The following is a 288,358-nucleotide window of genomic DNA, read 5'->3' as shown; positions in this document are numbered from 1 at the left end:
GATTAATATACCTGAAGAAGACATGATTCTGTATTTGAAATGAGTTGCCTTGTGTTTTTCAGTAACCTCTACTGGGACACCCAATTGTGCCATGATCATCCTCTTACTATAGGGTTGTGTCGCTGTAAACACCAAATAGTGAATTCTGTAAAATTGTAAATTAATTTTTTTCTACTTTTATTGACTGTGGGTACTCCATAGTGGAGATACATGAATTAAACCAAGTTCTTCTCTAGGCAAAATAGACCTATAGTGGCTAGTACTACGACTATAGAAGGGTATAAAGAGCAGTTGTATTCTGCACCAGCTACGGATGCTTCCCCCACCCTGCATGATATGGTAAGAGACTAGGACTCTTACCTGGCATAGAATTGTGCTCTAAGTTACGTAAGGTACTGGCTTACTCTGCAGCCCTCCTCATTCTCTTGTCATGGAGGTGGAATAAGGGGCAATTTCTTGCTCCACATATTGCAACTATTTCAAGCCTTGTATACCTGTATAAGTGTTGATAAATTGGTCCTGATGACATGCCATATTTCTTTATCTCATTTTTCCCCCATCTTTATGCTCTCATAGGTGGGTAGTGTTAGAAGCATTGGCATGTTCTGATTTCATTGCCCAGGTTTTGAAAACCAGGACGTGAGGTTCCTCTTCTTGCTCAATCCACTCGCTGATTTTGGCTTTGAGAACTTAATTAAAAAGTCTCAAGAAATTTAACCTTAGCGTTTGGGCACTGCAGGGACATGTGGTGGACAGATGATGAAGAGGATTTAAACATTATGGAGCTTGGGGGAAAGTGCAGCTGCACAGCTTAGTGATACAATTGGACATACAAATAATGCTCATACCATTCACTGTAAACTATCTGGGAAAACAGAGAGAGAATCAATCTTCAACAAACAAATCTGGACTAAATACAAAACAAATCTGGAAATTGTACTGGTTTTAATGAATGTTAGGGGGTACAATTTTTTTCCAGACTAACACTGCTAACAAACTGCTGTAGATTTCAGCTCTGTTCAGTATTTTAGCTGAGACTATAGAAAATATGGTGGGCTGGGCTGTACTCTGTCAAAGATGAATGTTAGGTGGAAATATGATAAAACTGTTAAAGAAGGAGCTTTTTACAAGTCTTGTGCCCCCCCAAAAAAAACCGGTGAACAAGGTATAGAAAGTTCCTTAAATTGTGTTTGTCATATGTAAGTGTATCTAAGGTTCACTTCATTTCCCAATATGTGCAATAAATATTCCATGGAATATTTAAAGGGAACCTGCCACCTCCTTTAGCTCCCTAACCCACAAAGAGTACCTTATATGATATTATCAAGGTTTGGAGGTATCCTTATGAATGGCCAACGTTGTAGCATTCCTGAATAAAAAACTTATATCCAAGTGCCTGTCCTCTCTTCTCCGGCCCTGTGTGCACCTAGCTGGCCAACGGTGAAGAGGCAAATAAAGAAAGCAGAGCATTGACGGCCAATGGCATGGGAGGAGGTAGGGTTCAATGTTCGAACGGCATGACAAGTTGACTGCTCATCCAGCTCCCCACCTCCCTGACTCAAGAAAAGGCACGGAATATAAGTGCTTTTTTCTGGGATTGTCCATTTATAAGGACACCTCTAGAACATATTAATCATGCTATATAAGGAATTATTAGCAGTTTAGGGGGCTGAAGGAGATGACAGGTTTCCTCTAGTATGAAAAACTATTTGACCTGCAGATAACAAGCCCTCATACAGTTCTTAAAAGAAATTAAAACTCTATGGGGCAGATTTACTTACCCGGTCCATTTGCGATCTAGCGGCGCATTCTCTGCGGTGGATTCGGGTCCAGCCGGGAGTCATTAAGGCAGTTCCTCCGACGTCCACCAGGTGGCGCTGCTGGGCTGAAGAGCATCAGATCGCGCTCAAGTTCACCGGCCTATTCCTAGTGAAGGTAAGTGCAAGCTCCACAACACATTTTTTTTTTAAATGCGGCGGTTTTTCCGAATCCATCGGGTTTACGTTCGGCCACGCCCCCCAATTTATGTTGCATGCATGCCAGCGCCGATGCACCACAATCCGATCATGTAAGCCTAAAATCCCGGGCAATTCAGGGGAAATCGGGGCAAATCGGAAATATTCAGGTAACACGTCGGGAAAACGCAAATCGGGCCCTTAGTAAATGACCCCCTATGGCTCTTGATGGGGAGTCAAAAAAGGAACTGAAAAAATGGAAAAGTCCATCAACAGGATGTTGTTAAAAAATGGTCTCAAACCTTAATGTTGCTTCATGTAAGAGAGAAGGTTTAGCGGTTGAAGAAGATATTTTTTCCATGGAAAACTAAACTTGTAATGTGTATGTCAAACAGGATGTATGTGTTAAGTTTATACCATGTTGTTGCACTTTACAAATGTTATTTGCTACTGGTTAGCCTTCACACTAAATCTCTGAACAAATTCTAGGTGTTGACCACTGGCTGTATATGACATATCTCATGCTATTTCCTGACTATGACCAGAAGTCGGTGAATGTTTCTTTTTCGTCGTTGTAATCTCTGGAGGAAAATTGTTAGCTCTAACCATCTTGATGTGTTATTCTGTCTTATAAATCCATTACACATTTTCAACAGTTTTATGTTATCTGTATTTCTGCTTCTAGATTACTGCAAATTGGCGGTTTGGGTGCACTCAACACTAGTGGTAACAGAAGACTACATATAAAGCTTTAATAATTGAGAAATTTCTTCTATTCATGTACTTGAACAATTTCTGTCACACTGCTATGTGTTATATTTTTTATTATTTCATACCAGACCGGCGCGTTTTACTCCATTGATGCTTTTTTTAAATTTACTTTGACAAATATTGTCACAATATTTCTCTTTAATATATATATGTATACATATATAGTACAACCACACATTCATAGACACAACTATGATTTCGTGATTATTTTATGATTTTTTTAAAATACATTTTGGGTTGTGCTTTTTCTGTTAACCGAATACCGTGATCAGTTACACTGATTAAACACTTCCTGTTAGGGATTCTGACAGATATCATTACATTCCTGGAGTCATATGAGGCCATTAATAGGGTGAACGTGGTTATTGAATTGCGCAGCATTGCAGCCATTTCTCCTCATTTAAACATGTCCCATTTATCCTGCAATTAGATGTCAAATGGGAAACTGCAATCCTGAATGTAATGTTCTCTGCAAATAGGAGACATGGAGGTTTTAATGAAAATCATTTGAAACAATTTCAGTTACTTAAGTCATGTAAATGGCTGATATTCTTAGTCTGAAATTGCCTAAATGAAGGCTACTGAAAGATAATAGAAAAAAGGTTTCCCAAAAGTCAAATATTGGCTGCTTAACCTTAAGAGATGGTGACTTCTTCATTGTTCACACAGAGGCTGTAACCCATCCATATACATCTACTACAATTAGACGAAATTGATTTGAGGAATCAGGCTCATTCTCTCTTTGCTAACATTAACCTCCTAATGCCTTGGCCGTTTTTTGGTTTTAGTGTTTCCGTTTTTTTGCTCCCCAACTTAAAAAATCCTTACAGTTTTATACTTCTATGTACAGAGCTGTAATATGTGGGCTTTTTTTTCTGTGGAAAAAATTATATGTTACATTGTATGTATTTAAAACTTCCATGCCAGGTACGTGGAAACAGGAACATATGGGGTGAAATAGGCAAACAAATTCTTTTGTGCCATTTTCTTGTGGGCTCTGTATTCGAGCATATTTATTGAAAATGACACCTCCTTTCTATTCCATGAGGTGGCAATCATGGAGATAACAAATTTATGTAGGTACTAATATGTTTTACTAGATTTTAAAAAATAAAAACCTTTGATACAAAAAACAATTCTACATTTTTCCATGCTCTGACACCAATCACTTGTGAATACTACAGCATACAGACCTTTGTACGGTCTCATTTTGTGTGGGGTGAATTGTTTTCATTGCTGCCGTCTTGTGTACTGTATGACCTTTTGATTAGTTTTAATACTAATTTTGTGACATTTGGGCACTATTTTCCATTCAGAGGGTTTTAGTGCCAGGAATAACCCTTTTTGTATGTTGATAGATTAGGACTTTTGGGTCACATGATACCTAACATATATATGATTTTTTTGTTTATTTTTATATCAGTTACAAGGACAGGGGAATGAGGTTTTAAGGTTTATCACACATTTTTATACCTATCTGATCGCTTCTACCATATACTGTATTATTTCCATATACTCCATATTGCAATATTTCAGAGGAAATTTGCTCTGAGCCCATTAAGGCCTCTTGCACACTAGCGTTGCGTTTCACGTCAGGGTGCAATGCGTGAAAAACTGACGTTTTTGCTGCGTTTTTGTTTCATTTTTGTTCGCGTTTTTTTGCGTTTTCGGTGCGTTTTTCACGCGCGTTTTTTTAAGTCAATGGGACTTTTTCAAAGGGACCAAGGTTCGGGAATAAAATGTTTTATTTAATTGAAAAATAATGTCTTCTAATAAGTTGCAAAAATCTGCGATCTATTCTTCACTGTTCCGCGCGCGTATATTATCTCCCGACAAGTTAGCAGATGTGAAGAACAGTGAAGAATAGAATAAAAACAGTGAACACAGTGAAAACAGTGACCACAGGATCATTTAAGATAAAAACACAGTGCAGAACACAGTGCAGAATAGATTACAGATGTTCGGCACATCTGCTTACTTGTCGGGAGATACGCGCGGAGCGGTGCGAACAAAATAGCATGTGAAGAACAATATATATGTGTGTGAAGAACACATTGCAGATGTTTCCATACATCTGCAATGTCTTCTTCACACATATATATTGTTCTTCACATGCTATTTTGTTCGCAACGCTCCGCGCGTATCTCCCGACAAGTAAGCAGATGTGCCGAACATCTGTAATCTATTCTGCACTGTGTTCTGCACTGTGTTTTTATCTTAAATGATCCTGTGTTCACTGTGTTCACTGTGTTCACTGTTTTTATTCTATTCTTCACTGTTCTTCATTGTGTTTTTTTAATTAAATGATCATTCGCGAGCAGGGGAAATACTGTTATACTGGTCACCTAGCAACCCTTACGTTTAAAACGCATTGCACTCGCATTGCACTTGCAATGTTTGCGAGTGCAATGCGTTTTTGATACGTCCCCATAGACTTGAATGGGGCGTGAAAAATGCGCGTGAATCGCAAAAATAGAGCATGCTGCGATTTTGACGCGCGTGCAAACGAACGCAAGCACGCGCGTTGAAAACCACGCAAATGGAGAAAGACCCATTGAATACAATGGGACAGAGTGCAATGCGAGTTCTGAGCGTCAAATGCACGCGCAGAACTCGCGCGTGAAAAACGCCAGTGGAGAAGGGGCCTAAGTGTGCACCTTAAAATTGGTCTTTTTGGAAAATAATTCTACACAAGTTTTAATTAGGAATTAATTACATTCTTATTGAAAATTACCTTTCAGTCTAACTAGCGCATCAAACATCTCTTCTGTCTAATTAGAAGCATAACTACTGTAACCATACAGTCACATCTGTGCTGAGAACCTGAAGTTCTACAACTCAAAGTAATATGTAAATAATTTTACTGCTACTAGTCAAGTGTGGGAAACCTTCTCCATAATTAAATAATCTGATAAAATATTCAGAAATGTAATATTTAACAACTGTTTTCTTCTGAGTCAGATAAAATTGTAACTCGACTTTGCAATCTGTTATCGACACAACTCATTCCAGTAACTAATTAGTCCTGATAACTTGAGCGGATATGGAACTGACATTGTTTTGTTTTGGAGCATTTCATTTTTTTATTCTTTTTCTATTCTTTCTCAATGAGTATAATAAATGAGAACTAAATTATTTTGTGTCTGAATAAACTTATTGAAATTAAAGCCATTCATCACACTAATGTGTTGCAGCCGTTGATGGCCAAGGGCAAATGCATTTATATTTTTCTCGGTGAGACAACAAGGTGAAGAAGGCAATTGTGTAAAGAAGCTGTTGAGTTGACTTGCAAGCTATAATTGTACAGAGTGGCATTTAGTTGTCTGCAGAGATATGTCATTTTGTTCTGCAATTGCTCTGACTCTCAGCAAAATTATCCACATTTAAAAACTGTAATTTCTGTACAAATGTTGTTTTTTTGGGTATTCTATCAATATTAAGGTTTACAGGCAGCTGCAGGTTAACTGTGACTCAGGTATTGCCTCATAAGAGCAATTTTTCATAAAACAAAGCACAGGTATACTGATTTTAATCATAGCGGCCGAAAATTTTAATATCAATAATGTAGGCCAAAATTAGATTACTGACTGTTCCAATGCAGAACAGGCATTTGACAGATGTGTAGAGCTTTATTTCTATAATTTATTTTGTTTTTCTCCTTTTTTGTTCCTTGTTTGACTTGGATACATGCATGTGATATAGTTAGCGCAAGGAAGTAGCCCTCTTGATATCAGTTGGGGAACTGAATGCGACACTTTGAAACAATCCCCTTTCTTCTTCGAATTAGATACCTAGATGAATTAAGAGCTGTTACTCTTAATCTTGAGAAAAGTACAGCTTACCCATTCCTTGCTGCACATGTGGACACTAGTACTAAGGGCTCCTGATATTGCACGAAATCATCAATAAAGTTCTGTAGTCAATCGAGCATATGGATTTTTAATCATTGAAAATAAAATTTTGGTATCACAGTGCCTGAAATCTTTTCTTGGTTGTCTTACTTTTTAGAAAAACAACAGCTAAGGGGAGACTTCATTACAAAGTACAAATAACTGAATGGTCAATATAAGGATCTCTCCAAAGATTATTTTTTACCTTGGACTTTGTCCAGGACAAGGGGGCATCCTCTACACCTAGAGAAGAGTCAGTTCTACCATCACCATAGACAGGGATTCTTTACTGTAAGAGCTGTGAGACTGTGGAACTCAACCCCGCAGGACGTTGTTATGGCAAACTCGTTTTACATCTTCAAGATAGCCCATTTGTTTAAACATTCTTAAACGTTTGAGAATTGACCTGTGTATTTTTCCAACCTTATAAATTATGATGCTATAATAATTGTAATCTGGTGCATGTTCTTTAAGTTATATCTGTTTTTTTTCTGTGACTGTGGAAGTCCTAAAAGAGTTCTTGGATTTAAGTGTATCTTATGCTGTTGGGCAAGGTGTTCAATTCTTTGTTGCTGGTTCTGTGACAAAGACATAGCACTTTAGCAGCCAAGAGAGGGTTTGATATATAGGAGTTATGAACAAAGTGACCACCATGATCCACTGTTAGGCAGAGTATTTCCTTTGAAGGGAACTGGTGCAACCCTTTCATGGTAATTATCCTGGATAACCACTGATAGATGTAAGGATCCATACTGAAAGTGTCTGTGTAAAATCTGGCTTTGGTGAAACAGTAGACTAGAATTGAGCAAATCTATTCGCTGGTTCATAGATTTTGAAGGTGCTTAAGTTAGGCACCAAATCACATCTGAATCTTTTTTGATTTGTTTTTAAAGTTTTTTTTTTTTTTATAACGGAGGCTAATTACTACTGTCATTTACCCCGGAGCTTAGGGAGGGAGGAAGGGCGAGGAAAAATTACAAAAATTCCTAAAAATTAACAAAACAAGAAAGGAGTTTTTTTAACTAAAAATCTGTGTTTTAGATGACTTTTCCGGGACAAGTGAAGCAATACTAGTTTGCACTGACACGATTTAGATGTGGACTGAATCTTTTGAAAAATTTGATGAAGCATCTTCAAACTGAAATTTGGAAGTTCTGCTAATTTCTAAACTGGACACCACCCCTAGATCAGTGGTGGTGAACCAATGGCACAGGTGCCAGAGGCGGCACTCAGAGCCCTTTCTGTGGGCACCCGGGCATCACCCCAGCACACCAGACAGAACTCAAAAAATCTTCCTACAGTTCCAAGCAACTTAAAAGATGCTGCTTTCAGTCATATTTTGATACTTACTTCACTACTTGGGACTGTAGGAAGAGGGAGAATGAGTAGACAGGGACGAATTATCTTTGGAGGACCTCCTGTGGGCCCCATGATTCTCTGAGTACAGAGGGACACTGGAAAGAAGCTAAAATGATGCAAATTTTCCATCTTATCCTCAGTAGGCCAATATGATCGAACGTTGTTGAGGAACAGGGAGCAATAAGTTACTGTTTTAATTTTTGGTTGGCACCTTGCAATAAATAAGGGGGGTTTGGGTTGCAGTTTGGGCACTCGGCCGCTAAAAAGTTTGCCATCACTGCCCTAGATGCTTAACTGTTGTTGTTTCTACACCTTGGACCACTCTGAATAAACAAAATGAAGTGGTGAGTGGTGGTGTCCAGCTAAGTTGACATCATAGTTTGTGCCAATGCCGAGGACCTGCCAAGTACACTTTTTTTTCTTGACTTAAGTATAAACCGAGTTAGGGGTTTTCAGCACATCTTTTTGTACTGAAAAACTCAGCTAATACTTAAGTATATATGGTAGACACCTGAAGGAGGGAGCCACAGCACCAGAGGTCAAAATTCAAAAGGGTTTATTTATAAGTGCATCCAAACATGATGAGCGCGACGTTTCGATTCACAATGAATCTTTATCATGCATAAATATTGATCCACTTCACAAGAAGGATTGCTGTCCTACCTCTCCATTGTATGGTAGACACCTTTTATTTATATTAGAAATCTAAAAAAAGATTGAGAATCAATTAGTGCCCCATAATATATCTAGGAAAATAAATAACAGTCCCAACTGTAGATCTGTCAAGTTCAGATAAAAAAAAAAATTTAAACAGTTGTATACTGGGAGTTATGTGAAGAGAAATGGTGATGTCAGGACGGGAGCCATGGCAACCAAAGCCCCATTGTTTTTCTCATTGTATAACCCTTGAGATCTGTTGAGGAACGACACATGGCTAGGGCAGCCAATACATATAATCCATTATTGGGTTAAAGACTTCATTTCCTCTGTTCAATAAGCAGAGGCTTTATAACCAAGATTGTGAAGACCATTCAGACAATAGGTTCAGTGCATCAGGATACATTGTATCATCTCTTAGTGTTTCTTATACATTGAAATATGTGGACTTAATGTATATGTCATAAATAGAGATGAGCGAGCACTAAAATGCTCGGGTACTCGTTATTCGAGACGAACTTTTCCCGATGCTCGAGTGCTCGTCTCGAATAACGAGCCCCATTGAAGTCAATGGGAGACTCGAGCATTTTTCAAGGGGACCAAGGCTCTGCACAGGGAAGCTTGGCCAAACACCTGGGAACCTCAGAAAAGGATGGAAACACCACAGAAATGGACAGGAAACAGCAGGGGCAGCATGCATGGATGCCTCTGAGGCTGCTTAATCGCACCATTATGCCAAAATTATGGGCAACAGCATGGCCATGACAGAGTGACAGAATGAAGCTAGATAGCATCTAAAACATCCAATAATTGACCCTGACACTATAGGGGACGGCATGCAGAGGCAGCGGCAGCAGCGGCAGGCTAGAGAGTGGCATGGCGACATACCCTAAATGGACTCAGGCTTCAAACCAATGGGTGGCAGAGAGGAACCAAAGGAGGTGAGCAAGAAGCGCTCAAATAATATCGGTACATGATAAAAGTTTGCCAGTATATTTTGTGGATTACACAGCAGGGTGGCGACAAAGTTAACATGGAAGCCATGAAAACAACCCAAAATTCTGCCTGACACAGCTCGTTTGATAAGGGGACCATGTATGGAGGCAGTGAACTAGTAGTAGATTAAAGGTGCTGCAGTTAAAACTATGTTAGTTGGATCTTGGCATGGAGCTGGCGCTCCGCTGCCAGGCGAGCTTTCGCCAATCCAAGCCCCTGTCTCTAGGCTACTCCCCAAACAGCACTTCTAAGAACCTTTTGTATAAGATCAAGTGTAATAGCGTTCTTATAAGTTTAGGATATGGCGGGTGAGGGGAATGGAAACAGATGCGCAAGAAGCGCTGAAATAATATTGGTAAATGATAAAAGTTTTCCAGTATCTTTTCTGGATTACACAGCAGGGTGGCGAGAAAGTTAACAAGTTTGATGTGGAATGCCCTGTAATAGCTCTTGGGCGGTGTGCCTTTTATCGGCTAGGCTCAGCAGTTTGAGCACCGCCTGCTGTCGCTTAGCGACGGCACTGCTGCTGTGCCTAGAGCTACCGACTGATGGCGCCATGGCCACGGATGGTAATTCGGAGGAGGAGGAGGTGGAGGAGGGGTGGGAGGAGGAGGAGGTATAGTAGGCCTTTGAGACCTGGACCGAGGTAGGCCCCGCAATCCTCTGCGTCGGCAGTATATCACCAGCCCCAGGGTCAGACTCGGTCCCAGCGTGCACCAAGTTAAGTGTAGTAGCTTTCTTATAAGTTTGGGATATGGCGGGTGAGGGGAATGTAAACAGATGCGCAAGAAGCGCTGAAATAATATTGGTAAATGATAAAAGTTTGCCAGTATATTTTGTGGATAACACAGCAGGGTGGCGACAAAGTTAACAAGATTGTTGTGGAAGCCATGAAAACAACCCAAAATTCTGCCTGACAAAGCTCGTTTGATAAGGGGACCATGTATGGAGGCAGTGAACTAGTAGTAGATTAAAGGTGCTGCAGTTAAAACTATGTTAGTTGGATCTTGGCATGGAGCTGGCGCTCCGCTGCCAGGCGAGCTTTCGCCAATCCAAGCCCGTGTCTCTAGGCTACTCCCCAAACAGCACTTCTAAGAACCTTTTGTATAAGATCAAGTGTAGTAGCGTTCTTATAAGTTTAGGATATGGCGGGTGAGGGGAATGTAAACAGAAGCGCAAGAAGCGCTGAAATAATATTGGTAAATGATAAAAGTTTGCCAGTATATTTTGTGGATAACACAGCTGGGTGGCGACAAAGTTAACAACTTTGATGTGGAATCCATGAAAACAACCCAAATTTCTGCCTGACACACCTCGTTTGATAAAGGGACGATGTATGGAGGCAGCTATATGGACGACTTTTGGAAGAAGCAATGGAGACAACGTGTGGAGGCTGCTATGGAGACAATTTAATTTGGATAGTGCCTGTATGTGGCAGTCCAAAAAAGTTTTCAAACCAGAGGAGCAGGTAGGTGGCCCTCCAGAAAAATGGAATAGATTGAGTGCCTGTATGTGGCAGTCCAAAAAAGTTTTCAAACCAGAGGAGCAGGTAGGTGGCCCTCCAGAAAAATTGAATAGATTGAGTGCCTGTATGTGGCACTCCCAAAAATTGTTTAAAACAGAGGACCGGGTCAGGCCAAGCAGCGAGATGGTGAGGCTGATGATGGCGGCATTGCCACTGACCATCTGTGTTGACTCCTCAAAGTTACTCAGCACCTGACAGATATCAGACATCCACGTCCACTCCTCATTGTAGACTTGAGGAAGCTGACTGACCTGACTACCAGTTCTGGTGGAAGTTGACATCTGGCAGTCTACAATCGCTCGGCGCTGCTGGTAAACTCTGGATAACATGGTCAGTGTTGAATTCCACCTCGTGGGCACGTCGCACAACAGTCGGTGAGCGGGCAGTTGGAGGCGGCGCTGCGCTGCCCTGAGAGTGGCAGCATCTGTGCTGGACTTCCTGAAATGCGCACAGATGCGGCGCACCTTCGTAAGCAAATCAGACAGATTGGGGTATGTCTTGAGGAAACGCTGAACTATCAGATTTAACACATGGGCCAGGCATGGCACATGTGTCAGTCTGCCGAGTTGCAGAGCCGCCACCAGGTTACGGCCGTTGTCACACACAACCATGCCTGGCTTCAGGTTCAGCGGTGCCAGCCACAGATCAGTCTGCGCCGTGATGCCCTGTAATAGTTCTTGGGCGGTGTGCCTTTTATCGCCTAGGCTCAGCAGTTTGAGCACCGCCTGCTGTCGCTTAGCGACTGCACTGCTGCTGTGCCTAGAGCTACCGACTGATGGCGCCATGCCCACGGATGGTCGTTCGGAGGAGGAGGAGGGGTGGGAGGAGGAGGAGGCATAGTAGGCCACAAACACCTGGACCGAGGTAGGCCCCGCAATCCTCGGCGTCGGCAGTATATGACCAGCCGCAGGGTCACACTCGGTCCCAGCCTCCACCAAGTTAACCTAATGTGCCGTCAGAGATATATAGTGGCCCTGCCCGGCAGCACTCGTCCACGTGTCCGTGGTCAGGTGGACCTTGTCAGAAACGGCGTTGGTCAGGGCACGGATTATGTTGTCTGACACGTGCTGGTGCAGGGCTGGGACGGCACATCGGGAAAAGTAGTGGCGGCTGGGGACCGCATACCGAGGGGCGGCCGCCGCCATGAGGCTGCGAAAGGCCTCGGTCTCTACTAGCCTATAGGGCAGCATCTCCAGGCTTAGCAATCTGGAGATGTGCACATTAAGGGCTTGGGCGTGCGGGTGGGTTGCACTATATTTGCGTTTCCGCTCCAGCGTCTGGGGTATGGAGAGCTGAACGCTGGTGGATGCTGTGGAGGATCGTGGAGGCGACGATGGGGTTTTTGTGGCAGGGTCCTGGGCAGGGGGCTGACTATCAGCTGACACAGGGGAAGGAGCAGTGGTGTGCACGGCCGGAGGTGAACGCGCTTGTTGCCACTGAGTGGGGTGTTTAGCATTCATATGCCTGCGCATACTGGTGGTAGTTAAGCTAGTAGTGGTGGAACCCCTGCTGATCCTGGTTTGGCAAATGTGGCACACCACAGTCCGTCGGTCATCCGGTGTTTCCTTAAAGAACCTCCAGACTTCTGAAAATCTAGCCCTCGCCGCAGGAGCCCTCGCCACGGGAGCTTCACTAGTTGACACATTTGGCGCTGATGCACCAGCTCTGGCCCTGCCTCTCCGTCTGGCCCCACCACTGCCTCTTCCAACCTGTTCTGGTCGAGGACTCTCCTCCGTCTCAGAAGCACTGTGTTCACCCGGCCTCTCAACCCAGCTTGGGTCTGTCACCTCATCATCCTCCGATCCCTCAGTCTGCTCCCCCCTCGGACTTCCTGCCCTGACAACAACTTCCCCACTGTCTGACAACCGTGTCTCCTCATCGTCGGACACCTCTTTACACACTTCTTCCAGTACGTCAACAAGGTCATCATCACCCACAGACTGCGACTGGTGGAAAACCTGGGCATCGGAAAATTGCTCATCAGCAACCGGACAAGTGGTTTGTGACTGTGGGAAGGGTCCAGAAAACAGTTCCTCAGAGTATGCCAGTTCAAATGCCAAATTTTCCTGGGAGGGGGCAGACTGGGGGGGAAGAGGCTGAGGTGCAGGAGCTGGAGGAGTGCCGATTTCGGTGACATGGGTGGACTGCGTGGAAGACTGACTGGTGGACAAATTGCTCGAAGCATTGTCGGCAATCCACGACATCACCTGTTCGCACTGTTCTGGCCTCAACAGTGCTCTACCACGAGTCCCAGTAACTTCAGACATGAACCTAGGGAGTGTAGCTCTGCGGCGTTCCCCTGCTCCCTCATAAGCAGGTGGTGTCTCACCCCGCCCAGGACCACGGCCTCTGACCCCTGCAGTAGTTGGACGCCCACGTCCCCGCCCTCGTCCTCTACCCCTAGCCCTCGGGTTAAACATTTTGAAAATGAGAGTTATAACTTGAATTTTTTTTTTAACTTTTTTTTTGTTTTTTTGTTTTTTTTTTGTGTGTTTTAGTTTTTAAAACCAAACGATGCTATCCTATTGCTATGGCTATTTTATAGCCAAGTATGAAAGCACACTGCTATGCCAGATGAGATGACGCTGAGTTATGAAAAAAATAAACGTAAAATAAAAAAGGAAATGGCAGACTGTGCCTAATTGAAATACAACCCCGGGCCCTAATAAATTTTCCCACTTCGGTCTTTGCGATGGATATGTGCGTCACTAAAACACAGTGGTCGCAAGTCTGACTCCAAATTGCTCACAATTTGCTAGTAGATGCACTGCAACAACTACAGCCACCAGCAGATCAACCAGAAATCAAATATATATAACGCTACTGTAGGCGTAATTAAGCCGTTTGTATTCTCCTATGGCTATTTTCTAGCCAAGTATTACAGCACACTACTATGCCAGATGAGATGACGCTGAGTTATGAAAAAAATAAACGTAAAATAAAAAAGGAAATGGCAGACTGTGCCTAATTGAAATACAACCCCGGGCCCTAATAAATTTTCCCACTTCGGTCTTTGCGATGGATATGTGCGTCACTAAAACACAGTGGTCGCAAGTCTGACTCCAAATTGCTCACAATTTGCTAGTAGATGCACTGCAACAACTACAGCCACCAGCAGATCAACCAGAAATCAAATATATATAACGCTACTGTAGGCGTAATTAAGCCGTTTGTATTCTCCTATGGCTATTTTCTAGCCAAGTATTACAGCACACTACTATGCCAGATGAGATGACGCTGAGTTATGAAAAAAATAAACGTAAAATAAAAAAGGAAATGGCAGACTGTGCCTAATTGAAATACAACCCCGGGCCATAATAAATTTTCCCACTTCGGTCTTTGCGATGGATATGTGCGTCACTAAAACACAGTGGTCGCAAGTCTGACTCCAAATTGCTCACAATTTGCTAGTAGATGCACTGCAACAACTACAGCCACCAGCAGATCAACCAGAAATCAAATATATATAACGCTACTGTAGGCGTAATTAAGCCGTTTGTATTCTCCTATGGCTATTTTCTAGCCAAGTATTACAGCACACTACTATGCCAGATGAGATGACGCTGAGTTATGAAAAAAATAAACGTAAAATAAAAAAGGAAATGGCAGACTGTGCCTAATTGAAATACAACCCCGGGCCCTAATAAATTTTCCCACTTCGGTCTTTGCGATGGATATGTGCGTCACTAAAACACAGTGGTCGCAAGTCTGACTCCAAATTGCTCACAATTTACTAGTAGATGCACTGCAACAACTACAGCCACCAGCAGATCAACCAGAAATCAAATATATATAACGCTACTGTAGGCGTAATTAAGCCGTTTGTATTCTCCTATGGCTATTTTCTAGCCAAGTATTACAGCACACTACTATGCCAGATGAGATGACGCTGAGTTATGAAAAAAATAAACGTAAAATAAAAAAGGAAATGGCAGACTGTGCCTAATTGAAATACAACCCCGGGCCCTAATAAATTTTCCCACTTCGGTCTTTGCGATGTATATGTGCGTCACTAAAACACAGTGGTCGCAAGTCTGACTCCAAATTGCTCACAATTTACTAGTAGATGCACTGCAACAACTACAGCCACCAGCAGATCAACCAGAAATCAAATATATATAACGCTACTGTAGGCGTAATTAAGCCGTTTGTATTCTCCTATGGCTATTTTCTAGCCAAGTATTACAGCACACTACTATGCCAGATGAGATGACACTGAGTTATTAAAACAATAAACGTAAAATAAAAAGAAACTGGCAGACTGTGCCTAATTCTACTCAAACCCCTAATAAATTTTCCCACTTTGGTGTTTGAGGTGGATATGTGTGTCACTAAGAGCTAAACACAACGGTAGCAAGTCCCCCTGCAAATTCCTCACAATATGGTACTAGCTGCAAATAAAAAAAAAAAGGGCTGTTGGGTTCTTTTAGAATCACTCCTGCCTAACAGTAAGCTAATAGAACACCCTAACGCTTTCCCTGACCAGCAGCAGCTCTCTCCCTAGCGGCATCCAGACAGAGAATGATCCGAGCAGCGCGGGCAGCGGCTAGTCTATCCCAGGGTCACCTGATCTGGCCAGCCAACCACTGCTATCTACGTGTAAGGGTACCACGTCATGCTGGGTGGAGTGCAGAGTCTCCTGGCTTGTGATTGGCTCTGTTTCTGGCCGCCAAAAAGCAAAACGGCGGGAGCTGCCATTTTCTCGAGCGGGCGAAATACTCGTCCGAGCAACGAGCAGTTACGAGTACGCTAATGCTCGATTGAGCATCAAGCTCGGACGAGTATGTTCGCTCATCTCTAGTCATAAACCAAGAGCAATAGTAAGAGGGTTGGATTTGGAGCAGAATGTAAAGGCTTGTATGCATCCATCCCCTCAAAAGAAAAATATTTTTTCATGAAGACATTGTAGGACGATCACTTGTAAAAAAGGTATAAGGTGTAATGAATTTGTTTTCTTCACCTAGAGGTGAAGGGCAACGGTAACCTTTACATCTTTGCATTCCATAAGGCATTTAGATGACCTATAGTTAATTCTGTTGAGACTGTTTTACCAACAGGGAGTTGAAGTGACGTATTTAGAGAAGACAAAGATACAATGGATATCTTCAGCTGACATTTACTACATCCCATAGTGATTGATCTGTGACTCTCTCCTACTATTGTTCCCACGCTCGTAGATAAAACGAGTGCAACGTGCACACAAAACCCTTTTTATTTAACTTTTACTTTATTATGAGACCTTTGTTGCACTCACTATTAGCAGGGATGGAATCATTATTTAGTCTTCCTCTTTAATAGACCGGGATTTGTTTTGCTAAGGTAAACCAAGCTTATCGCTCATTATTTAGCCAATTATTTAAATCAGGTCACAATTAAGAAAAAAGTAACTTTCTGCTCTCATTCTCTTAAAAAGGAAAGGGAGTCATATGGAACACAAAAATAACTGAAATTGTACTGCAAGAATTGTATTATTTTATGGCACTTTATATTCTAGATATACAGCACAGTTCTTACTTGTTGGGGGTCATTTATCTTAGGTTTTGTATTCTTTCCTTGCATTTTTTTGGTGCATTTGAATATTTGCAAAAAAAAAAAAAAAGATTTTTTTACCTTACTAGCAAAGTTTGTGGTTACTGTTACTGTTACACTTTTTTCAGTGTTGCATATTAAAATCCAGATGTGTATATAAATTAGAGAATGGACCATTTTGGTGTGTGACCACGCCCCCTCTTTACAGGCTACTACCTTCCTGTCAAGCACCGTCCCAATTACATCTCTTCAGTTAAAATTATGGACCCCCATGACGTCAGCAGGGGGTGACAATCCATTGCCATGAATGTGGAGAGTTTCTGTTACTCCCATGCATTTCTTTTAGCAAAATAAGTGTTGCACAAAAGATTTTCATTTTATTATACATAGTAAAACTTATTTAAATGTGGTACTTCCGTGATCTTTTAGACCCCAAAAAAGTGGAGGTATCATTTGGAGCATACAGTGAATGTCATGAAAAGACAGAAAAAATTGTGCAAATGCCAGCTTCTCAATACAATAAAAGGAATATAAGATGGTGCCTTTAGGAAGTACAATTTGTTACACAGTAAGCAAGTGCCATACATCCCTGTAAACTTGAAAAAATAAAAAAGGTTTTGAAAGTAGGGGAGCAAAAACCTGAAAAGCAAAATGGAAAAAGTGGTAAGAGAATATTTTATATGGTATAATCAAAATCATCATTTTAGCACCTGCAAACGCAATGCAGTAGTTACTGCACATGCAAAAAGCCTTATTTGCCGAAATGTGAAGAGGCCCCGACACCGTATTCTTCAGATATGTCTCATAGAACTCACATCTTAGTGAGTATAAATGTATCTTTTTTTAATTGCCAAAAAGGGCGCTTTGGCACCCTAAACCATACCATACTGGCATTTAGTTGGTTAAGGGTCCAAAATCAACCAGACAGGTTCACTTTAAAGGTGTATTCCCAAGAAGACAATTGTCTTATATGTACTCAGGATAACAAAATAAATAATTCTATAATTCAATGTTACAAAAATATATACAAAAATGCAAGATTTCACAGATATAATTCCAACCTGTATCTATCAGGTACACAATTCCAGTTGCACCTAGATATGACCCTGTAACTTCTGACTTAGGGTCAGGAAGCTATCTTGTATTTCTGTATGAAGGTTTGCAGCTGAGATTCCTATCTCTCTCTGCTCTGTGCCTGTAGTCCAGCACCCAGCAGTCCAGCACGGAACTCACTCAATCAAGACACTCACTCAATTCCTGCCAGCAAATGACACATCATGAGGAGAGAGAAGCTGCAAGCTACAGGCAGATAAGTGATCTAGGAAGTGGGAGGAAGGCACTGGAAATCTCATAGTGTGAGAACAAATATGTAGCAGTGCTGACAGTGTGTAATATGCATCTCATGGATCTCTTCATCTATGATCTGTCTCATCTCTCTTTCTATGTGTCAGATACTAGTACAATGTTAAGAAGGTAAATATAAGTGTATGTAAACCTGTACCATGATAATCTAACCACATTTTCAGCTCACAGAACTAGATAGATCATAATGGGGCATATTTACTAAGGGTCCGCGGACCACATTTCCGTCGGGTTAACTGCAACACAAATCGGCGACACCGGACAATCCGACTGATTCGGACTAAGCGCGGGATTTAAAATTCAAATTGTGTCGCAGGAAATGCACTCACATACACCGGGATGAAGAAGGTCAACTCTGTCGGACCTGAGCGGGGAAGCGGCACATTCAGGATCTCGGGCGCACGATCTTGTTGACAACGCACCTTGGGGATAGCACAGGGACTGGGTAAGTAAATGCACCCCATTGTGTCTGCTAAGAGAGTCGCTGCCCACATGCTCAATCTTACAGTGAGTGATAAGAGCTAAATGAGCAACAAAACTAAGAAAAATTGTAAAGTAAGGAGTTAAAATTATCTTTTTTTTGTGTAAAAATCACTAGGAGATTGAAATTTGAGAATTTTGAGCCACTCCTACAATGTTAGCTGGTGACTATAATAATGTCGTTGCCTAATCATGACCAGGAAGTCTTTCTGTAGGGACGGTGTAGTATAATGAAGTGATAGGTTATTCTTTTCCATAGAGGACATTTACCTTTATACAAAACCTTAGATTAACATAATTTAACACTAAAGTATACAACAGTAAAATTTTATTGCTGGATTTCTTGCTTCCAGAGTTAACTTTATATTCTCTCTTTTATTTGAAAACATTATACCGAAACAGCAGATACTACACATAAAACGACAATTACAGAACGTGGCCAATGTCTTTATGAAAAGAAATTAATTTTTGATTTTAATAGACAATTATAGCACAACGTCCATGTATAATTACATACAAGAGATTTAAAGTTTCCTTCTAAAATTTCAAATGTTGCGGTGGTTTTTTTATTTTATTTTTTTTTAGAAATACATAAAAAAGAGGAAAATGAATGTTCATTAAGGACTCATTTTATGTCTCTCACATGAATCATCGCTGTGTGTTTGCATCATTTCAGCACTCCTGTTGCTATGGAAGCACGGTGCTGGTCTAAATGAATTCTGTAGGCTATACTATGCATCTCTCACAGGCTGGGAACAGAGAGGTACACTAACTGGTAAGGACGTAATGTATGAAATAAATGCAACGCCACAAAAATACTATTGAAGTGCAAATGTAGTTAGTAGGTATGGAGTAATGAATATATGCGTATAGATCTATATGTATGTATGGATACACAAACGCCCACACATGCATGTATATTTATAATAAAACATAGAATGGAGGATTTTTTTGGCAGTAGAAGATATCTGGAAATGTAACTAATGTGAAACTCTGTTTAAGACTTTATCACTGATACTTAATGAAAACTTAAAATTAACCTTTTAAGCCATTATCTTCAGCTTCGTTATTCATTGTTCAATTGTCACAATCTGAGGACCAGATATTTTATGTTCTAAAAGGGTCTGTGACAGCCTTGACAATACAAAACTGCATACAGAGTTAGGTATTTGCCATGGAGATCTGTTTAATCATAATTTGTGTGTGCCCGTAGAAGCAGCAGGACAGGGAGAAAATATATGTATAGTCCAGAATTGTAGCTGGACTTGGGGCACTGGGTCTCCACACACTACTGTGTTTTTTTTATCTATTTATTCAAACTTCTTCCAAGACTCCTTCCCTAAAATCTAACCAAAAAGTGCACCACAGTACTCCAGGTTCAGCTTCACTATTGGGACATATATCTATTTTTTCCAGTTCTTCTGCTATGTAAAACAGATACAATGCTGTGATTATACAGATCTCCAGGGCCAATAACTAACACTATCTCCTGCTTACAGAAAGCCAATTTCAAGCGTATATAAATCTGTCCATAGTTATGTGATGTCACACAGGTGCACAAGAGAGTAATGAGAGTTGTGTGTTATAACAAGTTGTGCACCTGTGTGACATCACATGACCATGGTCCCGTTACAGTATTCTTCAATTAACCATTGAAAAATCCTTTTGAATGACAGCATGCAGGGATCTAGGAAACTGCCAGGAATTGATAAAGTCAACATATGGGAAATTATGTAACTTTTTTTAATACAAACAATTACATTAATTTTCAGAAAAGGAAACACCCCTTTAAGAATGAACTTGGATTTGTAATGGCTTTGGAACTTTGTATTTTATTACTTCTTGGAATAAACAGATTCTTCTTATCCCTGCTCTACAAGACATCTTAGTAAAAATAGTCATAAATATTTCCATGATTAAAATGCTTCTGGCCCATTATAAAACTAACAAGCTTGTTTAGGAATAACTCTTTGCTTTCTGTGTCATAACATTTATTCTGTCCGATCAATTCATGCTAATTTTGCTATTGATCTTGGTCTCTTAAAAATGATAAAACCTTGGAGTTTTTCAATGCTCTTAATTTATTTATTTTTTTAATTCAAAATCACTTACCGTATCTTTCGGACTATAAGGCACGCTAAAAATCATTTCATTTTCTCAGAAATCAAAGGTGCGCCTTTTAGTCCACTGCGCCTTATATATGAACCATACTTACAGACAACAGCTGCCTTGAACTGTGCACAGGTTGGCCACCTGCTGGTCATTCACCCTAATAATCTGGTGTGCCTTATACTCCGATGCACCTTATATGTGAACCTAGCAGGCATTTATTGATGGTCCGCCTTATACTCCAAAAAATACTGTAAATATTTTCTTGGTAATTATCCAATGGCAGGAGGATATCTTCGTTTAGGATTTTGTCAAAAGCAATTAATGAGGCAGCATAATAGTAATGCTGTCTACATGTTGTAATAGAAATAAATGTGAATATCCACCTTAAATGATGTTATATTATGTGTTAAAGGGTTTGTTTAAAGGAAATCTACCACTTTATCAAAGGAACAAACACCTACACATACTCACATATCCTCCTCTTCATCTTGATCCCAGTGGTGGTCTCCGCTAATCTTGACACACTGGGATCACCTTGAAAAGAGACCTAGAAAAAGCTAAGATGTCCTGCGCTTCAGGCTGCTAATTATGGATGCCCCCTTTGTGACATCACCTCCCTTTTTAGGGTGGGAGAGGGAGCCATCTATCACACAAGTGGTGGGAATACATGACTCTCGCATGACGTCTCCTTCTTCTCCCAGCACGGATATCTCTGTGCACTCCGAGCTGCTTTTTATATGTCTCTTTTCTAGGTGATCCAAGATTAGTGTTTGAAGATTAGCAAAGACCACCGCCAGGATCAAGATGAAGTTGAGGACAGGTGAGTATGTGTAATTGGTTGTTACTTTAGTAAAGTGGTAGATTCCCTTTAACAATATACATTTATTAGCTATCCATGGCTAAGGTGAAAATATTTTCTTGAGTCCCTATTGCTGGGACCTTATCAATAAGTTGAGTACTCATCTGATATTTTCTGCAAAGATAAAGTCACAATGTATGTGAATAACCACCATTCCTTTCAATCTCCTTCTTCTGGTATTGCAGTGGAAATCAATCGATTTTTAGTGGTGGGGCCTGCAGCACTCAGACCATTATCATATATCCTCTGTGTTACAACCCTTTTTGTCTATTTCTCCACTGACAGTTGTATCCCACTTTCTAAATATCTACAAATCTGGTGGAGCTGACTGCTTTTGGTCTTCCTCGGCCTGCTGCTGTCAAAGGGTAAGATCTCAAATAGGCTGCACTTCGAAAGCTAGTACAGACTGGGGGTGACAATAAAGCAGTCGGAAAGAAAATGTGGCACTCATCGATGTGGTACTTCAAGCTTTAATGGGTGCAGGAGCAGATACAGGCCGCTGACATGCGGCAAGGCAACGGCCGTTTCGTGATGTAAAGCGCTTTCTCAAGCCTCTGACCAGACTGGGGGTGATTTATCAATGCTTGTCGCCAGCCCTGAAATTGGTGCAGTTGCTTTCTGGTGCAATTTTAGGCTGGACCTAGCATAGAACTGCCCTGCTGGGGTATCTACCGCCAGATTTATCAGGATTCCAGGGCTGTACCATGCATGAGCATAACATGGTTTCACCCCATTGAATTTTAACAGAACAAATTGCAAATTGCTTTTAAGATTTTGACACAGCTCATCACATTTCTAAAAGCTCAAAAATGACACACACAGATGATTTAATGTGATATAATTAGGGGGCATATAGGAACAAAAGTATTGTGCCAGTTTATTTTGGAAATCACAAGTCCCATTAAATTCCTTCTGCTTCATGATTCACTTTTACATAATGGAGAACATTTACAGAAGCTTCTGTAAAAGTTCTCTTTCTGTGTATAATGCTTGGTGTGACCAATTCATTAAAAATGTGCGCCAGAAACCCGGAGCTTCGCAGCACAAATCCAACATAGTTCACCAACTTTTTTGTAGAGCACCTTTAACCTTTTAAGGGCATGCAACACAATTTGCATGTAAAATACAGTGCTCGGTCCGAATCAGTTGGGCGGAACGCCGCCACACTCCCTAGTTTGTGTCGCATGGAGGCTAGCGCAGCTGTGCCACTAAAGGGTCCCATGCAGCACAATGGCGGCACAGAAACTTCTTAAATACCTATGAAAGCTGTTTTTCCCTACAAGAACGTGCAAAGTCCAATAAAAGTGGGATGCACTTAGTAAATGTGCCCCAAAGTGTTTTTTTTTAACATCATTCACATATATGGTAGAGTTGGAAGTTACCCAGAAAAAGGCTCAGTTATCATTGTCAGTCCCATTCACTGTCTATGAGGGTAACAGAGATAATTAAGGGCTGTGCTTAGAAATTTCCAAAGCTACTACAGTTTTGAATGAATACAGGATTCATTGTCATTCAATTAGTAAGAACGAGACCCCTGTTCTTGGGAATGGTGGGGGTCCATTCTCATGATTGGTGAGAGTCTCAGTAGTCAAGCCCTCACCAATCAGATTGTTATCCCTTATTTCTTGCCATAACCCCGTTAGTTCTGATAAATGTGATGTGTTATATATTTTATTAGGATTTTAATAATTCTGGTATATCTTGTGCCGTTGTGATAACATCAATATAATCCACTCTAATTTAGCAACACCTTATTAACATCCCATTACCCTGGAACATGGTTCAAGACTTATTGCAAGTAAAAAGTGTTTTATGAATAAGTTAAGCTTCAATAATATGAATAAAAGATGATAAAGAAGCACATTTTATCCATTACATTAGAAAACTTTGTATATACTTCTACTGTACTTAGGAGCACACTAGCCGTGAAGCCAGTTGAACCAATTGCCTCAGGCAGCACCCCCTACATCAAGATGGTGAACAGCTTTAGGAGCAGAGTCACCTGCTACAAAGCAGGACCTCACACAAAAATAATGGCACTTATTTACTAAGGGTCCTGCGGCCGCATTTTCGTCGGGTTTCCCGACTTTTCAGGGATCGTGCCAAGGATTGTGTTGCAATCATGCCGGCTTTCACGCGCACAAATTGTGGGGCAATCCTTCGGATGATCCGACGGTTTCGGATTTAACATTCAAATTTGTGTCGTAAACCAAGCACTTACATGCATCTGGAAGAAGAAGGTGAACTCCGGCAGACCTGAGCGGGAACGACACATGCAGGATATCGGGCACAGGATCTACGTGGACCTCGGGGATCGCATCTTGGACCGGTTAGTAAATGTGCCCCAATGTCTCTTAACATCCATTGCCAGCATGGGTGTAAGAAATGACATGGAGAACTCATTTACTAAAAAATGACCTGATATATTACTACCGGATGGTGCAGTGGGGGCACTGGTCTATAGCTCGCCTCAAGGAGCAGAGAGTTTAGGTTCACCTCTGCCTGTACTTTGCTATTATGAAAAGCACAGGATAGCATTTTATCTTGAATTTTAAGTTTTGCAACTGAAAATTACTTTTAAAACTTTATCTGTCATTCACAAAAACATTCCAGGACATTATTCGGGCCACTAAAAAGTGTCACTTACAATGTATTCATCCAGACATAGAGAAAATCTCTCTATATATAAATACTCCTAGCAGTGTATGATGATCCATTTGACAATAACACCATGACCTTTATTTTAACAGGATTGTGTTGTTATTCTGGTGCTGTTCTTCCTGGTATTGGAAAAATAAAATAAAATAAAAAATACAGCCGTTAACAAGGAAACAAAATGGTATAAAATAGAAATGTTCGATGCTTGTTTTGTTTAACCAGTGAAACCACATCTGTACTTCTTTTGAAAATGCTCTCAGCTGGATAGAAGATCAAATCTTTTTGCAGGTGATCAAAGAAACTGTAAAAATGTTGAAAGTCTTTGTTATAAAAAAAATGTAAAAAGCATTTTATGTCCCATTGATGCCACTTGAAACAACTTAGTTTATAAAATACTGTAACTTAATGTATTGTACAATAGTCTTCACATTAAATTTACTTAATAAAGGTTATAAGATTGAAATCTTGAAGGTCGAGCCTCTAATGTGAACTCTACTTTTTGTGAAATGATTATCACCGTTCTATCAAACACCATCTGTTGATGAATTAAATGTTACTGGATAAATTCCATAAGCAGAAAGTTCATCATAAAATATATATTATTTAGCTTTTTATGGGGCTTTTTATTATTATAGGAAGCACTTCTAAAGAAAGAACTAAATACAAGGTGTACATTATGGACTATGCAATAAAGAGAATCTACGGGTTATTGTATATCATGCAACAGCAAGTAGAGCCCATGCCACAGCAGGTAAAGCCCATGCCACAGCAGGTAGAGCCCATGATGGCCACAGAAATACCCCTACTTTGTAACTCTACATAAACTACCTCAATTTATAACAAACTGTACTATAATAAATATAAACAGCAAAATTAGCTAATGCTAACCCTAACCTTATGAAACATGGTTATATATTTTGATTTTGAGAAAATTGTTCTACACTTCTTTTGACTCTTGACTTACAGACCACATCCTCAGGATTCTATGTTAAAGAGATAGAGCAGAGCAGCTGATAAAATTGTCATTGGTAGAGGGAACTTTAAACACTTTTGTGAAGGGTTGTATAGTCATTTATGTATATGGGGTTGTCTACAAATTTATATTTGTGGCCTATTATCATTATCGATCATTAACATGTGATTAGTGGACTTCTATTTAAATCTTTGAGTCTGAATTTACAAACACATGGTGCCCAAATCAGCTGGTATGCTCTATGTGGTAGCATGGTACTATAATTACAGATTAAACATCATTTCACTTCAGTGGGAGAAGAGCGATCCAAAAACTATGCAGAGCACAGACCTATATGGTTTTGGTTTGATATATATATATATATGTATATATATATATATATATATATATATATATATATATATATATATACACACTGTTTCCCCGAAAATAAGTCATAGGGAAATAAGACATAGAGGGACATTTAATAAGGGCTTTGCACCACACCTTTGTCAGACCATGCACATTCTTCATGGCTAAAACGGCCTCCACAGTTATTTAAGAATTGCCTGCGCTGTGTTTGTGTCATTGTCTGCTCTGTGTTTGTGTTGCATAGGACCCTTTTGTGGTGCAGCTGCGCTGGTCTCCATGCGACAAAAGTTAGGGGGCGTGCCGACTGATTCGGACCAAGCTCCGTATTTAACTTTCAAATTGTGTCGCACGCACTATGTTAAAGGTGCATCACAAAAAAGTTGGTGATTCTATTGGGCCAGTACAGGGAAGCAATATTTTCAGGATTTCTGATGCACAATCTTAGCGAATCGCTGCATTCAGCATTATAGATGGGCAATGCACTTTTAGTGAATTCTAATGACTTTGTAAATAAATGTGCCTGAATGTCTTATATTAAATTTAGCTTGTAAAGAAGCTCAAGGTCTTATTTTCAGGGGATGCCTTATTTTTCAGTGTGCAAGAATTTATTGTTGAGCACAAATATCAACATTTAATAATATACTGTAGTCATTACATAACAAACCTCAGCATAACCAGGCAAATTTAATTCCATCAAGAATTTCTTGTGACTCTACTTCCATGCATAACAATCTATGGTACATTTGTTGATCCCAGTATTTAAAGACAGTTGGATTTCCTCCTATGAATTTATCACTCATATTCACACATTCATCACACATATTTTCAGGGGAGGCCTTACATTTCTAAACCTGAAAAAAATTGCACCAGGTCTTATTTTTGGGGGGTGTACATTCAAGGTAACATGGTGTATATATATATATATTGTCACGGGCACCCCCGCGATCCATACCACGGATCGCGGGTGCACCCGTGCCTCCGTTGCGGGCACTCCCGCGATCCATATCGCGGATCGCGGGTGCACCCGTGCCTCCCTCCGCTGCCCCACTGCTGCTCCGGTGCACTCACCTCTCCTGGCTCCCGCTCCCGTCCGGACTGGGTCTCGCGCGCGGCCCCGCTCCCTGAGGCGCGCGCGCGGCACTGCCTCAAGATTTAAAGGGCCAGCGCACAGGTGATTAGTAATGGTCATTTCCTGTTTTGTATATAACCCTTTGTTTCCCATCATTCCCTGCCGGATCTTTGTGCCTCTTAGCCTTAGAGAAAGCTTCCTAGCGAGTATTGCTGTGTTCCTGCGTATTCCTGTATTCCTGCGTTCCAGTGTATTCCTGTGTGTTCCCGTTCCTGAGTCCTGTGTTGCCGTGTTACCTGTGTTCCTCCCTGTTGCTGTGTGCCTGTGTTCCCGTTCCCTCCTGCCTGGACCTCCTGTTGCTGACCCCGGACTTGAACCTGACGTTGCATCTCTGCCGCCTGCCCTGACCCTGTGCCTGGACCCGACTACGAGTTTGTCATCCGTTAAGGTACCTCGACCTCGGCTGCCACCGTGGGCTAGTCACACCTGGGAACGACCTAGTGGTATCCTGCCGCAGCAAGTCCAACCCGCTTTGCGGCGGGCTCTGGTGAAAACCAGGTGCCGCTAGGCTCCGGTTCCGGGTGTTGGCTAGTTACATCTCCCGCGGTGGTCCAGAGGATCCACTGATCCTAACAGTAAGATCCGGCCATGGATCCCGCCGAGGCTCCTTCTCCCAGTCAGCCTGATCTCGCCACCATCGTGATCCACCAGTCCCGGCAGATTGCAGCACAGCGGAATCAGCTAGAGCAAGTCACCGCCATGCTCCAACAACTACTTGCTACCCAACATCAGCAACAGTCTCCTGAAGCGGTCGCTGCGACCCCTGCTGCCCCGGCTTATCTTCCTGCTGCTGAACCCAGGCTACGCCTCTCTTTGCCCGGCAAGTATGATGGAGATCCAAAGATGTGCAGGGGCTTCTTAACCCAGTGCTCCTTGCACATAGAACTGATGCCGTCGCAATTTGCCACAGAGCGGTCCAAGGTGGCATTTGTCCTCAGCCTTCTTTCCGGGAAAGCCCTGGCCTGGGCTACTCCGCTTTGGGACAGAGATGACCCGGTTGTGTCTAACCTCACTGCGTTTCTGTCTGAGTTCCGGTCTGTCTTCGAGGAACCAGCACGAGCCTCCTCTGCGGAGTCTGCATTGTTGAACTTGCGTCAGGGCAACTCATCGGTGGGAGAGTACGCAGTTCAATTCCGCACCCTGGCTTCTGAACTTGCGTGGAACGATGCAGCCCTCATCGCTACATTTAAGAAAGGGCTCTCTGCGCAGGTCAAGGACGCGCTGGCAGCTCGGGATCTTCCATCTACTCTGAGTGACCTCATCACCTTGGCCACTCGAATTGATGTTCGGTTTAAGGAGCGAGCTGAGGAACTACGCTCCGAGTATCCCCAAGGCCGTGTTAGACGCATTCCTCGCCTGGCGCCAGTCTTCCAAAGGCCACTCCAGAGTCCGCCTGAATCTTCTGCTGAGGAACCCATGCAGGTTGACCGAACCCGGCTCACTCTACGAGAGCGTTCAAGACGCCGACAGGAGAACCTATGTCTGTACTGTGCCAGCCCTGAGCATTTCATCGGTTCCTGTCCTGTCCGTACTCAACGTCCGGGAAACGCCAGCACCTAGGCTTCTTGGGAGAAGCGTCCCTAGGTGTAAATACAGCTTCTCCACGTCTGACTCTTCCCGTGCTCCTCAGCGTTGGCACCGGTACCCAGATCCAGGTTACTGCCTTCCTGGACTCGGGCTCTACAGCGAACTTCGTGGATGCAGCCTTGGTCTCTCGGCATCACTTCCCGGTGGTTCGTCTCGAGAAGCCATTGTCTATTGCCTCGGTCAATGGTCAGATTCTCTCCGTACCCATCTGGTTTCGCACGGAGCCCCTGCTTCTGCAAGTTGGTGCCCTACATCAAGAGAGACTTTCGTTTTTTGTGCTGCCCCAAAGCACATCTGCTCTACTGCTGGGTCTCCCCTGGTTGCAGCTTCATGCCCCTGTACTGGACTGGTCCTCCGGGCATATCCTCCGTTGGGGTCCGAACTGTGCTTCACGTTGTATGCAGATTCCCCGTCCGCTACCTGTGAGGACTTCGACTCTGGCTCCCAAGTCTCTGGAGGGTCTGCCAGCTTGTTATCGGGACTTTTCGGACGTTTTCTCCAAGAAGCAGGCGGAGATTCTACCACCACATCGTCCCTATGATTGCCCTGTGGATCTTCTTCCTGGCGCCACTCCTCCCAGAGGTCGTGTCTAGCCTCTTTCTGTACCTGAGTCTCTAGCCATGTCCGACTACATCAAGGAGAATCTGCAGAGGGGTTTTATACGCAAGTCCTCCTCTCCAGCTGGCGCAGGGTTTTTCTTCGTTACCAAGAAGGACGGCTCCCTACGTCCCTGTATAGACTATCGCGGGCTGAATAAGATCATGGTAAAAAAACGTTACCCTCTGCCCTTGATTACAGAACTCTTTGATCGCCTACGTGGTTCCAAGGTGTTCTCCAAGCTGGACCTCCGTGGTGCTTACAATCTCATCCGGATCCGCAAAGGTGATGAGTGGAAGACGGCGTTTAACACCCGTGACGGGCACTTTGAGTACCTAGTGATGCCCTTTGGACTGTGTAATGCCCCTGCTGTTTTTCAGGAGTTTGTGAACGACATTTTTCGGGACCTTCTTTATACTTGTGTCGTGGTCTACCTCGATGACATCTTGGTGTACTCTCCAGACCTTGAGTCCCACCAGGCACACGTACGACAAGTTCTAGGTCGACTTCGTGCCAATCACCTCTATGCCAAGTTAGAAAAATGCCTGTTTCACCAGCACTGCCTTCCCTTCCTTGGTTACATAATTTCCAACAGAGGCCTTCAGATGGACCCCGCGAAGCTGTCTGCAGTTCTTCAGTGGCCACGTCCAGAGGGTCTCCGAGCCATACAGAGGTTCCTGGGGTTTGCGAACTATTACCGTCAGTTTATTCCCCATTTCTCCACTCTGGTGTCCCCCATCGTGGCGCTCACCAAGAAGGGTGCCAATCCACGTGCCTGGTCTCCAGCTGCTGAAATGGCCTTCTCCAAGTTAAAGTCTGCTTTCTCCTCGGCTCCCGTACTCTCTAGGCCAGATACGGACAAACCCTTTCTTCTGGAGGTGGACGCATCCTCCATAGGAGCTGGAGCGGTGCTCACTCAAAAAGGGCCCAAGGGCCGAACTTTGACTTGCGGTTTCTTTTCCAAGACTTTTTCTCCAGCTGAGAGAAATTATTCCATTGGAGACAGAGAACTATTAGCCATCAAACTTGCTCTTGAAGAATGGCGATATCTTCTGGAGGGAGCTCTCCATCCTGTTTGTGTGTACACTGACCACAAGAATCTTCTGTACCTCCAGACAGCCCAGCGCCTGAATCCCAGGCAAGCCCGGTGGTCTTTGTTCTTCTCCCGCTTTGACTTGCTGATTCATTTTCGTCCGGCAGACAAGAATGTCAAGGCTGATGCTCTGTCCCGTTCGTCAGATGTTGTTGGAGATGAACCAGTTCCTCGGCACATAATTTCTCCTGATCAGCTTGTTGTTGCAGCTCCGGTGGACCTTCGGCAGCTGCCTCCTGGCAAGACGTATGTTAGACCTGCTCTCAGGAAGAGGATTCTGTCTTGGGGACATTCTTCTCGTCTGGCTGGGCACCCTGGGGTGCAGCGCTCCTTGGCCCTCATCTCCCGCTATTACTGGTGGCCAGACCTGGTCAAAGATGTTCGGGAGTTTGTGGGATCCTGCTCCTCCTGTGCCCGCAATAAAGCCTCTCGTCTCAAACCGGCTGGACTGTTACTCCCGTTGCCGATACCCAGTCGCCCGTGGTCTCACGTGGCAATGGACTTTGTTACTGATTTGCCTGTCTCCTCGGGCAATACTGTCATCTGGGTGGTGACGGACCGGTTTTCCAAAATGTCCCATTTTGTTCCCCTTCCAGGTCTTCCGTCTTCTCCACAGCTTGCCAGTTTGTTCTTCAAACATATCTTCCGTCTGCATGGCCTTCCGCTTCACATTGTGTCCGATCGAGGAGTCCAGTTTGTCTCTAAATTCTGGCGTTCTTTATGTAACCAACTGCAGGTCATCCTTGACTTTTCTTCTGCTTACCACCCTCAGTCGAATGGTCAAGTAGAGAGGGTGAACCAGACTTTGGGCTGCTACTTGCGCCACTTCGTCTCAGCCCGTCAAGACAATTGGACTGACCTCCTACCTTGGGCTGAGTTCTCTTACAATTCTCTGGACTCGGGATCTACTGGTTCGGCTCCGTTCTTCGTGGTCTATGGACGTATTCCTCGCCCACCTCTCCCGCTGTCTACTCCCTCTGTTGTCCCTGCGGTGGAGGATCTGGTGCAGGATCTCAAGGCTGTTTGGGACCAGACCCGCCAGTCCCTTCTACGAGCTTCAGACCGTACCAAGACCCAGGCTGATAAAAGACGTCGAGCTCCTCCTGTCTTCTCTCCTGGTGACAAAGTATGGCTATCCTCCAGATACGTCCGGCTTAAGATACCCAGCTATAAACTTGGGCCCCGGTTCCTTGGCCCCTTTGAGGTAATCAAGCGCATTAATCAAGTGGCATACAAGCTCCGCCTTCCTCCATCTATGCGCATCCCGAACTCCTTTCATGTATCCCTCCTGAAGCCAGTCGTCTTGAACCGCTTCTCCCAGCAATCCCCTCCTCCGGCTCCTGAGGCTGATTCTCCAGATGTATATGAAGTCAAGGAGGTTCTGGACATGAAGTTCGTAAGGGGTAAGCGGTTCTTCCTTGTAGATTGGAAGGGGTTCGGGCCTGAGGAGAGATCCTGGGAGCCTGAAGAGAATATTTTTGATCGGACTCTCCTCCAGAGGTTTCTTGGGACCAAGAAGAAGAGGGGGAGGCCGAAGGGGGGGGGGGTACAGTCACGGGCACCCCCGCGATCCATATCGCGGATCGCGGGTGCACCCGTGCCTCCCTCCGCTGCCCCACTGCTGCTCCGGTGCACTCACCTCTCCTGGCTCCCGCTCCCGTCCGGACTGGGTCTCGCGCGCGGCCCCGCTCCCTAGGGCGCGCGCGCGCGCGGAACTGCCTCAAGATTTAAAGGGCCAGCGCACAGGTGATTAGTATTGGTCATTTCCTGTTTTGTATATAACCCTTTGTTTCCCATCATTCCCTGCCGGATCTTTGTGCCTCTTAGCCTTAGAGAAAGCTTCCTAGCGAGTATTGCTGTGTTCCTGCGTATTCCTGTATTCCTGCGTTCCAGTGTATCCCTGTGTGTTCCCGTTCCTGAGTCCTGTGTTGCCGTGTTACCTGTGTTCCTCCCTGTTGCTGTGTGCCTGTGTTCCCGTTCCCTCCTGCCTGGACCTCCTGTTGCTGACCCCGGACTTGAACCTGACGTTGCATCTCTGCTGCCTGCCCTGACCCTGTGCCTGGACCCGGCTACGAGTTTGTCATCCGTTAAGGTACCTCGACCTCGGCTGCCACCGTGGGCTGGTCACACCTGGGAACGACCTAGTGGTATCCTGCCGCAGCAAGTCCAACCCGCTTTGCGGCGGGCTCTGGTGAAAACCAGGTGCCGCTAGGCTCCGGTTCCGGGTGTTGGCTAGTTACATCTCCCGCGGTGGTCCAGAGGATCCACTGATCCTAACATATATATATATATATATATATATATATTAGAAAAAAAAAGTTTCCCAACTGCACTAACGGCATTATTAAAGGACCGGCCAAGTCCTTCAATAATAAAATTAGAAAACAGGCGGCACTCAATATATATATTTTGTAATGGATCAACTCAAATGGCAACTTCAGTAACAGTCCAGTTAACTGTTTTATTTCTTTGCAAACACAGTTTAACAGGACATGATAGCTTGCTTCAGCATATAACAAAAACACAGTACATATAAACAGAATTGTCTGTATTAAGATACATAAATGATACATTATTATCTTCAAAATCATGTATGCATTGGCCACTGGGGTTTTTGGCAGCCATTGACTACATGGTCTTTTCCAGCTGCTTCCTTTAGGGGGAGTAAAATGGAAATAAAAGCTGACTCTAATATAATACAAAAGGATATTCACACATCGATAATTTGATGAAGTGAAGGGCAACACTTCACAAATCAAAGAAGATATTTTTTATATTCACACTGTAATAGTGGCACACTGAGAAGTCTTTAATGATCTTAACTTCTTTCAATTACCTAGTTAGCCAATTAGTGCTGAATTCAGAATTAATTACATAGCAAAATATATGTTTGCACACATGACAGGAAAACTGAACAATTGATCTCATTAGTATATTAATCTTCAATGCCATATCCTAACATTCATAGAATAACTTAAGAGTCAGCAAAGATGTTCTTGAATATTGATGCAATCTTCTTCAATGGTTTCCCCTTGATATAGAAAGGATCTCCAGACAAGAGGGAATTGTCTTGAAAATTCTAAACAATATGCCCAATAAAAAAGCATCAGATTGGTAAATGATGTTAAATGCCTGGATGCAAAGCTTTGGGAAACCAGCTTCACACAAACTATGATTATTCAAAAGATTCACTATTTGCCGAAATGTTGTTCTACTCAGGCAATAGGTAAATATACACAGTGGGAAATAAGTATTGACTATGTCCCCTACTTTCTAAATAAGTATATTTCTTAAGATTGTTTTGATATGGAATTCTTAGCAGATGGTGGAAGCAACCCACCCAATCTCCACTTGCAAAGAAAGTAAACTAAGATGTCAATAAATGAATTTATTTGTAATATTGCAAAAAAAGTACTGAACACATGATGAAAAAGAGGTTCAAAAAGCCATAAAAAATTATGACTCATGTGAAAAATTATCGAAAATGTGAAAACTAACTTAACACTTGAAAACTAACATAATCTAACTCAACTGATGGTCAGCATACTCGTAAAGGTATCTGAATACTGAGTTGCTACATAAGAAACATCTCATGATGGGTAAAACTAGTGAGCTGTCTCAAAATGTTAACAACTTTTTGTTAAAAAATAAACAGGTGGCATGGTATGCAGTAGAAATTCTAAACTCCTGAGTACTATCATTTCATCAAAAACCAGCAGCGACCATGTGCTCCCCTCAAGACTTCAGACAAAGAAGTGAAACAAATTATCAGAAGAATTGTCCAAGAGCCTCCATGGCCAATATACATGCTCACCTTTCTATTGTTGATCAATATGCTTTTTCTAACATGTATAAGGTTTGCTCAACACAGGAGAATATAGCTGATCAAATACAAAGACAAAATGGAACTCTTTGGATACCTTAATAGACATCTTGTTAAGAGGCCTCAAGTTTTGAGGTAGGAACCTAATGATATGGTGAAACTTTGTGGCTTACCCTGGCAAACTTCAATTTAAAACTGTCCAAGAGTATGTAAAAATAACAAAGTGGCTGGGGTGGGGCTGTATAAACATGGGGATGGCACAGAGGGAGCGCTGTACAACAAGTACAAGTTTATTATTTTATGCAACCCCTCCCTGGCCACCTCCAGATTTTTACATACTCTCGGACAACCCTTTTAAGACAGGACCAATGGAGGAGGAATTCTTAATAAAAATCTGCTGAAGATGAAATGAGGGTGATGATACTCCAGATATTTGTAAATATATGTATTTATCCTGATCTGGTTATGGGCTCCTGAACCCCCAAGGCTTATTGTGTATTCTGATGGCTGGGTCAGAGGTGCAGGCCATTGCAATTAGATGAAACATGTCACCATTTTAATGACATTTGTCCAGAATCTAAGATTTGAAATTGTTTTAGATTCTTTTCTGCAGCTCCATATAAATAGAAAATGGAGCTCCCATCGGCTCTTACCTGTTCTATAGTCTCCAGGCACAGCCTTTCTGTGGATTTCACTAGCGTAAGGGCATATTAAGTTGCTTTCTTTACTGGTCACAGATGTAGTTAGCATTTCAATGCCTGATTTAGATTGATTGAGGTGATAAAAAAAAAGAGTCTGTATGGAAAACATTGGACCCTGCTGGCTCAGGAGTTAATACTCCATCACCTTGTGTTAATACTAAATGATCCACTTTACTGTCTGATGGGTGACAGCTTGGTAAATAGCTATGATCTCACCTATATCAGCTGAGATGCAATCTCTGAGACTTCCTAATGGAATGTCCTGAGCTAAAGACATCTAAACATTATAATTTGTATAGAATCATTACTTGTACTATTAAATATTTAACATATTGATTTTACTAAAGAAAAATAAACCTTGATTTATTTTATGTTTACTAACAATTTATTGTTCTACTTTGTTCCCTGTTCATTTTTGCTTTTAGGCAATGTTTGGCCTTGGGTAAACTACAAAAGTGTAGCCCTAAATGTTGAAATATTGTACCTAACACACAGTCCTATGTAGCAGTGTTGAGTGGACCTGAACCACAAAGTTTGGGTCTATACCGAATTTCAGTCAGTTCATGTCTAGGTTCAGGTCAACAGCCCCCAATATGACACGTAATTGGTGCTAGCACCGATCTCAGATGTTATCTCTTTAAATGCTCCATGAAAAACCGTGGGGGCATTAAAATTAATTTGTTGGTGTTAACCAACATTAAAATTATTTATATAAACATTTTTCAATCAAATTAAACTACTATGCCATGAACAAATATGTCTGCAAAACCACAGATTTGGCTCATTATCTGACCGACACTACACATTCTGAGTCTCACACACTAGAAGGTTGACCACATTACCAATAAGACACAGGCGGAAGTAGCATTCTGCAACTCACAGGTGACATGACATTTTCATTGGGTACAAAATTTGATTACAGATTCACTTCATTTCATAGCATAATTCACTTCAGCTCTTTGCCTCATATACTGCACCCCTAAAGATACCATAGTCTGTTTCCCATATATATTACCTGGGATAGTAAATAACTGCTCTTAGAAAAAAAAAATGTTTGTATCTATCTCTCTCTCTGACTGTCTTTAAACCTTTCTGTCTCTGAATGTCTCTGACTGTCTCTGTCTGTGTCTATCTGTCTGTGTTGTTAGGTTCGTCCTCAAGGGGGACAGGTCAGTATATTTGAGAGGATCCAAACTCAGGATAATTGCAAGCTCAGGAGTGAATCAGGGACACAGGGTTGTTCTCAGGATAAAACTCAAACTTTACTAAGCATACACCGTTTTATGTACCCAAAAAGAAAGGTGGCTACTTGCTAAGCAGCCTTACAATCATTGGACAGCGTCCTAGAAGCATAATATCATTTCAAAGTTATTGGTCAGTTTCTTCTTAGTTACATTTAATAATAAGCACAATGACATAAAACAACATATTTCTTATTTGATTACAAGGTAATAAAAATTAAGTCATAGCAAAATGTGAAAATTCTCTTATTGATTATTTCATTAAAAACCAGGTACAAGCTACCTTTAATACTCATTAACCATCAATAATAATCATTTGTTCCGCAAATATGAGTCTTTATAATCAATCAAAGTTCATTCTGGTCATCTATACAGACTACTATTCATAGTCTTCATGAAACACAATTATTCAGCATAAATTTCTTAAAAAGAAATAAGCCTCAAAAATGGGGAAAAAGAATCCATTCCTATCAACCCCTCCTTTCCTTTTGAAAACAGATATGAGGCCTTGCCTATTCTGCATACTTCAGTAATAAAGTGAGAAAACCTCATATCTTTTTCTCACAATATTCTTTCCCCTTCGTCATCATAATCTCCACGGTAGAGAGCAGGGTGCATTTCCATGTAGGTGGTCTTAGTGATGGAGGTGTCAATCAGTCATTGTAAAAGTCCTTGTATACAAGGAATACAGCAGTACCAGCAGGTGACAAGTATTGCAGCTACAACAGCTAGTGAAATGAAAAGGTTAGACACCATGCCACTTAATTTTCCCAACCAAAATTCCAAACAGTTTGTAAAGGTGTTATCAATTCCAGAATTTTCTCCCAGCCTTCGATGTGGGACGCTCAAGAGCTTTAGTGACACTCCCATCAGGGGCGGTGTTATTTGGTATGTTTGTACAACAATAAGTGCCAAATATTTTACATACTCCTCCTTTGCCTGCTAGTAAAACATCTATTCTTCCACATCATTAAAGATGTTGGTCTCAGTTCTTCAACTATACCCCTTACCACATCTCTGGTATAGTTTATGAATCTTTGTTGATTATAACAAATATAATTGATCCAATCTACATTTTTGTTAACTGTAACCCACCAGAAAAGTGCAGATTCATCTTGCTGCTATTTGATTTCTGGCCTTAAACTCATCTGGCATTGTGGAATGCCAAATTTATCTATGTAGATTCTTGAATCAAAGGATCCACCAGGCAAAGATCTTTTTGCTCTTATCAAGCAGTCCATATTTAGCTGACCACCCTATATTTATAAATATTTATATTTATATATCTACATGTGCAGCTCATAGGTAGCCTGGGTCTTAGTTTCATGTCTCCATATAACCACCATATGTCAGTCCTAGCCATACTCTGATTAAGGAACCACTGTGCCTTATACCCATCTTTATACTCAACTATTAAAGTGGTATGACTGCAATAAGCTAAAGTTAAGTTACCTACATTTCTCCCTTTTCTATTTCTCTGAAAGCATATATCATTGGGTATGCAGACACTCTTGTGACTGCTGCTGTCTCTGATTGTCTCTGACTTCCTCTGATTTTCTCTTACTGTCTCCGACTGTCAATGCTTTCTCTGACTGTCTCTGGATTTGTCTATGACTGTCACTTTGCCTATGGGGGGATTTAACAGGAGTGTAGAACTGTACTAGTAGCCCAAGTCAACCAAATATTGCTTAGGTTTCATTTTCCCGCAGCTGTTTATAAAATTACAGCTGATCTCTGAGCTGATTGGTTTCCATGGACAACTGGAACAGTTTTATCTCATACATTTCTTATAAATCTCTTCCTATCTTTGTACCCCTATCCATCTTACCTGACACATAAACTGTATTATACTCATTGCCTATAGTAACCAATGAAAGCTCAGAGCTCTTATTAATGACTTGTGGCGAAACAGCAACCAATCACGGCTCAACTTCTAACTGCCACAGCAGCAGACAATGGATCCTGTATGTGGTAATTAATAAGTGTATTTTGGAAAGAAAAAGGTTAAAATTAAGCTCAAAATCTATTGTATGACGTTCCCTGCGTTACAGAGAGCAGATATGCAAAATTTGGTGATTGTAAATGCGACTGTGCAGATTCCTTTAGCGGATATGAATACATTCATACATACTCACCCAAACCCAGGCACATAAACTCAGCTTTATATATTAGATACGCTTTCAACACAACTGACACTGTTTTCCTGCATATATATTATATGGCACTCACACAACAGCTGATCACACTGTGAAATATACCTCAAAGATATTTTAAAAATATGCTTTTTATGTTTATAATATATATATATATATATATATATATATATATATATATATATATATATATATATATATATACGCTCACCGGCCACTTTCTTAGGTACACCATGCTAGTAACGGGTTGGACCCCCTTTTGCCTTCAGAACTGCCTCAATTCTTCGTGGCATAGATTCAACAAGGTGTTGGAAGCATTCCTCAGAGATTTTGGTCCATATTGACATGATGACATCACACAGTTGCCGCAGATTTGTCGGCTGCACATCCATGATGCGAATCTCCCGTTCCACCACATCCCAAAGATGCTCTATTGGATTGAGATCTGGTGACTGTGGGGGCCATTTGAGTACAGTGAACTCATTGTCATGTTCAAGAAACCAGTCTGAGATGATTCCAGCTTTATGACATGGCACATTATCCTGCTGAAAGTAGCCATCAGATGTTGGGTACATTGTGGTCATAAAGGGATGGACATGGTCAGCAGCAATACTCAGGTAGGCTGTGGCGTTGCAATGATACTCAATTGGTACCAAGGGGCCCAAAGAGTGCCAAGAAAATATTCCCCACACCATGACACCACCACCACCAGCCTGAACCGTTGATACAAGGCAGGATGGATCCATGCTTTCATGTTGTTGACGCCAAATTCTGACCCTACCATCCGAATGTCGCAGCAGAAATCAAGGCTCATCAGACCAGGCAACGTTTTTCCAATCTTCTACTGTCTAATTTTGATGAGCTTGTGCAAATTGTAGCCTCAGTTTCCTGTTCTTAGCTGAAAGGAGTGGCACCCGGTGTGGTCTTCTGCTGCTGTAGCCCATCTGCCTCAAAGTTCGACGTACTGTGCGTTCAGAGATGCTCTTCTGCCTACCTTGGTTGTAACGGGTGGCGATTTGAGTCACTGTTGCCTTTCTATCAGCTCGAACCAGTCTGCCCATTCTCCTCTGACCTCTGGCATCAACAAGGCATTTCCGCCCACAGAACTTCTGCTCACTGGATGTTTTTTCTTTTTTGGACCATTCTCTGTAAACCCTAGAGATGGTTGTGCGTGAAAATCCCAGTAGATCAGCAGTTTCTGAAATACTCGGACCAGCCCTTCTGGCACCAACAACCATGCCACGTTCAAAGGCACTCAAATCACCTTTCTTCCCCATACTGATGCTCGGTTTGAACTGCAAGATTGTCTTGACCATGTCTACATGCCTAAATGCACTGAGTTGCCGCCACGTGATTGGCTGATTAGAAATTAAGCGTTAACGAGCAGTTGGACAGGTGTACCTAATAAAGTGGCCGGTGAGTGTATATATATGTATTGTTCAAAAGACAATGATGTTCAAATGTGCATTACATTGATTGTATTTTTCCAAGCTTTCCTGGTTTAAATCTTTTTTGGTATCAATAAGAAAATTGTCTGCTCTTTCTTTACACTTGGTTCTGCTACAGAATTACTTGGAATTCTTTCTGCATTGCTGTTACTATGGTTTGTGCATTCTCTCGGGCAATTCATGTGTCAGCTTTCTATCATGTTTGCTGTTTTTATTTTCATTCATCCAATATACCAATGGGAATATGAGTCCGGATGATAAAAGGAAAACAAAAAAGTGTTTAATCAAAAAGGAGCAGTCTTATCACCTTGGAGAATTAGCATAGATTACATGTCGAAGATGAGCAAGATATATTTTTAGATATTTATTCTTAAATATAGCAACAAACATTTTTGAGCTATCTGAAATGATTAAACCAGAGAGAAGACATGATGTCATCTAAGTGACTAAGGAAAAGGACACAAAGGCATTTCATGGTTTTCTAATAAAAATATAATAATTAAAAATGTAGAAAGTAAATGATTTATTTATGAATAGAGATGAGCGAACACTAAAATGCTCGGGTACTCGTTATTCGAGACGAACTTTTCCCGATGCTCGAGTGCTCGTCTCGAATAACGAACCCCATTGAAGTCAATGGGAGACTCGAGCATTTTTCAAGGGGACCAAGGCTCTGCACAGGGAAGCTTGGCCAAACACCTGGGAACCTCAGAAAAGGATGGAAACACCACGGAAATGGACAGGAAACAGCAGGGGCAGCATGCATGGATGCCTCTGAGGCTGCATAATCGCACCATTATGCCAAAATTATGGGCAACAGCATGGCCATGACAGAGTGACAGAATGAAGCTAGATAGCATCTAAAACATCCAATAATTGACCCTGACACTATAGGGGACGGCATGCAGAGGCAGCGGCAGCAGGCTAGAGAGTGTCATGGCGACATACCCTAAATGGACTCAGGCTTCAAACCAATGGGTGGCAGAGAGGAACCAAAGGAGGTGAGCAAGAAGCGCTCAAATAATATCGGTACATGATAAAAGTTTGCCAGTATATTTTGTGGATTACACAGCAGGGTGGCGACAAAGTTAACATGGAAGCCATGAAAACAACCCAAAATTCTGCCTGACACAGCTCGTTTGATAAGGGGACCATGTATGGAGGCAGTGAACTAGTAGTAGATTAAAGGTGCTGCAGTTAAAACTATGTTAGTTGGATCTTGGCATGGAGCTGGCGCTCCGCTGCCAGGCGAGCTTTCGCCAATCCAAGCCCCTGTCTCTAGGCTACTCCCCAAACAGCACTTCTAAGAACCTTTTGTATAAGATCAAGTGTAGTAGCGTTCTTATAAGTTTAGGATATGCCGGGTGAGGGGAATGTAAACAGATGCGCAAGAAGCGCTGAAATAATATCCCTAAATGGTAAAAGTTTGCAAGTATATTTTGGGGATTACACAGCAGGGTGGCGACAAAGTTAACAACTTTGATGTGGAATGCCCTGTAATAGCTCTTGGGCGGTGTGCCTTTTATCGCCTAGGCTCAGCAGTTTCAGCACCGCCTGCTGTCGCTTAGCGACGGCACTGCTGCTGTGCCTAGAGCTACCGACTGATGGCGCCATGCCCACGGATGGTAATTCGGAGGAGGAGGAGGTGGAGGAGGGGTGGGAGGAGGTATAGTAGGCCTTTGAGACCTGGACCGAGGTAGGCCCCGCAATTCTCTGCGTCGGCAGTATATGACCAGCCCCAGGGTCAGACTCGGTCCCAGCCTGCACCAAGTTAAGTGTAGTAGCGTTCTCATAAGTTTGGGATATGGCGGGTGAGGGGAATGTAAACAGATGCGCAAGAAGCGCATGATGCGCATGGAGCTGGCGTTCCGCTGCCAGGCGAGCTTTCGCCAATCCAAGCCCCTGTCTCTAGGCTACTCCCCAAACAGCACTTCTAAGAACCTTTTGTATAAGATCAAGTGTAGTAGCGTTCTTATAAGTTTAGGATATGCCGGGTGAGGGGAATGTAAACAGATGCGCAAGAAGCGCTGAAATAATATCCCTAAATGGTAAAAGTTTGCCAGTATATTTTGTGGATAACACAGCAGGGTGGCGACAAAGTTAACAACTTTGATGTGGAATCCATGAAAACAACCCAAATTTCTGCCTGACACACCTCGTTTGATAAAGGGACGATGTATGGAGGCAGCTATATGGACGACTTTTGGAGGTAGCAATGGAGACAACGTGTGGAGGCTGCTATGGAGACAATTTAATTTGGATAGTGCCTGTATGTGGCAGTCCCAAACATTTTTCAAACCAGAGGAGCAGGTAGGTGGCCCTCCAGTAAAATGGGATAGATTGAGTGCCTGTATGTGGCAGTCCCAAAAATGTTTCAAACCAGAGGAGCAGGTAGGTGGCCCTGCAGTAAAATGGAATAGATTGAGTGCCTGTATGTGGCAGTCCCAAAAATGTTTCAAACCAGAGGAGCAGGTAGGTGGCCCTGCAGTAAAATGGAATAGATTGAGTGCCTGTATGTGGCAGTCCCAAAAATTGTTCAAACCAGAGGAGCAGGTAGGTGGCCCTGCAGTAAAATGGAATAGATTGAGTGCCTGTATGTGGCAGTCCCAAAAATTGTTCAAACCAGAGGAGCAGGTAGGTGGCCCTGCAGTAAAATGGAATAGATTGAGTGCCTGTATGTGGCAGTCCCAAAAATGTTTCAAACCAGAGGAGCAGGTAGGTGGCCCTCCAGTAAAATGGAATAGATTGAGTGCCTGTATGTGGCAGTCCCAAAAATTGTTCAAACCAGAGGAGCAGGTAGGTGGCCCTCCAGTAAAATGGAATAGATTGAGTGCCTGTATGTGGCAGTCCCAAAAATTGTTCAAACCAGAGGAGCAGGTAGGTGGCCCTGCAGTAAAATGGAATAGATTGAGTGCCTGTATGTGGCAGTCCCAAAAATGTTTCAAACCAGAGGAGCAGGTAGGTGGCCCTCCAGTAAAATGGAATAGATTGAGTGCCTGTATGTGGCAGTCCCAAAAATTGTTCAAACCAGAGGAGCAGGTAGGTGGCCCTGCAGTAAAATGGAATAGATTGAGTGCCTGTATGTGGCACTCACAAAAATTGTTTCAAACAGAGGACCGGGTAGGTGGCCCTCCAGAAAAATTAAATGCATGAAGTACTATAGCAAGAGCCAGTGGGCCCTGTCAAAAAATAGCCAGTTTCCTCTGCTTTACTGTACAAAGAGGAGGAGAAGGAGGAAAATGAGGAGGAGGAGGAGGAGTGGATCAATTATTCAGGTTGAGCTTCCTTCACCTGGTGGAGATTGGAAATTCTGAGAAATCCAGCCTTTATTCATTTTAATAAGCGTCAGCCTGTCAGCGCTGTCAGTCGACAGGCGTGTACGCTTATCGGTGATGATGCCACCAGCTGCACTGAAAACCCGCTCGGACAAGACGCTAGCGGCAGGGCAGGCAAGAACCTCCAAGGCGTACAGCGCCAGTTCGTGCCACATGTCCAGCTTTGAAACCCAGTAGTTGTAGGGAGCTGTGTGATCATTTAGGACGATGGTATGGTCAGCTACGTACTCCCTCACCATCTTTCTGTAAAGATCAGCCCTACTCTGCCGAGACTGGGGACAGGTGACAGTGTCTTGCTGGGGTGACATAAAGCTGGCAAAAGCCTTGTAAAGCGTACCCTTGCCAGTGCTGGACAAGCTGCCTGCTCGCCTACTCTCCCTCGCTACTTGTCCCGCAGAACTACGCACTCTGCCGCTAGCGCTGTCAGAAGGGAAATACTGTTTCAGCTTGTGCACCAGGGCCTGCTGGTATTCATGCATTCTCACACTCCTTTCCTCTCCAGGGATGAGAGTGGGAAGATTTTGCTTGTACCGTGGGTCCAGGAGAGTGAACACCCAGTAATCGGTGCTGGAATAAATTCTTTGAACGCGAGGGTCACGGGATAGGCAGCCTAGCATGAAATCTGCCATATGCGCCAGAGTACCAACGCGTAAGAATTCACTCCCCTCACTGGCCTGACTGTCCATTTCCTCCTCCTCCAACTCCTCCAACTCCTCTTCTTCTGCCCATACACGCTGAACAGTGAAGGACTCAACAATGGTCCCCTCTTGTGTCTCGCCAACATTCTCCTCCTCTTCCTCCTCATCCTCCTCCACCTCCACCTCCTCCGATATGCGCTGAGAAACAGACCTCAGGGTGCTTTGGCTATCAACAAGGGAATATTCTTCCCCCAGAGAGTTTTTCAACAGGCCAAGCAGCGGGATGGTGAGGCTGATGATGGCGGCATCGCCACTGACCATCTGTGTTGACTCCTCAAAGTTACTCAGCACCTGACAGATATCAGACATCCACGTCCACTCCTCATTGTAGACTTGAGGAAGCTGACTGACCTGACTACCAGTTCTGGTGGAAGTTGACATCTGGCAGTCTACAATCGCTCTGCGCTGCTGGTAAACTCTGGATAACATGGTCAGTGTTGAATTCCACCTCGTGGGCACGTCGCACAACAGTCGGTGAGCGGGCAGTTGGAGGCGGCGCTGCGCTGCCCTGAGAGTGGCAGCATCTGGGCTGGACTTCCTGAAATGCGCACAGATGCGGCGCACCTTCGTGAGCAAATCAGACAGATTGGGGTATGTCTTGAGGAAACGCTGCACTATCAGATTTAACACATGGGCCAGGCATGGCACATGTGTCAGTCTGCCGAGTTGCAGAGCCGCCACCAGGTTACGGCCGTTGTCACACACAACCATTCCCGGCTTGAGGTTCAGCGGTGCCAGCCACAGATCAGTCTGCGCCGTGATGCCCTGTAATAGCTCTTGGGCGGTGTGCCTTTTGTCGCCTAGGCTCAGCAGTTTGAGCACCGCCTGCTGTCGCTTAGCGACGGCACTGCTGCTGTGCCTAGAGCTACCGACTGATGGCGCCGTGCCCACGGATGGTAGTTCGGAGGAGGAGGTGGAGGAGGGGTGGGAGGAGGAGGAGGCATAGTAGGCCTGAAACACCTGGACCGAGGTAGGCCCCGCAATCCTCGGCGTCGGCAGTATATGAGCAGCCCCAGGGTCAGACTCGGTCCCAGCCTCCACCAAGTTAACCCAATGTGCCGTCAGCGATATATAGTGGCCCTGCCCGGCAGCACTCGTCCACGTGTCCGTGGTCAGGTGGACCTTGTCAGAAACGGCGTTGGTCAGGGCACGGATGATGTTGTCTGACACGTGCTGGTGCAGGGCTGGGACGGCACATCGGGAAAAGTAGTGGCGGCTGGGGACCGAATACCGAGGGGCGGCCGCCGCCATGAGGTTGCGAAAGGCCTCGGTCTCTACTAGCCTATAGGGCAGCATCTCCAGGCTAAGCAATCTGGAGATGTGCACATTAAGGGCTTGGGCGTGCGGGTGGGTTGCACTATATTTGCGTTTCCGCTCCAGCGTCTGGGGTATGGAGAGCTGAACGCTGGTGGATGCTGTGGAGGATCGTGGAGGCGACGATGGGGTTTTTGTGGCAGGGTCCTGGGCAGGGGGCTGACTAGCAGCTGACACAGGGGAAGGAGCAGTGGTGTGCACGGCCGGAGGTGAACGGGCTTGTTGCCACTGAGTGGGGTGCTTAGCATTCATATGCCTGCGCATAGTTAAGTGGTAGTTAAGCTAGTAGTGGTGGAACCCCTGCTGAGCCTGGTTTGGCAAATGTTGCACACCACAGTCCGTCGGTCATCCGGTGTTTCCTTAAAGAACCTCCACACTTCTGAAGATCTAGCCCTCGCCGCAAGAGCCCTCACCACGGGAGCTTCACTAGTTGACAGTGGCGCTGATGCACCAGCTCTGGCCCTGCCTCTCCGTCTGGCCCCACCACTGCCTCTTCCAACCTGTTCAGGTCGAGGACTCTCCTCCGTCTCAGAAGCACTGTGTTCACCCGGCCTCTCAACCCAGCTTGGGTCTGTCACCTCATCATCCTCCGATCCCTCAGTCTGCTCCCCCCTCGGACTTCCTGCCCTGACAACAACTTCCCCACTGTCTGACAACCGTGTCTCCTCATCGTCGGACACCTCTTTACGCACTTCCACTACGTCAAGAAGGTCATCATCACCCACAGACTGTGACTGGTGGAAAACCTGGGCATCGGAAAATTGCTCAGCAGCAACCGGACAAGTGGTTTGTGACTGTGGGAAGGGTCCAGAAAACAGTTCCTCAGAGTATGCCGGTTCAAATGCCAAATTTTCCTGGGAGGGGGCAGACTGGGGGGGAGGAGGCTGAGGTGCAGGAGCTGGAGGAGTGGCGATTTCGGTGACATGGGTGGACTGCGTGGAAGACTGACTGGTGGTGGACAAATTGCTCGAAGCATTGTCAGCAATCCACGACATCACCTGTTCGCACTGTTCTGGCCTCAACAGTGCTCTACCACGAGTCCCAGTAACTTCAGACATGAACCTAGGGAGTGTAGCTCTGCGGCGTTCCCCTGCTCCCTCATCAGCAGGTGGTGTCTCACCCCGCCCAGGACCACGGCCTCTGACCCCTGCAGTAGTTGGACGCCCACGTCCCCGCCCTCGTCCTCTACCCCTAGCCCTCGGGTTAAACATTTTTAAAATGAGAGTTATAACTTTATTTTTTTTTTTACTTTTTTTTGGTTTTTTTTGTGTTTTTTTTTTTTTTTTGTGTTTTTTGTTTTTTTTTGAGTTTTTAAAACCAAACAATGCTATCCTATTGCTATGGCTATTTTCTAGCCAAGTATCAAAGGAAGCACAGTACTATGCCAGATGAGATGACACTGAGTTATTGCCTAATAGAAATCCAACCCCTACTGAATTTTGCCACTTCGGCCTTTGCTATGGATATGTGCGCCACTAAGCGCAGAACACAGCGGTCGCAAGTCCCACTACAAATTGCTCAGAATTGGCAAGTACATGCACTGCAGAAACTACAGCCACCAGCAGATCAACCAGAAATCAAATATATAGAACGCTACTGTAGGCTTCAAGATCAAGAAGCTGTTTGTATTCTCCTATGGCTATTTTCTAGCCAAGTATCAAAGGAAGCACAGTACTATGCCGGATGAGATGACACTGAGTTATTGCCTAATAGAAATCCAACCCCTACTGAATTTTGCCACTTCGGCCTTTGCTATGGATATGTGCGCCACTAAGCGCAGAACACAGCGGTCGCAAGTCCCACTACAAATTGCTCAGAATTGGCAAGTACATGCACTGCAGAAACTACAGCCACCAGCAGATCAACCAGAAATCAAATATATAGAACGCTACTGTAGGCTTCAAGATCAAGAAGCTGTTTGTATTCTCCTATGGCTATTTTCTAGCCAAGTATCAAAGGAAGCACAGTACTATGCCGGATGAGATGACACTGAGTTATTGCCTAATAGAAATCCAACCCCTACTGAATTTTGCCACTTCGGCCTTTGCTATGGATATGTGCGCCACTAAGCGCAGAACACAGCGGTCGCAAGTCCCACTACAAATTGCTCAGAATTGGCAAGTACATGCACTGCAGAAACTACAGCCACCAGCAGATCAACCAGAAATCAAATATATAGAACGCTACTGTAGGCTTCAAGATCAAGAAGCTGTTTGTATTCTCCTATGGCTATTTTCTAGCCAAGTATCAAAGGAAGCACAGTACTATGCCGGATGAGATGACACTGAGTTATTGCCTAATAGAAATCCAACCCCTACTGAATTTTGCCACTTCGGCCTTTGCTATGGATATGTGCGCCACTAAGCGCAGAACACAGCGGTCGCAAGTCCCACTACAAATTGCTCAGAATTGGCAAGTACATGCACTGCAGAAACTACAGCCACCAGCAGATCAACCAGAAATCAAATATATAGAACGCTACTGTAGGCTTCAAGAAGCTGTTTGTATTCTCCTATGGCTATTTTCTAGCCAAGTATCAAAGGAAGCACAGTACTATGCCAGATGAGATGACACTGAGTTATTGCCTAATAGAAATCCAACCCCTACTGAATTTTGCCACTTCAGCCTTTGCTATGGATATGTGCGCCACTAAGCGCAGAACACAGCGGTCGCAAGTCTCACTACAAATTGCTCAGAATTGGCAAGTACATGCACTGCAGAAACTACAGCCACCAGCAGATCAACCAGAAATCAAATATATAGAACGCTACTGTAGGCTTCAAGAAGCTGTTTGTATTTTCCTATGGCTATTTTCTAGCCAAGTATCAAAGGAAGCACAGTACTATGCCAGATGAGATGACACTGAGTTATTGCCTAATAGAAATCCAACCCCTACTTAATTTTGCCACTTCAGCCTTTGCTATGGATATGTGCGCCACTAAGCGCAGAACACAGCGGTCGCAAGTCTCACTACAAATTGCTCAGAATTGGCAAGTACATGCACTGCAGAAACTACAGCCACCAGCAGATCAACCAGAAATCAAATATATAGAACGCTACTGTAGGCTTCAAGAAGCTGTTTGTATTCTCCTATGGCTATTTTCTAGCCAAGTATCAAAGGAAGCACAGTACTATGCCAGATGAGATGACACTGAGTTATTGCCTAATAGAAATCCAACCCCTACTTAATTTTGCCACTTCAGCCTTTGCTATGGATATGTGCGCCACTAAGCGCAGAACACAGCGGTCGCAAGTCTCACTACAAATTGCTCAGAATTGGCAAGTACATGCACTGCAGAAACTACAGCCACCAGCAGATCAACCAGAAATCAAATATATAGAACGCTACTGTAGGCTTCAAGAAGCTGTTTGTATTCTCCTATGGCTATTTTCTAGCCAAGTATCAAAGGAAGCACAGTACTATGCCAGATGAGATGACACTGAGTTATTGCCTAATAGAAATCCAACCCCTACTTAATTTTGCCACTTCAGCCTTTGCTATGGATATGTGCGCCACTAAGCGCAGAACACAGCGGTCGCAAGTCTCACTACAAATTGCTCAGAATTGGCAAGTACATGCACTGCAGAAACTACAGCCACCAGCAGATCAACCAGAAATCAAATATATAGAACGCTACTGTAGGCTTCAAGAAGCTGTTTGTATTCTCCTATGGCTATTTTCTAGCCAAGTATCAAAGGAAGCACAGTACTATGCCAGATGAGATGACACTGAGTTATTGCCTAATAGAAATCCAACCCCTACTTAATTTTGCCACTTCAGCCTTTGCTATGGATATGTGCGCCACTAAGCGCAGAACACAGCGGTCGCAAGTCTCACTACAAATTGCTCAGAATTGGCAAGTACATGCACTGCAGAAACTACAGCCACCAGCAGATCAACCAGAAATCAAATATATAGAACGCTACTGTAGGCTTCAAGAAGCTGTTTGTATTCTCCTATGGCTATTTTCTAGCCAAGTATCAAAGGAAGCACAGTACTATGCCAGATGAGATGACACTGAGTTATTGCCTAATAGAAATCCAACCCCTACTTAATTTTGCCACTTCAGCCTTTGCTATGGATATGTGCGCCACTAAGCGCAGAACACAGCGGTCGCAAGTCTCACTACAAATTGCTCAGAATTGGCAAGTACATGCACTGCAGAAACTACAGCCACCAGCAGATCAACCAGAAATCAAATATATAGAACGCTACTGTAGGCTTCAAGAAGCTGTTTGTATTCTCCTATGGATATTTTCTAGCCAAGTATCAAAGGAAGCACAGTACTATGCCAGATGAGATGACACTGAGTTATTGCCTAATAGAAATCCAACCCCTACTTAATTTTGCCACTTCAGCCTTTGCTATGGATATGTGCGCCACTAAGCGCAGAACACAGCGGTCGCAAGTCTCACTACAAATTGCTCAGAATTGGCAAGTACATGCACTGCAGAAACTACAGCCACCAGCAGATCAACCAGAAATCAAATATATAGAACGCTACTGTAGGCTTCAAGAAGCTGTTTGTATTCTCCTATGGCTATTTTCTAGCCAAGTATCAAAGGAAGCACAGTACTATGCCAGATGAGATGACACTGAGTTATTGCCTAATAGAAATCCAACCCCTACTGAATTTTGCCACTTCAGCCTTTGCTATGGATATGTGCGCCACTAAGCGCAGAACACAGCGGTCGCAAGTCTCACTACAAATTGCTCAGAATTGGCAAGTACATGCACTGCAGAAACTACAGCCACCAGCAGATCAACCAGAAATCAAATATATAGAACGCTACTGTAGGCTTCAAGAAGCTGTTTGTATTCTCCTATGGCTATTTTCTAGCCAAGTATCAAAGGAAGCACACTACTATGCCAGATGAGATGACACTGAGTTATTGCCTAATAGAAATCCAACCCCTACTGAATTTTCCCACTTCGGTCTTTGCTATGGATATGTGTGCCACTAAGAGCTAAACACAACGGTAGCAAGTCCCCCTGCTAATTCCTCACAAAATGGTAAAAGATGCAAATTAAAATAAAAAAAGTAGAACGTTATTGTAGCCCTAAGAAGGGCTGTTGGGTTCTTTGAGAATCACTCCTGCCTAACAGTAAGCTAATAGAACACCCTAACGCTTTCCCTGAGCAGCAGCAGCTCTCTCCCTAGCGGCATCCAGAGACAGAATGATCCGAGCAGCGCGGCCAGCGGCTAGTCTATCCCAGGGTCACCTGATCTGGCCAGCCAACCACTGCTATCGACGTGTAAGGGTACCACGTCATGCTGGGTGGAGTGCAGAGTCTCCTGGCTTGTGATTGGCTCTGTTTCTGGCCGCCAAAAAGCAAAACGGCGGGAGCTGCCATTTTCTCGAGCGGGCGAAGTATTCGTCCGAGTAACGAGCAGTTTCGAGTACCCTAATGCTCGACCGAGCATCAAGCTCGGACGAGCATGTTCGCTCATCTCTATTTATGAACTATAAGCCAAGTGGGTGTTCCTGGCCAAGAAGTTTACCTGCCCGATTGGCACTGCCACAATCCCAATAAACAGGAACATAGCCCCAAGTGGGTGTCTTTTCATGGATAATAATCCTTTATTTATATAGTGCACATAGATTATGCAGTGCTGCACAGAACTTTGCCAAATCAGTCCCTGTCCCCAATGGGGCTCACAATCTAATCAGCCTACCAGTATGTTTTGGTGTGTGGAAGGAAAACAGAGGAAACACATGCAAACATGGAGAGAAGATACAAACTCTTTTCAAATGTTGACCTGGATGGGACTTGAATCCGGGATCCCAGTGCTCCAGTGCAAAGGTGTAGTACTGACCACTGAGCTACCGTGCTGCCCTATACAGTGGAAGACACAAAAGCATCTGACACTATGACACAAAATCAATCTCAAAGAAGTAACGTGGCAGATAAAGTAGCGGGAAACCTGAGTGCAGCTTTGCACCTCCCGATACTGTAAAATGTGCTTTTTTTTCCTGTATAGTTAAAGTTTATAGAAATATGGTAGTTTATAAACTTCCATGTCGAGAGTGTTGACACGTCCGCTTCTGATTCGACAGCTATTCATTGTTCACGTCACAAATTTTCCAAACAATTTATATACATGTATGATATTAAATCACCTTAAATTGTTGTGTGGCTACACACTGGACTCAGAGGATCTATGCAGCTACACAAGCAGTAACCAACTCTTTATATACAGAGTACTGAATTCAGGGCACATCTATTTCCTCCAGCAGTGATAGATTATATGCACGGACCATGCACATTACATACTCCAGCAGGTTATTTCATCCAACAGTGTTAGTTCTATGCACTAAGCAAAAGTCAGGTTAAGCCTCCTGAGTTTCCCTCATATAAGGAAGGAAAGACAATTTCACAGCAAGACTCTACTATATCACTAAAGGAAACTTTTTTCAGTCATTCTTACAAAATTTAAATCCATAAGTGCTTTTATATTTCATAAAAACATGCATGACATGTTAATCCTGGGCTGACACATGTTTTTTCCCTAGTTTTGAATCTTTTTTAGGAGGTAAATTAAAAAAGACAAAAAAAGCTATACAGGCAGCCCCAAGGTTACATACAGAATAGGTTCTGTAGGTTTGTTCTTAAGTTGAATTTGTATCTAAGTTGGAACTATATATTTTATAATTGTAAACCCAGACCAAATTTTTTTTGGTCTCTGTGACAATTGGATTTTAAAAATGTTGGATTGTCATAAGATCCAAGATTAACAGTAAAGCCTAAAGGGGTTATGCCACAAAACAATTGACTACAAAAAGCTGTCAAAGAGGTTAAAATATTTCAAAAATCTATTTGTAATGGTTACCTGGAATTAAATATACCGTATATACTCGAGTATAAGCCGACCCGAGTATAAGCCGAGGCCCCTAATTTTACCACCAAAAACTGGGTAAACCTATTGACTCGAGTATAAGCCGAGGGTGGGAAATGAATTGGTCACAGACCCCCCAGTATACAGCCAACCCGCCCCCTATAGTATACAGTCTGCCCCCAGTAGTATACAGCCAGCCCAGCTAGCCCCATGTAGTATACAGCTAGCCCCATGTAGTATACAGCTAGCCCCATATAGTATACAGCATCCCCTTGGTAGTATACAGCTTGCCCTTGGTAGTATACAGCCACCTCAGCCTGCCCTCAGTAGTATACAGCTTGCCCCCAGTAGTATACAGCTTGCCCCCAGTAGTATACAGCACCCCAGCCTGCCCCGTGTAGTATGGAGCCTGTCACAGACCCCCCAGTATACAGCCAACCCGCCCCCTATAGTATACAGCCTGCCCCCAGTAGTATACAGCCAGCCCAGCTTGCCCCCCGTGTAGTATGCAGCCTGCCCCGTGTAGTATACAGCCACCCCAGCATAAAAAATAAATAAATAAACTTATATACTCACCCTCCGGTGGCCGCGATGCGCAGCACTGCTCCCCCGACGCCATTGCTCTCTCCCGGGCTGGCGCCTAGTATGACGCCACGCTGCTGACGTCATGCTAGGCGCCGCTTGGGGGAAAAACAATGGCGGTGCTCTGCAGAAGAAGGAAGACGGGCGCAGATGCCTGAAGTCAAGCGGCGCAGACATGGGGGGAGCAGCGCTGCACATCGGGGCCACCGGAGGGTGAGTATATAAGTTTTAACTGACCGACTGACTGACTCGTGTATAAGCCGAGGGGATGTTTTTCAGCACATTTTTTGTGCTGAAAAACTCGGCTTATACACGAGTATATACGGTACCTTTCTATTTGTTATTATGATGGTTGTTCAGCCTCAATTCTGCTCCACACTGAAGCAGATGTGGGAGGGGCCTAGCCAGGCACATGCACAGCACTGACAGAGGCAGTTATTGCACAACTCAGTGCTACAGAGCGCTCAGCCTTCAGAGTCTCCTTCCACCTGCTGTGCTCAAATAGTCCCTGCATTTAATGATCCAATAGAAGTCCAATAGATGTGTCATACGCCCCATGTTAAAAGTGCACCAAAAAAAGTTGGTGCAGTGTGTCAAAGCAGAGCAGGGGGCACCAGATTCATGAGGAACGTGCATCAGAAATCCTGAACCTGGCACCCCCTGCACACTACACAGGACACTGCACATAGTATTCTCACAGCATCATGGTCGGTCAGGCTGACATGTGCAGGGGAGGCAAACCCCACGTGTATGTCACTCCAAAGTGACACTTACCCCTGAGGAAGTCACTTCGAAGGGAGGATACACATGGAGTTTGCCGGCCCTGCATTTTTCTAGACCTCCGACATATTTACACTTTACTGTCCATCTGACCGACCATGATGCTGTGAGAATACATTGTTTTGCTCTACTTGTATGCATTGATTGTACAAAATTATGTGCAATAACATGGACCTTTTGTTGTTTTTATGACTTTTACTAATAAACTTTTGTATTTTTGTATGTTACTTTGGGGCCGTTAATTGCATCTCTTTCTGTGTATTTTGTAAGGAATTGCAACTAAATCACTAGATAGATAGATATTTATGAGATAGATAGATGTATACGTGATTGATTGATTGATTGATAGATATGAGATGGACGGATAGATAGATGACAATTGATAGATAATAGGACATGGATAAATAAATAGGTGACAGCTTCTCACATGTTACTGATCTTTAGCTAGGGACAGGGGCCCCTATGCAGGACAGCAGGGTAGCATGGAGGGACAGTTAATGGTGGAGAGTACAGGAAGAGGACTGCAGGACAGCAGTGTAACATGGAGGGACAGTGAATGGTGGAGAGTACATGAGGAGGACTGCAGGACAGCAGTGTAACATGGAGGGACAGTGAATGGAGGAGAGTACAGGAGGAGGACTGCATCAGGAGAGGTCAGAGCTCAGCCTGTTACTTGTGTGATCTCTGCAGCCTCCTGTGTGACCTGACTAATGGTGGAGGGAGGAGAGGGCTGCTACATTGCTATGATCCATGTTAGGGGAGGACTCCTCTGAGAAGCAGATAGCCATGTCTGGCTGCAGTTACCTTGTATCTGCTGCTGTAGGCACCTGTGGAGCTGGTAAGCAGTGACCATCACAGCACAATCTCTGCCCCTCCTCCTCTCTCACTTCCTATTGGCTGCAGTGTGTCAGCTGATCTCTCAGTGTGGAGAGGAGCTGTGAGCCTGTGAAGTGATCTGTAGTGCAGAGCAGCTGGGGAAATCCTTGTGCACAGACTCAGCTGTTGCCCAGGACGGGACACAGCTACCACCAGGGGGCGCCAGGAACCAGGACAAAAGGAGTTATTTCAGTAAGGCTGCAGATTTTGTAATAAGTGTAAATGGTGAAAGTACTTGTCACAATGCATTGGACCCAATTACAGCCATTTGCTGTGGTGACACAACCCCTTTTATTGCAGACACCTTTCATAACTGTTATAGCTGTTTATTGTGGCCCAGGACAGTACAACATCCTGGGGGCTGTTTGTAACTAGGGGTCGTCTGTAAGTCGGGTGATCTCAAGTAGGGGATCGCCTATAGTTGAAATATTATTTGTTATTTATTAGATCGCTGGCTCTGAAATTTAAGGTGGGTCAATGATAAAAATTCCTCCCAAACCCAGAATATTTGTTGTATAGATGACGTTTATGGCAACAATAGCAATATAGATGTTAGACTCAGATTACTTCATCAGTTTTATATCAGAAAAGTTATTTTTCTGATACTAAAATTACCTTATATAACAGTAATGATCTCTTTTTTAAGCCTAGTCTTCAGGCCCATCAACAGAGAGAGAGCGTTTATACAGAAATAGAGCATACAACCAGGCCTCTTTGTGTGGATAGCACAAGTTTGGCTTTTAAGCCATTCTTTCAAAAACACTTAAACAAGTCAATATCTATGAAAAGTGCTATTGAAGGTTTTCTATTTGAAGCATTCAAATAAATGTAAGACAGTCATTTCATGTCTTCCAAGCGGTGAATACATTTTTCGTCTTTCAACTTTATATTTCTATTTTTAAAAAAGTTAATTTTAAGATTTCATGAGAATACAATATTTCTTTTTCATTATCTAGCAAGCCTTTTCAGTCACTCTTTCTGGTAATGACAGGTTTGATCACTGCAGAGTGGGCTTTCAGTCCAAATGTTCTTAAACAATTAGACACTGTATGGTGAGACACATGCTTAGCCTGTTCAGAGCTGAACTGAGAAGCAATTCCAGCTGAAGTGTTAAAACAATTACCCATGTAGATACTTTGCATTATGCTATCCTCTCTGGCATTTATCTTTCAAGGGCAACCAACCTTCTTGGGGGACTTGAATGAGTTTGTGATGTTGTAAAAAGGGCACTATTCTAGAAAGCATAGACTTGGAATGACCAACTTATCTTGCTATGGCTGGTAGGGTCACCCCTTTGGCCTTCATCTAGACAACCTGATAATAGAGATTTTTAGTCACTTTGTAACTCCAGAACATTTGGCAAAATCAAAGAGTCTGGTACAGTCTCTGCCAGATCACTCCCCTGTAATGCAGACATATATTGCGTCCACCAATTAATAAACTGTACTTATAGGATCCATTCATTCTTTTGGTTATCACAATATTTTTATATTTAACTCTTTTTTTTTACAATAAAACACTTGAAAAAAGTAATTAAAAAACCTCAGACAACCTCAGAGTTGTCTCTGTGCTTGTTAAAGAGGGTATTGGCATAATCGGCAGAAATTGGCAGAAACAGAGGCCATGACCTTTCCACAAGTAGAGATGAAAAACTTTGACTGGACCTCAGAACATCCAAGCAATCATAACTTTTTCTACATACGGTATATATTCTCCAAAACTTCAGAAAAGAGATCAGGAAGTTTTTTTAGAGAATAAGCCACCACCCAGACTTCAAATGCAATCTTGTATCCTCATCACACTTTTGGTTAAAATTCATCCAGCATTCTGTATAGAGGAAATTCCTACAAACATAGCATATACAGTTTTTTAAATGTCTTAAAGGGGTATTCCTACGAAGACAAGATTCTTAAATATACTCAGAATAACAAAATATCATATTCTCTAATTCACTGTTATACAAAATTATATCATCTACAGATGTAATTCCAACCTGTCTCTATCAGTCCTGGTGTGTACAATTTCATTTGCCCCAAGACCCGGCCATAAATCCGAAGTTTAGGATCAGGTATGGCAGATTGTTCTACTGTCTGACGCTGCTCTTAGCTCCTCTATGCCTTCAACCTCCACCCTTGCATTCCAAGAAGAGCTCACACACACATATACACACAGACTTCCTGTCAGCAAACAGAAGCATGAGAAGACTACAAGCAGATAAGGGAGGGCAAGGGGGAAGGAGGTATATAGAAAAGTTGACAGTGTATGTTATGCTTTTGATAGCAGAACAGAGAGTGTCATTGTATGTTATATTCATCTCATGGATCTCATCATCTTTGATCTTTTATCTCTTTTTCTATGTGTCGGATACTAATCTAAAGTTCAAAAGCTAAATGAAAGTGTATATAAACCTGTACCCTGATATTCTAAGCACATTGTCAGCACACAGCATCTCATAGCACTATATGGATTATGAAGTTATGGAGTTATAGGAGCTACAACAGCAATAAAAATGAGTAAAATAGTAAAGTAAGGGGTTAAAAAATATCTTTATTGTGTAAACATCACTAGGGGGTTGAAGTTTGAGAAGTTTCTTTTATGGACAAACCCCTATAAGCAGCTTTTGTTATATTTTACTCACATTTAAAAAGTAAAAAATGTGCCCGACCCTAGGTTTCACATATAAGACATCAGAGTTTCTGAGTCAAATTAAAAAAAATATATTTAACTTGGACAACCTTATTTACCCACTGAAAATGCTTGCTTTGCCTTTTCTTTTGTGCATCAAATTAATTTATTTAAATCTAAACTTCTCAAATCTTAGATTTGCAGATTGGTTATAACATTTGCTCTAAAAGTACAAAGCTTTATTTGGGGTCAGAAATTATCTAAAATGGAGCGTTTCAGTTATCAGAACACAGTTTTATTATTTCTGTTTTCTCTTTAGTTCCAAGCTGGTGGTGTCATGAGGGAGCACTTCACATTTTATGAGCGGATGACATCCCTCTAAACTATTGTTTAATTACTGTACAATGCAATGAACTTCATTGCACAATTTCATCTGGGATTTAAGCTTGGTACTGTATGTACAGTACATTAATTTCATTTAGTTACAGTATGTTAACAAAGTAGTTATAAAACATACGGAATGAATTTTAATTTATATCCAGTTATATAGAAAATGTAATTTGATACATTCGTATTGAATTTCAACTAAATAAAAAAGCATGGAATAAAGGAATCAAGAAATGTGTGATTAAATTTTATTTATAGGGACACTCCAATTTTTAATGACAAGATTCTATAATGTTAGGATTAGATGCATTCTGATCTTTGATACCATTAGCCTAAGAGCCCAATGGATAGATTCCTATAGTGATATGTGGTTATTTCTAATAATGGGAAACACCTTTAACTGTATGTTGTTGATTGTCCCATGTCGGTAAATTATGAAAACAATGAAACAAGTTATAAGCCTTAAAGGGGTATTCCAGGAATCAGCATAATTCATATACAAGTGGGCACTCAAAATATAAGCTAATGTGTAATTAGTTGTTATTTAAAATTTTGCTCCCCTTAGCAGAAAATGCTGGTGACATAGACTGTAATGAAGAATTAAAATGCTACTGGCCCTTTAATCAGTCCGCTAATTTCCTCCGCGCGGTCCGTTGCAGGAAAGAAGATGGCTGCTGGCACATGTCCACATCACATGTCCTGCACCTGCCTGGGCAGGGTCATATGATCACCACTATGTTTGGCTGTTGTCGGTTGGTTGCAGTGCATCCAGTATGGCCAGTGTTGTGGTGATGGCAGTTACACATCATCACTATGGTAACAGAGCAAGAAAACCTGTTAGATCATCACTGGGAGCAGAGCATAAGAGGGAGGAGGAGTTACTGAGAACTAAAGGATCATGGAACTTGTAGTTTCCAGTGGCGGCCATCTTAGTGATAACTCCACCTACTTTAGAGAGGCCATAAATTTTGTAAATCATAAAATCAAATTATTTAAGCTCCGTTTTGTGACTAATGACATTGAGTATTGTTGTATTCAGTTATTTATATCATCATGGGTTTTTGTGTCAGACGTTCATATTCCTGGAATACCCTTTTAAAGATTTGGCTTCACTGAGAAACAACTAGCAAATTCTTAGTGTTGAAATTTTAACATGTTTGATTCTTGTGACCTATTGTAGCACAGGGATATTTTATTAAAAAGCTTCAAAGTTTAGCTTTGCATCAGATAGAGCTATTGTCATTGGTAAGGAAAAGCATAGAGTTTATGGGCTTCTGAAAGGAACTTATTCTGTCAGAAAGTTGGATTATTTACATTACAGATTAACATTAAAAACTTTTTTCTGATACAAAGTTTTCACATGTACCTGAATAACATAATGTTTTTCTTCTAGGTCAATACAGATAAAGCAATACCAATAGTATTTTTAATTCAAATGACTTTCATTTGCATGATTAAATCCTGTTGGGGGAAAACAACATTTTTTGCATCATTACCTTTTAAAAGTTATAACATGTCTATCTGACAGTAATAAAACAGAAAATAGATTAGCAACAATGAAAACACAGAAATGGGGCTACCATTCTTATGATCAGTGTGGGTTTTGGGACTTGACCCTCTATTGATCAACATTAAATATATAAAAAACACATCATAGGAATCATGCAATAAACACTATTTGCACAAAAAAATTATAGTGGATGTTCAAGTGGAGAGAAATCTCTTTAGATAAATTCCAATTTCACACTGCTACCCAGGACCTTTTTACATTTTTACCCATCTCTAAATGTCACAAAGAAACACGGGTTTTTTTTTTCTTTTTTATTGCCCTTAAAGCAATATAAAAATGCTAAAAAAAGCCCCTGTCATTGTAGCCTTTTAAGGCCTGGTCAGAAAAGGGTTAAAGAGTGTTGTAAATGACAATTATAAGCTACATATTTCTGAATAAAATTAAACATAATTGTGAGCCAATTATCCAAACTTCAAACATTGCTCCTATTATACAATAAATGCTGTGACTTTGTTGTGCTCTTTAACTATGTTAGTCCAAGTATGAACTATTCACAAAATACAGACATGAACACATAAGAAAACTGATTTACAGGTGATAGTTTAATGACTAAAGGAAGACAGGGACATAAAGATCAATTCTTAGCAGATGGTTCCCATCTGGACATGAAAAGGGAATGCACTATGAAATCTAGGTTACCATCTGCCTTACAATGGGAGTTTGCAGGTTGTGAGGACACTCGCATCCCTTATTCTAGATGGTCATGAAACATTTCATTTCAAAACTCATTTGTTATCTTTATTACTTTATTACAAAAGTGTTAACTTTAATGACCAGCAAAGATCATTGTAAACTTTAAGGACAATCTCTTAAAGAGAAGGTACAACATGCTAAACATCCACTGAAGGTAATGGTATTTTGGAAATGTGAGTTTCTACTGATTAACCTTTAATTGTAACTTTTTCCAAAATGTTTTTCCTATTCTTTGAAAAATTTTTATTGTAGTAGTTACTGAAAAAATCTAATTCAAAGGGAAATTAACACCTTTTAAGATTCAAGTGGTTTGCCCATGAAAGAACGTTCTAAAATTATAACCCCCTAGTCATGTTTATGCAATAAAGATCATTTTACTCAGTGGTATTGCTGTTTTAGCTCCTATAATTCAGTGATGGATTATCAGGGCACAGGATTTATATATACTTTCATTTAGCTTCTGAACATTCTCCTATTATCTGACAAATAAAAAAGAAAATAGACAGATAAGAGATGAGAGATGATGAGATCCGTAAGATGGATTCAACATACACACTCTGCTATCTCAGCTATAACACGAAAGCTCAACTCTGCTATACCTCCTTCCCCTGCTAGAAAGATCTTATCTTATGTGCAGCTTGTAGAGTAAGTCTGTGCAAACTGCTTGCAGGCAGGAAGTGTCTGTGTGTGTGTGAGCTCATCTTGTAATAGAGAGGGAGGGACAGAGATCGCAGTACATCATGTATATGGGAGAATCAACTCATGAGAAGAATCTTGAGAAGAGAAGATTTACTGTTGGGTCCTGGGGCAATGAAAATTGTATACAACAGGACAGATAGAGACTGGTTGGAATTATATCTGTGAAATGCTGTATCTTTGTTAATAACAGTGAATATGAGAATGTGTTCTTTTGTTATCCTGAGTACATTTAAGACTCTTGTATTTGTGGGAATATCCCTTTAAGATGCCTAATTCAAGTATGACTGTGACATATGTTGCTGTTCATCAGATTAGTACTAGAATATGAAGCCATGAGCATTGATGAATGTCAGGTCTGGCCTTGGTAAAGTTCAAAAACTGATCAGTAGAAAACTTCAAGAAGCAGTTGCTATGGAAACCCAAGTGAAGCGAAACTCTTTAAAAGTTATGAATTTTATTTTACCATTGTCTGCCTACCGAAGCTGTTAGGAAATGTATAGCATTTTATGTAATAACATACTGAATCAGTAAATTATAGTTTTTGGACTCTTGGTGCAGAAGAGTCAGAGTTTATGGTTGATGTCATGCATATATTAGATCTATCATTATTCACTCATATCTCATGTATGTTAAAGGTTCCCACAACTGTGTTCAATGATCACCTATTTACTGCACTTGTATTAAAATAAATAAAAAAAAACAGAACCTTTAAATCAGCATTTTATTAGATGTCCATCCTATATGTGTCTATCTGTAGCCCATGAATGTTTTTTGTCAGTACAATGTGTAGCAATATTGTATTATGTTTTTTCACAAGACGTAGAAGTATTTAATAGAAGTTGTCCTGGTTAAAATACAGTATTTATCTTTCAATAATGTAATATTAATTATTTTAAAAAGTATATAGCTATAATAAAAAAATGATAATTATTTTCCCTAAAACATTATTTCTGCTCCAATCCCAGGGTGTCTGTTTTGGGGGATTTGCATACCCCAAATGGTAGTTTTTTTGTTGCTGAAGTGAATAGGAAGAAATCTGTATAAAATCCACATAGTTTCAGTAGTGATTTTAGTGACGGCTGGCTGATGGTAGCTTGATGTTTAAAATCAGGGAATATATATCATGTAGCTCGGTGAACATGATTTACTACGCAATTTGTGACTGCCCTCTAATTTCCGTGGGTTTAACTTCGCAAGAGATACGCACTCAGACAAGGGAAGAGGTGTCATCAAGGCAAACGAGATCGACAAAATTGAAGAATTGACAACGATTCCTTGACATTTCAAGATGTATCATAACAGCAATCCCAAATCCTTTTAAGTGCAAGGCATAGAAAGAAATACACATTGGCATCAGAGGGGGGAATGTGAAGCGGTTACTTGCACAGAGAGAATGCAAATGGATTGTCCATCTGGGCACGGTCTTCCCCAAAGGCCTAAATGAGGCATGCAGTTTCCTCATTCCGTTAATGTCTCCTCCATTAATATTTTTAATTCTTTTTTATTGCTATCTTTATGTTTTTATGTTTTTGTCTTTTGTATATCTGTTCTAGAATAAAATCCCCAGAAGATGTAAAATGTTATGCTGAAGATTGTATTTGATATTTTGATTTATTCTCTTACGAAGCTCAAGAATGTACAATGGTAAGAATGGGGTCCCTGTAAGATGAGAAGACTCATTAGATTTGACCCAAACATTGGAATGACAAGCTGAGTTGCCCGATTGGTGGACACACCACGGAAGTGGGGCACAAATAGAAGACAAATAGAAGACAAATAGAAGACTGTGCGTAATCAACTGTAAATGGTAGGATTGAGTGCCTTTAGATTATATAAAAATTGGGGAAAGACTCATAAGTAGAGATGAGCGAGCACTAAAATGCTCGGGTACTCGTTATTCGAGACGAACTTTTCCCGATGCTCGAGTGCTCGTCTCGAATAACGAGCCCCATTGAAGTCAATGGGAGACTCGAGCATTTTTCAAGGGGACCAAGGCTCTGCACAGGGAAGCTTGGCCAAACACCTGGGAACCTCAGAAAAGGATGGAAACACCACGGAAATGGACAGGAAACAGCAGGGGCAGCATGCTCTGAGGCTGCTTAAATGCACCATTATGCCAAAATTATGGGCAACAGCATGGCCATGACAGAGTGACAGAATGAAGCTAGATAGCATCTAAAACATCCAATAATTGACCCTGACACTATAGGGGACGGCATGCAGAGGCAGCGGCAGCAGCGGCAGGCTAGAGAGTGGCATGGCGACGTACCCTAAATGGACTCAGGCTTCAAACCAATGGGTGGCAGAGAGGAACCAAAGGAGGTGAGCAAGAAGCGCTCAAATAATATCGGTACATGATAAAAGTTTGCCAGTATATTTTGTGGATTACACAGCAGGGTGGCGACAAAGTTAACAAGTTTGATGTGGAAGCCATGAAAACAACCCAAAATTCTGCCTGACACAGCTCGTTTGATAAGGGGACCATGTATGGAGGCAGTGAACTAGTAGTAGATTAAAGGTGCTGCAGTTAAAACTATGTTAGTTGGATCTTGGCATGGAGCTGGCGCTCCGCTGCCAGGCGAGCTTTCGCCAATCCAAGCCCCTGTCTCTAGGCTACTCCCCAAACAGCACTTCTAAGAACCTTTTGTATAAGATCAAGTGTAGTAGCGTTCTTATAAGTTTAGGATATGGCGGGTGAGGGGAATGTAAACAGATGCGCAAGAAGCGCTGAAATAATATTGGTAAATGATAAAAGTTTGCCAGTATATTTTGTGGATTACACAGCAGGGTGGCGACAAAGTTAACAAGTTTGATGTGGAAGCCATGAAAACAACCCAAAATTCTGCCTGACACAGCTCGTTTGATAAGGGGACCATGTATGGAGGCAATGAACTAGTAGTAGATTAAAGGTGCTGCAGTTAAAACTATGTTAGTTGGATCTTGGCATGGAGCTGGCGCTCTGCTGCCAGGCGAGCTTTCGCCAATCCAAGCCCCTGTCTCTAGGCTACTCCCCAAACAGCACTTCTAAGAACCTTTTGTATAAGATCAAGTGTAGTAGCGTTCTTATAAGTTTAGGATATGGCGGGTGAGGGGAATGTAAACAGATGCGCAAGAAGCGCTGAAATAATATTGGTAAATGATAAAAGTTTGCCAGTATATTTTGTGGATTACACAGCAGGGTGGCGACAAAGTTAACAAGTTTGATGTGGAAGCCATGAAAACAACCCAAAATTCTGCCTGACACAGCTCGTTTGATAAGGGGACCATGTATGGAGGCAGTGAACTAGTAGTAGATTAAAGGTGCTGCAGTTAAAACTATGTTAGTTGGATCTTGGCATGGAGCTGGCGCTCCGCTGCCAGGCGAGCTTTCGCCAATCCAAGCCCCTGTCTCTAGGCTACTCCCCAAACAGCACTTCTAAGAACCTTTTGTATAAGATCAAGTGTAGTAGCGTTCTTATAAGTTTAGGATATGGCGGGTGAGGGGAATGTAAACAGATGCGCAAGAAGCGCTGAAATAATATTGGTAAATGATAAAAGTTTGCCAGTATATTTTGTGGATTACACAGCAGGGTGGCGACAAAGTTAACAAGTTTGATGTGGAAGCCATGAAAACAACCCAAAATTCTGCCTGACACAGCTCATTTGATAAGGGGACCATGTATGGAGGCAGTGAACTAGTAGTAGATTAAAGGTGCTGCAGTTAAAACTATGTTAGTTGGATCTTGGCATGGAGCTGGCGCTCTGCTGCCAGGCGAGCTTTCGCCAATCCAAGCCCCTGTCTCTAGGCTACTCCCCAAACAGCACTTCTAAGAACCTTTTGTATAAGATCAAGTGTAGTAGCGTTCTTATAAGTTTAGGATATGGCGGGTGAGGGGAATGTAAACAGATGCGCAAGAAGCGCTGAAATAATATTGGTAAATGATAAAAGTTTGCCAGTATATTTTGTGGATTACACAGCAGGGTGGCGACAAAGTTAACAAGTTTGATGTGGAAGCCATGAAAACAACCCAAAATTCTGCCTGACACAGCTCGTTTGATAAGGGGACCATGTATGGAGGCAGTGAACTAGTAGTAGATTAAAGGTGCTGCAGTTAAAACTATGTTAGTTGGATCTTGGCATGGAGCTGGCGCTCTGCTGCCAGGCGAGCTTTCGCCAATCCAAGCCCCTGTCTCTAGGCTACTCCCCAAACAGCACTTCTAAGAACCTTTTGTATAAGATCAAGTGTAGTAGCGTTCTTATAAGTTTAGGATATGGCGGGTGAGGGGAATGTAAACAGATGAGCAAGAAGCGCTGAAATAATATTGGTAAATGATAAAAGTTTGCCAGTATATTTTGTGGATTACACAGCAGGGTGGCGACAAAGTTAACAAGTTTGTTGTGGAAGCCATGAAAGCAACCCAAAATTCTGCCTGACACAGCTCGTTTGATAAGGGGACCATGTATGCCTACAGTTCATGCCAGTCGCTGCACTGGCTGCCAGTCTTCTTTCGAATACAGTTTAAAATAATAACCCTCATCCATAAAGCTCTGTATAATGCTGCACCCCCCTACCTCTCCTCTCTTATCTCAGTCTATCGCCCAACGCGTGCTCTTAGATCCGCCAGTGATCTTAGATTAACCTCTACCCTAGTGCGGACCTCCCACTCGTGTCTCCAAGACTTCTCTAGAGCTGCACCAATTCTATGGAATGCTCTGCCCCGGACTATCAGACTAATACCTAACCTCCAAAGTTTCAAACGTGCTCTTAAAACCCATTTCTTTAGGCAAGCCTATAACACTCATTAACTGCATGAAGTTTTAACTCTTCTACTAACCCGTCCTGTGTCGTCCTCCCATCTGTTATCCAGCAACCAACAGGCACCAGACTTCTCTGCAGTCCCATTCACCCTGGACCTGGTATATAAGATGACGGCTGAGTGGTTCAAGCGACAGCAATTCCATTTATTATATTTTGTTCTATTCCCTAAGAAGGATGGCTTGACCATTAAATATTCTTTTACCTCGTGTTACCCCATCATCTTCATAAACCGTAAGCTCTGGCGAGCAGGGACCTCACTCCTGTTGTTCCATACAAATGTTGTGCTCTGTTACATTACATTTGTATTTGTTTCCTATGATTTGTAAAGCGCTACGGAATATGATGGTGCTACTAGTAGTAGATTAAAGGTGCTGCAGTTAAAACTATGTTAGTTGGATCTTGGGATGGAGCTGGTGCTCCGCTTCCAGGCGAGCTTTCGCCAATCCAAGCCCATGTCTCTAGGCTACTCTCCAAACAGCACTTCTAAGAACCTTTTGTATAAGATCAAGGGTAGTAGCGTTCTTATAAGTTTGGGATATGGCGGGTGAGGGGAATGTAAACAGATGCGCAAGAAGCGCTGAAATAATATCGGTAAATGATAAAAGTTTGCCAGTATATTTTGTGGATTACACAGCAGGGTGGCGACAAAGTTAACAAGTTTGATGTGGAATGCCCTGTAATAGCTCTTGGGCGGTGTGCCTTTTATCGCCTAGGCTCAGCAGTTTTAGCACCGCCTGCTGTCGCTTAGCGACGGCACTGCTGCTGTGCCTAGAGCTACCGACTGATGGCGCCATGCCCACGGATGGTAATTCGGAGGAGGAGGAGGTGGAGGAGGGGTGGGAGGAGGAGGAGGTATAGTAGGCCTTTGAGACCTGGACCGAGGTAGGCCCCGCAATCCTCTGCGTCGGCAGTATATGACCAGCCCCAGGATCAGACTCGGTCCCAGCCTGCACCAAGTTAAGTGTAGTAGCGTTCTTATAAGTTTGGGATATGGCGGGTGAGGGGAATGTAAACAGATGCGCAAGAAGCTGAAATAATATCCGTAAATGGTAAAAGTTTGCCAGTATATTTTGTGGATAACACAGCAGGGTGGCGACAAAGTTAACAACTTTGATGTGGAATCCATGAAAACAACCCAAATTTCTGCCTGACACACCTCGTTTGATAAGGGGACAATGTATGGAGGCAGCTATATGGACGACTTTTGGAGGTAGCAATGGAGACAACGTGTGGAGGCTGCTATGGAGACAATTTAATTTTGACAGTGCCTGTATGTGGCAGTCCAAAAAAGTTTTCAAACCAGAGGAGCAGGTAGGTGGCCCTCCAGAAAAATGAAATAGATTGAGTGCCTGTATGTGGCAGTCCAAAAAAGTTTTCAAACCAGAGGAGCAGGTAGGTGGCCCTCCAGAAAAATTGAATAGATTGAGTGCCTGTATGTGGCACTCCCAAAAATTGTTTAAAACAGAGGACCGGGTAGGTGGCCCTCCAGAAAAATTAAATGCATAAAGTACTATAGCTAGAGCCAGTGGGCCCTGTCAAAAAATAGCCAGTTTCCTCTGCTTTAGTGTACAAAGAGGAGGAGAAGGAGGAAAATGAGGAGGAGGAGGAGTACATAAATTATTCAGGTTGAGCTTCCTTCACCTGGTGGAGATTGGAAATTATGAGAAATCCAGGCTTTATTCATCTTAATGAGCGTCAGCCTGTCAGCGCTGTCAGTCGACAGGCGTGTACGCTTATCGGTGATGATGCCACCAGCTGCAGTGAAAACCCGCTCGGACAAGACGCTAGCGGCAGGGCAGGCAAGAACCTCCAAGGCGTACAGCGCCAGTTCGTGCCACATGTCCAGCTTTGAAACCCAGTAGTTGTAGGGAGCTGTGTGATCATTTAGGACGATGGTATGGTCAGCTACGTACTCCCTCACCATTTTTCTGTTAAGATCAGCCCTACTCTGCCGAGACTGGGGACAGGTGACAGTGTCTTGCTGGGGTGACATAAAGCTGGCAAAAGCCTTGTAAAGCGTACCCTTGCCAGTGCTGGACAAGCTGCCTGCTCGCCTACTCTCCCTCGCTACTTGTCCCGCAGAACTACGCACTCTGCCGCTAGCGCTGTCAGAAGGGAAATAGTGTTTCAGCTTGTGCACCAGGGCCTGCTGGTATTCATGCATTCTCACACTCCTTTCCTCTCCAGGGATGAGAGTGGAAAGATTTTGCTTGTACCGTGGGTCCAGGAGAGTGAATACCCAGTAATCGGTGCTGGAATAAATTCTTTGAACGCGAGGGACAATGGTCCCCTCTTGTGTCTCGCCAACATTCTCCTCCTCTTCCTCCTCATCCTCCTCCACCTCCAACTCCTCCGATATGCGCTGAGAAACAGACCTAAGGGTGCTTTGGCTATCAACAAGGGAATCTTCTTCCCCCGTCTCTTGTGACGAGCGCAAAGCTTCCGACTTCATGCTGATCAGAGAATTTTTCAACAGGCCAAGCAGCGGGATGGTGAGGCTGATAATGGCGGCATTGCCACTGACCATCTGTGTTGACTCCTCAAAGTTACTCAGCACCTGACAGATATCAGACATCCACGTCCACTCCTCATTGTAGACTTGAGGAAGCTGACTGACCTGACTACCAGTTCTGGTGGAAGTTGACATCTGGCAGTCTACAATCGCTCTGCGCTGCTGGTAAACTCTGGATAACATGGTTAATGTTGAATTCCACCTCGTGGGCACGTCGCACAACAGTCCGTGAGCGGGCAGTTGGAGGCGGCGCTGCGCTGCCCTGAGAGTGGCAGCATCTGTGCTGGACTTCCTGAAATGCGCACAGATGCGGCGCACCTTCGTGAGCAAATCAGACAGATTGGGGTATGTCTTGAGGAAACGCTGAACTATCAGATTTTACACATGGGCCAGGCATGGCACATGTGTCAGTCTGCCGAGTTGCAGAGCCGCCACCAGGTTACGGCCGTTGTCACACACAACCATGCCTGGCTTCAGGTTCAGCGGTGCCAGCCACAGATCAGTCTTCGCCGTGATGCCCTGTAATAGTTCTTGGGCGCTGTGCCTTTTATCGCCTAGGCTCAGCAGTTTGAGCACCGCCTGCTGTCGCTTAGCGACGGCACTGCTGCTGTGCCTAGAGCTACCGACTGATGGCGCCATGCCCACGGATGGTAGTTCGGAGGAGGAGGTGGAGGAGGGGTTGGAGGAGGAGGAGGCATAGTAGGTCTGAAAGACCTGGACCGAGGTAGGCCCCGCAATCCTCGGCTTCGGCAGTATATGACCAGCCGCAGGGTCAGACTCGGTCCCAGCCTCCACCAAGTTAACCCAATGTGCCGTCAGCGATATATAGTGGCCCTGCCCGGCAGCACTCGTCCACGTGTCCGTGGTCAGGTGGACCTTGTCAGAAACGGCGTTGGTCAGGGCACGGATGATGTTGTCTGACACGTGCTGGTGCAGGGCTGGGACGGCACATCGGGAAAAGTAGTGGCGGCTGGGGACCGAATACCGAGGGGCGCCGCCGCCATGAGGTTGCGAAAGGCCTCGGTCTCTACTAGCCTATAGGGCAGCATCTCCAGGCCAAGCAATCTGGAGATGTGGACATTAAGGGCTTGGGCGTGCGGGTGGGTTGCACTATATTTCCGTTTCCGCTCCAGCGTCTGGGGTATGGAGAGCTGAACGCTGGTGGATGCTGTGGAGGATCGTGGAGGCGACAATGGAGTTTTTGTGCCAGGGTCCTGGGAAGGGGGCTGACTATCAGCTGACACAGGGGAAGGAGCAGTGGTGTGCACGGCCGGAGGTGAACAGGCTTGGTGCCACTGAGTGGGGTGTTTAGCATTCATATGCCTGCGCATACTGGTGGTAGTTAAGCTAGTAGTGGTGGAACCCCTGCTGATCCTGGTTTGGCAAATGTTGCACACCACAGTCCGTCGGTCATCCGGTGTTTCCTTAAAGAACCTCCAGACTTCTGAAAATCTAGCCCTCGCCGCGGGAGCCCTCGCCACGGGAGCTTCACTACGTGACACATTTGGAGCTGATGCACCTGCTCTGGCCCTGCCTCTCCATCTGGCCCCACCACTGTCTCTTCCAACCTGTTCTGGTCGAGGACTCTCCTCCGTCTCAGAAACACTGTGTTCACCTGGCCTCTCAACCCAGCTTGGGTCTGTCACCTCATCATCCTCCGATCCCTCAGTCTGCTCCCCCCTCGGACTTCCTGCCCTGACAACAACTTCACCACTGTCTGACAACCGTGTCTCCTCATCGTCGGACACCTCTTTACACACTTCTTCCACTACGTCAAGAAGGTCATCATCACCCACAGACTGCGACTGGTGGAAAACCTGGGCATCGGAAAATTGCTCAGCAGCAACCGGACAAGTGGTTTGTGACTGTGGGAAGGGTCCAGAAAACAGTTCCTCAGAGTATGCCGGTTCAAATGCCAAATTTTCCTGGGAGGGGGCAGACTGGGGGGCAGGAGGCTGAGGTGCAGGAGCTGGATGAGTGCCGATTTCGGTGACATGGGTGGACTGCGTGGAAGACTGACTGGTGGACAAATTGCTCGAAGCATTGTCGGCAATCCACAACATCACCTGTTCGCACTGTTCTGGCCTCAACAGTGCTCTACCACGAGTCCCAGTAACTTCAGACATGAACCTAGGGAGTGTAGCTCTGCGGCGTTCCCCTGCTCCCTCATCAGCAGGTGGTGTCTCACCCCGCCCAGGACCACGGCCTCTGACCCCTGCAGTAGTTGGACGCCCACGTCCCCGCCCTCGCCCTCTACCCCTAGCCCTCGGGTTAAACATTTTGAAAATGAAAGTTATAACTTTAATTTTTTTTTAACTTTTTTTTGTGTTTTTTTGATCGAACATTAGCGTACTCGTAACTGCTCGTTGCTCGGACGAGTATTTCGCCCGCTCGAGAAAATGGCAGCTCCCGCCGTTTTGCTTTTTGGCGGCCAGAAACAGAGCCAATCACAAGCCAGGAGACTCTGCACTCCACCCAGCATGACGTGGTACCCTTACACGTCGATAGCAGTGATTGGCTGGCCAGATCAGGTGACCCTGGGATAGACTAGCCGCTGCCCGCGCTGCTCGGATCATTCTCTGTCTGGATGCCGCTAGGGAGAGAGCTGCTGCTGGTCAGGGAAAGCGTTAGGGTGTTCTATTAGCTTACTGTTAGGCAGGAGTGATTCTACAACAACCCAACAGCCCTTCTTAGGGCTACAATAACGTTATACTTTTTTTTTTTATTTGCTTGTGGCTGGGCTTGCTGGCACTAGTAGTGCAGCTAGTACCATATTGTGAGGAATTAGCAGGGGGACTTGCTACCGTTGTGTTTAGCTCTTAGTGACACACATATCCACCTCAAACACCAAAGTGGGAAAATTTATTAGGGGTTTGATTTCAATTAGGCACAGTCTGCCAGTTTCTTTTTATTTTACGTTTATTTTTTTAATAACTCAGTGTCATCTCATCTGGCATAGTAGTGTGCTTTAATACTTGGCTAGAAAATAGCCATAGGAGAATCCAAACGGCTTACTTACGCCTACAGTAGCGTTATATATATTTGATTTCTGGTTGATCTGCTGGTGGCTGTAGTTGCTGCAGTGCATCTACTAGCAAATTGTGAGCAATTTGGAGTGAGACTTGCGACCACTGTGTTTTGCGCTTAGTGACGCACATATCCATCGCAAAGACCGAAGTGGGAAAATTTATTAGGGCCCGGGGTTGTATTTCAATTAGGCACAGTCTGCCATTTCCTTTTTTATTTTACGTTTATTTTTTTCATAACTCAGCGTCATCTCATCTGGCATAGTAGTGTGCTTTAATACTTGGCTAGAAAATAGCCATAGGAGAATCCAAACGGCTTACTTACGCCTACAGTAGCGTTATATATATTTGATTTCTGGTTGATCTGCTGGTGGCTGTAGTTGCTGCAGTGCATCTACTAGCAAATTGTGAGCAATTTGGAGTGAGACTTGCGACCACTGTGTTTTGCGCTTAGTGACGCACATATCCATCGCAAAGACCGAAGTGGGAAAATTTATTAGGGCCCGGGGTTGTATTTCAATTAGGCACAGTCTGCCATTTCCTTTTTTATTTTACGTTTATTTTTTTCATAACTCAGCGTCATCTCATCTGGCATAGTAGTGTGCTTTAATACTTGGCTAGAAAATAGCCATAGCAATAGGATAGCATCGTTTGGTTTTAAAAACTAAAAAACACACAAAAAAAAAAAACACAAAAAAAAGTTAAAAAAAAAATTAAAGTTATAACTCTCATTTTCAAAATGTTTAACCCGAGGGCTAGGGGTAGAGGACGAGGGCGGGGACGTGGGCGTCCAACTACTGCAGGGGTCAGAGGCCGTGGTCCTGGGCGGGGTGAGACACCACCTGCTTATGAGGGAGCAGGGGAACGCCGCAGAGCTACACTCCCTAGGTTCATGTCTGAAGTTACTGGGACTCGTGGTAGAGCACTGTTGAGGCCAGAACAGTGCGAACAGGTGATGTCGTGGATTGCCGACAATGCTTCGAGCAATTTGTCCACCAGTCAGTCTTCCACGCAGTCCACCCATGTCACCGAAATCGGCACTCCTCCAGCTCCTGCACCTCAGCCTCCTCCCCCCCAGTCTGCCCCCTCCCAGCAAAATTTGCCATTTGAACCGGCATTCTCTGAGGAACTGTTTTCTGGACCCTTCCCACAGTCACAAACCACTTGTCCGGTTGCTGATGAGCAATTTTCCGATGCCCAGGTTTTCCACCAGTCGCAGTCTGTGGGTGATGATGACCTTGTTGACGTACTGGAAGAAGTGTGTAAAGAGGTGTACGACGATGAGGAGACACGGTTGTCAGACAGTGGGGAAGTTGTTGTCAGGGCAGGAAGTCCGAGGGGGGAGCAGACTGAGGGATCGGAGGATGATGAGGTGACAAACCCAAGCTGGGTTGAGAGGCCGGGTGAACACAGTGCTTCTGAGACGGAGGAGAGTCCTCGACCAGAACAGGTTGGAAGAGGCAGTGGTGGGGCCAGACGGAAAGGCAGGGCCAGAGCTGGTGCATCAGCGCCAAATGTGTCAACTAGTGAAGCTCCCGTGGCGAGGGCTCCTGCGGCGAGGGCTAGATTTTCAGAAGTCTGGAGGTTCTTTAAGGAAACACCGGATGACCGACGGACTGTGGTGTGCCACATTTGCCAAACCAGGATCAGCAGGGGTTCCAGCACTAATAGCTTAACTACCACCAGTATGCGCAGGCATATGAATGCTAAACACCCCACTCAGTGGCAACAAGCGCGTTCACCTCCGGCCGTGCACACCACTGCTCCTTCCCCTGTGTCAGCTGATAGTCAGCCCCCTGCCCAGGACCCTGGCACAAAAACCCCATCGTCGCCTCCACGATCCTCCACAGCATCCACCAGCGTTCAGCTCTCCATACCCCAGACGCTGGAGCGGAAACGCAAATATAGTGCAACCCACCCGCACACCCAAGCCCTTAATGTGCACATCTCCAGATTGCTAAGCCTGGAGATGCTGCCCTATAGGCTAGTAGAGACCGAGGCCTTTCGCAGCCTCATGGCGGCGGCCGCCCCTCGGTATTCGGTCCCCAGCCGCCACTACTTTTCCCGATGTGCCGTCCCAGCCCTGCACCAGCACGTGTCAGACAACATAATCCGTGCCCTGACCAACGCCGTTTCTGACAAGGTCCACCTGACCACGGACACGTGGACGAGTGCTGCCGGGCAGGGCCACTATATATCGCTGACGGCACATTGGGTTAACTTGGTGGAGGCTGGGACCGAGTCTGGCCCTGCGGCTGGTCATATACTGCCGACGCCGAGGATTGCGGGGCCTACCTCGGTCCAGGTGTTTGAGGCCTACTATGCCTCCTCCTCCTCCCACCCCTCCTCCACCTCCTCCTCCGAACGACCATCCGTGGGCATGGCGCCATCAGTCGGTAGCTCTAGGCACAGCAGCAGTGCCGTCGCTAAGCGACAGCAGGCGGTGCTCAAACTGCTGAGCCTAGGCGATAAAAGGCACACCGCCCAAGAACTATTACAGGGCATCACGGCGCAGACTGATCTGTGGCTGGCACCGCTGAACCTGAAGCCAGGCATGGTTGTGTGTGACAACGGCCGTAACCTGGTGGCGGCTCTGCAACTCGGCAGACTGACACATGTGCCATGCCTGGCCCATGTGTTAAATCTGATAGTTCAGCGTTTCCTCAAGACATACCCCAATCTGTCTGATTTGCTCACGAAGGTGCGCCGCATCTGTGCGCATTTCAGGAAGTCCAGCACAGATGCTGCCACTCTCAGGGCAGCGCAGCGCCGCCTCCAACTGCCCGCTCACCGACTGTTGTGCGACGTGCCCACGAGGTGGAATTCAACACTGACCATGTTATCCAGAGTTTACCAGCAGCGCCGAGCGATTGTAGACTGCCAGATGTCAACTTCCACCAGAACTGGTAGTCAGGTCAGTCAGCTTCCTCAAGTCTACAATGAGGAGTGGACGTGGATGTCTGATATCTGTCAGGTGCTGAGTAACTTTGAGGAGTCAACACAGATGGTCAGTGGCGATGCCGCCATCATCAGCCTCACCATCCCGCTGCTTGGCCTGTTGAAAAACTCTCTGGTCAGCATGAAGTCGGAAGCTTTGCGCTCCTCACAAGAGACGGGGGAAGAAGATTCCCTTGTTGATAGCCAAAGCACCCTTAGGTCTGTTTCTCAGCGCATATCGGAGGAGGTGGAGGTGGAGGAGGATGAGGAGGAAGAGGAGGAGAATGTTGGCGAGACACAAGAGGGGACCATTGTTGAGTCCTTCACTGTTGAGCATGTATGGGCAGAAGAAGAGGAGTTGGAGGAGTTGGAGGAGGAGGAAATGGACAGTCAGGCCAGTGAGGGGAGTGAATTCTTACGCGTTGGTACTCTGGCGCATATGGCAGATTTCATGCTAGGCTGCCTATCCCGTGACCCTCGCGTTCAAAGAATTTATTCCAGCACCGATTACTGGGTGTTCACTCTCCTGGACCCACGGTACAAGCAAAATCTTTCCACTCTCATCCCTGGAGAGGAAAGGAGTGTGGGAATGCATGAATACCAGCAGGCCCTGGTGCACAAGCTGAAACACTATTTCCCTTCTGACAGCGCTAGCGGCAGAGGGCGTAGTTCTGCGGGACAAGTAGCGAGGGAGAGTAGGCAAGCAGGCAGCTTGTCCAGCACTGGCAAGGGTACGCTTTACAAGGCTTTTGCCAGCTTTATGTCACCCCAGCAAGACACTGTCACCTGTCCCCAGTCTCGGCAGAGTAGGGCTGATCTTTACAGAAAGATGGTGAGGGAGTACGTAGCTGACCATACCATCGTCCTAAATGATCACACAGCTCCCTACAACTACTGGGTTTCAAAGCTGGACATGTGGCACGAACTGGCGCTGTACGCCTTGGAGGTTCTTGCCTGCCCTGCCGCTAGCGTCTTGTCCGAGCGGGTTTTCACTGCAGCTGGTGGCATCATCACCGATAAGCGTACACGCCTGTCGACTGACAGCGCTGACAGGCTGACGCTTATCAAGATGAATAAAGCCTGGATTTCTCCTAATTTCCAATCTCCACCAGGTGAAGGAAGCTCAACCTGAATAATTTATCCACTCCTCCTCCTCCTCATTTTCCTCCTTCTCCTCCTCTTTGTACACTAAAGCAGAGGAAACTGGCTATTTTTTGACAGGGCCCACTGGCTCTAGCTATAGTACTTTATGCATTTAATTTTTATGGAGGGCCACCGACCCGGTCCTCTGTTTTAAACAATTTTTGGGACTGCCACATACAGGCACTCAATCTATTCAATTTTTCTGGAGGGCCACCTACCTGCTCCTCTGGTTTGAAAACTTTTTTGGACTGCCACATACAGCCACTCAATCTATTCCATTTTTCTGGAGGGCCACCTACCTGCTCCTCTGGTTTGAAAACTTTTTTGGACTGCCACATACAGGCACTCAATCTATTCCATTTTTCTGGAGGGCCACCTACCTGCTCCTCTGGTTTGAAAACTTTTTTGGACTGCCACATACAGGCACTCAATCTATTCCATTTTTCTGGAGGGCCACCTACCTGCTCCTCTGGTTTGAAAACTTTTTTGGACTGCCACATACAGGCACTCAATCTATTCCATTTTTCTGGAGGGCCACCTACCTGCTCCTCTGGTTTGAAAACTTTTTTGGACTGCCACATACAGGCACTCAATCTATTCCATTTTTATGGAGGGCCACCTACCTGCTCCTCTGGTTTGAAAACTTTTTTGGACTGCCACATACAGGCACTCAATCTATTCCATTTTTATGGAGGGCCACCTACCTGCTCCTCTGGTTTGAAAACTTTTTTGGACTGCCACATACAGGCACTATCCAAATTGAATTGTCTCCAAAGCAGCCTCCACACGTTGTCTCCATTGCTACCTCCAAAAGTCGTCCATATAGCTGCCTCCATACATCGTCCCTTTATCAAACGAGGTGTGTCAGGCCGAAATTTGGGTTGTTTTCATGGATTCCACATCAAAGTTGTTAACTTTGTCGCCACCCTGCTGTGTTATCCACAAAATACACTGGCAAACTTTTACCATTTACGGATATTATTTCAGCGCTTCTTGCGCATCTGTTTACATTCCCCTCACCCGCCATATCCTAAACTTATAAGAACGCTACTACACTTGTTCTTATACAAAAGATTCTTAGAAGTGCTGTTTGGGGAGTAGCCTAGAGACAGGGGCTTGGATTGGCGAAAGCTCGCCTGGCAGCGGAGCGCCAGCTCCATGCCAAGAACCAACAAACATAGTTTTAACTGCAGCACCTTTAATCTACTACTAGTTCACTGCCTCCATACATGGCCGCCTTATCAAACGTGCTGTGTCAGGCAGAATTTTGGGTTGTTTTCATGGCTTCCACAACAAACTTGTTAACTTTGTCGCCACCCTGCTGTGTAATCCTCAAATTATACTGGCAAACTTTTACCATTTACGGATATTATTTCAGCGCTTCTTGCGCATCTGTTTACATTCCCCTCACCCGCCATAATCCAAACTTATAAGAACGCTACCACACTTAACTTGGTGCAGGCTGGGACCGAGTCTGACCCTGGGGCTGGTCATATACTGCCGACGCAGAGGATTGCGGGGCCTACCTCGGTCCAGGTGTTTCAGGCCTACTATGCCTCCTCCTCCTCCCACCCCTCCTCCACCTCCTCCTCCTCCGAATTACCATCCGTGGGCATGGCGCCATCAGTCGGTAGCTCTAGGCACAGCAGCAGTGCCGTCGCTAAGCGACAGCAGGCGGTGCTCAAACTGCTGAGCCTAGGTGTTAAAAGGCACACCGCCCAAGAGCTATTACAGGGCATTCCACATCAAACTTGTTAACTTTGTCGCCACCGTGCTGTGTAAGCCACAAAATATACTGGAAAACTTTTTTCATTTTCGGATATTATTTCAGCGCTTCTTGCGCAGATGTTTACATTCCCCTCACCCGCCATATCCCAAACTTATAAGAACGCTACTACACTTGATCTTATACAAAAGGTTCTTAGAAGTGCTGTTTGGGGAGTAGCCTAGAGACAGGGGCTTGGATTGGCGAAAGCTCGCCTGGCAGCGGAGCGCCAGCTCCATGCCAAGATCCAACTAACATAGTTTTAACTGCAGCACCTTTAATCTACTACTAGTTCACTGCCTCCATACATGGTCCCCTTATCAAACGAGCTGTGTCAGGCAGAATTTTGGATTGTTTTCATGGCTTCCATGTTAACTTTGTCGCCACCCTGCTGTGTAATCCACAAAATATACTGGCAAACTTTTATCATGTACCGATATTATTTGAGCGCTTCTTGCTCACCTCCTTTGGTTCCTCTCTGCCACCCATTGGTTTGAAGCCTGAGTCCATTTAGGGTATGTTGCCATGACACTCTCTAGCCTGCCGCTGCTGCCGCTGCCGCTGCCTCTGCATGCTGTCCCCTATAGTGTCAGGGTCAATTATTTGATGTTTTAGATGCTATCTAGCCTCATTCGGTCACTCTGTCATGGCCATGCTGTTGCCCATAATTTTGGCATAATGGTGCGATTAAGCAGCCTCAGAGGCATCCATGCATGCTGCCCCTGCTGTTTCCTGTCCATTTCCATGGTGTTTCCATCCTTTTCTGAGGTTCCCAGGTGTTTGGCCAAGCTTCCCTGTGCAGAGCCTTGGTCCCCTTGAAAAATGCTCGAGTCTCCCATTGACTTCAATGGGGCTCGTTACTCGAAACGAGCACTCGAGCATCGGGAAAAGTTTGTCTCGAATAACGAGTACCCGAGCATTTTAGTGCTCGCTCATCTCTATTTATGATGTATGGCTTTTTAATGGAATTATCTGAATAAAAATTGAATTGTTGGATCATACAGCTCTGTGTGTTTTGGGTTTGGATATTTCAGCAAATAACTACCACCAGCACCCATGATCAGTGATAGCACCGATTGCAGGTGTTTACCATTTAATTGCCACTGGTGAAGCTAAGGTCTTTGGAGGATTTTTGGAGATGATGAGTAAAAAATGCAAGCATAAATACAAAAAGAGCCAGGTCGTTAAGACACAGAACCAAGAAAATAGTTGTGTTATAATTAGGCTTAAAAAGTAGATACAAAAACTCAAAGTGTAGACATGAGACACAGACCAAAAATTTTTTTAAATAAGACTACTGTAATACTATGGAAACCATGGTTGTGTGAACCAGCTATGGTCATTTAACCAACTCCTTCATATCATGGGAAACATGACATTGTCCACTCAAAATATAAGGTCCAACTGATAAGATAGCCAGAAAATATATGCCAACTAGTGTGCTGCACCTGACTAATAGAGCACAAGAGCCCCAATAAATATCAAACCCAAAAGATAATCAATGACAAAGCTAAGTATAGGATGTACAATAATGGAAAGGTGAGTGTTATATCAAAGTAGAATACCCACAAACATTTATGTAGTATAGCAAGGCAGGCGTCATATTATATATTTAAATATAAAACAATGGACAATGTTCAAAGAATGGAGGTGGTGTCACCCCATGCATATTGTCTTCAGCAGGAGACTTCCTCAAGGGTCCAATGCTCCCCAAATGGTACTGCCCTCATGCAGGACACCATATAGACATATTGGTATAACAGTAGCAAACAGTAACATCACATATCATACAGGCCAGAAGATGGATTATGCCACTTATGTACACCAATAAAACAATTCCACATACATAAGGTGAATCAATCGTCTATAATGGCATGCTGCAATGTATTCCTATGGTTATGTTTATCCTTGGTACCTATATAGATGTAGAAACATAAGAGTCCTATATAGAACAATGTAAATTTATACAGTTCTAATAGATTATTGTGTCATAAAAGTATGTACATCAACAACATATTTATGAAAAAAATAAAATATATATAAAATGTCAGATATGAATGCATAAATAACAATTAATATCCCCTAATTACATTATACAAGTAACATAAAACCTATTTGAAGAAATATTTCCACATATCCCGAGAGATAATAAATCAATGAAACTATTATAGGCACGTTAGGTGCGCGGAATACTCAAAAGATCACAATAGAACCAGTGATTGACACATAGCAATATGTTACATGTGGGTCTCATGTACTCCGATAGAAGTTTGATGAATGCTAACCGATGCTGAATGATCATCAAAATAGGTTGTGTAAGAAATATCTTCCATGAAAAAAATGTTTATATTTACAAACAGTAGACTACAAAATATTTCATGGCTGGGTCTTATTAAAAACAAGCCTTCACTAAATGTGAAGTGAGACTGTACATGTGAGACACACCCCCTTCTCCCTCATCTTAGCTGATTTCCTCACACGACTCCCAGCAGTCCCAGCTGCCAGGAGCCCTAACTAATGTAAAAATAACAAACCTACACCCTCAGACAGATTTCCTTACACTTGTATGTAAACCAATAATCCACGAGAAGCTACATTTCATGCATAGTCTCCCCCATCCACCTCAAGGTAAGATAGGAGAGGGATAGAGCAGTGTAATGTATATATATATATATATATATATATATATATATATATATATATATAAATCTGAAAAAACAAGGCAGCACTCCAGATGGAAAGTGAAAAAATTGGAAGGGTTTATTCCAAAACCAGCGACGTTTCGGTGTCTATCACCTTTTTCCTAGAGAAGCAGCTACTCGCTCAGAACCTGCAGGAGGTGAGGATAGCCTGTGTCAGTCACCTGTGGAGGAGTCTCACATCAGTGTTCAGGAAATGTCAGGGGGAGACCAGACATCTGATACACCTGAGGCTTCTGAGGAGATTGAGGTACTGAGTTCGTGTGTGAACAAGGCCAGAAGAAGCATCAATAAACTGAAGCGTCATGTGAATACTGGTTTACGGAATAACTGGTATAAATGCTACAATTGTCACGTGTCTTATAGAAGAAAAGATGACCTAAAGAGACATATATTACAGAAACATGAGTTGAAGATTGATATCTCGTACTGTCCTTTCTGTGATACAGTGTTTGCAAAGAAAAGTGAATGGGAGGTTCACATGTGACGTGTTCGGGGAACAAAAGAAAGTGCCACAATGGTGATGCCGACCTCCAGGTGTGTTCTGTCGTGATGTGGCACCAGAAGTGTCCTAGGAAGGAGACCAGGCGTAAACCAGACCCCTGTACACCTGCTGATGAACCGCAGAATACGCATGACGGCGTGCTGACTGAAATTGTGTGTGAACAGGGTGGAAGCGCCACTCTTAATCATACACCTACGGATGAGGGGACCCCAGATCCACAGAAGGTGGTGGAACATGGGATGCACCAGCCCTTTGGTAGTTCTGCCTGCAGTGTGGTGAGTGCAGTCTACAACTCTGTGAGGGAAGGTCGCCCATGCATCCGCAGTGATCGTGAAGTTGCTGAGAAGGAGGAGAAGCCCTTGACTGACGTTACAGTGACTGGATCAAGGCCTCTCATAGGCATTCTGGAGCCACCGGTTGCCACAAGTAATGACTTTGCTTGCAAAGGTTTGGGGAAACAGGAGTCCAACCTGGCTTTTCTTCAGCAGCCAACTGGAAAAGCCGTATTGAAGACAAATACAGTGACTGGTGCCCGAGACACTGTTACAGGTGCGACGTCCGATATATTGGGCTGGGAAGCTGGTGCAGTACAAGGCGGTCTGGGTGTGACTAAGTCTGTAGTCTCAACCGTGATGGCCACCCAAGTGGGATCGCTTATAACCAGTAGTCTGAATACAGTCTTGGGAAAATCCGAAGAATGGGTTAATGGTTACCCCCCGAAGACAGGTGAAGAGCTGTCTCAGCCTGCTGAACCTGTGGAGAAGGTTGAAGTGGCGCCAAGTCTACAACAAAGGGACCAGCCGAATTGCTGTGTACGTGTGGAAGCTCTGTCGTCTTGTCTCTGTCATAGTGCATGCCAGCGTTCTCTGGGCAAGTGGAGGAATACCCAGATGGGCCCTACAGAGACTCCAGCACAGCTGCACCCAACGGTAGATCTGCCTGATCATCTGTAGAGCGAAAGTGAAGATGGTCTGGATGGTGAGAAGTGCCTTGAAGATATACCGGGTGATGACTGCAGTGGATGTGAGGAGGCGGTGTCTGATATAATGTCAACAGAGCCCTCGAAATTCCTACACAGGAAAGACTCGGTGAAGACTGAGGTGTTGGCCAGCAAGGCGTATGACGGACTGACCGAGGAAAAGGTCAGCCAGGAACCTAGTGCAAGCCATGAAGAGCTTAAGGCTGCCATTGTGGAAAGTCCATGCCAGGACTTGGGTCCGAAGTCCGAAGTGTTAGCTGGAGGTGATGAGGATGATGCTGATGTTGAGATGAGTTTCACCTACACCGAGAGCGGAGGTTGTGACCTCAGAGGTAGCAAGCGCACAGCTTTGCAGACATGTGACCAGAAGCTCACCAATGTGAATCGTGCCCTGGTTCTGAACGGTAATGCCCCCTTCAATGACAAAGAAGGTGCCGAAGCTGAAGACTGGAAAACGGGCAAACCCGTGCGTGTCGTGTGCAATGCTAAGGGGAAAAAGCACAGTGCATATGCCTCAGTGGATGGTAACCGGTGTGACGGCATCCACAAGGTGATGAAGAGATGGGGCCTAACCATGCCAAGCCCTGAGGGGTATGTGGAGTCTCCAGTAAAAGGCAAGAGAAAGAGGAGAAGAAAATCTATCATTGTTAATAGAGACATGATTGAAGATGATCAGTTGTGTGAAGGAAGAGATGCTGGGACTAATTTTGAGCTGTCTGTGTCTCCTGCAGTTAAGGAAAAAAGCTGTCATTTTCCAGATATAGAAGATGTAGTAGATAGTAGGGTCTCTGCAGTGCTTTTAGGAACAGTAGGGATTAGACCCCAATATAGGAGCTTTGACCCCGGAGGGAGAATTAAGCTTATTGATCAGGCCTACGGCCTTGATCACAGGGGGAGGATATGTGGCAGAGTGGCTGCCACTAGAGAAGCTTTTGGGCATAAAATGTGCATTTTGCCTTATGAAAAGCTGAGTAGAAGACAGACCTGGAAAAGTTGGGTCTGTCTAATTAAGTTGATTAGTTTTCAGCTGGAGGGGCTGCACTAATACATGGGGCAGACTTCACACTGGGCTCCACCCTGGGGAAGAGACAGGCTACGGCAAAGGCCTGTGGAGCTGTGGCAGTGAACTGTTACTGTGTTTTTGGGGTGGCTGGCAGTAGGCCAGCACCTGGTGAGGTAGGGAACCTCGATGTTTAGTTAGTGCCGGAGAGACTTAGGTATTATTTTTATGTTTTGAGTTTGTGTACTGCCAAATAAAGCTGGCTGAGGCCAGTCTTAACCTTACTCACATTGTGTGAATTCCCTGTGTGTGCTGGTCGTCTGCTTAGGAGACGACGATCCCCGGAGCTAATCTCCTACAATATATATGAGATAGATAGATAGATATGTTTCATTATTACACTCTTCTCTAGTTGCAAAAGTTATATTACTGAACCTTCACATTTTCACTTATGTACATGATTCAGCCTCTGAGTTTTGCATTCACACGTGGCTTTAACGCATGCATTTTGAAACCCATTACAACAGCTTAGATTTGTTTACAAGATGCATGCATTAACACAATGTTAACACGTTTGTTATTGCATCAGTTTTTTAATCTATGTAAACACATATGTTTTGTAAACGCAATGATGACAGCAATGTAATCAGGAAAATCTCCTCTTTTCAACTGTTGAGATGTATTTCAAAAGTACACACTATGGTCTCATTGGTCAGCTGCTTGTGATGATGTCACAGGAGGTAGGTCCTTTAAGAATTCCCATTTAGCTGTTTGGAACACGTAATTTTGTATCTTTATAGATTACATCTTTTTCATGACCCAGCAATTCCTTCTTCTACAATCAGAGCAGTCATGGTTTCATTGGCAGTGTAACACTTTTACTATTTTATGTATGCAAAAGAAATTCATGGAATCAACAAATCAATAAAGCTGGTTTAGCACAATGATAGATTTTTACCTACTAATCCATTTTAAAGCAGCAAATACTAATCCAGTGGCTTATAGCCAGAACCGGGCCAATGGGAAATTCGACGGCCAGACAATCAATACAGGACACAGTGTCGCTAGACCTTCTTCCTACTACTATCTTGCAAAGTCTTAATTAGTTTTAGTGACTTTTATGTCTGTCAATTATCATCCTTAAAGTGAGTAATTACATATATCAAACCAGATGACACTTTAAAACTGTAATGCAATTGAAGCAAAGCATAAAAAATAAAGTACAGTTTTTTAGTGTTATCCTTGAAAAAAATGAAATATAATCATAACAACTGCTACATGATCATTTATTTTGTATGCCATGTCTCCTGCTTTATTTCAGTAGATAGAGGATACATACAATATAACATCAGTTCTTTGTCTTGCATTGATCTATTAACATGGTTCAGTTTTCCAAGTTGTCAACCTTCAAATGTTTTCACAACCTTACATAAAGGTGAGCACCTGGATATAGGGAGATGTTCCAATACATATCATGCCTGTAAGTTGAAGTAATTTTTTATTATTTTACTCCTTGACACAATTCAAGGGTTTTCAAGCATCTGTAAAAAAATAAGAAATCAATATTAAATCATTGCAGCATACACAGATATCCACTGATCACCTGGTTCCGGCACAAGGAGAATGTAAGCAGAAGTCCAGCTCTATTCTCTGTATACTGGCCATTACTAGGAACAGCTCAGCTCCATGACACTTTAACAACAGCAAGACTGCAGTTCCCTTGCTGGCTCCAACTCTCTTCTCAGAGCGCCAGGATCAGTAGGTGTTGACAGGAACATCTTCTTTCCTAAAATCAGTTTTTTTCTATTGTCTCTTTTCTGTGTTTGTTTACGATGAAAAGTATTTTGTTCAATTTCTTTTTACTATTTGATAGATTTACACCTACATCCACATGGAATTTAAAGACACTATACAAATTTCAATGTATAATCAACTTCTCACTCCATTCCATAGACACAATGCAGTCTAATTCCCTCTTATATTCTTACCACACATCCTGATATAATGGTCACATGGAATATCTATTACGGGTACCATTATTTCTAATATGATATGATGTCTTCTGAAGGTTACTCTACGCTAGAGGTCAGAAAACTGTATGGCACAATTATAACTAATCCAAATTACTTTTTGTGGAACTGCTAAGCACCGCAGAGATAAACGGCATCCCATTTGCATCAATATTTAGTTTAAAGGGAATAAAGTCCCATCAATTTAGAAGAAATAATTACACCGCTTGTATTTCATTTATATTTTGGACATAAAACCCTATCAATACTATTGTGCATTGTTAGTTTTTTTTACATTTTCAGTTTTAACGTTTAAGAATATATAAAGAGAGCAGTAACTTATACCAGCCGGGTAGATAATCAATCTTCAGGCAGCAGTAAATGGGTTACAAAATGTAAAATGTCACTTGTTATTGTACAAGGAAGGGAAGCTTCATGATATCATTCTGTTATTAGCTGCTGTGAGTGATATATAGTGTGATTGCTTTTTATTAATAACCATAGAGAGCTCAATTACAGATCTCTCATCCAACAATCCCTCGTATAAAATACCCTGAGCTGCATAGTGTAAGGGTTGTGGCATGTGAATAAACATAATGTAGCTTCCCTATTACAGATGTGCTTACCTTTACTTATTGTTTTGGTACAACACATCTTGAGATGAGTTTCTTTAGATAGCTAGCTTATTTAAAAACATGATAAGGGGTTTATCATGTCTATATCATGGTAAAGTTGCAATCCCCGGCGCACGGCTAGGAGTAATAACTATCTATCTTAGTAACTAAGATAGATAGATAGATAGATACGTAAAGAAAGTCCAAACAGCACACGAAGAAAGTAGTTTGTAGTGGGTGCAGGCTCACTAGGACTAGGCCTCAAGTCCTCCAAGGTAGGTAAACGAAAGCAGGCAGCACTCCAAATCGTATGGTGAAAAAAATCTTTCTTTTTATTCCATGCTCAAAAGTACATCATAGTGCAGCAACATTTCAGCTCCAAGGAGCTTGAAAAAGGCTCCTTGGAGCTGAAACGTTGCTGCACTATGATGTACTTTTGAGCATGGAATAAAAAGAAAGATTTTTTTCACCATACGATTTGGAGTGCTGCCTGCTTTCGTTTACCTAGATAGATAGATAGATAGATAGATAGATAGATAACACTACTTAGCTGACACACTTGTTGATCAGTGTTACATTTGTATGAGCTGGGTCTAGTGTCTTGGAACTACCACTGTGTAGCCCGCAGTGTGCATCTATGATACAAGACTTCCATATCACAGTCAGTAAATACAAAATTGAGGGTCACCAGTAGATCTTATATATAGTGAATGCATGGATCAAACTGATGATGTTAAAAGGAACCTGTAACCTCCTTTAGCCCCCTAAAACAAAAAGAGTACCTTATATGGGATGATTAATGAGTTCTGGAGGTGTCCTGACAGACCTCTGGACATCGAACCCCTCCTCCATTTATATGCCATCCATGCCCTTCCTCCCTTCTTTCCCACTCACCACCTTCCTGATGAGGTCCCATGTGAGTTCTCGTACATGCACAAAGCATCTGTCCTCTCTTCTACAACCCTGCATGCTCATGTTGGTCTGGACAACTGTGCATGCATCTGTGTCTCCGGTCGGTAGCGCGCAAGGCCGGTGAAGAAAGGGGAGGCAGGTTTCGATGCCTAAACGGCTGTCAGGATGTGTGCCAGGTTGACTGCTCGTACACCATCTCCCTGACTAGAGATAAGATATGGAATATAAGTGCAATATTCAGCCATGCTGCATAATACGTTAATCATGCCATACATGGTACTCTTTGTGGGCTAAAGTACGCAGCTCCTAGTGCTTAAACAAACAAAGCAGTGTTAGAATGATACAGTTACCGGAAACCTCCGGTAATGCTATCTAACACTGCGGCGGAGTACAATGTAAATGACGGAACACTCACAATGCGGTCCGACATATTCATGAGGGGCCGTTTGAGGCGCTGCCTCTTCCCTGGACTGCCCTGCTCGTTCCATAGGCCGGCGGTGACTGGCGTGGGTCATGCGGCAGTCACCAGCCCTAACCACACCCCCTCCTGAATACACTATGATAAGGTCTTTTGCTTTTGTTCTTGGATTGATATGCACATTTTGTACCAAACTATATTCATCTCTGGGAACACTTTAGGGGTACCCTTTGTTTTAAAAGAGAAATAGGTAAAATGTGCATAACTGACTTTTATATCAGCCTTAGATTAAAAAGGAGTTTATAAGTAAAAATCCTGACCTGGATTTCTCCCTAAAAAAACACTGCAAATATATCATCACTAATTACTAAAGATTAAAACGTTACAGCTATTAAAAGAACATGTTCGAAAAAATAAATATTGTTTGCTACTGAAGTGGCAATTACTCTTATCCTGAACTGGTTTAAATGCCTTTTGTTGCTTTCCAAAACTCTAGCATTGTTTATTGAATTTTATTACCATTCAAAGTAAGATGTTTATCAACTTTTTTTTTAAATCTTAGACACACTAAAGACATGAGTAAAATAAATGAAGTGATTTCTTTCATAAATACAGAGGTCACAAAGAATGAACAGTTTTTTTTAAGGTCTTGTGTTTCCATGGATACGATAAAATTAAGTAGCAGCTGTATGTGTATCAGTATACACAAATGCTATTCAAGTGCATGAGCAGGCGACTAGGAAGAAGGGATGGCTGCTTTTGTGTGAGCAATAACCAATGCTATGCTTCTATAATAACAAGATGAGTCGATAGAGAGGCAATTTCAGGATTTTGACCACTTTATTTGTGTATAGTTGATAAATAACTGAGAGTAGTAAATCTTCTTCATCAATACATAATACACCTTCCAACAACAAGGATTAACACTATTTCTGGTTATTTTTTGAATTGTATGTTATGCAGTGAGGGAGTTAAATCCCCATCCCAGCTGTCCATACCTAAATGCCCAGCCTACCCTAAGCAGGAGATAACAACTGGTTGATGTTCCCTTTTGATGCAAACACAGAGACATGGAGGGTTATTTATCATACGCCAATGCCCGTACACTGGCATATGATAGCACTGCTGCTGCTCCAGTGCAACCAGATACATCAAGAGGCTGCAGGATCTGATGTATCTGGCAGGGGTGTGCACATAGAAATAAACTAGTGGTGGCCTCTGAATAGAATTAAATGTGGGGGTTTGGCATAGAAATAAATGCAGTAAGCTAATTTTCACATACAAAGATTCACTGGCTGCAGTGAGTATGCAGAAGCAGGGACAGGAAGGCCTCATGCCGGTCCACTCCCTGCCGGGTGCCCCCCTCCATGCCACCCCAAGTCCCCCTGGCATTTGAGTGGTGGAAAGGGAAAGCATAATCACAAGTGCTATCGCAGAAGCCTTGATAAATACTTCCCAATGACTGGACAATTTATACATAGAAGAGTAGTTAACAGATTTGGATCAGCACAAAGAGTAGATTGCAGTAGAGAACAGATTGTCAGAGTCAAGGAATCCAAAATAGTGTCAGAGTCACAATAAATGTCAGCAGGATCTAAATAAGACTTTTAACAAGTGAATGGGGAAATGTCAAGAAAACTTTATACGAGATGACAGAGTCTTAGTCCAGAAGCTGATTTGACCAATTCCCTGGCATCATACAAAGCAAGCCAGCAGGGGAGAAGTGTAAGTGGATGAATATTTTGTCCATCTCAGCTAACTTAACTGTGAACAACTCAAAGCACAGTCAACAGGAGACAGAAAGCTGTGGTGGAAATAAATTAAGTTAGCTAGGAATGGGATAAAGAAGTGTTCAACTAATGAGGGCAGAATGTAATCTAAGGGAAAATCCCACTCATCAGCGCATATTAAAATGTACTTAATGGACAGAGAAAGAGGCTGAAAATCAAATGTGAACAGATGATACATTGGGACAGATTTATCTAGTATCTGAAAGTCAGAATATTTCCAGTTGCCCATGGCAACCTATCACAGCTCAGCTTTCATTTTACCAGTGCTCATGAATATTTTAAAGGGGAGCTGTGATAGGTTGCCATGGGCAAATCTGCCCCATTGTCATTTAGAATTTTCCTTATGCTTTCTCTGTCTGTAATTTTTTAGTCCCTATGGTGGGTAAAATGTAGCTGCAGTGACTCACCACTCCTCTTTCTTCATTCAAAGAGAAAAAAAAGCAATCTGACCATGCAATGTACTTCAGTCTTGGTTGTCACAGCTCTATAAATTTTACACTGAGGACTTATTCCAAAGACTGGCCATGATATACACAATTGTGTGAACTATAAAGCTTTTGATAATCTACTATACAGGGTACTAAACAGTAGGGTAGTGCCCTCTCACCTGCCAGTCAGTCAACTAATATATTGTCAATCATTATTTAGTTTTCCTTTTTTATAAATACAGGTAGTAAAAAATAATAATTGGATATATAATGTACTGCTCTTCATGATAATGTAATGTTATGCATTGTGTAATTTTTAACTGCAGGTAAGCAGCAATTTATTTTAATCCCTATTTCTTTACAAAATGTAAAAAAATCACATATGTTTGGAAGCATGGGAGGTTTTTTTTATTATCAAGCAAAAATTCTGCTTTTGGCAAAGCGGAGGGAGCTACAATATAGTTTTCCTCACCCAGGAGAAAATAATGTGCTGTTGCATCTGTGTGAACGTAGAGTTTTGTGCACATATTGTTTGGCTTCACACATAAGAAAATCTGCTATTGATTAAATTCCATATCAATCTTTCAGCTTCTAAGATGTTGTGACAGATAGTTGATGCTCAGTTTACAGTCAGCAAAAGAAAAAAGGAATCCGCATGTGCTGCATCTATATACAAAGTACAGATTAAATAAAGTAGGATTAATTCTTACTTAACCACTTTATTTAGAATATGGGATGATGGTCTAATGATGACATTTCCAATCCGTGAAATCAAATCTCAGAGCAAAATGTGACAATATAATAAGCAAGACTTATTAAAATATAACACAGTATATATCTTAAAGAGGTGTCTCTTAGCTTCTATATCCCAGCTATATCCCCAACAGAAAATGGTTTGGGGTAAAGGCAAAAAAAGAATTCAAAGATAATGCATGGTAGAATATCTTTTGTAAGTAGTCCTGTTGGAATTGTGCATACACATGTGAATATACTGATCAGTAAATATTAAAGAGAACCTGTCAACAGGTAGGTCATTTTACATGATGACAGGTTACAATAGACTCTGGCATGTGTATTTAAAAAAATGTCTTTGTCATGTATCTAAATAATTCCCCAGAGTTTTAGTTGTCTCCCTGCCAGCCGTCTGTGGTGAGTCCCATGGGGTGGCAGTTCAAACAAGAATTACTTGCAGTGGTAAACTAACGTAAGAGGGGAAGGCTCTGAGGGAGATAAATCAGGAGTAAGTGAAGAAGGCTTGGAGTAAAAAATGATATGTGGCATTTCAACTGCGACCCCACCCCTGGACTCACTACACACTGCTGGCAGGGAGTCAGTAATATAAAAGTAGAAATACAAAATCTGTAGAGTTATTCAGATCCACGACAAAGACATTTTTGCAATCAAAATCAAAAGGCTGTCATCATATGGAAAGGACCTTCTTGATGAAAGGTTCCTCTAAAGGTTAGGGTTTTTAATATGTTAATTAGATGATCATGGTGCTATGGGATTTGGTGGATATTCAGAGGGTGAAGTTAATGGCTCTAGAGCAGTGATGGCAAACCTTTTAGACTACAACCAAAACCCACTTATTTTTCGCAAAGTGCCAATGCGACAATTTAAGCAGTAACTTACTACTACCTGCTCTTTCACAGGTTTAATTGTACATGCACCCGAGGACACCAATACAGTAGAAGGAAGGAGAAGAAGTTTGGATTATCATTGTAGCTTCCTTCTGGGGTCCTGGGACTGCAAGAGGCTTTAAGTCCTGTCTGGCAAACTCTACCCTGGGTGATGGCAAGGGTGCCCATAAAGAGGGCTCCGAGTGCCACCTCTGGCACCCGTGCCATAGGTTCGCCACCACTGCTCTAGAGGGTGTTTTTTTGGACTATTTTGTGAAAGAATGCAGTAAAATTATGTTATAGTTAGTTATCATGTAACATTCAGCGCACATCAGCCAAAAAAAAAAAACAGCTAAGAATGAAACTTTTTAAATGTAATTTTATTAAATTGTTTTCAAATAGGTGAGCAAAGTGAACCTGTCAGCAGAAATGTCATTTTCAGCTGGTGCCAGGTTCCAATAGCCTATGCTTTGCTTATTTAAAAAAAATGCCTTTGTCAGCATTCTGAATCATTTCACTACGTGTAATAAGTATAATTATATAAGTTTAATTCACATTCTGGGAGTTTATAGATAATTCCTCTTAAAGCCCTAGTATTAACCTCTTCTGCACTTTATTTGTATACAGTTCTTCTTTTCTTATTCTTGCCTGAATAAAACTCCTTTTAACCGACATTTGACGTAATAGTACTGCACGGGGGGAGGTGCGTTCCCGCATTTTTCAGCACAATTACGTCAAGCTTTTGGTGCCAGCTCCTGGACGGAGCCAGCGCCAGAAGCTGCGGGTGTTAGCTGTATATTACAGCCGACACCCGCCTCTAAGAGGCGCGATCGGAGATTCCTCTGATCGCGGGTGTTAGCCCCTTACAAGGCCCAGTCACGCTTGACCGTGCCGTGTAAAGGGCATTTCCCAGTAATCGGACCCCCTTGCGACTGAGGGGTCCGCTGCTCCGATCGCAGCCCCAGGGTCTGTCAGTGCCCCAGGGCTGTGCAATCCTCTTCCGGAGCCGGGTCCTGGCTGCGTAGCATGCTCAGTGTGTTACAGAAAATGTGAAAAATCGCATCTAATGTTCAAAGCCCCATGATATCCTACAAAAATGAAAGTATGCATAAAAAAACCATGTCCACATAAAGTAGACATTCAGTAAATGTTAGTTATTAAGTTTTTTTTCTGTTATAACTATTTGTGGAAAAAGTAGATCATTTTGAATTTCAAGAGTCGAGAATTTTTCCACATTTTAACCAAATATCTGATTTTCTGCTAAATAAATGCAAAACATACCACCAAGATTTTTCAATTAACATGAAGTACACAGTGTCACGAGAAAACAATTTCAAAAGCATTTGGATATGTTAAAGCATTCCGAAGTTATGACCACTTATAGTAACAGGGCAGATTTGAAAAAATGGGCCGTGTCAGGAAGGTGAAAAGTGGCTTTGGCGTTAAGGGGCTAAAATATCTTTTATCTTCCCTCATTGTAGAAAACATTAAGTCAACAAGGCGGGGAGCTGAGCAATGAAGTTGAGCACCTCCCTCCAGATGGCCTCTCAGCATGGAAAGGACTGCCCTTCAATGTATAACTCAACCACCAATACCTTGCATATGTGTAATGTGCTATGATTTCAGCTTGTCTTTAGTTGCTTTCGGCAGACTCCACAGGTCCACCACACTTCTGTGAGAATTCGGAATACGGGGAGAGTACACATTGAAGGTTGGAGTTTTCCAGTCTGAGCGGCCATGTGGTGGCAGAGGTATCTTTTCTGCAAGGTTGAGCTCCCTCTCCCCTTGATACTTGTTTTTTATTAAGAGAGCAAAAAGTTGATTTCTAAAAGAATGTTTATTCAGAAAAGAATAGGACAAGATGCAACTCTATACAATTAAAATGCAGAAAAAGGCAATACTGGGGGTTTGAAAGGAAGGAGGAAGGTGACAGGTTCCCTGCAGTTTACTGTACTTTGGTATATGCAATCTCTTGGACATAATCAATTACACTGCGCAGGCCCTGAAATAAAAAAAAAAAAGTAAGAATGACAAATGTGTATAGAAAGAGCTGTAACAAACTCTCCCACCATCTATACATAATGATTGGATTACACTTAACCTGTCTCATTCTACACAGTAAAGCTTACAAGATACAGGAAGGAGGATGGTTTAACCAGTTATTAAGGCTTTAGCTGGTCAAAGTTTAACCCTGCACTTTTTCAATTTTATTAATAAATACAGTTAAAACTTGCCATAAAGGGGTATTCACCAGACCTATAACAGCAGATTTGAAGGGAATGATCTTTAGAAAATTACATGTTATTTAAAGCAAATTAATGTTATTATGTGTATGATGAAAAGTTATACAGTTTTCCAATGTACTTCAATTTGCATCAATTCCTCATGGTTTACTAGATCTCTGCTTGCTTTATTTCCATAGATAGCTACTGTGTCTACTTTCAGTGGTCAGACAGCTGCACATCTCGTTATATCACAGAGTAATCAGAGCTGTGTGTTACTAACGAGCCGTGCACCTGTGTGATATGGTCAGATTTTTGTCCACTGGAAGTAAACATAGAAGCTTTCTACTGAATGACAGCAAGCAGAGTTGCTTGATAAAGTATATTTGAAAATTGTATAACTTTTTATTATGCAAACAATGTTATCACATTAATGAGCTGTAATGGTAATACCCCTTTAAATAACTTGTAATTTTCTAAAGATCATTCCCATCAAATCTGCTGTTTTAGGTCTGGTTTCTAATATCAATGATAAATCTTTTTGTACTCTGTTTCATAAATATACACCAAAATATTCAAATGACATCATATATTATTATTAAAAAAAATCTGGAAAATATACAGTTCACGGGAAATTCAAACCTACTAAATTTTAAAAAGCTCTGTGGGGAGTAAAATTTTGTGTTGTATATTCTATGTGGACATTATCCCATCTATCTTAAAAGTGTCTTCTTCTTGCTTTCATTTACAGTATGCTATTTCACACATTCTTGCCAAAATTCTGTAATACCTGACTTATGCACCACTCAGAAGTTTTATTGGTTCTTAAAAACCCTCAGGCTCTGGAAATAAAGCAGCAGTGACTATAGACTATCCAACCATTAAAATTTTGAAACGTATGTCATTTTCTCTTGTCCGTAACCAGAAGAAAGGTGTATTGTTTATATCGAAATCTTTATATTTTTACAAAATGAAACTTGTTTTATTTGATTTTTAAAATATGTGTATTATTGATTGATGTGTTTTACTGGTTTTGCCAAAAAATCTTAAATTTATTTTTTTTCATGTCTAGAAATCGTTCTTTAGAAACTTAAAATGTTGTTTTGTACACTTTCTAAATATGAAAGAGTATGACATTTCCATGTTAACTGCTTTTTTATAGCTTGAAACTGAATATTCTTCAGCTTTGTACTCAGTGTTTGTCTAACAACATTATTCATTGTAATTAGTGGGGGGTCACAATCTAAATTTCTTAGCATATACATATATTAATGCTGGAGCCTTTTCAATATTTTTGTGGTATTTGGGAGATATTCTTAGTATAAAGCTATTTCCAATTTATTACAATATTAGCCTGCCTCAGCCACTATTCTGATGCAGCCACCCGCCTGATGCCACACACCTGTTACCAGTTGCTCCATCGGCCTCCCACCATCTTTACCTGGGACTGCAATTGTCACCCACCTCCACACTCACTGTGCCACTTTCTGACCTCTTGCTGCTGCTGCCGGTACCTCCACACTGTGCCATTGTGCCACACTGTGGCCTACCATGTTGCTGCCACAACCAGAATTTGTCATTGTTCCACTCTCTGGCCTCATGCTGCTGCTACTGCTGCCGCCTAACTACACACACTGTGATTGCGCCACTCTCTGACCACCTGCTGCTGCCGCCACCTCCATACTTTGTCATTGTGCCACTCTGTGGCCTGCCATGTTGCTGACACCTCCAGAATTTGTCATTGTGCCACTCTCCGACCTCCTGCTGCTGCTGCCACCACCTCCACACTCTGTCATTGTGCCACACTGTAGCCTACCATGTTACTGCCACCACCAGAATTTGTCATTGTGCCACTCTATAGCCTCATGCTGCTGCAACTGCTGCCACCTACCTACACACAATGTGATTGTGCCACTCTCTGACCTCCTGCTGCTGCCTCCACCTCCACACTCTGTCACTGTGCCACTCTGTGGCCAACAATGTTGCTGCCACCTCCATAATTTGTCATTTTGCCACTCAGCGACCTACTCATTCTGTTGCCAACTGACCGCTGTCTCCCTGGAACACCCTGTGATTTCTATAATGCTGTTCTCACCCTCCACCCATCTAAGATGTTGCCACCATGTTTGGTTTTCCCCTTCATTTCATCTCTCAGAAGGAATTAAAAGCTTCAGGATTCTGTTGTAATCTATAGATTTATCTGATGTCAGTGTAAAAAGAGGGCACACAAGCTGACACACAAGCTACTTTGTCAGGCTGCGTTTCTGCTTCACTGGTCAAGTTGGTCCCTGTAAGTGCCCATGAAATTGAAAAGTGAAGCGATTCTAAGAGCGGCAGCTGTCATGTGTGTGTCATACTAAAATATAGCATTGTTTGAAGAACCACGCTCCATATGCATATATGAGCAAGGCACAACATTCTACAACACTCTACAGACTCTCTGCAGTCAGGAAATACCTGTTTTTTATGTGATCTGCAATGATTCGATTCGGGTTGAAACAAATTTTGCCAAAAAATTTGTTGAACTGGGCGAATCAAATTTTTTTCAAATTCGCCCATTTCTAATTTTTACCCAACATCTCAGCTACATATGATTCATTTTAATAAAATGTTAACTGTAGCCTGTACATTTACACTGGTCAAAACAACATGCACCACACTGGGAACCTGATTTTCATATTATTTTTTGTAATATCTGTGACTGAATTATCCTATGTCCATACAGTACATCTCAGAATATGCTGATAAGTCTAATCTTGTTCCATTCTGTCCTTGCTAGAGTGAACGCCGGTTTACTCCTTTCCTAGCAGACATGATTGATTTCCAGCACACCCATCAGTCTCCTGGAAACTTTGGTTTACTAGCAGTTAACAGACTCCATACTCTCACTACTGCCCTGTCTGATGTCAGAGAACTGATCCAATCAACTTCTGGATAAGGGCTCTCGTATCTCATAAAAAGTTTTGTGGACTATAGCTTTTTGCTTGCTATTTGCTTGTACTGAGCGAGCTAATGTTCATTTTTAGTCTTCAGTTTTCTGCTATCTTTGACCCTTTTCCTAATTCTCTGTTCTCAGTTTGCCTCGTGATTTCGTACCACATTCTCCTCTTGGTTCTCATCAGTATTTGGCATTGGTGTTGTATTGCTCTGTTTCTATGTCTGTGTTGGCAGGAAGGGATCATTGACCAGTTGTTTCCTACTTCTTGGGGTAGGTAGGTACAATTAAGAAGGGACAGCTGGAAAGGTTTTTTTTTTTCTCACGTCCCACTGTCTCAGTTTAACTGATTTGTTACCTGACCCAGCATAACAATTTGTAATGTGGATATCTCTTTGTATAATTTTAATTCATATTTCCAATGAATTAAAGAGAACCCGTCAGGCAAAATAACCCCCTAAACTAAATATATTTTCATAAACTGCCATTAGAAAGCATTGCCTCTATTCCATCATTGTCCCTCTACATGCCTGTAAACTTAACCAATGAGGTCCTAAAGCTGTATGCAAATGACCTGTGAAATGTCCAATGAGTCATTAGCATTTTCAAGCTGTCCAGCTTATTCATGAGTGGGAGGCACAGCCACATCCCCGGTGCTTGACTGACAGCCTGTATAATGGTGTAATGTCTCTTCCATGTGCTTGCTGATGGCAACACCCCCTGCAGCCTGTGTGTGCATGTGTGTGTATAGGAGAGATACAACAGCTCCAGGCAGCCATGTTTTAGCAGAATATGTCAGGTACTTGTGTAGCTGATGTCTGTGTCTCTGTGTATTAGGAGGATGCAGCATGTCAGCAGATGCAGCACACACACCAGCAATGCTTTACTATACTTTACACACAGACATAAGCAGGGGGAGGAGAGGGGAGGGGGGACAGCTATGACATCACTGCCTCTGACCATGTGACCAGCATCACTTACATAATAAAGAAAAGATGATTTTACAATGATTAATGTATGAATTTACTAGATAAAAGCTGGGATGGGATCCTTGTGAGCTGCTCCAACAGGTAGTAGTGACAGTAAAAGTGACCGAGACCTGATGACAGGTGTCCTTTAATGAGCTGTTCAGTGAGTTGTGGAACTTTGATATACTTTAGCAACTTTTTTTTATTATAACCCTGATAGCAATACGATATGTATTATTCTCATAGTAAGTATAGAGTTTAGAGTTTTATCAGTTTTAACCTGTATTTCATAGGACACCTGCTTCTTAATTTACATTATATTTTAATTGAAATCTCTAACTTTCAATAAACTTTGAACAAGTGTGTATGAGAAATAGAGTAAGTTCTCCTCTCTCCAGCTTCTAACTGTAATTTGCAGTTCTCTCATAGCCAATAAGTGAAACTGAAACTTCTGTAAGCCAAACTATCTAGTTTTCAAGCTACCAAGCTATCTAGAAATCAGAGATTTTAGAAGGAAAGGGAATTTTATAATTAATGAAGGAAGCATGACAGGAGCCAAGGTAAACCGTTAAAAGACCATTCTTTTTTTTGCATAAAATGAGAAAGTCTTCACTATTATGTCTTCACTTGTAGTATAAATTTATGTAAAGTTTATTTTGAAGATAGCGACCTTTTAAGTTTCATGGAAAAAGAAAAGTTCAATAGTGAGGGTATTTTATAGACAGTTAAACTTTAGTTGAAAATGAAATGGCAAGGTAAAAGGAAAAAATACTTTTGTTTAAACATGCCCTCGATATAAATGCAGAAACTAATAAATACCAGATCACACTAGTTTATAAAGAATTGCGGTGGACAGTTTGCACTTTCTGAAGATGTCCTTTTGTTTAATAGAAAACTGTTATTTTTTACATAATCTGTAGAAAGAAAGTAATGGGTGCACCAAAAAGCTTTGCCAGTGGTACTCCAAAAAGTTGATTTGCATTAATTTGAAATGTGAATTTTCCTAAAAATGACAGATCTGTGGCATATAGTAAAGTTATGTTTGGGAAGTTTAAAAATGTACCATACAATGCTGGAATTTAATTTTATTTGGAAGCTATTAGATAAAACTGATTTTGGTCATTATCAATAATGAGCTCAACATCTAAAAGAAGGAGGGGGCACTTTGACAAAGTAGAAAGTGTCAATGGCTTTCACTGCCATTAAAGGACACCTGCCAGCTGTTCTCTGTCACAAATTCTGGCAACACTACTTTTTAGAGCAGGTCACAAGTATTCCATTCCGTCCGTTATTAATAATACAAATGAGCAGGTTATGAAAATATATTTATTTTTCTGACAGGTTCCCTTTAATAAATGTCAGTTGTGATGAAGTAGAGGTCTGTCCTACACTAATACACCACCAGGACACTATGAACAATTTACTCAGCTACTCCTTTGCTATAACATGCTGATACAAATAGAAAACCATATATAATCTGCTGAGCTCCTCCTGTCTTATGACATGCTGCATGCAGATGGGACATAATTAGAGATGAGCGAGCACTAAAATGCTCGGGTGCTCGTTATTCGAGACGAACTTTTCCAGATGCTCGAGTGCTCGTCTCGAATAACGAGCCCCATTGAAGTCAATGGGAGACCCGAGCATTTTTTTAATAAAACTGAACAGTAAAAGAACAGTGCAAAAAAAAAAATTCCAGATGTTTGCAGATGTTTTACTTGTAAGAACACATTGAAATAACACTATTCTTCACTTTGCAGGTGTTCGTGCGTGTCTCCCGCTAAGTTAGGAGATGTGCACGAACATCTGGAATGTGAAGAATAGTGTTATTTCAATGTGTTCTGCACTTAAATGCTCCTGTGTTCACTGTTTTTAATGTTTTAATTCTATTCTTCACATTGCAGGTGTGCGCGCGTGTCTCCCGATAGGTTCGGAGATACGCCCGCACATCTGCAAAGTGAAGAATAGTGTTATATCAATGTGTTCTGCCCTTAAATGTTCGTGTTTTCACTGTTTTTAATGTTTTAATTCTATTCTTCACATTGCAGGTGTGCGCGCGCGTGTCTCCCGATAGGTTTGGAGATACGCGCGCACAGCTGCAAAGTGAAGAATAGAATTAAAACATTAAAAACAGTGAATACAGGACCATTTAAGTGCAGAACACATTGAAAGAACACTATTCTTCACATTCCAGATGTTCCGAACATCTCCTAACTTAGCGGGAGACACGCGCGAACACCTGGAAAGTGAAGAATAGTGTTATTTCAATGTGTTCTTACAAATAAAACATCTGCAAACATGTGTAATTTTTTCTTTTTACAATAAAAATACTTTTATTCAATTTATTTTATTAATTTACTGCTCGATCTCGAGCCGGCGAGATACTCGTCCGAGTAACGAGCCGGTCCGAGTATGCTAATACTCGACCGAGCAGTATACTCGGACGAGTATACTCGCTCATCTCTAGACATAATGTATAAACTACTCAACTACTCTACTTCTACTCTAATACTCACTGTGAATACTCACATCTTAGACAAATAAACAAGGTTAAGGGTGGAGATACGTATATGTCACTTCTGTGGAATGTATGTATGCATGCTATAAGCAGACTGCCATGGAATGTACAGGATTATATTTATTATATTTCATAGCACAGTTCAATTCATGGCTTCATCCCATAACCCCAAACTAACACACTTTTTGTCCATACAACTTTTTCCTCTTGACTTGATTGTTTTATATCCTAAAGCAAAATAATATGCTATCTTTAAGGCCACAGGCTTCTTTTCCCATATTACTCTGCCACATGGCAATTGGTGTCTTATTTCGATAATTTGCTCATTTGGGATATGTTAATGATCCTTGGACCTATATTTATATATTTGTTCTGTGAACCTTTAAACTGAGTCATCAGTTTCTGGAGGATTCTTCATTGCTGTAAATTTTAGAGATGAATCAATGGGAAAAAAATGTTGATTATTCTGGAACCTCATATAATTACGTCCAGAGGCTCCAATGTCTCATGAAACACATTCAATGCAATCTTGCTTACAGGTTAAAGTTACTAACCAAAATTATACTAAGTCATAAACTCTTTCAATGATTTGTTTTACAGTCTTCACAAACATTGAAGTGACTTTTTAAGGAACCATTGTTTTGGATGAAAGTGAGTAGTTTACATCTAATCCCCTGCATCTGCCATAATATCACAGGTGTCCCTGCGATCCATTCCTCAGATCGCAGGCACACCTGTGCCCCTCTCCGTGGTGCTGCCCCGTCCCCTGGCCCACACTCACCTCTCCACGCTCCTGCTCCCCTCCCAGCTAGGCCACCAACCGTCTCCATTCTCTAGGGCTTGAAGATGATTTAAATGACCAGCACACCGCTGAGTGGTGCTGACACTTCCAGGTTTCTCATAAAGACCGGCTGCTCCCATCAACCTCCACCAGATCTTTGAGCTCATAGCAATAAGAGAAAGCTTCCTTGTTCCCATTCCCTGCCTCTGCATTTCTGCCACCTGCCATGGCTGACTGCTTGTGCCTCACTTGAGATTGCTGAAGCTGTATCTCGACCTTGGCTGCTAGTCGTACCTGTGGAACAACCTGGTGGCACCATGCTGCAGCAAGACCATCCCACTTTGCAGAGGGGTCTGGTGAAGACCGAGTTCCACTTAGATTCCAGTCCCAGGTGTCGGTTATTACCATTTCCCGCGGTGGTCCATGGGATCCTCTGACCCCGAGTCCCAATACATAAGTGGTAATGTTCAATAGTTTTACATAAATTAATAATAGTATTAATCACATTCTGACACTTTTAATAGTTTGTATCCGTTTACATTCTCCGACAACCCATACCTACTGTCCCCTTATCCCTCCTATGCAACTATTGTTGCATAGTCTGGACCCAGTCCACTCTTCACAGCTAAATATTATTCTAACAATATAATTTTATAAAACAGGCAAGTATTATCATGTATTCAAGAGCGCCTGAAGAGGCATTTAAGCAGATTTAATAGTGACTTAGTATAATTGGGTACTAAAAGAGATTTCATCTTCCCATATGCCAAGGGACATAGCTACTTATTTGGCAATGAAACTATTAAGTGTATCAAGAAAATTCATCTGCACAATAACTATGTGGAGATCCCCGTACAACTGTTTAAATCATTATAAACTGCTTTTGTTCATCCTAAGACTCAATAAAGGTATAGGGTCTTTTCACACATGCCATTTCAGTGCAATGCAGATTTTGAATCCATACCAAGCAGTTCTTGTAGAAAAAAGGATAGATGATGAATACTAGGATTTTTATGTATTTGTTCACTTTATTTTAACTGTACTAGTGGATTCAGGAACTATATATATAAGCATAGATTTTCGGCAGCAGCAGCCACATTGTTTGAGCCAGGAGACCAAAAAAGTACTCTTACTATCAAAAGGGATGGGAATTAAGAGTTCTCCTTATGGAGAATACCATTTAAGACCGCCTTGTAGACGTGTGGAGACTTATAGCATTGGAAGCTCCACTAGGGGATTCCTGGAAAATATGCTGATAAAAATAGTTCAGGTTCAGGGAAGTCAGAATCCAGAATACACGTTATAGACAGCATTAAAATCATGAGCCCGTAACAGCCAGATAACCATCATCAACCTGATAACTTTGAGTCAATAAACACAACTATACAATGTTTTCTATTATTAAGCCTTTTTGGAATAGTCAAAGATCTTAAGTGCTTAATAAAGCACTGAAAAAAGTGAACAAACACTTCAGTACTAAGAAAATACCTGCATTTAAAAGCTAAAATGACTAAGTAAAAAAAGAAAAAAAGTATGTTTTCTTTTATGTCATATAGCCTTTTCTAACCTGCTTTTCTTTGTGCAGAACTCATGTTATTTAATGTCCGTCTGTCACTGGTTTTGATTGAAAGTTCGGGGTCAATTAGTCTCTTAGGAAAATATAGACTGTGGACAAGCTGTCAGTAGATCTAAAATGTTTCACTCTGACTTTAAAAATACTTGCTTCCTCTTTTTTTTTTCATCCTTTGGAAAAAATAGAAAACATTTAACATTGAGTTGTCCGGGAATTGAAAAAAAATGGTCAGGAAAGGTGGTGGTGGTGGAGGTGGAGGGGGGCTGGGGGGGTTGTGTTAAAATAATAAGCCTCTACTGAATGGAATGGAAATGGAAAAGCTAGGCTCAATTGTCAGACTCTATGTTCAGAAGTGTACAAGCTACCATGGGGATGGTATCTTTATATAGCCAAGGGATATGTAAGCTACTAAATAAGCAAAATAAATCCTTTTTTCCCTCAGTTACAATATAAACTTATTGACTAAAATTCTTCATTTGAAATGTGAACACTAGGGAATAAGGTGCTGCCAACCAGAAGTCTTATTTAGCGGGTTTTCAAATGCATTAAAGTAATCACTCTGAGAGTATCCATTAAATTTGCGGATTGCTTTAAACACACCATACAACAAAGTGTGGCTGACTTACAAGAAATATAGAATTGTATTTCCACACTATAAATTGATGCGTTGAAATATACTTCTTTATGTAAGTCAATCTCTGGTATGTAATGACCGTGTTAAAGAATGAAGATCTTGTATTATATTGTGCTCAGATTAGAGATGGGCGAATAAATCCTAACGAAGTGGAACGAAGTGTTCCCATGAATCTGAAGTTTACATTGATTCATGGGAACAAATTTTTTTCCCCTTTATTACCAAATTGGCCGCGAGTACAACGTGTCACATGGGGCAGAGAACTGTGGGAAAAAGAAAGGAACACCCTCGATCACATGTGCAGACATATCAAGAAATCACATATCAAAAGATGCATATGCATCACATATCAATAAATGTGTGTCAAATACACATAGTTGGTGGAGTGATTGTTTCTCAAAGTCCAGGGTGTCAGTTTTTGGTGTTCTGTATTCCCCTAATGTCAATTCTTTTTTGTTGCTAAAGTTGATATCAATGAATCCATGTCAAATACACATAGTTGGTGGAGTCAAAGTCCAGGTTGTCAGTTTTTGGTGTTCTGTATTCCCCTAATACAAAATGCTACCGGTCTAGACAAATCCCTTGCACACCACTTCAGTCTTAAAAAAAGATTCCCACTCGCATACCTACACATTCTTCCTGCCATTCCCTCACGCTCCAAGGTTCTCAAAACAAAAGAAACAATATTAATCCCCAAAAAAACCTCGAGATTCAGAAACCCAAATCTGCCTTTCCTTTACTTAACTTAACCACTTCTCTTTTTACTCTCTCCATTTTAGAATTCCAAAAGAACGTTAACAGAACTTGGTCCATCTTCTTCAACACCAGCTTCCCCAGAGGAAAAATCAAAGCGACAAACAACAAAATAGGTTAGATAACATTCTTAATCACCACTATTCGACCAGTAAATGACAAAGACCTAAAATGCCAAATGCACAGTTTATTCTCAACTTTCACTCTAACATCCTCCCAGCACTCACCCCCATCCACTCTGTCATTAAACTTAATCCACAATATTTTAATTGAACTATTCACCCCCCTCCCACCCAAATCCTCACTCACCCTATTATTTCCAAACACCTTACACTCAGTTTTGTTCCAATTCACTCTGAACGCAGACGCTCCACAAAAAAAAGATACAATCAACTTCACTCTTCTCAATGCACACTTAACAACGGTTCTATAGCACATATAAAAGCAGTGGGTGACAGAGGGCACCCCTGCCTAACTCCTGAACGAACCCAAACTTTCCTTGTTAAACCACCATTCACCACAAAACAACTAAAAATATCCACATATATCACACGCTCAACAAATTCAGACAGAAAACCCATTCTCACCAACACACTAAATAAAAAATCATGCGCCAATCTGTCATACGCTTTCTCAAAATCTAGACTCATCACATACACTCCTTACGCTCCTTGCAATCCCACAACACATCTCTCAACAAAACCATTCTCAACAAAAACACTCATGCATTCTTCACTCGGGCACTGCACAAAATTGCTCCACACTCACAACATCTGCAATCACACTCTTCATTCTATTGGCAATCACTTTTTGCGTAGATCTTATAATCACAGTTTAACAAACTTATTGGCCGCCAGTTCTTAAGTTCTTTCAAATTTCCTTACTGTGGGATCAAAGCAACCATACCCCCTTTCATACTATCTGCCATATACACATTCACCCAAATATATCTACACACACACAAAACATCCTTCCCAATCACATCCCAAAAACAACAATAAAACTCTATAGTCAATCCATCACTCCCAGGCGTCTTATTTGCACACATACTTTTAACCACCTCCCATACTTCTTTCATACTGATCTCCTTCATCATAACACCTTTATCCATCTCACTTACCTTTTGCTCAATCACACTCAACACTTCACTTTCTAACGTCACATCCCTCCATTTTCTTTCATACAAACAATCATAAAACCTTGCAACTTCATCACTCGCCTCATCTCCACTCCCCTCTATTCCATCCTCTCTCAAAACCGTCTCCATCAAAGGCTTCTTCGCAAAGACCTTCTTAAAGAAAAACTTTGAGCATCTTTCATCCTCCTCCATTTTCTCCAACTTAGACCTGAAGATAATACCTCTACTCAACTCATCCATAAACTTCTGAATTTTCTTTTTACCACCAGCAACTTCCACACTCTCATACATTCCACTTTCCCTCAACAAATAAAGAAATCTTAACTGTGCATTCAACCTAACCCATTCATCCTTCTTCTTTTTTGCTTTTCTAACACCCACTCTCCTAAAAAAACAAGCACATTCTCTCTTTACCCAATCCCACCATACAAGAACATTGTCAAAATCCTGCTTACACTCTGCCCACCTCTCATACTCTCTCTCAAACTCCTTCCTAACCCAGTCTTCTTCTAGTAACATTACATTTAACTTCCAAGTCCCTCTGCCTCTAACTTTTTCACCTTCCACTTTCACTCTAACTGTTATCATCTCATGATATGAAAAGGCCACACCTTGTTGTTTATAACTTAAACATTCAAACGTCGATGACGCAAAAACATAATCTAAACACAACATTAAACCCCCACGATCAGAAAAAAACGTACACCCATTCCCCCTCCCTAAAAGCTTTGACACACTCCCCCAAACTATCACATAACACCTTCCCTGACAAATCAAATTCTTTCTTTGTTATATCAACATTAAAGTCTCCAATCAAAAATGTAGGGACATTCCCCTGAACAAAAAATTTTAACTTTTCAAAAAACTCAATCCGTTCCACCTTAGATACAGGCACATACACATTAATTAACCTAAATCTTACCATTTCGTATTTAACATAAACAACAATAACCCTCCCACCTTCCACCACCACATAGCTCTCAATACACATACCCCTATTTTTTAACAAAACCCCAACACCATCATTCTTACACCCACCACCAGACCATGCAGACTCCCCCCACACCCACTCCTCCACCCACCCAGTCTCATTCAAGCCACATTCTTGTAAACAAATGATGTCACTACCAACTTGTTCTAAAAAACTAAATATGGCAGTACGTCTCATCTTATTTCTCATTAACCTCACATTAAGTGAGCTCAAGGTAAGACAACTAAGAATGTGTTATTCACAAGACAAACCAGGGGTCCATAAATTTTTCATCGATCTTCCAAAGGGCCATGCTCGTTTCTCCTGGACACGGGAATCTGTTGCTGGTCTCGATCTCTGGGTCATCCGGACTCTTCTCAGTCCTCCTCTTCTTTTGCCCGACTTTCCGGACAGGCACCCCACTAAATTCTCCCTCTTCATCAGACTCTGAAACCCCCCTCCCTCTTAGAATGGGGAGTCTCTCCCGAAGATGGGTATTCAATAATGTTGGTGGGATCGGATGCCGACACAGAGGTTTCCTCCTGTACCATCTTCTCCTCCAGCTCCATCACCACTTCAGCCACTTCTCCATTGGATACCGGGCTTACCACAAATGCACCAACTATGGTCTCCTGCTGCATAAGTTCTTCCTCATCTTTCCTCAGCTTCTCAGCATAAGCAGCTCTGTCTGCTTCCTCTTTCTGCTGTCTGATGAGGACCTCATTTAGGTGCTTCACCCTCTCCTTATCCACATTCCTTTCTTCCTCTCTTCTGCTCTTTGCGACTGGGCAATCACGGTACAGGTGATCAGGATCTCCACATAAATCACACCTTCTACCCATAGGGCAGCCTCCAGCAGTGTGACCCTGCTTCTTGCAGTTCCAAAAAGTCAGGGCTTTAGAGCATGACCCCTGCATATGCCCAAACTGGAAACACTTCCAGCAGTATGAGAGCTGTCCGGAATACATCACAGTCCCTCTATATCCTGCCACAGAAAAGGATGATGGTGTGTGCATATAGCCTCCCACCTCATCTGGATCCAGATGGAATTTAACAGCAAACCGCATCTTGCAATTATGTACACCAAGCTGGTTAGTAAGTTACTCACCATTCCTTACCTCAGAACAGTATCTTCTCAGAAAGGCTTCAATCAACGCCATGTCTGTAAATGGGTTGTGAACATGGACATATAATAGCCTCTGAACTAGAGCGAACAAAGGTTCCACCACGATTCCAATCAGCATGGGATCCATCTTCATCTTCATCAGCTCCTCGTAGGCACATAAACAATGACCATTGTCAGTAAAGGTTATCTCATAAATACCTTTTTTTGGATATTAGTTGATGCTGCAAAATTCAGTCTTGTTGAAGCCCAACTTTTCAATCAAGATTTCCTTTGCAATTTACATCATCTTATTCTGTACATAGTCCTTGGGATCCCCTTCAAAACGAATGGTGTCCTTTAATCCAGCCATCTTCTGCTGTCGACTTTCGTCACAGATTCTAAATAAGTGATCGCTCCGTCAAAAACAGGGTAGTATGCCACCAATCCATGCAATGGCACTCCCTCGACCCTCGGCTCACGTCCGGTCAGGTCAGATCATAAGCCAAAAGGCCGAGAAGCAATCAGACAGTAGGTGTTCTCCTTAAGGAGAGATTGCCAGAATTCCCTAGTGGAGCATCTATGGCTTTAAGTCTCCACACGCCTTTAAGGTGGCCTTAAATCTCTCCTTAAGGAGAACACCTACTGCCTGACCCTAGTCAATAGCCTCTCACACAGCCAAATCAGTTCCCTACACTGTACTGAGGAGACCCAACCAGGTCAAAACAGTGCTGTCTACAGTTGGGAGTCTGTTCCTTCTGGAAACTGAAATACTGGCTTAATCCCACACCATGTTTTTAGACTTGTAGGTCATACTTGGTGTTAAGGGGCTGCCTTTCAAGATAGCAAAAGGAGGTATTGTTTTCCATTTAACACCTTGGAAAACTTAATTGCATTCTTCCCATTGGAGCACAAGCAGAGTCTGAGTCTTGCGTAGATGGCCCGCAGCATGCTGCTTTGCCTAACTAGTTACAACCAAATAGTCAACATACGGCATAGGGATGACTTTTGGCTCTCCACCCTCTTGGACCCTGGCTACCAGTCCAAAATGGGTGCCTTTTCCCAGCTGCTGAGAAGGAGGGACAACTGTCATACTATAGAGAAATACTGTGCAGACTATTGGGCGCTACCTATGTGCGCCATTGTCCATCCTCTGTCAGGTCTGACTGGGGGATTCCTGGCAGTCATTGCTCACGTACAACTGCCACGGCTGCTGTGGGGAGATGGAGGGGGGTAGGAGCAGAAGAAGCTCCATCAGCAGCAGCTTAAGTCTGAAGTCCTTAATGAGCAGCTTCCTTCACCCACCTAGTGAGGAGGGTAGCCGCCACCAGCAGCAGCAGGACATGGAGCAGACGCTGGTGGTGGCCTACTTGGACAGCACTCTATTACCCCAGGTAGAGGATCCCCTGGACTGGGCAGCCAAACTTGATGTGTGGCCGCAACTTGCGGAGTTTGCAGTAGAGAAGCTGTCCTGTCCGGCCAGTAGTGTGGCATCAGAGCAGGTGTTCAGTGCGGCGGGGGCCATCGTTACCCCAAGGAAAACCCGCTTGTCCAACGTGGAGAGAATGACCTTTGTCAAGATGAGTCAGGCTTGGATGGGCCATGATTTCAACACACCAATGCCTTATGCATCAGCCATGTCACCTCCCCCAAATATTTAGAAATGTGTCTGGATTCTAACTACCTGCTTAAGCCACTGTTCTTATATTGCCACCCGCCTGATGCTACACATCTGCTGCCAATTCCTACATCTGCCTCCCACCACCTTTACCAAGGACTGGAACTGTCACCCACCTCCACACTCTGTGATTGTGCCACACTGTGGCCTGCCATGTTGCTGCCACCTCCAGAATTTGTCATTGTGCCACTCTCTGGCCTCATGCTGCTGATACTGCTGGCACCCACCTACACACACTGTGATTGTGCTATTCTCTGACCTCCTGCTGCTGCTGCCACCTCCACACTTTGTCATTGTGCCACTCTGTTGCCTACCATGTTGCTGCCACCTACAGAATTTGTCATTGTGCCACTCTCTGACCTCATATTGCTGCTACTGCTGCCGCCCACTTTCACACACTGTGATTGTGCCACTCTCTGACGTCCTGCTTCTGCTGCTGCAGCCATCTCCTGAATTTTTCATTGTGCCACACTGTGGCCTACCATGTTTCTGCCACCATCAGAATTTGGCATTGTGCCACTCTCTGACCTCATGCTGCTGCCGCCAACTCCACACTCTTTCATTGTGCCACACTGTGGCCTACTATGTTGCTGCCATATCCATAATTTGTCATTGTGCCACTCTGCAGCCTACTCATGCTGCTGCCAACTGACTGCTCCCTGGAACACCCTGTGATTTCCATAATTCTGTTATCACCCTAAAGAATCAACTCCTGTTTTTTTGTGGCTTTGCAATACTAATGGATTATTGACCGATTGAAAGCGGACACTGACGGATGAAAAGAAGGGCAAAATGATCAGTGACGTCAATGCAAAATTACTTGTGACACCCTCTCCACTCTTTTTGGGGGTTTCTACATGTATCAGCGCTTAACAGAACAGGTTCTGTCGTGAGCTATGGAATCATCTGGTCAGTGTAAAAAGAGTGCACTCTTTGATGTTATAGTGGGAACTTGGCCCTCAGCTCAGTCCTTTCGAGCTGGCACAGAAGTTACCTTGTCAGGCTGCATTCCGGCTTCACTTATTTGGTCAATTTGGCCCCTGTAAGTGCCCATGGAATTAAAGAGTGAAGCGATTCTAAGAGTGGTGCGTGTCATACTAAAACACAGCATTGTTTGAAGAACAAACCACACTCCCTATGCATATTTCAGCATGGCACAACATTCTACAACACCCTACAGGCTCTCTGCAACTAGGAAATACCTGTTTTTCAACGAGTTTAGTGAACTCGGCAAATCTCATTTTTGAAAATGTGAAAAAGTTGTGTGCTGGCCGGGCTGTGCACATGAAGCTGTCGCGGACCTGCACCCGGCAGGAAGACAGAAGCGGCACAGTCACATTTCACAAGGTTTTATAGGCTCCTTTTATGTGATAGAAAAGAAAAATTGTGCACAGAGAAAAAGTATTATTATGTTGATAATGATATGTATGTAATAAAAGTAAAACGGTAACTTAGAGTGTCAGTGGCAATTTACAAATATCTTACAGGTGGCCTGGGGAGCTGTGGGAAAAAAATTACCTCCTCCTTTTGTCCCATGCTGCTGCCCGTGTGGGCCGTGCTCATGTTTGGTTACAGAGATAGGCATGCTCCTCCCCGACAACTATTGCCCATCTGCTGCCGCGGCTGACACTGCATCAGCACTTTTACCTTCATGAATGTGGTTTGTAATTTCTGAGGCTCATTTGATCATCTTACAGTGCACAAAATTCATTAAAAGACATCTACTCCCAGAATGAAGGATTGTAAATAGAGATGAGCGAACATGCTCGTCCGAGCTTGATGCTCGGTCGAGCATTAGGGTACTCGAAACTGCTCGTTACTCGGACGAATACTTCGCCCGCTCGAGAAAATGGCAGCTCCCGCCGTTTTGCTTTTTGGCGGCCAGAAACAGAGCCAATCACAAGCCAGGAGACTCTGCACTCCACCCAGCATGACGTGGTACCCTTACACGTCGATAGCAGTGGTTGGCTGGCCAGATCAGGTGACCCTGGGATAGACTAGCCGCTGGCCGCGCTGCTCGGATCATTCTGTCTCTGGATGCCGCTAGGGAGAGAGCTGCTGCTGGTCAGGGAAAGCGTTAGGGTGTTCTATTAGCTTACTGTTAGGCAGGAGTGATTCTCAAAGAACCCAACAGCCCTTCTTAGGGCTACAATAACGTTCTACTTTTTTTATTTTAATTTGCATCTTTTACCATTTTGTGAGGAATTAGCAGGGGGACTTGCTACCGTTGTGTTTAGCTCTTAGTGGCACACATATCCATAGCAAAGACCGAAGTGGGAAAATTCAGTAGGGGTTGGATTTCTATTAGGCAATAACTCAGTGTCATCTCATCTGGCATAGTAGTGTGCTTCCTTTGATACTTGGCTAGAAAATAGCCATAGGAGAATACAAACAGCTTCTTGAAGCCTACAGTAGCGTTCTATATATTTGATTTCTGGTTGATCTGCTGGTGGCTGTAGTTTCTGCAGTGCATGTACTTGCCAATTCTGAGCAATTTGTAGTGAGACTTGCGACCGCTGTGTTCTGCGCTTAGTGGCGCACATATCCATAGCAAAGGCCGAAGTGGCAAAATTCAGTAGGGGTTGGATTTCTATTAGGCAATAACTCAGTGTCATCTCATCTGGCATAGTACTGTGCTTCCTTTGATACTTGGCTAGAAAATAGCCATAGGAGAATACAAACAGCTTCTTGAAGCCTACAGTAGCGTTCTATATATTTGATTTCTGGTTGATCTGCTGGTGGCTGTAGTTTCTGCAGTGCATGTACTTGCCAATTCTGAGCAATTTGTAGTGAGACTTGCGACCGCTGTGTTCTGCGCTTAGTGGCGCACATATCCATAGCAAAGGCCGAAGTGGCAAAATTCAGTAGGGGTTGGATTTCTATTAGGCAATAACTCAGTGTCATCTCATCTGGCATAGTACTGTGCTTCCTTTGATACTTGGCTAGAAAATAGCCATAGGAGAATACAAACAGCTTCTTGAAGCCTACAGTAGCGTTCTATATATTTGATTTCTGGTTGATCTGCTGGTGGCTGTAGTTTCTGCAGTGCATGTACTTGCCAATTCTGAGCAATTTGTAGTGAGACTTGCGACCGCTGTGTTCTGCGCTTAGTGGCGCACATATCCATAGCAAAGGCCAAAGTGGCAAAATTCAGTAGGGGTTGGATTTCTATTAGGCAATAACTCAGTGTCATCTCATCTGGCATAGTACTGTGCTTCCTTTGATACTTGGCTAGAAAATAGCCATAGGAGAATACAAACAGCTTCTTGAAGCCTACAGTAGCGTTCTATATATTTGATTTCTGGTTGATCTGCTGGTGGCTGTAGTTTCTGCAGTGCATGTACTTGCCAATTCTGAGCAATTTGTAGTGAGACTTGCGACCGCTGTGTTCTGCGCTTAGTTGCGCACATATCCATAGCAAAGGCCGAAGTGGCAAAATTCAGTAGGGGTTGGATTTCTATTAGCCAATAACTCAGTGTCATCTCATCTGGCATAGTAGTGTGCTTTGATACTTGGCTAGAAAATAGCCATAGCAATAGGATAGCATTGTTTGGTTTTAAAAACTCAAAAAAAAACAAAAAACACACAAAAAAAAAAAAAACACAAAAAAAAACAAAAAAAAGTAAAAAAAAAAATAAAGTTATAACTCTCATTTTAAAAATGTTTAACCCGAGGGCTAGGGGTAGAGGACGAGGGCGGGGACGTGGGCGTCCAACTACTGCAGGGGTCAGAGGCCGTGGTCCTGGGCGGGGTGAGACACCACCTGCTGATGAGGGAGCAGGGGAACGCCGCAGAGCTACACTCCCTAGGTTCATGTCTGAAGTTACTGGGACTCGTGGTAGAGCACTGTTGAGGCCAGAACAGTGCGAACAGGTGATGTCGTGGATTGCTGACAATGCTTCGAGCAATTTGTCCACCACCAGTCAGTCTTCCACGCAGTCCACCCATGTCACCGAAATCGCCACTCCTCCAGCTCCTGCACCTCAGCCTCCTCCCCCCCAGTCTGCCCCCTCCCAGGAAAATTTGGCATTTGAACCGGCATACTCTGAGGAACTGTTTTCTGGACCCTTCCCACAGTCACAAACCACTTGTCCGGTTGCTGCTGAGCAATTTTCCGATGCCCAGGTTTTCCACCAGTCACAGTCTGTGGGTGATGATGACCTTCTTGACGTAGTGGAAGTGTGTAAAGAGGTGTCCGACGATGAGGAGACACGGTTGTCAGACAGTGGGGAAGTTGTTGTCAGGGCAGGAAGTCCGAGGGGGGAGCAGACTGAGGGATCGGAGGATGATGAGGTGACAGACCCAAGCTGGGTTGAGAGGCCGGGTGAACACAGTGCTTCTGAGACGGAGGAGAGTCCTCGACCTGAACAGGTTGGAAGAGGCAGTGGTGGGGCCAGACGGAGAGGCAGGGCCAGAGCTGGTGCATCAGCGCCACTGTCAACTAGTGAAGCTCCCGTGGTGAGGGCTCTTGCGGCGAGGGCTAGATCTTCAGAAGTGTGGAGGTTCTTTAAGGAAACACCGGATGACCGACGGACTGTGGTGTGCAACATTTGCCAAACCAGGCTCAGCAGGGGTTCCACCACTACTAGCTTAACTACCACCAGTATGCGCAGGCATATGAATGCTAAGCACCCCACTCAGTGGCAACAAGCCCGTTCACCTCCGGCCGTGCACACCACTGCTCCTTCCCCTGTGTCAGCTGCTAGTCAGCCCCCTGCCCAGGACCCTGGCACAAAAACCCCATCGTCGCCTCCACGATCCTCCACAGCATCCACCAGCGTTCAGCTCTCCATACCCCAGACGCTGGAGCGGAAACGCAAATATAGTGCAACCCACCCGCACGCCCAAGCCCTTAATGTGCACATCTCCAGATTGCTTAGCCTGGAGATGCTGCCCTATAGGCTAGTAGAGACCGAGGCCTTTCGCAACCTCATGGCGGCGGCCGCCCCTCGGTATTCGGTCCCCAGCCGCCACTACTTTTCCCGATGTGCCGTCCCAGCCCTGCACCAGCACGTGTCAGACAACATCATCCGTGCCCTGACCAACGCCGTTTCTGACAAGGTCCACCTGACCACGGACACGTGGACGAGTGCTGCCGGGCAGGGCCACTATATATCGCTGACGGCACATTGGGTTAACTTGGTGGAGGCTGGGACCGAGTCTGACCCTGGGGCTGCTCATATACTGCCGACGCCGAGGATTGCGGGGCCTACCTCGGTCCAGGTGTTTCAGGCCTACTATGCCTCCTCCTCCTCCCACCCCTCCTCCACCTCCTCCTCCGAACTACCATCCGTGGGCACGGCGCCATCAGTCGGTAGCTCTAGGCACAGCAGCAGTGCCGTCGCTAAGCGACAGCAGGCGGTGCTGAAACTGCTGAGCCTAGGCGACAAAAGGCACACCGCCCAAGAGCTATTACAGGGCATCACGGCGCAGACTGATCTGTGGCTGGCACCGCTGAACCTCAAGCCGGGAATGGTTGTGTGTGACAACGGCCGTAACCTGGTGGCGGCTCTGCAACTCGGCAGACTGACACATGTGCCATGCCTGGCCCATGTGTTAAATCTGATAGTGCAGCGTTTCCTCAAGACATACCCCAATCTGTCTGATTTGCTCACGAAGGTGCGCCGCATCTGTGCGCATTTCAGGAAGTCCAGCCCAGATGCTGCCACTCTCAGGGCAGCGCAGCGCCGCCTCCAACTGCCCGCTCACCGACTGTTGTGCGACGTGCCCACGAGGTGGAATTCAACACTGACCATGTTATCCAGAGTTTACCAGCAGCGCAGAGCGATTGTAGACTGCCAGATGTCAACTTCCACCAGAACTGGTAGTCAGGTCAGTCAGCTTCCTCAAGTCTACAATGAGGAGTGGACGTGGATGTCTGATATCTGTCAGGTGCTGAGTAACTTTGAGGAGTCAACACAGATGGTCAGTGGCGATGCCGCCATCATCAGCCTCACCATCCCGCTGCTTGGCCTGTTGAAAAACTCTCTGGTCAGCATGAAGTCGGAAGCTTTGCGCTCGTCACAAGAGACAGGGGAAGAAGATTCCCTTGTTGATAGCCAAAGCACCCTGAGGTCTGTTTCTCAGCGCATATCGGAGGAGGTGGAGGTGGAGGAGGATGAGGAGGAAGAGGAGGAGAATGTTGGCGAGACACAAGAGGGGACCATTGTTGAGTCCTTCACTGTTCAGCGTGTATGGGCAGAAGAAGAGGAGTTGGAGGAGTTGGAGGAGGAGGAAATGGACAGTCAGGCCAGTGAGGGGAGTGAATTCTTACGCGTTGGTACTCTGGCGCATATGGCAGATTTCATGCTAGGCTGCCTATCCCGTGACCCTCGCGTTCAAAGAATTTATTCCAGCACCGATTACTGGGTGTTCACTCTCCTGGACCCACGGTGCAAGCAAAATCTTCCCACTCTCATCCCTGGAGAGGAAAGGAGTGTGAGAATGCATGAATACCAGCAGGCCCTGGTGCACAAGCTGAAACAGTATTTCCCTTCTGACAGCGCTAGCGGCAGAGTGCGTAGTTCTGCGGGACAAGTAGCGAGGGAGAGTAGGCGAGCAGGCAGCTTGTCCAGCACTGGCAAGGGTACGCTTTACAAGGCTTTTGCCAGCTTTATGTCACCCCAGCAAGACACTGTCACCTGTCCCCAGTCTCGGCAGAGTAGGGCTGATCTTTACAGAAAGATGGTGAGGGAGTACGTAGCTGACCATACCATCGTCCTAAATGATCACACAGCTCCCTACAACTACTGGGTTTCAAAGCTGGACATGTGGCACGAACTGGCGCTGTACGCCTTGGAGGTTCTTGCCTGCCCTGCCGCTAGCGTCTTGTCCGAGCGGGTTTTCAGTGCAGCTGGTGGCATCATCACCGATAAGCGTACACGCCTGTCGACTGACAGCGCTGACAGGCTGACGCTTATTAAAATGAATAAAGGCTGGATTTCTCAGAATTTCCAATCTCCACCAGGTGAAGGAAGCTCAACCTGAATAATTGATCCACTCCTCCTCCTCCTCCTCATTTTCCTCCTTCTCCTCCTCTTTGTACAGTAAAGCAGAGGAAACTGGCTATTTTTTGACAGGGCCCACTGGCTCTTGCTATAGTACTTCATGCATTTAATTTTTCTGGAGGGCCACCTACCCGGTCCTCTGTTTGAAACAATTTTTGTGAGTGCCACATACAGGCACTCAATCTATTCCATTTTACTGCAGGGCCACCTACCTGCTCCTCTGGTTTGAAACATTTTTGGGACTGCCACATACAGGCACTCAATCTATTCCATTTTACTGCAGGGCCACCTACCTGCTCCTCTGGTTTGAACAATTTTTGGGACTGCCACATACAGGCACTCAATCTATTCCATTTTACTGCAGGGCCACCTACCTGCTCCTCTGGTTTGAACAATTTTTGGGACTGCCACATACAGGCACTCAATCTATTCCATTTTACTGCAGGGCCACCTACCTGCTCCTCTGGTTTGAACAATTTTTGGGACTGCCACATACAGGCACTCAATCTATTCCATTTTACTGGAGGGCCACCTACCTGCTCCTCTGGTTTGAAACATTTTTGGGACTGCCACATACAGGCACTCAATCTATCCCATTTTACTGGAGGGCCACCTACCTGCTCCTCTGGTTTGAAACATTTTTGGGACTGCCACATACAGGCACTCAATCTATTCCATTTTACTGCAGGGCCACCTACCTGCTCCTCTGGTTTGAACAATTTTTGGGACTGCCACATACAGGCACTCAATCTATTCCATTTTACTGCAGGGCCACCTACCTGCTCCTCTGGTTTGAACAATTTTTGGGACTGCCACATACAGGCACTCAATCTATTCCATTTTACTGGAGGGCCACCTACCTGCTCCTCTGGTTTGAAACATTTTTGGGACTGCCACATACAGGCACTCAATCTATCCCATTTTACTGGAGGGCCACCTACCTGCTCCTCTGGTTTGAAAAATGTTTGGGACTGCCACATACAGGCACTATCCAAATTAAATTGTCTCCATAGCAGCCTCCACACGTTGTCTCCATTGCTACCTCCAAAAGTCGTCCATATAGCTGCCTCCATACATCGTCCCTTTATCAAACGAGGTGTGTCAGGCAGAAATTTGGGTTGTTTTCATGGATTCCACATCAAAGTTGTTAACTTTGTCGCCACCCTGCTGTGTTATCCACAAAATATACTGGCAAACTTTTACCATTTAGGGATATTATTTCAGCGCTTCTTGCGCATCTGTTTACATTCCCCTCACCCGGCATATCCTAAACTTATAAGAACGCTACTACACTTGATCTTATACAAAAGGTTCTTAGAAGTGCTGTTTGGGGAGTAGCCTAGAGACAGGGGCTTGGATTGGCGAAAGCTCGCCTGGCAGCGGAACGCCAGCTCCATGCGCATCATGCGCTTCTTGCGCATCTGTTTACATTCCCCTCACCCGCCATATCCCAAACTTATGAGAACGCTACTACACTTAACTTGGTGCAGGCTGGGACCGAGTCTGACCCTGGGGCTGGTCATATACTGCCGACGCAGAGAATTGCGGGGCCTACCTCGGTCCAGGTCTCAAAGGCCTACTATACCTCCTCCCACCCCTCCTCCACCTCCTCCTCCTCCGAATTACCATCCGTGGGCATGGCGCCATCAGTCGGTAGCTCTAGGCACAGCAGCAGTGCCGTCGCTAAGCGACAGCAGGCGGTGCTGAAACTGCTGAGCCTAGGCGATAAAAGGCACACCGCCCAAGAGCTATTACAGGGCATTCCACATCAAAGTTGTTAACTTTGTCGCCACCCTGCTGTGTAATCCCCAAAATATACTTGCAAACTTTTACCATTTAGGGATATTATTTCAGCGCTTCTTGCGCATCTGTTTACATTCCCCTCACCCGCCATATCCTAAACTTATAAGAACGCTACTACACTTGATCTTATACAAAAGGTTCTTAGAAGTGCTGTTTGGGGAGTAGCCTATAGACAGGGGCTTGGATTGGCGAAAGCTCGCCTGGCAGCGGAGCGCCAGCTCCATGCCAAGATCCAACTAACATAGTTTTAACTGCAGCACCTTTAATCTACTACTAGTTCACTGCCTCCATACATCGTCCCCTTATCAAACGAGCTGTGTCAGGCAGAATTTTGGGTTGTTTTCATGGCTTCCATGTTAACTTTGTCGCCACCCTGCTGTGTAATCCACAAAATATACTGGCAAACTTTTATCATGTACCGATATTATTTGAGCGCTTCTTGCTCACCTCCTTTGGTTCCTCTCTGCCACCCATTGGTTTGAAGCCTGAGTCCATTTAGGGTATGTCGCCATGACACTCTCTAGCCTGCTGCCGCTGCCTCTGCATGCCGTCCCCTATAGTGTCAGGGTCAATTATTGGATGTTTTAGATGCTATCTAGCTTCATTCTGTCACTCTGTCATGGCCATGCTGTTGCCCATAATTTTGGCATAATGGTGCGATTATGCAGCCTCAGAGGCATCCATGCATGCTGCCCCTGCTGTTTCCTGTCCATTTCCGTGGTGTTTCCATCCTTTTCTGAGGTTCCCAGGTGTTTGGCCAAGCTTCCCTGTGCAGAGCCTTGGTCCCCTTGAAAAATGCTCGAGTCTCCCATTGACTTCAATGGGGTTCGTTATTCGAGACGAGCACTCGAGCATCGGGAAAAGTTCGTCTCGAATAACGAGTACCCGAGCATTTTAGTGTTCGCTCATCTCTAATTGTAAACCAAGTATAATGGCATACTGGTCTGCGCTCCCTCTGGCAGGATCTGCCTTTCTTTAAGCTTCTGATGGTACAAGTGTTTCCTACTGACCAATCACAGCTATAGAAAGTATCTATGGGGATAAACTTGCCAGATTTTCTGAATGGATGCAAAACCGGCAGTATGTCCGGGTAGCACCCAAACCCCAGACCCAAACTAAAATTCATATCCATTAACAGGTAAAGCTTAAAGGAAGAACCTAGAGAAGGCATTGAAATTTAAAGGAGGTGGGAAAAAACAGCAGAAAGTTTTCTTTACCACAATTCCTATGATAGAACAACCCCATAAAAAGATATATTTCAATCAAGAGAATATTCAGCAAAGCTAAAATATACAATGACCTTAAGAACCAAAATAAATAAACCAGTGATAATATAAATTCACAAAGCAATGTAGTGAATGACCCATAAACAGAAAGAAAAGCCGTATTCAAAGGCATAAATTCTTAGACAGAACATCAATTACATAGCAGTCACAGCATGTTAAACAATTTTCCAGTTCAATATATTTGCCATAGTCTGCCGGAATATTGCTGAGAAAAAATAACAAGACAATACACATGCGGATAACATGGGAATTAAATCTGACAATGTTTTGTTTTCTAGAATATTTCGATGAATTGAACCAGATGAATAACTATTTGAACTCATTCACACAAAAGCCCAGAAAGCAAGAAAGAAACGCAGTAACTAACATATCAAAAAAAAATTTTTACAGTAAAAATATTCTCTAGAGGTCCAAAAATTAAATGTTAACCTTACCTACACAATATTATGCTAATAAGTGGGTGTCTGACCACTTATCATAAAAACAGAGTTTCCTCTTCCTGAATATATGGAGCAGTAGGTTGAGCACGGCACTGCAGCATTTTATTTTATGACACTTGAAGAGATAACTGAGTGCTATACTTGTCTCTCTGGAAGTCCTGGAGTGGACAGTAAATGGAGCAGCGGGGCTCATGCTTGACCTATTACCAATTTAATTTGAGCAACCAGGATTCCACTTTTTTATGCTCAATACTGGTCATTATATCATGCCCAGAGGACCAATTTTTTGTGTTTTTTCATTTCATTTCTGATGGTCTTTATTTGTACAGCTTTTGATATGAAGTTCAGATGACTCCTTTACATTATTCTTTGGATCGGTACAATCGCAATAACACCAAATTTATATAGTTTAGTAATGTCTCAATAGGTAACTCTTTGCATTAAAGAAATGTCTTATATGATTCGGACTGAGCGCAGGATTTAACTTTCAGATTGTTCAAAATTAGCAATGCACTTACTTGCACCACTTAAAAGATGGTGAACTCTGTCTGACCTGAGCGGGGAAGCGGCACATGTAGGATATCGGGCGCACAATCTTAGTGAATCGCGGCACAGTGCATTTTCATCGAACAATGCACTTTTGGTGAACTCCAGAGGATGGGTAAGTAAATATGCCCCAATGTGTACCCATATGGATCTACAGAAGTCATCAATTTCATATACACTAGAATAGAATGTAAGTAGCACATGAAGTGGGCATTTGGTTTCAGTGTATATAATCGTTTGTTTGCCTTTTTGGCTTACGTACAATAGCTGCGATATTTAGAAGGCTCTGAAAACAAATAAGGACAAATAATTTAGTATTTATTTCTTTTCTATGTTGATATGAGGGTCATAACTTGAATCAACTGGTGCCCAATGCAAAATCTAGACACCTAAGGCCACCATAAGGCTCGAAGACCTGGTTATAATACTCTCTTGCACACCCCCTCAATTTTAGAATATATTGGCAATCTTTACAATGGCATTTAGTCTTCAAAGTACTCCAACCTACCTCATCATAGATGCCTCTATAGAGTCTGTGGGGTTCATTTAACTTTAATCAGGACATTTGTCTGTTTCTTTTTTGGAGTTGTTTGATTTATCTTAGAGATTGATCAAGCAACTGAGGGGATTTTTTTGGAAAAAGTTGCCCAAAAGTCTCAAACACTTCTGCAACCTATTATAGTTTTCATAGGCTTGATCAAGCCATCTATTTGCCAAAATGAACATTTTTCATATGTCCACATCTGGATTTTAAAGATATATCAGGCCCCATGAAAGTAGAAAAGTTGAAAATTTAGGGGTAAATTTACAAATGCCATAAAAGTTGCAAATACAGAAGGAAAAAAAGAGATAATCCTAAGATAATAAAATTTGAAGATAATTATCCTAAGATAATAAACCCCCAAGACTGATACCATGTACATGACTGAAGGAGCAGTATACAGTTATGTATATATTGTGCAACTGGAAAAAATCAGTTATATAGAAAGAATATAAAACAGAATAATACTGTTATTCTAATATAAAATAATATATTTAAACAGTTACCTTAATAATGAATTGTATATGTGTGTGTGTGTATATATAAATATATAAATCTGAACAAACTTTCATATATTGAGTACAGGAGACTGTGGGTGGCCAGATTTAAAGGGAACCGGTCACCACATTTTCTCATAAACAGGCAGTCCTTGGGTTATGTGCAATATAGGTTCTGTCGGTTTGTTCTTAAGATGAATTTATATGTAAGTCAGATATGTATATTTTACAATTGTAACCAATATTTTTTGGTCTCTGTGACAATTGGATTTTAAAAATGTCGGATTGTTATAAGAATCAGGATTAACAATAAAGCTTAATTGCATTTTTTTGAAGTTGGTTTATTAAGTAATTATAATTAGTAGAGATTAGCTTATTTAAGGGGTATATTAAGGTAATCCTACCCAATATCCTGGCTGGGAAGAATAGCAGCTACAAAAATGCTGATATTACCAAAAATTCTATACTTTTTCCGTAATTTATCCATTCATACTCCACCCTCCACAATAAAACGCCTACAAAAACTATTACAGATATTAATTTGGAAAAAACAAAAACCTAGAATTGCACTCAAAACCCTATCTCTACCTAGCCATTTAGGAGGTAATAATAGTCCATGCTTAAATACCTATTTTCAAGCGACTCTTTTAGATCAACTCAAATCTTGGTGGATATCAGATTCATCAAAACATTGGGTATCCATGGAAACGAATATGCTAAAACAAACAAATATGACACATCTAATGTGGCAAGTTGCTATTACAAATAAAATCCCTAAATGCCCATCACCTACAATTAAAACAGAACTACAAATATGGATCAAACCGTCTCCCACAAGAAAACTAATTCCCTTAAATAAATCCCCATACAAACTATACAAAAACTACTACCCAAAATAGATTTCTCAGAATAGATAACAGCAGGTATACTGACTTTAGGCCAACTCAGCAGGAACAACACCTTAAACACTTTTAGGAATATAATGAACACTTACAAAATTCCTAAACATGGCTTTTTCAAATCTCAGACTAAGAGAAATCTTACAAAAATTAAATATAAACATAAGCAAGATAAACACCCTCTATGGTTCATTTTTCTCTAACAGAAACATACGTACCAAAGGTATTAGTAGAGGGTATAGAGAAATTTTAACACTCTCTCACAGTTCAAAACTTCCTTTCCAAATAAAGTGGAAAAAAGAACTGGGATTGGTGTATGATAAAAATTCGTGGAGGCTTTGAACGTCACATCCCAAACCTCTAGCTGCATAAACCATCAAGGAACATTAAGAAAACTAATATATAGATGATATCTTACACCATATAGGCTAGCTCTAATGTACCCATCAAGATCAAACATTTGCTGGAGATGCAACACAGAAATAGGCTCGTTAGTACACATATGGTGGAATTGTAAAGAAATACAACCCCTTTGGGAACAAATTCGAACAAAAATTAAAGAAATTATCCCATACTACATTCCATGGGGACCAGAAGTAGCCCTATTATCTTTAGGACTAGAAAATATACCTACCAATCATTTAACTATACTATCACATATACTTAATGCCACACGAAACTTAATAGCCAAGAATTGGAACTCCACAGCACTTCCTTCTATTCACCAAATCCTAGCTATTAATTCTTATGGAATCCTTATTAGCAAACCATAAAGAAACTAGGACAAATTCTTCAAAAAATTGGGACAACTGGTCAAAATATGCCTCCACGCATAATATGTAAACTTACAAATACTGATAAACTGCATATGTTATATCTTCATTGAGTCAAATACCTCATTTTCTGCAAACCAATAAGCAGGCTTTGTTTTTCTTGGTTCTTCTTTGTTTCTATATGTTCTTTTATATTATCTTTAAAATCACTTATTTACCTACTACGAATGTAACATATAAATGTGACATGTATACCTTATTCTTAAGACAACAAACAATGTATACAATTTATCTAATGACATGTAATATGCTTTATGTACATCCTTGAATGTTTATTATGAACAAAATCAATAAAAATAAAGTTACAAAAAAAAAAAAAAAACAATAAAGCTTAATTGCAGACACATTTGATAACTGTTATAGCTGTTTACTGTAGTCTAAGGCTTACCAACATCCAGAAGTCCATTTATAACTAGGGGTCGTCTGTAAGTTGGGTGTTCTTAAGTAGGGCACTGCCTGTACGACTAGTGAAAGGCTCCTATATAGTCCTATTAAATAACTAACACCCATCTTTTAGCTAAAAATTATTTCTTTCATATCTCCATAAATCAACTTTATCTTACATTACCTGGAATCAGATGCGGCGTGTCTTCCTTGACTGGCCCCTCCCATCTACTTCTCCCCCATGCCTTATGCCTTCTCACTATTCAGCATGATTTCATCAATGTCCCTGTACCAAACTTTGCAAAATCTACCACATGTATGTATCTTATGAGATAAAATCACAGCACTTCCAGGGATTTCTACTTCTTTCCAACCTCCATGGAGGCTGCTATTTCATGTCATCAGATACATACAGTACAGTACAGTATGGGTACGGTTAGGAGGCTAAAGGACCTGAGATGATGTCACTCTAGTCACATGACATGAATGTAACACAAGGAAGAGCTGTCAGTCAAAATAAGGGCGTGTGTGTTAGGAAAATTCACATCTGGAATACTGTACACAAAACTACCACACAGTCTGAGTGCAGGCTGACAGAACAGAGCAAGAGGGCGAACTAACCCTGCGCTGATCTACCAACTAGACCCTACCAAGGCAGAAACCCCCTTGAAGGTAGGGAGCCTCTGCCGCAGGAACCTCCTATCTACCCTGCAAGGCCCTGGGAGGTGAGAGGAACCCAAATAGGTCTGTCAGCCGCAGTGAGGTGATACAGACAGAAAAACTGCAGTGTGGGCATTAGGACAGTATTCAGACAGGATGGAAAAGGGGGGTTCAAGACGGCATAAAAAAACAAAGCAGACACGAGGAAAGAGAACTAAAGATGTACAGACACTGAACATAGAACGGTAAGCGAAACCGCCGGGTCACACCAGAGGTTACGTCAAGGTCAAACCACTAGACAAGGGAGCGTAACCTAACTGGTGAACACAATACCAGGGTGAAGCAAACAATGCTACAGGAGACCAGGAATCCAGCTAGGCTGTAAGTTCCAGAAGGACAAACACTGGCACTGGTGGAAGGTCCAGATCAAATTTATGCAGCCTGAGATCTGCCCCCAGAATCCCATAGGAGCAGGAACCCAGGCTGATTCATTAGATAGACAGCTTTAATTTCCCTAAAGCGCACGCGTCCTAGATGCCCGCTGCCCCACGCGTGCAGCAGGGTTAACTCGCTGCGGACCAGGGGAGGAGCCAGCGCCGATGCGCGCATAAACTCAGGGAGGACCGCTAGCATTGTCAGCATGGAGGGTAGAAGGATCAGCAGATGCGGTGTCCCTTCCAGCGGATCTGACAGTGTGGTTCACTAGCAGCCCAGGAGAGAGAAGAGTCAATGCCAGAAGAAATAAAAAGTTAATTTGCATATCAGAAAAGGGCTGTAAATAAAGTATATTGCCTCACTGACAGCTAATTTTAGATGATATTGGGAAAACTTTTAACCCTTTATCAGCAGACATTGTTAGTCCGAGTGGTAAAATTCATCATTATTAATCCTATTGGCCTTTTCCTTGCAAAAAAACCTTATTTCAGGTTCATGTGAACAGTTTATTTTTCCATTAAATGTTGTTATAAGGAGACACTTCACCTCACTTTATTCTAGAAAGCTAATGTTGAAAGCACTTATAGGAGATCAGGCGTGATACCTCCCTGCATCCTCTTCATCCCTATGTATCTCTGAAGCATTATTGTGTATGCTTCCTTTTGCGCAAGTTATTTTCCCGTCAAAGCCCATCATGTACATCCATTGTATCCAATTGTGATGATCTAATTAAAAGCAAATCCAATTTTTTTTAAATTACCACTTTAAAATCATTGTTTTCCCAGACACCTGCTACCACTTATCTATTTTTGTTTTATGGAGACAAAGGATAATAACAGTTTCCATTTTCGGTTTGGTTATATTCAAAGTATTGAATGCTATACACAAATGTAATTGTGTTCATTGTATGCTTAGAAGTGGTTGTAGAAGTGGTGTGTTTTATATATACTGAGGCTCATTCACTTGTTTCTATCACTGGTCAAGATAAAATAAAAAAAGAGGAAGTGAAATGCTTAAAAAAGGCACTTGTTGCCTATACTCATCATGGCTGGTTGAAACCAAATAACAACATTTGTCAAATTTCTGTGCTCTGTATTTCTTTTCCAATGTGTGTGTTTTTTTCTTCTGTAGTCTGTCCATGATTATAGTTACAGCATAGGACATACTTTACAATAACATCTGGTTACTCCTTGCCTAGCATCCTTACCGTGGTATTCCTACATAGACAACATTTTTAAATATACTCAGGATGGCAACATAACACATTCCCTAATTCAATGTTAACAAAAATACAGCATTTCACAGATATAGTTCTAAGATGTCTCTATTAGAGATGAGCAAGCACTAAAATGCTCGGGTACTCGTTATTCGAGACGAACATTTCCCGATGCTCGAGTGCTCGTCTCGAATAACGAGCCCCATTGAAGTCAATGGGAGACTCGAGCATTTTTCAAGGGGACCAAGGCTCTGCACAGGGAAGCTTGGCCAAACACCTGGGAACCTCAGAAAAGGATGGAAACACCACGGAAATGGACAGGAAACAGCAGGGGCAGCATGCATGGATGCCTCTGAGGCTGCTTAATCGCACCATTATGCCAAAATTATGGGCAACAGCATGGCCATGACAGAGTGACAGAATGAAGCTAGATAGCATCTAAAACATCCAATAATTGACCCTGACACTATAGGGGACTTCATGCAGAGGCAGCGGCAGCAGCGGCAGGCTAGAGAGTGGCATGGCGACATACCCTAAATGGACTCAGGCTTCAAACCAATGGGTGGCAGAGAGGAACCAAAGGAGGTGAGCAAGAAGCGCTCAAATAATATCGGTACATGATAAAAGTTTGCCAGTATATTTTGTGGATTACACAGCAGAGTGGCTACAAAGTTAACATGGAAGCCATGAAAACAACCCAAAAAAAAACCCTGACACAGCTCGTTTGATAAGGGGACCATGTATGGAGGCAGTGAACTAGTAGTAGATTAAAGGTGCTGCAGTTAAAACTATGTTAGTTGTATCTTGGCATGGAGCTGGCGCGCCGCTGCCAGGCGAGCTTTCGCCAATCCAAGCCCCTGTCTCTAGGCTACTCCCCAAACAGCACTTCTAAGAACCTTTTTGTATAAGATCAAGTGTAATAGCGTTCTTATAAGTTTAGGATATGGCGGGTGAGGGGAATGGAAACAGATGCGCAAGAAGCGCTGAAATAATATTGGTAAATGATAAAAGTTTGCCAGTATATTTTGTGGATTACACAGCAGGGTGGCGACAAAGTTAACAAGTTTGTTGTGGAAGCCATGAAAACAACCCAAAATTCTGCCTGACACAGCTCGTTTGATAAGGGGACCATGTATGGAGGCAGTGAACTAGTAGTAGATTAAAGGTGCTGCAGTTAAAACTATGTTAGTTGGATCTTGGCATGGAGCTGGCGCTCCGCTGCCAGGCGAGCTTTCGCCAATCCAAGCCCGTGTCTCTAGGCTACTCCCCAAACAGCACTTCTAAGAACCTTTTGTATAAGATCAAGTGTAGTAGCGTTCTTATAAGTTTAGGATATGGCGGGTGAGGGGAATGTAAACAGAAGCGCAAGAAGCGCTGAAATAATATTGGTAAATGATAAAAGTTTGCCAGTATATTTTGTGGATAACACAGCTGGGGGGCGACAAAGTTAACAACTTTGATGTGGAATCCATGAAAACAACCCAAATTTCTGCCTGGCACACCTCGTTTGATAAAGGGACGATGTATGGAGGCAGCTATATGGACGGCTTTTGGAGGTAGCAATGGAGACAACGTGTGGAGGCTGCTATGGAGACAATTTAATTTGGATAGTGCCTGTATGTGGCAGTCCAAAAAAGTTTTCAAACCAGAGGAGCAGGTAGGTGGCCCTCCAGAAAAATGGAATAGATTGAGTGCCTGTATGTGGCAGTCCCAAAAAGTTTTCAAACCAGAGGAGCAGGTAGGTGGCCCTCTAGAAAAATGGAATAGATTGAGTGCCTGTATGTGGCAGTCCAAAAAAGTTTTCAAACCAGAGGAGCAGGTAGGTGGCCCTCCAGAAAAATGGAATAGATTGAGTGCCTGTATGTGGCAGTCCCAAAAAGTTTTCAAACCAGAGGAGCAGGTAGGTGGCCCTCCAGAAAAATGGAATAGATTGAGTGCCTGTATGTGGCAGTCCCAAAAAGTTTTCAAACCAGAGGAGCAGGTAGGTGGCCCTCCAGAAAAATGGAATAGATTGAGTGCCTGTATGTGGCAGTCCCAAAAAGTTTTCAAACCAGAGGAGCAGGTAGGTGGCCCTCCAGAAAAATGGAATAGATTGAGTGCCTGTATGTGGCAGTCCAAAAAAGTTTTCAAACCAGAGGAGCAGGTAGGTGGCCCTCCAGAAAAATGGAATAGATTGAGTGCCTCTATGTGGCAGTCCCAAAAAGTTTTCAAACCAGAGGAGCAGGTAGGTGGCCCTCCAGAAAAATGGAATAGATTGAGTGCCTGTATGTGGCACTCCCAAAAATTGTTTAAAACAGAGGACCGGGTCGGTGGCCCTCCAGAAAAATTAAATGCATAAAGTACTATAGCTAGAGCCAGTGGGCCCTGTCAAAAAATAGCCAGTTTCCTCTGCTTTACTGTACAAAGAGGAGGAGAAGGAGGAAAATGAGGAGGAGGAGGAGTGGATAAATTATTCAGGTTGAGCTTCCTTCACCTGGTGGAGATTGGAAATTATGAGAAATCCAGGCTTTATTCATCTTAATAAGCGTCAGCCTGTCAGCGCTGTCAGTCGACAGGCGTGTACGCTTATCGGTGATGATGCCACCAGCTGCACTGAAAACCCGCTCGGACAAGACGCTAGCGGCAGGGCAGGCAAGAACCTCCAAGGCGTACAGCGCCAGTTCGTGCCACATGTCCAGCTTTGAAACCCAGTAGTTGTAGGGAGCTGTGTGATCATTTAGGACGATGGTATGGTCAGCTACGTACTCCCTCACCATCTTTCTGTAAAGATCAGCCCTACTCTGCCGAGACTGGGGACAGGTGACAGTGTCTTGCTGGGGTGACATAAAGCTGGCAAAAGCCTTGTAAAGCGTACCCTTGCCAGTGCTGGACAAGCTGCCTGCTCGCCTACTCTCCCTCGCTACTTGTCCCGCAGAACTACGCACTCTGCCGCTAGCGCTGTCAGAAGGGAAATACTGTTTCAGCTTGTGCACCAGGGCCTGCTGGTATTCATGCATTCTCACACTCCTTTCCTCTCCAGGGATGAGAGTGGAAAGATTTTGCTTGTACCGTGGGTCCAGGAGAGTGAACACCCAGTAATCGGTGCTGGAATAAATTCTTTGAACGCGAGGGTCACAGGATAGGCAGCCTAGCATGAAATCTGCCATATGCGCCAGAGTCCCAACGCGTAAGAATTCACTCCCCTCACTGGCCTGACTGTCCATTTCCTCCTCCTCCAACTCCTCCAACTCCTCTTCTTCTGCCCATACACGCTGAACAGTGAAGGACTCAACAATGGTCCCCTCTTGTGTCTCGCCAACATTCTCCTCCTCTTCCTCCTCATCCTCCTCCACCTCCTCCGATATGCGCTGAGAAACAGACCTAAGGGTGCTTTGGCTATCAACAAGGGAATCTTCTTCCCCCGTCTCTTGTGACGAGCGCAAAGCTTCCGACTTCATGCTGATCAGAGATTTTTTCAACAGGCCAAGCAACGGGATGGTGAGGCTGATGATGGCGGCATCGCCACTGACCATCTGTGTTGACTCCTCAAAGTTACTCAGCACCTGACAGATATCAGACATCCACGTCCACTCCTCATTGTAGACTTGAGGAAGCTGACTGACCTGACTACCAGTTCTGGTGGAAGTTGACATCTGGCAGTCTACAATCGCTCGGCGCTGCTGGTAAACTCTGGATTACATGGTCAGTGTTGAATTCCACCTCGTGGGCACGTCGCACAACAGTCGGTGAGCGGGCAGTTGGAGGCGGCGCTGCGCTGCCCTGAGAGTGGCAGCATCTGTGCTGGACTTCCTGAAATGCGCACAGATGCGGCGCACCTTCGTGAGCAAATCAGACAGATTGGGGTATGTCTTGAGGAAACGCTGAACTATCAGATTTAACACATGGGCCAGGCATGGCACATGTGTCAGTCTGCCGAGTTGCAGAGCCGCCACCAGGTTACGGCCGTTGTCACACACAACCATGCCTGGCTTCAGGTTCAGCGGTGCCAGCCACAGATCAGTCTGCGCCGTGATGCCCTGTAATAGTTCTTGGGCGGTGTGCCTTTTATCGCCTAGGCTCAGCAGTTTCAGCACCGCCTGCTGTCGCTTATCGACGGCACTGCTGCTGTGCCTAGAGCTACCGACTGATGGCGCCATGCCCACGGATGGTAGTTTGGAGGAGGAGGTGGAGGAGGGGTGGAAGGAGGAGGAGGCATAGTAGGCCTGAAACACCTGGACCGAGGTAGGCCCCGCAATCCTTGGCGTCGGCAGTACATGACCAGCCGCAGGGTCAGACTCGGTCCCAGCCTCCACCAAGTTAACCCAATGTGCCGTCAGCGATATATAGTGGCCCTGCCCGGCAGCACTCGTCCACGTGTCCGTGGTCAGGTGGACCTTGTCAGAAACGGCGTTGGTCAGGGCACGGATGATGTTGTCTGACACGTGCTGGTGCAGGGCTGGGACGGCACATCGGGAAAAGTAGTGGCGGCTGGGGACCGAATACCGAGGGGCGGCCGCCGCCATGAGGTTGCGAAAGGCCTCGGTCTCTACTAGCCTATAGGGCAGCATCTCCAGGCTGAGCAATCTGGAGATGTGAACATTAAGGGCTTGGGCGTGCGGGTGGGTTGCACTATATTTGCGTTTCCGCTCCAGCGTCTGGGGTATGGAGAGCTGAACGCTGGTGGATGCTGTGGAGGATCGTGGAGGCGACGATGGGGTTTTTGTGGCAGGGTCCTGGGCAGGGGGCTGACTATCAGCTGACACAGGGGAAGGAGCAGTGGTGTGCACGGCCGGAGGTGAACGGGCTTGTTGCCACTTAGTGGGGTGTTTAGCATTCATATGCCTGCGCATACTGGTGGTAGTTAAGCTATTAGTGGTGGAACCCCTGCTGATCCTGGTTTGGCAAATGTTGCACACCACAGTCCGTCGGTCATCCGGTGTTTCCTTAAAGAACCTCCAGACTTCTGAAAATCTAGCCCTCGCCGCAGGAGCCCTTGCCACGGGAGCTTCACTAGTTGACACATTTGGCGCTGATGCACCAGCTCTGGCCCTGCCTCTCCGTCTGGCCCCACCACTGCCTCTTCCAACCTGTTCTGGTCGAGGACTCTCCTCCGTCTCAGAAGCACTGTGTTCACCCGGCCTATCAACCCAGCTTGGGTCTGTCACCTCATCATCCTCCGATCCCTCAGTCTGCTCCCCCCTCGGACTTCCTGCCCTGACAACAACTTCCCCACTGTCTGACAACCGTGTCTCCTCATCGTCGGACACCTCTTTACACACTTCTTCCACTACGTCAAGAAGGTCATCATCACCCACAGACTGCGACTGGTGGAAAACCTGGGCATCGGAAAATTGCTCAGCAGCAACCGGACAAGTGGTTTGTGACTGTGGGAAGGGTCCAGAAAACAGTTCCTCAGAGTATGCCGGTTCAAATGCCAAATTTTCCTTGGAGGGGGCAGACTGGGGGGGAGGAGGCTGAGGTGCAGGAGCTAGAGGAGTGCCGATTTCGGTGACATGGGTGGACTGCGTGGAAGACTGACTGGTGGACAAAATGCTCGAAGCATTGTCGGCAATCCACGACATCACCTGTTCGCACTGTTCTGGCCTCAACAGTGCTCTACCACGAGTCCCAGTAACTTCAGACATGAACCTAGGGAGTGTAGCTCTGCGGTGTTCCCCTGCTCCCTCATCAGCAGGTGGTGTCTCACCCCGCCCAGGACCACGGCCTCTGATTCCTGCAGTAGTTGGACGCCCACGTCCCCGCCCTCGTCCTCTACCCCTAGCCCTCGGGTTAAACATTTTGAAAATGAAAGTTATAACTTTAATTTTTTTTTTACTTTTTTTTGTGTTTTTTTGTGTTTTTTAGTTTTTTTTTGTGTTTTTTAGTTTTTAAAACCAAACAATGCTATCCTATTGCTATGGCTATTTTCTAGCCAAGTATGAAAGCACACTGCTATGCCAGATGAGATGACGCTGAGTTATTAAAAAAATAAACGTAAAATAAAAAAGGAAATGGCAGACTGTGCCTAATTGAAATCCAACCCCGGGCCCTAATAAATTTTCCCACTTCAGTCTTTGCGATGGATATGTGCGTCACTAAGCGCAAAACACAGCGGTCGCAACTCTCACTACAAATTGCTCACAATTTGCTAGTAGATGCACTGCAGCAAGGACAGCCACCAGCAGATCAACCAGAAATCAAATATATATAACGCTACTGTAGGCGTAAGTAAGCCGTTTGGATTCTCCTATGGCTATTTTCTAGCCAAGTATGAAAGCACACTGATGAGATGACGCTGAGTTATGAAAAAATAAACGTAAAATAAAAAGAAACTGCCAGACTGTGCCTAATTGAAATCCAACCCCTAATAAATTTTCCCACTTCGGTCTTTGCGATGGATATGTGCGTCACTAAGCGCAAAACACAGCGGTCGCAAGTTTCACTACAAATTGCTCACAATTTGCTAGTAGATGCACTGCAGCAAGGACAGCCACCAGCAGATCAACCAGAAATCAAATATATATAACGCTACTGTAGGCGTAAGTAAGCCGTTTGGATTCTCCTATGGCTATTTTCTAGCCAAGTATGAAAGCACACTGATGAGATGACGCTGAGTTATGAAAAAATAAACGTAAAATAAAAAGAAACTGCCAGACTGTGCCTAATTGAAATCCAACCCCTAATAAATTTTCCCACTTCGGTCTTTGCGATGGATATGTGCGTCACTAAGCGCAAAACACAGCGGTCGCAAGTCTCACTACAAATTGCTCACAATTTGCTAGTAGATGCACTGCAGCAAGGACAGCCACCAGCAGATCAACCAGAAATCAAATATATATAACGCTACTGTAGGCGTAAGTAAGCCGTTTGGATTCTCCTATGGCTATTTTCTAGCCAAGTATGAAAGCACACTGCTATGCCAGATGAGATGACACTGAGTTATTAAAAAAATAAACGTAAAATAAAAAGTAAATGGCAGACTGTGCCTAATTGAAATCAAACCCCTAATAAATTTTCCCACTTTGGTGTTTGAGGTGGATATGTGTGTCACTAAGAGCTAAACACAACGGTAGCAAGTCCCCCTGCAAATTCCTCACAATATGGTACTAGCTGCACTACTAGTGCCAGCAAGCCCAGCCACAAGCAAACAAAAAAAAAAAGTATAACGTTATTGTAGCCCTAAGAAGGGCTGTTGGGTTCTTGTTGAATCACTCCTGCCTAACACTATTCTAATAGAACACCCTAACGCTTTCCCTGACCAGCAGCAGCTCTCTCCCTAGCGGCATCCAGACACAGAATGATCCGAGCAGCGCGGGCAGCGGCTAGTCTATCCCAGGGTCACCTGATCTGGCCAGCCAACCACTGCTATCGACGTGTAAGGGTACCACGTCATGCTGGGTGGAGTGCAGAGTCTCCTGGCTTGTGATTGGCTCTGTTTCTGGCCGCCAAAAAGCAAAATGGCGGGAGCTGCCATTTTCTCGAGCGGGCGAAGTATTCGTCCGAGCAACGAGCAGTTTCGAGTACGCTAATGCTCGAACGAGCATCAAGCTCGGACGAGTATGTTCGCTCATCTCTAGTCTCTATCAATCCTGATGTTGTATATTTTGGTTGGCATTGCATATGATTATAAACTCAGTAATGACTTTGGTTGGACAAGTTTTACTGTGTGGTCAAATTCCTCTCAAATGAATTTGGGTAGGTTTGGGTAAGGGGCAGAGATCATTGGAGCCAGAGGCACTGCCTGACCGGCAGCATGAAGGGGGGACCTGTTCTACAAACAAGATAATCCTCTGTGTCTGAGCGAGGTGTATATAAGTGATGAGTGTGGGGGAAATATAGCAGAGCTGAGTGGGTCATTACGGTACATTTGTCAAACTTTTGGCTGGCCTTTTTCTTTAATTTTTGAAACTTTTTATGGTGCCTGTGCTCATTTGCAAATGTTTTGCTCCTAAAACAGTCTCCCTTCATTGTTTAGTTTTCTCCAGTGTTCCTTGAGTTATCACGTGGATCCAGATGTGTCTTTTGCATTCTTTTATTAAACAAATTTTAGTGCAGTTCCATAGCTGCCCCTGACCAGACATAGATATTAGCTTAGAACTCATTACGACTTTTTAGTTGCTAATTCACTAACCTGTCTGTCTCAGGTGAAATTTGCTCTGGTTCTTAAAGAGTTAACATGCTAGAAAGGCAAAAATCTCTTTCCACTCACAATTCTTTCCTGTTTGGATGGCAGCAGACTGATCCAATCATCTTCTGGCCTGGGACTCTGACATCACAAAAAAAGGTTTACTGATTCTTTCATCCTGCCATATTTTTACTTTAAAATAGCTGTTATTTAATTTCCCTTTTGGACTATTTGACCCTTTTTCTAACTACCCATTTGTTTACTGATTTTGTACTGTCCTCTTGATTCTGTTTTTTTTTGTTGTTTTTATTGTCCGGACTTTGTCAAGGGAACGTCAGCCAGTTGTCACCTACCGCTTAGGGTAGGCAGTGCAATTAGTCAAGAACAGTTGGGAAGGGGTTTATCTATCCTTCCTGTTCATTCATGCCATTTCCTATCCTGCATAACACCTTAGCTTAGGGGTACTTCATCTACATACACTACACACCATGGGTAAGTGAATTTATAATAATAGATACAATAGTATCTAATACTAATATGCATTAGAAGACAATCTTTGCACTTACTTTAGCACTTTTCGTAAGATACAACGATTTGCACATATTGATGCGCTCTATGTAAATGAACTGTTAGTGTTATGGTGCTGAATCATATGGACCTTTGGGAATGTTTTCTTGTGGTTATTTACAAATGTTGTAATAAGGTTTTTGCTTGCTTTCAATAAAAAATTATATTTTTAACTTTCTTGCGATTTAATGTGTATGAACCAGTTCACACGCTTGTATTTTTGGAATGTGTTCAATAACACCTGAGCTGTAGCTATCTTCAGCAATGCAACTCTTTGTATCCTAAATTCGACTGTTGAAATTTTTTCTGTAGCCCCCACCTTTTCTAAGTAAGTTTTAAGGCTCCCTACTATCAAGAGAGGAATCTAGGGCTAGAAAAGACAGAAAAGCGCTGATTGAATTGGGAATTTCAGGAGTCAGAGGAAAAATTCTAGCTTGCCATGTGAACATAGATCAGAGCAAGGCAAGAAATATATCAGTACTTGAGAAGGTGAAGACATATAAGATCTTTCTTAGTTGTCATTTTCATTTCCAGTATCATGCGCCATCCCTTTAGACTCAGCAGGGTACATAACATTAGGCATGCTTTGATCCCAAACAGTTTTTTTTTTATTCTAGATTCCATTGCTTTAATGTGTCAAATTTGGAAAATTTCAATATTAATGTCATACATGGTAATATAAGTTTAATTATAAAAATAAATAAAATAAAAACCAGTTGTTACTAATTTTCCTCTACAAACATTGACATTTGATGATCCAATTACCCCACAGAAGGTCAAATAATATTAACTTTCATGCACAGATCATTGGAATTAATGTGTTTTAAACTGGTTTTAAATCCAGAATTGATGTCTCATTAATCTTTAATACTTCTACCTTGAACCTTATAAAAAAGAGTAATGGGCATCATTAAAAGAGTTACATTCTCACTGAACACAAATCATGCAAAGTTGAGTAAATATATGCAAATTCTCTTGATCATTTAATTTGTGACATCCAAAATATATGTGTTATCCAGCCGTACTTTTACTTCAAAAATCTATTATTTGTATGCAAAATATTAAATCTTCTAGATTTCAACTAAACAATAACCTAACAATAGTTCCTACACCAAATGCGTGATTAAACAAAAATAAAAGCCAGTGCCCACTGTATACAGTAGATGGAGCTATCCTTAAAGGGGTGTTCCCATTTCAGCAAATAATGATTGTATTGTTTGTATAATGAAAAATTATACAATTTTCCTACATACTTTCTGTATCTTTCCCATACATTTTTATCACAGTTTGCATCTCTGCTTGCTGTCCTGCTATAGAAATATTCATTGTTTATTTCCAGTGAATAGAAATCTGTCCATGGTCATGTGGTGTCACACAGGTGCACTGCTCGTTATAACACACATCTCTGATTATTCTCTATATTACTAATAAGCCGTGCACCTGTGTGACATGGTCAGATTTCTGTCCACTGGAAGTAAACAATAAAGCTTCATATAAAATGACAGCAAGCAGAGATCTAGAAAACCACAGGGAATTGATACAGAAAGTATAATGGAAAATTGTGTATTTTTTTTTAATACGAGCAATAACATTAATTTGCCAAAATGGGACCATCCCTTTAACTCAAATCTTATAATACCCTAGTATTATTGACTCATGTTTTGTATTCCCGCCCTCCCAGTGGTCAGCAAGCCAGTCTCAGAAGTTCGGGGCCTCTTAATATAGCTCAAAATTGTCATATAACGCTTTGCCATATGGAAAACTCCATCAGATTAGACCCAGTCAAATGTGGCAGAGATTTCATCTATAGTCTCTTTGTGTTTTCATGTAAGGGCCATAGTAACACTGGGATGACAAGCCAAGTAACACAGAACATGCTAATGTACCCTGAGGTATTTTAATGGCAGAAGGCTTGATAGCTAATGTACCTAATGTATCAAGCTGAGAGAGTGTGTGTATGTCTGCTAAAGGAATCTGCACAGCTGAGTTTACAATCACTACATTTTGCATAGTCACTCTCTGTGACTGTAACGTCATAGATGACATTTTGAACAGAAACTTTTACCCAGCACTTTCCAAAATACAATTATTAACCATCAAAAAGGAGCCATTGTCTGCTGCATTCTGCTGTGGCAGTTAGAAGCTGATATGTCATTGGTTAACATTTTGCCACAGGTGATTAATATGAGCTCTGAGCTTTGGTTGGTTACTATAGGCCAGTGATGGCAAACCTTTTAGAGGCCGAGCGCCCAAACTACAACATAGACCCGCTTATTTATCGCAAAGTGCCAACACAGAAATTTAATTTGTGATTTATACTCCCTTCTCTGTCATGGTTTTCATTGATAGCAGCACCTGAGGCACCAATAAAGCAGAAAATAGTCCCAGGTAGAGCTGTCACTTTAAAATAGCTCTGTGCACAGCAAGTCCTGGGCTGTCTGGGACTGCAAGAAGATACCTGGAGTCCTCTCTGGTGATGGCCTGAGTGCCCACAGAAAGGGCTCCGAGTGCCACCTCTGGCACCAGTGCCATAGGTTAGCCATCACTGCTATAGGCAATGAGCATAAGACAGCTTATGTGTGAGGTAATATGGATAGGGATAGAGACAGAAAGACAAGCATGGAGATTGAGTAAGTGGGAGACAGGCAGGGAGAGTGAGAGACAGGAAGGGAGAGTGAATTACTGGATGAGAGACAGGCAGGTAGAGTGAGTGACAGAGAGCAAGGCAGAGAGACAGGCAGAGAGAGTGAGTGAGTTACAGAGAGACAGGCAGGGAGATTCAGTAACAGAGAAACAGGCAGGGAGAGTGAGAGACAGAGAAACAGGCAGGGATAGTGAGAGATAGAGACAGCCAGGGAGAGTGAGAGACAGAGACAGGCAGGGAGAGTGAGTGAGTCACAGAGAGACAGGCAGCAAGAGGGAATAAGTGACAGAGACAGGTAGGATAGTGAGTGAGTGACAGAAAGACAGGCAGGGAGAGTGAGTGAGAGACACAGATATATATTAAATATTTTTGGCAACCAATTATATTTTGTTCTAGCTAAGAGCTGTTATTTACAATCCAGGCAACGCTGACTTCTACAGCTAGTTTAGTTATAAAATATAGTACATAATTAATGGTATTGGGAAAAAGTTGTTATTAGCCATTATCCATTATCTATGATTAAAGTCTAATGCAGGTGCATGGTATTCCCCTATAATTATGTTATAGATTACTATAGGTCATCTTGCAAACCCCTCTGATGCCAGAAGTTCAGTTTTCTACATTGATAAAGGGGGTTGATGTGAACTGACAAAACTTTCATTGCTATCAAGTTGATAACCTAAGGTCATGTATTTTTTTCCTAAAAATATACTTTGGCAGTGAATGCTTCCTGTAAGCTGTAACACATTTCATAAATGTTGTTCTCAATTATTGTGAGACAGTTGGAGTGAAATGAATCTAATAGAAAGCTGCAGATTGTGATACATTCTCATAGAGATCCTTATTTTGAAGAGGCAACCACTTAGTGAAATGTATTGGAGGAAGGGTATTCATTGAATTGCACTCTTCTTCTGTTATACTGTACTGAGAGAAAGAAAAAATCGATCAATAACCAGGGCCATATCACATCAGTAATAACATCATAGCAGTATTATAGATAATCTGTGGATGGATGGAATGAAAGGTATTCTCATTCCACAATATCATGCATAAAGGAAGATGCATTACATTCTAAATACTTGGTCTACACCAGATATCACATAGTGCAGATGAGTTTTGTCTGTGTTGACTGTAATGCATTAAAGGGGTTGGACACTTTCTGTAAATAATGGATTTTGTTTGTGTGATGAAAAGTTACACAATTGTCCAATCTACATTCTTATCAATTCCTGAAAGTTTTCTAGATCTCTCGATCTCTAGTTTTCTAGATGCTTGTTGTCCTGCTATAGAAAGCTTTTGTGTTTACTTCCAATGGATAGAAATCTGTCCATTGTCATGTGATATCACACAGGTACACAAGCCTTTAGTATCACATGGCTCTGTTTTCTCTCTATTGAAAGTGGACAACCCCTTTAAATGGAATCTAAGGTGTCCAAAATGCCTCCCATACTTATAATAATGTAATGAAGGAGCCTTCTATAAGAGGAGAAATACCGTAGATTTAGAAGTAGAAATAATTATTATTTTATGAACATGTAAATCACCCCGCGAGTACAACATGGTTGGGTTAGTTTGCCAGATTTGCCTACGTATTGCGGATATTTATCAGGGCCCTGAAATAATTGCAATAATTTTCTCTATCTGCCACCTTTACTCAAGAGGGGCATGGAGGGGTTTGAAGAGGGGGAGTGGCCGGTCGGGGCTGGGCAGGAATGGGGCATTCCTGTCCACCGGCCTGCATACTCCTTGCAGCCACCAAATTTGCCAACTGTGCCAACTACATTTATTTCTAGGCTAGGCAGAGCCTGGTATAGAGATAGACGCTTCACAGAATCCTGCTGGATATATCAAGAGGCCATAGCTGGCTGTGCGGGGCTATCATTAATAACCCCCATTGACTACATTTTATCTGCATTTTAAAATATTATTATATATACTCAAGTATAAGCCAAGCTTTTCAACACAAAAAAATGTGCTGGAAATTCCTAATTTGGCTTATTCTTGAGTCAAGAAAAAAAAAGTGTACTCACCTTCCGACGACCCCCTGTTAGGTCCTCTACAATATATTGCGGCCCCGGCATCGGCTCCGTTTCCTGGTCCATTGCAGGAATGACAATGTCAGCTGCACGCTTACATTATAATGTGTGCGCAAGCATCAGCACACACTATGATGTCAGCGAGCGGTTGAGGTCATGGTGCCTGCGATGGACCAGGACACTGAGCCGATGCTGGGGCCTTGATGTATGGAAGAGGACCTGATGGTGGGGCATTGGAAGGTGTGTACCCTTTTTTTTCTTCTACAGGCATTATATTGGGGGCACGGGCTGGCAGGCTTTATACTAGAGTGGGCTGGCAGGCTCCACCCTAATGGGGGCTGGCAAGCTCCATTTCACAGGGCCTGTCAGGCTATATACTACATGGGCTGGCAGGTTATACACTACAGGAGCTGGCAGGCTATAAACTGCAGGAGAATGGCTGGCTAAATACTACAGGGGTTGGCAGGCTATATACTGGGGGAGCTGTGACCAATGCATTTCCCACACTCAAGTTTATTCTCAAGCTTATACTCAAGTCAATAGGTTTTCCATTTTTTGTGTTAAAATTAGGGGTCTCAGCTTATACTCTGGTAGGCCTATACTTGAGTATATACGGTGAGCTAAAGATGATTTTTTACTGAATGTCATATCTTCCAGGGATCTATCCATTTTAAATTAGTCTTAAGCATAATCTTGAACAGAGAGGAGATGTTGGCGCAAAAGTTGGGGGTCGATATGAATAAATGGTATGGCATAGGTGTCGCTGCTGGTATAATATGAGCCGCCCGAGCTCATAAAAGTGTACAACACAATAGAAGACAAAATAACAATATACCTGCACTGACTGTGACTACTGATGCAAACAATGATATATGAAGTGAAGAGATGTATTGGCTGAGTGGGTAACTGACCTGATTAAAAACAGTCTTTAATTGAGGAGGTGATGATGATCAGGAAGTTTCTCCGCAGTGTGAATAGTACCACAAGGATAGTAGGTATCCAATGTAGTAGATGGCTTTTTCTGTGGGCCAAGTTTGAAGTCAGTCCAAGAGCAGAGCGATTCAGTGTGGGAGCCCTGGCCAGTGGCTCGACCACATGATGATTCGGAAGTGAATAGTGACATCACTGTAAGTTACGGATGGAGCGGTGGGACATAGGTGAACACGCACTGAATGCGTTTCCAAGAGCTACTGCTCTCTTCCTCAGGGTAGGAATCGCTGAATCGCTCTGCTCTTGGACTTACTTCAAACTTGGCTCACAGAAAAAGCCATCTACTACATTGGATACCCAGTATCCTTCTGGGACTATTCACACTGCGGAGAAACTTCCTGATCATCATCACCTCCTCAATTGAAGACTGTTTTTAATCAGGTCAGTTACCCACTCAGCCAATACATCTCTTCACTTCATATATCATTGTTTGCATCAGTAGTCACAGTCAGCGCAGGTATATTGCTATTAAGCATAATCTTGTCTTGTATCATAACTTATGATCAGAGCCAGAGTCCAACGAGACCAGCAGATTCATATGTAGTTTTATGAGATAAGATTTAGTGTAATTGTTACAAAATGGTTTTGGCTTACTATACTAAACGTTGTTGATATTTCAATACTTGCAAATATTTTGTTGAATGGTTATTTACTTATCTCTATTGTATGCAAACTAATTTGGGCCAAGAAGAAGACACTAAGAAGAAACTATGAGGTCAAAGTAATTTGGTGCAAGCCATGAAAAGTTTGCAGTGTCAATGACATGGGCATGGTTCCTTTGTGCCATGTGTTCCACTTTTTAAAAAAAAAAAATGTGGATGCAATTGGGCCAATACCAAATTAGGCCTGGCCATGAACACCTTGGTCAGCCAAATTTACTATAAACTTCACCAGCAATCTTGGACAAGTTATAGTTGAAATCCACTGCCAGTCTGGGATTGGTATATATTTAAATTGTGCTGTTTCAGAATATTTAAGCAGTTAAAACATCTAAATAATTCTGTATTGTCCCACACAAATCAACAGCCTATACACATTTACCCTAATATGTCCATTGTAATAGGGCTTTGCCAACTATTGCAGTTCAGGTCTCCGAACCCTTACATCAACAAGAAATTAAAATTCAGGCTCAGACAGATCGCCGCTCCCCGATGACGTCACAGAATCCCATAACAGCTTGGAGACTGTACGAGACTTCAGGCCTGTCATTCTGCATGATCTGTAATAGTGTGCCAGTTGTACACTGTTACAGATCAGTAGCAGTTTACCATATACTGCAATACTGTAGTATTGAAATATATTGTAGTAACAGATGGACCCCCAAGTTTGAGTTTTGAACCAAACTTTTGTCCAAAGTCTGACCAAATTCTGCAAACTGAGCCTGAGCTAAATTCATAACTACTCTGGAATGCTACAAGTTGAAAAATATTGCATAACACTCAGTCATGGGGAACCCTGCTGACCTGTCATTCTACCTAATTTGTGTAGCTTTTTAAACTTATAACATTCCACGGCCTTGATATTGTATATTGTTTATTTATACCCTGAGCTTTTATATCAATTAAATTTGTTTGGCTCTTAAATGGAAAATGAGCCTAACTGTGGAGTTTATGTAACTACTTCTTTATCACTGCATAACTTGACAGATTTTTCAGTTCAGGAGAACTTGGCAGCAACCAAGAGCGAGCAGAAACAGCAGGCATTTTGGTCATCACCCAGTTTTCTAAGAAACAGATATACAGTAACAACCAAATGTAATTTCTAACAACACAGAAGAAGTGGAGAATCTAGAACATTCAGTATATAACTACTAATTTTTAAATTTTGTTTTTAAAATTTATAAGATAAGTTCAGTGCAAGAATGAAGTCAATCTACAGCGCTAAACCAAGTCTTTGCTTATTTAGTAACATCCAAAATTAAAAGCAGAGCTGATCAGTAGTGAAACATACATAATACATTAACCCATAGTAAATTATTGCACAATTCTCCAATATTTTTACATTCCAGAAATTGCAATTGGAAGAACATGTAATATGTATGTTTCCCTTGATGAATAATCTCTACATTTATCTATCTTGAACTTGGTCTATCATTTATTAGTCCAGTCACCTATTCTATTGCAATCTGTCTTTGGAGGATAAACATTCTTCTCGGAGTTTATTACCTTACATAATTTAATGTCATCTGCAAATTGAGATAGTGCTCTCTACGCTCATTTCAAGGACATTAATAAACAAGCTTTAAGAAAGTGTGGGGTTTTGATTTGTTTCTTTCACATTTATCCTCAAGGGACACATCTTTAGAAGTGTATTTGTCTTCTATATTCTTAACAGTCTCCTCTAGATCTCTGGATTTTCATTAGATAATAAAACATGCTGCGTCCCTTTAGTTACAAAGAGGTTGTCAAACACAATGTGGACACCAATATTGCGGCTAAAAGAGCTCAATAGTTGTGGAAAATATTTCAATATTCTAGCATTACATACAGGCAATGCATACTAATAGCATGTTATTCACATTCTGGGTCATGAGCCTCAGAAGTTACGTAGTGACATGCTATAATTGTGCATCATCTTGATATGAACGTAGACAGTGTTAAGTGGACCTGAATCTTAAAGTTCGGGTCCCAAACCCTCACCCGAACTTCAGTCAGAAGATCAGGTACGGCAAAGACCCCTACAAATAACACCAACTGTGGGCATAATCTTTAATGCCGGCGGCACAGCCATCGGTGGCACCTAAATCAATGTTGCACCTGCGCTTCATGAATCACATGCCAGCAACACACGCACTCCCCATTTTGGGAGGAGTCCGTCTCCAATGATTTTGCAGAGAGAGACAATCCTTCACAAAATGATGCCATTCATCCCACTGAATCCTTGTACTGCCAGATCCACTGAGGTCCACTCATCACTAATGATAATTGTCAATACATGTGTGAATTGATGAATAAGACAATAATTTCAGCTTTCCATCCAGTTGTTTGTGCGTGAGTCATTCAATAACACTAGGATGTGATTCCCCTTCTATATCCTTTTTTATTGTCATCAATACCCGTTTTGTTTTAAATAATTTACAAAAAATGCAGTTTCATTAGAATGTGATTGGAATGAAAAATTTAACATAAGTATTGTATATTATAATTATTTAGTCCTTTGTAAAAAAAATGTCTATTTTGGACTATCTCAGTCTGCACTACATCACAATCAGATTTTTTTAGCCCTTCTAGTAATTCTGGTACACGGCAGCCACGTCACAGCATGGATTTCAGATAAAAGTGTACATCTTGTAGTCCATGGCCCTTCTTGCTCCCACACTGCTTTAACCACTTTTTTTTAAAATGTGGTAAATAAGGTGCTTAAGGGCAGAAAATTTGCAATTTCAGATGGTTGCACCAGAAATGTCTGCTTTTTTATACTCTGCTCGTCAGAAAACTGAAATATAAGGCATGAAATATCAGCCAGAGTATGTTTTTGTCCTGGTGACTAAGGCTTGGTTCACATCACATTTTTTATATACACTCTAAAAAATGGCTGCAGCTGATGACTGGCTACCGATGATGTTAGGGGTGTTTCTGCAGTGATGTAACTGTCCTCAAATGCACAATGACGTGACGTTTTCTCCTCCTTACACACATGGACTTGGGTGATATTTATTTATAATATTCACATTTCCATTCAGCTAGTATGTTTATCTTCCATTGTTGTATTATTGACCTGTACTATCTGCACTTTGTCCATGTGTATGCCAGACATTTAGGCATTAGTGAGGAGGATTACTCTGTCTTATTTTTACGGAGATAGGATGGCACATTTTGGGAGTGCCTTTTAGGTGTTTTTAGAGTATACCAATAAATATTTCTATGTTTTATCTTTATTAGTGATTGGTTTTTGGTACATGACACTGACCTAGTAGTTTGTTCAGCATGTTGTGCAATTTCAGTGTTTCTTCCACTTATATTATATACTAGTGGAGAGGCTATCAGCTTTACACACAAATGCACAATGACATCACTGGTGTCCTCCAAACTCCAAATTCCATTCACAAATTTATATTACTACCATTTTGGTTGAAGTTATAGGATCAAGCTTCTTGGGAAATGCAGGATGTGTCCCTTCTGCCTGGTTTCAATCTGCAGTTTCAGGACCTTTGGAGGACCTTCAAAAGACCTAAAGTGTCTCTTGTGCATTGAGAGCAGGAACAGATGTATGAGGATTTTATGGGTGAAGGTCCTTCCCAGTATAAAATTTGGTGGGTGGTTTGGGTATCCATAGGCCCACTAGCAGCCTTGGACCGCTGGACTACCACCCAAATAACCTATATTATAATCTACTACTGATTTGTGTGGTTACTAATACAGAACACAGCCAGAGGATGTAGTGGTAGTGTGCTACCAACACAATGGGGCAGATTTACTTATGCGGTCCCTACACGATCCACAATCCGGACTGTCCGACAAGGATGAACTCTGCTGCGATTCATGAAGATGTGCCCGATATCCTGCATGTGTCGCTTCCCCGATCAAGTCCGCCGGAGTTCACCTTCTTCTTCCCGATGCATGTAAGTGCTTGGCCTGCGACAAAATTTTGAAGTTAAACCCTGATGTTTGTCTGAATCCGTTGGATCGACTGACAGCCCACCCCCTGATCTGTGTTGCATGAAAGCCGGTGCAACTGCGCAAAAAATCCATTCGCGTGCGCCAAAAACCCCTTATAAATCCCTGTCACAGCAGCGCAAAATGGAAATCGTCGGGATGTCTGACGAAACTGCGGTCCGCGGGTGTATTAGTAAATGAGCCCCAATTTCCAACGACAAAGCCCAGAAGTGACAGGACTGGACTTCCCCGGATCGGATATAAATTATTTGTTATTTTAGCACCACTAGGGCCCATGTAGGAAAAACACCTGATACTGTACAACCTCTTTAAAGACTAAAAAGAACAAGTCATAAAATGATTAAACAACCTTCATATAACAATATTTGACTAAATGTAAGTTGATAAATATGACTATTCTAAAGAGTCTATAATCTACATAGCATCTTCACCAAAATATATACTGTGTACCATTATTGTTATTTTAGCTTTTATGATGAGGTATGTTACTATGAATATTCATGAACGCTAAATGCTAAGACAATACAATACAATAGCTATTGTTATTTCACAGCGGGGTATATAACATTCCCTCTGAAATGCACATCTGCCATTAAATTAGATTTCATTGCTGCAGATTTAAAAAATGTTCTCAGTAGCAGCAGACACTACAGAGAGAGGGAACATTTCTAAGTGCATTCTGAGTGTGACACAGTTTAATTGGAATCCGGTTCCTAAATGCTTTTGTGTAAGGTCATTTAGAAAATTCATTGCACAGTGTAGACTTTTACTCTGCTTATGCGCTGCACTTGCAAAACTGGCAACATTTATTACTTTTCTCTCATTTATCAGAAGTGCCTAACTCATTGCTTTACCAAGTAATCGGACATTTATTAGAGTGCAAAAAAAAAAAGGATCACCTATCTTGTGCAAACACGTTAGATTATAAGTAGAGATGGAAAGTCATGGGAATAAAATTGCAAAAAATTATATAACCACAAAACAAGATGCTTGTAATCATCATTAACGGTGGTCAGACGTCTCAAAGGGAACGGAACTCACCCGTGGCTGACTTCAAAGCTGGGATCCTTAAAGGGATGTACCCATTTAACAAGTAATTTACATTGTTTGAATAATGAAAACTTATACAATTTTCCAATATACTTTCTGTATCAATTCCCCACATTTTCTAGATCCCTGCTTGCTGTCCTATATAAAGCTTTATTTCTTACTTTTAGTAGACAGAAGTCTGACCATGGTCACACAGGTGCACTGCTTGTTATAACCCACCGCTCTGATTATTTGCTATGAACTAACGAGCTGTGCACCTGTGTGACATGGTTGGGTTTCTCTCCACTGGAAGTAAACATAGAAGCTTTCTATAGAACAGTGATGGTGAACCTTTTAGAGCCTGAGTGCCCAGACTTCAACCAAAAGCCAGTTATTTATTGCAAAGTGCCAGCACAGCAATTTAAGCAGTAATTTATTTCTCCTTGTTCTTTGACAACTTTCAATCGTTCAGCCTCCTAAAGACACCAACACAGTTTAAAGGAGGAGGGAAAATTCACCTATCATTGTAGGAAGATTCTTTGAGTCCTGTCTGGTGAACTTCATGCTGGGGTGATGGCCTGGGCGCCCACAGAGAGGGCCCAGAGTGTTGCCTCTGGCACCAGTGCCATAGGTTCGCTGCCACTGCTATAGATGACAGCAAGCAGAGATCTAGACAACCGTGAAGAATTGATACAGAAATTAAATTGGAAAATTGTATTTTTTTTCATCATACAAACAATAAAATTAATTTGCTATAGTGGGAATATCCTTTTAACATAGGCAACATAGGTAACATCTCAAAGCAAAGTGTAATTTCTAACGATGGATGGAAGTTCATTCAGTTTGCATGAGTCATGAATGCCATTTAATGCCAGGTGACACTATACACCCATTACTCACATTTGACCAAATACGGGCTGCTATTCTGTGATAGGTCAATATGGCCTTCTCCTTTAATTTAACTATTAACAAATAAGTAGGAGTTAAGGATTAGGTGGAAGACATATTTACCTAAGTATTGCAGCTCCGGTCCATAAGTGTACCATTCAGAGTAATAGGTGTCAACCACGATTGAGTGTTATTCCCCTGGAGCTTTCAGAACACAGCACAACCCATAAATGACTTGTATTTGCTGCGTTCCTTTAAAAACAACACAATGGGGGGGGATGTATTAACGCACTTGTGCCACAATTCTGGCGGTTTTGCGCCTAAAACACAGTGTGAAAGGGGGCGTGGCCGGCAGCTCATGGAGTAAGACGTGCTTCACCTCGCTCCGTGCACCCGGGCTGAAAAGTGGCTGTCAGCGGCAACAACGACCGGAGATTAACGCTCCAAAAGTAGTGGGGCACTGCCTAGATACCCCAGAAAGATGAGGAAAGCAAAGAAAAAAGTGGCACCGGTTAAACTCAATGAGTTCTTCCCTTCCACGCGGTCCCAAGATGGCACCGGAAGAAGGAGAGAAACAGCCAGAGAAGGGCAGGATGTCTCCCCCGATCCATCACCACGCTCTTCGCTGAGCTCTCAGCACAACACAGGTACCGGAGGGAGATATCATGCTTTAGTTTCCCCGATGGGAGCTGATTCAGGAGGAAATATGCAGGGTCTATCCCCGTTCCAGCTATCCTCCATTGCAGTGAGCAGCCCGCAGCAACATGGCGCGGGAACAGCAGAAGAAGCTCTCACAAACAGACCGATTTCTGAACAGATGCTTAAATCTTTATTGGGTGACCTGCACACTTCTATTCAGAAAGAGATCCATTTGTCTCTACATGCATTTCGGTCTGAATGTACACTACTAGGGGAAAGAACCGCACATGTAGAATCTAAAATGGTGGAGTTCACAGTGGCCCATAACGATTTGGTGGACGCTAATAACAACCTAGAAGAAGAAGTGCGGGAATTGAGACTCAAGCTGGCAGACATGGAGGATCGTTCTCAAAGAAATAATGTGAGATTCAGGGGAATCCCTGAGACTGTAAAACTAGACCAGCTAAAAGAATTTCTCACAGATTTCTTTGTTTCACTAATACCGGATACTCCTCAAATGGACCTTATGATAGACAGAGTTCATAGCTTGCCAAAAGCTAAAACTCTGCCACCAGATGTGCCTAAGGATGTTATAGCCCGCCTCCATTTTTTTCACTTCAAGGACCACCTGATGAAAGCTGCCAGAGACATTGAGGGTCTCCCCAAAAGATTTTGGAATTTATCTCTCTTCACGGACCTTTCAGCAGTCACACTGGAATGGAGAAGGGATTTTCAAGCTGCAGCAAAGATACTAAGGGACAATAAAATACCCTATAGATGGGGTTTTCCGGTAAAGTTGATCATTAACAAAGATGGCCGAAAAGTTATAGCAGCATCTCCAGAAAGGCTGAAACAGCTTCTATCAGAATGGAACATCCTGCCAGAGGGGGAAAATACAGGAAGAGCAACAGATCAACATAAGAAATGCCTGGATGCAGAATGGGAGACCACAGGAAAAGACTAAGTATATATATGGGTATCAATGTCATGTTTTCTTTTTCAGGGGCTTATTCTAGATATATAGATATATACCCTGTCTGGGTACGGTGCCATGTCAGATTCACCAAAATTGATTTGGTTTTCCGAACCCCCACCATGTCCCTTGTAACATACAGATTTTGTATGGTTGTTATGTTTCTGTTCTTAAGTTTAAGTTTTAGTAGGATAGCAAAAAACAAGAACAACTGGAAGGATATTTCATTAGTGTAATATACAAAAAAAAGCATAAAATGTGGTCTTAACAATGGGGATACAGGTTATGTCCATTAATGCTAAAGGGCTAAATAGTCCTTTCAAACGTTCCCAATTATGGAGAGAAACACAATCAGCTAAAGCTGATATGATATGCGTACAAGAAACGCATTTGAACCAGGAGGATACTTTTAGACTCAATCAAAACACAGTGTGAAAAGCCTAACATCACATTTATTAAGGCTTTTTAGACCTGTTTTTAGCCATTTTCCGACTTGTCCGACTGAGGGGGCGTGGTCTTTGGAAAAGGTTCGTGACTTGGTCTAGCAGGAGTGTGGCTTATTTTAATGTTCCGTGCCTCAAAAATTGTGGTGCAGAGTTTAGACCACTTTAAAGTAGGTCTGAACTGGAAACCGACAGTCTTACCCTGTACCAGATTCACAGGGTACACAGTGATAAATCTGGCGCAGAAAATGGCTAGAGTATTCCTCCACTAAACTGACGGAACCTGAGACACATTGATAAATCCCCCCCAATTATCTCCATGTTACATTACAAACAGCAGCAGTAGACACTTCACCTTGTTTTTAGTTTATAATCATCAACAATCAAGAAAAGCCATTTTTAGCTATATGGAGACAATCATTTTGGTTCAACATGGGCTGCACAAGGCCCAGTTTACCTTCTTATGGCCTGTTTCATTGCCGAATTCCTAATCATCATTTCGGTGCTATTGATTTTCAGGGACTCCTTGCATCATATACAGAGTAACAATAATGCTTGGATTCCTATATTCTGCACTGTGAAAATCCAGCAAACCCAACATATGGTTAGTTTATTCTTTCACATAAATACCCAACAAGCTTAATGGACATAATGTCAGGCACACCAAGACACGTGTCGCAATCCCAATGCTTCCTCAGGAAGCTTGAAACACATGCCGGCATGTGTTTCAAGCTTCCTGAGGAAGCATTGGGATTGCGATACGTGTCTTGGTGTGCCTGACATTATGTCCATTAAGCTTTCATTACTTACTTACTGAGTTATTGAATTTACGCAGAGCTTTGGGAGGAGTACAATCTGTATGTATACACTTGTTTCTTTTTTATGAAGGTTATGAAGGACAATCCTCCATTGTCTCCATTGAATTAATATTATAGAATGTGTATATAAACTGCACCTTTGGGTGATATTTGTCTGTCTTAAAGCAAGATAACTTGTTTGAAGTCCTACTCTATTTAACTAACTATTTTATATGGTGATATATGTTATTTTTAAAGTGGGCATTTAATACATTGAATTTTTAAAGGACCTTAAAAACTTCAGTGTTCTTTGGTTTTGCACTGTGAAAATGCAATCTATGAAATCCAGCGAGTGCGTGTCAATGATTGATGGACCAACCACAGTCTTGTGTTTCTAGTCTTAATTGCCAATAAAAATAGGCAATAGATGATGCACTGGACCTAGTGGTCGCACCAATGGTTCACTAAAATGCTTATTTTATATGTGACCGGGGAGCTCACTGGTTCCCTTTGCCTTGGAATATACTCGCTACAATTTAGCCATTGCCATCAACAAAGACCATTTAATAGCTGTGGTAAATACCGTACTCATTCCTGACGTCTGTTACTACCTTTATATAATATTCAAGCGACCATATTTATATACTTCATGTAAAATCTCAATTTATCTTTTTATACACGTGACCTTCCCTGCATTTACTCATTTGAGAGGTAGAAGAGAACCTTTAATTTTATGACATGAAACTTTATCAATTCCACCCTGGATTCCCAAACCTGTGCCCTAAATGTCATGAGACCTCAGGTACTATTCTTCATTTACTATGGTTCTGTGCCATGGTTAGGTTTGACAGAATGGAAGTGGCTGTCTCTGACAATTCCAAAGTTTGCCTCCTCCTGGTAGAACCTGAACTGTTCTTACGAAAACCCTATACTATGCCAGGAAAACAGCTGCTAGGTTCTGGATATTTCCCAATCTTCCCTCCCTTTGTGACTGGATTAGAACAGTCAATAACGCTCTTCTACTCGAAAAGTAAATTTTTACTCATTGGAAGAAGGGTAAGTGGTTCCACACCATAAGGGACAAGTGGGTTCACTCACCATCCACAACTGCTCCCCAAATTTCATCTTACACAACTTATAGTATACATGGGTTTGTATCGCCCTTATCGAACAGTGTTGTTCGCTATCCTTCTTTACTCATAGAAAGAAGGATAAGAGGATGGATACGATACAGATAGAAAGAAGGATAGAAAGAAGGATAAGAGACAGATAAGATAAGAGGGATAAGAGGTTCCACACCATCTGGGACAAGTGGGTTCAATCACCATCCACAAATATCATCTTACAAAACTTATAGTATACACGGGTTTGTATCACCCTTATCGAACAGTGTTTTGAGAGAAGGCCCTGGGATGGGGGTGCGGTGAAGATGTATTGTCAGGTGCTTTGTTTTTTTTATTTGTGAAAGTTTGTTCCACTACAGTGATACATGGTTTCTTTTGTATGCTGATTTCCATGCCCTTTATTAATGTTTAGGTATGTAATTCTGTGGAGATGATCCTTCTGGACCATGCATGTGTATCACTGGGTCCTGCAAGATCACTTTATATATGACTTGTTTGCTGTTTACATTGTTTCTCCAAATATCCCAAATATCCTTAATAAAGGGTAAATTATTGTTAATTAAAAAAAAAACATGCTACTTTTTTAACAGATGTGCATGTGCAGGAAAGTGCAAAAAAGTGCAAAAAAACATAAAAAAAATGTAATAATCTTATTGGATCAGAACTGTTGGCAAACTGCCCACTAAAATGTACTTGTTGAAAGCACAGTTGGATATTTCTACCAACAACACATATTTATTTTAGTCTAATCAGTACAAGATATAAAAACTGAAAAATTATAATCAAAACAGCTAAATATAAGACACAACCAGACAAAAAAAAACACACCAAACAAGGTAATAAAAACTTCATGTGTTATTAAATCAGCTATCATGTATTCAGCGCGGCTCTGGAAAATAATTATACATAATAGCATAATTATATTCTATCTTTTAAAAGTACGCCTGGATGAAGGAGTGACTTGTCAACATATCCTTGACCCATACAAAATTATAACATTTCTAAACCGACAATTATTCACTTTTCTTTTTTGATAAATTAAATTATCTGCTATTACAGCTGTCGTCTGAATTATTTTGTGTAAATTAGAACTCTGGCATCTTAATATGACAGTTATTAGTACTGGTTACTCCGCTTTAGGGCTTTTTTTGTCTCTGCATCGATGATAACTGCCACAATGCTTTTGATGCTTTCTGCTACTGAACTCATTATGTCACTGCACCGTTGATATTTCACACTAGAATGCTAACTGTACTTCAAGGACAAGTCATCTGATCAAAGGGTACTGCAAATCTTCCATGTGGATGACAGATAAGAAATGGTAAAGTGTTATTTAGTAGGATGACCATTGCAAATTTAAGATGCTTTTCTGAGCCATTTCACCATTAGTCAGTCACCTTTTCATATACCCCACAATTCTATGACTTGCTGTTGTCATCAAAAGATGCAACAACATGGCTGGTTCCGTAGCGAATGTGCTTTGTCACATAAATATTAATGCAAGAGGGAGAAGTTTTATGCTAGGCTTGGCATATCAGTGAGCGGCTCAGTTTTGGTCCAGCAGAGAAGGCTTCGGTGGTTATTTTAGCAATGCTTAGCAGTTATTTTGTAGAATAACCTATAACAATAAGATATACAATGGATAAGAGCATTGCACAATTAATACAGACTTCATTCGGAGAAATATACTTGCACTGCTTGCAGTGTTTAAGTCATATTAGTAAGTATAAGTGGACCCTGTCGGGTTTGATGATGAACCTGAAACAGAAGTTCTGTTTTGGATCCTTACCTGAACACACTACCAACACCTGCGATTGATGCTGGTTCATCGAGAAGCAAAAATCTGATGGAAAATGGCAGCGCACAAGCTCTACCTGTTTTGTTGGTTGCTTTTAAAGGGTTAACACCTGCCATTGGTGCTGGCAACTGGTGTGAAAAGCTGATTCATGGACTTCTCAGAAGCTTTTCTGTGTGATTTAAACCCAAATCTAAGTCCGTGCTCAGGTTTAGGGACTAGAAATCAACAATGTTCAGGACGGATATGAACATTGCAATTCGGTCCATTTGTCACTATATATTTGACATTTTTTTAATAAAAAGGAATTAAAATAAAAATCTATCATTTACAGGAAATAAGGAAGTATTTTTTTGCCGAAGTAACAATTTGTTAATATGTTGCCCCATACCTTCTCCACAGCCATTTTTAATTCAGGGTAGTTTTACTTCAAAAAACCCTAATGAGTCAGCCGATCAAAGAAGCTGCGGCTTCCAAAAGTTTTTTCCATTGGGTAGTGACTGTAAATGTTATTGTAACTAAGTCCCATAGACCAGACTGAGCTGCAAGTACCTGACAGGGGCGTAACTACAGTGGTAGCAGTCATAGCAGCTGCTATGGGGCCTGCAGTGTCAGAGGAACCAGGCATCCAACCTGACATGCTAAGGCGTTGAGGGTGTGTACCAGTATATACATATTATGCACTGCATGAATCGGCAGCTCAGATAAAAAATGGAGGAGAGGGAAGGGATATCTAATTACTGATGTGTACTTCCCCTATGTGGTCATCAGATAATAGGACAGATCTAGGCCAGAAGTGTAAAAATGTATGTATCAGTGCATAAATGTGTATAAGTGTGTAAGAGTATAAATGTGTGAGTATACAAATATGTATATTTCCTGAGGGGGTAGGGGGCCCATGCAGATGTCTGCTTTGGGGCCCTGCCTTTCCTAGTCACTAACTAGGTACATGGCACTAGCTGGTGTACTGAAAGCAGTCACTACTGGAGCTTTAAGTTACTCCTCTCCAAAAATATGTTCAATAAGCTGATCAGTGGATTATCATTATTAAATTCCCAGGAAACCCAGGGTAAGTAGTATGCAGTGAGAAGAGTAAAGCATATGGTACATTTACCAGAAAACAGTGATAATCACAAATGCATCCACGTAGGTAGAAGAAAAAGGTGGTATGCAACATGAATCAAATTCCTTGGGGGAGATTCATTATGTTAACGATAAAGGAGTTTCTCTGACCCTTAGGCCACTACGAGCGTGGAGACTGGGTGGGGAGGGGGTAGTGTGTTAGCAGGCCATGGCGTAAACACCTGGCCCATCACATTTACAATTATATTTACATTCCCTATAGTCTCCGGTGGGGATTATAGCAACAAACTAAATATCGGAAATGGCAGAGCCACTTAGTGAACATCAGCACAGAAACGCTGGCTGGCGGGATTTTCAGACTGGCATTCTAAATGTTAGTCTTGATAAATTCGCCCGCTCATTCTCTATTGCAGTGGAGCAATAATTTTTCTTTATCGGAGAACAATATCTGAAGATGTTGGTATCAGGATGAGGTTTTGGAGCAGCCATAGTCAAAAGAGCTCTTTGTGGCTATAGTCTTTGCTATGGCTCCTAAAGGAATTATCTGCATTTTCTGACACTTAAATGTATTTAAAGGAAACCTACCATGAGGAATTAACTTTCAGAAGTAGATCTTCTTCCTTAGAGGATTCCTCCTTCCTCTGCCCTAATCTGTAATTTTATAATCCTGAAACATAACCTAACTTGTTAAAAACTTTATTTTAGTTTATAAATTAACTGCTGAGGCTACTGGGGGGTGGAGTAGCCCTGGCTCCCAGTGCCCGACCAGGCAGGTACACACTCCATTAGCCTCTGCAGTTAATTTACATATTCATAAAATAAAGTTTTTAACAATTTAGGTTGGTTTCTAGGATTATTAAATTACAGATTAGGATAGAGACAGGCAGGAGGAAATTACCATCAGTTCTACTTCTGATGGGGGATTCCTCATGGTAGGTTTCCTTTAAGACATACTGAAACTTGCTGTTTTGTTGAGACTCTAATACCTTATATCAGTGGTGGTGAACCTATAGCACGGATGCCAGAGGTCGTACTCAGAGCCCTTTCTGTGGGCACCCAGTCCTTCATACCAACACATAGTTTGCCAGATACATCTCAAGGCTTTCTTCTGCGGTCCAAGACAGCCCAGGACGTGCCTTGCTCAACGTTATTTTAAAGCAACATCCTTGGCTGCCAGGACTACAGGAGGAGCAAGAAGTTGTGGATAGAGATGGATTGTCATTTGAGCTCCTGCTCTGGATCCCCTGATTCTTCCTCTTTAGGGCACCCAGGAGGGAAGCTACAATCCAAATTTCTCCATTATCTTTCTATTGTATTGGGGAACTCAGGACACCAATATTAAAACCTGTGATACACTAGGGATCAATAAGTTACTGCTTAAATTGTCATGATGGCACTTAGCGACATACAAGTGGGTTTTGGTTGTAGTTTGGGCACTCTGTCTCCAAAAGGTTCGCCATCACTGCCTTATATCTTACAAATTGAAATTTTTACCTAGGGCCAGAGAAAAGAACAGATATTTATCCCATACCATACAAGCTCATGGCTCATGATTTGGAACTTTGGATTTTCAAACCCGTATTCATTGAGGGGCTTGGGGGGCTGGGGGGGGGGGCACTTCAGGCAATTAATGACCTCCATGAACTACATGATGTTGTGTTTTCCAAGGGACTTCAATTCCTAAGTTGTCACTTGTTCCGAGGAGGCCCCTCAATAGATGCAACTGGCCTCGTGAGCGGGTTTACAGCTATGACTAAGAGCCAAAAACTTGAAGCACAAGAGCAATATGATATGTTCTCTTTTTCCCCACCTTGACCTTGGCTTCTTTGGGGTTTTCCATATTCTTTAAAAAAAAAAAAAGCTTTTAATAATCATTAGAGATGAGCGAACACTAAAATGCTCGGGTACTCGTTATTCGAGACGAACTTTTCCCGATGCTCGAGTGCTCGTCTCGAATAACGAACCCCATTGAAGTCAATGGGACACTCGAGCATTTTTCAAGGGGACCAAGGCTCTGCACAGGGAAGCTTGGCCAAACACCTGGGAACCTCAGAAAAGGATGGAAACACCACGGAAATGGACAGGAAACAGCAGGGGCAGCATGCATGGATGCCTCTGAGGCTGCATAATCGCACCATTATGCCAAAATTATGGGCAACAGCATGGCCATGACAGAGTGACAGAATGAAGCTAGATAGCATCTAAAACATCCAATAATTGACCCTGACACTATAGGGGACGGCATGCAGAGGCAGCGGCAGCAGGCTAGAGAGTGTCATGGCGACATACCCTAAATGGACTCAGGCTTCAAACCAATGGGTGGCAGAGAGGAACCAAAGGAGGTGAGCAAGAAGCGCTCAAATAATATCGGTACATGATAAAAGTTTGCCAGTATATTTTGTGGATTACACAGCAGGGTGGCGACAAAGTTAACATGGAAGCCATGAAAACAACCCAAAATTCTGCCTGACACAGCTCGTTTGATAAGGGGACCATGTATGGAGGCAGTGAACTAGTAGTAGATTAAAGGTGCTGCAGTTAAAACTATGTTAGTTGGATCTTGGCATGGAGCTGGCGCTCCGCTGCCAGGCGAGCTTTCGCCAATCCAAGCCCCTGTCTATAGGCTACTCCCCAAACAGCACTTCTAAGAACCTTTTGTATAAGATCAAGTGTAGTAGCGTTCTTATAAGTTTAGGATATGCCGGGTGAGGGGAATGTAAACAGATGCGCAAGAAGCGCTGAAATAATATCCCTAAATGGTAAAAGTTTGCAAGTATATTTTGGGGATTACACAGCAGGGTGGCGACAAAGTTAACAACTTTGATGTGGAATGCCCTGTAATAGCTCTTGGGCGGTGTGCCTTTTATCGCCTAGGCTCAGCAGTTTCAGCACCGCCTGCTGTCGCTTAGCGACGGCACTGCTGCTGTGCCTAGAGCTACCGACTGATGGCGCCATGCCCACGGATGGTAATTCGGAGGAGGAGGAGGTGGAGGAGGGGTGGGAGGAGGTATAGTAGGCCTTTGAGACCTGGACCGAGGTAGGCCCCGCAATTCTCTGCGTCGGCAGTATATGACCAGCCCCAGGGTCAGACTCGGTCCCAGCCTGCACCAAGTTAAGTGTAGTAGCGTTCTTATAAGTTTGGGATATGGCGGGTGAGGGGAATGTAAACAGATGCGCAAGAAGCGCATGATGCGCATGGAGCTGGCGTTCCGCTGCCAGGCGAGCTTTCGCCAATCCAAGCCCCTGTCTCTAGGCTACTCCCCAAACAGCACTTCTAAGAACCTTTTGTATAAGATCAAGTGTAGTAGCGTTCTTATAAGTTTAGGATATGCCGGGTGAGGGGAATGTAAACAGATGCGCAAGAAGCGCTGAAATAATATCCCTAAATGGTAAAAGTTTGCCAGTATATTTTGTGGATAACACAGCAGGGTGGCGACAAAGTTAACAACTTTGATGTGGAATCCATGAAAACAACCCAAATTTCTGCCTGACACACCTCGTTTGATAAAGGGACGATGTATGGAGGCAGCTATATGGACGACTTTTGGAGGTAGCAATGGAGACAACGTGTGGAGGCTGCTATGGAGACAATTTAATTTGGATAGTGCCTGTATGTGGCAGTCCCAAACATTTTTCAAACCAGAGGAGCAGGTAGGTGGCCCTCCAGTAAAATGGGATAGATTGAGTGCCTGTATGTGGCAGTCCCAAAAATGTTTCAAACCAGAGGAGCAGGTAGGTGGCCCTCCAGTAAAATGGAATAGATTGAGTGCCTGTATGTGGCAGTCCCAAAAATTGTTCAAACCAGAGGAGCAGGTAGGTGGCCCTGCAGTAAAATGGAATAGATTGAGTGCCTGTATGTGGCAGTCCCAAAAATTGTTCAAACCAGAGGAGCAGGTAGGTGGCCCTGCAGTAAAATGGAATAGATTGAGTGCCTGTATGTGGCAGTCCCAAAAATGTTTCAAACCAGAGGAGCAGGTAGGTGGCCCTCCAGTAAAATGGAATAGATTGAGTGCCTGTATGTGGCAGTCCCAAAAATTGTTCAAACCAGAGGAGCAGGTAGGTGGCCCTGCAGTAAAATGGAATAGATTGAGTGCCTGTATGTGGCAGTCCCAAAAATTGTTCAAACCAGAGGAGCAGGTAGGTGGCCCTGCAGTAAAATGGAATAGATTGAGTGCCTGTATGTGGCAGTCCCAAAAATGTTTCAAACCAGAGGAGCAGGTAGGTGGCCCTCCAGAAAAATGGAATAGATTGAGTGCCTGTATGTGGCACTCACAAAAATTGTTTCAAACAGAGGACCGGGTAGGTGGCCCTCCAGAAAAATTAAATGCATGAAGTACTATAGCAAGAGCCAGTGGGCCCTGTCAAAAAATAGCCATTTTCCTCTGCTTTACTGTACAAAGAGGAGGAGAAGGAGGAAAATGAGGAGGAGGAGGAGGAGTGGATCAATTATTCAGGTTGAGCTTCCTTCACCTGGTGGAGATTGGAAATTCTGAGAAATCCAGCCTTTATTCATTTTAATAAGCGTCAGCCTGTCAGCGCTGTCAGTCGACAGGCGTGTACGCTTATCGGTGATGATGCCACCAGCTGCACTGAAAACCCGCTCGGACAAGACGCTAGCGGCAGGGCAGGCAAGAACCTCCAAGGCGTACAGCGCCAGTTCGTGCCACATGTCCAGCTTTGAAACCCAGTAGTTGTAGGGAGCTGTGTGATCATTTAGGACGATGGTATGGTCAGCTACGTACTCCCTCACCATCTTTCTGTAAAGATCAGCCCTACTCTGCCGAGACTGGGGACAGGTGACAGTGTCTTGCTGGGGTGACATAAAGCTGGCAAAAGCCTTGTAAAGCGTACCCTTGCCAGTGCTGGACAAGCTGCCTGCTCGCCTACTCTCCCTCGCTACTTGTCCCGCAGAACTACGCACTCTGCCGCTAGCGCTGTCAGAAGGGAAATACTGTTTCAGCTTGTGCACCAGGGCCTGCTGGTATTCATGCATTCTCACATTCCTTTCCTCTCCAGGGATGAGAGTGGGAAGATTTTGCTTGTACCGTGGGTCCAGGAGAGTGAACACCCAGTAATCGGTGCTGGAATAAATTCTTTGAACGCGAGGGTCACGGGATAGGCAGCCTAGCATGAAATCTGCCATATGCGCCAGAGTACCAACGCGTAAGAATTCACTCCCCTCACTGGCCTGACTGTCCATTTCCTCCTCCTCCAACTCCTCCAACTCCTCTTCTTCTGCCCATACACGCTGAACAGTGAAGGACTCAACAATGGTCCCCTCTTGTGTCTCGCCAACATTCTCCTCCTCTTCCTCCTCATCCTCCTCCACCTCCACCTCCTCCGATATGCGCTGAGAAACAGACCTCAGGGTGCTTTGGCTATCAACAAGGGAATATTCTTCCCCCGTCTCTTGTGACGAGCGCAAAGCTTCCGACTTCATGCTGACCAGAGAGTTTTTCAACAGGCCAAGCAGCGGGATGGTGAGGCTGATGATGGCGGCATCGCCACTGACCATCTGTGTTGACTCCTCAAAGTTACTCAGCACCTGACAGATATCAGACATCCACGTCCACTCCTCATTGTAGACTTGAGGAAGCTGACTGACCTGACTACCAGTTCTGGTGGAAGTTGACATCTGGCAGTCTACAATCGCTCTGCGCTGCTGGTAAACTCTGGATAACATGGTCAGTGTTGAATTCCACCTCGTGGGCACGTCGCACAACAGTCGGTGAGCGGGCAGTTGGAGGCGGCGCTGCGCTGCCCTGAGAGTGGCAGCATCTGGGCTGGACTTCCTGAAATGCGCACAGATGCGGCGCACCTTCGTGAGCAAATCAGACAGATTGGGGTATGTCTTGAGGAAACGCTGCACTATCAGATTTAACACATGGGCCAGGCATGGCACATGTGTCAGTCTGCCGAGTTGCAGAGCCGCCACCAGGTTACGGCCGTTGTCACACACAACCATTCCCGGCTTGAGGTTCAGCGGTGCCAGCCACAGATCAGTCTGCGCCGTGATGCCCTGTAATAGCTCTTGGGCGGTGTGCCTTTTGTCGCCTAGGCTCAGCAGTTTGAGCACCGCCTGCTGTCGCTTAGCGACGGCACTGCTGCTGTGCCTAGAGCTACCGACTGATGGCGCCGTGCCCACGGATGGTAGTTCGGAGGAGGAGGTGGAGGAGGGGTGGGAGGAGGAGGAGGCATAGTAGGCCTGAAACACCTGGACCGAGGTAGGCCCCGCAATCCTCGGCATCGGCAGTATATGAGCAGCCCCAGGGTCAGACTCGGTCCCAGCCTCCACCAAGTTAACCCAATGTGCCGTCAGCGATATATAGTGGCCCTGCCCGGCAGCACTCGTCCACGTGTCCGTGGTCAGGTGGACCTTGTCAGAAACGGCGTTGGTCAGGGCACGGATGATGTTGTCTGACACGTGCTGGTGCAGGGCTGGGACGGCACATCGGGAAAAGTAGTGGCGGCTGGGGACCGAATACCGAGGGGCGGCCGCCGCCATGAGGTTGCGAAAGGCCTCGGTCTCTACTAGCCTATAGGGCAGCATCTCCAGGCTAAGCAATCTGGAGATGTGCACATTAAGGGCTTGGGCGTGCGGGTGGGTTGCACTATATTTGCGTTTCCGCTCCAGCGTCTGGGGTATGGAGAGCTGAACGCTGGTGGATGCTGTGGAGGATCGTGGAGGCGACGATGGGGTTTTTGTGCCAGGGTCCTGGGCAGGGGGCTGACTAGCAGCTGACACAGGGGAAGGAGCAGTGGTGTGCACGGCCGGAGGTGAACGGGCTTGTTGCCACTGAGTGGGGTGCTTAGCATTCATATGCCTGCGCATACTGGTGGTAGTTAAGCTAGTAGTGGTGGAACCCCTGCTGAGCCTGGTTTGGCAAATGTTGCACACCACAGTCCGTCGGTCATCCGGTGTTTCCTTAAAGAACCTCCACACTTCTGAAGATCTAGCCCTCGCCGCAAGAGCCCTCACCACGGGAGCTTCACTAGTTGACAGTGGCGCTGATGCACCAGCTCTGGCCCTGCCTCTCCGTCTGGCCCCACCACTGCCTCTTCCAACCTGTTCAGGTCGAGGACTCTCCTCCGTCTCAGAAGCACTGTGTTCACCCGGCCTCTCAACCCAGCTTGGGTCTGTCACCTCATCATCCTCCGATCCCTCAGTCTGCTCCCCCCTCGGACTTCCTGCCCTGACAACAACTTCCCCACTGTCTGACAACCGTGTCTCCTCATCGTCGGACACCTCTTTACACACTTCCACTACGTCAAGAAGGTCATCATCACCCACAGACTGTGACTGGTGGAAAACCTGGGCATCGGAAAATTGCTCAGCAGCAACCGGACAAGTGGTTTGTGACTGTGGGAAGGGTCCAGAAAACAGTTCCTCAGAGTATGCCGGTTCAAATGCCAAATTTTCCTGGGAGGGGGCAGACTGGGGGGGAGGAGGCTGAGGTGCAGGAGCTGGAGGAGTGGGGATTTCGGTGACATGGGTGGACTGCGTGGAAGACTGACTGGTGGTGGACAAATTGCTCGAAGCATTGTCAGCAATCCACGACATCACCTGTTCGCACTGTTCTGGCCTCAACAGTGCTCTACCACGAGTCCCAGTAACTTCAGACATGAACCTAGGGAGTGTAGCTCTGCGGCGTTCCCCTGCTCCCTCATCAGCAGGTGGTGTCTCACCCCGCCCAGGACCACGGCCTCTGACCCCTGCAGTAGTTGGACGCCCACGTCCCCGCCCTCGTCCTCTACCCCTAGCCCTCGGGTTAAACATTTTTAAAATGAAAGTTATAACTTTTTTTTTTTTTTTTACTTCTTTTTGTTTTTTTTGGTGTTTTTTTGTGTTTTGTTTTTTTTTTGTGTTTTTTGTTTTTTTTTGAGTTTTTAAAACCAAACAATCCTATCCTATTGCTATGGCTATTTTCTAGCCAAGTATCAAAGGAAGCACACTACTATGCCAGATGAGATGACACTGAGTTATTGCCTAATAGAAATCCAACCCCTACTGAATTTTGCCACTTCGGCCTTTGCTATGGATATGTGCGCCACTAAGCGCAGAACACAGCGGTCGCAAGTCTCACTACAAATTGCTCAGAATTGGCAAGTACATGCACTGCAGAAACTACAGCCACCAGCAGATCAACCAGAAATCAAATATATAGAACGCTACTGTAGGCTTCAAGAAGCTGTTTGTATTCTCCTATGGCTATTTTCTAGCCAAGTATCAAAGAAAGCACACTACTATGCCAGATGAGATGACACTGAGTTATTGCCTAATAGAAATCCAACCCCTACTGAATTTTGCCACTTCGGCCTTTGCTATGGATATGTGCGCCACTAAGCGCAGAACACAGCGGTCGCAAGTCTCACTACAAATTGCTCAGAATTGGCAAGTACATGCACTGCAGAAACTACAGCCACCAGCAGATCAACCAGAAATCAAATATATAGAACGCTACTGTAGGCTTCAAGAAGCTGTTTGTATTCTCCTATGGCTATTTTCTAGCCAAGTATCAAAGGAAGCACACTACTATGCCAGATGAGATGACACTGAGTTATTGCCTAATAGAAATCCAACCCCTACTGAATTTTGCCACTTCGGCCTTTGCTATGGATATGTGCGCCACTAAGCGCAGAACACAGCGGTCGCAAGTCTCACTACAAATTGCTCAGAATTGGCAAGTACATGCACTGCAGAAACTACAGCCACCAGCAGATCAACCAGAAATCAAATATATAGAACGCTACTGTAGGCTTCAAGAAGCTGTTTGTATTCTCCTATGGCTATTTTCTAGCCAAGTATCAAAGGAAGCACACTACTATGCCAGATGAGATGACACTGAGTTATTGCCTAATAGAAATCCAACCCCTACTGAATTTTGCCACTTCGGCCTTTGCTATGGATATGTGCGCCACTAAGCGCAGAACACAGCGGTCGCAAGTCTCACTACAAATTGCTCAGAATTGGCAAGTACATGCACTGCAGAAACTACAGCCACCAGCAGATCAACCAGAAATCAAATATATAGAACGCTACTGTAGGCTTCAAGAAGCTGTTTGTATTCTCCTATGGCTATTTTCTAGCCAAGTATCAAAGAAAGCACACTACTATGCCAGATGAGATGACACTGAGTTATTGCCTAATAGAAATCCAACCCCTACTGAATTTTGCCACTTCGGCCTTTGCTATGGATATGTGCGCCACTAAGCGCAGAACACAGCGGTCGCAAGTCTCACTACAAATTGCTCAGAATTGGCAAGTACATGCACTGCAGAAACTACAGCCACCAGCAGATCAACCAGAAATCAAATATATAGAACGCTACTGTAGGCTTCAAGAAGCTGTTTGTATTCTCCTATGGCTATTTTCTAGCCAAGTATCAAAGGAAGCACACTACTATGCCAGATGAGATGACACTGAGTTATTGCCTAATAGAAATCCAACCCCTACTGAATTTTGCCACTTCGGCCTTTGCTATGGATATGTGCGCCACTAAGCGCAGAACACAGCGGTCGCAAGTCTCACTACAAATTGCTCAGAATTGGCAAGTACATGCACTGCAGAAACTACAGCCACCAGCAGATCAACCAGAAATCAAATATATAGAACGCTACTGTAGGCTTCAAGAAGCTGTTTGTATTCTCCTATGGCTATTTTCTAGCCAAGTATCAAAGGAAGCACACTACTATGCCAGATGAGATGACACTGAGTTATTGCCTAATAGAAATCCAACCCCTACTGAATTTTGCCACTTCAGCCTTTGCTATGGATATGTGTGCCACTAAGAGCTAAACACAACGGTAGCAAGTCCCCCTGCTAATTCCTCACAAAATGGTAAAAGATGCAAATTAAAATAAAAAAAGTAGAACGTTATTGTAGCCCTAAGAAGGGCTGTTGGGTTCTTTGAGAATCACTCCTGCCTAACAGTAAGCTAATAGAACACCCTAACGCTTTCCCTGACCAGCAGCAGCTCTCTCCCTAGCGGCATCCAGAGACAGAATGATCCGAGCAGCGCGGCCAGCGGCTAGTCTATCCCAGGGTCACCTGATCTGGCCAGCCAACCACTGCTATCGACGTGTAAGGGTACCACGTCATGCTGGGTGGAGTGCAGAGTCTCCTGGCTTGTGATTGGCTCTGTTTCTGGCCGCCAAAAAGCAAAACGGCGGGAGCTGCCATTTTCTCGAGCGGGCGAAGTATTCGTCCGAGTAACGAGCAGTTTCGAGTACCCTAATGCTCGACCGAGCATCAAGCTCGGACGAGCATGTTCGCTCATCTCTAATAATCATTATTATCAATAAATAAAAAAAACTATGAAGTTCAATTTATAAATGGAGATCAACATACATATCTGATCATCTATCTTATTGCACATATTCACTTTATTCCCCACTCTTAAAGACAATTTTCAGTGTTGGTTGAATGTCAATGCCTAATACTATATCCCAGACAGCTACTGTTGATAGCTAAGCTTCAGAAAAACAGGCTGTATAAATGACTGGGTAATATGACTTTCAAATAGATGGAAGAATTTGCTTGCACACGAATAAATATTTCCTCTATAAATTAATCATAAGATGTTTGAAGGCATGCAAGCATACAGTATGGACATCATATTAATCCATTTTCTGTCAACCGCACCAGCAGGTGGATTTAAATGTTGGCAATTGGTAGAATTGGACACATGTTTCATGTCTCAGCGCTGTAAACGACTGAAAGAAAATAGAAATTTAGTGTCTTGCCAAATTGTTACAGAGTAATAAGTGTGTGTGTTTAGAAAACAATAAGAAATAATGATGAACCCCTGAGGTATATTAATTATTGTATGTGTCTATGCGTCTGCAATTAGGTCTTCTGTAACTGTAAAGCAAGAAGAGACATCCATAGAGACGGGGGAAGTGCCGAAGGAGCAGGGTGTGAGTGGACATTCTCCTGCACAGTGTAACAGTCTGTAAAGACAGAGAATGGAGAGGCTCTAGTAAAGTTTCCTGAACCCGTCAGGCTCATTAACATGATTTTAAAAGTTGAATTTAGAAGAAAGGCGGCCAGAAAAACAAATATAAGAAGATGAACACAGCTACAGTGCCTGGATCTATGATTGCTGGTTTATCATATTTTTGATGGTAGATTCCCTTCAAAGATAACTTCTTACCATAACAGACTGTTTAAAGTAAGGGCAACATTATTAAAACATATCACTTTAATAGCCCACCAATGATCTGGTGATTAAGACATTGTGGGACCACCTGTTACCTGTTTAGGATATCTAGTATGTGCTTATTTTTAACCATTTGAAACTAAAATATGGAAACAATAACCTAAAATATTCAATGAATGTGATGTCCATTTTTTGATTAGCAAGTAAAATTGTCTTAGACCGGCACCACGTGACCATGATTAATCTGGGAAAACCAGATTGTGTGCTTGTTCCATAGTAAAGTCTTCAGCAACAAGTCCCATCTACCCCGTGCAATAGCAGTAATCATGATTAAAGTTTTGCGGTGCCATTCCAATGGCAAGCAGGGACTCTTTGAATTATATTTCACTATGAACAAAGGAATCCCATTCACGACACAGGCTCGGGGGGCTCCAAACCTAAGTAGGCTTTGAAGAATCTAGTAGGTTTATGTTGCACTGGCCTTGTGCAGGGGCCAACCAGGGCTTGCTCACTGATTTAAAGGTGTTGTCAGAGTATGTTAAAAAATATGTAGGTAATCTGGAGGGGGGGGACTTAGCTTCTCCGGCATTCCTGGTATCCCATGTCATGCCCCTGTTTGTTTATGCAGCACTCTAGCTGGCACGCCCACCTATATTCTGTGCCTGATACACATTGAAACTAATGATGTATTAGGCGCCAGGACGGGTGGTAGGTAGGTGGAAGTTGTCGAGCCGAGTGTGCCTGCCCCTGTAAACATACAGGAATACGGTGCCGATTGACAGACGGTGGCATGGGACACTGGAAATGCCAGAGAAGGTAACTATAAGTATTTTTCTTCTACAACTCCCCCAGGCCATCTGTATATATTTTAACATACTCGAACAACCCCTTAAATTTTCCTCCAAGGCAGTTTTCTACTGTTATCTCAATAAATAAATAAATGAATACATAAAGGATTGCATTTTGCTGAGCCATTGGAAATCAGGGGCTCTTATACTTTTCTTGCTGTCTATATCTGCTCCTGGTGATAAGCTACAGTATTACAAGCAACATTACACATTACATCCTTTCACAGCAGTGTGCTGAGGACATCATTCTATTATACGATGGATGCAGCATGATATAAGCTCTATATATGTTCTGGTTCCGATAACTTTGAATTTCCAATAATGTGACACAAGAAATATAACTCTGCTTTCCCACCTCTTCGGTATGGCTGGCTGTTTCCCAAGCCCGGGTGCTGACGGTAGCATAATTCTACACTTCTTTATTAAAATGTCAGATTCTATTCAACTGTAAATTTCCTAAAGCCGCAAGGAAGATTTGCACAAAACTACATGGCTCACAATTGTTTCCATAAGATTCCATGGGGACACTTTGCTCATACAGTTCTATCAGAAGACATGACATAAGCATGATAAATGAGAAGAAGGTTTTTCTTCAAATGGGAATGATAAAATTACAGTTTTAAATCTTTATTTCAAGTCTTTGTTGCGTGGGCCTACAGGAGGGTGATGTGGTATGAGAGTTCTTTGGTTGTGATATGTGGAATACGCTTTATATTTGTGATATTGACTACTTAAAGGGGTTGTTCACTTTCAGCAAATAATTGATATTGTTTGTGTAAGGAAAATTTAGACAATTTTGCAATATACTTTCTATATCAATTTCTCACTGTTTGAGATCTCCACTTGCTGACCTTCTATATAAAGCTTTTATGTTTACTTGGACAGAAATCTGACCATGGTCACACAGGTGCACGGCTCGGTAGTATCAAAGAGAGTAATCAGCTGTGTGTGGTAACAAGCTGTGCTCCTGTGTGACCGTGGTCATATTTCTATCCACTGAAAATAAACATAGAAGATTTCTATAAAATGACAGCAAGCAGAGATCTAGAAAACCACAAGGAATTGATACAGAAACAATATTGGAAAATTGTATAACTTTTCCTCACACAAACCATATCAATTATTTACTGAAAGTAGACAACCCCTTTAAGACTGAAGCAGAATATATTAATAATACAGAAGGAAATATGTGATATTTTTCTGTTGAAGCCCCCCAATATTTTCTTTTGTTGTCTATAGTCCCCTAGGAAGGGCGCACAGTTAATAGTCACTATAAATTTTGGTGTCTCTGACTGTACAATTTTAATGCCCACCCCGAGTACATTAATTTTCCATTTTATACTTATAATAATAAAAATAATTTATTACTGTTATTTACCGAAATGAATAGTGTTTTGCATAAACAATTATTTATACTATACAACATCAAATAGATAAGTTGAAAATTATCACAGGCTCAGGTCTGTAAATATATTGTGGCATCCACAATGGTCGAGAGTTTTTGCATGTATCAGGGAATGGCAGAATATACAGGTGAAAGGTACTGCAATGATAATCAATTGATCAATCAGATCTGATGCCTTCCTTTTAGGTATGTGTGTTACATACATAATATAGACACTGCACACATGATTAGATACAGACAAATAAATTAAAAAAACATTAACCATTGCAATCACATTATAAACACTATACTATGCTATGCATACTTCTATGTACAGCATAATAGAGCATATACAGACATTATGAACACACACTGGTATACACAGTTTTCACACATCCAATTACAGACTCCATGCATCCAATTTTATGAGCTGTAACCTTAAAGGTTAAACTTTGTATGGAATGAGAAAGAGATGACTGCAGGGCTGGAGGATTACTCAGCACAGCAGCTCCTTCCCCCTCCTCCCTCTAGGTGTGACTGCTGAGACACAAGATCTGGTGCCTTGCAGATAGCAAACTGGTGAACACCAGAGAAAATGAGGCACCAGGGGGTTAAGAGGACTTTGGTTCTGGGTAACAGGGGTTAACTTAACAAAGGAAAGTGGTAATCCAGCACTTAATCATATCAGTCACTGTTAAAACTTGATGTTTATTTCAGTTTGTTAAAATAGCATCTTGACAATGGGATATGTGAAGCGGAGCTGTACTGACATGCTCACCTTTTGGCTTTATGCCTTCTTCAAGCCCTCCACAGGACTTAACTGTTACCTCCCTCTGCAAGCAGCATCTTTCAGCTTCAGAACAGGACAGGCCCTCCTGTGAAAAGAGGTAACGTGCTTAGAACAAGAAGAGGGAGAGGTTACTTTTCCTGCTTCGTTTTGATAATCAATTATCTCGTTGTCATAAAAAGATTGGCCCATGTTTATCAAAAACTGTGAAAAAGTGGGTGCAGTTTGCTTGTGAAGTGTGCAGAGAGTGCCAGTTACATGAATTGTGCCACACATTCTTCATGAATCTAGATGAAGGTTCTGCATAAAATACAAAAGTGGGTTGCAGGACTGCTTAATCAACTGATGAACTTTTAGAGGTTATCACGTGGCCATCCTATGTAAAGGAGTGGCCAACCCCTTTAAAAATCCCAATGAACGGAAATCTCTTGACTACGGTTGGTGGAGAACCTTGGAGAGGGCTTGCAAAGTCTATGGTCTTAAATTTCAACTAGGCAGCAGATGACTACCTCACAAGATCTTTATATCTTGTTTTCCATCTTGACATAATTAAATACACTGACCAGGTTGGTTATTGCTGTGGGTTTTCACTATAGCAATTGTTTAATGCCATACTTTCCGTATCCCAACTACGATGCAACTTACGAGAGGAAGGCCTGCATGCTCAGGTCACCAGCAACCAAGCCTGAGCAATCTCATCTGAATATATTTATTAAACAGAGACCTGGACAGTCTTGACCACATTTAGCTAATGTAGTGTCATCATATTAATATTGGGGCAGATTTATCAAGTGTCTGAAAGTCAGAATATTTCCAGTTGCCCATGGCAACCAATCACAGCTGCCCTTTAAGATATTCCATGGGCATGCCATGGGCAACTGGAAATATTCTGACTTTCAGACACTTGATAAATCTGCCCCATTGTTTATGCATTTATGTTTACGTGTATGTGTCTGCTTGAGGGTCTGCATGTATGTGTGTGTTTGCATGTGTCTTTTGTGCATGACTGTGCAGCATCTGAGGTTTTTATTATGTTTTACAGCAACATGCTTTTGTATTATGAGGTTCTGCATCAGCTAATGTTTGTATTATGAGGTTCTGCATCAGCTGATGTTTGTATTATGGAGATTCTGTAGGAGTTGAGGTGTGAAATTCCAAACTTTTGGAGGGGGGGGGGGAGAGGGTAGCTATGCTTTGCCCTGGCAAATTGACCTAATAACTGCCCTTCTAATCAGTAAATACACAGATCATCCGGAAGTGTCTAATTCCTACAATTTCAGAATTACAAACTATGTTTATTACACCTTGTAAGAAAGTAAATGAATTTCAAATATATTAATCAGATAAGATCTGCTCTAGTGATAGATTCAAGTATCTTTCTAAAGAGTCAAGGCAGGTTTGCAGTATCTGCCCTACATTCAGTTTATTTCAAGAAAAGTCTTTGCATATTTGTAGCAACAACACATAACCCCCCCCCCCCCCGCACACACACACACACACACACAAATGTTTCATTTGAGCACCAGCTTCATCAGTATTTCCATAATTATACTGACCTGAAAATAATAAGATTTTATGCGTGTTGTATAGTGGATGCTGAAAAATGTTTCTTATTTAAATGTAAATAAATTTTTTTATCCCTTCCAGAAAAAGTTTATATAATATTAATAACTAAGTGATTGACATCCTAAAAAGCCATTAAAGGGGTTATATGAGATTAGCAATAAATTAGTGACATGCTGGGGTGGGTTTATTAAAAATAATTAGAGATGAGCGAGCACTAAAATGCTCGGGTGCTCGTTATTCGAGATGAACTTTTCCCAAAGCTTGAGTGCTCGTCTCGAATAACGAGCCCCATTGAAGTCAATGGGAGACTCGAGCATTTTTCATTGAAAGAACACATTGAAAGAACACTAAAGAAGAACACATTGCAGATGTTTGCAGATGTTTTCACTGAAAGAACACCTTGAAAGAACACAGTGAAGAACACACAACTTATCGGAAGACATACATGTACAGAACGATGTTCTTCACAATAGTATATGAAGAACAATATATGTGAAGAACACATTGCAGATGTTTCCATACATCTGCAATGTGTCCTTCACACATAATGTTCTTCATATACTATTGTGAAGAACACCGTTTGGCGCGCGTGTCGTCCGATAAGTTAGCAGATATTCGGAACATCTGCAATGTGTTCTTCACTGTGTTCTTTCTGTGCTGTTGGTCCTGTTCCAGCCCGCTCCGCTCCAGCTTCCACTTCCCCGCTCCAATCCTCCATGCCCACTCCAGCCCCGCTCCGCTCCTCCATGCCGGCTCAGCCCTGCTCTGCTCCTCCATGCCCGCTACAGCCCTCGATCCGCTCCTCCATGCCACTCCGCTCCTCCATGCTCGCTCTGTGATGCCCGTTCCGATCCTCCATGCCCACTCCAGTCCCTCTCCGCTCCTCCATACCCGCTCCAGACCCCCTCTGCTCCGTGATGCCCGCTCTGTGATGCCCGCTCCGATCCTCCATGCCCGCTCCAGCCCCGCTCTGCTCCTCCATGCCCGCTCCATGATGCCTGCTCCAGCCTCCGCTCCACTCTGTGATGCCGGCTCCGCTCCTCCATGCCCGCACCGTGATGCCCAATCCAGCCCCTGCTCCACTCCGTGATGCCCGCTCCATGATGCCGGCTCCGCTCCTCCATGCCCGCTCCAGCCCCTGCTCCGCTCCACTTCAGCCTCCGCTCCTCTCGGGGAAATACTTGTCCAAGCAACGAGCCATTTCGAGTATGCTAATATTCGAATGAGCATAAAGCTCGGACGAGTATACTCGCTCATCTCTAAAAACAATACATGTGTACTCGCCTCCTCTGTCGCTGCTGATGTACCGTCAACGGGGTGGTCTGTTTGATCCGTGCCCCCGTTGCTTACAGGTGCATATAAGTTGCGTTTGAGAGCTTCCGGACAGCAGAGGTGGCCAACCACTCCCATCTGTCCCTATCTCTCAGCATTGTAGTTGCTAGGATATGGTGACTAATGGGAGTGGCCGGGCCAGCCGGAAGCTCCCCAAGTGCAGCTTCCGTGCCCCCTCAAACAAACAGGGGCATGGATGAGACGGAGCACGGCGTGGGACATCAGCAGCAATAAAGGAGGTGAGTACACATTTATTTCTTTTTAAAAAACTCACCCCAGCTCATCACTAATTTATTGCTAATCTTGAATAACCCCTTCAAGAAGTGCTATAGAAAAATATCATATCCATCAAAAGAAAGCCCTCAAAAATCATCATTAGTGTATAAGTTAATGCTTTTTAATCACCCCCCCTATAAATATATAGGATATATCTATAGCTATATCTGAAAAGCTGGACCCTGCACGGTCAGTGGTTCACAGAACATTTATGGCAAGCACTAAATATAAGAGTTACAGTAGCAGTATTCCTGAAAATATCCAAAACAAGCTGCAATCGACATAACATGCCACTTATTTGCTGCAGATGAAAAATCTGCAGTGGATTTTTCCACATTGTGTGTATGGGATTGCCTCTTACTTTGTGTGGCATATATTTGATTTTTACAATATTTATCTTTACTGAAAAAATCATTAGCATTTTGTGTAGTAAAGTAAAAACTATAGACAAAGTTTCTCATAAAAAAAATTATTTTGTCCCTCATTTAAAAAATGCTAATTGTTTTGCAATCTTTTTTTATTTTTATTTAAATTTTTATTTTTATGTATTAGTAGTATTCTTGTTACTTAGTTTGAAATTATGGTTTGAGGCAGTCAAATCTACCATATCAATCCCATACGTTTAATATTGATCACATTATCTGGCGGAGTCAGCCAGGCAGCCCATAGCCCCAATATATAGCCAGGCAACCCATAGCCCCAGTATACAGCCCCTGCCCCGCTTTGTGGTGGGCTCTGGTGAAGACCAGGGGCCACTGAGATTCCGGACCCGGGTTGCAGCTAGTACCATCATGCCCCGTGGTGCTCCAGGGAGTCCACAGACTCTAGTCCAAGAGACTCTCCCACACCCTTGTTTGTGACAGCTGTAATATGTTTATATTACAGGAATGCGCAGTCACTGGCACCTACTGCTATTCCCTGAAGGTATTCATTTTTGGTGTAGTGTGGCAGAGGCTTGAGGACAAGTGAGGGTTCTTTATTGGCTTTAATGGCTCCTTCATACACAACTGTGACCTTTGAGGGCTCATAGGGTTTAGGTTCTACATCCATTGGGTAAGTATGAATTTCTTTTGGAACTTTAAAGGGAACCTGTCATCAAGAACAGACACAATAAATGTTACTCATTCCCCTACTGTGACTTTGTTGAAAAGTGTAATGCACGCATCTCAGCTTAAATCTCCTTCCTTACACCATTAAAAACTTTCCCCAAACATTATCTGCCTCTGTCCTTGCTGGCTCTGCCCACTTCTATTGTAGGTTGCGTGAAATGGTGCTCACTCCTTAATTTACCATGAATTGAAAGGAAGACGGCACTCTGTTAAGGACAGTATATGGACAGGGAGAGGATTCCTGTCTGCGAAAAGACACTAAGCTGTCAATCAAAAGAAGGAGGTGGGGTTCTGTGGCAGCCTGGAAAAAAACATGACTATTCTCTTCAGAATTTGACTCTTTGTCTACTCCTTTGCATATCAGTAAAATGGGGGTAATTAAGGTACAGTGTCTCAGTGGCAGATAAAAAAATTATCCTGTAATTACCTTATTCAGCACTCTCGTATCGAACTTGGATCTGAACTCCCACCAGTAACAGCCGAGATAGGTGTGACTGTTAACTGTTTAAATGCCATTGGCAAAGTCACCAGCTGCATTTAAATAAATGCAGGCTGCAAATTTTAATTCATCTGCTAACTTTTCCAGCAGCTTTTATAAAGTTAACTGATGTTAACAGTGAGGGTGGTCCCACAAAGTTTAGTACGGGGCTCCCAGCACTACTCTTAAGCTCTCTTGTTTAACTCTGACACTGCTTTTTTACAATTCTGTATATCCCTGTATCCCCTTTCTTTCCATCTATCTATTTTGTAATCTAATCTATTTATCTGCTTATCCATCTAGCCATAATCTTCACAAAACAAGTGGAAGGATTTTGTTATTATGTTTTATATATTACAATTTAAATTTATTAGCCAGATGAATAACAAGCTTACAACTGTGGTAACATCTCCTTCTTCACCTAAGCTCTGTGTTCTCAGTAATTTTCCACACATTTCAATAATTTCTTAATATTATTTTGATAATATAATTCCGTACAACAAGTTCATCCTACTGGTGTCTGCTTTTTGTTTCACTGTATTTTCAGATTCTTTCATTTTTATTCACTTACAGCTTAAGGGTTCTGTATCATTTGTTTAATACAATTTCAATAGCCTGAAAAATGAAGGTAGCACAGTACATTTAAATTCACCTTTGTTTACTGGTAGGTCTACAAAAATCAAATAGAAGAGAGTCGCTTCCTGCTTATACTACAACTCCCTGCAGGCTGGTTGTCTCTAAAATATTTCAAGAAATATTGTCAAAAGGCAATTTAACCCCTTAGGGACGCGGGTTAAAGAACTGTATTTGGGCTTGTTTTCTGCGTAACAAATTGCACTTCATAGTTTTCATATTTTTTTTTTAATTTCTTTTTTTTACCATTATTTTAGATCCTCCAGGGTAATTTGCTAATAGTATATACTGCAGTACTACTGTATTGCAGTATAGAGCAATATTACAATGCTTTTTAACAGCTTGCCATCTGCTGGCTATTAGAGATCATTGCACATGGCAAGCCTACGAGTCTCAATGAGACTGTAAGCTGCCATGCCAACTGATTGCCCTCTGATGACTTGACAGAGGGCAGCGAGCGGCCATCCAAGATGACGGTGCCCATGTAAATGTAAGTTATATACAGCTTTGCGAGCTGTCCGACAATTACACTATACCCTGCCGCAGTGTTAGATAGCGTTACCGGAGGTTTCCGGTAACGCTATCACTCTAACACTGCAACACTGCAGCGTTTGTTCAAGCACTAGGAGCTGCTTACTTTAGTAAGCAGCTTCTAGTGCCGATAAATGGGGTGACAGGTCCTCTTTAAGTCAAATCACAATGCATTTATCGTGTTTTCCAGAAGTTTTAATGCATGTTACTCAAGTTGAAAAAGAAACAAAACAACTGCAGCTTTTTACACAATTAAGTGTGACTTCTATCTTAAAAAAGTTGTAAACTCCACACCAGGGAGAGATGTTAGACTGACAAGTTCAGGTCCAATTTAACACAAGGAAAAAGTACCAATGACAAATTAGAAAATTGGATGGAGGGCACAACTTTGCCAATGTAAATGTAAATAAATAAATGATATCTCAACTGGGATTGATGGGCATTTGTCTTATGGCTTCAAGCTGTAGTAGTTTGATAGATAGATGTATGTAATTATGCAAAATGGCAAGGTTGTGGAAAATTGCCTGGACTCAAAGAACTGCTTCCTTCATCGGGTCCAAAAAGAATATTCATGCTGAGATTGGGATGGAAGGGGAAAAGGCAGGCTATCCATGCACAATGGTGCTCACTGTGACATGAGGATGCTCCAGTATAGATCCAGGTAAATCAGCTTCCTTCATCATGTCTAAACAGTATATACACAGTCTGCTGAGATTGGGATGAAATGGGGCTGAGATTGGGATGAAATGGGGAAAGGCAGGTCATCCACATATAATCCACACACCCCCTAGAGGAAGCGACAGCGAAACGTGCGTCGGGGTGCTGTGGTGGTGGTCTGGTGACTTAAAATTGCATTGGTAGGCACTTTATGGGTATATTACACCCTGGTTTGGGCACTTGGTAACATTTTTACCTTCTATTATGTGACCACCCTTATGTGCCTGTGGAATGTATTGTCTTGCATTTGTGACCACCACCCTTTGTGTTGTTGTTCTTGTGGTTTTATCATGTTTTTAATATATTTTTGGAGTGTCGATTTGTTATAATAAAGTTGAAATTTATTTCATAGTCATATAGCATTCTTGTCCTTTGACAGTTATTGACTACCTAGATCTTGTATACTGCTTTTTGGTATTCATCCACATATAATGGTGCTCACTGTGACATGAGGAAGCTCCAGGTATGGTTCAGTGATTTAAGCTCTGTTGTTGGCAGGATTGCAAAAACATATTTATATACATCACTTAAAAATGTATTTTTAACTTAACTATATTTAAATTTTAGTGCTGTGGGCTGAGGGGGTGTCACCAAAGCACTTCAGTCTCTGGATATCTGGCTGTTACCCAAACCCAATGTGTCCCCCCACTTGTGACCATCTCTACCCTCTCTACCATCTCTACCCTTCCACGAAATTTTATTGTAGAAAAACTTTTTAGAATCTACAAGCTGCTAAAAAGGATCCCCCCCCCATTCTTGGAAAAAAAACTGTATGCATATCAGGACATAGATTTTATCATTTGTTTCCTGGAGGTAAATCAGAAGCAAAAAGTTGAGCTTTCCTTCAATATAAATATGAATGTCAGTTCAGCAATATAAAGAGGATTATAGGAGCAGCTAAAAGGCTGAGCTAATTAAATCGCACAGAATAAAGTTATAAGACAAAAACTTCTCAAATAGTGAATTAATATTTTAACTATTTCCTTTAAAAACGCATATGGTCGATGAAAAATTATGTAATATATCATATGATAAAAGAAGATTGAATGCATTGATAAACTAAGCATAATGCTAGCAATATATTCAGATTGCCTTAGGATGCTTTTAAATATGCAGGTTTTGATCAAGTTTTGTTCTGTTTTGTTTCATGACATTTTGAAGCCAGAACCAGGTGTGGATCGTAAAGAGAGCAAAAGTATAAATGACAAACAACTTCTACTTTGTTTATCATCTTCTCTTGACTCAGATACAACAGAAAAAAGAACACAGAAAAAAAGAACAAAAACAGAATTTGTGAACCTATGTATGCCATCTTTCATTAAAAGAGGTATTTTCCCCTTCCTGTAACAGCTGTTTGTTGTAAAAGAAATCAGTGTTTATTGGTGCAGCAATATCAAAGGGGTTGACAACTCATGTATTTTGTAATGTGTGTAAGTGTGGGGGGCAGGATATTAGGTAATTTGCCCATATACATTTATTAAAAGTTCTACACCTCTTTATTGATATATAAAGTGAAGCCTCCTGTCTTTTACCTCATCAGCTAGACATTCCTGCCCATAAAATGGCAGCAGATGCAGGGTCATGTGATCTCTAACTGTCCTTGAACAAACAAGGCAGGGAGATTGTTCATGAACGGATAGAGATCACAAGACCCTCCATCTGCAGCAATTTTATTTTCAGAAATGTCTGGCAAATGAGGTAAAAGACACATATCAGGAAAGTGGTTCAGAACTATATTGGTAAAATATCTAATATGCTGCCCCCCCCCCCCCATACAGGCTGTGATCAAGAGAGGCCAGCTTGTTGAAAGTTTTGCCCCACCCCCATGATGACACAGATAAAAATTGATCACAGGGTGATCAAAATGTCGTACAGTGCTCTAAACGGTATCCTCTCCCATAGAAAGGGCCTGCTCCATAAACCGAAGTATGAAAAGTTAAGCTTATATTTGGCTTAAAAAACCGTACATTTGGCTTTTATAAAAAATATCAATTTGTTATTTATCTAATCATACTAACTCAAAGAATAAAGAGGTTCTGTCATGTGGACCACAGCAAAAGACGTAAATATGAAGACTAGCCTAGATTGGTGCAATATTTTGGTTGATTGTAGCACATTTTGGAATTGTTACCAGCTCCCAAGTACACAGAAAAAAAGGAGTCTCACAGCACAATGTGGATGGAGGTGGTCGAGTAACAACTCAGCCCCAATGTGAAGGACATAATAAATGAATAAATAATAGCCCAAATTAAATGGTTTCACTAGAAAGAAGATTTTATTACACAGATAACAAAATATGGAAACGCAAAAACAAAATAAGGGCTATGTGCTAAGGGGCTCAAATGGGTATTTACCTATTTCCTATTTTTTCTTACCAACAATAATAAAAATAATAATAATAATAATAATAATAATAATAATAATAATAATAATAATCTTCATTTATATGGGTCCTGCCTGCCAGAACTTACATTCTATGAGGATGAAGGGGTTCACACAAGAGGTAAGAGATTGTATAATGGTCTAGCCATAATTTATAAGGGAACAATATAAAATAATTGAATAAATAATTGAATAAATAAAAATTGGTTTGAACCAGTCTTCAGCCTCATCTTATATACAAGGCTCAAGGTGAAAGTGATTGCAGAGAAGTCTAGAGCTTAGTATATATGTATTGTTTGCCGGATAACAGACGGGAGCATGACACAGGATAGATTAGCAAAGGGACATTTCATGCAGTTATTGATTGTGATAGGCTACCTAACGAGATGGGTTTTAAGAGCACGTTTGAAGCTTTGGAGGGTGTGTATTAGTCTGAGAGTCCAGAGAAGGGCATTCCAGAAAAAAATCTTTGAAGGAGCCATAGAAAAGGAAAAAAAAAAAAAATATATATATATATATATATACAAATAGTTAACAATAAAGCTGTATGAGAAATAACACTATTTCCAGTAATTATATGAACTGTATTTTAAGTTTAAAGCTTTATTCATCATATGTAGACAAGGATGTGCCAGAAATGATCTGAGAGTGATTGAATAATTCATTGACGATTGGTGGATTAATAAACTGAGCATGATGTTTGTGTCACAAGTGCAAATATTAGGTCTAACTAACCAGTATATATAGAAACCTAAAGTTACCAGTAATTAGGTGCCATGGTCACGTATCGCAATGACGTAAGTAAAGTGAACAAAGGCCAGGAATGTTCCAGATAACCATCCCCGCACGAACAGTATGTAAATGGAACTGTAAATAATTGTTTTTATTTTGTTATAATTTATGCAGTTTATTCTAAAATATCTTTAAGGTCTCACTGATCTGATTTTTTTTTACTAATGTATTAAATTTCACATGCAGAAACCTGGAGGAAGCTGTTTTGCCGAATGGAAATGGAATAATTTAATCAACTGTATATGTAATGGAAAGCGATATATTAAGAGCACCAGTTTACTCTTCCTATAATTACATTATAACTGAACTCTCACCTTTCCTCTTTTCATAGGTTGTCATTAACTGTAATGTATAACTATCATATTAAGCATCATGCTACTATGCACTGACTTTGACTTCACCTTAATTTTCTTTTCTTTGCTGTATGAATTTTCTTTACAGTAACACGGTTTTGTGTATGTTATATATCTTCTGTATACTTTCAAAGTGATGAACAGCAAAATAGAACAAAAAGCAAAGCCAACTAAATGTAGGTGTAAAGTTAGTAAATAGACAGTGTAATAATGCCACAGTTTTATCAGTCATCATTGGTTACAATGATAAATCTTGAGACTTCTTGTCCAACTTTGCATCTAACATTTAGACAGTTTTAGATCATAAGACAAAGATGGAGTATGACAGGAAAATGGGACAGAGCGTTAGCATTGTCTGAAATGCAAGTCACAGACGCAGATCTGAACTCGGAAGACTGCTGGAAATTGATCCAGGGTGTCCAAGAATAATAGTAGAGGGCACACAAACCACGCAGCTCAGTGGTTAATTCCTCCATTCTCTGAATGCGGAAGAGACCTCAGCAAACCACTCATTCAAAGAGAGTGACACAGCAAACTTTCACCTTCTTGTGACTAAAGTCTCACTGCCACCAAGAGATGACAATGTGAAACTTTCCTAATCAGAAACAGGAACAAGGAGAGTAGGGCTACCCTCAAGCTTACATCTAGTAATTTTTGAGTGAGTTCGATTAATTTGACCCAAAAGTAGTGGATCCCCGGACAGCTCGACAATACATGTAGTATTGTGCCGGTCTCTTCAGAACAGCATCAGCATAAAGGACAAAGGGCTCGAATGAAACCCTGTGGCACAATGAAACTGATAACTGATTTAATTGAGCCATTTGCAGTTTCACCGTAAATAATAGTACCCCTTTTTCTCCTTTTGAAGCTTGTCTGGGACTTTATACCATCAGGGGAGGACCTTGTAGTTAGTCTCCTGAGCCCTACAGGAGATAGAGAACTTGCAACATAGATCAAAAGCCTATAGCCAGGTTGCCTTAGAATAAGACTTTCCCAATTCACACTCCAATCCCCAAATAAATGATGGGAGTTGCAATGTCTTAGGACTAACAATGATGTCATAGATAAGGGATATAACTCCCTTAGTAAGTGAAGAGTTAATGCACAGCCATTCAAAACCAGAGAGGTCCCTGTGGAGGTTGATAGTGGCTGTCACGGGTGGATCCGCGACCCACATCGCGGGTCGCGGGCACACCCGTGCCTCTCACTCCCCGCAGGCGCCGCGCCAGCGCGTCTCACCTCTCCCCGCTCCCGAGTCCCGGCCTCGCTCCATGTGCACGCATCCCCGTGCCTTAGGGCGCGCGCGCGCAACTTCTAGTAAACTTAAAGGGCCAGCGCGTCATTGATTGGTGCTGGTCATTTCCCATGAGGCTATTTATATCTGCCTCTCCCATCTAACCCTGCCAGATCTTTGTGCCTCACAGCCTTAGAGAAAGCTCTGTTGCGATTTGCCTGCGTTCCAGTGTCACCTGCGTTTCAGTGTCTCCTGCGTTCCTGTGTCTCCTGCGTACCTGACTCCCTCCGTGTTCCTGTGTTACCTGACCTCCTCCGTGTTCCCGTGTACCAGTGTTCCTCTGTGTTGCTGTCGTGTGTGCTGTGTTCCCGTACCCTTCTGCTTGGACCTCCTGTTGCTGACCCCGGATTGGACTCTGATGCCGCCTGCCCTGACCCTGTACCTGGACTGTGACCTCGAGCTTGACTGCTGTTTCTGTACCTCAACCTTGGCCGCCACTGCAGACAAGTCACGCCTGAGGAATGACCTGGTGGTACCACGCCGCAGCTTGTCTAACCCACTTTGCGGCGGGCTCTGGTGAAAACCAGGTACCACTTAGACTCCGGTTTCAGGTAGTGGCTTGAGTCATCGTCTGCAGTGGTCCAGTGGATCCACATCCCGTAAGCCTGACAGTGGCTTTATTAGATTTGTAGAATTGGGTGAGCTGACAATATTCCCACTCAGCTCTAGGCAAGAGACTCCAGGGGACGCAGAAGTGTTAAAGTAGTTGCAGAGTGAAATGTCATAGGGAGTTCACTAGAACACGTGTTCAGAAATCCCACAGACATTCCCAGAAAAAAGGAATTGTTTCTAGTGATAGGAGAAAGGTTGCCATTCTGGGAAACCAAGACTACTTTTACTTCAGTGACCTAACTCAGCCATGTTTGAGACATGACAAAGGGATATTAAGGGTATTGAAGACGGCAGCCATGGGCGATTACGCAGTGGTACCTCTGACAAAGCCTGTTCTAGCATAGCCCTAGACTTGGTCATAGCATACAGTATTTTAACCACAGAATGATAGTACTCTATGGGGAGGTTATTTCCCCAGTTTATTTTCAGATACTGTAGATTCATTGGAAAACTTAGATGTAAATATAATGTCTAGCCAACCAGTATCCTTCCTCCTTGCAGATTCTTAATTACATTGCAGCATCTTTCGACTGCCTGAGGCTGGGTGCTTTATGGACCTACTTTTTTTTCATGCTAAGAGCATTAAAGATAAAGATCAGTCAGCAGACTACTGACAGAACTCATAGAACAATAAGGATCCAAGACAAGGGCTAGGAAGCAGGTTATTGTTTAGGAATTTGCAAACGGATTTCAAATAATATTTGTGAATAACAATACAGAGGTGTGCCCTATGAAAAGATTTCATTGATGGGACTTAGCCACTCAAGTCTGCAACTACTCATCAGCACATATACCTAATTACTACCAGAATAAGGAAATAAAAAATAGATGAATATTCCAAAAACTTCTACCAGAATTCAGAAAAGACAGACAACACCTCTTTCCTTCAGTTATAAATCAGAAGTTAATTCACATTATTATGAGACTTATAATATATGCCGCAATAAAACAGTTTTGCAATAATTAGTACATAAATATTGAATAGTTTACAACCAGTGGGACATGAAATCTTTAATTTTTATGTTTTTAACAAAGGCAAATAATATTGATAGTTAAATTATGAAGCAGAAAGATTTACACAGTTATTTACATTTTATCAAAAGTAATATTGGGTAATAATATTCTAAGGTCTGCTGCAACACTGCTTCAGCAGGTGGTAGATTGGATTTTGTTTTATATGTTTTTTAGCACTTGAGAAAGTAAAACTAAGTCTAGAAGTCGAAATCGGAAGTTAAAAAGAAAAACACTAGAAATGAGTTTCTGAGCTCCAACTTACTTTGTGTACAAGACAAACTTCTTGATGGTTTGTTGAGACAATAAACAACCTTTATGGAAGATTTTTGGCAAAAGTAATTCACATATCTAAAACATATTCGTTCTTAGGTTCCTTTTTTTGGTTTTGCTTTACAGAAACTGTAGCTAAATACTGAAAATAAAACTGTCAATTTCAAACAACAGAAGGAGGATCAGAATTTTACATTAGTATAACTATAAGCACTGGGTGTCGGAAGGTCCATTTGCAACCAGTTTAGCAGTAGCTTCAGGTCATTAGGAAGACCAATTTGTGCCCAAGCTTGAACTTCCTGGCTGATGTCCAGGTTGAGTAGTTCCAGTATCATAAAACACCATGGGCGCAGTCACACGGTGCGTTTTGGTTGCATATTGAAACCCGTTACAACAGCTGAGATGAGGTGATTTGCCTAATTACGTTACTGTTAACAAAACACATATTTTATGCGAATATCAGGTTTTTAATGCGAATATGACAGTTTTATATATATTATACAGTTATGAATATTAAATACCATCCTGTTATTTTGAGAATTCCTCGATATACCATGCAATCAATGCAATTCTTGAGACTGCAAATGACCATTCAATGAACTACAGACAGAATACAATTAAAAGATATATTACCATATCTGAATTTAAAGATGAGTTCTGAGAAAGAAAATAATTTAGTAATTACTATAATTATTGTAATCATACAAGTTAATTACATTATGGAAAGGATTGGCACAAATAGTAACCCAGAGTAATCTGAATAATAAACATTGTCATCTAATAAAGATAACAATAAACAGCAAGAACTATGATTTTCAATATCGCTATTATTATTCTGGCAATACATTTTTTTTTTACTTGCTTAGCTTTAATTTATATCATGCTGCCAAGAAGTATTCACTGTTTCTGTTACATTCCAAAAATGTTATAAAATAAGGACCACCCACCATTTTTTAGCATTACTAACATATACTTCACTGGGTGTCATAGGAATATTGGTTAAACTACTTAAAGATACCCCAGATACCTCAATCCTGTCTGCTCCACAATTCTGCAGCATGAACAAAGTGCACTAATAAATTAGTACAATTAGTACAATTTTCAGTGCAAGATAACTAAACAGAATCACAAATAATAACTCAGGTATGTTTCAGGGATTGTGGGGGAGTGTCTAAGATGTCTTATCAGTGATACATCCTATCTTAATCAGGATGTATGGTTGATACATTCTATCAATCACAGTTGTACATAGGCTACATTTTGGTACATTGTAGTCTTTAAATAGTGCACACACTGTTATGTATAACATGGTAATCTAGAATTATAATTAAGATCAAAATGGCTGAAAAAAGTGCTGAGATGCCTTAATTCAAAACTTAATGGAAATGGTGTTATAAAAAAAGAGTAACCCAAAATACCTCCATTTGCTGGTTCATTGTGCTGCCACTCTTGATCTTACCTCTATAACATGTGCTAGGAACTGGCTAGCTTTAGTTTATTTGCATGTGTGGGACATATCCAGTCTGACCCACTCTACAGCCTGCTCCTTGTCCATTTCTGCCCACTTAGAATGGAGGTTGCATAAAACCATAAAAACCTTTTTAATGGCTTTTATTCTAGTACAATCCATGTTAGGCCCTCACCAATATTTCAAAATCAAGTTAACTTAAAACTAAATCAGTCTTCAAAGTAGATCTAAAAATTGTTTTGAAAATTTATCACAATTTGAGGTTATATTCATAGACAAATAGATAATTCTAAATGTTCAATGATGTTTGAAGCACCTGTGACCATGCAACTTATTATGTTGGTTCTTCTAACAATAATACAAAAAGTAATATTCTTCTAGAAATTAAGAGACCTGACCAGGTCTAAAGAGTGCTGTCTACAGTTGGGAAACTGTTCCTTCTGAAATAGATATACTGGTTTGGTATTAAAGTCTTTTTGTAGGTCATGCTTGGTGTCAAGAGCGCTGCCTTACAAGGTAACTAAAAGGCATAGTTTTCAATATCCCATCCTAGAAAACTTATTTGCATATTTTTCTAGAATTCCCTAGCTGAGCTTCCATGGCTATAAGTCTCCACACACCTACACGGCGAACTTAATTAGCAGTCTCCGCAAGGAGAACTTGTGCTTCCCGACTTTAGAACCTTATGACATCTTGCTGAAATTCTTTGAATCTAGGTCTGGAAGGTGTAACCTTTGTGTCAAATGATTGTAACACCCGACTAACCAAAGGATACATCAATATCCTAAAATAAATGTTCCATGGCAGCAGAACAATATGTGTCTATGTGTTGTACAGGAAAGCTAAATGTTATGTGACTTGTTTCTCCTAGAAGAAATATGTCACTCCTAATCAATTGATATTGACCTTTTCTATTCATAGCACCTTATCATGGTCATTTATGCAGGTTAAGAGTTAGAGACAACAAAATAGTATTTTTTGAATTCATTAGTAAACAATTTACATTCTGTTAACATCTTTCCAAAAGATGTTCTCCATTTCTACTTGTTTTAAGGCAACCAAATAATATCTACAGCTCTCAGATCGATTTTTAATTAAAAGGAAATAACACAATTTTCTGGCTTTAAAAAAATCCTGGTGAAATTTGTTAAATCAACATTTTTAAAATATATTTTTCAATATTTAAAAATCTGAGGTTTCTATTAAGTTCGAAAAAGAAGTGCATTTAAAAACAGTTTATTGAATTTCAGAAAGCTGATAACTTATGGTAACACATTTACAGTAATGCAAAGATTGGCATATGACGAGAAGGAACAAGAACTTGCTGATATTTTTCCACATAAAAAGAGGAAATGCCTCCTAGTAATGACCTTTAAAAATAAAAAATAAACATTATTATCTTCTGTATTTACAGCCTTGACCTTATGATGGGAAATTCATGTTCTGTCGAATAATAGTCTCCAAGTTTTATGATTTCACACCAAGCACAAAGTCAAACTTAGCAGTATTAGTTGTAAATATATTATCATTCTGCAAAGATCATTAACATTCACAAACATCGTTTCCCAAGGGAGATCTGGTAGTAATTCTTTACACACATTCTACACAATGTATTATATATTGCAGCAGCTTTAGGCAGGTTTGGAAAAATGTTAGAATGCATTAAAAAATATAAGAGTTAATAGTTAAAGGGGTATTCATATATGGGCATTCACATTTAATTAACTTAATTTGCCATATGTAAACATTTCTTCAATTGGATGTTATAAAAAAATGTTCCTCTGTGAAGATAATTTTTCATAAATGTTGTCATGTTGATCCTTAGAAACAAGATAGCTTCCTCAGTTACGACCACCCCGCACTCTGGCAGCGGTGGCCTGACATGCACTGTTGAGTCCTGTCTGACCACCAGGATTCAGCAATCATTATGACAGGACGGCTGTGGGACATACAGTAACTCCTCGAGCATTTAATATTCAGAGACTTTTTGTTTCCTTTTGCAAACCCTCCAGCAGAGGTGGCCATATCCAAGGAGTCAGTCTTGTTTCTAAGGGACCATATGACTACATTTATGAGTATTTATCTTCACACAGGAACATTTTTTTAAATAACATCTAATTGAAAAAATGTTTAAGCATGGCAGATAAATAAAACTGAATGTGAATGCCCAGATGAGAATACCCCTTTAATTTATTTCAATCAACAACATGCTATGAATAAACAGTGGGGGAATAAAAATAAAATCAATATTAATTGTCATCACCATTTATCTTGTAGACAGCAGTAAATGTTTTAGGTTTGCTTGCTCATGATTTTTTAAGTGATTTTTGATGAACAGACCGCATAATATTTAGGTTTGGATGAGGGCAATCCAACCCTAATTTAAAAAATTCAGTTTGAATCCGTTTTCGGGTATCGAAGGGACCCAAACCAGTAACTATTGCTATTGGTGCTGGCAATGCTTTTAAACTCTTGTTGGGGATCAACAATTGAACAATCAGTGATTGACTTTGTGGTTCAGGTCTGCTCAACACTCCTTGTCAGGGAGATTATTCCAAACATCTTAAAAAATTAACCACTGATCTTCAGTGGGTTTTATAGTGACCAGAAGTGAAACTTCCCAGTGCTCACAAATCTTTGTGTGCTGTATCATTTGTGTGCAAACACTTTCTGTTGAAAGCTCAGCCAAAAGTTGATCAGAATTTGCCTGGCTTTAACTCAAAAGCAGCCCTTGTTTATCATACTGAAGATTGTGTTAGTAGGGCTTCCTGCTCTTGCCATTTATCTTCTCTCCCTGGAAGTCACAATGACTATTATTCCTCAAAGCCATTGTATTTCTAAATAGTGACATCACTGCAAAAAAAAAGTATTGGAAATACTATAGTGAAGTATAGAATTGATGGATTACAGTTCTTCAAGCATTTTTATTTAGATTCAGTAAAGAAGAAAAAGCTGCATCTGGATGCATTCATAAAAGAGAAAAACTTAAAAGAAACCTACCATCAGGAATACACTAACTGAAGTATCCTTAAAGGCAAATTCCTTTTTTCCGTCTAAGCGCTACATTGCCTTTACCTGAAGTCTTACCTCCCGGTGTGGAAAAGCAGTGAACTTCGGCTATTCAACCTGTTTCCATGCATGCGCAGTAACTTTCTGCTCAGTGCCACGAGCTGGAAGGTGCTGCGCATGCCTGGAAATAGGCTGAATAGCCAAAGAGCACAGTGAGGCTGCCTCTGGAGATGAGACTTCAGAATCTACAGGGATGTGGGGCCGGGCTACTCCAAAAGGTAAAGCATATACAAAACCATACACAAAAGGTAAAGCTTTTATTTAGTTAGTTAGGAAGAAAATATAAGGTAAAGACAGTGTAGGTCTACGATGGAACAAACAAATCTACCAGCATGGATTCCTCAGTTAGTGTAGGTTTCCTTTAAAGTTTGTCCCTTTCACTGCTAATGGCACATTCTTATTCCTTCCAATGAGCTGTAAAATTGATTACCTCTTGCCTCCTCTTCCTTTGCCTGTCCAGGAACTCCATCATCTTTTTGTCTCAAAAATGCAGCCTGAATACAACAATTGTGTGCTCAACAGTTGGGACATGCTCATTGTCAAATTACACTTTCTTCTTTCTACAGACTGCCTAGATAAATGTAGGTATCAGGTCACGTACGGTCTCCTAGCAACCAACCACACAAAGGGGTCAAATACGTGGACATCGGAGAGACACCCGTTTTTTTATGAGTCTATAGAAATTATTGGGACTCAATGGTCAGGAAACCATAGAAAATAATGTGAATGTGTGGGATCTGTAAACAAATTTCTAGCACATGCCCATAAAATACTGCCATGAAGGCTAATATTGTGACCATGCTCTATGCTCTAATTTACCCATCTCCTAGTTTTAAAATTAGGAGAATTAATTATTATTATATTTTTTATTGCAACCAACCAAATATGCAAGGGCAAACATACCTATCACCACAAAGGACAAAGAAAAACAACCAGTGGTAGCTTTAGGTAGCTTAAGATTCACATTGTAGTTTATGTACAGCAACTGAATGATTCTAAGTACATCTTTTATAGGGAGATAGTTATTTGCCAATGGCCGCACTTTGCTTTTTCAGATTCTAGCTAATGGCTTGTCTTTCATGTATATTAAGGTTTTGAAGGTCAGGGCAGTCTATTTCTGTGATTCGTGTGCATTTAACCTTTTGAACCATTTTAAAGCATGTTTTATAGTATGTTGTCTCACCTTATAACTACTCGGAAGCTTAACACCAACATCTTTTTATCCCTTTGATAACACTTTCTTTTCCATCTGTAAATAGAAAATTAACTTTTTGAGTGTTGAACATCTGAAAATACAGACTCAGTATTTTTTTTAAATACATTAAATAAAAAAAAAAATAGAACTCTTCGTGATACTTTAGTAATAAATCATTTCTGATGGTAGACTATTTAGGGTTTGACAAATTAAATTTCTGTCCTCAAGTCAACTCCTCTCTTCTAAGCAGTTCTCTATCTTTTTGGATGTGTTCCATCCTTGCATTAAACATTTTGTGCTTGCAGCAGACATTTTGGCATTATTTCTAAATCTTTTTCAAAACATTGACACTTTTTGTTCTTGTTATTGACAACAAATGGGTTATTGTTTTGAGTGGTGTATTTTATATTAATGCTTGCATAAATTGCAGATCACATTTAAAAAAATGGTTACACATTTTTGTCACATGTCTTTACTAATTACTAATGAATAGTGATGAGATGACCCGCGAAAATCAGGTTCGGCCAAACTCACACAAACCCAAATGAGAAAAATCTGTTTGAGACTAGTAACATCCATGATCGGTATTTTTTAAATGCTGCATTTAAAGAGGACCTGTCACCTAAATTTTCGGCACTAGGAGCTGCTTGAACAAACGCCGCAGTGTTATAGTGATAGCGTTGCCGGAAACCTCCGGTAACACTATCAAACCCTGCAGTGGGGCAAGTGGTCCAATGTATTCATGAGGGGGGCGGTCAGAGGCGCTGCCACGCCCCTAGCCACGCCCCAACCCCACCCGCTCATGAATACGTCAGACAGCTTTGCGAGCTGTCCGACAATTACACTATACCCTGATGCAGTGTTAGATAGCATTACCGGAGGTTTCCGGTAACGCTATCACTCTAACACTGTGGCGTTTTTTCAAGCACTAGGAGCTGCTTACTTTAGTAAACAGCTCCTAGTGCCAATAAATTGGATGACAGGTCCTCTTTAAATGATTGGAGCTATTTATATGTTGCCATTAAATTATTGTAGCCACGTGCAGTTGGAGTCGCCGACGTGCATGCGCTCCATCAAATGAAATGCCTCCTGCTGCTTTGTCAGCGGCATTTAAAGTGTTAACACTGTTGATCTAAGGCAGAACTGATCTCAGGCATTACAGGTGATCCCAGTGAAATTCTAATAAAGTTGGGGAACCAGTCTGGGAGAATGTAACTAGTAAAGTTTGATAACACCACTACTGAATCCTCTTACAAAACAAAACCTATTATTGATGTCTTTTCTCTACTGACCACACCCAAATTAAGGAGGTATTTTAGCAGGTTGGCAGCGTAAACTCTTCCGATCGGAAATAACTTTCTACCCAAAAATCTATCACTCTGTACCAAGTACTTTGTACCGACTGAAACTCCTACTATAGCAGGTGTACAGCAGTGGTAAGGTGGCTAGTTTATATATATTCATCACAATGGAGTAAAAACATATGTACAATATATAGCAAAGTAGATAAATAAAACAATATGAGCCTTTTCAGGTTAAAAATAATGAATAAGTCTACATGCACACTGCCATGGCACATGGCAGCGCGCAGGGAGATGAGGAAGAGGTGAACGCTGTTCACCCCCGCCCCTCTCCATAGGGTTATATGGCGCACAGCGCTGTATGCCGTGAAAAGATAGCACATGTGACACGTGTGCGGCACCATACCTCTCCTGTAGGCTGTCGAGCACCCATTGACGTCTATGGGGGCCATATATCAGCCATATATACGTCGGGCGTATATGCGGCAGTGTGAATGAGGCCTAATACAGTATATTTATAAAATTGGTTATCAGTATCAAAATTTAGCTTTCCCACTGATCAACTGTTCCCATAAGCTGATAAAACAAGGAGAAAGCTCCATTGTCTGTGTGGTGCTCAAACCAGGCTACTGCAGATCAGCTCCCATTCCTTCATGTGCCACTCTAAATACAGAGATTAAGCACATAAATGTGAACATGAATTATTTCTTAGTATGCATGTAATCGTTTGCTGATTAATATCAATGAGTTCCTCTTTGGCCAGTTACAACTATAGATATCTGGGATTTTTTGTTTACCTTATATACAGACACAACTCTATTTATCTGCGAAAAACATGAAGCTCGGGATACACCTCTATTTATATGAAGACAATATCCTTGTAGAGTAACATGTTTAGGAATATTCTCCAGGGCTATTTTTAAACCACAATGCCTAAATATTACATTTGCTTTTGAAATGATTCCAAGAATCGGAGATGGATAGGTTTCATGATAGAAACTGGCAGCTAGAACTCTATATAGTCTCCAAAGACATATTAAGAGTTAAGTTAACTTTCATTAATCTTTTTTTGGCATGTGTCTAGCCATTAATACCCTCCAGAACACATTTTCTTCCCAAGAATTGAAATCTGAGAAGCACCATAATGTATTAATACTTATAAATATTACTCAGTCCTGTTTATGGTGAGAATTTGTTACTGAGAACGGAGAGCAGCTTAGTCTTCGCAACATCTGGCAAATCAAGTGTTAAAAATGTGATTTGCAATTAAGTATTGATTTAATCCGAAACCAAGAAATAAACCCAAGCTGCGGTAATTTTGTGTGGCTCACTGTTTTGGATTTGTTCTTTAATATAGGATAAAATTACTTTCCTTCTCCCTGTTGTGTACTTCTGCTGACTGAACGACAAGGAGGATGGAGCGAGGAGCACACCCGGGAAGATTTATTTTCCAATGCTACTGATTTTGCCTGGCATAAAATATCCGGCCTCTATTTACCTGATGTAACTGAGCTTTTGTTCATCATAAATCTGTGGTTTGTTCCATTAGATGTTTCACTATGCAGGTGCGTTGAATGTAATTGCAGCAATTTGATCTTTTTTCTAATTTTAATATGACTTGAGGACAAATACTGCTTAACTTGTTTCTGTGGTTGGTAAAACATTTGACAAGACTTGATTGAGCCTTGTTGAGATAATATAAGAATTACTTTGTTCAGGACTATTGGGAGACTGTCAATTATGGCGGAGGCATGGATTCTAATAATCATGTATGCTATTTCTTTATTTCCTCTGTGGTGACTCTACAAGGGAATGGGATCCTTGCTAACATATTCCGTGAGTAATTGGGTAGGATCCTTCTAGTAAAAAAGATTGACAGAAAGGAGCAACTGCTCTAAATAGTAAAAGTGAGTCTTACTTCTTGGTTATCATTACTTAAAGGATCATCCTTAAAGGAAACCTACCACCACAAATCTACCTATAAAGGTAGATCGGGTGGTAGGTGAATCAATGGGATGAGAGGATAGCCCTTTTAAGGGCTAATCCTCACGTCCCCGCACTTTTTTGGAAACTTTTATTACCCTAATATGTAAATTTTGTTATGCGGCTACTGGGGCGTGGAGTAGCCACATCTGAGGTTACACGAGGCGGCTACTCCACGCCCAGGTAGCCACTTTACCCCTCCTACTCACCATCTTCGGCGAGCAACTGCTCGTAGCTGCGCGCCCTCGTCCGATGATCCTGCCATCTGCGCATGCGCAGAACAGCAGGCCCGTGCCTGCGCGGTCACTGCTCCGAAGCCGGGGCTGCACAGGCGCAGGCCTGCTGTTCTGCGCATGCGCAGACGGCAGGATCGTCGGACGAGGGCGCGCAGCTACGAGCAGCTGCGCGCCGAAGATTTTGAGTAGGAGGGGTAAAGTGGCTACCGGGGCGTGGAGTAGCCGCCTCATGTAACCTCAGATGCGGCTACTCCACGCCCCAGTAGCCGCATAACAAAATTTACATATTAGGGTAATAAAAGTTTCCAAAAAAGTGCGGGGACGTGAGGATTGGCCCTTAAAAGGGCTATCCTCACGTCCCATTGATCCATCTACCACCTGATCTACCTTTATAGGTAGATTTGTGGTGGTAAGTGCCATTTAAATTACAATGAACTCAATTTAATACATTTAATGAGTTCTTCTCTGAAACAAGCTATGGCACAAACAAAATGAAAGTGGGTGGCAATAGCTACTGGCCACCAAGAGAAACAACTGCTTTTAATTTTTGGATCGCAAAAGGAGATATCCATTAGAAATCCCACCAAAATTGATGACATGCTGTGGGGCTGGAAGTCACTGGAGATTTTAGTCTGAACACATGGTTTAAAGTTTTCATGTCATCCTCAGTAACACTACATCCACATTTTAAATGAAAGAAGGAAACTATCCAAAATATTATTCAGCCATCACTCCAACACAGTGAAGTTTCTAATGTCAACATCTTTTTTTATTGCTCTGGTAAAGAATAAATACTAAAAGTATTAGTGAAAACACACCTTTACCCCTCATGTGATTTTCTTCTATTCTATATGATTTTTTTATATTCCTCACACTCTTAACTTGCACTCTAAACACCAATCTGCTCTGGTCAGGGGCTATCTTGCTATTTAGATTTTTCTGTCTTTGTGCCCTAATTTCAATCCCATGATTCCTCTGCACAGCATCACATTGACTAACTATTACTCCCTTACTTACCTTAGATTTTTTTCATTAGTAGTAACTCTGATTGAAAGTTATTTCTACCCTGTGGACAGCCTGCCTGGTGCAGAATAGGTAGTTTCATCATAGAAGAAGCAAGATTGTGCCTTTTTGAGAAAAGAGAAAGCCTTTTAAATCCCATTAGGTCACATGACAAAGTGTCCCGGGAATGTTCAAAACAAAGCATTAACCAAACAAGCAAGTTAATCCTAAAATTAGATATTATAAACACTTCTTCAGATGAATGCTTGGACCATATTATAGATTCAATGCTCACAACAATATTACCGGTTCTTGTAGAAGAGCCTTTACAAGGGCATAAACCCCTTTTGTAGACCCATACCAGTGTGTGCATAGTCATATATTCATTTTGTTATTCCCAGATTTAGTTCCGATGGGAGCACCGCTATGTGCATGCTCATCAGCACTGAACCCGGAGCTACTGTGCATGCCAATAGCTCCGAGTTCATGTGATGTCCTTGAGTTCATGTGATGACCTTTTCTCATAAACTATCCACTTTGTGGAATAAAACTGATAATGACTATTGTTGTTAATGTGAGAGATGGGCACAAAAATATATAAACAGATGTGGCACTGGCAGGTATGACTAAGAGTCAAAAGTATGGCATGAAACGAGTTACTTGTACATAGTTTTTCCATCATTATGGATTTTTATTGGAACATTTAAATGGCTAAAACACAGTGTTTGGATTTTAACATGGGCCAAATACTTACTCTACAAGCCACTGCCAGAAGCAAAACTTTTCCTCTGTCTGCAGTACAAAAATATATGAACAGTTGTGGCACTGGTTAATGTAACTCTTTAAGGGCCATTTTTCTTTCCTACCTAATATTACAGACTCAGTTAGCATATCTGGTTAATGGGTTAAACAAGTCATATTAACCACAGCTACTTTGCAAACAGGTTATACTTTAATAATTGTCCTATGATTCAGACCTTCTACATTATTGCTAAAATATTAATAATGATCCACCCACTAAATTCCAAAAATGGGAAATCAATACATTTTTACTATATTTTCAATAGGTTTTTTTTATCCATTTAAAGAACTACCAAATAATAAGTTATATAAAAGGGGTATGTTTCACTTGTCAACCAGTTTTAATCTAGAAATCAAGACCATTTCTATGCAGTTCCATTAATGAAGGATTCGTAATGTTTGAAAGATTTGTCTCTAAAATAAATAAGTGAGTTATGTGAAGGTCAATTTTGCTTCATGTTACTTTGAAAACATCTAAAACGTATCCTAGGTCTCCACAAATGCCATTCTAACAAGCTCTGCTAAGACTGGACTTGTTGCGACTCTGGCAATGTTTTGTTTAATAAGCACCAATATTTTCCATGAAATAAGAATTATTTCTTGTATTTTTTAATTTGTTATTTCTTCTAAAAGTGGGGGCTGCCTTTCAGTGTAGCTAAAAGAGGCATTGTTTTCCTTGTCCAAATATTTAAAATGTATTTGCATGTTTCCCAGTGGAGCATCAATGGCTATAAGTCTCCACACACCTTCAAGGCGGTCTTAAATGGCAAAGTCTCAAAAGCCTCTGACTCAGTCAAACCAGTTCCCGACGCTGTACTACAGAGACACTGCCACATCTAAACAGCGCTCTCTACAGCTGGTAATCTGTTCCTTCGGTTTAACTTTAATAGCACATCATGTCATTAGGCTTTTTGAAAGTCATGATTGATGTTAAAGGGCTGCCTCACAAGGTCCCAAAAGAAGGCATTGTTTTCCTTTGCATATGTGTATATTTCTGAAAAGTATCAAAAGAAATCATCAACTAGGAACTAGCAGTCCTTTTTCTCACTGTGATTTTGTCTAACACATTGTATTCATCACTTTATGGGAAAAATAAGAGAAGAAATGACAATGTAGGTTTTTGTTAAAATATACAATACTGTAATATGAAAAATAACCATTGCATCTTCTCTTACCATTGCATTACCCATCAGAACAACCTCGCTAAGAAACCTTTCCATGCAGAGGTATAACAGAAATCCACCATAGGAAAAATATTCAAAGTTCCATATTGGAAGCATTGCTTATATATAAGAAATAATTTATAATATGGTGCTGTATTGAAGGCCAATAAAAAAGTATGCAAAATACCTGCAGCTCTATAGTATATAGAAGTGAGTGTAGAACAACAGGGAGTTGTGTGATTTCATACAGGCTACTTATAAATTGATCTGCTGTATACATGAGGTCTTATTAAGCTTTAAGTTTCTTTTGAAGCATAGAGTTTTACACTTCCTTCCTTTATCATATTATTACTCTTGCTCCTATTTCATCTTCTGTCACAATTAAACTTAGAAATATATTTTAAAATGTTCTCTTTATTTCCCACGGGATTAGATATATATTTCCATCTATCCTTCTTCTTCTCACAGTCATATATAAGGTTATTAAAAAAAATAATAAAAAGGAATAGTTTTCACTCCCATTCAAGCACACATATTAAAGAGAATCTGTCATCAATATTAACTATACAAAGCTGCAGTGCTATGTTTTGACCCTGGAGTTCTGTGTAACTATAGCTGTGGGTGTGTTGTGAGTAGCAAGAGGACAGTGAACATGCTATTTTACTCCAGGATTGTAGCTGGACTACTGTAGTTGGGGTATTGGTATGTGAGATCTCTTGAATTCACTTCTGCACAGGTTTCCATCTGGCAACCGTTTACTTACTTAGGTCACCTTATTCAATAGTTGCTTCCAGTTTAGGCATGGTCATCACTGCCGCTACCTGCATGATTCCGCAGCAACCTCAGTGCTAGTCACCTGTCTGGAGCATCGCTGGTGTCTGTGATTGACTTTAGTGTTAACCAGGCCTGAATACACTGCTGATCTCATATGGGCCAAATAATTAGAGCGGGTGCAGCGGCCAGCGCTAGAAACAAAGCAACAGGGGAAGTTGGTGCAAATTAATAAGATTAAAATAAAACCCTTCATTGACTGCTGCAATCTAGTTAATATTTCACCTTTTCATATCATTCATTTTTATTGCTTTGTAGATCGTTTTTCAAATGTGATGGATAGCCAAACATCAGCTGTTGTGTGATTCTGGGTGACACTGTCCTGAGTGATAGGTTGGGGGCAGTTTGCAGGCCTTAATTCTCATGACAAGTTCCACTTTTGATTGTATACTGAACTGGGGCCCTGATCAGAGCTGCATTTTAAACCCCTGACTGACTGGGTAGTCGTAGTCAAACGGGCACACAATTGAGCAAGGACTATTCATTATCTAAAAAAATGATAACAATAATATGTTCTGATGGTGAGATTGTGAGCAAATTGTTCCATTTTCTACAGGGACTCTCCAGCAAGCTATTTCTTTCTATGCAATACCACAGTAAACAAAAATCAGCATTTTCAAATAGCAGTCAAATGCAATTCGTTTTGTTATCTGGTGGCTAATTTATTAATTGCCTGATTGATATAAAACCAGAAAATTTCATTAAAGGGAATCTGTCACCACATTTTTCACAAATACCGCTAGAGGCAGGTTCCTATAGAGCCATATTAGCTAACTGACTAAAAATTGTTTCCTTCACATCGCCATAAAATCAAAGTTATAAAATTGTCGAGTGGGGGGCATGGCCTGATGTCATATCATCAGGGTGACAGCATCTCAGGCCCTTAGTGTCCTAACATTAGTAAACTACACTATGCACATTTCTAACCACATAAAACACAGAATGCCTGCATGGACTTCTAATCCTCTACGTGCATTATGCTTTCATTTCATGTGCTCAGATATATGCATGGTGTACAGTTTGTTAGGAGGCTGAAAAACCTGTTATGATGTCACCCTGGTCACATGACATTACTGCTACATGCTGAGAATGCATGGGGATGGGGATTAACTAAAAGAAGGGTGTCAGTTAATTACTAGGGCTCTATGGGACTCTGGGACTCTGTAAAATCTGGCACTTGTGAATTTTACTTGGTTGTAAGCTTAAATCACAATGTTATACTATGCATTAATGTACTTTGGTGTGCTTCATAGTGCTGCTATTAAGTTCAAAGGGAATTTTATCAGGAGAGAAATATGTTATATTCTCAACTTATTTTTTAGATTTTTGCTTTTCCATTAAAGCTCTAAGGTTGTGAAGAGTGCCTTTAACAGTGTCACAACAAATATCTCAGGAAAATTGCAGAAGACCAAGATCATCGGCCAACAACCCATAAATCTATTCAATTACAGGGATATGCTCGGTAACTGAACTCGAAAATATTTTGAGAAATGTTTGTCATTTTAATGGAACATCAAATAGCATAGACAAATGCAGTACTAGGTGAAATAACAATAAAGAATACAGACTATTCAAAATCAAGGACATTTTATGGCGTAAAAGCACCTGACTACTGGAAGCTCATAGCCACTGTTACCTTGGGGAATCAATTACCATTCACAGAATTGTATTACAGCTCACAAAGTGTATCACAAGCTGACAAAGTAATTGAAAGGAAGTATTCATATCACCAAAAATGTTGAAAAATAAAACGATTTCATAAGTTTATGCCTACAGATTTGCTCTGATGATGGTTGAAAGAAGTATCCAACTGAGAGACAACAACAACCTCACATTTACCTGAGGGGAGAGATTGTGGAGCAGCTCAGGGCACAGTCCCTGGAGAACTTTTAAGTGAAGAATTTTCTCTGTTGCACTTGAGAAAACAGGACCTGCTTAGGGGATTAAAGTTAGTTTTTACTGAGATAATTTGGTAAAACCATATCCAATTATATGTTTTAGCTCCTGTGCCTTGTCCCATATAATGGTTTCAACATGTAACACTTTTAAAATACAGGCAGTCCCCTACTTAAGGGCACCCGATTTACATACGACCCCTAGTTAAAGACGGACCCCTCTGCCGACTGTGAACACTGGTGAAGCTTTCCAGATACTTTACTATAGTCCCAGACTGCAACGATCAACTGTAAAGTGTCTATAATGAAGCTTTATTGATAATCCTTGGTCCCATAACAGCAAAAAAATTTGAAACTCCAATTGTCACTGGGGCAAAAAAAAAAATTGTCTAGAACTACAATTATAAAATATACAGTTTTGACTTATATACAAATTCAACTTAAGGACAAACCTATGGACCCTATCTTGTATGTAACCGGAGGACTGCCTGTATCCAAAAAAATGCAAAAAAAATGGATATTTGATCATACAAATTGGTGGATCGGGTTTGTTGGAGGTGTGCACCCACCATTGGACTTGAGCCATTATACTCGCTGTGCTGCTCCACAATCGGACTTTTAAAACTTTTAAAAGATATCCTCAAATCAAAAAAAGTTCTGTTTAATAGGCTGTTTCACTATTAACGCTGTATTCTATGACCCTTTGTGATGCAATTTTGCCATGATGTTTGTTTTTGTCACATTGCTCCATTCACCATTAATTGAAAAAATAATAATTATAATGAGGAAAAGGAAATTGGTCCAACCCATGCTCTTAGATCTACCAGTGATCTTACACTATTCTCTTCCTTAATTTAATACCTCTAACTATGGACTTCTCATGTGCTGCACCATTTCTCTGGAATGATCTACCGCACACTATCAGATTAAAAGCCAACCTCCAAAGCTTCAAGTGTGCTCTTAAAACTCATCTCTTTAGGCAAGCCTAAATCGCTAACTGCATGAAACTTCAACTGCCTATTTAATCCATCCTGAGTGCTCCTCCTATCTGTCATCCATCAGACACTAGATACTGAGCTACAGGCTTTATTATTTTATTCTGTTTCCTTATAAAAAATTGCTGGATCTTTATAAAAGCTCTTATATCTCTTGTGTAACCTTTTTCATCCTCATAGACTGTAAGCTGGGGCCTCGCTCCTTTTGTTCCATATGTTTTTACTCTGTCATTTCTTATTGTATGTGTGTTTGTCCCCTGTGATTTGCAAAGTGATACAGGATATGATGGTGCTATATAAATAAAGATTATGATTATATAGACCCCTACCCTCACCTAATAGGGGTAAAACCATTGAAGCAGTGAAATCAACAATTGGATTGGGACATTGAATGTCAGGGGTCAGGTTACCAGAGGACATACTGTAAGTGTTCTGTATGCGTCTGATTGTGTGATTGTAGTCTAACTGATAGGCCGTCAATTTTTTCAGAGGCAGAAAACCTTTAAGTCAAGTGAAACTATTTCCTACTACTTCTATAGTGTATCAAAATAGTTTTTATTAGACTTTCCAAATTAATTTTCTTTTTGTATTGCTCACCTTACAAGATAAAAGAAATAGAGTGGTAAATCCCCAGGCACATAAAATCTAAAATTCTTTTGTGTTCGACTTCTGAAGATCCCAATATCTTACTTTCTTTTAACAATTTTCTGGAATTGTATATTTTTTATCCCATAAAATAAAGCAGTCACTTGCACAATGCTTATTCATGGTGAATTATGGCAGGAACTGAAGAAGTCTATTTCTTGGGTAGTAAATCACATTAACCTTTATTTTTGGCAGCACTACAAATATAGCTAATCTTTAGAAATTTAACAAGCCAAGCATTGTAGGAAGTCTGTAAGGTATTAAATGTACTAGCTATTTATCTGGGATAAAGTCTTCATCAAATATTTTTACTAAGTTAGGAAGGAAGGCCCAATAAACATCTTGGTTTAGAGTAGGAAACAACATCAAGTATTTTCTTAAAAGAAACCTACCACTATGGATCTACCTATTAAGGTAGATCCGGTGGTAGGTGCATCTAACGTATGTAAGGAAAGTCCTTTTTAGGGCTAATCCTTTATTCCCCTCGATCTTTTCTAATATTTAAACGGGGTAATATGCATATTTTCTAAAGAGGCTACTGGGGCGTGGAGTAGCCGGAGCGGAGGCTACACAAAGTGGCTACTCCATGCCCCAGTAGCCTCTTTGATCCTACCCAGACATCTTCAGCATGCAGATAAAAGGAGCTGCACGCACTTGTCCATGAAGCACGCCGAGGACACAGGACAGCAACTGTGCGATCTCAGCTCCAAAGCCAGAGCTACTGCGCATGTGTAGAACTCTGGCTTCGTGGATGAATGCACACAGCTCCTTGTAGCTGCACGTAAAAGATGTCTAGGTAAGAGGACCCTCAACTCCGGCTACTCCACGCAGTAGCCTCTTTAGAAAATTTGCATATTACCCTGATTAGAGATTAGAAAAGGGCTATCCTTACATACCTTAGATGCACCTACCACCGGACCTACCCTAAAAGGGAGATCCTTAGTGGTAGGCTTACTTTGAATATTCTTACAATCTCAATCTGTTACATGACAGATTAATCATTTTATGTTGTGGAAGTTGCAGCCTTGTAGGTGTTGTAGCTTTGCACAATTATTTTTTGTGAGTTTGTTTCAAAAAGTTGCACTTTAGAAATTCAACAAATGTAAATTTCTTTATAAAGAGCTTATGGTGATCTCTAATTATTTCATTAAACAATAGAAGATCCATATGGTCGCTATTTGAACACTTAAATGTGGCCACATTATAGCTACTACATATTATGCTACTACCCTCATTATGGGTTCTTTTTGTATCTGTCACACACATCCAGATGAAATCCCAAGAGCCCTAATGTACAGCTTTGGATAATAAGGACCCGCAGTGGGTAAGGAAGGTATTCAGACCCCTTTAAATTTTTTCACTCATAGTTTCATTGCAGTCAATTTGTAAGTTCAAAAAAGTTCTTTTTTTGCTCATTAATGTACACTTTGCAACTCATGTTGACAGAAAAAAAATAATTATATTTTATTAAATAAGAAAAACTGAAATATCAGTTGATCATTAGTATTTAGACCCTTTGCTGTGGCACTCACATTTAACTCACATGCAGTCCATTTCCTTTTGATCCCTATTGAGTTGGTTATTTGAAATGATTGGACTTGGTGAGGAAAGGCACACACCTGTCTATATAAGACCTTACAGCGTACAGTGCATGTCAGAGCACATGAGCATCAAGAGGTCTAAAGAACTGCCTAAAGAGCTCAGGGACAAAATTGTGGCATGGCACAGATCTGGCCAAAGTTACAATAGAATTTCTATTGCTGCATTCAAGGTTCTTTAAAGCATAGTGGCATCCATAATCCTTATATGGAAGACGTTTGGGAGGATCAAAACTCTTCAACTTCTTTCTAGTCATACTAAGCACTCATGGGAAAAGCCTTGCTGAGAGAGATAAATAAGAAACCAAGTTTAAGAGATGCAGTAGCGTGAAATTTCCACAAAGTCAACTATCACTGCAGCCCTCCTCCAGTGAGGGCTTTATGGCAGAGTGTGCCGACGGAAGCCTCTCCTCAGTGTGAGATATAAAAAGCCAGTGTACAATTTGCAAAATATCCCATAAAGGACTCTCAGACTATGAGTAAAAAGATTCTCCGGTCTGATGTCAGAGAGATTAAACTTTTTGCTGTTAATTCTAAGTGGTATGGGTTTAGAAAACCAGGTACTGCTCATCACCTACTAAATACAATCCAAGCAGAGACTGGTTAAAATTGAAGGAAAAATTTATGTGGCCAAGTAAAAACATATCCTGGAAGAAAAGCTCTTCCAGAGTGTTATGGACCTCAGACTAGGTTTACCTTGGAAGGTTCACCTTTCAACAAGACAATGACCCCAAACACACAGCTAAAATAAGGAGCCAGTGGCTTCAGAACAACTCTGTTAGGTTTCTTGATTGGCCCCGGCAGAGCCCTGACATGATCCCAATTGAGCATCTCTGAAAAGACTTGAAAACGGCAAACACGAGGGAATTGGAAAGGATCTGCAAGGAAGAATGGCAGATGATTAACCTGAGCTGGATGACTCATACACAGCAGCTGGGGGATGGTGCAGAGATTGATTACTTCTGCCTGTCAGGGACAACACAAAAATGATGTATTTTAAGGTTATGCTGAGCAGGACAAGACTGAAGCATGCATAGCTAGAGTGAGGGGAGCGACAGGGAAGCCAGCTATGTGACATAGTCTCATTAGCATAATTTTAGAATTGTTTTTAGAGCAAAATCACTTGGTTCAGGGATTAAACAAGATATGTTTCTGCATCAGGGTAGCTACAGCATTTTCAAGGTATGTTTGGTTCATAATGCATAAAAGCAAATGGTATATTTCCTTTAAGAGTTACCTAGTGATGTTTCTTTGTAGAATACATCAAATACATACCTGCTACAATGAAATTAAATGCATTTGGGTCCACCACATAATTTTTTTTTTTTTGGTGAACCAAAATGGAGATCTCTCATGAATATAAAGTAAATATATTAAATTCAAAATATAATATATTTAATTGAATAGATTTAATACATTAAATGCTTTGCAATTAACAATAGGTTGCAGGTTTAAGGTCTAGTTGGAAGTTGGAAGATGTGTATATATTATTTTACAACAACATATTGTAAGTAGAAGAGGTGGAGTGTCATTTGTTACAGTGTGATGGTTCTTTTGTCTGAATTTTCTCCTTCTGTAAGCTTAGAAACTCAATAGAAATATCTTAATTGAAAAATTATAGCCTGCATTTTTTTCCCCAAGAATTGTGTATTTTTAGAATGTAATCATGGGTCTGCTGCCTGTTGTTTTATGATATTACCCCAGGTTGTGCAGCAAAGCAAAATATTTCTCGATAATTTGTAATATAAAAATGGCTTCATTGCATTTTAATTATGATGTACTTTTCAAACATATTGCTTTCTGAAGTGCTAAGGATCTCATTACACTTGACCTCATTAAAATTTTAAAAATTAGACATGACTAACTGAAGACAAAGAGAGAAGATAATTTTTTCAACGGGGTGTGAAGAATACGTCTTTTTATAAGAAAGCACAAGAACAGAGAAGAGAACATTTGTATTTTCATGAACAAATATATTCTGTATTATCAATAATGTTAGAAAAATACTTAGATTCAAATTAAACTTTTATATAGATTGCTCGCCTCAAGGTGTGCAAACTCTATTACTTTCCAAAAATAAAGTGCAAAAAACACAGTAGCTCCACTTAAGAAGTAGAATATATTGTTTCCCAGAAGGGTTAACACAAAAAGAGATAGTGTAAGGGGCTGTGCTAAAAAGATACCGCCAAAAAATTGGTTATGCAATGGAGAATTGTTACTAATGCTGTCTAAAAGAGTTTAAATGCAAATTTTTAGACAGACCAATATATATGGAATCAGATTTGCCATATGATGTAATAGATGATGTATCTATCTAACTTTATAACTTATGCAATGAATTGTGACTATTTCACGGCTTGTATGCCAGTGTTCTGGCCTTATAAGTCTGCCCAAAGACTGTAAAAACAAACATAGAAGAGTAGTCAACCAAGATGATAATGCAGTACAGAATCGATAGGCAAAATGGATAATCTGAAAAGCGACTAATGGTCAAGATATCCAAAATACAGAAGTCAAGATAAATGACAGAAAGCTCAAAATAATACTTATTGCAAGCACAGGTAAAAATGACAGGCAAACCCTACATGTAATGTCACAGCAGTGAGCGTTTTTTGTTTGCACACTTTACAGACTTCGGTGTGTTTGACAAAGGGGGCCAAAATGTTTGTCATTAATGAAAATCACTCTCATGATTCAAACAAATTTGTGAACAACCTTTAATTTTGGATATTTTCTGGGGAATGATCCCTGGTCTGTTGCACAACCTATCTTAGGACGTACAAAACGTGCATATTATTAACTGTTAGCAACCCAGAGCAAAATCAACATGAGATAAACGGGTGTTGTGGAATTTAATTAGTAAGTTCTATTAAGGATCAAGGAGTATTCAGACTAGAAATGGTAGAATGTAACCTAAGAAAAAAAATCACATTTAGTGCACCCTCAGCTGTTCTCTATTGACAAAAGATGCCGCTTAAAGAGAACCTGCCATTTAAGCTAGCCCACTCAAAATAAATCCTTCATTTAAGACTAGGATTGAAAATTGTTTAACTTATTCCTATATGGTTCCTATCCATGTTACAATGTTACATTGGATGTTGCTATCCAATGTTACAAAATTCAGCTTGTAAACTTATATGCAACTCATCTGAGATGGGTCCATCACTCTAAGTGAGGCCTGCATATTAAATTTTACTTGCATTTCCCTCCCTCCTTGTGCCTTATAGACAGGTCTCACTGATAGGACACACTGCTGTGTGAAACATTGGGAGAGAGAGGTCTGTTACATAATTGGGCACTTCATGTCATGTGACCAGGGTGATGTCATCTAAGGCTCTGTTATATTTGCAACATCTCCCCCTTGTATATAGCTGATTGCATGAAATCACATCAAACATCCATGGAGGAAGAGGAGTACTAGAAGTCCATGGAAGCCTGCTGTGATCAGATACATATATGACATAGACGTTGCATGCTGAGTAGAGGCATGGGACGGGGGAAGAATTAAAGGTAGGGGCCAGCTGAGCAGTACACACACCCTTTGATGCCATGTAATAAAAGATCAAATTGATTTATTAGGATGTGAGGGAATGGTATCAATTAGTTAATAGGGCTCTATGATACTAGCTGTATTTGTTAAAATGTGGTGACAGGCTCCATTTAAGCCCAAACAGACACACATGTTACAAAGAATTTTGAGTTTATTCTATATTAGTTCAGTTTTAGCTTATTGCATCATATAAAAGCCAAGTTTCTAGTAAACAGTGATGAATAGTATAGAATAATACCACCAAGCAGTGTCAAATAATATTATCATGAAATGCCCACCATAAACTTTATTACATGATTAAACATTGAATGGGGGATGGAAACATTTAGGTGGGTGTGGTGACCTTTCCTGTGTCACAATCTAGACCTTCACCTGCAATAGGGTTGTGCTTTACTGTTATGTGACATTCCACAGTTCTTAGGGATAAGCAAGGTCAGTTAACTATTGTTTATAGAGACCCTATTCTCTTGCATTAGAGCTCTATCATTGCATAGACTGCCCCATCCTCTCATTAAATATAAGCTAGGTACAATAAACACAAGCAACACGTGTTGAGGTTACAAACAAGTTAAAAGTTTTACAATGAAAGCTAGTTATCGTGTGTTGCTGTTAACACTGGAATGTGCATGTGGAGGGTCATCTTAGGGTTTTTCTCTACCACTTTGTTCGGAATGATCTTCCCCAGAGAAGAGAAAAGACTTAAAAGGGTTCATGGTTTTTAAAGGTTAGCTAGCATATCATGCCTACCCCTATGAGGGTGTTAGGGCAACTGCGTTCAATTGCTTGCATTCCAGAACTTTGAAATAATCTGAACTTAGTGGAAGATCAAAGAATAATTACTCCATTGGATCTGGCTTGGCCACCAGTCCATTTGAAGAAATATATGACCCATTTGTTATGCTTCCTCTGAGAAATCTTCTAGAATAGAATGAGACCCAGGCGGGGTTGCGCCACATCTTCACAGAGCCTGGAAAGGTACTTAGTCTTTGCCTAGGACACACCAAAAATTACTCCCTTATAAAGTCATGTCCCAGAGATTCTTTAAAATTTTCTGTGAACTCTAAGAAGAATGTTGTTGCTAAAAACATATTCCTGTACAATCTCCAATATTCTGCATGAATACAAAAAGGAAATGATGTTGTGATCACCAAAGAGCCCTGGTCCCCAAATCATCCAGTACATATGGTATTACACCAAGAGACAGAAGGATAAATCAAGCCTACACCAACAGAAGGTGGGTTCTTCAAGATGCTTGAAACAAACTCCTGCCATTATCTTTTGAGAACTGGATGCAAGTGTACCCAGACAATCTGTTTCAATTTTGAAGTTTGGCCATATCCAATATTGTATCTGATTTGATTTAGTTTTTTATTTGTTTTGCATCTATATTGCATTATGTTAACCAATAAAATTGAACAATTATCACTTTATTATTTATTACGGGCATTCTTACTGTACTTCACATCACATCATAAGCCTTGAAGTTTTGAACTTTGTCGAAAAACTGGTGGAAAATCTATTGTGAAGTCAGGAAATTTCAGGCAGGAATTTAAGCAAATCCCTCAAAAACGATGAGAGACCAAATTTACTGGTAATATAAATACTAAAATATTTAAAGTGATTTAGTAGCAATTGAGTAGATGTGGGTTATGATTATTATTTCCAGATCGTTCATTCTTTCTGAAAAGAGGGTCAAATAATTTGAGTATGTTTTTGACCTACTAGTTTTTCATGTTTTAGCATTTGCACATTAATTTTCAACTCGTTTCTATCTATACTGTACAAAAGTACTTGTTCATAGATTAGGTTTATCCATTATAAAATACTTATCCATATTTTCGACTTGCCATATTACAACAATTGAAAAACAATAAAAATGGAAAAGTAATGACATCTCATTTTTATACAGAGTGCGCTAAAGATTTTAATTTAAAATGTGCTGTGGCTGGTACTTGAATGAAAGTAATCATGCGACTGTAATTATGTACAGTACTTTGCCTTATTTTGTACAAACTAATCAGGGAAAAGGTACAAGAAATGATTGCCGTGCACACTTGGGCAACATACACAGTGTTCAGCTATTATGCCACATTGAAATACATTTATACCTTGTCTATGGACCTGATTTACAATATAGTAATTCAAAAATGTAAACTTAATGAGAACGTTATTATTTTATATGCACTTTATGCATTTTATTGCACTTTTAGGTATAAACTGCTTGCACAGGTGTTTAAAAAGTGTTTTGCACATGACCGTTTTGTGGCACAGCTGCACTAGCCACCATGTGACAGAAATTAGATGGAGTTCTAGCGTTCACTCTGACCATGCGCCTGATTTAACATGCGAAGTCTGTTGCACGCCCTATGTTCAAGGTGTACCACAAAAAAGTTGGTGAACTCTGTCGGGCCAGTGCAGGGAAGCGCCAGATTCATGATTTCTGGCGCACATTCTTAATGAGTCCATTGCGCCCAGCATTATACACAGGCAGAGCACTTTTAGTGCAGTTTCCCACATTCTTAGTAAATGTGCCCCATTTTCAATGTCCAGGGTTTTGCATGGCCTGGACCAATAGGTCACTAGGAAGGGAGAGGGGGAGAATATCACATGATCACCCCTTCCTGTTACTGAGACTGATTGTCTAAGTGTGACAAACCCCCAAAATTACATAAAAAAACAAAGTTAAAAATATACAGAATTCGCTAGAAAAGTGGCAAACCCACTACAGGATGTCTCTGCAGACTTGGGTCCACCTGCAGACCTATACTGTCGTGAACCAACTAACTGTAATCAGACCATGATTGATCTAGTCAATCTTGAGGACGTCCTGCTAAGCACCCTATTTCTATGGTCACAGGGTAAATGGGAAAGTGAGGAATTACAGAATGAAAAGTAGATGAAGGGTTAAATGTCTGAATGCTTCTGCTCAGCTATTTTCCATGAGCTTATAAAGCGTAGTCTGATGATCTGAACACAGGTTTCTTTACTCCTGCTCTGCTCTCAACTTGTACTTTAACTGTTCTGTGATTACTGATTTTGTTCTCAGGTTTTTTTCCTGTTTTTGACTTGGTTAATATTAAAATTGGCTTCACTTTCCCTCTCTCATTGTATCCAGCGTAGAAAACGTAAGCCAATTGATGGCTGTCATTTAGGCTGGTCATCAAGTAGACAGGGACATGACTACGGAATAACAGCAAGTGTTAGCAAGTGCATGCTACATAACAGATACCATTGCAGAACCTGTCCATTTGCACCAATACGTGCAGATCTTGACTAAGTTAAATAAGTTAATCCATCAACGATATGGTCAATAAATAGGCCCAAGTTGCTACAATCAAGTGTTCCTGAGATAGTTTGCACAACAAAGCCTCTTTATCTTTCTCTTCAGTTTTCATGTTGGTTAGTGGGTGCTTCTACTTTTGGATCTTACAAGAAATTACAGAGGAAAGAGGGACAGCATTCACCAATCTTCTAGTTATCATCTTGTTTGTAAATATGTCTACTATAAATTTTAAAGAACTTATTATGTATAGTAGACATATTTACAAACAGGAGACATGGTAAAAATGGGGAAGGGAGGATGTCCGGGATGTCTATGCTGTGGCAGAAACTGTTTCACGCTACCTGCATTTCTTATGGCCTTTGTGACACAGTATTAGCATAGACACAGGCATTCACCATGTTCTCCCATTTCTACCATGTCTACGATTTGTAAATATGTATAATATACATAATGAAGAAAGAACATAACTAGAACATTGATGAGTGCCGCCCATCTTTTCTCTATGGTTTCTTGTTTATACAGTATATACAGATGAACTTGTTTATGGGACAAAGAGCATCGCTTACTCAGGAAAATGTCTCACAGTTTTGGCAATACCATGCATCCAATATTTGGTACATTGTTTAATAATCTATGTGTCCTATTTTTATCACATTTGTAAACTCTAATAGAAGTCAATGGGGCACATGCATCAAACGTTTTGCTTGCACTTTTCTTTAATTTTTGTGTAGATATGAGACTTTTCTTTGCGCCTAAGACAGTGTGCCTTCAACGTTCACCATTGTCTAGTTTATTGCAGTGTCCCCTGAGTTAAAACCTGAATCCAGATGTGGAAGTTTTTTAAAAGTCCCAAAAAATTTGCAAAAAAAGTTGCAAATTTTGGCGCAAACCTACAGCTGCCCCTGCCCAGGGTTAGAGGTTAGAGCTTATTGCAACTTTTTTTTTGGAATTTGTCTTAAAAAGCCACAAATTCACTTAAGTCCAAATGCCACAAGACTCAATAAGGAAAAATCACTTACATGTGACCAGCAAAAACGTCTAGAAAAAAGACAGAAGGACAAAACCAGACTTAGTTCTTTTCCGGTGTTAGGCAAGCACCTCTTAAGACATAAGTCACCACCATGTGACAATTTTAGGTGCAGGTACAACTTTTTAAAGAAGAATAAAGAATTGCAATAAAGTAAGTTGTAAAAAGTGAAACATCAGTGGCTTGCACCTGAGTCACAAATCGGTGGAGTACATCTGAAGGTGCATATTGCCGCCTTGCACCTGAAAAGTCAGAAAAAGTCAGCCATCAGGTGAACAGAATAGTGATATATCTTCCCCCCCAAACAGGGTCGGCCAAATAACTTAAGGCAGAAAAATAGCACATGTCTTTATTATACACTTGTATGCACAAGGCCTTAGTCTAGCACACACCCTTATGTCTTTTTTTTGGGCTCTGGTTTACACAGCCCCGTATATGAGCCAAGGGCCCAAGGGACATTATAGAGCAAGTCCTATTCCTGCCTGGATTTGAGGTTTGGGAAGTCTCTTCTGCCATTAGCATGTTAGTGGACCTCAAATGACAAATGAGCTGTAAACAATGGACTATGAGGCCGGAGACTGTGAAAATAGGCAGATACATACAATTGAAAATCAATGGGGGGTATTTGTTAAGACTCGTGTAATTAGTGACCATCTGAATTTTAAGCTGGGTTCTGACCATCTACACTCATGTGCCCCAATTTTAATAAGGATCATCACGCCTTGTAACATCATCAAGGAACGACAATCTTCAGAAAAATGGTGGCACACAAATGCAGCTGCCATTAAAATGCCACTGGTGGCCTTGCAGATGGCATTTAAAAAGTATTTAAATGCCATCTGAGATTGAGGATGTTATTGGTGAGCATTTTTTCAGCAACAGAACCCAAACAGAACTTTCAGGTTTAGTTTCGACCTCACTCGGCCGATCTGCACACCTCTATTAATTTATTTATTTATCCTTATCAAACTAAAGGTCATGAATGACCCACCAGTCATCCGTTGCCAAACCATGAAACTGAATATAAAGTGTTAACCCCCTGCTATTACAGTTGACATTTCTGAAGAATATGGCCCAAATATATACAAACTGGAGAAATTTATCTTACTACAGTTTGCTTCACTAATATGCACTTTGCGGTAGATAATCCAATAGTGTCAACACTCTTAGTAAATCTAGTCGGTTTTCAGGACGTGACACAGATGCTCCTTTGTTTCCTTGGTGCACTTTGCTTCATGCCGTTGCGACACAATTATAGCAAAGTACAGCAATAAATGTGGCGCAAACTACGAGTCAGTACAAACGGACCCCTTTAGGTGCACACTTTTCTAAAAAACTGATGCAGACACAATAATACATTTGGGCCTATGTGTCTTAGTCTTCGGTGACTAAATTCTATAAATGAATCCAAATATTTCTAACCACACAACTCAGTACTACATTGAGTACATAATGGGGCAGATTTACTTACCCGGTCCATTCGCAATCCAGCGGCGCATTCTGTGCGGTGGATTCGGGTCTTCCGGCGAATCACTAAGGCAGTTCCTCCGACGTCCACCAGATGTCGCTGCTGCGCTGAAGTTCCCCGAGGTCCGCCGGAATGCACCATCCTATACCTGGTGAAGGTAACGTGTGTTCCGTGACACGTTTTTTTTTTAAATGCGGCGGTTTTTCCGAATCCGTCGGGTTATTGTTCGGCCACGCCCCCGAATTCCATTGCGTGCATGCCTGCCCCGATGCGCCATAATCCGATCGCGTGCGCCAAAATTCCGGGGCAATTCAGGGAGAATCGGCGCAAATCGGAAACATTCGGGTAACACGTCGGGAAAACGCGAATCGGGCCCTTAGTACATTACCCCCACTGTCTCCTCAAACATGTAAGAATTTGGCCACCTGGGATGCATATAGATACAGAAGGTGTAAAACAACCAATTCCACAGTGAATACGAGGTGATCTCCATAACTTATGGAACAACAATCTGAGAGTAATTTGCGCTCACTCTAAGTTTGTTTTTTCATTTAGCGGGTTTTCATGCATCTGATTACATTTATCATTCACATTTGTTGTCATTTGCATGGTGTGACATCCCCTGGTATTTCATAGAAATGAAAATCTTTACCGCTTTACCTCTTGTAACTTTATGATCGGAACGCTTCTTAACATGCTGAGTTTATTTTCCACTGCTTTATTAAGGACAATTTCCATTTCACTTCTGTTTCCTTTGTCCTCTTAAAAAATGAGCAAAAACAAAATTACACTTCATTGAGGACAAATGGAGCACGGGGAGCATCTATTTTTGTTTGCTGACTTCTTTTATTTTCAGATGAACCGACGTCAAGAAATGGGTCCTGTCCTCAACTCATTTTGAAAATGTTTTGTTGTTAAACAGTGGGATGGTGTGATCACAAACTAAAGGCAAAGGAAAACAGTTTTCTGAAAAAGTCAACAAAAAACAAAATATTTCTTTCAAGGAAATCTACCATCAAAATGAAACATGATAAACCAGGGATACTTAATCATAGATTAAGGCAGCATGACTGTCAGTGCTGCACCTTCACAGGCTGTCTTGCCCTCCCCCTGTTTCCTTTAAAATGAAAAGACCGCAGGACATGCTCACTGCACAATTGCTGAGGAAGCAGGGGGAGGGTAAAACAGTGTAACAGACAGTGAAGCTGCACCACAGAGGGGCTTTGGTATCACATCCAGTGCCCTTATGGCTCATCAGAATAATTTGAAAGTTTAGAAGGAAGGAGGCCATGCATAATGAATATAAGAAAATTACCATGGTCACGTTGTCAGTCGCTGTCCCTGGTTCATCATGCTTGATTTTGATTATAGATTTCCTTCAAAAGATTTATAGAAATTCACTGATTAGCTAAAATTTAAGGAAGAATTCTAATAATAATATTCTAATAATAATATTACCCCTCACACCAGTAATACCTGCTGGTAAAGGGTTAAAACTCCTCCCATATCACTTAAAAGTATCTGCCACTGAGCCTTTGTACCTTAATTCCAGCCATTTTCTGATATGCAAATGAGTATAGAAGAGTCATATTCTGAATAGCAGAGTCATGTTTTCTCCAAGCTATCATTGAACAGCACCTCCAGTCATTCTCCTGTCCATTTCTTGTCCTCAACAGAATGCTGCAAAAGCACAAAAGAGTTACATGCATAGAAGGTTCACCTCTATCATACCTGCATATATAATGTATGTAAAAAGCATGCATGTGTATGTGTTTGTATGTGTATGACTATAGGAATATGTATGCATGTAAATGTATGCTTACTATATATGTGTCTGGAATTCAGATGTTAGATCCTTTAAATTGTTGCAAGATTATAAAAATGTCCTTTTTTTGTTCAAACAAAGGGCGGTTTAATGGGTTGTTTGAAAACATTAAACTTAAATCCCAGATCTTCTTACATAAATTATACAGCCCAATAACCCTCCCCCCAAATAAAATAACATGTGCAAATCTCCAGAGCACAGATAAATGACCCCCATTGAGTACAGTTTTTCACGGCTCCACAATGTATGAACAAATAATTTTGTAGAATGAGTGTGTCAGCACAAGTTCTACTTATTTCCAGCAATCCTGAGAGAATCCTGACAAAATAGTTACTAAAATAATATTGTTTTTTTTTTTTAATTAAATGAGATAATTCTGATAATATAAGCTACTTCTACCCAGGAGAACATCTAATGAATTGTGTCATTTTCAAGTAGGTCATGTGCCTTCATTTTAATGAACATAAGCAGCAATACATTATCAGCAGGTAATTACTTGCTTTGGTCTCTGATTAAGGAGTAATTTTTTTCCTTACTACTATTCTGGAATATGCAGGTAAGGTAATAACAATGATATAAATGATAATTACATAATAATAATGCTTATAATAAAATAAGTATATTAATAAGTATTATCCTTATTATAGTATAATATTGTGGCAAAAATTTCCAAATGTGGATATGCAAAGTTGGTGTCCAACAAAAATTGCTTGTTCTGCAAAAATCAGTGTATGAAATGAGGGATTCCTTTTTAAACAACTTGACGAAAAATATAATTTCGTAAGATCAGCTCACCATGCTGTCCAAACAGTCCTCAACTCTTCGACACCAAAGGAGAAATCACTCAGAAGAAATTTCCAGATGGACATGAAAAGTCGATCAATAGGTAAAAAAATAGTTTTTTTCCTTCATGTCCTTTCACCCTTCCTATGTGCTGTGCTGTATATCTTGTTTTAAGTGGATTAAATAAATGTTGGAATTTTTTTACCTATTGACCGACTCTTCACGTCCAGCTGGAGATTCCTTTTTAAGTCCGGGTTTGAAGTTTGGGTTATATTGCCGGATTGGTGGTCGTGTAACCAATCTGAAAAACGTATGCCCCTTCTTCTAGCAATGGCTGTGAATGGCCATAAGAATTTGCTGAATTGGCTGCACAGCCACCAATCCTGCAATGTGTCCGTATTGCGTGGGACACACTTAAACCCCCACCCAAACTAAAATTTTATCTAATGATATTTAAAATGCTGGTGGGTGTTTAAAAGAAATAAAGAAAAGAAGGTGCATGGGAGGAAATGTGACAAAATGAATAAAAATGTGACAGGATATAGAAAGAAAAGACAGGTCGGACAAAATGCGCTGTTCGTAAATGTAATCACTTTATTTTCAGTACAACAGTTGTGGACAACACGTTTCGGGAGCGTACTGTTTCCTTCATCAGGTCCAATTATATTTATGTTTTATGCTTCAGTCTTTTATGTGACTGATACATTTACATTATTATTGTATATTTCTATGTATTATGTGTCGCTCCATCTCTGCTATGAACATCTCTTTCATTGACATCTCTATCAACACCATTTTAAGGATTTTAATTTTTTGTATTTATCTCTGTACATTTCCAGTTACACTAATTGGACCTGATGAAGGGAGCAGCATGCTCCCGAAACGTGCTATCCACAACTTCCTTGTACTGAAAATAAAATCATTTCATTTACAAGCAGCGCATTTTGTTCAGCCTGTCTTCTCCTTCTATATCCTGCTGCATTGAAGTTCCAGTACATCTCACTAATTCTGAGTTCTGAAAGTTACAATTTGCACATTCTTGGTAACAATATTTAAAACAAATAAAAAAGGAAGACACGAGAAGGGAGATTTATCACATTTTAGACTTTCCGTTTACTCTAATTTTTGCAGCATTTTGTGGTGCAGTAGTGGATTTGTGTATTTTTTTGCACAAAAGACTCACTCCATGCAAAGCTTTCAGCGTCCAAGTTATCCTGCAATGTGCCTTATTTAACACTAGAAGCCAGATGTTAAAGTCCATTTTTGTGCAAACAAAACTACACTCCATTACTTGTGTAGGGTGCCAGGATTGCATGAGTTTCACTAAAATTGCAAATATTTTTTAAATAGTTGAAAATACACCACTGTCACGGTTACACCCATGGTCCTCGGTACAGATCACGGATGAACCCGTGCCCGCTGCCACTGTACCCGCTCCCACGGGCCGGTTCTTACCTCTCCCGGCTCCTCAGGGCTCTTTTGTGGTCCCGTCCAGGCCGTGGGCCTGCTTCCTGGCTAGGCCGGGCGCTCTTTCAAGATTTATAGGGCCAGCGTCCTTCTAATTGGGCTGGCGTTTCCGGACTCCTATATAGCCCGGTGGCTCCCAGCAACCCTCGCTGGATCTTTAAGTCTTTCCACTGAAGAGAAAGCCCTCCATGTTTCCTGTGCATTTCCAGATGCCTCCATGTTTCCTGTGCGTTTCCAGACGCCTCTGTGTTTCTGTGTTCCTGTTGCATTCCTGTGTTCCTGTGGCATTCCGGTGTTCCTGTGGAGGTCCTGTGTTCTTGTGGCGGTCCTGTGTTCCTGTGGCGGCCCTGTACTCTTGTGGTGGTCCTGTACTCTTGTGGTGGTCCTGTACTCTTGTGGTGGTCCTGTACTCCTGTGGCGGTCCTGTACTCCCGTGGCGGTCCTGTGCTGATCCTCTACTCCTGTGGCGGTCCTGTACTCCTGTGGCAAGGTCTTCCCGAGGTCCTGCCTACCCGAGGTCTTGCCTACCCGAGGTCCTGCCTTTTCTGTGTCCCTACCTTGGCTGTCACTCCGGGCCTAGTCACACCCGTGGAGCGACCTAATGGCTCCCTGTCGCAGCATGACCATCCCGCTTTCTGGCGGACTCTGGAGAAGACCAGGGATCCACTTAGACTCCGCTCCTGGGTTGCTCACGGTGGTCCAGGGAGTCCACAGACTCTAGCCTCAAGAGACTCTTCTCACACCCCTGTGTATGGCACGCACCAACTAAAAGGCAAGATTTAACACATGCTAAAATAAATTGATCAAGCCAAAAACTTTGTGTAAAGTTCCACAATAAAAATAAAGCCCCCCCCCTCCAAATAGTTTCAAGTAGCTTAACCACTTGCATCAGTGTGTTCAGAAATAAGCACACTTACATGGCACAGATATCATCCTGAAACAGGATCTTATCTTGAGCAGCCCTCCAGATATTTTAGTTAAGAAAATAAATTTATAATATTTAAATGAGACATGTACATCCAAGCCACTAGGTACTCCACTGCTGCCCCCTATTCATTCCATCCAATGGGAAGGCAGAGGAGAGAATAATTGCCAGCAAAAGCTGTATATACAGTAGGTAAGGAAAGTATTAATTTCCCTCTACATTAATAACTTTCTTTCATTGCAGCCAATTGGTAAGATCATTAATATACTCATTAATACACACTCTGTACCCCATTTTGATACAAAAAAACAAAAAAAATTTAGAAATTGTTGCTAGTTTATTAAACAAGAAAAACTGAAATATCACGTTGGCCAAAAAAAATCAGAGGCTTTGCTGTAAAACTGATATTTAACTCACATGCTGTTCATTTCCTTCTGATTGAGCTGGTTCTACTCCTTCATTGGAGTCCAGATGCCTATACCTGTCTCTATAAGAACTCACAGGCCACAGTGCATATCAAAGCACATATGAATCATAAGGTCTAAGGATTTTCTTAAGGAGCTCAGAGACAGAATTGTGGCAAGGCACAGATCTGTCCAAAGTTACATACGAGATTCTGTACCACTCAAGGTTCCTAAGAGCATAGTGGCCCCCAAAATCATTAAATGGAAGAAGTTTGGAATGACCATAACTTTTCCTCGACCGGGCTGTCCAGCAAAACTTAACAATAGTGGGAGAAGAGCCTTGGTATGAGAGATACATAAGAACCTCAAGATCAATGTGGCTGAGCTCCAGAGATGCAGAAGAGATATGGGAGGAGGTTACACAAAGTCAACTATCACTACAACCTCAGAGTGTACAGAGTGTGCAGAATATGCATATATGCAGTTTGCAAAAAACACATAAAGGACTCCTAGACTATGAAAAATAAGATTCTATGGTCTTATGAGATTAATATTAAACTTTTTTTGGTGTTAATTCAAAGCAGTATGTGTAGGCAAAACAAGGCACTGCTCATCACCTGCCAAATACAATCCCAACTGTGACATATGGTGGTGGCAGCCTTATGCTATGGTAGTGTTTTTACAGCTGCAGGGATAGGATGACTGGTTGCAATTGTAGCTAAGATGAATGCTGCCAAGTGCATATCTCTGGACCTCAGATTGGGCTGAAGGTTCACCTTCCAACAAGACAACGACCCAAAGCACACAGCTCAAATAACAAAGCAGAGGCTTTAGAACAACTCTGTGATATTACTGAAATAGCTTCCATCAACGTTCACCATCCAACCTGGGGGAACTGGAGATGATCTGCATTGATGAATAGCAGAGGATCACAAAATCCAGGTGTGAAAAACTTGTAGCATAATTCCCTAGAAAACTGATGGCTGTACTAGCTAAAAAGCTGCTTCTACTAAATTCTGAGCAAAGGGTCTGAATAATTATGACCATGTGATATTTCAATTTTTCTTTAATAAATTAGTAAAAATATCTACATTTCAGTTTTTTTCTGTCAAGATGGGTTGCAGAGTGTAAATTAATAAGCAAAAAAAAATAACTTACTAGATCTGCTGCCCCTTCTTCACCACATAAAGAACTTATCTGTTTGTAGCTTGTATTTCTCATCACACTGCTGCTGACAGGAACTCAGTGTCTGTGTATCACAGCAGTAACTCAGTGTCTGTGTATAAGTGTGGGAGCTCCATCCTGGACTGCAGGGGGCGGGGCTTGAGTGCAGGGAGCAGAGAGATAGAAACACAGCTCCACGGCCGTCACACAGAAAACCAAGATGGCTTCCTGTCCCTAAATCATTAGTTACAGGGTCGTGTCTAGGGCCAACTGAAATTGTGTACACCAGGACTGATAGAGACAGGTTGGAATTGTATCTGTGAAATGCAGTATTTGTGTTAATAGCAATGAATTAGGGAATGTGTTATTTTGTTATCCTGAGTATATTTAAGAAACTTGTCTTCATGGGAATACCCCTTTATGATTATCTCTGAGATCAAAGATGCTGCTAATGGAGTGCTGCTAGAAATCTAAATTTTATGTTGAATCATTTTTACATGTTTTCTGCAGCAGTTTTTAATCATTTGTATTCATCGACAGTAACATTAAATGTTTTCACTGCAGCAGAAATGTGTATTTAAATATATTGATTGCAGATTTTTATAACAATGAGCTGAATGAACTCACTTGACTACTTTCTTGCTTCCTTGATTCAATGGAAAATGAAATGTTCATATAAACATTTCATATGATCATAGTTTGTATCCATATTTCTGTCACGAGGTCAATAGTTCAAATTGTCATACCAATCCCCAAAGGATCTACTCTGTGAAGATTGCTTTTCCCTACAAAGTCATAGGTTGCAAGTACATGTACCAGCCACTGAGATATTGGGGCAAATTTACTTACCCGGTCCCTTGCAGTTCCTGAATGCACTTTGCCGCGATTCACTAAGATTGTGCACCCGATATCCTGAATGTGTCGATCTGGAGTTGAACAACCAATAGACTCATATTTCAGAACTAAAATACTCTAATATAAGTCAAACAGGCCTAACAACTCCCCCATCCCCCACCCAACTTCGCCATCCCCCCAATTTCCAACCTAAAGATAGATCATTTGGGGGGAACAACCACCGAACATAATTTTAAAGTTCAGGTTTAGCCAAAGTCAGCTGAACCAGAACTTCAAACAATTCCTCTCATCCTTTAAGGGGTTGGGCACTTTTTTTGTGATGTCTAAGAGTGTGTGTGTGTGTGTGTGGGGGGGGGATACTAGGTAATTTACAAATTTAGCCAGAGATTCCTGACCGTAAAATGGCCACAGATGGCGGTCATGTGATCTCTATCTGACCATGAACAATCATGAATATAAGATCACAGTACTGGCAGAGCTGTTATTCATGGACAGATAGAGATCACATGTATTTCACTTGACTTGTTATATATTCTCTAATAATAATTCTTTATATAGCTTACATAGATTACGCAGTTAAAGCACATCAAATTGGTCCCTGTCCCCATGGGGCTCACAATCTAAACAACCTAACAGTATGTTTTGGAGTGTGGGAGGAAACCGGCATACCTGGAGGAAACACACGAAGAACACACAAAGAACATACAAACACTTTGCAGATGTTGACCTGGGTGGGATTCGAACCCAGGACCCCAGCGCTGCAAGGCAGAAGTGCTACTCACTCAGCCACCGTGCCGTGTTATCCTACATATAAACCACTGATAAATGTAATAAAACAACACTTGCCATGGAGCATTGTACCCTAAGCTTTTTCACTCCCCACCAACAATTGAAATATACTGTTGACATGGACCTTTAAACGGAAACAATCACATGTGCAGGCGAAACACAGACATTGGTAACAAATGTGAATTTTTAGTGGTGGCCATGTACTATCCAAATGCAAAGACTATGATATTTTTCTATGTGATAAAAGTCTTTTTAGTGGCAGTTATCAATTTTTATCTTCCCTCTCCTAGGTGCTACCACAGAAGACCTTCACACCAAAAAAGGAAAAATATAAACAAAACATTGTAAACAAAGTGTGGGCAAAGTTTGAGACCAATCCTATATAGTGCCCACACTTTGTATACAATTATATTTTAGAATCTGCTCTGCTGCAAATAATTTATTTTTGGCAGTTTGAAGAGACTTTTGAATGTTCAAAATAATCAAGAAGTTGGGCAGATTCACTTACAATTTGATAAAATTAATTTCGTAAAAAGGTATATCTCCTTTTGTCATATGTTAAAAATTATTTTCTTTAAACTATAAATATGGAACTATCCTCAGGTATCACAAAGATTTTCATAATTAGCTGTATTATAATCAGTTATGTTTATTTTTAACTAATAATACGGGTCAACCAAAAATCATGGATTGACTTATATAGATAATTGTAGACTAATGTATCGTCCTTTTAGAAGAGAGCAGGTAAAGAAGTACAATTTCTCAAAAAAAGTATCTCACGGAAGTGTTTTAATACATTACAGATGCCTTCTCTGAAGATTACAAGATAATTATACTTCAGGTTGCCTGGCAACTCTAATTGCCATGTGATTTGTACTTTTTACATCTCTTGATAACACTTAGTTTACGAGGCAGAAATAATCATGTACTTGTGTGCCCAATAATTATATAGAGTATACCGTGCAATTATATGATCACCATGGATAAAAACTAGTATGACGTGATCAAGGGATTGTATTGAAAAATAAAATTGTATGGAGAAATTTAAAGTAATGAGGTTGAATGAAGCTTTTGAGGATTTTTGAGGTAGTTTAAAAATTGATATTTCGATAATTTTTTGTTTTACTATATTTTCACTGGCTTAGTCAGCTTGATTTTTTGTCTATCTGAACCAAATGATCAATTTCAGTTTTCAAAACTGTTCAACAATGTTGTTTCAATTGACTGCACATCCTTTGTAACGTTTAACCCCTTAATGTATGAACCTTTTTCAGTGGTCATCAAGTGTAATTCTTCTGATTTAATGCACCCGGGGCCGCATCAGGAGAAGGTTGCATTCGGCTGGTACCATGGCTCAGCTGAATAATCACAGGCCAGCCCCAACACTAACACCTGGAATCAGAAAACCTGCAATCCCGGGTGTTTAAGTAGTTAGGGCTACAGTATCTTAGCGGGTGCAGAGGGAGCCACTGGTGTAACACAGTAGCTCAGGGTCCACAAGGATTACCATATATACTCGAGTATAAGTCTACTTTTTCAGCACAAAAAAATGTGCTGAAAACCCAAACTCGGCTTATACTCAAGTAAAAAAATATATCCAAACTCACCTTTCTGGCTTCCCCCGCTGCTGGATATATACTGGGGGCTGGCTATATACTGGGGGATATGGGCTGGCAGACTATATACTGAGGGGCAGGTGCTGATTATATACTATGGAGCAGGGTCCGGCAGGCTATATACTGGGGAGGTTGTGACAAATGCATTTCCCACCCTCGGTTTATACTCAAGTCAATAGGTTTTCCCAGGTTTTTGTAGTAAAATTAGGGACCTCGGGTTGGCTTATACTTGAGTATATACAGCATATAATGCATGGCACTAAATAATAAGCACAGTGCATTATGTAAGAGATCAAATTACCTTATATCAGAGTCCCCTTGTGGAACAAAGAAAATGTAAAAAAAAAAGTTTTATGTAAAGAAAAAAAACTTTAAAAAAAATCCTTAAGAATCTGTATAGAAATAAAAATCTACAAGCCCTCACAAAATTTCCAAACTTTTTCTCCAAAAAGTTTTTTTCCTTGTAAAGGAAGTGATTTTTTTTTTTTTTTTAAATTTGCTATTGCTGTTTTTTTGGATCGGCCTGAATTTTTTTAATGTTATTTTTGTTGTATGATAAAGGCATAACATTTTAATTAGAAATAAAAATGTTAGATTTAAAAATATATATATAGTCCATTGGCAGAAACTGTTAAACTGCTTTGTTTAGAAAACCATTAAAAAACATGATCACAAAAAAGGGTAACACGTTTCGGACCATCTTGGATAGGTCCTTATTCATACTTGATGTCAGTATGCTGCATGCAAGATAAGAAGGAAGAGGAAATACAATCAGTACCTCCCATTCCTCACCTGGCCAAGCTAAACCATGTGACATGAAAACTTTAATACCCACACAATAATTAAGATACATTGCAAAAACAGTGTTGTACACCAGCAACAGTGAATACACATAGAGCAGGTCACTCTTGTAGGTAAGCTCAGATGGAAAACTAGTCAATATTTGTTTGAATCTTAGTGAGCATTTTCTGTTCCGGTTGTATAATCAATGACATTAATCAAGTTAAAAATAGTACTCTGTCAGGGTTTGATTCAATTTCAGAGTAAAATCTTGATCATATGAAGTAGTATGAAATTTTGTAATTTTCAATCCCATAGGAACCATTGGACTTTTTTTTAAACTTTGTGTTACATGAACAAGTTCATATGTCTCCTTACATTTAAAAGAGACACAAATGAGGAACATAAATCTGACCATTGTCTAGCACGTAATGGTAAAGGCAGTAATATTTTTTGACTTATCTAGCACATTTATGGAACGGCTTTTCCTTTTGAATTTAATAAACCTTCAAGACATGGTCTCAAACTCTCCATCTGACATTCCATCCATTACCAATACATCTGCTACCATTACTGTAAAGAACCCATCTTTTTACCATATGTATTCCCAAGTATCTCCAAAAAAACAGATCTAAAATTTTTTATGAATTAGACGATAATCGCTCTGGTGATAATAATCTTTCAGAAGAGGAATTTCAAGTAATACAGGAATTAAAATGCAACCCTCACATTATTATTCTTCCGTTAATATAAAGGGGGTACTATCACAGTACTGGATAACGAAATGTATTGCAGAGAGGCCCACAATATGCAAGGTGATTCAGTGACTTATTTCAAATTGTCCTCTGATCCTACCAACCATAAAATGTGCAAAATCATTCAAGTGAGTCTACATTTAGTTTTTTTTTACCTTCATGATCTATGAATTACTGTGAGTAATTTACTGACAATAGTACCATTATGATCCACATATAAGTGTGCACTATTTACTGACAACAGCAATTTACAATGAACGTACTACTGGATGCTACTGACTGATTCAGTAAATGCTCATATTCCTGTATAATCTTCCAATTATTGCTGTATAATCCTGTATAAGCAGTAAGATTGACCCTGCAATATAATAACTTAATGCAGCCTTTCAGAGTGGCCTTAAAAGGGCATTTTATTCAGATTTTCACTTCTTCCTAATAACAGCAGCCTCCTGTCTGTATCTAATTGCCTAGAAAAGGGCAATTGCTGTTTTTTGAGAAGTCCCTCCCTATATGAATCAGCAGTTATTTAAGCAACTTGGCGCTTTTACTCAAACATGGTCCCAGATCCTAAACAGTAGTGCTTGTTTTGTCTCAGGGTCTGTAGTTGCTGAACCTGCCAAATTTGGAGCTCTGCAGTGTGGGTCTGCTCAGAACTAAAATGTAAATATGATAAAAATAGCAAGCTGTTATTTTCATCTCTATTTTGAAAGATTTTAACATAGAATCTTATTTTAATGAATATAAATTGTTATACATATTCATTGTTTCGTCCATCCTCTCAGGGTCTTGTAATCAAACTTTTCAACTCCCTTTGAAATTTAGGCTTATCAGTAAAGATACCTTTGACCCTTTTTTTAAATATGGCTCCCAAATGATAGGACATAAACACAGTTTTATCAAATGCTAGTATTCCATGTTTCAGTGATTGATGTTACTGATACTCGAGCAACACCAGATATACAGTATCTAGGGGCTCTGATTTATTTTGAGTGAGTTGGGCGCACTACCCTGCCTCGCACTATCCTAACTGGTGTGGTAAGCCACCGTCCTCCTCCATGCCCACATGGCGTATATAAAGCCAAAAATCTTGGCTCTGCACCAGGAACTGCAACTATGTCATGGCTTGTACTCTGCCATACGGGCATAAAAGCCATAACTTAGAAAACCACTACTGGTATATGATGTTAACTTTTTACTGTGTTTTATCAAATTTTATTGAAAAAAATCAATACAATTTTACCAGTCCAGTAACAGAACTGATTAATATAAATTACAATGCTGATTTGGCCTACTAAATTAAGCAACAGTAATGATTACCATGAGGTTTCTAGATTTTTAGCTGTGCTCTACTTCACTCCTAATGTAATACAGAATCATACATATCTTAACCTTTATCTTAATATGAAAAGGGATAAAGAGATGAATATAATTAAAAGAATCACAATCTATGATTGGGTATAATTCATATAAGTGAGGTCATTCTTGCCAAAGGGGTGTACATTTAAGATATATGCAGTCTGAATGATTGCAACTTTCACCCTGATAAATTCATTTCCCTCCAATGCATTACAGAAATTTAATTAAGCTGGCAGGTCTCATATTGCGAGTCTCATTTGAATATGCAATAATGTCTTGCGGCACTTGAATTAGGCCAGCATTGTTACTTGGCCTCGGTCTTAACATGCCACCCATATTGATATACTACCTTCTTAAAACATTCTAACATATATATATATAAATAGATAGATAGATAGATATGTACGGAGAGATATCCAAAATTTGATTTTGGAATTTTAGTAAGAGGTACACGATGCCACTGGATCAGTGCTTATAAAATTACCAATATATATCAAATAAAACCTATAATTAGATTTTCTGAAGGTCACAACAGTCACCAATCCATAGGAAGTGTACACCCCTAGTCTTTCACACTGCTCTGCTGGGAAGAGTTCACTCTTCTAGCAGTCTTTTCTACAGTTCTGTGACTGCTTTGAGTTTCTTGGCTGTAACTTTGTCACCAAGGATTTGTCAGAGGTTTTCAATTGGGTTTAGATCAGGACTCTGGGCTGGTCAATGCATTGTTTTAATGTTTTCTATTACAAGGAATTGCTTTACTTGTTTTGCTATGTGACAGGGGGCATTGTCCTGCAGGAAAATTGCTTACTGAATGAATGAAAAACACAAGAAAGAAACCCCATTTTGTTGAAAAAGGTCAAGTACACACTTTCATTCACTCTGTCATGTAGGTATATGATAGTTCCAACTCCTGCTAAAGAAAACGTTCCCCAAACCATGACATTTCTTTCACCACTTTTCACTGACTTCTTTACACATTGACGGTTCTGTCTTCCCCCAGTTTGTTGACGAACATAATGTTTCCATCAGATCCAAATGAATTAAAATAGCTTTTATCACTAAAATGAAATGTGGACCATTTCACCTTTATCTACACAATGGCCACTTTTACTTACCCATTCCTGTGCGTTCCCACGAACTGGAGTGTCTGACGAGAATTACAATCATGCGCCTGATATCCTGCATGTGTCTCTCTCCGCTCAGGTCTATCGGAGTTCACCTTCTTCTTCCCGATGCATGTAAGTGCATGGCTTGCGACACAATTTTAAAGTTTAATCCTGCTCTCTGTCCGAATCAGTCTGACGGCCCGCCCCCTGATTTCTGTCCCATGAAAGCCGGCGCTGATGCTCCAAAATACGATCGCATGCCACAAAAATCCCTTTATAAATCCCTGTCCCAGCAGTGCAATCCCCAAAAATGTCGGAAAACCCAACGGAAATGCGACCGCGGGACCCTCACTATATAAGCCCCACTATCTTCCTCAGAGCAAAGGAGATTTTAGCCGTTTGATTGCTTTTGCTATTGAAAGGTTTGGTTCCTATAGAGTGGGCTTTCAGTTCAAATGCTCTTAAATGTTGTGACGCTGTATGACCAGAGAAATCCTGACCCTGTTCAGTGCTGAACTGGCAATTCCAACTATATTATTGAAACGATTACCCGTGGAGATTCTCTGCATTATCCTGTCATCTCTCGCATTTGTCTTTTGAAGGTGACCTGCCTTGGGGGTCTAGAATTAATTTTTGATATTGTAAAGATGCTATATCTTAGTAATCAACAAATTGGAACAAACAACTTCTCTTGCTATGGTTGATAGGGTAAACCATTTGCTAGAGGGCTTCAGTCACTTTGGAACAGCACACCATTTTTTCAAAATTTGTTAAAACTGGAAAGTACCAATTGGAAGTGCCAATTAAATAGTGTTTGTCAGATGATTAAGGTACTTACCAGGTACCAGGTTAAAGGACATCTACCATAAGTTTTACTGATGGTAGGCATGTCCAACTAAGAAGTTCCTGATTAACTATGCTTCTTGGGACATCTTTTATTATAACTCTTTACACTGCAATTGTGGCAATATAGAGTTAAGAAAATTATGATAATCGGTTTGGGATGCTCTGGCTACATTACCACAGTTTCTATAATGTATTCACTCCCCTGCTCCACTAGCAGTCCCACTTGGTCACGCCAATCAGCTGCTCTATAAATCATGGAGGGGAGGGACTGCTAGCGGAACAGGGAATTGAATAAATTATGAAACGAGTCACTCTGAGGAACTCTGTTGATGTAGCCAGAGTGCCCCAGGAACAATTAACATATATTGCCACAATTGTGGCAAGCCATGAGGAACATAGTTACTATATATTGCCACAATTGTGGCAAGCCATGAGGAACATAGTTACTCAGGAACTGCTTAGTAGGACATTTAACACCAGTTGCAGGTATGCGAAAGTCTTCTCTAATTTTGATCAGTTCGAATTAGAAAATGGCACAGACCCAATAATATCATGACATGAGAGTCATTCTGAATCAAAATGTCACTTTATTGTAGAGTATAAAAAATGCATATCAAAAAGTATAAAATAATATATAATGATATAAAATAGTAGTGAATAGTGTCCAATACCTTTTTATATCATTTTATGTTTTGCTATTTGATATATATTTTTCATACTCTACAATATATTAACATTCTGATTCAGAATGATTATCATATCATGTCATAATATCTTTGGGTCTGCGCCATTTTCTAACATCTAAATTTTTCTGTTGAACTCTGTTATCCAAGAGCTTTATTTTCCTGAATCTATATTCTATTTATAACCGGAAGTGACCCATGTGATTTGACAGTGTAGTGTTGGCCCACACAACTCTATGAGGTAATTGCTGTAAAACACCACATTTATTTGCACCAGGGAGAGTCTCTCTTTTGTCTTTTGTAGTGAGTTAATAATAAATTCAATTATACACTGCATTATACCAATTCTCTCGCTATCCTTACTTGCATTTAAAAAATATCCTTAGTTGATTTCACATTTGATATTCCTATAAATAATGTATATTCTGAAGAAAGAGAACAATTTGTGACTTGTGTTACCTAGAAATACATTCTTTCCAAGGCTGTTTGATGGATTATCACTCAAGAATAAGTCAAGTACTTTAGGTGACATGCATGTTTGTGAGCCAATTTATAAATCATTTATCTTCTTGACTCTCCATTGACCTCTGTCAAAACAAGCTTAAAGGCACAAAGAAAATCCACTTGGGAGGTACTGATGACCATTTGGGAAAAGGTAAGTGAAATAATTTTCATCACAACTTTTTTAATGAAGCTTAGAGAATAGATACAGTCCATTCATTTATAAAAATCAACATATGTACAGTAATAACGTACAGAATGCAGTGCTATTTCTATGATAGTGCTGTATGGGATTGTAGAGCAGTAGACAGCTTCGAGACTCATTCAATTCAGAAAATACCTTGTTGGTTATATAAAATAACCTACTGTATTTTCTACATACCCTTGTCATGGTACAAGTCATAGTTCATTGCAACCACCATAGTGTCCAATTGGCCTCCAAATCAAGACTTGATTACAGCAATGGCTGAAGAAGCTATATCTTCATTACTATCACAAAAAGCCTTTCTGATTTCTTACATGAATAATGGATTTACTACATAGAGTATTGTAGAGACAATTGCAACTGGAAATACAAATGCATTTGAGTCTTCAATTTAAAGGCTTTCTCCATCTTTTACAGTTTCTTCCCATAGTCAGTATCACAGTATGTGTAATATATAAGCAAGTGCCACAGATACTTAAAGTAGAATCTTTGGCTTTTGTTTCAAGTTCTGGGAAATCCTAAAATTAACATGTATTTAAAAGCAGGTCATATATTCATTCCATAAATGTTTATATGGAGTATAAAACAGATGGACACAGAAAGCTTTATAGGGTTCAGATAACATTATTTTTACATCTCAATTATATAATATTGCAACATTTTTTTCTCCCCTCTGTTTGGGGGTGGACATTTTTCTTGATCTTCAATGAATCATGATATTTTTGTATGCAACATATCAATTTTATCATATAAGATGTCTTATATTATTAAGAGCCTAACATTACCAAGTTGCCTCAAAGAGAGCTTCCAAATATTCATAGTATCATAGAAGATAAGTTTAAAAAAAAAAGATGTTGGTCACCCAAGTCCAATCTATAAATTATAGTTTTGATTCAGATATAAGTAAAAAAAAAAACAACCCCTGCAAGGCTGATGCCATTGAATAACTTCCATCACAACTCCTAAATAACAGTCATAATTACCCGCCGAATCAACATCGACTATAAACAAGATGTTTTGTTCCCAAGACCTTTGATTCTTTTTCTTTAGAAAGCCTCCCAGGCCCGTCTTGACCATGTACAAATTATCAGCCGTTGCAACATCTAATGGTGGAAAGTCCCACAATTTCACCACTTTCATTGCAGAGAATTCCTGTTTATAGTGATGGTGGAACCACCTATCCTCTAGGCAAACTAGTCTACAAATAAATGATAGAAAATTGAAAAAATTTGATCAACACTCACTGGTCCAGTTAAAATGTTGTACAAGCTTTATTGGTCCAATATAAAAAAAAGCACTAAAAGTATGCAGCCATGATGTTTAAAGATGTCATAAATGTTGATACTTGATGCATTCAATTCAAGGCTTTATGGGATTTGTATTGTAGTCGCAATAAAAAATTAGCAGAAGGTTTATCTTTTTTTTTACAATATGGGCAAAACTATTTAGGACATTAACATTCTAAGGCACATATATGTCATTTTTTGCTTTACTTCTTACTTTATTTGGCACATGTGCACTTTTGAAACTTTTTTTGTACCTCCAACAGTTTTCCTTCATATCTCAGAGTTTTCTGAAATATACCCTGAGTTATCACCCGATTCCAGATGTGAAAGGGCTCAAATAAGCACCAGCCCTCTACCTTGGATAAGTAATAGAGCTTAGAGCTGTAGAAACTTTTTGTGACTTTTGCAAAATAAAATAAAAATCACAAATAGGGATTGGTACTTAAAATTCTTTTTGGGTACCAACTCGTACATGTAACCAACTGTAACATGTGGATCATAGGAATTTAAATAGACACAACTTAACACCAATCACATAGTAACCAGAAGAGGGGGTGAGCCAAACGTAGACTGGACTTCTTGTTCGGGTCTGCCAAACGCTAATCCCAATTTCACTAAAGATCTTAATTCCTCAAACACCAGATGTATTAATAAGGGGGAAAAAAACTAAGATACATCTAACCAAAGATTTTCTTTTTTCTCTGCATTTAAAATTTTTCATTTTCAGGTCTTGTTTTGGAAAGTCATAACTATATAAAGTCATCAGTGACTATACAGAAATTATTGTAGGAGAATTGAGGTATGCTCAGATGTTCTTTTTCCTACTTAGCATGCAAAAGGAAACTGACCGTGCACTACAATTATTTGATATGTATCAATGATGCAGTGTAATTGGCCTTAATAGAAATAAACAGTGACAACCACATTATATTTGTGTCAATTAAAATCATTCTGCAAACAAAATACAGGACTGCAGGGACAACCCGGGAAGATAATTTATTCTGTGCAACAAGACATTTGTGTATAAGGACACGACTTGTACACAATCGTTGATTATCCAGAGAACCTATTCCAATATAAAAATAATAATGTCTACAAACAGCTATTCAAAATGACATTTAGTAGCGGGAGGAGCCAGATCCTGCAGAATATTGAAAATATGTTTTACAGGCATAAACAAGAATTATAATTAGAGATGGGCGAATTCTAACAAAGAGGAATTTGTTTAGAATTTCAGGAAAACTTCGGTTTTGCACGAATCTGAAGTTTACAGTGATTCATGGGAAAAAATGTTTCCCCTTTATTAGAAAAATGGCCACAAGCACAACGTGTTACATGGGGGAGAGAACTCTGGGAAGAAGAAAGGAACACCCTTAATCACATGTGCAGACATGTAAGCCAATCAGCAACCGGCAGGCTTATGTGATGTCACAGCCCTATAAAAACAGTTGTCCATTTGCACTCCCGACATTTCACATGTGCTGTCTCTATCGCCTAGCTGCTTGTACTCAGTAGCTGATGGAGTGATTTTTGCTCAAAGTCCAGGATGTCCGTTTTGGGGGATCTGTATACCCCAAATTTCAATTATTTTTTGTTGCTAAAGTTGACCTCAAGAAATCCAGGTCAAATCAACATAGCTGCTGGAGGGATTTTTTCTCAAAGTCCAGGGTGTCAGTTTTTGGGGTTCTGTACAGTAAACTCATATACAGAAGATACCTCAGAATTAAGTTGTTTCTGAAGGATGTGTATGAATTTCTAGAAGCCGTATCCGGATGATTAAGACAGTTTCAGAAATATATACTGTCACAATAAACCTGTCACATACAAATTCACTCTAACAGTTTTAACTCTTCAGAATTACATTCAGCAAAAAATGTATTTATAGTATTTGCGAGATAAAATGTTTAATTCAGATTTGGTGTAAAGACATCTGATTTAAAATCTGCCGACTGTTATATTGGACCTCAAGAAGTATTTCAGGCAAAGTACTTTTAACTCCATGCAATATAAAGTTCCCAGCTTATATCTCCTGGCAAAAAATTCCAGGTTCCGCTTGTAGATATAACCCCATTACATATGCGTGCTTTCCGTTTGAAATGCTATCATAAAAAACACAGCTAATTCATTAATCTTTCAAAAGGCTTGTAGAGATCCCTACAGGCATCTAAGATGGATCATAACAGCAGCATCTGTATGAAAAGGTTTAATGGCTAGGAACAACATAGCGTTACTAGATCCGCTGTACGAAAAGGCGTTCAGTGCATGAGAGGGGGAGGCAAGGATGTTTACAAAAACGCAGTCTTTCTGATAAGTTGTGCATGAATTCATTCAATTCTGACATTTAAAACAAGAAATGTGATTTCTGTATTGTACAGATCCCTTTGAAGTGACAACCGCTAGATAATAATATTTTTAAGACAGAATATAATATGTCCTACAATAAGGTTTTCTATCTGTTGTTCTTTGAAAATCAAACAGCGTGTGTGGGTATTTAGTAACTACACTTCTCAAAAAAAAATACAGTAGATCTCAATGACTGAAATGTTCCAGTTGTAATTCTTTATTCATTACATAGTGGAATGCATTGAGCGCAATAAAAAATGATCAATGAAAATCAAAATGAATATCTCATGGAGGTATGGTTTCGACTGTTAAAATCAAAGTGAATAAACAACTTTCAGGACGATTTAACTTCGATGGAAATGCCTCAAGGCTCAGTGGTGTATGTGGCCTCCACCTGCCTGGACGATCTCCCTAAAATGCCTCGGCATACTGAGGGATCTCCTCCCAGACCAGGACTTAAGCACCGACAACTCCTCAAAAGTCTGTGGTACAAGGTAGCATTGGTGTATGGAAAGATAAATGATGCCCCAGATGTACTCAATTGGATTCAGGTCTGATGAAAGGGCAACACAGTCCATATCATCAATACCTTCATCATTCAGAAATGACAGACACAATACAACCACATGAGGCCTAGAATAGTCAAACATCAGAAGTCACCCACGGCTCACTGCACATGCATATGGTCTCACAATTGGTCCAAAGTTTTCATCCCGGTACCTAAAGGTAGTCAGGCTTTTTGGTTCCCCAAAGAAATGTCTACTCACACCATTACAGTCCCACTGCAAAAATCCTTCAATATCTGGTGTTTGTGGGCCTATTATTCTAAAAACAAGGGCATAAGAATAAGAGCAGATACTCACAGAGGGGGCACACACTAGTATTTCAGTGTGCTTGGTTTACAATCCTTCATCCTGGTGGTAGATATTCTTTGAAAATGTAATACCCGCCAGCAATGATTGTAGGTGTTAGCTGCATGGAGTAGGCAGCTTAAACCAAACTGGTTTGTGTCTGCTCATCACTGTTGTTAACTACTACTTCATTATATCATGCCATTTATAGTATGTTAATAATTGATCTGGCTAGCTCAGTGTGGACAGTTTTTAAGTGCATTACTCCTAAACTGCTGAGAAAAAAATTTACCAACCGTGTATAAATGAAACAAAGACAAAAAGCAGAAAAGCAAATGCACAAGACAAGGGGGTTTAAAAGTCCCCCGATGATATGTGGATATTCAGACCCAGAAGCAGCTTGGCAGCTGGGTTTTAGCCTGCAACAGTGCCGTATGCTAAGTGATACAACACCTTCTGTTATATGAAGCAATGACTTAGTAAAATGTGGTCATTGTGAAGACGTTAGTGGTCAAAAATATCAGTTCAATTTCATTAAATTGAATCTCAAGTATAGAACTATTCATGTAGCCTAACTGTAGTAAATAGTCATATAACATGAGGATTTAGTAAAGAGCAGGCCTGCTCAAACTTGGGTTCTGGACCGGGTTGAGGTATCCAGGTACCAAACCCAGACCCCGCTACCGGTAACACTGATGAATTGTGTTGGCACCGATCATGGGTGTTAACCATATAAAAGCCACTGGTGAATTTGCTACTACTGTAAGTGCACCCACGCTGGTACTAACCTACTGCAGCTCTGCACACCATCATATCAAGGAGGGTCGTCCCTCCCAAAGGCATAAGATTATTGCCGGCATACGGTCATAGCCATTTGAATGCCACAGACAACTTTGCCAGCAGTAAACCAGGGTTGGAATTTAAGCCAAACCCTTTCCATTGCTTTAAGGATTGTGTGATAAACTTATTTAGTACTATACAATAGTCAGCCGTAAAGCAATCATTTGTAAAGTTGAGTTCAGACTAAAGAAATTGTGGACATTCTTCCCAAATGTCCACAAAAAAAGTATGTCAACATGTATGTCCCAAAAAAGAGGGAAATTATAATGTCCTCTCTACAATTTACTACAGAGTGAGGATAAGATGTCACATTTAATACACAATAAACTGCATAAAGATAAATAAACTCAAAAATTATGATCATTTTTAAAAAAAATATAAAATGAATATCTTATTTCAATTCTAAACCAGAACATTAAAGGGGTTGTTCAAGACTAAAAAAAAAACCAGGTGGCTGAAGTTCAGCTGTATTAAAAAAAATAACTGGCACTTACCTCGGCGTGGTGTCTCATGCCGCGCTTTCTTGGTGCCGTGCCCTGTTTTATATTTTATGCAGCCCACCTTTGGCTATCTACTTTTCTTTAGTTAGTCTCAGAAACCACTTTAATATAACAGTATACTATGTATGTAGATGCATGTACCATATTTGACTTTTGTAATATGTTTTCTCATCAAACAAGAGTATAAATATCCAGCAAATGAGAGCGACAGCATCCGTGCATCAATGTGCCTATTTCATGCAAATCACAAGTAAACATACTATTTCATGCATGATTATACAGGATAGTATTTTGAGCCCCCCGGTGAGATAAATAACGTCTATCCAGTTTACATTTACTAACATGAAATCGTCACCAGTGCACTAAGCTCTTCATCTGTCTGCAGTCTCCACAAATGTCTTGAAGAAATGACTTGTCAAGTGTGTATGTCTATTATTTATAGCTATATCTTCAATGGGATTTCAACTGCTGTGAAGCAGCAGATAAATGGGCTCCATTCATGTGTTTTAAGTATAGACATTTTAGGAAAAATGTTGGTATATTCTACGAGCCGCATTGCTACATAAATCATGTATGCTCAGTTTTTCTTCGTGTGTCTTAAAGGTTGGTTGACTATAGTTCTTGTGGGGTCTACACTTCTATGACCCTTTACTGCATTTTATCACATAGATTTTATATGGTACAGCAATTCCAATACTTTCATTGTATAAACAGAAATGTTTCATTTACTTCATAAATGTAATAACAGATGTATGATCTAAGAAAAAACCCAACCAACAGGGTTTTTGTTAGTAATGACTGGACCTGAACTAGCACCAATCACATAGGTTACACCCTTTAAATACTCCCTTGTGGGAGTTTAAAGAGTTAACACCAGTGATCAGTGCCAACATCATTTACCGTTGTTTTCGATGGGGATTATGGTACAGGTTCAGTACCTGGACCTGCCCCTAAACAGGATATTCACTCCCAAACAGGATATTCATCTTCATTGGTGCCATCACTGATTGCAGGTGTTACCGTTGGGGGTGAGTTTTAGGTTTTGGGGACCGAACACAAATCCAAACTTTCAGGATTAGGCATGGCCGAACTCGGAGAAGCAAAACCTGAAAGAGTTAGCTTTTTCCTATTATTTTGCCAGTGGTTTCCAGTACAGTAACATTTTGGCTGCAGCAATTTTCTGTTTTCCCTTATTTTCTAGCAAGCAAAGGTTGAAAACTATCCAGAAGAAACCAGGAGGCTCTGTTCCCTAATCAATAATTAGAGGAACCTTGTCAGTCACCAAAATTTACTAAATTACATATCTTACTATTATGAGGTAATAGAACCAAAAGCTCGGCTCTAGGAACTTTAATGTCTCTCAGTTCTTCTCAATTAAGCTTCTCTGCAGCTATTTTTAAATCAGTTGCATATGGCTTTGGAGGTAAATTTCATACCAAAACTTTGGCTAGTAGTTTAGTGAGATAAATGCCAGTAACCCAGTGTCCCTTTAACTGCACTTTTATAAATTTTGGGAATCAATTGGAACCATTTATGAAATGTAGCATCTGGGAGGAGCCAGGTGACATAGAGAGACACAGTGGGCCTAGTACCTAATCCCCCATTCCAACTGTCCCTGCCTGTTTGCCTGAATAGTTGCCTGAAACAGGTCTGAAAGAGGACACAGTACAAAATTACAAAGCAAAAGGATACTTAGAATATAAGCAGAAGGTTATCACAGACATGCTGTAATGGAGTTTACTACATAGCACTGCATACTCTCTGTTGTGGCTTTGTGCATTGTTCTAATGGATGAGAGGATTATGATACTTTCTGATTACAAAGTTTCAAACTTCCATATTATTCCACATATATTCAAATATATTCTTATAAAAATGTAAAAGAAATACATTTTAGATTAATTAAATTACTTAAACAGGACAATTCAAAATGTGAACTACAACACAGAAAGTATATTCCTTAAAACTTGCATATTTTTATTGTCTTAAGTTCTTAAAATCAAAGAATGTTCAAAGTACACCTGTCTGGCTTGAAAAATTCTCTTGGGTTAACTGTGCCTGTAGCTATGGCAACAGGCTAAATGTGATCCATTGATGATCCTTCTTTAGCCTCTGTGTTTCAGGCTGTAAAAAATGTCTAAAAACAAGTGTTATAGATAAGGAATCTTTAATATATTCACTATATTTCTTATTGAGTTATACTGATATTGCTGTATATCTATCCAAACATTGTGTTCTGTATTAAAAATACAAATAAAACTATAAACAGTCCTATAGGTGTCTTAATCCTTACAAATGTAAAGGGAGCATAAACTTGGATGAGACTCTCAGCGATGCACCACATTTACTATAGATGATATATGATAAATTTAGTACATATAGCTAAATTAAGACACCGTTTTTTTAGACAGCTTTAATAAGAACTGTCCCCAGAATGTTAAACCTCACAATGATAATACTTGCTGGTTAAGAGTTAAAAATCCTCCCTATATCACCTAAAATTATCTGCCACTGAGGCACTGCACCTTCATTGCAGCCATTTTTCTGATCTACAAATGAGTAGAAAAAGATTCAAATTCCGAAGAAAAGAGTTACGCTTTCTCCAGGCTTCCAGTGAATCCCACCTCCTTCTTTTAACCCGTTAACACCAAAGCCGCTTTTCACCTTCCCATTTTTTCAAATCTGACATGTGTGACTATAAGTGGTTATAACTTTAACATATCCAAGTGATTTTGAAATTCTTTTCTCATGACACTTTTTACTTCATGTTAGTTGAAAAATTTTGGTGGTATGTTTTGCATTTATTTATGAGAAAATTCTCAATTTTCAAAATTCTAAATGTTCTACTTTTTCAGCAAAAATACTTTATAACTAACATTCAAAAAATGTCAACTTTATGTGCACATGATTTTTTACGCATCCTCTCATTTTCGTAGGATGTTATGCGTTGAACTTTATGTGCAATTTTTCACATTTTCATAAAAAACACAAAATCATGCTATTGAGGGACCTCAAGTTTTCAAGTTGAGAGGCCTAAATAAAAGTAAAACCCCATAAATTACCCCATTATAGAAACTACACCCCTCAAGTACGTAAAACAACTTTTATGAAGTTTGTTAACCCTTTAATTGTTTTACAAGGTTTAAAACAAAATCGGATGCAATTTGGAAATTAAAATATTTTTGGCTTAATGAATGTGTATTTCATAAAATTTACAAGTAATCAGCGGATAAAATAGCCAAAACGCCAAAGTTCCACAAAGTTTGATTCCCAATCCTTTCCGAGTATAACAATACTACAGTACATGTGTTGGTATGTGTATGGGCACACACCAGGGCATCAAAGGGAAGCTGCGGCATTCTTTGTCTGTGTCACAGGTGACCCCGCGATCCATGTCTCGGATCGCGGGGGCACCCGTATCCTGCTGTGCCACACAGCCCCCTGTCTGGTTCTTGTCACGGGTGTCCCTGCGATCCATGTTGCGGATCGCGGGTGCACCCATGCTCCGCTGTCCTGCCCTGCTCCCCCTCCTCTTCACTCACCTTTCCAGGCTCCTGGCACCGCTCTGGTCCCGGCGAGGTCCTGGTACTCCCAGCATCGCCTGCCGGATCTTTAGCTCATTCTTCTCAGGAGAAAGCCTTCTTGAGCGTTTCCAGACGCCTCTGAGTTCCCATGTTTTCGGTTTCCTGTGCTTCGTGGTGTTCCCTTGTTCCATGTTATCCTGTGGCGGTCCTTTTATCCTGTGGTGGTCCTGTTATCCTGTAGCGGTCCTGTTATCCTGTTGCGGTCCTGGTATCCTGCCAGCCATCCGAGGTCCTGCCAGCCATCAGAGGTCCTGCCAGCCATCCGTGGTCCTGCCTGCCATCCGTGGTCCTGCCTGCCATCCGTGGTCCCCGTGTCCCTACCTTGGCTGCCGTAATTGGTTCAGAACAGAATCAAATCCTGATGCAATAGCCACAGGGATAATGCTACACACATGAACAAGGTAGCACATGAAAATAGAAAAGGAACACATGTGTCAAGTAGCTAAGAAAATAAATCCTTTATTACAAATATATATCTAGACAAATCACTTGGACAAACAATAAAAACAATTAAAACACAACAGAAGCAGAACAACTGCTTCCGTGAAGAAACGTAGCAGGTGCAGTCATATGATAGTGACTGACCCCCTGCAAAAGGACCCCCTAGGACCAACACTTGTGGAAAAAATAAATATATCACTGAAGTATTCCAGTATAAGCCAGCATAAAACAGCACAATGAAATAAATGGACAAAAAAGTCTCAAAAAGCGAGTAAGAAAAATAGCAAGGTGCAAGCTGCTGAAGACTAAACTGGAAGATGTACAGTTACCCAAATGTAGGAGGTCCAAAGAGGGTCCAGAACAGTGCCCCACGCGTATCGCCGCCGAACGCGGCTTCCTCAGGGGTGCCCAAATGACATGGTGTCTGAGTTTAAATACCTGTGGATTGATGAACCGTGCAGCGCTGCTGGTGTGTGGGCCTGGTATAATGGCGGCGCCCGTAACGGGACACGCCAGGGCAGGTCACATGATCTAATGATGTCACTTCCGGTTCCGGTGACATGTGTGCTCGCGCATGCGCACCTGCGTGTAGTGGCCGGGCCCAATGTGGTATCCTTTCGGCACTGATACCACATTGGGCCCGGCCACTACACGCAGGTGCGCATGCGCGAGCACACATGTCACCGGAACCGGAAGTGACATCATTAGATCATGTGACCTGCCCTGGCGTGTCCCGTTACGGGCGCCGCCATTATACCAGGCCCACACACCAGCAGCGCTGCACGGTTCATCAATCCACAGGTATTTAAACTCAGACACCATGTCATTTGGGCACCCCTGAGGAAGCCGCGTTCGGCGGCGATACGCGTGGGGCACTGTTCTGGACCCTCTTTGGACCTCCTACATTTGGGTAACTGTACATCTTCCAGTTTAGTCTTCAGCAGCTTGCACCTTGCTATTTTTCTTACTCGCTTTTTGAGACTTTTTTGTCCATTTATTTCATTGTGCTGTTTTATGCTGGCTTATACTGGAATACTTCAGTGATATATTTATTTTTTCCACAAGTGTTGGTCCTAGGGGGTCCTTTTGCAGGGGGTCAGTCACTATCATATGACTGCACCTGCTACGTTTCTTCACGGAAGCAGTTGTTCTGCTTCTGTTGTGTTTTAATTGTTTTTATTGTTTGTCCAAGTGATTTGTCTAGATATATATTTGTAATAAAGGATTTATTTTCTTAGCTACTTGACACATGTGTTCCTTTTCTATTTTCATGTCCTACCTTGGCTGCCACCGCGGGTTTAGTCGCACCCGCAGAGCGACCTGGTGACTCCTGCCGCAGCAAGACCATCCCGCTTTGCGGCGGGCCCTGGCGAAGTCCAGGAGATCACTTAGACTCCGCTCCCAGGTGCGGCTAAGGTTGTTATCTCCCACGGTGGTCCAGGGAGTCTACTTTTTGTCCCCCGAGAATGTGACATTCTGCATTGTAACTTTTTGGCCTTGCAATTTTGTAGGTTTGCAGTTGGTATCCAAATGATCTTGGTGGTTAAAAGGATATGGTATTTTTACAAAATGGTCTAATCTACCACACAGATATAAATTATCATACCCCATTCTGCAAGATGTCACTCAATAATTGTGGTGCATACTTTTAGTTTGTGTCCAGATGCCATGGAACTAGCCTAAATTTCAACTATAACTGTCTTTATGTAAGGAATGATTTAATGCCCTACTGCTTGTCTAAAATTACACGGTATTTGTCACGATAAGGGTGAAAATGTGAACCCTGAGCAGTAAATTTCAGATACTTCCAAAAAGTTTTGATTAGGTTCAGGCCTGGAGTTTAGCTGGGCCACACCAAAACTTTGAAATGCTTCTTACAGAGCTATTCCTTAATTGCTAGAATACGGTGCAGTTGTCCTGCCCCTTTCAAAAACTGCATCTCCAAAATTATGTTTCTACCCTCACGTTCACTGTTGTATACCCAGCCATTCAGAATCTAAGGTAGGACGCTAAAGAGCCGTGGTTGTATCTCACCTTTTATGACGTCAAATGGCCAGGGATAGCAACGCACTTGCAACAATTTGTCTGAGGTGCATTATTCTGCCCAGGAAACTGAAAGACTGGCTGAGTAAAGTATTATAACATTATTCTCAGACACAATTCCATGTATATCCTCACTTGGAAGAACTGGAAAACAGTGAATAAAATCTTTGATTTATATGCAATTTTTGGACAGAACACTTTAAACATGTGGTGAAATATTTAATAGAATATCTCAAGGTGTAAGTACATTTTACCAATAAATAATCAAAAATGTGATTGAGATAATTATAATCCTGGCACTGGTATATAACACCAAGACTATAATAAAAGATCTATGTACAAAAAACTGAGCGACTATTACCGCACATACTCGAGTCAAAAAAACAAACACTGGGAGTCTATATACTGGAGCTGATTGGCTATATAGTGGGGGCAGGGGCTGCATGTTATATGCTGGGTATGAATAAATATATAGTGGAGGCAGGGGTTGCATGCTATATACTGGGGATGAATGGCTATGTAATGCAGACAAGGGATGCAGGCTATATACTGGGGCTGAATTACATATAGTGGAGGCAGGGGTTGCAGGCTATATACGGGTGCTGAATGGCTATATAGTGGAGGCAGAGATTGCAGGCTATAAACTGAAGTGAATGGCTTTATAGTGGGGACAAGGGCTAAAGGCTACATACTGGGGCTGAATTGCTATATACAGTAGGCAGGGGCTGCTGGCTATATACTTGGGGGCAGGGGCTGCTGGCTATATACTGGGGGCAAGGGCTGTTGACTGCATACTAGGGGGCAGGGACTAGCTGGCTATATACTGGGGACAGTGGCTGCTGTCTATATACTGGGGATAGGGGGCTGGCTGGTTATATACTGGGAACAGGGGCTTGCTCGCTATATACTGGGGGAAAGTGGGCTGGCTATATACTGGGGGACAGTGGGCTGGCTGTCTAAATACTGGCTGGATGCTATGACAAACGCATTACTCACCATAGCCTTATACTCTAGTCAATAGGTTTTCCCAGTTTTTGAGTTAATATTAGGTACCTTAGCTTATATTCGGGTTGGCTTATACTCGAGTATATACAGTAATATGTGATTAAGAAAATATTACAAGTATTACAAAACATTATCTGGCAGTAGGGCCTTACTTGTCCTGATAGTCGATCCCTTCTGGGACACTTTCAACCTTTTTTATACACCTTTATGAATATTTACAATATCAATGATGGTATCATAATTGTAAACTTTTTTACTTTATAAACTCCATTAATTATTAACCAATATGAATAATTATCAATATTTTAACTTGTTGACAAATGCCATAGTAGTAGTATGTATGTATGTATGTAGTTTTTATTGCTAAAAGCTAGTAGTGGGTATAGCAGAAACAAAGAAAGCCAGTCACTCTTGTTTTTTACTAGCCAAATATAGTAATATTTTTTATATTGTTCAATTATGAACTCTAATTTGCATATCTATATTGAACGAAAATAAATGTGTGAGAGTGTCAGTTTTTTCTTAATGAGAAAGCACAGTATGTAGTTAAAAACTACGAAAACATCCATCATGTACGCACATATTTTAAATGTACCCAATTTAGAGTTCAATACAAACTATTAATTCAGAAGGGAAAAGGTCAACAAAGCGTGAAATATAGTGAAAACATGTGAAGGCTTAGCTATAATTAAAGGGTAATTAATTGTTAAAGGGAAAACCTTGACGAAACAAAGTATAAACATGTTTTTCTATGAGTTGAAGGATAAACAAAACATTTCCTAAATTCTACTATTGTAGAAAAACTATATAAATTAAAATCCACAGAAATTATTTCAGTTTATTTACATTATTTAATATCCTGCAGATGTGTGTTCAAATCTTCAAATAACTGGTTATTAATGCAAATGCATAATTTCCCACAAATATTTATAATTTGCTATATTTTAGTATCATTCACCAACAGACCTTGTTATGGAGTTTATCTGCACTGCTACAGATTTTTTTTCTTTTACCTTCAAGCTAAATGAGTTTTCAGTGGAAAATTGCCATCACCTCAATGTAAAGGTGACAGTGTACATCTGTTTAGTCAACTCTTTAATTTAATGTCAAGTTGCTCCCTATGGCAACATGACCATGTCACTTCCCAATCTGCTGGTTTTATACACCTGTCTGGTTACAAAGCCGTTGAAATGGAAATTCCAGAGAGGATTTGTTGATCCAGTCAAAAACAGAGTTCTTCCTTTTCGAACAACTATGTATTGTATTGTTGTCATTATTTACTTTACTTAGTCAAAGATCTTGGATTTCCATAATGATTTTTAAGTATAGCCATTGTACTTGTAACATTATGTTGTATAAAATGCCCATTGAGTGTTAAAGCCAAAAAGTTTGGATCTCTGTGTCCCTGATTTTCTAAGTAAGGAAACATGATTCTAATTCTAAAATTGAATATACATAAAAAGAAAAATGTTGGGGATTTGCCATTCTATTAACCCCTACGGGACTCAGCCTCTTTTGGCCTTAAGGACGCGGCCCCATTCTTCAAATCTGACCTGTGTCACTATAAGTGGTTATAGCTTTGGAACGCTATGAGATATCCAGGGGATTTTGAGATTGTTTTCTCGTGACACATTGTACTTCAAATTAGTTAAAAAATTTGGATGAAATCTTTTGCGTTTAGTTATGAAAAAAACCAAAATTTGGCAAAAATTTGGAAAAATTCTTTATTTTCAATGTTCTAAATTCTCTACTTTTGATGCAGATAGTCATAGCTCCCAAATAAATTCATGACTTACATTTCCCAAATGTCTGCTTTATGTTGGCATGGTTTTTTAAGATTCCACATATTTTACTAGAATGTTATGAGGCTCAGAATTTAGGTATAATTTTTCACATTTTTTGTAAAATCACCAAAACCTGTATTAGATGAACCTGCTCAACTTCTAATTGACACTGAGAGGCCTAAATAATAGTGAGACTCGTAAATTACCCCATTGTGGAAACTACATACCTCAACGTATGAAAAACCACTTTTAAGAAGTTTGTTAACGCTTTACGTGTTTTCTAGGGGTTAAAACAAAATGGAGGTGCAGTCTGCAAATTGTAATATTTTTTCACAATACACTCATTTTGGGTGGAAAATTAAACATTTACAATGGATTAAATGAATAAAGGCTCCACAAAGTTTGTTACCCAATCTCTCCCGAGTACACGGATACTCTATATGTGGTGGTAACCTGCTGTATGGGCGCACGGCCGGGCATAGAAGGGAAGGAGGCGCCATGCAGATCAGATTTGCTATGTCACATTGTACAGGCTATAATTTTTTTCTTTTTTTTAATGTGGACCTATAGGGGCTTATTTCTTTTGCCACATGAGATGCACTTTTCTGGTACGTAATTTGGGGAAATCTATAGGCTAATTGGTGAGATTTTATTATCTCTTTGTTGGTGGAGGAAATGAAAATCATCACTTTTCAGGAAGATTTTTATGGGGTTTTTTGGCTGTTTACCATACCATAAAAATAGTATATTATTTTTATTCTATGGGTCGCCACGATTACAAAAAGACCTCATTTATATAGATTTTTTATTTTTTCCCATTTTTACTGAATAAAAAGTAATTTGGCAAAAATGTTGTTAATTTTAGCATCACCGTCTTTCATATGCATAACTTTTTTATTTTTCGCCTCACAAATCTGTTTAAGGGCTTATTTTTTGCGAGAAGGATTGTTCTTTTTAGTGGTCTTATTTTAGAGTGCATAACATTTTTTAAATCCCTTTTTAGAGCATTTTTATAGGGTATTAATTGAAAATGATCTTTTTTCTGGAGCTTTTTTGTGTTTTGTTTTTTACGGGGTTCACTTTGCGGATCTAATAACAATTCTGTTTTATTATGCAGATTGTTACGGACGCAGGGATACCAAATATGTGGGGGTTTTGTGTATTTTATTCAATTGTACTGAATAAAAAACAATTTGGAGAAAATCTTGTTCATTTTAGCATCACCATCTTTTCATATGCATAACTTTTTTATTTTTCGGCTGACAAATCTGGTTAGGGGCTTATTTTTTGCGAGAAGAGTTGTTCTTTTTAGTGGGCTTATTTTGGAGTGCATAAAATTTTTTAAATTACTTTTTATAGCATTTTTTTATAGGGTATTAATTAAAAATTATCTTTTTTCGGAACGTTTTTGGGGTTTTTTTCTACGGCGTGTACCGTGCGGGTCCAGTAACGATTCTGTTTTATTATACAGATTGTTACGGACGCGGCAATACACATTTGTGTTTTTGTGTTTTTTATACTTTATTAAGTGTTTTTATAGGAAAGTGACATTTTAGGGGCTTATATTTTAATGCATTTATTTTTTATTTATTTTAATGTATTAACTTTAGTGTTTTTGACTTTTTTTTAACTATACATACTTGAACTTGAACCAGTGATGCTCTGATTACTGGTTTAAGTTCAATATACTGCTCTACAATACTATTTTATTGTAGAGCAGTGTAAACTGTCTGAGCAAGCTTGCGCATGCTCAGACAGTTTACAGTCAGACCCGGAAGGGGTCTGACTGCCATGGAGACCAGGCAGCTCCGGGGCACATGCCTGTCCTCGGAGCTGCCCAGAAGTGGATCGGATCCCCCGGTAAGCGGCACGGGGGATCCGATCCACAGCGCAAACACCCTTACACGACGCGGTCAGGGGCGTCACCAATCCATCAATATGTCTGGGATGCACTTGAACCCAAATGGAAAGTTTGTGTCCACTCATCTCTACTTAGGACCATTATCTATCAGCATATCCTGGCTGCACCCAGTACTAGAGTAAACAAAGAGAACATAGCTGGGAGAACAGAGAACCATTTTCTGTGTAGTGTCTAGGGTTGGCAACTGCAACTCAGTTTCCTTTTACTTTACTTGATAGACAAAACCAGTCAAAATTTTAGATTTTCTAAGAAAGAAGTTTGCTAAGGTATTTAACATACATATTACAATATAACAATATTTAGATTCTTTTTCAATCAAGCTCAAATTCATTTATCATAACTATCAATGGCAGAGCTTTAGGTATCAGCATCAGAAAACAGTCTGATTTATTATTTTTCAATTTCCCACACATAAATCCTAGCCATCTTTTTTCTTAGAGAGCACAGTAAAGGTGTAGGCTCAATTGACACAGTTGATATCCTTTGCTTTTCAAGTGAAACCATGGCTTCCCCTTACTTCAACCCATTCTGAACAAATTCAGAAATGCCATATTTAGCTCTTCCGGGCATAAAACCTACACACAGAAAACAAGAGAAAAGCTTATAGTATTTTCACATTTTTAAGGATTGTGTCTGTCCACCTTCGAACTCTCTAATCCCTCCTGGACAGCCTAACATTCCCAAATGGTATTGTTCACAATTGTCTCATATAAGACACTATTTTTGTTGTACTAATATTATTTTTCGTTTATTGACATTATTTGGCAACAAAATCAGTAAAATATTAAAATACGGAATTCGCTACAACAACAAAAAATATGTTAAGTAACTTTATTCTTTATATCCATATTTGGTAGATGTTTTAGTTTGTAACAATATTACGTTGTACATTAACCACGAAAAGGAGGACTGTGAAAATGGATATACTTTCTAGGATTGAAGCACTGCTCGGTGGCTTAATGGTTAGCATGTCAGCCTTGTTAGCACATCTGCAAAGGGTTTGTATGTTCTCTCTGTGTTGTGCGGGTCCACTGGTTTCTTCCCACACTCCAAAACATACTAGTAGGTTGATTAGATTGTGAGCCCCATGGGGCCAGGGACTGATGTGGGAAGCTCTGTGCAGCGCTGCATAATCTGTGTGTGCTATATAAATAAAGGAATTATTATTATTATTATTACTAAGCACTGGAAAAATCTCATAAAATGAATATTGTTTCCATATTTTACCCATTAAACAACAAGTTTAAACTATGTTTCTGGGTTGGTTTCATGGGAGGGGAGGAGCTCCTGCTCCCTGCTCACTGGGAAAGAGGTCATGTGGCAGAGCAGGATGTGTACAAAACAGTGAATGCAGATGTTTCCTTCACAGAATAATGAGGTACAAGATCTTCCATGTTCCCTATCAGTCCCTCTATCACAGTCTGTGATTCTATAGAACTTTCTCTGTCTGTCTCTGCTCTTCATGCTGCTCCCCTCCACCCACCTTGTCATTGGCAGTACCAGCTCTGTGTAGATAAGCTATTAACTCTTAATGTTCACACAACACGGGCAAAGACTTCATGTACTAATGATTTCTACCACTTATTACATGTCCCCTGCTCCTCCATGTGATGGAAGCCACCAAGCTAGTCACCATATACATCCTGTATGTGCTCTGTTCAGTGTTCAGCGGATTTACTTATGGGAAACTTAATGGATTTAGTGCTAAATTATTTTGAGAGTGAACACAAAGCATCATGGGATCTGTGGGCAAGCGAGCTGGCCTCAGCCTGAGGGTATAGACTGACAGATATTAGTCTCCGCCCACTTCACCTCTGGTTTTATCAAACACTTTCAGAACAGAAAATGCCAAAACAATAGAAAGAAAAGGACGAGCAGCACAAAGTAGGCATCACTCTGTTTTTAAACGGGAATCACTTTAACCACTGGTATACTATGTGGTATCATTATATTTCTAAGGTGGTTTCTGATTATATCATCTGCCATGTGGTTGTTTTGGGATTTTGTGTTTTGGGCTTGAAACTGCAATTTACTTGTATTGGCAAGACATAGGGGAGATCTTTTTGGGGCACTGCTTCGTACTTTCTGCTGCCCTGGTATGATGCAGGTGTTTTTATTACATGTGTGTTGTGTTATTATCAATACAGATTTTTGTTATTTCATCTTTTTTATGAACTATTACATCAATCTGCTTTTCTTATTGTGTTATTTGATATTGCACCTTGTAGTGACAGTATTTAATATTCCATGCCATCTACTGGGGAGAAATTCCAAAGGCAGTCAAATTATTGGAAAACCGAATTTGCAACATTTTCTTGTGGGATTGTTTTTTTTTTTAGCTTTCGCTGGTTGCTCAATATGACATGTCTTCTTTATTATTTGGGTCGGTATGATAACGGGGAAACAAAATTTATACAGGTTTTATTGTGTTTAAATACATTTAGAAAATTTTTTACAATTCATACAAAAAAAATTCTTCATTTTGCCATCTTATGGGCAAATATTTTTTTCATACTTAAGGTTACGGAGCTGTGTGACATGTCATTGTTTGTGAGATGAACTGACTTTTTCATTGCTACTATTTTTAGGACTGTACAAGCTTTTGATCACTCTTTATAAAAATGACCTCACAGGGGATATGGATCAAATCAAATATGGCTTTGCCAGATTCATTTACATGTTTAACACCCACCTGCAGCACAACACCCACCTGGTATGGAGAGGGCTCAGCCAGTGATAGTAATAATGTGGTGCGTGTCCACCCCCTCCATTTTATGCTTGGGGCCTCCACAAACCTTAATCCATTCCTGCATGCACTGTAGTGCATTGCTGCAGCTAAAACAAACAAAAAAAGATAGAGTAACACAGATCTCCAGGGCTTAGTATAGTCAAAACTGCTGGTAGTCGCCATTTAGAAAACTATTTGCTGTTATTTTTAGCATATTTCAGACATTAGTATGTTTTATCTATTTTGCTGTATTTTTAACCAATCTACTGTACTATACTGTAATCTACTGTACTCTTTAGGCATCTATCTACATCTAATAAGTAGTAGATAAAATCTTGTTTTCTGGAAGTAATAATGCATTCTTTCAGTGTACAATGTAACGAACTTATATATGATTAGAGATGAGCGAACATGCTCGTCCGAGCTTGATGCTCGGTCGAGCATTAGGGTACTCGAAACTGCTCGTTACTCGGACGAATACTTCGCCCGCTCGAGAAAATGGCAGCTCCCGCCGTTTTGCTTTTTGGCGGCCAGAAACAGAGCCAATCACAAGCCAGGAGACTCTGCACTCCACCCAGCATGACGTGGTACCCTTACACGTCGATAGCAGTGGTTGGCTGGCCAGATCAGGTGACCCTGGGATAGACTAGCCGCTGGCCGCGCTGCTCGGATCATTCTGTCTCTGGATGCCGCTAGGGAGAGAGCTGCTGCTGCTCAGGGAAAGCGTTAGGGTGTTCTATTAGCTTACTGTTAGGCAGGAGTGATTCTCAAAGAACCCAACAGCCCTTCTTAGGGCTACAATAACGTTCTACTTTTTTTATTTTAATTTGCATATTTTACCATTTTGTGAGGAATTAGCAGGGGGACTTGCTACCGTTGTGTTTAGCTCTTAGTGGCACACATATCCATAGCAAAGACCGAAGTGGGAAAATTCAGTAGGGGTTGGATTTCTATTAGGCAATAACTCAGTGTCATCTCATCTGGCATAGTACTGTGCTTCCTTTGATACTTGGCTAGAAAATAGCCATAGGAGAATACAAACAGCTTCTTGAAGCCTACAGTAGCGTTCTATATATTTGATTTCTGGTTGATCTGCTGGTGGCTGTAGTTTCTGCAGTGCATGTACTTGCCAATTCTGAGCAATTTGTAGTGAGACTTGCGACCGCTGTGTTCTGCGCTTAGTGGCGCACATATCCATAGCAAAGGCTGAAGTGGCAAAATTCAGTAGGGGTTGGATTTCTATTAGGCAATAACTCAGTGTCATCTCATCTGGCATAGTACTGTGCTTCCTTTGATACTTGGCTAGAAAATAGCCATAGGAGAATACAAACAGCTTCTTGAAGCCTACAGTAGCGTTCTATATATTTGATTTCTGGTTGATCTGCTGGTGGCTGTAGTTTCTGCAGTGCATGTACTTGCCAATTCTGAGCAATTTGTAGTGAGACTTGCGACCGCTGTGTTCTGCGCTTAGTGGTGCACATATCCATAGCAAAGGCTGAAGTGGCAAAATTCAGTAGGGGTTGGATTTCTATTAGGCAATAACTCAGTGTCATCTCATCTGGCATAGTACTGTGCTTCCTTTGATACTTGGCTAGAAAATAGCCATAGGAGAATACAAACAGCTTCTTGAAGCCTACAGTAGCGTTCTATATATTTGATTTCTGGTTGATCTGCTGGTGGCTGTAGTTTCTGCAGTGCATGTACTTGCCAATTCTGAGCAATTTGTAGTGAGACTTGCGACCGCTGTGTTCTGCGCTTAGTGGCGCACATATCCATAGCAAAGGCTGAAGTGGCAAAATTCAGTAGGGGTTGGATTTCTATTAGGCAATAACTCAGTGTCATCTCATCCGGCATAGTACTGTGCTTCCTTTGATACTTGGCTAGAAAATAGCCATAGGAGAATACAAACAGCTTCTTGATCTTGAAGCCTACAGTAGTGTTCTATATATTTGATTTCTGGTTGATCTGCTGGTGGCTGTAGTTTCTGCAGTGCATGTACTTGCCAATTCTGAGCAATTTGTAGTGGGACTTGCGACCGCTGTGTTCTGCGCTTAGTGGCGCACATATCCATAGCAAAGGCCGAAGTGGCAAAATTCAGTAGGGGTTGGATTTCTATTAGGCAATAACTCAGTGTCATCTCATCCGGCATAGTACTGTGCTTCCTTTGATACTTGGCTAGAAAATAGCCATAGGAGAATACAAACAGCTTCTTGATCTTGAAGCCTACAGTAGCGTTCTATATATTTGATTTCTGGTTGATCTGCTGGTGGCTGTAGTTTCTGCAGTGCATGTACTTGCCAATTCTGAGCAATTTGTAGTGGGACTTGCGACCGCTGTGTTCTGCGCTTAGTGGCGCACATATCCATAGCAAAGGCCGAAGTGGCAAAATTCAGTAGGGGTTGGATTTCTATTAGGCAATAACTCAGTGTCATCTCATCCGGCATAGTACTGTGCTTCCTTTGATACTTGGCTAGAAAATAGCCATAGGAGAATACAAACAGCTTCTTGAAGCCTACAGTAGCGTTCTATATATTTGATTTCTGGTTGATCTGCTGGTGGCTGTAGTTTCTGCAGTGCATGTACTTGCCAATTCTGAGCAATTTGTAGTGAGACTTGCGACCGCTGTGTTCTGCGCTTAGTGGCGCACATATCCATAGCAAAGGCTGAAGTGGCAAAATTCAGTAGGGGTTGGATTTCTATTAGGCAATAACTCAGTGTCATCTCATCCGGCATAGTACTGTGCTTCCTTTGATACTTGGCTAGAAAATAGCCATAGGAGAATACAAACAGCTTCTTGATCTTGAAGCCTACAGTAGCGTTCTATATATTTGATTTCTGGTTGATCTGCTGGTGGCTGTAGTTTCTGCAGTGCATGTACTTGCCAATTCTGAGCAATTTGTAGTGGGACTTGCGACCGCTGTGTTCTGCGCTTAGTGGCGCACATATCCATAGCAAAGGCCGAAGTGGCAAAATTCAGTAGGGGTTGGATTTCTATTAGGCAATAACTCAGTGTCATCTCATCCGGCATAGTACTGTGCTTCCTTTGATACTTGGCTAGAAAATAGCCATAGGAGAATACAAACAGCTTCTTGAAGCCTACAGTAGCGTTCTATATATTTGATTTCTGGTTGATCTGCTGGTGGCTGTAGTTTCTGCAGTGCATGTACTTGCCAATTCTGAGCAATTTGTAGTGAGACTTGCGACCGCTGTGTTCTGCGCTTAGTGGCGCACATATCCATAGCAAAGGCTGAAGTGGCAAAATTCAGTAGGGGTTGGATTTCTATTAGGCAATAACTCAGTGTCATCTCATCCGGCATAGTACTGTGCTTCCTTTGATACTTGGCTAGAAAATAGCCATAGGAGAATACAAACAGCTTCTTGATCTTGAAGCCTACAGTAGCGTTCTATATATTTGATTTCTGGTTGATCTGCTGGTGGCTGTAGTTTCTGCAGTGCATGTACTTGCCAATTCTGAGCAATTTGTAGTGGGACTTGCGACCGCTGTGTTCTGCGCTTAGTGGCGCACATATCCATAGCAAAGGCCGAAGTGGCAAAATTCAGTAGGGGTTGGATTTCTATTAGGCAATAACTCAGTGTCATCTCATCCGGCATAGTACTGTGCTTCCTTTGATACTTGGCTAGAAAATAGCCATAGGAGAATACAAACAGCTTCTTGATCTTGAAGCCTACAGTAGCGTTCTATATATTTGATTTCTGGTTGATCTGCTGGTGGCTGTAGTTTCTGCAGTGCATGTACTTGCCAATTCTGAGCAATTTGTAGTGGGACTTGCGACCGCTGTGTTCTGCGCTTAGTGGCGCACATATCCATAGCAAAGGCCGAAGTGGCAAAATTCAGTAGGGGTTGGATTTCTATTAGGCAATAACTCAGTGTCATCTCATCCGGCATAGTACTGTGCTTCCTTTGATACTTGGCTAGAAAATAGCCATAGGAGAATACAAACAGCTTCTTGATCTTGAAGCCTACAGTAGCGTTCTATATATTTGATTTCTGGTTGATCTGCTGGTGGCTGTAGTTTCTGCAGTGCATGTACTTGCCAATTCTGAGCAATTTGTAGTGGGACTTGCGACCGCTGTGTTCTGCGCTTAGTGGCGCACATATCCATAGCAAAGGCCGAAGTGGCAAAATTCAGTAGGGGTTGGATTTCTATTAGGCAATAACTCAGTGTCATCTCATCTGGCATAGTACTGTGCTTCCTTTGATACTTGGCTAGAAAATAGCCATAGCAATAGGATAGCATTGTTTGGTTTTAAAAACTCAAAAAAAAACAAAAAACACAAAAAAAAAAAAAAAAACACAAAAAAAAACAAAAAAAAGTAAAAAAAAAAATAAAGTTATAACTCTCATTTTAAAAATGTTTAACCCGAGGGCTAGGGGTAGAGGACGAGGGCGGGGACGTGGGCGTCCAACTACTGCAGGGGTCAGAGGCCGTGGTCCTGGGCGGGGTGAGACACCACCTGCTGATGAGGGAGCAGGGGAACGCCGCAGAGCTACACTCCCTAGGTTCATGTCTGAAGTTACTGGGACTCGTGGTAGAGCACTGTTGAGGCCAGAACAGTGCGAACAGGTGATGTCGTGGATTGCTGACAATGCTTCGAGCAATTTGTCCACCACCAGTCAGTCTTCCACGCAGTCCACCCATGTCACCGAAATCGCCACTCCTCCAGCTCCTGCACCTCAGCCTCCTCCCCCCCAGTCTGCCCCCTCCCAGGAAAATTTGGCATTTGAACCGGCATACTCTGAGGAACTGTTTTCTGGACCCTTCCCACAGTCACAAACCACTTGTCCGGTTGCTGCTGAGCAATTTTCCGATGCCCAGGTTTTCCACCAGTCACAGTCTGTGGGTGATGATGACCTTCTTGACGTAGTGGAAGTGTGTAAAGAGGTGTCCGACGATGAGGAGACACGGTTGTCAGACAGTGGGGAAGTTGTTGTCAGGGCAGGAAGTCCGAGGGGGGAGCAGACTGAGGGATCGGAGGATGATGAGGTGACAGACCCAAGCTGGGTTGAGAGGCCGGGTAAACACAGTGCTTCTGAGACGGAGGAGAGTCCTCGACCTGAACAGGTTGGAAGAGGCAGTGGTGGGGCCAGACGGAGAGGCAGGGCCAGAGCTGGTGCATCAGCGCCACTGTCAACTAGTGAAGCTCCCGTGGTGAGGGCTCTTGCGGCGAGGGCTAGATCTTCAGAAGTGTGGAGGTTCTTTAAGGAAACACCGGATGACCGACGGACTGTGGTGTGCAACATTTGCCAAACCAGGCTCAGCAGGGGTTCCACCACTACTAGCTTAACTACCACCAGTATGCGCAGGCATATGAATGCTAAGCACCCCACTCAGTGGCAACAAGCCCGTTCACCTCCGGCCGTGCACACCACTGCTCCTTCCCCTGTGTCAGCTGCTAGTCAGCCCCCTGCCCAGGACCCTGGCACAAAAACCCCATCGTCGCCTCCACGATCCTCCACAGCATCCACCAGCGTTCAGCTCTCCATACCCCAGACGCTGGAGCGGAAACGCAAATATAGTGCAACCCACCCGCACGCCCAAGCCCTTAATGTGCACATCTCCAGATTGCTTAGCCTGGAGATGCTGCCCTATAGGCTAGTAGAGACCGAGGCCTTTCGCAACCTCATGGCGGCGGCCGCCCCTCGGTATTCGGTCCCCAGCCGCCACTACTTTTCCCGATGTGCCGTCCCAGCCCTGCACCAGCACGTGTCAGACAACATCATCCGTGCCCTGACCAACGCCGTTTCTGACAAGGTCCACCTGACCACGGACACGTGGACGAGTGCTGCCGGGCAGGGCCACTATATATCGCTGACGGCACATTGGGTTAACTTGGTGGAGGCTGGGACCGAGTCTGACCCTGGGGCTGCTCATATACTGCCGACGCCGAGGATTGCGGGGCCTACCTCGGTCCAGGTGTTTCAGGCCTACTATGCCTCCTCCTCCTCCCACCCCTCCTCCACCTCCTCCTCCGAACTACCATCCGTGGGCACGGCGCCATCAGTCGGTAGCTCTAGGCACAGCAGCAGTGCCGTCGCTAAGCGACAGCAGGCGGTGCTCAAACTGCTGAGCCTAGGCGACAAAAGGCACACCGCCCAAGAGCTATTACAGGGCATCACGGCGCAGACTGATCTGTGGCTGGCACCGCTGAACCTCAAGCCGGGAATGGTTGTGTGTGACAACGGCCGTAACCTGGTGGCGGCTCTGCAACTCGGCAGACTGACACATGTGCCATGCCTGGCCCATGTGTTAAATCTGATAGTGCAGCGTTTCCTCAAGACATACCCCAATCTGTCTGATTTGCTCACGAAGGTGCGCCGCATCTGTGCGCATTTCAGGAAGTCCAGCCCAGATGCTGCCACTCTCAGGGCAGCGCAGCGCCGCCTCCAACTGCCCGCTCACCGACTGTTGTGCGACGTGCCCACGAGGTGGAATTCAACACTGACCATGTTATCCAGAGTTTACCAGCAGCGCAGAGCGATTGTAGACTGCCAGATGTCAACTTCCACCAGAACTGGTAGTCAGGTCAGTCAGCTTCCTCAAGTCTACAATGAGGAGTGGACGTGGATGTCTGATATCTGTCAGGTGCTGAGTAACTTTGAGGAGTCAACACAGATGGTCAGTGGCGATGCCGCCATCATCAGCCTCACCATCCCGCTGCTTGGCCTGTTGAAAAACTCTCTGGTCAGCATGAAGTCGGAAGCTTTGCGCTCGTCACAAGAGACGGGGGAAGAATATTCCCTTGTTGATAGCCAAAGCACCCTGAGGTCTGTTTCTCAGCGCATATCGGAGGAGGTGGAGGTGGAGGAGGATGAGGAGGAAGAGGAGGAGAATGTTGGCGAGACACAAGAGGGGACCATTGTTGAGTCCTTCACTGTTCAGCGTGTATGGGCAGAAGAAGAGGAGTTGGAGGAGTTGGAGGAGGAGGAAATGGACAGTCAGGCCAGTGAGGGGAGTGAATTCTTACGCGTTGGTACTCTGGCGCATATGGCAGATTTCATGCTAGGCTGCCTATCCCGTGACCCTCGCGTTCAAAGAATTTATTCCAGCACCGATTACTGGGTGTTCACTCTCCTGGACCCACGGTACAAGCAAAATCTTCCCACTCTCATCCCTGGAGAGGAAAGGAGTGTGAGAATGCATGAATACCAGCAGGCCCTGGTGCACAAGCTGAAACAGTATTTCCCTTCTGACAGCGCTAGCGGCAGAGTGCGTAGTTCTGCGGGACAAGTAGCGAGGGAGAGTAGGCGAGCAGGCAGCTTGTCCAGCACTGGCAAGGGTACGCTTTACAAGGCTTTTGCCAGCTTTATGTCACCCCAGCAAGACACTGTCACCTGTCCCCAGTCTCGGCAGAGTAGGGCTGATCTTTACAGAAAGATGGTGAGGGAGTACGTAGCTGACCATACCATCGTCCTAAATGATCACACAGCTCCCTACAACTACTGGGTTTCAAAGCTGGACATGTGGCACGAACTGGCGCTGTACGCCTTGGAGGTTCTTGCCTGCCCTGCCGCTAGCGTCTTGTCCGAGCGGGTTTTCAGTGCAGCTGGTGGCATCATCACCGATAAGCGTACACGCCTGTCGACTGACAGCGCTGACAGGCTGACGCTTATTAAAATGAATAAAGGCTGGATTTCTCAGAATTTCCAATCTCCACCAGGTGAAGGAAGCTCAACCTGAATAATTGATCCACTCCTCCTCCTCCTCCTCATTTTCCTCCTTCTCCTCCTCTTTGTACAGTAAAGCAGAGGAAAATGGCTATTTTTTGACAGGGCCCACTGGCTCTTGCTATAGTACTTCATGCATTTAATTTTTCTGGAGGGCCACCTACCCGGTCCTCTGTTTGAAACAATTTTTGTGAGTGCCACATACAGGCACTCAATCTATTCCATTTTTCTGGAGGGCCACCTACCCGGTCCTCTGTTTTAAAAAATTTTTGGGACTGCCACATACAGGCACTCAATCTATTCCATTTTACTGCAGGGCCACCTACCTGCTCCTCTGGTTTGAACAATTTTTGGGACTGCCACATACAGGCACTCAATCTATTCCATTTTACTGGAGGGCCACCTACCTGCTCCTCTGGTTTGAAACATTTTTGGGACTGCCACATACAGGCACTCAATCTATTCCATTTTACTGCAGGGCCACCTACCTGCTCCTCTGGTTTGAACAATTTTTGGGACTGCCACATACAGGCACTCAATCTATTCCATTTTACTGGAGGGCCACCTACCTGCTCCTCTGGTTTGAAACATTTTTGGGACTGCCACATACAGGCACTCAATCTATTCCATTTTACTGCAGGGCCACCTACCTGCTCCTCTGGTTTGAACAATTTTTGGGACTGCCACATACAGGCACTCAATCTATTCCATTTTACTGGAGGGCCACCTACCTGCTCCTCTGGTTTGAAACATTTTTGGGACTGCCACATACAGGCACTCAATCTATTCCATTTTACTGCAGGGCCACCTACCTGCTCCTCTGGTTTGAACAATTTTTGGGACTGCCACATACAGGCACTCAATCTATTCCATTTTACTGCAGGGCCACCTACCTGCTCCTCTGGTTTGAACAATTTTTGGGACTGCCACATACAGGCACTCAATCTATTCCATTTTACTGCAGGGCCACCTACCTGCTCCTCTGGTTTGAACAATTTTTGGGACTGCCACATACAGGCACTCAATCTATTCCATTTTACTGCAGGGCCACCTACCTGCTCCTCTGGTTTGAACAATTTTTGGGACTGCCACATACAGGCACTCAATCTATTCCATTTTACTGCAGGGCCACCTACCTGCTCCTCTGGTTTGAACAATTTTTGGGACTGCCACATACAGGCACTCAATCTATTCCATTTTACTGCAGGGCCACCTACCTGCTCCTCTGGTTTGAACAATTTTTGGGACTGCCACATACAGGCACTCAATCTATTCCATTTTACTGGAGGGCCACCTACCTGCTCCTCTGGTTTGAAACATTTTTGGGACTGCCACATACAGGCACTCAATCTATTCCATTTTACTGCAGGGCCACCTACCTGCTCCTCTGGTTTGAACAATTTTTGGGACTGCCACATACAGGCACTCAATCTATTCCATTTTACTGCAGGGCCACCTACCTGCTCCTCTGGTTTGAACAATTTTTGGGACTGCCACATACAGGCACTCAATCTATTCCATTTTACTGGAGGGCCACCTACCTGCTCCTCTGGTTTGAAACATTTTTGGGACTGCCACATACAGGCACTCAATCTATTCCATTTTACTGCAGGGCCACCTACCTGCTCCTCTGGTTTGAACAATTTTTGGGACTGCCACATACAGGCACTCAATCTATTCCATTTTACTGGAGGGCCACCTACCTGCTCCTCTGGTTTGAAACATTTTTGGGACTGCCACATACAGGCACTCAATCTATTCCATTTTACTGCAGGGCCACCTACCTGCTCCTCTGGTTTGAACAATTTTTGGGACTGCCACATACAGGCACTCAATCTATTCCATTTTACTGCAGGGCCACCTACCTGCTCCTCTGGTTTGAACAATTTTTGGGACTGCCACATACAGGCACTCAATCTATTCCATTTTACTGCAGGGCCACCTACCTGCTCCTCTGGTTTGAACAATTTTTGGGACTGCCACATACAGGCACTCAATCTATTCCATTTTACTGCAGGGCCACCTACCTGCTCCTCTGGTTTGAACAATTTTTGGGACTGCCACATACAGGCACTCAATCTATTCCATTTTACTGCAGGGCCACCTACCTGCTCCTCTGGTTTGAACAATTTTTGGGACTGCCACATACAGGCACTCAATCTATTCCATTTTACTGCAGGGCCACCTACCTGCTCCTCTGGTTTGAACAATTTTTGGGACTGCCACATACAGGCACTCAATCTATTCCATTTTACTGGAGGGCCACCTACCTGCTCCTCTGGTTTGAAACATTTTTGGGACTGCCACATACAGGCACTCAATCTATTCCATTTTACTGCAGGGCCACCTACCTGCTCCTCTGGTTTGAACAATTTTTGGGACTGCCACATACAGGCACTCAATCTATTCCATTTTACTGCAGGGCCACCTACCTGCTCCTCTGGTTTGAACAATTTTTGGGACTGCCACATACAGGCACTCAATCTATTCCATTTTACTGCAGGGCCACCTACCTGCTCCTCTGGTTTGAACAATTTTTGGGACTGCCACATACAGGCACTCAATCTATTCCATTTTACTGGAGGGCCACCTACCTGCTCCTCTGGTTTGAAACATTTTTGGGACTGCCACATACAGGCACTCAATCTATTCCATTTTGCTGGAGGGCCACCTACCTGCTCCTCTGGTTTGAACAATTTTTGGGACTGCCACATACAGGCACTCAATCTATTCCATTTTACTGCAGGGCCACCTACCTGCTCCTCTGGTTTGAACAATTTTTGGGACTGCCACATACAGGCACTCAATCTATTCCATTTTACTGCAGGGCCACCTACCTGCTCCTCTGGTTTGAACAATTTTTGGGACTGCCACATACAGGCACTCAATCTATTCCATTTTGCTGGAGGGCCACCTACCTGCTCCTCTGGTTTGAAACATTTTTGGGACTGCCACATACAGGCACTCAATCTATTCCATTTTACTGCAGGGCCACCTACCTGCTCCTCTGGTTTGAACAATTTTTGGGACTGCCACATACAGGCACTCAATCTATTCCATTTTACTGCAGGGCCACCTACCTGCTCCTCTGGTTTGAACAATTTTTGGGACTGCCACATACAGGCACTCAATCTATTCCATTTTACTGCAGGGCCACCTACCTGCTCCTCTGGTTTGAACAATTTTTGGGACTGCCACATACAGGCACTCAATCTATTCCATTTTACTGCAGGGCCACCTACCTGCTCCTCTGGTTTGAACAATTTTTGGGACTGCCACATACAGGCACTCAATCTATTCCATTTTACTGGAGGGCCACCTACCTGCTCCTCTGGTTTGAAACATTTTTGGGACTGCCACATACAGGCACTCAATCTATCCCATTTTACTGGAGGGCCACCTACCTGCTCCTCTGGTTTGAAAAATGTTTGGGACTGCCACATACAGGCACTATCCAAATTAAATTGTCTCCATAGCAGCCTCCACACGTTGTCTCCATTGCTACCTCCAAAAGTCGTCCATATAGCTGCCTCCATACATCGTCCCTTTATCAAACGAGGTGTGTCAGGCAGAAATTTGGGTTGTTTTCATGGATTCCACATCAAAGTTGTTAACTTTGTCACCACCCTGCTGTGTAATCCCCAAAATATACTGGCAAACTTTTACCATTTAGGGATATTATTTCAGCGCTTCTTGCGCATCTGTTTACATTCCCCTCACCCGGCATATCCTAAACTTATAAGAACGCTACTACACTTGATCTTATACAAAAGGTTCTTAGAAGTGCTGTTTGGGGAGTAGCCTAGAGACAGGGGCTTGGATTGGCGAAAGCTCGCCTGGCAGCGGAACGCCAGCTCCATGCGCATCATGCGCTTCTTGCGCATCTGTTTACATTCCCCTCACCCGCCATATCCCAAACTTATAAGAACGCTACTACACTTAACTTGGTGCAGGCTGGGACCGAGTCTGACCCTGGGGCTGGTCATATACTGCCGACGCAGAGAATTGCGGGGCCTACCTCGGTCCAGGTCTCAAAGGCCTACTATACCTCCTCCCACCCCTCCTCCACCTCCTCCTCCTCCGAATTACCATCCGTGGGCATGGCGCCATCAGTCGGTAGCTCTAGGCACAGCAGCAGTGCCGTCGCTAAGCGACAGCAGGCGGTGCTGAAACTGCTGAGCCTAGGCGATAAAAGGCACACCGCCCAAGAGCTATTACAGGGCATTCCACATCAAAGTTGTTAACTTTGTCGCCACCCTGCTGTGTAATCCCCAAAATATACTTGCAAACTTTTACCATTTAGGGATATTATTTCAGCGCTTCTTGCGCATCTGTTTACATTCCCCTCACCCGGCATATCCTAAACTTATAAGAACGCTACTACACTTGATCTTATACAAAAGGTTCTTAGAAGTGCTGTTTGGGGAGTAGCCTAGAGACAGGGGCTTGGATTGGCGAAAGCTCGCCTGGCAGCGGAGCGCCAGCTCCATGCCAAGATCCAACTAACATAGTTTTAACTGCAGCACCTTTAATCTACTACTAGTTCACTGCCTCCATACATGGTCCCCTTATCAAACGAGCTGTGTCAGGCAGAATTTTGGGTTGTTTTCATGGCTTCCATGTTAACTTTGTCGCCACCCTGCTGTGTAATCCACAAAATATACTGGCAAACTTTTATCATGTACCGATATTATTTGAGCGCTTCTTGCTCACCTCCTTTGGTTCCTCTCTGCCACCCATTGGTTTGAAGCCTGAGTCCATTTAGGGTATGTCGCCATGCCACTCTCTAGCCTGCTGCCGCTGCCTCTGCATGCCGTCCCCTATAGTGTCAGGGTCAATTATTGGATGTTTTAGATGCTATCTAGCTTCATTCTGTCACTCTGTCATGGCCATGCTGTTGCCCATAATTTTGGCATAATGGTGCGATTATGCAGCCTCAGAGGCATCCATGCATGCTGCCCCTGCTGTTTCCTGTCCATTTCCGTGGTGTTTCCATCCTTTTCTGAGGTTCCCAGGTGTTTGGCCAAGCTTCCCTGTGCAGAGCCTTGGTCCCCTTGAAAAATGCTCGAGTCTCCCATTGACTTCAATGGGGTTCGTTATTCGAGACGAGCACTCGAGCATCGGGAAAAGTTCGTCTCGAATAACGAGTACCCGAGCATTTTAGTGTTCGCTCATCTCTATATATGATCCATTATCTACTACAAAAACGACAAAGCTCACAGCCATTTCTATTATCAATAGTTAATAAAAGTGACATCTTCCTACTATTCTACAGTCAATTTTGTTCCGATTCAAGGCTACTGTCAATAGAGACAGGCATTCTGCAAATATGTTTCCTAATGCATATACTATTGTTATATGTACTTGACTATACTTAATGATACTAAGGGCAGATGGCGTGTATTCTCTGCAGTCTAAAAGGAAAAAATGAAGTGCCTATAAGTTTTAGCAGCCAGTAGGGAACCCATGAATTCTATAGTAGATCAGGAAGCCGCTAGCTGTTTACTTTTTTAGCTTACCTTTTGCAAAAAATATCCTTCATTGCAGAGATAATCACACAGAAGTAGAATGTTTAGATATAAATGGTATGTGTGGATTATTTTTTGTTTTTTGTTTTTTTGTTTCCAACTACATTTTATTGTAGAAAAACATGTGAAACATTGTTTAAGTAAGATTACACAAACAACAACATATTCATTATTATGGTCAATGCAGGTCATAAATGTGCCACCGGAGGTGAAGAATACCGGCCCTTATGGAAGTTTGGTTGTCTTCCAGCGTTTCGTGAGAGTGCTGGCCAGGGATATCCTTTCATTCCCACAGAGGAGAGCGTGAGTAGGTAGCAAATTACAAACCAAGAGGATTCTAGGTTGTTGGGGATGGAAGTAGGGGTTCAGATGGGTAAACAGGTCTCAGTGAAAGAAAACCCATGGGTGAGATTGTCTAGATCCACAGTTCCATCATCAATAAAATCGATAGTAGAAAGTGTATGAGTGAGTCAATGTGAGGATGCGAACATATAGCTATATCAAAGATGAGAACCAAAGTTGATGACTTTAACAGGCTGTAAAGGTTATGGGTTATAGATAAATATTAAATTTGAACCGCAGAAGAGAGTCCTGTCAGCTCCTTTATATAATCCCAGACTCCCATGTCTTTAATAAGAATTCATGTTTCCTGTCTGCCCAGCTGCCTATCTCTTCCAATCTAGTATGTATGGATTATTTGATATTGGGTAAACATATAGATACATTACACAGTTTTCAATCCTTGTTTCCTTCTTTCTTTAGTTGCATTTTTTTCTCATTGAGGAAATTATTAAAACTGTGCAGCCCAACACCATGGATTTACTAATAGGTAAAGGTGGCCATTCACCAGGAATTACTATTTTTTTTAAATCTTGTGGGGCAGAAATCTTTTGATGCAATTGCTAAATATATTGGTTTTTATTTATCAGGCCTTGTATACCATGGCGGTATCCCTTTTAGACTGTATTTACATCCTAAAGTTTTTAATAACTCATTGTTAAATGTATTTTAATATGCAAACATTAGCCCATCGCCTTTAATCAATATTATTTAATCAATAATGCAATGGAATTTGATTCAGAGTATATACATATATTCCGGCGCCAGGTCAGTGACAGCTCCGTGCGCATGGCCCGGCCGGCACACTCTGTGATGTCAGCTGCGGCAGACATCACAGTTATGCACTGGCCAGGCCATGCACACAGAGCTGTTGCGGACCTGGCACTGGAATATATATATTCTGAATCAAATTCCATTGCATTACTGATCAAATAATATTGATTAAAAATCCTCTTTGTACACTGTGGCTCTTGTGGACTTCGCTGAAAGCTGGTAATTTACTCCAACTCGAAACTCCAAGCTGCAATGGTCTACATTGCAGTTGTCAAAAATATCTACAATTATTGATAATCCGTGTTCCCATGATGACACCACAAAATTTTAAAAATCCTATTATAACAGGGGCATAGAAAATACTTGCCCCTGTTATATACCTGATCCAACTTACATACAAATTAATTTTAAGAACAGACCTACAAATTCAATCCTTAACTATAGGGTAATTACTTACTTTGTTAAAATATATGACAATTGGCATCTTTTGAAGTGTCCAGGCAGCTTTTTATGACATCCTGGAGTTTTTACTGCCTGATAAACTCTGACCTGAAAACTGGTCTGTTCAGACCCCAAAGAACATGTGGTCACGCCCCCTCCTGCATCAGGACTTGGAAACAAAGAACTGTTTAAATATTCCTGCTCTCCTCCTCATTAACACTTTGTCCATTCCTGAATGACCATGTGGACTAATTAATCAATAGGAGGTTCTGAAACCTGAACTTAACAGAGATCTTATAAAACAATATAAGATACAGGAAATCGTGTTTACTCTATGGGGGCTACTAAGACAATCTGGGAGTTCCATATTTCTCCAACTCCAGGGAATCAGGATTAGTTGTAAGTTGTAATTTTCTGTTATTTTTCTCCTTTTTTTATTTTATTACTGTTTAACAACTGTTTTGTAATTCTTTTGTTTTCAACACCTTTTTTTAGGCAGTGAACAACTTTTTTTGTATTAAAAACTTCCCTTTCATTTAGCTCCCTGTATGCTCTGTGAACTCATACCCTTGTAAAGTGTGGTTAGCTGTGTGACTGCTAGAGAGTTGACCATGCATGTCTTGTGGTGTGACAAGGGGACTGCTTGAGAAGCAGGAGTGGATGTAGAGTGGGATACTTATTGGTCCCAATGTAAATGCAATAAGTGGTGGCAGCAGATAGAGAGTGCTGGATCTGTATGAAGTGTGATTTATGCTCAATTTGTGTCCTGAGTAAAAGGTGAGTGCAAGTATGAGTAGGCTAAATCAACCCGTACAGTTGCACCCCACGTCACATGACGAGGCAGTGACAAAGAAACATAAATGAAAATAAATATATTAGATAAAGCAGCTACTTTTGTCATGTACACTGGGTATGATAACCTCTGCAAAGTGCAAAAGGCAAGGATTATTTTTAAATATGTGAACAGCTCTATATTGTACTCGATTGCACATGCTGTAAATAGCACACATGTAATTTATGAACATCTGTTGTACTGTACCCTATAACAGATACTGTCTATATAATTCTACTAATTGATTTTTAATAAATACATTGAGTAACATGCACATTTTTTAGACTGCAGCTGCTACTTCATATGTGCAGGTAATCAATGCCTTCAGCTTAATGACCAGACTCTATTTTTAGAATGTAACATGTGTCCTGATAATTGGTTAGAATTTTGGAACATTTAACATATCCAGGTGATTTTGTGATTGTTTTATCATGACAGATTGTACTTCAAGAAATTTAAGTGATTAGGTATATGTTTTGTTCTGAAAAAAAAAATGAAAATTTGGCTGAATTCTGAAAAAATCTTCATTTTCAAAGTTTGAAATGTGCAGCTTTAAGGGCAGATACAATCCAAATAGCTTAATAACTAACATTTCTAGAATATCTGCTCTGCGATAATCCTGTTTTTTTATGTCTGCTCTTGTTTTCTCTTGGATGTTAGGAGGCCTAGTAGCGATTTTTCTCATTTTTATGTCACCAAGACTCACATTTGAGTGGGTCCAGGAAACAGGGGTACCGCACTCCTGATAGAAGGCGGATAGTGCTTACGTCGGGTACTCAGCCCCAATATATAGAGAAGAAAAACGTAGCACACATCCTATGTTAATTCTTATGCTTTCATCTTTTAATGCATGTGTTCAATATTTGTAGCTCCACCAAAAAGTTTTACAAAAATCATATAATGAGACAACAGATCATAGGTTATTCTTAGCGACGTTTCGGTCTCAATCGACCTTTGTCAAGCCCGATCTGAAACTTTGTTGTAGTACATGCACTGGTTCAGGTGGTCCACCTGAACCAGCGCATCTACTACAACAAAGTTTCAGAAATGTTCTGCAAAGTTTGATGCCCAATTTACCCTGGATATAACCATCCCCCATATGTGGTGGTAAACTGCTGTATGGGCACATGGCTGCCATTAAAGTGATAATAAACATGTACCATTGCATGTTTTGTAAAACTTTATATTTTTTTTTAATAAATTGACCTATAAAAAATCCTGAAATAAAAAAGAATTCTTCAGATATGTTCCTTGCTTAGTTTTCCATGTGTAATAAACATGCATTACTGACTCACTGCTCAATCAGTCCATGTTTTAATGGACGCATACTGATGTAGAAATGTTTCTTTAATCCTCTTAAATTATGAATTTTAACAACTGCTTTATAACTCAGCCATGATCAAGCAATTCTTTTAGCAATGAGGTTAAACTAATCCTTTAACTTGAGGATTATGATTAGAGGAGGGCTAAACTAAAGCGATTCAAGTTAGAATCTGACAGAATATACAAATAATTTTCAGTAATATATTTTACTAAAATAACCAATTTAATATCTAAAGACTGTACTTTTAATGCACCTGCTATTTTTTACAAAAAAAAATGACATCCTTATCTTTTTATTTGCGGATTAGTAAAATCATTTTAAGATGTTCACTAAAGGCATTTTTGTATTTAGTACAGAGCGTTACACTCTCTAAAGCTAAATGTTCTTCCTTAACACCTGCATCCAGACAAATCATATGTTTCTTACCATTTTAAATTTGTGGCACTTTCTAGTAGACCTTAATGTGAAATAATGTGTATGTAAAGCACTGGTTTGGTGTAGGAATAAAAGCTGTGTCTTCGCCTTAAGCATGGGGTGATAATATGCTATATAGGATCAGAGTTAAGCCCTATTCTGGGCCCAATCCCTATACATGCTATTATCACTGTTGACTGAAGTGTGTCTCTGTCACACCACTGATGTCCTTGGTGATTGTTGAGTGCTAAATAGTTAAGGAACGATTAGCAATCACATGTTCTAACCCCTTATTGTGACCAAAGAAACTGGGTCTCGATAAGATTCCAGGTCTTGTCATTTAGACAAAGCTGCAATGGTCTCTCTGTGACAGAACCTTATAGATAAACAGCAAATCTGCACTATAGTGCAATACATCTGTATTATAATGTATGTTACAATCACTCAGACCCCTTAGGGTTAAAATACCCTAGAGGTTCTAAAAATACAGTACAAACTAATTTTTTATAAAAGTTTAAAAAAAATTAAAAACCTACAATTTACAATCTACAATCTCTAGACTGATATAAAATTTTAAAAATAATAATAATAATAATAATTTTTCTTTGCCATTTTACACATAAAATTTTGAATAAAAAGATATACAAAAAGTTGTACTGTCCCCCAAAGGGTAGCCATCAAAATTTCTACTTGTCTTGCAAAAAATTACATGTTTCAGAGCTCCATACAGCAGAGTAAAAAAAAAGGGCAGAGTCAGAATAGGGCAAAATGCAGATATGTTTTTGTTTTCAAAGATTAAATTTTCATAACAAAACATAACAAAAAATAAGCCCTCAGCGTTGTAAACATAAACATAACATGTTATGTATTTTTGAAGATAAGGAGTGAAAAATAAAAGTGCAAAAAAACGAAAACTACCTGGTCCTCAAGGGGTTAATAATTCTAATACTTGATTACATCTCACAAAGCCTCATCGAACTAACACAATATCACAACCGACTAATTTAGTTGTAATGACCCGCAAATAAACAGTAGTTGACTGTGGAATATAGATATGCATTTCATCTATTAGATATTGCTTCATTTGAACTGTGAATTTAATGCTCACTGCCAGCCTTTTCTTATAGATTAAAGTGGATCACTGCTTGTAGTTAATTTACCAATTCATTGGCGTTTACTCTTTCAGAAAAAAAGAGATTTCTAAGAGAGACTGGAGGCACATATCCAAGAAGTTATATCAGTTTTCTGTCTTCAAAATGTCTTCAGAAAGTTGCATCTGCCATTATGTCAATTGTGTGACTTGTTGTTGGAGTGAGCCAACCCATGTCACTTTTCACGACAGCTAACTTACTCCAAAAATATCAAATACATTTATTTGATAGACAGATGTAAAACATGCAACTTCTCAAAAAATCTAAATTTAGTCCTCTTTTAGTTGTTTAGTGAAAAATTCTGATCCAGACAGGCTATGATACTACATATTTTTAGGTTGTCGATGACCAAGCCCCTGTATTTGAAAGGTTCCATTACTCCATCTGTTCAAAATAAGGAACATGTAGTCCACAAGCCTGAAGCTTTTTCCACTATAAATAACAGTAGTGTATCAAAAGGTAAGGGGAAGTATATTGAATTGTGTAGGGAATAGAAGGTGAACAGAAGACATAAAGAAATTTTCTAATAATACAAAAGTTTATATCATACTTACCCTAGTAAACTTTCTTTAGTTGCCAGAAGCCACCGCTGATGTGTCCCAATGGAAGCAGAACTTGGGTGTTCCTTTGGACATTCCATGTTTTCCTAGATTCCGACAGTTGAAGGAGGCCATACATTTATGACTATATACACATCCTCTCTGGTATAACCACCAGGGGTTGGAGGGGCATGCAAAGGGCCAATACCTAAGCCATTATAAGAAATCTGATATTACGAAGGCATCTATAGAATACTAAAGACACTTGAAAAACTGTAGTAAGATTCCTGCCTATTAATAACTCTGCCCAAATGTGTCTTGATGATGAATAATGTATTTAAGGTGCAATGTAACTAATTTTTTTTCAGAATCAATAGGTGTTGTGACGTAGGACAACTAATTTCATTACCTATGTCCAGCAGTTTCTTTGCTATTCTCCTCTGATTAGCCTGCCCCAGAAGTAGCTCCCTCATTTTGCTGAGCTGCTTATGTCTGTGAAACTAGAAAGGACGGATTGCTGGAGGGGAGATACTGCTGATGCCTCCTCAATCTAGTGGGTAAAGGGGGTCATGTAATACAATTTACTTGTAGTTATCTGGAGAGCTGCAGATCTGTAGATGCAGTAGTCTCCTGCAAAGAATAGTGAGGTACAAAATCTTCCCTGTTCCCTATCAGTCCTTCAATCCTACTTTCCTACAGAAATTTTTCTGTCTCTCTCAGCACCTCAGGCTGTGTCATATACTCCGAACTATAATCCTGCAGCAAGCCTCCCACCACCTTCTGCAATCTGTACACTATCTACACAGCATCAAAGCATTTAACCTTGTGTTCAGTGGATTTACTTGTATGAATCTCACTTTATTTACTACATTACCCTAGAAAAGAACACAAAGCATTGTGGGACATCAAAATAGCTTATAATTAACTCAGCTTAAGGGCAAATACAGGGAGATATGACAATTTCATAAAAATAATTATCAACAATTAATTATCAACAAAATACATATTTACAGATTCAACAGTTAAAAAAAACTTAAAAAGCAATATAAACCACACAAAACTACTTTTAATATACCCACACTAGAATGGGTGCAATATGGTCCACCTAGAATCACCTCCACAAGCAAGGTATAAAGAGTCCCATTATCCCCTAGGAAGAATGGTATGTTAACGGAAGCTACATGGGAGGTACATGGGAGGGGCGTTTCAGAAGCAATATGGTTAATAACAAAGTGTATATTGTATCTAGGTAGACAATAGCTTGAAAAGACTTGCGTAAAATGATGAGGGAGGCACACAATATAAACCAAGCAGGGACTTGAACAGGAAGTACTGAACCATAGCACTCAAGGGTGTTATTAATAGGGCTTACACCTCATGGAAGTTGGCCTGCACCCTATCCCTTTCTTTACTGATAAAAGCTCCACCTCTTCACTACTGTTAACTCTTTCAGCATCTGAAGGATGTGTGCAGCCAGCCGGCCTGTCAGGTCCCCCTATGTGTGGGCCCAGCTGCTACAGCTATGGCTGTTAAGGTGGTTGATCCACTGCTTGTTGACATGTTTTATAACAGTATATTTTTCTGCAATATTGTATATTTTCATGGACTCAAGCTGTCGTAGTTTAAAGTATGGCACTACAAATGTCTTCATGTGGTATAAACCTCAAAGTTGAGTAATGGAGAAAAGATAGTTGCTCCCAGTAAAGCTGTCACTATGAAAAATTTCCAGTTTTAAAATGTATAGACTTTCTTTTGTTTGTACAGAGAGATTTCTGCAGTACACAATTCATACAAAGCTTTGAAAATTGCATTTTTTGGTTTTGGATATATATATATAGGCGATTCCCAAGTTACATACATGGTTCTACAGGTTTCTTCTAAGTACATCTACCAGTAAGATTAAGGAATTTGAACCTAGCACACTAACATGATGTGTGCTCCCTTTGGCAGGATATACTCTTTAAGCTTCTTATGCCCTTGTTTTTAAGAAAAAAAGTATTTAAAATTATGCAAATGAGCCGGAGAGGCTCTGGGTTCCATTGATGTTAAATGAGCCTGGAGCCCTTCAGACTCATTTGCAAATTTTAAAAGCAACCAAGAATAGCAAATACACCGTCATCTATCCTTTATTATTACGCTGTTATGCATAAACAAAAATCCACTTGAAAGTAGGACTGAGGGGTTATAATTAGAGATGAGCGAACATGCTCGTCCGAGCTTGATGCTCGTTCGAGTATTAAGGTACTCGAGACGGCTCGTTGCTCGGACGAGTATTTCCCCTGCTCGAGATCGAGCATTTAATTAAAAAAACACAGTGAAGAACAATGAAGAATAGAATAAAAACAGTGAACACAGTGAACACAGGATCATTTAAGTGAAAAACACAGTGAAGAACACAGTGAAGAATAGATTACAGATGTTCGGCACATCTGCTTACTTGTCGGAAGATACGCGCGGAACGGTGCGAACAAAATAGTATGTGAAGAACAATATATATGTGTGAAGAACACATTGAAGAACACGGTGAGCAGGACAGAGACAACGGGGAGCAGCACAGAGACACCGGGGAGCAGCACAGAGACACCGGGGAGCAGCACGGAGACATCGGGCAGCGGCAGCACAGAGACATGGGGCAGCGGCAGCACGGAGACATGGGGCACGGAGACATGGGGCACGGAGACATGGGGCACGGAGACATGGGCACGGAGAGCAGCGGGGCACGGAGACATGGGGCACGGAGACAGCGGGGCACGGAGAGCAGCGGGGCACGGAGACATGGGGCACGGAGACATGGGCACGGAGAGCAGCGGGGCACGGAGACATGGGGCACGGAGACATGGGCACGGAGAGCAGCGGGGCACGGAGACATGGGGCACGGAGACATGGGCACGGAGAGCAGCGGGCACGGAGAGCAACGGGGCACGGAGACATGGGGCACGGAGACATGGGGCACGGAGACATGGGCACGGAGAGCAGCGGGGCACGGAGACATGGGGCACGGAGACATGGGCACGGAGAGCAGCGGGGCACGGAGAGCAGCGGGGCACGGAGAGCAGCGGGGCACGGAGACATGGGGCACGGAGACATGGGGCACGGAGACATGGGCACGGAGAGCAGCGGGGCACGGAGAGCAGCGGGGCACGGAGAGCAGCGGGGCACGGAGAGCAGCGGGGCACGGAGAGCAGCGGGGCACGGGACAGCGTATCTCCCGACAAGTAAGCAGATGTGCAGAACATCTGTAATCTATTCTTCACTGTGTTTTTCACTTAAATGATCTTGTGTTCACTGTTTTTATTCTATTCCTCACTGTTCTTCACATCTGTTAACTTGTCGGGAGATAATATACGCGCGGAACAGTGAAGAATAGATTGCAGATGTTTGCATACATCTGCTAACTTATCAGAAGACATTCTTTTTCAATTAATTAACACATTTTATTCCCGAACCATGGTCCCTTTGAAAAATGCTCGAGTCTCCCATTGACTTCAATGGGGCTCGTTATTCGAGACGAGCACTCGAGCATCTGGAAAAGTTCGTCTCGAATAACGAGCACTCGAGCATTTTAGTGCTCGCTCATCTCTAGTTATAATCTTCTGGAAAATTCAGAATGCCGGGGGTGCACTCGATATGACAAATAGAAAGTCCTATAGGTACTAATAAGAAGCAAAAATTAGAGCCTGCATGGCTCCCAAAAAATGCAGTTACTTTGTCTCGGTGAGTGCCCGATTCTCCTATTTGCTTATAATTTTTTTGCCTGGCAGAGGAGCACACACCAGCATGTAATTGTGCTTGGTTTAAAATCCTTGAACCTATTGGTAAATTTCCTTTAAGTTGAAGTTATATGAAAGTCGAAACAAATAAATTTTATACCTGTAATTCCAGACAAATTTTTTTGTGACAATTGCATTTCAAAATTTTTTGCTGTCATGGGAACAAAAATTATTAATAATGCTTCTTTACAGATCATTGCAGCCTGGGACTAAAGAAAAGCATCCATAAAGCTTCAACAGAGGTCACAGTGAGCAGAGAGATCCGTCTGTAACTAGGGGCTGTCTGTAAGTTGGGTGCTCTTAAGTCCTTTATTTAAACTCCTCCTTTCAAAACAAATCCAGGTACTAGAGGAAAAGTAGATAACAATATTTCTATAAAAATCCAGGAAATGGTTTACTAAACTTTGAATGTGTCCTAAAGACAGTTCTTGACCTATCCCAAAGTTACTTAACATGGAACATGCTACTTCTTGTTAAAATTTCAATGGAAGAACAACTTTAAATGTTCCATATATTATTATAATTATGTAGGAACAAGAGGATTTACATTGTTTAGAAAGTTGAGAATGTTTATCCTTAGAATTGTAATAAATAGTATAAAAACCCTTAGATGCTTTATTCTACATTAATATTACAGAATAGAAAATTCAAGTTTTAGAAAATGTGAGATGCAAAAGTATTATCTAATTATGTATGCGTTTAATTAAACTGTAGAAAAAAATGGCTATTAAGATTATTTTCGAGATAATAATTTCACATTTGCTGGAAGGTATATCTAATACATAGATGAATAATTTTATTGTTTCCCCTTTTTTTTCTTTTTGCATATAATTTTGCACTCCTACACATTAGTTTCCCAATGTGACTAAGATTAAAAAGATTATGCGTTAGTTATTGATGGCTTAGTGGTTGTGTCAATCACACTAATACAAAGCGCAAACTAAGTGGAGTTCAATATTTCTTTTAAACGGATATATAGATTTTCGCTGTTGATTTAGTCTACCTAAATAGGAAGAGGGAACATTCTTGAAATATGTATTATTTACCATATCTTAATTTAAAGCTATACATAGTTTTATGTGGCGGCATATCAGGACAAGAAAATCTGGTGCTCATGGGGCACATGTATCATAGTTTGGTCTCTCTGGGTGAACTTTTGAGACATTTGGCAGCTCTTTTTTGCGCCTTATGTATGATCCTGTCTTTCTACTTGTGATACATGTTCAGCTTTTCCTATCCTGGCAGGCGCAAATTTTGGCTTATTTTTGCAACTTTTTGCTGCAAATGTCTTAAATCCACAAGGACACAAGCCATGTGAGGGGGTTATATACAGGAGTGGACTCTACTGTTAATTTGGAATTTAAAGGAAACCTACCACCACAAATCTACCTATAAAGGTAGATCGGGTGGTAGGTGGATCAATGGGACGTGAGGATAGCCCTTTTAAGGGCTAATCCTCACGTCCCCGTACTTCTTTAGTAACTTTTATTTTACTTTTATGGTAGCCGCATCTGAGATTACACGAGGCGGCTACTCCACGCCCCGGTAGCCACTTTACCCCTCCTACTCACCATCTTCGGCGCGCCCTCGTCCGACGATCCTGCCGTCTGCGCATGCGCAGAACAGCAGGCCCGCGCCTGTGCAGCCCCGGCTTCGGAGCAGTGACCGGGCAGGCGCGGGCCTGCTGTTCTGCGCATGCGCAGACGGCAGGATCGTCAGACGAGGGCGCGCAGCTACGAGCAGCTGCGCGCCGAAGATGGTGAGTAGGAGGGGTAAAGTGGCTACCGGGGCGTGGAGTAGCCGCCTTGTGTAATCTCAGATGCGGCTACTCCACGCCCCAGTAGCCGCATAATAAAATTACCATAAAAGTTAAATAAAAGTTACTAAAGAAGTGCGGTGACGTGAGGATGAGCCCTTAAAAGGGCTATCCTCATGTCTCATTGATCCACCTACCACCCGATCTACCTTTATAGGTAGATTTGTGGTGGTAGGTGCCCTTTAACATGTTGCGTCTTTAATGCATTTTGAAACCTATTACAATAGATGAGGAGAGGTGATTTTCCTCATTACATTACTGTTAACAGCTCTTGTAATTAGTTTCAAAATGCATTAAAAATGCAATTAAACCACTATGTATAACCAATTAAAAAAAAAATGCAAAATTTTAGAAATTTTAAAAAAGGGGTTACTGTGAAAAATGTTAAACAGTTAAAGCATGTGAAATAATTCCAATTTACATGTCAAAATCAGGTACATGAAAAAAAAAAACTTCTTTTGCACCTGCCCTGGACCAAGTGTAGATTTGCGCCAAAAATGGCGCAGAAATGGTGCAAAAACGGCAAAAGTCGCATGGAACATCTAGAAAACAAAGATACATAAGGCACACTGCACAAAGGTGTACTTGAAAAAGAACAGAGTTAAAAGTCGGAAAAATTTCGCAAAAGTGGCAAAAGTCGACAAAATTTTACAATTTTCCTAGCTGAAACTATGATACACATGCCCCCATAGATACAGAGTTATGGACCAAAGTGATGCAATTAAATAATTCTTTGGTTAATATGGATTATGTTGTTAAAATAATCTGCCATCAGCACCAGATGTGATCCACATATTTGGATTTCCTGATTTCTTGTTACACAGATGTATTCTGTTTATGAACAACACATTTGGTGCTGGATTGAAGACCTGACCCAGACTGAGTAAAGTTAGAATAGACAGTCTTAAGGCTCTTGCGCATGATGTGTGCTGAAATGGGCCACAAACACGGGATTGTTTCTGTTGGGTGGAGATGGGAGGGATGACTAGTGCGATTCGGGCAGGTATAAGACCTGCTCTATAATGTGAGGCCACCTAGCCCGATCTCAGTCTGGCCAGATATGGTGGCTTCACTACACTGTGACCATGAATAATGGAAGTCAATGTTGGCTGTTAGCCAGCTACAATTTGGGTGGCCATCACATATACGCTTTTCATTGGCTTCAAATAATGGATACATAGTCCATTGTTTGCATCCCATCTGCATCCAATCTATGGTCTGAGGCGGGAATACCACCCGCTATAATATTTCTAATAATGTTGGCTCACACAAGGTTGTGTATGTGAGCCCATGAGAAATAGCGATGTGTGCTAGGCATTGATTCAACTGCTTTTACATGTACATCAATAATTTATGTACAGGGGGAATACACTTTTCAGAATTCAACTTAGTTCCTTGATGGTTGATAAATATGCAGCAATATTTAACTATCTAATCTATTAGTTTAATAATGTGTGCCAAAAATTGCATTGGCCAATTTTTGGAGTGTGGTCTCACTAGTCTCTTCTGTGCTGGGTCATTAAAAAGATATCATAGTGATGTTTGACTTTTGCTATGTGGACTTCTTTCCTTGTGCAGTATAGATGTATCATGCCATGTTATGCAGACAAGGGTGGATTAAGTCTACCATGGGCCCGGGGCTGTATGAATATTTGTTTTATAGTGTTTACTAGTCTGGATTTACTTCCCACATATGGTACTAGAATCAAGCTTGGGGATTTTGTGGATGAAGGTCCTCCTGAGTATAACATTTGGTGGGTGATTTGGGTGACCACAGGCCCACTTGAAGACTTGGGCCCCAGGCTACCACCCAAATCATCTATATTATAATCCACTACTCTATGCCGATACCATACTGTAGCACATCTCTGATCTCTGTGTATGAGACCTGCACTGCATACAGCAAAGAATGCCTGGAAGATGTGTCTTGTACCGATTATTTTACCCAGTATAAATGTTAAATGATATTACACCAATTCTGGACTAAAATCATTAGATACAGAGAGTATGCAGTAAACATAGAGCCATTTACACAGTTTGAGGGCACTTCAGAGAAGTTTGAAACAGTAATAGTTTTATTGTCAAAGGGTATTTTAAAAAATTTTTAAAGCAGCGTCGAGAACATGTCTGATGTGACTGGCCTGCTCCCTAGCCATTCATGTTCGTGATGCCGCTGTATAGACCATACTCGGCATCATTGGGTAGAGAAGCCTAATAGCACAGTCCAACCTGCAGCTCTAAATCAATCTTTATGAATGTGCATAGTCATAGTCAAGCATAGTTAAGGGCATATGAGTAAAAAGGTGTGCTCTGGACAAAAAGACCTCCTCACACATACAACAGATGGATAGGAACTTAAAGAGGTATTCCCATCTTGGCATTCACTTTAAATTGAATTCATTTTCCATATATAAAAATGTCTTCAATTGTTTTTGTTATAAAAAAAAAAATGTTCCAGTGTGAAGATAATTTCTCATAAATGTAGCTATGTTGTCCCTAAGAAACAAGATAGCTTCCTCTGATACGACCACCACACACTCTGGCAGCAGTAGCCAGACATACGTTATTGAGTCCTGCCTGACCTCCTGGCTTCAGTGTTCAATACCACAGGACGGCTGTGGGACCTGCAGTAACTCCCGAACATTTCATATACAAAAACCTTTTGTTGTTTTGTGCAATCTCTCCAGCAGAGGTGGCCGTATCCAAGGACACAGTCTTGTTGCTAAGTGACCATATCACTATATTTATGAGAAATTATCTTCACACAGGTAATTTTTTTTAATAACATCTAATTGAAGAAATGTATATACATGGCAGATTAATGGAACTAAATTTGAATGCCCAGATGAGAATACCCTTTTAAGGTGAAGATCTTAGATATTAGGTAATATTAAGTCAGATGTATAGAACAGAATGGGAAGAAGTTTACCAGCTTCAAAACACTTTACTATGGAATATCTGACATATGGACATATGTATCAATGTAAAATGTTTTAATGTATTGAGAATATACCTTAAATACACTAATTCAAACCATATGACTGATTTGTCATCTCTGCAGTAATCCAATGAAAGAGAAAATCTAAACAGAATATGTGTTTCAGAGGTGTTGTCATAAATGCATAATTTTCTAAGTTTTACTGAAAATTACAGTAAAACTTACAGATAGAGTGTCTACCAGCTATTTTGACCACATAAGCTGCAAAGTGTTAGATAGCAGGTCTAAGTAACCATACATTTGTGTGTGTTGTTAGTGGCAGTTGGACTGTGCAGTTATATTCCAGAATGATATGTAGAATTTTGTATAATTGCAATTCCAGTCCTAGTGAGGGAGCTACGGTGCAGGTGTAAGTCCAGAACAATCACCTTAAAAGTCAGTGTAGTGAAAAAAACAAGCTACTAACGCAAATTGCTGTCCTTCTTTATGTTGCAAATGGAATACAGACAAGTTTCCAATCTGCCCACACTTCTCCAGTATAATTTCTTTTGAGTCCTGTTCACACTGATCGGGATCACGGCAACAAACCTTCTCTGTATCAGCAGGATCTCCAAGATTTTAAAACAGGATAAAGCAAAACAGATTCATGGCATATATCTTATTTTTAAAAGTATAAAATTATTATTATTATCACAAGTATAATAGTAAAACAGCGCTTTTCATTTATAAAAACTTGAGCCAAAAAGGCATACGCCTTATGGTGTATTCCAGAACTATATTCCAGAATGGTAGCTGGATTAGGAGCACTCATTCTCCTGTGTTCTTTGATCTCTACATTTACACTGCTCTCCAGCCCCTCTCCTCTGCTATAATATCTAACCGGAACCCTGTCATTGATTTACTCAAATATGAAGGTAAGAGCTGTGCCATACGATCTCACACAAAGGTTCAGCTACAATCCTGGAATATAAATTTGCCATTCACAGTCCTGCTGCTGCTAACAAAACTTACAAAGATATTATTACAGAGATCTCCGAGGACACCACCTAACTCTCTAACACTGTATGCAGATTTGGATAGTCAAAACTGCTGGTAGACTCTCTTTAGGGCAAATTACATAAATTAATAGTACAAATGATAATAGCAAACTTTGCCATATACTTTATTAAAATCCTGCTTTTCTATTCTTTTTTGTATTTAATACATTGTTAAAACACTGAAGAAAAACAATTGTAAGAATCTTCAGAAAACTGTTTTAACTTTATGATTCATTGTCTAAATAGTACATTTCTTTGCGGGATTTGGAAAAACATCTTTTACATTCTGGTGGGAAAATTGATGAAGAAAACCTTAGACCCTTAAAGGTTTCCCAGAAGTGAGAAATCTTCCTACTGCAATCAGTCTTTGCTCAGCACTAATTGCCATTCTCATGAGTTTCCTGCCTTTGAATTAGAGGAATCACAGCTCTCGACAGCTGATTAAAAGATGCCTCAAACATGCTTAAGTAGTACTTAGCATCACGTGAGTTATTGTTTTATTTTTAGTTGAAAGTTGATCACATGAATAGGAAAAAGTTTAGAAACCTGTCAACATGAAAGTTCTCTATAATTTTTAGGCAGCATGTTGTTACTATCTGCAGATAGGGCTCCACATTTATCAAAAACAGTGCAAAATTCATGATTGTCTTGATGTTTTGAACAAAAAAAAGTCTAAAATGCCTCCGACACATTTTAGGAGGCTTTTTTGGCAGTTTTCTGACTCATCCGACAAAGGGGTTGTGGCCTTGCAAACGGGGGCACACTTTTGGGGAAAAGGGGTATGGCCATATGGAAATTAGCCTTTTAGCCTGTTTAGCTCGGCTAAAAGCAGGTCTAAAAGTGGAACTCGACAGACCGGAATCATTATCACAATAATGAATCTGGAAGCACAAGACCAGTGGTGCCAGGCTCTGCACTTGTAGAGCTTAAGACTCATTAACCCCTAGGCGCACCAGGACGTTATAGTACGTCCCGGGGCTAGATGCTTAGCGCATGGGGACGTTCTATAACGTCCTGCTTCTGGCACCGGCTCACGAACGGAGCCGGTACCAGAAGCAGCGGCTGTCAGCTGTCTAGTACAGCTGACAGCCTGCGCTAACACCCGCGATCGGAGCCGGCTCCGATCGCGGGTGTTAACCCCTTACACGCCGCGGTCAAACATGACCGCGGCGTGTAAGGGTGTTTGCGCTGTGGATCGGATCCCCCGTGCCGCTTACCGGGGGATCCGATCCACTTCTGGGCAGCTCCGAGGACTGGCATGTGCCCCGGAGCTGCCCGGTCTCCATGGCAGCCAGACCCCTTCCGGGTCTGGCTGTAAACTGTCTGAGCATGCGCAAGCTTGCTCAGACAGTTTACACTGCTCTACAATAAAATAGTATTGTAGAGCAGTGTATTGAACTTAAACCAGTGATCAGAGCATCACTGGTTCAAGTTCAAGTATGTATAAGTAAAAATATGCAAAAACAGTTAACACTACACATTATAATAAATAAAAAATAAATACATAAAATATAAGCCCTTAAAATGTCACTTTCCCATAAAAAAACTTAATAAAGTATAAAAAACATAAAAACACAAAAAAACCCCCGCATATTTGGTATTGCCGCGTCCATAACAATCTGCATAATAAAACAGAATTGTTACTGGACCCGCACGGTAAACGCCGGAGGAAAAAACGCAAAAAAAATTCCGAAAAAAGATAATTTTTAATTAATACCCTATAAAAAATGCTCTAAAAAGTGATTTAAAAAATGTTATGCACTCCAAAATAAGCCCACTAAAAAGAACAACTGTTCTCGCAAAAAATAAGCCCCTAACAAGATTTATCTGCCAAAAAATAAAAAAGTTATGCATATAAAAAATGGTGATGCTAAAATGAATAAGATTTTCTCCAAATTAGTTTTTATTCAGTACAATTGAATAAAATACACAAAACCCCCACATATTTGGTATCCCTGCGTCCGTAACAATCTGTATAATAAAACAGAATCGTTATTAGATCCGCAAAGTGAACCCCGTAAAAAACAACCTAAAAAAACCTCTCTCTGATAAAGATGATTTTTTATTAATGCCCTTTAAAAATGCTCTAAAAAGTGATTTTAAAAAGTTACGCAATCTAAAATAAGACCACTAAAAAGAGCTATCATTCTTGCAAAAAATAAGCCCTTAAACAGATTTGTGAGGTGAAAAATAAAAAAGTTATACATATGAAAGACGGTGATGCTAAAATTAACAACAATTTTGCCAAATTACTTTTTATTCAGTAAAAATGGGAAAAAATAAAAAAATATATATAAATGAAGTATTTTCATAAACGTGGCGACCCATAGAATAAAAATAATATACTATTTTCATGGTATGGTTAACGGCCAAAAAAAAAACACATAAAAATTTTCCTAAAAATTGATGATTTTCATTTCCTCCACCAACAAAGAGTTAATTAAATCTCACCAATTAGCTATAGATGCCCCAAAATTATGTATTAGAAAAGTGCATCTCATGTGGCAAAATAAATAAGCCCCTATAGGTCCTCAATAAAAAAAAGAAAAAAATTATAGCCTGTACAATGTGACATAGCAAATCTGATTTGAATGGCGCCTCCTTCCCTTCTATGCCCGGCCGTGCGCCCATACAGCAGGTTACCACCACATATAGGGTATCGGTGTACTCGGGAGAAATTGCATATCAAACTTTGTGGAGCCTTTTTTCATTTTATCCATTACAAATGTTTAATTTTCCACCCAAAATGGGTGTATTGTGAAAAAATATTACAATTTGCAGACTCCACCTCCATTTTGTTTTAACCCCTATAAAACACGTAAAGGGTTAACAAACTTCTTAAAAGTGGTTTTTCATACGTTGAGGGGTGTAGTTTCCACAATGGGGTAATTTACGAGTCTCGCTATTATTTAGGCCTCTCAGTGTCAATTAGAAGTTGAGCAGGTCCATCTAAATACAGGTTTTGGCGATTTTACAAAAAATTTGAAAAATGGCACCCAAATTCTGAGCCTCATAACATTCTAGTAAAATATGTGGAATCTTAAAAAACCATGCCAACATAAAGCAGACATTTGGGAAATGTAAGTTATGAATTTATTTGGGTGCTATGACTTTCTGAATCAAAAGTAGAGAATTTAGAACGTTGAAAATAAAGAATTTTTCAAAATTTTTGCCAAATTTTGTTTTTTTTCATAACTAAACGCAAAAGATTTCATCCAAATTTTTAAACTAATTTGAAGTACAATGTGTCACGAGAAAACAATCTCAAAATCCCCTGGATATCTCACAGCGTTCCCACGCTATAACCACTTATAGTGACACAGGCCAGATTTGAAAAATGGGGCCGCGTCCTTTAGGCCAAAAGATGCTGTGTCCCGTAGGGGTTAATAATTCTCCAACAATATGTGCAGTCTGTGAAGTGTGCAGGGTGAGGTGCTATGAGAAAACTAAACAGTAAATATGATATATGCAAGATATATACAGATGTATCACCTTTTTATATTTTTTTTTGTTCAAAAAGTATTTATTGAAGATTTTAATCATTTTACAACATAGAATGCATCATGTCGCAGCTATATGAGTGATCAAATATATCAAATACAAACATTTCAGGGCATACCTCTCAGATGTAGGAGAAATATTTGTTACATACATCTATTTGATCAAAGACAAAGAAAGTCGATCCTGTTATCTTGCATATCCATTTAGCGGTGTCATATTATGGAAATAATGAGATGGATAATGTGTGAACAAAAGTTAGTCATAACTTATAAAACTGAAACAACAGCAACTAGAGCACTGAGTAATCCATGGTCAGACAAGAGTTAGGATGTTTAATTATTTAGATCTTATCTTTAGGAGTCGGAGGGATTTCCTGAGGATCTTCCCAGAGCATGTGACCTCAAGAAACCATAGGACATTATTTCCTCATAAGTGTGTACTGTATTAAGTTCAGAAATGTATTCCTCCCTGTTAGGTATCAAATGGGATTTCCATTTTCTAGTAATGAGGAGCTTAGCCATCGTCAAAACCTTCACCAAAAGTTTCTTCTGAGGCAGTGGAATTTTGGGGATCCTTATGACTAGCAGGGCTCGCAGCGGGGACCTAGGGATGCTATGGAGAAACACTTGCCGTATAAGGGAAAACACATTTGTCCAATATGATTGTAATAAAGGGCAATCCCAGAATATGTGTATTTTATGCATTTATGCATTTATGAATTGCAATCATTTATGAGGGGTTTAGTTTTTTATGTATTAGTAAACTATTAATTGTAATGAATTTTTGTATGTGTATGAGATGTAGGATATATAAAGGATAGTTATACAGATGCCTACCTTGAATTTTTCTCTCCTGTCCAGTTGTTTAGACCACTGTACCACAAAGAAGCATTTATAGAGCTTGCATTGCTGGTAGCATTGAAGGGATTACACACCCACAATCAATGCCAGTACTGATTTTGGTTGTAACTGGCGGATGTTTGGGTTTTGGTCCTAATCGGAACTCATCAAACACGAACCTGAATGGGTGAGCTCAGAGCATCTATTCGATCCGTAAAGTATAAACTTCATGAATTCAATTATATTTTACTAGTTTTTAGTCCAACGGTCATGAACATTCTGTTATGTAAAAACTTTTTCAAATTAAAAAACATCCTTTTTTCATACAAAACAAGTAAATATAAATGATAATGTCTCTACCCATTGCCTCATACTGGGCAATACTGAATATTGCCTCATACTGGGGCCTCAAACATACAGTACATACATTTTGTTGCTGACCATTTTTTATAAATTAGATTAATAATGACAGATATTTCCTTTCCTCAATTTTGACTGAATGGGGATCATTTACTAAGGGCCCGATTCGCGTTTTCCCGGCGTGTTACCCGAATATTTCTGATTTGCGATGATTTCCCCTGAATTGCCCCGGGATTTTGGCGCACGCGATCGGATTGTGGCATGCACGTGATGGAAATCGGGGGGCGTGGGCGGACGAAAACCCGACGGATTCGGAAAAACCACCGTATTTAAAAAAAAAAATGTGTTGCGAAAATTGCACTTATCTTCACTCAGCCCGGCTCGGTGTATTCCAGTGCTTTCCAATGCTCTTCAGCCCAGCAGCGCCACCTGGTGGACGGTGGAGGAACTACCTTAATAAATCCCAGCCGGACCCGAATCCAGCGCAGAGAACGCACCGCTGGATCGCGAATCGACCGGGTAAGTAAATCTGCCCCAATATATCTAGATATGTGCAAGATGAGATCCATAGCTTGGCTGAATATTCTGCTTCAAGCTGAGGTTATAACACAATGGGGCAGAACGGGCTGAATCTGAACGGGCTATAGCTAGGGGGCAGTCATAAGGCATTGAAGCTCTTCACTGGCCCAATCTGGTGTCAGGCACACTCCATTCAAACCCTTCATACCTTATAGAGGTGGCATGAGTTGGAAAATTATCCTAGCGGTGCACAAAGGATAGCAATTATTTCAGGGCTTCTTTGACAGAAATCTCACCTATTGTGTAGTTAATTGGAGTCTTTTAAGGGTTTTTGAAACAAGATTTATTATATTCTAAGAGTTAATGCATGGCTTAAAAAGACATAACAATGGTTATAAAAGATTATTCAATTAGGCTGAGTTTATTATGGAGCTCTGTCTTTACTTTTTGCCTGGTGTTGACATTAAAAAAAGTTAATAATAAAATCCAATTCTAATTTGTTTCTAAGATTGAAAATTAACAAGAAGAATATCACCTTACTTAAAAAAATGAAAATGATCAAAATGCACTGTATATGAAAGGTCATTTGACGTTACCCTCACAGAAAATAAACTGTGAGAAAAAACTTTAAATTATGAATTATTGTAATGTAAAAGTAATATTTGCCATATATTCAGCATATGTGATTGCTACATCAATATTATTTTATTATTATTATTATTTTCTTTAATTTTCAATTTAGAAAATGTTTGAATCTGTCACCAGCCAGGATAATGGAGGATAAGTCTTAAGTTTTGATGTTTTTGCCTGTAATGTACCACACCTGTCAGAGCCCTGTTTAAAAAACTATTAATAAACATAGTGATACTTTTCCAATGTTTTACAAACTAGTATGTTACAACTTTTTAACATAAAATAATATTTTCTAATCCTATTTCAATTCATAATATTTTCCCACATGGAAAAATCATCATTGTAAAGTAGGACATTTTGGAATCAAGGCAGGTACCAAATATTTTCTCTTTTGTCTTAATACTTTTACTTTCAAGATTGTAAACCACCTCAGGGAATTTTTATGCCCTTTTTGTTCATCCCTAATAATAATAAGAAAATATATATCACCGTTAATAGTTTTTGACATTTTAAGTATGCAGATTGCTTTCTCTGATTGTAAACTTCACAAGAATAAACTGGAGCTGTGCTAGGAATAAATAAAATTACAATAGCAATTAATATTTTTATTACCATCATCATAGATCATTAGAGAATGCATAACACGGAGAGTGGTTTGCATCCTCTGCAGTGCGCTGGATGAATACTTATTCTGTAGGTGAATGTTGCAATCCGTATCTGTTATCTTCACACTTCAAAGGCTCTAAAGAATAAATAACAGGTCAAACTCCCAAACTGCAATGCTGTAAATTTTATTAAGTGTTGTAAACTGATCCTATGGGGGATATTTATCAGGGCTTCTGTGCCTAGACACTAGCATAAAAGTCCTAAAATAATGCTAGCTTATTGCTACCACTGGCGATTATTTCCCCCTGTCCGTCACCTCCATGCCATGGGGCAATGGTGCAGAGTAAGGTAGTGGGTGGTCGGCCGGTGAATGCGGCTGGTGGGGAGTGGGTTGGCGCTGAGCGTTCCAGCCCCTACGCCTGCATACTCGCTGCAGCTAGCGCCTCATGATGTGCCAGAGCAGCGGTGGGGCCATCATATGCCCTACTCACGAGCAGCAGTTTATGATAAATAACCCCCAATGATTTTAAACCAGCGTTTTTTTTTCTTATGAATGCATTTTTTTACCTTTGTAAATGCACTTGGTAATGAGCCACAGTCATTTTTTAAGGAGAAAGAAGGTGTTTGTGGAGATGTTAAGGTGAATGAATGAAATGATGATGTCATGGCAATAGATGTTGTACATGGAATTTTACTTTTTGCTGTTTCCCGCAAAAGCCAGTGTTTAAGAGAATAATTGATTATAATTCAATAATTAATATTTCTATTTCCATTCCTCCCAAGGACATTATAACGAAGAAGTAAAATACAGTCATAAATTAAGGATCTGAAGACAACTTTATATTTCTGGATTTTAGTGCAAACTCAATACCCTTGTCCAAAGCACAAATATACAGTATGTGATTCTTTACTGGTATTACTATCAAATATTACATCTGACCAGAAGTTTGCTTTAATAATATAATTAGGTTTTCAATACAGTGAGTAGTATGTATGACCATTAGGAGAAGATTTTGTCACATCTGCGCAGTGAATGCTCTTTCAGAGGGGTTTCCCACCATCCAATCACTAGATATCACCTGCAGTAGAAGTGATAATGACTGGGTTCAGATTTGTGACAATAGGTGAGAACAGGGTCTCCATGCTACTTGTAAGTCCCATAGCCGCTGAATATGATGCAAGTACATATGCGTGATCACCTCTCCTTGAAACAGGGGACCCCCCCACCCTCAGTAATTTGTGAATCAGTCATGTGTATCGATTGTGAGCCAAATCACCTAGGTATGATTGATGTCAAAAGAGTTCTTCTTACACCTGAATTTTACTTTATTTATTTTTACAGTTTGGCATAACCCCTTCACGACTGTCAAATGGGTGTATGCTTCCTAATGTCATACCCTGTACAAATAGTTCTGTGGGTCTGGATTGCAGGTGCGTGACCTGGATATATTTCCAGATTAGACAGGAATGTCACAGCTATGGCTAGTAGCTAGGGGCCTTGATTTACCAATTTGACTGCACAGCCACCAATCCTGCAATATATCTGGGTTGCTCAGGATCCACCCAAATCCCCAAACTTTAAAGTTCAGTCTGTTATCCACTGTTTAATATACCCACTGTTCTTTTACACTTACAAACACAAAACGGATGTAAAATTACACGAGAGAGGTGCTATGGTTCAGAAGATATCGGTGTTTAAAATCCCGTCAGCTGAAAGCAGAATGAAAAAGAAGCTGCAGGAGACTCTATCAAGTACATGCGTCCTCTGCATTGTAGTTTGGAATAGGGTGACAGATTGATACCAAACTAATTTTTTACATATTTTAGTAGAGTTCTTTTAAATTTTGCTACTTATTCAAAAACTTTAATGGGAAAAAATGTAAAATAAATATTTTTAACATTTTTGTAATTTTTCAACTAATTTCATAAAGATAGAAACATTTGACTACTATCTCACTAATATTTAAAAAGTTAAAATTATTTGCCCGTAACTGGCTTCTAAGGCCCTCATTGCTGAATATAGAAAACATAAGGTTGGAAATTCAGTGGACTTTGGAAACATATTTCCAGTGCAAACAGAATGATCAGATCACGTCACTGGCCGTATGGGCACTTCATAAGATAGTGGCTAGAAATAGATGTGCTCAGCTGCCTGCTTGGCTTAAAAAGCAAAAGAAGGCTTTGTTTGATGAACTCTATAGTGACCTGGCAAAGTCAGAACAGGAATATAAAGTACTACCCTCAGATAAATTGCTGAAAGAAATTAATGACATATGGGATAGGATTAAAACACTCTTATTAGATGAATATGCCGATAATCTTAAGAAAATACAGGCCAAGCACTATGAGTTGGGAGACAGGCAGGATCAATATTAAGTATTCATACAAGGAGAAATCTTCTTGTTATAAGACTCAAACTGAAGAATAACAGAAAAACAAAAATGTGAATTGAAGGTCTATAAATATTAGATGTAATTTCAAAACTAAAGGTGGGTAAAGCATCAGGCCCTGATGGGCTATGCAAGGAATATTATAAATATTTTGGTCAGACTCTTGTTCCACACATGGTTAGGCTCTAGAATTACATTGCCCATGGGGAAAGCATCCCCAAAGAAATACTAGAAGGAATGATTGTAGCGATACCAAAGGCTGCTAAGTCTGTGGAATCTCTGGAAGATTATAGACTGATCTATCTGCTAAATGGGGATATAAAGATCTTTGCCTCTGTTTTGGCATTTTGGCTAAGGAAAATTATGAGTTTATTAATAGAGTAGGATCAGGTGCGATATATGCCTAGGAAACAAACTACCGATGCAATTCATAAAGTAATAAATTGAATAGAACTTACACAAAAGGGCCTTCAAACCATATTTGTATCTGTGGATGCTGCTTAGCCCTTCGATGGGATACATTGGGGCTTTATGCTTGAAGTACTTAAGGGTTATGGGTTTGAAGGTCTTTTTTATTGTTATTTTTAATGTCATTGTATTCATCTCCTAGTGATAGAGTCATATATAATGAATCTATACCTAAAAAAAAAGTCTAACCCCCCCCTGTACCCCCATGATTTTTAATTTAGTCATTGAAACTCTGGCCATTGGTTTAAGATCGTGTCCATTTGTAAAGTAAGTAACAGAAAAGATAAATCAACTCTATTGTCCATCTATGCTGATGATATTATGTTAGCATGTACGGAACCGCTAATTTCCTGAGGACAAATTATAAGTATTGTAGAACAATTCTCCAGGCCTTATTTACACCAAGCGATTCCCTGAAGGAAGTCTTATTCAGGGTCTGGGCTGGATTATTGATTCCATCTTAAAAATCAGCCACAATTCACCATCTAATTGCAGTCTGAAAGGAACCTAAAGAAACGAATTGGATATACTTTGATACGGAAGACATCAAAATAGCTTGGCTCGTTAAAAACCCGGTCAATTCCCCAGATATTATAATCTTACACTAAACGATCTAATAATAGGTAATAGAATAACCAATTTTGATGAAGTTATGAAGTCTAGTATCTTTGCAAAGGGTGACTTTTTGGCTTCTATGAGAATTTGTAGCTCTATAAAATGACATAATATTATAAGAAAACTGACCATGCAAAGATGCCCCTTTCAATTTATCAATAAAGTGGCAAAACAAACTCAAAACAGGATGCACTCCTCTCAGGTATTTATAAAGATCTCTTAATTTAAAAAAAGGATGATATTATAGCTAAATACATAACAAACTGGGAAAAAGACTTAGGTAGAAGTTTTAGCCTGAGAGATTTGGAAACATGTTGGAAGACAATTTCAGAATATTCTATGTGCATTAACCACATAGAATTATTTGAAAAAATCCAATATAGGTGGCATTATTGTCCAGAACTGGTAAACAAATTTAGTCGTGGTGAAAAAAGGTAATCTTTGCTGGAAAGGATGCTGCATAATTGTAAGTTTTCTGAACTCCTGGTGGGGATGTATGATGGACCAAAAATGTTGGCAGGACATTTTCATGATTATCTCTAAAGTGTGTGGGAAAGCGGTAGCCCCATCAGTGGAATTGGCTCTTTTAACAATGTGTCTGGATTAGTTACCAAAGAAATTAAGATTATTATTTGGTGTCCCACACACTGAGTGCAGCAAGAATGGAAATAGTTCAACATAAGAAAAAAGGGCAAGGTCTCTCTTTGGAAGCTACTATGTCAAAGATGAATAAATTTTATCTATATGAGTTCTGGATAGCTATAGAGAAGAGCAAAACCCTGGTTTTCATGGAGAGCTGGGAACCATGGAGCTTTGTGCCTTGACCTGACCACGAGACTGTCTACTGCTAAGGCACCACAACCTCAGCTGCCACCGCTGGCTAGTCGCACCTGTGGAACCACCTGGTAGTACCATGCCGTAGCAAGTCCAACCCGCTGGTGAAGACCAGGTGCCACTTAGACACCGGTCCCAAGTGTCAGCTAGTACCACCTCCTTCGGTGGTCCAGTGGTTTTACGCATCCAGAATACTGACAATTACACTTTTATTCTCTACCCTTCTTTTTATTTATTTTTTTCTTTCTCTTCCTCTTCTTTGAGAGAAGTTTGACTTCAAGGGAGATGATGGCAATAGAATATTGATAATAAAATTATATAAGTGCTAAGGGATACGATATGTTATATGCTATATGCTATTTTCTTATCTGCTATTTAAAACATATTTTTGTTATGTTTTTGCAAATAAAAATTATTTTAAAAAAAGTAGTGGCTGACTCCATTTATGGCTGGTTAATCATTCAGTCTCTGCTAAGTATTGTTGTATCTGCAGCTTTTCCCTGGCTCTGTTCTCTAGAAATATCCATATTTCCTAGTAGCTTGTTACTTTGTCTATGGTAAGTGATTCTGATGTTTGTCTGTTCTCTTGTATTCATTTACCACTTTCTTGTCTGTTCCTCTTTATCTGTGTTTATGTATTGTAAGTGCATTGTGGACCTGCAGTGGTTGTTACCTGTTATTCCTGTCCTTCCTATTTCCCTCCTCCCGGTATTCAGTCTTGGTTGTGTGTTTGTGTGCTTGTTAGTTCTCCAATGTTTTCGCTAGGGGGAGTGGGGGCTCAAATTTAGTACACCAGACCCTAGTATTATTTAGGGCATGCATGCACCAGCACTCTAGGATTTAAAGGGCCAGTACTCCACTGATTGGTTTCCTTAAAGGTCAGCTGTTCCCAGGATTCCATGCTGGATGTTTGAGCTCACAGCCTTAGAAGAAGCTCCTTTGTGTCGTTCCCTGCGTTCCTGTACCTGTCTGCCTTGATCTCCCATTGTCGCTCCCGGACCTGAACTCTGACCTCTGCATCTCTGCCGCCTGCCTGACTTTGTGCCTGTTCCTGGCCTCGAGCCTAGATTCTGATTCTGTAACACAACCTCGGCTGCCACCGCGGGCTAGTCACACCTGTGGAACGACATGGTGGCATACCGCCACAGCAAGACCATCCCGCTTTGCAGCGGGCTCTGGTGAAGACCAGGTGCCACTTAGATTCCGGTCCCACGTGTCTGCTTGTACCATCTCCCGCAGTGGTCCAGTGAAGCCTGACAATATCCACTGAGATTTGCTATAAAACTACTGAAAATCAGCTATACACTTACTGGTTTATACATGGAGATCTTTATTTGCCATCAAATAGGTAAATGTATATTTTATCAGTGTGGGACATTAGACATGTGTACAAGGGTATCTTAGGGGTTAAAATATCTGTATTTTAGAAAAACGACTTTGGATCTGAAAACATACATGAATGATCTTAAAGAATTTAATAAGACATGTCTGAAGAATCTGACAACAGTGACAGATATTCCTAAAACTCACTTCTAGGGAGCAGAAGAAGATGAGCTGCATGATATAGGGTTACAGCAAAATATCCAAACCTCTTTTCTGTTCAATATACAAAGTATACATTTTCTTTTGCGCAAGTCACTAAATACATCATCCAAGTCCTAATGTATTCATTGCATGACTCTTTCAAGTTTATTCTTCCTATTTTTGTGTTTTCTGCAATTTAAATCTCAGTCTGCAATTTAATTTTCTAAATGTCAAGGATACATATTAAAAAAAGCTACCATTAACTTCCAAATTCCTACAGTGATTATGGACTAGTTTTTAAAAGCCAAGAGAAGTCTGATGTTTAAAAATATTGGAAATATAAAGTACATTTACAGAAGTCATTTGGATTAATTCCGCTTATTTTATTTGTTTCTAAAAATACGGGGCATAGAAGAGAAATTCAGTGGTAGCTTTCATATTGGCCCCTTTTGCTCAATGGATGCCCTGTAGTGGTAGATGCCATAAGAATAGTGAAAAGCGGACCACGTTGGGTACAAGTTCAAAGGATTTGACTAAATCCTGATAAAAGGTTTGGTCCTGGCATCCAAATCTGAACTAAACACGGACTTATCAACCAACCAAGATCGTTGGTGGTATTGAACATCAAACCCAAACCTGGATGCAGTTTAGTTTAAGGGACAGGAACATTGCAGTTTAGGTCTTCTCTTCCCTACATAAGACCTAGTTTTCCAGGTCATTCATAGAGGTACTTTTAGCACAGGAACCCATGTGGTGATGCCTGTTATTACAAGTCATTAAATCTTTGATAAACTGGCTAATTCAAGGCAGTATAAAATAGTGATGTCAAGCTGTATGCCTCACTGCTTGCAAACAGGTTAAACAAAATATTGCCAGGCATAGTATCACTTGACCGAACCAGCTTTACGTCTGGTAGGCAGGTTTCGGACATTATTACAATATTGTGAGAACAAGCAACTCCAGTCCCTGGTGTTTGACAGGGTGCACTGGCAGTACGCCTTTAACGTACGCCCTACAGAAATTCTGTATAGTGAGGAACACCCCAAATGCTAAGGTGTTCCTAAATGGATTGTTACCACAGGAATTTAATCTATCAAATGATAGCAGGGAGGGCTGTTCCCCTGTTTCCCAATTTTTTTAATACTCTCTATATAGCCGAGCCCTTGAATCTATTAGAAATCACCCTGTGATCGAGGGTATTTCAGTAGGAGAGACAATTTACAAGATTGATCTCTTTGTGGATGATATTATATTGACAATTACTAACCCTAGTTAATCTCTTCCATGTCTATAATTAATAGATTCAGGAAAATCTCCTACTAAAAATTAAGAACACAAAACCTCAAGCTTTACCTTTAAACCTACCAACAGTACAAACAGAGAAGGAATCCTTACTAGTATTGGCATACTTCCCTTATTCCATACTTAGGGGTACAAATAGCCTATCCAGTTAGTAACACTTATAGGAAAAACTTCCTGCCTTTATTCGCTGCCACCAAAAAGGAATAGAGGGACTATGCATAGCACATACTTTCCTGGTATGCACATATAGGGACCTTTTAGAGGATGGTGTAACAAAAATTGTTATACCTGTTTAGGACTTTAGCAATTTATGACCCTGAAGCTTTTTTCAAAAAAGTGCATGCAATTCTTTTCAATTTAATTTGGTGTGAAAACAAAAATAGTCTAACATATTAACTAAACAACAGGCAATGGGAGGCTTAAACCTCCCTAACCTTAAATGGAACCTGTCACCAGGAGACCCATTTTTAGCACTCCCCCAGTCCCCACAGAGCATAGTACATATGCTGCCAAAGTGTTTTTGTATAAAAAATTGGTTTTACAGAAAAAAAGATATGTTATATTGTACATTTCATTAGCATCTGCTGTGTGACTAGGCAGTTGCCCAATAGGAGGGGCTGCAAAGGAGCAGCCCCCCCACCCTTGGGAAACATGTGACCTTTTCAAATATATGAATAACTCCCCACACTCGGGATTGGCTGTAGAGGAGCAGGGGGCGTCGCTAAGCCAAGTGATGGGTGTTTTCATATATTTGAAAAGGTCACATGGAGTAGCTGTTCCCCATAACATATCTTTTTTTCTGTAAAAACCAATTTTTAATACAAAAACACCTTGGCAGCATATGTACTATACTCTGTAGGGACTAAGGGAGTGCTAAAATGGGTCTCCTGGTGACAGGTTCTCTTTAAGGATTATTATATAGTCATGCAATTAGATAGATCATAGTGGGAACTACTATAGTGTGGGAAACACAACATAATGGCGTCATTTCCAATGAATTTGTTTGTATAAATGATCTTTTTTAGGAAATGTATATGTGGTTAGTACTGGACTCCACGTCCAATAATGCATATTATAAGAAAACAACTGACCACTGTAAGTTGATCAGACAGACTCAGGAATTGCCTACGACCACGGATTATTGCTGTGTAGTATTGGAGAATAAAAATCAACCATCTACCTGTTATGCAGCAGTTTCTACTGCAAATAAAGCATGGTTGCAGTTAAATAAAGCCACAGAGTCGCCAGAAGTGTTAAAAATAATAATAAAATAACCATTAAAAATAATACCCCTTGACTTTCTAGTACTGAATATACTTGGCTTGAATCTAGAGAGCTGAAAATACAATGGGATGACAGCCTTCAGGATGTCATTGAACAAGATGGGATCGATACCTTTGCCTCCCTACAATCAAGATTTTATATCAACCACAAAGACTTTTATAAATTATTGCAAATTTAAGGTTTGTACAGACGATCTGCCCGATAGTGGTGGGGATGGGGGAGAATACTAAGGTATCTCAATAGGCAGAAAATACCCTGAAATTATATATCATTCCTCTATAACACACTCAACAGTACGGCAGTGATGGTAAAACTACTCTATACATCCCCATATTAGCAAATGGGATAAGGATTTGGGAGAAACATTCACAGACGAATAATGTAACATAGGCTTGTTACATATAAGACTTGAAAATGCATGACCCACAAGGAAATGTATGTGTTTGTACTGCATCCCATCTAGGCTTCATGCCCTCTATCTTTTCCCTCTGTTGTTGGCCCAACAGTAATGCTAAGGTAATTGTGCTCCGCACACTTTGGTCAAGATAAAAATTTCTACCCTGTGGCAGTCGACTAAAAGTGACAGCATTTGATCTATCAGTGAGTCATGCGCTCTTGTTCAGGGCCGATGCCAGCACTGGACGTAGCAGGGCAAGTGACAGCGTCCAGTGCTGCTATGGGGCCCACATAAAGCAGTACATAAGGAATCCATGGGGGTGAGAAGGGCTATGTCTATTGAATCCATGGGTGTTAGGGGCGCATTTTATAAAATAACCATGAGGGGTATGATAAATTAAGGAATATTTTAATGAACAGGAGATTGCATTTTATTAGAGAGAAATAAAAATAATGGCAGTACAGAGTGCTACAGGAATGTGACACGTAACACGAATGTGCAGACAACAAGTATAAGGGGAAGGGGCTTCGATTCTGATTAGGCCCTATGTAAGAGTTTTAATCTCAGAGAGAAATATCATAATTCTTTCCTATCCTTAGGGTGGTAGTGCTCAGATAGACAGCCAAATGGGGAAGAGCTTAAAGGTGTAAAAGAGCAAAACATCTAAGATCTTCACTGGAGCTTCACCAAAAAAAAAAAAAAATTAAGCTTGGGACCAAATCTCTTTGGTCCGAACCAATGTTGCTACAATTTGTAATAAAAACGTCTATTTAGTTAGCATAATTTGTTAAGACGTTTATGATGTTTCCCTAGCCCATGTCCACTCCCTAAGCTCCCTGGGGGGAATGACAGTAATATCTATCCACCATTTTCTAACCCCTTAATGCAGAGGTGGAAAAAATTCCAATTTGAGAATAACAGTTATTATATTTTGATAGGGCGGACATTTTGGAAGGTGACGACATGTTGATGATTTTTACTGTTTATTTATATTTAAATAAATTCTAAGGAAAGGGGTGGTTTGAATTTTTAGAGTTTTTTTATTTTTTATTTTCTATTTACATTTTCTATTTATTTTTTTACTATTTTTCAGACCCCATAGGGTTCTTTCACTATAGGTTGTCAGATTGATGCTACCTTATACTGCCATACTACAGTATCGCATTATTTGGGGACTTAACTACTTATTTATTACAATGTGCCACTGGCACATTTTAACAAATGTCCAGAATTCATATAGCCTAGAGTCTTACAAAGACCTGAGGCTGTCATGGAAACAGATCGTTGCTCCCCAACAACTTCATGGGGAGCAACGATCATAGCTAATATGACTTTTTACCATGAATGAAGGGTTAACAACTGTGATCAGCACTAGAACCGATCGCTGGTATTATTGGTGGATGTATGCTGCAATATGCAGCAAACACCGACCTTGTATGGACAGGGCTCAGCCTGTGGGCCCTCTCCATACACCCGCAGCCAACAAGTGACGTACTATTCCATCCCATGTTGGTAAGAGATCTATTCAAAGCATAACAGAAATTATATGGCTTAGATTTGGCAGGAATCAGGCATTTGTCAGGCAACGAATCAATGAACCAATAAATAGATTTGCTCATCTCTAATGTGGTTGTTATCCCCTATTGTGTTTTTGCTGGCATTTCTATGCCTTGCTGTGCTCCCTTTGAAGGCCTGGCAGGGGATTTTAGTAAAGATTTGTGCTGTTTGAAGAGTTTGTATGTGGCATCTATTTCCTGTACCAGTCCAGCCATACACAATGGATTTTTACAAAAATCACACAACAGAAATGCATATGCCTCTGTGAATGAACATAATATAAAACAAAAATAACCTACATTTATATGATGAGGTATAATCTAAAGTACAAATAACCTGAATTGACTAAATCGACATTTCTGTCTTTTATGTTTAACATTTTTCACTCCGTTAACGTAAAAGCAAACCTTGCATTTTTTACATTTTTTACTGACCATAACCAGTAGTTTACCGATTCAGTCTTTCACATCAACATGCTGCCAGTGGAGAAAATGAACACTTTAGAAATTCGCCAAGTAGTTGATCTCCAGCAGTTTTATTTGTGCAGTACAACCAGAGATCAGAAGCCGGCTAATTAGTCTCTTAATGGTCTAGGTTTCAGCACTGATGGATTAGCCAGGGAATTTGTTGCAGAATGCAAGTGATCGTATACATTAATTCTTACTTTTTACGAGCCTTTTTCATGCTTGACATCTTGCTTCTTGATATTTTAATATACAGATTTTTATAATATGTGTCTTTCTCTTCATGGACACAGGCAATTATTTACCATATTTACACTGTAATAACAATTGTATGTTATAGATAACCATTACTTCTTATTTTTGATATAGATATCTATATATTCCTTGTCTTTTCCAGTGAGATACTGAAATTTTTGGACTATAATGCATGTTACAGTAAAACACAGTCCAGATTTGGACATTAAAAACCAAAACATTGGTATCAATTATAATACTGCTGCATACATACAGCTCTTTTACAAATACAAGCACACTCACACACAACTCTGCTACATACACATACAGACAGCCCTGCTGCATACCCTTTCCTGCTATATACACCCATGATGCAGAATCATATATATAAGTAATTTACGTTTCATCCCTGTAGCCACAGCATAAATAATAATTATTGCCCTTTCCATGGCTCCTTACTTGATCTGACTGATCACATGCTTCTCACATCACTAACATATTCTCTTCATGCTGCAGATAATAGGAGAAGGAAGTGCTTGTTGGTGAAGGTTGCTGTGGTGTCAGGAAAAGCAGAAAGAGGCATAATGCAGTACAGAGGCAGAGAGAGGTAGAGAGTGGTGCAGAGGCAGAGAGGAATGCTTTATAAGCATTTCACCCAATCTCCAGGTTATTCTAGCAGTATAGGATCCTCCTATCTTCAGACTATAAGAAGCAGTTACCTATATAGCTCATTTTAAACATCAATGTAGAGGAATATCTCAGCACTATCCTCACCCCCACCCTGGCAAAAAATAACAAGATAGTGGAGGTGCTAACAGTAGTGTACAGGTGTCTATCCAAGAGATATATAGAATACGGATACTGAGCACTGACTCGCACAATGCAAAAATAATTATTTATTATGCCTAAAAGATATTAATAAAACACATTGCAATGTTCAAATACAAATAAGAAGCACATGAAGAGTCACCACAATTAAACAATGTCTATATTGTATGTGGTGGTATATACTATAGTATCATAGACATATATATTGCAGTAATCACAGTTTAGAAACACAGGCTGGGCAGAGTGGTAGGTTTTATAAAAATATAAATCAATTATGGAAATATATAACATGGAATATTAGAGAGCAAAATTATTTTTATCCTTTGTGTACAAACTTGTAACACTTCATACCATCTTGTAGGCTGTTGCTCGAAGAGACATAATGGGCAGATTTATCAAGCTGTCTGAAAGTCAGAATATTTCTAGTTGCCCATGGCAACCAATCCCAGCTCAGCTTTCATTTCACCAGTGCTCATGAATATTTTAAACGGGAGCTGTGATTGGTTGCCATGGGCAACTAGAAATATTCTGACTTTTAGACAGCTTGATAAATTTGCCCCAATGTTTCTCAAAGTCCAAATGTTCCAAACACTACACCACTGAAAGTAGTCAGTTAAGGTTGAAAGCCAACT

The 288,358-nt window shown here is 41.4% G+C and overlaps 1 long non-coding RNA gene across 3 annotated transcripts; it reads right to left on the bottom strand.

Annotated features, from left to right (window-relative positions):
- Window positions 1–82,292: 82,292 nt before the first annotated feature.
- LOC140077614 (uncharacterized) lies at window positions 82,293–188,248 on the bottom strand. Of its 3 annotated transcripts, none has more exons than XR_011849798.1 (3): window positions 188,156–188,248; window positions 183,607–183,672; window positions 82,293–82,553 (listed from the first exon to the last, which is right to left on the bottom strand). It is a non-coding gene; the product is annotated as an uncharacterized lncRNA (long non-coding RNA). The 3 variants fall into 3 exon arrangements; XR_011849799.1 differs by lacking the exon at window positions 82,293–82,553 and adding an exon at window positions 181,877–182,207; XR_011849800.1 differs by lacking the exon at window positions 82,293–82,553 and adding an exon at window positions 182,919–182,994.
- Between the last annotated feature and the right edge of the window lie 100,110 nt (window positions 188,249–288,358).

Source organism: Engystomops pustulosus, chromosome 9 (assembly GCF_040894005.1).
Source record: "Engystomops pustulosus chromosome 9, aEngPut4.maternal, whole genome shotgun sequence".
NCBI classification, from domain to species: domain Eukaryota; kingdom Metazoa; phylum Chordata; class Amphibia; order Anura; family Leptodactylidae; genus Engystomops; species Engystomops pustulosus.
This window is presented reverse-complemented; position numbering and strand designations above follow the sequence as displayed.